The 241,186-nt window shown below is 42.0% G+C and overlaps 3 protein-coding genes and 4 non-coding genes across 7 annotated transcripts; 1 reads left to right on the top strand and 6 right to left on the bottom strand.

The window, feature by feature from the left end:
* Positions 1-16,792: 16,792 nt before the first annotated feature.
* aoc1 (amine oxidase copper containing 1) lies at positions 16,793-23,888 on the bottom strand. Its single transcript, XM_061713779.1, has 5 exons — positions 23,816-23,888; positions 21,197-22,740; positions 19,266-19,554; positions 18,473-18,605; positions 16,793-17,443 (listed from the first exon to the last, which is right to left on the bottom strand). Exons 2-5 carry the CDS (start codon positions 22,731-22,733, stop codon positions 17,174-17,176), a joined length of 2,229 nt encoding a protein of 742 aa, XP_061569763.1. The 5' UTR covers positions 22,734-22,740; positions 23,816-23,888; the 3' UTR covers positions 16,793-17,173.
* A 3,743-nt stretch (positions 23,889-27,631) lies between these two features.
* Positions 27,632-216,419, top strand: sspo (SCO-spondin). Its single transcript, XM_061714052.1, has 117 exons — positions 27,632-27,696; positions 29,752-29,961; positions 32,463-32,545; positions 34,575-34,751; positions 36,420-36,643; positions 38,483-38,582; positions 39,492-39,650; positions 40,249-40,334; positions 41,949-42,074; positions 43,224-43,380; positions 43,978-44,230; positions 45,552-45,693; positions 45,768-45,909; positions 50,286-50,458; positions 50,555-50,773; positions 50,850-51,012; positions 52,360-52,612; positions 55,318-55,525; positions 56,048-56,142; positions 57,311-57,567; positions 58,042-58,176; positions 59,634-59,836; positions 59,925-60,052; positions 61,110-61,219; positions 62,018-62,167; positions 63,464-63,557; positions 63,692-63,901; positions 65,302-65,507; positions 65,627-65,741; positions 67,628-67,749; positions 68,073-68,228; positions 68,979-69,212; positions 70,022-70,144; positions 70,406-70,497; positions 72,265-72,496; positions 72,589-72,741; positions 74,077-74,214; positions 74,301-74,483; positions 74,565-74,715; positions 75,966-76,125; positions 77,322-77,370; positions 78,900-79,004; positions 79,694-79,821; positions 80,426-80,546; positions 81,242-81,369; positions 81,444-81,585; positions 83,969-84,142; positions 86,642-86,816; positions 86,902-86,977; positions 87,387-87,408; positions 87,546-87,666; positions 89,711-89,924; positions 91,668-91,809; positions 92,513-92,665; positions 95,123-95,210; positions 95,292-95,386; positions 97,703-97,858; positions 98,728-98,895; positions 99,597-99,761; positions 100,502-100,693; positions 100,839-100,961; positions 102,368-102,497; positions 103,539-103,664; positions 104,733-104,818; positions 106,082-106,264; positions 106,357-106,527; positions 108,643-108,898; positions 108,997-109,043; positions 110,297-110,467; positions 111,440-111,574; positions 111,659-111,795; positions 113,063-113,157; positions 113,263-113,312; positions 114,939-115,112; positions 115,849-116,019; positions 119,895-119,974; positions 120,994-121,163; positions 123,338-123,384; positions 124,151-124,351; positions 125,379-125,549; positions 126,612-126,812; positions 126,936-127,035; positions 130,338-130,558; positions 130,644-130,793; positions 132,351-132,517; positions 132,597-132,742; positions 136,140-136,360; positions 136,461-136,493; positions 140,823-140,987; positions 142,482-142,688; positions 143,368-143,535; positions 144,219-144,353; positions 146,309-146,546; positions 147,732-147,884; positions 147,975-148,021; positions 149,090-149,260; positions 152,084-152,260; positions 154,672-154,827; positions 156,310-156,434; positions 157,303-157,442; positions 158,961-159,007; positions 159,099-159,335; positions 161,899-162,060; positions 168,517-168,633; positions 168,748-168,886; positions 168,982-169,178; positions 171,652-171,822; positions 171,912-172,039; positions 173,272-173,426; positions 175,620-175,666; positions 180,417-180,581; positions 182,788-182,999; positions 185,910-186,005; positions 207,391-207,451; positions 209,813-209,943; positions 212,261-212,411; positions 216,108-216,419. The coding sequence occupies exons 1-117, from the start codon at positions 27,632-27,634 to the stop codon at positions 216,128-216,130; spliced, it is 17,085 nt and encodes a 5,694-aa protein (XP_061570036.1). The 3' UTR covers positions 216,131-216,419.
* On the bottom strand, positions 197,510-204,538 carry LOC133423722 (protein asteroid homolog 1-like). The gene is made up of 7 exons (XM_061714038.1): positions 204,412-204,538; positions 201,472-202,271; positions 200,722-201,027; positions 200,361-200,543; positions 198,886-199,022; positions 198,528-198,648; positions 197,510-197,785 (listed from the first exon to the last, which is right to left on the bottom strand). The coding sequence occupies exons 1-7, from the start codon at positions 204,536-204,538 to the stop codon at positions 197,510-197,512; spliced, it is 1,950 nt and encodes a 649-aa protein (XP_061570022.1).
* A 15,800-nt stretch (positions 216,420-232,219) lies between the features above and the next one.
* trnaa-agc (transfer RNA alanine (anticodon AGC)) lies at positions 232,220-232,291 on the bottom strand. Its single transcript has one exon. It is a non-coding gene; the product is annotated as a tRNA-Ala (tRNA).
* A 1,226-nt stretch (positions 232,292-233,517) lies between these two features.
* On the bottom strand, positions 233,518-233,589 carry trnag-ucc (transfer RNA glycine (anticodon UCC)). The gene has a single exon. It is a non-coding gene; the product is annotated as a tRNA-Gly (tRNA).
* A 1,114-nt stretch (positions 233,590-234,703) lies between these two features.
* Positions 234,704-234,775, bottom strand: trnaa-ugc (transfer RNA alanine (anticodon UGC)). The gene has a single exon. It is a non-coding gene; the product is annotated as a tRNA-Ala (tRNA).
* Positions 234,776-235,258: 483 nt separating this feature from the next.
* trnag-ucc (transfer RNA glycine (anticodon UCC)) lies at positions 235,259-235,330 on the bottom strand. Its single transcript has one exon. It is a non-coding gene; the product is annotated as a tRNA-Gly (tRNA).
* Between the last annotated feature and the right edge of the window lie 5,856 nt (positions 235,331-241,186).

The raw sequence follows: 241,186 nt of genomic DNA, 5'->3' as shown, positions 1-241,186 counted from the left end.
TCCTCAGCTGTTGAGTCTGAACGAGTCTGAGCAGCTACAATAGCAGGATTTGACCAAGAGGGATCTCCCGCTGCAGAACCTGCATGTTCTGATGAGCTTTTCAGTGATCACAAGTCAAACATCTGTCCTTTTCTTTACTGTTTAAAACTGGAAAATTGACCATCAAATGCTCTAAAATGTACTTGGATCACCTTCAGCTTTGATTACATCCCTTGCAAAACCTTTGTATCGGTGATGAGTGATTAATACCAGCTTGTAAAGTCTTCTCCAACCCCAAACACATCCCTCTGGGGTCAGAATCTGGACATCTGCTGCTCATCCATGTGTGAAGCTGTTGTTCCTTGAACTACTCTTTCACAGTTTGAGCTCTAAGAATCTTAATTCAAATGTTTTATCTTAAAATCGTATGTATTCATCTTAAAAAGAAAGAAAAAACAAAACCATTGCTGACATCATGACATAATCTGTATGATATGGTGTATTTTATTTTCTTTGAATATTTAGTAGGATGACTGACTCAACAAAACAAACTAACATTTTATGTACATACGCTGTCCTCCATTTAATAAATTTTTTTCTCATTCTAATAGTTGAAAAATATTAGTTTGCTTATTTAAACTAAGTTTTCTAATTTATATCTATCGGTGAATTTTTTTTTTTTACTTTACTATATTATAAACAACAGATCACCAGATTGATTTTCCTCAATTCAATTCAATTCAATTCAATTTTATTTATATAGCGTCTAATACAACAGAGTTGTCTCTAGACGCTTTACAGAGACCCATACCCAGAACATGACCCCCGAGCAGTTATTACATAAACAATGGCAGGTAAAAACTCCCCTAGTGGGAGAAAAACCTTAAGCCAAACAGTGGCAAGGAAAAACTCCCCTTTAGGAGGGAAGAAACCTTGAGCAGGACCAGGCTCATCAGGGGGGACCCTCCTGCCGAGGGCCAGACTGGTGGGTCAGGGACGGCAACAGCACAGCAGGCAGGTGGAAGCAGCAACGGGATGACCGGGGGTGGGGACCGCAGGCCAGCACACAGCTCCCGAAGCTCCGGCCCAATCAGCAAGTCCCAGGTTGGGGTGCAGGGTCAGGAAAAGACTTGTGCTCCGTAATGCAAGCTACAAGCCACCCACGGCCACCTGCAGGACAAAAGAGAGAAAAGGGAGGAGAAGGGGGGGCCAGCAACGGGATGACCAGGGGTGGGGACCGCAGGCCAGCACGCAGCTCCCGAAGCTCCGGCCCAATCATCAAGTCCCAGGTTGGGGTGCAGGGTCGGGGAAAGGTTGAGAAGGGGCAGGGCCAGGGAGAGGAGTCTTGAGGGACGAACATTCTCCCCCGCCCAAAAGGGGCCGTTACCCTGCCCCCCTCACTCCCACACTGCAGGTTCCGGTGTCCGGCAAAGGATGCTGCAACATGGACAAAAGAGAGAAAAGGGAGGAGAAGGGGGGGCCAGCACAAGAAACCACAGGAGCGACTCTGACACACTAAAGTTTACACTACCTAGAGATTTACCAACATCAGCTAGAGGTTTACTAAACACTAACTATAGGCTTTACTAAACAGAAATGTTTTAAGTTTAGTTTTAAAGGTGGAGGTGGTGTCAGCCCCCTTAACCCAGATTGGAAGTTGGTTCCATAGTAGTGGCGCCTGATAGCAGAACGCCCGCCCTCCAAATCTACATTTAGATACTCTAGGAACTACGAGTAAACCTGCACTCTGAGAACGGAGAGCTCTGACAGGAACATAAGGCACTATCAGGTCTTGCAAATAATGCGGAGCTAAGCCGTTTTGGGCTTTATACGCAAGTAATAAAATTTTAAATTGGATTCTGAATTTTACGGGTAACCAATGGAGCGACGCTAACACTGGAGAGACGTGGTCTCTCCTGCTAATTCCTGTCAGTACTCGTGCTGCTGCATTTTGGATCAGCTGGAGCCTATTCAGCAAATTACTTGGACATCCTGCTAACAACACATTACAGTAATCTAGTCTAGAAGATACAAACGCATGAACTAGTTTTTCTGCATCACTCTGTGAGAGGATTTTCCTAATCTTTGCAATATTACGGAGATGGAAAAAGGCTATTTTACAAACCTGATTGACATATGGTTTAAACGACAAATCCTGATCGAAAATAACACCAAGATTTCTCACAGTTGCACTGGAAGCCATCGCAACACCATCTAATCCCTTCCTAAGATGCTCTGGACCAAGAATGATAACCTCTGTTTTATCTGAATTTAGAAGCAGGAAATTTCTGGACATCCAGTCCTTGATGTCCCTAAGACATGCCTGAAGTTTAACTAACGGTTCTGTTTCATCCGGCTTCATAGACAAATAGAGCTGCGTATCATCAGCATAACAATGAAATTGTATGCCGTGATTCTGGATTATACTTCCCAACGGCTGCATGTATAAACTGAACAAGATTGGCCCTAGCACTGAACCCTGCGGAACACCATAACAGACCCTTGACTGTTCTGAAGAAACCTCATGTACATGAACAAACTGGAACCTGTCAGATAGGTATGATTTAAACCAACATAGAGCTGTCCCTTTAATCCCAACAACATGCTCTAACCTGTGCAGTAAAATGCCATGATCTATAGTGTCAAAAGCAGCACTGAGGTCCAGTAGAACCAGTATGGACACTAATCCCTTATCTGAGGCCATAAGGAGGTAATTCGTGACTCGAACAAGTGCTCAATTTGGTCAAAGCATTTTTTTAGATTTAGTATTTTTTGCGCATACGCAGTCTTTACATTTTCTGGCGGTAATTCAAAAATAATGAATATGAAATAAAAAGTTAAGCTAAAGGAATTATTTATACTGAGTCAACACTAAAATATTAGGTGTGACAGATTACCCTATTTTTTTAAGTTAAGCTAAGGTTATATTTTTTTCAGTGTATAGAATTATTGCATCGAATATAAAAAAAAACAAACACCAAGCAAGGCAGTTCAATTTGAATTAAAGTTCTCACATGTCTTTTTCCCATAGCTCGTGGTTTTTCTTGCACCAGTGGAAGTTTTTTTGTGATGCTGCTGTTCTAACAGGACACAACACAAACGTTCAAGCCCACAGAGCTTAGTACAAATCTGAGTAAGGAACCAGGGATCCTAAGAACCGCATATGAAAATATATTCATTATAATATGATCACATTTAAGATATATCAGTTGGCCACTTTGTGAAAGTTTGACAGGAGGTGCAACGATCACCGTTAGGTGAGGGAAAACTGGTTCAGAAGGTTTGAAACAATCCAGGAAGACACAAGTCCCCCACGTTGGTGGAGGCCGCTGAAACACCAGCGACAACAACTTCACGCACGTGTCTCCTAAAACACCCCCGAGGTCTGAGATGCTGCATCTGAGACAGGGACTGGTGCTCCAAACAGCTCCGCTAGTGTCTGGTCACATCAAATCAGAGGGAAGTTTGTGTGTTCCAGAGACCTGAATGGTCTTGGACCAGAATACATGGTTGATCTGTTAGTTCCTATGAAGCTCCCAGACCCCTGAGATTCATCTGGATCTGGTTTGTTGTGATTCCAGAACCAGAACCAAGCAAGGTTCAGCAGCGTTCAGTTATTCTGTTCCTCACCGGTGGAACAAACTTCCTGTAGACCTGAGGTCTGCTGCAACTGTAGATCCTTTAAATCAGGATAAAAACATTACTGTTTACTGAAGCGTACTCTTAAATTAAATACTTACTGCTGTACTCTACTGCCCTTACTGTTAACAACTTGTGCTTTTTATTTTTAGGGCCCGAGCTATGGGCAGAAATATGTGCCACTAGAAACTGAATTTGAATCATTTATATTTGAATTTGAATTGCTCAACTTGAATAATTGCATTAAAAAACTGAATCTGAATCACATAATTTGAATTTGTATTGTTTAATTTGAATCATTGCATTGAAAAACTGAATCTACATTCCGAAAAACTGAATCTACATTCAGCTCTCACAATTCAAATTCAGTTCTTGAAATTCAATTTCAATTCTACTGTGCCAGACATCCGGGTCTTCTGGAGGAACAGCAATCGAGTGCAGATACAAAGAACTCGGGTATCAGTCACGTGACGTTTTTTGTTGTCAGCGCCATCTTGAGGACCGACCGGGGACATTCCAGTCCCCCAGTCTCACACTCAGCAGCACGCCGATTTTTCCCAGTGTCCAGCCGCGGTACTGCAACTAAAAATCCCATGGGGCCCAGAAAGCTTTTTTCCCATAGACCGCAATAGTAAAAGAGAAGCCTCTAAAACTGTTCACAGGAACCTCCAGCTGTAATCCCCGGCAATTACTAATCTTTGTATTCTATATTTTTAAGTCATGGACTTTATACCCATACCTGCCAACATTGGGCTGTGAAAAAGAGGGAGATTTTCTGGGGTAGTGGTTGGAATGCTCCACTCACAACATCCCCGCCCTGATAAACAAGACGACTTTTAATGAGCTTTAAATCCATAGCTACAATGAAATGTGCTAAAATGTACCTCCCAAAATGATTCTACAGTCTTCTTGGAGCCAAATATGTTTAATATTAATAACAATAAAATACAATATACAATTGTACATACAATAATAACAAAAAACAATGCTGTCAATAATGTCATCTTCTAAACCACACAGTGTGTGTGTGTGTGTGTGTGTGTGTGTGTGTGTGTGTGTGTGTGTGTGTGTGTGTGTGTGTGTGTGTGTGTGTGTGTGTGAGATTCAAATCTCCCTCTTTTTCACAGCCCAATGTTGGCAGGTATGGGTATGTATAAAGTCCATGACTTAAAAATATAGAATACAAAGATTAGTAATTAACGGTGATTAAAGCTGGAGGTGTCCTGTGAACAGTTTTAGAGGCTTCTCTTTTACTATTGCGGTCTATGGGAAAAAAGCTTTCTGGCCCCATGGGATTTTTTGTTGCAGTACCGCGGCTGGCCACTGGAAAAATCGGCGTGTCTGCTGAGTGCGAGACTGGGGGACTGGAATGTCCCCGGTCGGTCCTCAAGATGGCGCTGACAACAAAAAACGTCACGTGACTGATACCCGAGTTCTTTGTATCTGCACTCGATTGCTGTTCCTCCAGAAGACCCGGATGTCTGGCACAGTAGAATTGAAATTGAATTTCAAGAACTGAATTTGAATTGTGAGAGCTGAATGTAGATTCAGTTTTTCGGAATGTAGATTCAGTTTTTCAATGCAATGATTCAAATTAAACAATACAAATTCAAATTATGTGATTCAGATTCAGTTTTTTAATGCAATTATTCAAGTTGAGCAATTCAAATTCAAATATAAATGATTCAAATTCAGTTTCTAGTGGCACATATTTCTGCCCATACCGAGCACTGACAGTGTGAAGGCCCTATTGTATCTGTAGGAGTTTTTGTTTTTTTTTGTTATCCTCGTTTTTCTTCCAATGAAATGAGGGCCTTTTACCCCCCCCTAAACGTGCCCCAAACGTCACCAAATTTTGCACGCAAACCAGGCCTGGCGAAAAATGTTATATTTAATAGTTTGCATTGATGGGCGTGGCAAGATGGCTCAACAGCGCCCCCTTGAAAACTTTGTGCCTCAAGCCCCACAATACGGTTTGACGTACATGCACGAAAATTGGTACACACCTGTATCATATCACAACTTAAAGAAAAGTCTCTTGGCGCCATGGCCGAAACCGAACAGGAAGTCGGCCATTTTGAATTAATTGTGTAATTTTGGCGCAATTTATGCCATTCCTTCGGCAATTAATACGGCCCGAACCGTAACGTGCACCCAGGTGTGTTATACATCAAAATGTGCGTCTCCATCCTGGGACTACACGCATTACTTTTCTCTTTCAAAAGTGTTACCGTGGCGACGCCAGACGCCAAAAGGCGCGCCCCCCCTTCATCTGATTAGTCCATATTTGATAGTTCTCCAAAAGTCACCAAATTTTGCATGCAAGCCAGGCCTGGTGATAATTTTGATATTTCATGGTTTGCATTAATGGGCGTGGCCTAACGGCTCAACAGCGCCCCCTAGAATACTTTTCTCTGCCATAACTTTTGAATGGTTTGACATAAAGAGTCCTGGGTGGTGTCATGGGACTCGGTATTGAGTCCTTGACCATAATTGGTGAAAATTGATTGATCTTCTGATTGGTTGTCCCTATTTCCTGCTATAACATTTGAATGTTTTGACATAGAGAGTAGTGGGTGGTGTCATCAGATTCTGTATGGAGTCCTTGACCTTCATTGGCCTGAATTAGCCCCGCCCCTTCTTCTGATTGGTTGTCCCTTTTTTCTGCTATAACTTTTGGGTGGTTTGACATAGGAAGTCGTGGGTGGTGTCATTTCTGATATGCTTATGGGGGCGGTGGCCGTGAGTGCGAGGGCCCGTTCATCGCTGCTTGCAGCTTTAATTTTACCTCTTTTCTTATCATTTTATTTCATTTTATTTGTTATTTACTGTTTAATTTTGTCTTGCCGCTTTTAATGTTGATGTAAAGCACTTTGAATTACCTTGTGTTAAATTGTGCTTTACAAATAAACGTGCCTTGCCTATTGGACTTCATCAACATTACTTCTAAGCAACAACTAGATTACTGACACCTCGGCTCGTTTAGATGCACCAATAGGACAGCGGTCTCCCAGTACGTCTCCCAGCTGGTTGTGGAGCAGATTAAAATAGACTGACATCACATTTTTGGACCAACTTTGTGTAGGTCTTCAACAATAAGAAAGTGTGGGCCTATTTCAAGAAGTAAAAGCTGGTCAAATGTTAGAATACTTACTTACTTATACTTATACTTTATTAATTTATAGACTCAGGGTCCATTTAAAAAAAGACAAACACACATACAAATTTAAAAAAGACAGTCATGCCAGTGTTTCCACATTGCTGATTGATATCTCACAGCACTCAGTCCAGGATTGGTCAACAGAATGTGTGACTTAACTTAAATGTTCCTTCTTAAAAAGACGACTTCCTTTACAGTATGTTCTGAATGTGACTTGCTGGGTGGACGGTCCTACGACGACGGGGGTGACACGCTAACAATGGGAACTGATTAGAGGGAGATGTTATTTAGGACTTGTTTTTTTCCCCTGAGCAGATGGCACACTGTAACAAGATCCCATGGGCAGCGCTGCGCTAAGGGACAGGTGTTTGTTTGTGTATCTGTCTGTCTCTCTGTCCCTCTGAGTGTGTGTGTGTGTGTGTGTGTGTGTGTGTGTGTGTGTGTGTGTGTATGTGTGTGTGTGTGTGTGTGTGAAAGAGAGAGAGAGAGAGAGAGAGAGAGAGAGAGAGAGAGAGAGAGAGAGAGAGAGAGAGAGAGAGAGAGAGAGAGAGAGAGACAGAGAGAGAGACAGAGTGATACACCACAAAACTCAAAATCTTACCAGGAATATTTGTCTTATTTCTAGTTAAAATGTCTCATTTTTAGTACACTTACACTTAAAACAAGAGTCATTAACAGAAAAATAACCTGTTATTTGACAATTTTCACCTGTTTGAAGTAAATTTTCACTTGAAATTAGTAGAAAAATCTGCCAGTGGGACAAGATTTATCTTCTTATTACAAGCAAAAAAATCTTGTTCCACTGGCAGATTTTTCTACTTATTTTAAGTGAAAATCTACTTGAAACAGGTGAAAATGTGTCAAATAAGTTATTTTTCTGTTAATGACTAAAAATTAGACATTTTATTTAGAAATAAGACAAATATTCCTGGTAAGAGTTTTTGCAGTGTACAGAAAATGAGGGTGTACATCTGGACTTGTGTCAGAAAGCGACACAATATTAAAAGATATATGATATATATTTTATACTAGAAATGCATATATATGCCCTAGGTTCTTACCAACGTGGTATATATGCAGACAAAAAAAAGAATAAAGGAAGCTAATAAAGAGAGGCTCCAGATGGAGAGGGGTGATGTATCTTAATTGTCATCATTGTTCTGTGGGATTTTGGATCAGCTTGAGGCTTTTCTGAAAAAGAAAGAGAAGAGAGCTTTCTTGAAGTTTTTCTTCTTCACTCTGAGGACAAACCCTCCCAATAGTTGCAATATTACCGGAGTGAAAGAAGGCAGTTGAGACAGTTCGACGGAATGATGTAAAAGCTGCATTCGTAAATGCATTTGTGTTTCCATGTATGAAAAAAAAAAGAAATAAGTTGTGTCTCCGAATAAAATCAGTGCACTCATGTTTTGTGGCACTTTTACAAACTTCTGAAAAGAGAAATCCGATTTATTTGCGTGACCTTCCTTCAAAAACAACAATGTCTGGATGTCTGCAGGCTGGTATTCTGTATCGACGTACATGCAGAATGAAATAAATAAATAATAAAACAGAAAGCGACAGCTGGGTGAGCCGGCAGTCAGGGAGATAAAATCCCTAAAAAGAGGAAGGCCTGATTCATAATGATCAGAAATGTGGCTTGGCTGGGGATACTTCTCGGAATCCTGCTAAATCCTTTTACTAGTATTTCAGGAGTCATTTTCTGAATTATTTTTGTTGATTATCATTATTGGCAGTGAATGAATGTACCTGCTCTTGGTATATTTGTAATATTTTTCCCCCACGATGATATTCTGTTTCACAGGCTCCCATTTTCACTGCAGGTCTATGATTATTTATGAGACTGGGAACCAAAACAACCCTGTTATGAAGTCAAACATTTAGCAGATGATATGCAGATTGTAGGACTGAGACAGTTGTACTTTTATTGTCCACTCATTCCAGCTGAATAATTTAGATGTCCATCCTCCCTGAGCCGGGCTCTGTTTTCTCATCCCTCTGTAGCCAGGCACGGTTGTGTTATGTAAAGACTCGTGTCATGATTGGCGTTGTGAACTGCACTGGAAATAAAGTTTAAATTAACCAAGTACATGTCCGGGAACCTGGCTCGGTATACTGTATGTCACAAATATCTCAGTTACTCCATTTCTCAAGGGTGTAGGCAAAGCCTAAACAAGCTACACACAATGTATGATGCTCAGACTGTAACTCTGTTAGGCCTTATCTTTAATGTATCATTACAATACATAAACCATTCTTACACTAAGCTACATCTGCAAATGTGGACTTGAGCTACATTCATCACTGGATATAACCTATGTGTTTTCCAAACTGTGAAGAAAAAACATATTGGTCATAAAATACTATTCTGTGCAAAGAAATAATCCTTAAAAAAAAACATAAAAACAGATAGATTCAGTTGGTTTTTATAACTTAAATCCTTTCAAATTGATGATAGGTAATTGAGATCCTTTGCGGTGTCCTGCTGCCCTCTGCTGGGTTTACTGCGTTACTGAAGTCTCACTCTAAGAATAATATTCTAGTTGTCATTCAGTGGTGTTTGTAAACTCATAATACCTAAAGTTTTGCGAGGAGCCTTTAAGGGTGTATCTGATTTTCTCCAGCTTCAAAAAATGCCTGACATCCACCTGGTGAGGTTAGGTGGAGCTTGTTCTTTCCAGGAAAGAAGGATGAGACGTCTGCCAATCAAGGAGGAATGATCAGCTGATTTCTGCAGGTTTGAACTGTTTTATGAGCACCAGCTTCTCCCCTGAACCTTCTCACATGTTCATGGGGGGTTCGTGGTTGGAGTTGGAGACCAACCAGAACCAAAGACCTCACTCTTCTTCTGAAGAGGTCTTTTCTTTTCTTCATCACTTCATCATGTTCATCAGTGGCTCTGACATGTTGCTGCAGGTTTTTGGGAGTGTAAACACTTTAACTGTCTTTTGTATCTGAGAAAGAGAATTTCATTTATAGTGAACAAAATTTTCTTTTTTTTGTGTTGTACAGGACTGTCTCAGAAAATTTGAATATTGTGATAAAGTTCTTTATTTTCTGTAATGCAATTAAAAAAAACTAAAATGTCATACATTCTGGATTCATTACAAATCAACTGAAATATTGCAAGCCTTTTATTATTTTAATATTACTGATTATGGCTTACAGTTTAAGATTAAGATTCCCAGAATATTCAATTTTTTTGAGATAGGATATTTGAGTTTTCTTAAGCTGTAAGCCATGATCAGCAATATTAAAATAATAAAAGGCTTGCAATATTTCAGTTGATTTGTAATGAATCCAGAATGTATGACATTTTTGTTTTTTTAATTGCATTACAGAAAATCACAATATTCTAATTTTCTGAGACAGTCCTGTATATCAGATTGTCAGTAGGTACGTAGGTAAGTATACACTTATAAATATATAATTCCATTCAGGTAACAGCTGTGGCATGCCAGGGAGTCAGGTCTGCCAAAACACCAGATTTTAGGTTAAAACCAAAACTTTTTTTTTTTTTATATAATTTTATTTATTATTGAGTATTAATAATGCAGCACATGGATATAGACACAAAAGGATTACAATGCTCATTTTTATATTTTAACACCCCTGCCCTCCCATCCCCTGAACAGGTTGGACACCTAACCAACAAAATTGTAAAATTGAATGAAAAAAAAAAATAATTAAAATAAAACAACATAGACCAACGATGAATAGAGCAAGTTAACATGCACATAACTAAAAAGGAAAATATGGCCTATCAACATTGAAGCTGTGCACTAAACAAAACACGATTCCCACTGATTCACATCTCAAATGCCAGTGTAAGGTGGCTGCTATGCAGAATATACAGTAAAACCGGATCCCAGACAGAGAAAAATGTGTCCCTGGACCCCCTGAGAGTATATTTTATCTTCTCCAACAGTATGAATTGTGTCAGATCACTAAACCATAAAGATACTTTGGGTGGATTTTTTGACTTCCAATACAATATATTATTATAAATATATAATTCCATTCAGGTAACAGCTGTGATATGCCAGGGAGACAGGTCTACCAAAACACCTGATTTGAGGTTAAAACCAAAACTTTTTTAACCAAACATTTATAGATGTATCCCATGTTTATGGGATCCTATTAGACTTCTCATGAAGCGGATTACAGTGGTTTTATCTCTGGCTTCATGTCGTTGCCGGTGGCTGAGCAGTTGCTCTCTCTTGTTGGTGGAAGACATGGAGCAGAAGCTCATGTCGCTGCAGCTGGAGAGGGAGAACACATGACCACAGACGACCACAACCAGGCCGTAACTTCTCCGGAGAGGCTTGGCTGCAGCGACACCAGAAATGACAGGATTCTAGTTTCTCACTGAACCAGCCTGAGAGCAAGAAGTCACAGTTTTAACAACAGTCCACATGCTGCTGTTTTCATTTCTTTCCTCATCCAGAGTGCTGAACATGTAATGACTGCAGCCACCACTGAGCAGGTTTCTGCTTCACTGCAGCTGCAGTCTGGACATTACTGGCTGAAGAGACGTAAAGCAGCATAGATGCTGAAAAGACACATCGATAATAAAATGAAAGAGGGGAAAATCTGACACCTGCAGCCCAACGGGCCACCTGTAGCCCAACAGGCCACCTGCAGCCCAACGGGGGAGCTGTAGCCCAACGGGCCACCTGCAGCCCAACGGGCCACCTGCAGCCCAACGGGGCAGCTGTAGCCCAACGGGCCACCTGCAGCCCAACGGGCCACCTGTAGCCCAACGGGCCACCTGCAGCCCAACGGGCCACCTGCAGCCCAACGGGCCACCTGTAGCCCAACTGGCCACCTGCAGCCCAACGGGCCACCTGCAGCCCAACAGGGCAGCTGTAGCCCAACGGGCCACCTGCAGCCCGACGGGCCACCTGTAGCTCAACGGGCCACCTGCAGCCCAACGGGCTAGCTGTAGCCCAACGGGCCACCTGCAGCTTAATGGGCCACCTGCAGCTCAACGGGCCACCTGCAGCTCAATGGGCCACCTGCAGCTCAACGGGCCACCTGTAGCTCAACGGGCCACCTGTAGCTCAATGGGCCACCTGCAGCTGAACGGGCCACCTGCAGCCCAACGGGCTAGCTGTAGCCCAACGGGCCACCTGCAGCTCAACCGGCCACCTGCACCCCAACGGGCCACCTGCAGCTCAACGGGCCACCTGCAGCTCAACGGGCCACCTGTAGCCCAACGGGCCACCTGCACCTCAACGGGCCACCTGCAGCCCAACAGGCGACCTGCAGCCCAACGGGCCACCTGCACCTCAACGGGCCACCTGCAGCCCAACGAGGCAGCTGCAGCTCAACGGGCCACCTGCACCTCAATGGGCCACCTGCAGCTCAACGAGCCAACTGCAGCCAAACGGGCCACCTGCACCTCAACGGGCCACCTGCAGCTCAACGAGGCACCTGCAGCTGAACGGGCCACCTGCAGCTGAAGGGGCCACCTGCAGCTCAACGGGCCACCTGCAGCCCAACGGGCCACCTGCAGATCAACGGGCCACTTGCAGCTCAACGGGCCACCTGCAGCTCAACGGGCCACTTGCAGCCCAACGGGCCACCTACAGATCAATGGGCCACCTGCAGATCAACGGGCCACCTGCAGCCCAACGGGCCACCTGCAGCCCAACGAGGCAGCTACAGCTCAACGGGCCACCTGCAGATCAACGGGCCACCTGCAGCCCAAAGGACCACCTGCAGCCCAACGGGCCACCTGCAGCCCAACGAGGCAGCTGCAGCTCAACGGGCCACCTGTAGCTCAACCGGCCACCTAGAACCCAACGGGCCACCTGTAGCTCAACGGGCCACTTGCAGCCCAACGGGCAACCTGTAGCTCAACGGGCCACCTGCAGCCCAACGGGCCACCTGCAGCTCAACGGGCCACCTGCAGCTCAACGAGGCAGCTGCAGCTCAACGGGCCACCTGCAGCCCAACGGGCCACCTGTACCTCAACGGGCCACCTGCAGTCCAACGAGGCAGCTGCAGCTCAACGAGCCAACTGCAGCCAAACGGGCCACCTGCACCTCAACGGGCCACCTGCAGCTCAACGAGGCACCTGCAGCTGAACGGGCCACCTGCAGCTGAAGGGGCCACCTGCAGCTCAACGGGCCACCTGCAGCCCAACGGGCCACCTGCAGATCAACGGGCCACTTGCAGCTCAACGGGCCACCTGCAGCTCAACGGGCCACTTGCAGCCCAACGGGCCACCTACAGATCAATGGGCCACCTGCAGATCAACGGGCCACCTGCAGCCCAACGGGCCACCTGCAGCCCAACGAGGCAGCTACAGCTCAACGGGCCACCTGCAGATCAACGGGCCACCTGCAGCCCAAAGGACCACCTGCAGCCCAACGGGCCACCTGCAGCCCAACGAGGCAGCTGCAGCTCAACGGGCCACCTGTAGCTCAACCGGCCACCTAGAACCCAACGGGCCACCTGTAGCTCAACGGGCCACTTGCAGCCCAACGGGCAACCTGTAGCTCAACGGGCCACCTGCAGCCCAACGGGCCACCTGCAGCTCAACGGGCCACCTGCAGCTCAACGAGGCAGCTGCAGCTCAACGGGCCACCTGCAGCTCAACGGGCCACCTGCAGCCCAACGGGCCACCTGTACCTCAACGGGCCACCTGCAGTCCAACGAGGCAGCTGCAGCTCAACGGGCCACCTGTACCTCAACGGGCCACCTGTACCTCAACGGGCCACCTGCAGTCCAACGAGGCAGCTGCAGCTCAACGGGCCACCTGCAGCTCAACGGGCCACCTGCAGCCCAACGGGCCACTGCAGCCCAACAGGCCACCTGTAGCCCAACGGGCCACCTGTAGCTCAACGGGCCACCTGCAGCTCAACGGGCCACCTGCAGCCCAACGGGCCACTGCAGCCCAACAGGCCACCTGTAGCTCAACGGGCCACCTGCAGCCCAACGGGCCACCTGTAGCTCAACGGGCCACCTGCAGCCCAACGGGCCACCTGCAGCCCAACGGGCCACCTGTAGTTCAACGGTAAAGTGCACTTCCTTTTGTTATACTGTAAGTTGATCTACTGCTAAATAATTTAAGAAACATTATTTTAAGGTTTTCAAGTTTCGTGGTGTTACTTGGTGTCCAGAAAGCTCAGAACACACAGATTCATATGATATTCCTGATGTTTATATTATATATACGGAGCTGCACTGGTCCGTGTCTTATGCTTTATTCAGTCAATTTCAAGTTCACCGAGTATCAGACTGAGCAGCTTCATGTGTTTATGATGTATCGACAAGATCCAGCGACATCTGAGCTGCACTACGGAAATAAACAGGAGCCTCACTGTTGAGACAAGCATTACTTTATTACTGATGGATGGATGGATGGATGGATGGATGGATGGATGGATGGATGGATGGATGGATGGATGGATGGATGGATGGATGGATGGATGATGGATGGATGGATGGATGGATGGCATGCCTGTCAAGTCTCCCGTTTTGGCCGGGAAACTACCGCATTTACCCCTCTTTCCCGCCGCTCACCCGTTTTAGTATTTTCCCGTAAATTTCCCGTTTGATAATATAATCATTTTTAAACAGCAAACTGAATTGTCACTAATCTCGCGATAACTGCCCCTTGCTGTAGCCTAGGTGGGAGTTCTCGAGAGGTTAGTGGCGACAACGGGAACAAACTCGGAACAACAAATCAGACGTAACGATGTAACGAGAGTGAAGGCATTTCTGGCCCAAAAAAGTAAAGACTTTGTGTAAATATCTCTAAATATGGGATAGAACATTTACTTTTCTAAAGAGGAGCAGGACGGGGCTCAGTTACCCATTCTGAAAGATGAGTAACAGCGTTTTTAGTGTCTCTCACAGGGAAAGGACCGATGCCCGTCAGTGAATACCAGAGAGCCACATGAGTGGAAATGACAAATTAAAAGAAAATGTAAATGTTTCACTTGAAGAAAAACAATGTGTAAATAAACTGAAAATATTTAAAATAAATAAATGTGCTTTATTTCACTTTTTGTGTTTTTATTTAGTCTCTATTATAGGAATTACGCACGTCAACAAATCAGACTTAGCACATTCTGAGCACATAATTGTAGTCTTTAGGTTGACAGGTAGTTATTTTACATTTATCGTAAATCTGTCTTATAATGTAAGATACTGGACCTCGGTTGGCGGAATATTTCCTGTATCTTTAAACCTAAAACTTGACAGGTTGGATGGATGGATGGATGGATGGATGATGGATGGATGGATGGATGGATGGATGGATTGATGGATGGAGGATGGATAGTTATGTGGGATATTCTGCACCAACTATCTAAACAGGCAGTTGAAACACCAGTAGATGGCACCAAGTTGCCATTAAGGTTTTGTATGAAACCCGTGAGCAGCTTCTCCTGAAGCCATATTCTATAAATTCAGACTTTGTTTGTTAAATTATTTTGTTAATGCAGCATTTCTTGTGTTTTACAGTGGTGAAAATCCGCTTGAATGAACTTGAATGAACTTTGTTAATCAGGACAATAAAGACGGCCAGAAGTGATCGCTTTATGATCAGAAAATGATAAATAATGAGGGAGATAAGATGTCATCCTCTCATGGTCAGTATTTGATTTCAGAAGGACTAAAGCATGCTTTATGGTTAGTCCTTTCTTACAGTGGTAACATCAAGAGCCCCGTTGCTATGGGAATGCCTTTAGGAATGCTTGTTACCCGGGTCATGTTTTTTTCCTCCACTGCTCTAAGGGTGTCCATTCACTAATGCATGTGCAGCTCTTATACTAGCCCTCTTTCACCATGCACACTATAAAACTTCAGCACACACTTACAAAAAGGGTTTTCGATTGTGAAAATCTGGCTTACAGTTGCTGGCTGGATTCCTTTTCCCAAACTGAAACCACTATTTACTCTTCACACACCAACTTTGCTCCTATAAAATCCACATCTCTCCTCCGCCGTTATATCAGGATTATATTTTCCAGCAAACCAACTGTTAATCATTGTTTAATAAGTTAACATCAGAATGAAATGACACACCTGCAATGTAGTCACAACAGCTTTATTATGAAGGGACCTCACTATGGGGGGAGAAAACAGGCATTAAGGGAAAAGAAGTTACATATGCTGTTGATAACGTTGCAGGTTTAGGTTTCCAGGGGCGACGGCTCAGCCACGTGGCATCCTGATGTGTTTGCATGGAAGGATCCGGAATCGCGCTGTTTACTTTTTAAGGCCTGCGGTGTCTCAAGCACACAGACTCTTACTATGGGGGCCGGCTGAGCGGGCCGACGAGCCACCGCCGGGTCGCACACTGAAAAAGGCCGGATGCAGAGAATCCTGGATCCTGGATGCTCACCGTCGCTAAATCTCATCCATGGAGACCCAACAGGGACATAAAAGAGTTCTGAAGGCCCCAATCATCTGGATCACTTCCCTCAGCCTCTACCTGGTTACATGTGTTGATTAAAGTGCTGCGATTCAGATACTTTAACACAGACTCAGCCTTTAATCATTTTTTCTTGGGGGGGGGAGGGGTTCACATGGAATAATCTTGGCATAAATGAAATAGTACATACAGGACTGTCTCAGAAAATTAGAATATTGTGATAAAGTCCTTTATTTTCTGTAATGCAAAAATGTCATACATTCTGGATTCATTACAAATCAACTGAAATATTGCAAGCCTTTTATTATTTTAATATTGCTGATAATGGCTTACAGCTTAAGAAAACTCAAATATCCTATCCCAAAAATTACAATATTCTGGGAATCTTAATCTTAAACTGTAAACCATAATCAGCAATATTAAAATAATAAAAGGCTTGCAATATTTCAGTTGATTTGTAATGAATCCAGAATGTATGACATTTTAGTTTTTTTAATTGCATTACAGAAAATAAAGAACTTTATCACAATATTCTAATTTTCTGAGACAGTCCTGTATAGTTTATGAACCTATATTCAGTAAAATCTGCAGCTAAAAAGATGCAAATCATCACGGACCTTGCCATCTTCAAATCTTCTTTTCATTACAAGGACATATATATATAATAATAATAATAATAATCCATTTTATTTATAGAGCACTTTTAAAAGATCTCAAAGACGCTTCACAGACACAAAGATAAAACTTTGAGATCAAGAAAATTAAAATTAAAAACTACAGGATAAAAAAGATAAGAGATAAAAGATAAGATAAAGGGTTTTGAGATGAGATTTGAAGGTGGGTAAGTCTGTGCAATTGCGAATGTGAGCGGGGAGAGAGTTCCAGATTGTCGGGGCAGCTATGGAGAAGGCTCTGTCTATGTATGTATATATATATATATATATATATATATATATATATATATATATATATATATATTTAGAACAATATATTTAAAATCTTTTCTAGACTCCTGCATAAGTGCCATTGTAAAAGAATGGCTTGTCCGTCACACAGTGACCTACGACCTCTGGCGTCCATCTCTGGATCTGGGGCTTGCCGTCCTGGCCCGGTCGGACAATAACGGTGCTTCTGGACGACAGAGAAGGATCTTCATCGAAGAAGTTGAAGGGCCGGAGGAAGAAGCCCACGGCATTGCCGGGCGTTGCCGTGTTGGGAACGTCTTCTGAATGGGGCACATGTAGGAAGCCCACCGTCACCCAGGCTACCAGGTCCTGCATGCAAAAGAGCAAACACTACTCAAGAAGGGTTACGACAGGGCACAAATCAGATGTTTTGTATCTACTTAAAAGTGCAAACAGAAGTGAATGTCAGCATTTATGAGCCACCGTGATGGCGGTTGTCCAGAACTGATGAGTAGATTCTTCTAGGAATGGCAAACTTAAACAAATGACAAATGACTTGCAGGAAAAAATGTCCAGTATTGATACATGACTCCTTTTACCATTCAGAAGGAGCTGTACAGAAACATTTGCTGTAATCATGATGACTGTGACATGCATATGTTTCTAATTAGGTAATCTATTCGAATGTCAAAATTACGGAAGAGTATTAGGGCCAGGCAGAAGAAAAATAAAAATAATATTTTAGAGGAGATTTTTTTTTTTCTTTGAGAAAACAGAAAAAAATTGGAAATGTCGAGATTAATGTTGAAGTACAATTTCGAGAATAAAGTCGAAATGTTGAGAAAAAAATCAACATTTCGAGAATAAAGTCAACCTTCTGAGACTATAACAAACAGCGCATGTGTCTGTCTTTACAAAATGCCTCGTAGGCCTATAGACACTCCAAGGATGTAAGTTAGTTAGTTAGTTACAGCTGCTGCTGCAGACTGGATTTGATGGAAGAGGAGACATTTCCACTTTATTCACCAAATTGTATTTCAACTTTATTCTCGAAATTTCAACATTATTCACGAAATTTCGACTTTATTCTTGAAATTGTATTTCAACATTAATTTCGACATTTCGACTTTTTTCTCGACATTGTATTTCAACATTATTCTCGACATTTCAATTTTTTTCTCGAAATTGTATGTGCACGATGAAAGAAATCTTCCCCTCTCAAATATTTTTTCTCCTGCATGGCCCTAATACTCTTCCGTACAAAATATATATATTCTCACTAACATAAAATTAATATTATGCTTAACTTTGAAAAGCATAATTGACTTTCTGATCCCCCCAAATATGTGTTATATGTGGTAAAATCTATCTGTGTTCACGCTGAAGTTCACGTTTGACCTGGTCGACTATGTCTTCATTGTTGCGGATGTAGTCCTCAAATGACACGGCAGGTTCCCAGGGGTCGTTCTGGGTGTAGATGCTGCTGCTGGTGGCTTCACTGTCCTTGTGTCGAGTCACAGCCAGAGGATACCTGAGCACAGACACTTCACTTATACAAATCCATCGACAGTAAGAGCACATATAATACCTCCATAAGTCATTTCACAAGTGACATCAGAGGCCGAAAACTGTGTTGACTTAAGTATGTTACTAAACCAGTTGTCAGCAACATTTGAAGTTAGAGCTGCCTGACAAAGTTGGGCTCAAAGCAGTGATGGTGGTCATATATATATGTCATATATAATATATATATATGTATATATATATATATATATATATATATATATATATATATATATATATATATATATATATATATATATATAGATATATAGATATATAGATATATAGATATCTAATATAAATAAATTAATAGTTATTAAAAATGGTTATTGGTGCAAACTATGATAACTATACATGGTTTGAATTTGTTGATGTTATAAAATGTATGAATATGTATTGTTTTCATTTATATCTAAATGTTAAACGGAAGGAAGGACTTTTTTACGTGTATTATGTGTCGGACCCCTATAAACTATAAACAGTCTAACAGAATATTTACTGCTTTATCCCTGTCAGCTTGTTGTTGTAATTTACAGCTTAATAATGAAGAAAAACACAAAAACCAACATGGATAAGGCCTAAATTTCTCAATGAAAAGCAGCAACATAAATGTGGCGTCTGTTCGCACCTTGACCAACTGATGCCATTTTCCTCCCGCCAGCCTTTTGGCAGAACACTGTTCGCGTGTGAGTTAAACTGGATGCGATAGCCTTTCTTCTGACCCCATTTATTTTTCTGATTAGGGTTGTAAAAGTGCACGTAACGGGGGAACTTTTTGCCGAAGCGGAAAGCGGCCGATCGCTCCGTCTTGAGCTCTGTCCTGTGGAGCTGGGACTGCACGATGAAATGTTTTGGACTCCACGGGTTGGTGAAGTTGACATATTTCAGATCGATCGTCTCGACGCTGTTCTCTCGACCTGCATCACAGTGAAAAAAGAGAAGAGGTTAGATAACAGTGAATAAGCTATTCGCTCAACACTTTCCTTTAAAGGAGTTTCCATGTGTATTTATTCTGGCAACACAGAATTGGAAGTGGCATCTGTTCAATAGTACTGATTATGGAGATTATTCATCCCTAACCTTGACCACAGATTGACCTCATAATACATTTCAACAGTGCAGGAATGCTAGCGCAATGCTCTGCCTCCTTTATCACAGTGTAAAGTCCAAAAGGCCTGTTTATCTGAGAGAACCCAACCAAATCCATTATCATTATATTGCTGTCAATATAATATATCATTATATCCACTAATATATTATTAATAGTTCAACCTGCCTCTCTATGTCCCTGACTGGGATGGACTCAAACCCAAAGATAAACACAGAGCTGAAGAGAAAGGAAGTCATACTTTAAACCAGGGGTCACCAATCCTGGTCCTCGAGGACCGGTGTCCTGCATGTTTTAGATGGTTCCGCGCTTTAACACACCTGATTCTAATTAATCATCGTCATCAGCTTGTCATCCAGGGCTGCACAATTCTGTTAATGACACAGTTACTTGTATCATGGTGCAATGAAGCAGGGAAACATCTAAAACCTGCAGGGACACCGGCCCTCGAGGACCAGGATTGGTGACCCCTGCTTTAAACCATTTCTTCCCTCCACAGTCTCGGGGAAGCTAACACTAATATGTTTATATAGCTGAGTTTAGGATGACACATTGGTTGGGAGTGTTGTGTTGTTTCTTAGTTTTTTTTTTATCAGCACATACTCCAGACTCCAGCATTTCTCCCCCACAGCTTTCAGCCTGTACGGACGGACGGAGAAAACAAAAATAAAGGAATATAGATCGCAGCGATTGCTAACAACAGACGTATCATCCTGGACATGTTAGTGCGAATGAGGATCTCTGCCACAACATCTGCTGACGAGTTTCTGTCCGTATTATTTAATTGTCTTCTGTGCTGTTTTGGTTCCGGTATACAGTATATCCAATTTCTAGTTTTTTTGCCAACACCGAGTGTAATCATACGTCATTGTTGCCAGACTACAAGCAACACAAAGGCATTCAAGTTCCCCAACACCTCTCTCTCTGAATCATTTGCCATCAATCAGTTTGTCAATTGCCCCACCAGGAACGATGAAGCTTCCAGCATCTCTGCCCGAGCAAAGCAGATCATAGGGAAAGAGGTGAGCAGGAAAGAGGTGGATATCCAGTTCCAGCAGGACAACGTGTCGGAGATTGAAATCATGGGTGGCTTCAAGAAGAAGGGGGTCAGACTGATGGGAGCTGAGGAAGAGGAAGTGAACTGAACATGCCTGCAGTTCCTCTCTGAAGGAACCTCAGCATAAACCCGCCAGGATCCACTTGTAGAGGTCTAACATCATGGATGGACCTTCAGCTTCCCTGCCACGCCTCTACCATTAGATTTTGAACCTTACTAGTGGGTCTTAATGCAGCTCCGTCTCTGCTTTTGTCATGAATTGGTCTGCTGAAAGACTTTGATTCTTTTGTTAAAAAGGATATGAACTCTGGTCTGTCTGGAGGAGTTGCTCACTGATGATTAGGGTTACATATACTGGAGAACGACAACAGCAGCACCATGCTGTAATACTCACCGCCGACGTCCAGGTCCACCTTGTAATGGACGAGGTGCGTGTGCAAGTTTCCCAGTGCGTAGTCGTACACTTTGGTGCCATAGTGAAGCCCATTCTGTGTGAAGAAGGTGGCGTGGATGTACCCGGTAGCGCTGACCTTGACCTCAACCACTCCATTAAGGTAGAAGAGGAAGTCCCAGATATAATCGTAGTTGTAAACTGTTGAGGTTGTCCGCAACACCAACACCGTACTGTCCAGCCCCCCATAGAAGTTGTAACCTCCCTGGAAATTGGAATTGAAATGCCTCCTCAGAGGCACACCGGTGGTCATCTCGAAGATACAGAGGGCATTTTTGTGGTGCACAGGTTTATCTGTGTCATAGTAGTGGTGAAGGTCGACAAACGTGGCAATTTCTGGACAGTCAATACCGGGAGCCAGTTCAAAGGTGGAGGTCCCCATCGCCCACCCTGCATCGATGTACTTTGTTTGCATGCCCGCAGGAGTGTCACCGGCGTAGAAGGCAATAGCTTCTTGGAGGCTGATCTCGTAGGCAATCCTTTCTCCATTGAAGCGTAGATCAAAGACTTGGAGCCCAGCCGACGACCGCACTCTGTAGGCAAAGGACCACCCAGCGTACTCCACAAAGTTGTGGTCGACGTGATAGCGGTGTCCCTGGGGCTCCACAAGCTTAGGCCCGTGGACATTAGTGGGAGTGTTGCTTTGACCGCGTGGTACGTAGGTGGAGTAAAGGTCCTCTTCATTGTGATCAGGCAGTTTCACCTTGTCCACGTCCCCTGATTCATACTTATCCACCAGTTCCTCAACACTGTCAAAATACATGCTGTTATACCAGACCTTCTCAACGGTCCACTTGTCTGGGTCCAGGCTCTGGTGGTTGACCAGTACCTCAAATCCAACTGGGTGAATAAAATAACCCTCCACAAACTTTTGCAGCATAATCCAGGTTCTCCGCTCGCCCGGACCCAAACCCCGGGGAGCGATGTCTGAGAACGTCAGGCAGCGGTCCGTGCAGTTAGAGAAGGAAAACCCTCCTGTGGTCTCAAGCAGGAGCTTGTGAGCTTTGGTAGTGATCTTCTGCAGGATGTTATTCACATGGTAATACTCTGCAAGAGTGATGGGCCTTGAATCAAACTGGACAGGCTTTCCCCCCTTGAATGTCTTGACTTCATGAGACTTGGGCAATGGGAGAGGACCCACAATGTACTCAGTCATGTTGGGGTTGGCCTGGTCTCCAAACTGGATGATCACACGAGCTTGGCGAGAGGGTTTGGCCTGTCCGCGGTCCAGCGCTCTCAGGGCTTCTTGCTTCTTTGGCAGATGAAGCTCCATCAGCAGGATGCTGTTTTTCTGCAAAGCTTTGCTGCGAGCATCAGTGAGCCCCATCTCTGGGATGGCGTGTAAGTAGGCCCGGACGGCTTTCATCTCACGTACCGTGAGATCAGCAAACATAGGTGCGCCATGATGAGCCCACTCTCTCGACCGCGAGGCAACACAGCCAGTTAAGAGGAGGAGCTGCAGCCCAAAGAGAAGCCTCATGGCTGAACTACAATGAGAAAAGGATATTGTCAGGTCTAAGCACCTAAAACATCAGACATATAAGGAAAGAAAGGCACACAGTCAGAATTCTGTTTACCTGCGAGGAGAGTGGAGTGACACTGTACAGTTACAATCTCCAAACCACTCTGGAACTCCCTCCCCCCACACATAAGACTTTCAGACTCCATAGTAACCTTCAAATCCACACTCAAAACCTTTTCAAACTGGCTACTCCCTCTGACTGCACACTGTCTCTGTGGCCACAATATCAGTTAATGTTGTTTGGATTATATTGCTTGTTGTCATTTTATGCTTGTTTGTCATGCCTATGCTGTATGTTATGCTTACGCTTACTTATATGTATGCTCTTATTCTTGTAAGGTGACCTTGGGTGACTTGAAAGGCACCACCAAATAAAATGTATTATTATTATTACTAATTGCTTAAAGCTGTCATTGATAATAAGAGGATGTGAGCATCACCCACGCTCCCCTGCAGCGGCGTCGCAACTGCTGTCTCTGCTTTTCTGCAAGTCTCAGTCTTACAAAAGACTTACAAAAAACAAGGCACGAGGTCAAAAGTTCAGAGTTATTGTTCAGACATGATAAATGATAACTCAATCATACATAATCATTTATACCTACAGTATATACATAATTATTCTAACAATAGTATGAATTTGATTAGCAAAGGGAGGTGAATTTGATCTCATAGACGAAAGCATCTAAACCTGTAGTCACAAAATACCTGGTAAATCAGAATACCAGGAAAACAGCCTGTTCAGCGCTACAACAGATAAGCGCCACTTCCAAACTCTCTTTGGTTTTATTACATCAATTTTCTCTACAGAAACTCAAACAGGAGAAATTACCAGCCATTCACCGTCAGCTCTGTAATCCTCTGCAAGATGCCCTGCAGCTGCGTAACTAGTCAGTCGTCACTTTCACAATAACCACAGTTCAAGAGTCAATGCAATGATGAGCTGACAGAAGAGCATTTAAATCATAATAATGTTTAGACCTGGAACAATGCAATGCAGCCTAGAAAAATATAGGAAAAATGAATAAATCCAGGAACTGTACCTAGAGTAAGTCTCCTTCTTTAAGGTGTTGTGGGTTTGTCGAATCCCCTGTCTCCTTCATGGAAACAGGAATCCTGACACAGTTGCTTTTATCTAATGTCCTTCTACAGCAACAGAGGCTGATTGGCCAAATGGGGCTGTAAATGGGATGAAGCAACCAGTGACTCTTTTTAAATTATTAATCCTTCAAAGGAATGGTGTGTGTGTGCCTCTGGGACCTTTCAACACAATTTCCGCTGGAAGGCCTTTGCCTTAACTCGTAATACAATCAAGACAGACAACAATAACAGAGATTACGAGAGCTGAATCAGTGCTGCATTCAGGGTTAAAGAAAAAGGCAAAATGGAATGCTGAATCCCCCCGAGACCAGTACCAAGTATGAAGCGCCACCCAGAAAGTTCTGGAAAACATCATGGATCAGATCAGTGATTTGTTTGAATTTTATAGGGTGGATTTTTCTCACCATTGCTATGACAACTGGAATGATGTGACCCAGATGCTTGATCCTAACATGAATGTAAGAAGTCAGAGATGTGCAGTGCTCTACTCGAGGATTTTTGTGATTTTATGATTTTTATTATATGATGATTTTTATTATTTTTATGGGGATTTTTATTATCTAGAATCCGATAAATTACAAAATCAACATCGGGTAGGTGTTTGATCGGCAGCAAGATCACGGTGGCACCATGATTCAAACCCCACCTCTCCGTGCTTCATTAACCTTTCCCTTATATCATACGCACCAGAAAGTGTGCACATTTATTTTGAAATATGTTTCACAACTTGCCACTCATTTATGCTGACAAGTCTGGACTTTGTCCGTTCAGCTCACTTTATGGGATCCCAGTTAAAGCTACAAATATAAGTTAACCATTAAAGCTTTTATTAGTATTCCATAAATATTTAAACAGGAATATTTTATTGGCTGTTAATTTAAACAACAAATGCATCAACATTTTCTTTTATTATATGTTTATTTAACAGGGGGACATGGATTAAACACTGTAAAGGAGATTATATTCACACAGGTCTGTGATCCAAGTTCATTTGCAGCCCCAGTTCCTGGAAAAAAGTCGAAATTTCAAGAATAAAGTTGAAAGGTGGGGAAAAAGGCAAAATTTCGACTTCATTCCTGAAATTGTATTTCAGCATTAATCTCGACATTTCGACTTTTTTCTCGACATTTCGACTTTTTTCTCGAAATTGTACTTCAACATTAATCTCGACATTTCGACTTTTTTCTCGACATTTCGACTTTTTGGTGAGTTTGGTGAGTGTGAATGTGGGTGCGGCAGGGAGGGTCTCGTTAACTTTTTTAATGTAATTACATTTTTGCAGTAATTAACATAAATAAATAAACAAGAATAAAGAATAAAGTTGAAAGGTGGGGAAAAAGGCAAAATTTCGACTTCATTCTTGAAATTGTATTTCAGCATTAATCTCGACATTTCGACTTTTTTCTCAAAGTGCACAATAAAAAAAATCTTCCCCTCTCAAATATTTTTTCACAGTAAATCACAGTTTTTGAGAACTCCTGCTCTCCTGCATCTGGGTCCTACTCCAACTTTCCTGACCTACATACTCACTCTGCAGTTTTGGGGGACAGATAATCGCAGTAGCTTAGCTTTGATTCAGTCTCAGGGACCTGAAATGGTTGCTGCTTGTGTCTCTGCCTGTTCTCTCTATATATATGTATATATATATATATATATATATATATATATATATATATATATATATATATATATATATATATATATATATATATATATATATATATATATATATATATATATATATATATATATATATATATATATATATATATATATATATGCCTTAGATTTTTACCAACTTGGTATTAACCATTAATATATAGGCAAACAAAAAAGAAAAGAAAAAAAAAGATCTACATTTTATTCCTGTCCATTGTTTAATCAAAGTTGTGGAAGCGATATGTAGCTGTAGGACAGAAGACACTGCATGACCTGCAGACCGTTTCCTGGAGCAGGTTTTCAGTAAGTAGGGGATTTACGTGCACATATGCACGCACATTCACGAAGATTTCATGAAGGATATCAAATGTGGGCAGCATCGTCAATGCAATGCAGACTTACAGGAAACCTGTTTACACCAAGCCCTCATTACACCCTCACAGAACCATTACTGAGACTGTAAATCTGTTTATCCCCACTCTTTCTTAATTTCTACTTGGTGTTCTTCTCAGAAATGATAATGAAGAACAAACAGCTCAGTGTTATCTCTAATGAGACACACAGTGTTTCCATTGGCGAGTCAGTTGGGTGTGTATTCAGAAAAAAACGCTTGTGACAACAGTGCGATAGTTTCTCCTTTCTTAGGTTTACGCTCCAAGTCGTACTTGGTAACAGCTGTGTTTGATCCTCCTCACTCAGGAGGCCAGGCTTGAGATATTGGTGAGTCTAAGAGCTTTCAGCCCTCATGTCTATTGACATGCTTCATTGAATAAAAGCCCATCATCCTTCCCGAAACACCTCGCCTTACAGGATTAAGCTTGGACAAATATCTCTTTATTCTGCAGCTGGGGCTCCACCACCCACCATCAGCTACAGTGTCCTACGATGTTTGATGGTGCAGAGCCAGAGGATGCGTCGCTCACACATCCAGGGACCAATGCTCGCCTCACCAGCTGCTGCCCTGCAGCTTATAACCAATGACAGCGGGTTCAAATGCCACCGGACATCCCATGAGTCACACCCCACCTTTAAAAATGCCACAACTCGGGCTCTGCCACCTCCATAAGTGTAACTTCCCAGAGAATGTACCACACAAAGCTGGAAAGAGCACAGAGATGAAAAGCAGCAAAGAGAGAGAGAAGGAACATTAAAATCAACAAGAACAGTTTTTGATAAAAATCCAAAGATTTCCCCCGAAACACAGAGGTGAGTACACCATTTATCAGCGGTGGGAGGACCTGATTATCAAACTCAAATGATTCAATGATAGTAAATTAAATGTTATCGGCTTATTGAAGTGCAATAAAGCCATAAACCTGACCTTAATGGCATTAATGTAGGTATTAGGCAAGTTAATGATTTAAAACAAACTTCACATTGTTGCATTGGTACGGAAGCGTAATGCTGCCACCCCAGAAAAAGAAAAAAATATCAGTTTCAAGTTTATTGTTAGAACAATAAATTATCAGGTTATAACGTGATAAGTTTGTATATTGGAATAACGTGAAATGTTTATTGTTCTAACAATAAACTTTTGACGTTATAACGTGATAAATAGTATATTGTTCTAACAATAAATTATCACGTTATAACATGATAAGTTTGTATATTGTAATAACAGGAAATTTTTATTGTTCTAACAATAAACTTTTCACGTTATAACGTGATAATTTATTGTTCTAACAATAAACTTTTCACGTTATAACGTGATAATTTATTGTTCTAACAATAAACTTTTCACGTTATAACGTGATAAATTGTATGTTGTTCTAACAATAATCACATTATAACGTGTTAAGTTTGTATATTGTAATAACCTGAAATGTTTATTGCTCTAACAATAAACTTTTCACGTTATAACGTGATGAATAGTTTATTGTTCTAACAATAAATTATCATGTTATAACGTGTTTAGTTTGTATATGGTAATAACGTGAAATGTTTATCGGTCTAACAATAAACTTTTCACATTATAACGTGATACTGATATTTTTTTCTTTTTCTGGGGTGGCAACATTACGCTTCTTATACATTTGAAATAAAAATGTGGACAGAAAGAATGCTTTAAAGATGTCATGTGTTCTTGCAGGACTTGAAGAATGTGGGGGATCATGGAGACGGTGGTTGTGATGGTGCTGGCTGTGCAGGCCGTGCTGGGAGCGGGGTGAGTACGAGACACGCTCCACCTGGACACAAACGTCACCGGGATCCAACGCTCTTCCTCCACTCATCATTTATTTCAGTTACTGCATTTCTGCAATTAATCATCATAATAAATACTGAAGATAAAAAAGCAAGGAAATTATTATTTTTGTTCCAAAAGAGGTACAAAAAGTTACCTTTTTATGACAAGAGCTGCTTTTCTTTCTTTCTTATTCTTTTATTTTAGTAAGGGCCCTGAAAGAGTACGGAAGAGTATTAGGGCCAGGCAGGAGAAAATAAAAATAATATTTTAGAGGAGGAGGATTTTTTTTTCATTATGCACTTCGAGAAAAAAGTCGAAATGTCGAGAAAAAAGTCGAAATGTCGGGATTAATGTTGAAGTAAAATTTCGTGAATAAATGCGAAATGTTGAGAAAAAAGGCGAAATTTCGACTTTATTCATGAAATTTCGACTTTATTCTTGAAATTGTTTTTTAACATTAATCTCGACATTTCGACTTTTTTCTCGACATTTCGACTTTTTGGTGAGTTTGGTGAGTAGCCTACAGGCCCGTGTGAATGTGGGCGTGGCGGGTCTCGTTAACTTTTTTAATGTAATTACATTTTTGCAGTAATTAACATAAATTAAAGCTGCAAGCAGCGATGAACGGGCCCTCGCACTCATGGCCACCACCCCCCATGAGCATATCAGAAATGACACCACCCACGACTTCCTATGTCAAACCATTCAAAAGATACAGCAGAAAATAGGGACAACTAATCAGAAGAAGGGGCGGGGCTAATTTTCACCAATTATGGTCCAGGACTCAATACCGAGTCCTATGACACCACCCACGACTCTTTATGTCAAACCATTCAAAAGTTATGCCAGAGAAAAGTATTCTAAGGGGTGCTGTTCAGCCATTTTGCCACGCCCATTAATACAAACCATGAAATATCAAATTTATCACCAGGCCTGGCTTGCATGCAAAATTTGGTGACTTTTGGGGAACTATCAAATATGGACCAATCAGATGAAGGGGGGCGCGCCTTATGGCGTCTAGCGTCGCCACGGTAACACTCTTGAAAGAGAAAAGTAATGCGCATAGTCACAGGATGGAGTCGCATATTTTGATGTATAACACACCTGGGTGCACGTTACGGTTCGGGCCGTATTAACTGCCGAAGGAATGGCATAAATTGCTCCAAAATTACGCGATTAATTCAGAATGTTCAAAATGGCCAACTTCCTGTTCGGTTTCGGCCATGGCGCCAAGAAACTTTTCTTTAAGTTGCATCATGATACAGGTGTGTACCGATTTTCGTTCATGTATGTCAAACCGTATTATGGGGCTTGAGGCGCAAAGTTTTTTCTGTCTGAACCAATCAGATGAAGGGTGGGCTCGCTTTTTGGCGTCTAGCGTTGCCATGGTAACGCTTTTGAAAGAGAAAAGTAATGCGTGGTGTCGGAGGATGGAGACGCACATTTTGATGTATAACACACCTGGGTGCACGTTACGGTTCGGGCTGTATTAACTGCCGAAGGAATGGCATAAATTGCACCAAAATTACACAATTAATTCAAAATAGCAGACTTCCTGTTTAGTTTCGGTCATGGCGCCAAGAGACTTTTTTTTAAGTTGTGCCATGATACAGGTGTGTACCGATTTTCGTGCATGTACGTCAAACCGTATCGTGGGGCTTGAGGAACAAAGTTTTCTAGGGGGCGCTGTTGAGCCATTAGGCCACGCCCATTAATGCAAACCATTAAATATCAAATTTTTCGCCAGGCCTGGCTTGCGTGCAAAATTTGGTGACTTTTTGGGCACGTTTAGGGGGGCAAAAAGGCCTTCCTTTCGTCAGAACATTAAGAAGAAGAAGAATTCCTACAGATACAATAGGGCCTTCGCACTGCAAGTGCTCGGGCCCTAATAAATAAACAATACAGATGAATATATCGGAACTACACTGCAGGTAAAGGAGTTATTTTTGACATTGAAATTCAAGCCCCCAACTGAAACATGCAAATGTGTGTTAGTGTAAAATAAAGTCACTGCATCTGTTTGTCTCGTTGCAGGCGCTGGTGTGAACACGAGGTGGAGGAGCAGGTGGAGCGCGTCCTCTCTCCACGCCTGCAGCTCGAGGCCAGCTGCTCTGCCGTGTATCAGTACAACGTCCAGGGCTGGAGGCTGGACGTGGACCGGATGCGTGTCCGGCATGGGGGCGACGACGGCATCGCACTGTATTACAAACAACAGGGGCCAAAGGCAACCTGTCTCTTGTACAAGTAAGAGAAACAGTCAGCAGACTTGTCCCTGGGATTATGCCGAACAACCAAGTGACTCACATCAGTTCAAGTGTTTTGTAAGGAAGACTATTGGGGCGATGCAGGAGAAAAAATATGTGAGAGGGGAAGATTTTTTTTATTGTGCGCTTCGAGAAAAAAGTTGAAATGTCGAGATTAATGTTGAAATACAATTTTGAGAAAAAAGTTGAAATGTCGAGATTAATGTTGAAATACAATTTCATGAATAAAGTCAAAATGTTGTGAATAAAGTCGAAATTTCGAGAATAAAGTTGAAATACAATTTGGTGAATAAAGTGTAAATGTCTCCTCTGGCCCATCCAATCCAGTTAGGAGAGCGACTGAAAGATATGCAGCAGCAGCCGTAACTAACTAACTAAGGCCACGTTTACACATAGGCGGGTATTTACAAAAACGGATATTTCCCCCTCTACGTTTTGAAAAATACCATCATTTACACAAACCTGCATAAATAGCTGTTAAGGTGCTATGAGCAGCCAAACCTACAGGGGGCAGTGTAACGAGAAGATAAAGGCATGCTAGCCAATCAGAATCCTGGAAAAAAACATCAACAAATGACACGAGTAACTTCCAGTTACTTCCAAGATGAACGAGAGTCTTTCGTTTGGAGTGACAGAGAAGTGGAGTTACTTTTAAGTGTGACGTTAGAATATAAAACAAGTAAAATACAAGAAAATATTGACGGTGGCCAAACTAATTGTAAACACAGGTCGAGCACATGACGCTGGTGACGTTTCTTTTGCATAATCTGACGTCTGAAGCCTAAATGTCCGTTTCTCTCTGTTTACATGCAAACGTGAAGACAAGGTTTTTGCAAATCTCCAATTTGGCCAAAGTTTTCAGAACTGATGGTCTTTGGTGACTTTGAGCTTCGTTTTCGTGTAAACGAACGGCTAAAACGCATGAAAACACCACAGTTTTTGCTACGTGTAAACAGGGCCTAACTTACATCCTTGGAGTGTAACATTACGTTTCTGAAGTTATGCAACTGCATATGTGTTTCAAATCAATATTGTGAAGCCAATTCTCAACATTTCAACTTTATTCACGAAATGTTGACTTTTTTCTCAACATTTTGACTTTTTTCTCAAAATTGTACTTCAACATTAATCTCGATATTTTGACATTTTTCTCTACATTTCGACATTTGCATAATAGTGCATAATAAAAAAAAAAATCTTCCTCCTCTAAAATATTATTTTCATTTTTCTCCTGCCTGGCCCTAATACTCTTCCGTAGTTTTGGGCTCATAAAGGGGGGTCGATGAGAAACATCTCAGGAGCACGGCTGGAAAACCACCCTGAAGGCACGTTTTCTCCGGTTTGGGGAGGGGTGATGCGGTTGACGGCAGTGCCTTGTTTTGGTTTATTATTGAACACTTAAAGGGGACCTATTATGAAAAACATGTTTTCTCTGTCTTTAACATATATAAAGTGGTCTCCCCTCAGCCTGCCAACTCAGAGAAGGAGGAAACAACCAAATTCTGCAGTGTCTGTACAGCCGCCCGGATAAGCCATCCAGTGTGATGTGGATCTACGAGCCGTTTAGATTCTGCTCCCGTCGTTACGTAACGAAAATGCGATTTACATCGGTTGGCCTCCGATGCATGAAACCACGCCCACAACTAACTCCGCCGGCCGGAGCTTCCACCATTTTGTCGTAGCGGTGTATCGCGTCATTCAGGCAGCCAATCAGCACAGTGCCTCATTATCATAGCCCCGCCCACTCAGAATCCTGCATAGATAATGAGGTTAGAGAATGGGAAGATAAAGACATGGTTCAGAGGCTGAATTTCTAATTTATTTAGCAAAAACAATCAAAAGCTTGTTTTTAAGACATTCAAGGCCTGTTTAAAATAGGTATAAGATGCCATAATAGGTCCCCTTTAAGTCTTTCAAAAGGATCTTCCCACTATTAATGTATGCTGCTTTTTTCTTGTCATGACCCCATAGCTGACACTTTCTTGCTGATCAGAAGCTTTCTTTATGAAACAGAACCCCTTTAAATTCTGTTGTTTTAGTGAAACCTGCTGGTTTTCTGGAGTTTTCTGGAATATATTTTTGTGCTCCTGTTCCCTCTCTTCTTCTTTATTTATTTAGTTAAGGGGAATCCTTCTTCAGTGTTTGAATATTTACACCAAAAGTAAATTTATCATGAAACTGTGTCCTTTTAAAGTGTAAAAAATTACAATCTTCATGTTTTATTTCAAAACTTAACAAATGAAGACAAAAAGCTGCTTGTTTCAGGTGTCTATTAGCAACATACAATATCAAGAAAAAGAAAAATATCTCTAATTCCGAGAGGCACGTTGGAGTTTGTTAATGTCAAACAGAACAACAGGCTTTTTTCCAGTTACCGTGCTTAAGGCTGCATCAATGTTGGCTTCTGAAAAGCAGCAAAGCTTTTTTGTATTGTATTTGTTGTCTTGTGAAAATACTTCCTGATGTCTCTTTCCAACCCAGACCCCCGGAGATGGAGAGGGAGATGGTGAACAGGACGGTGAGAGCGTGTTGTGAGGGCTGGGCTGGACCTCGCTGCTCTCAGGGTAAGAGCCAGAAACGATGAGGCGCTTCAATGGACACATTTCATGCGTCATCGAATTTCCTCCTATGTTTAGAAAGATACAATTTGGGTTAGGGAGGCTGAAACCACCAACCAAATTTAAAGACTAGAGCAGCTGGTCTCAAACATAGCTTTGTGGTAGATGCTATAAAAGCTACTGTACACTGCAGGGGAACACCAACATGATCCACTGGGCGGTACCCCTCACCCTTCTCTCCTTTTCTTCTCTTCCTTTCTCAGTTATTAATCATAAGTATCTCATAACCATCATTGTTGTCCATTGTTCTTGTAGTTTGTTGTGCTGGTCTGCCCCCCCCCCTCCTTTTCTCTTCTAATAATAATAGGCTACATTTTATTTGTTATGTTAAATTGTATAAAAACACAATTTAAACAGAAAACAGCACAGTTTGTAGCAGAACAAAAAAGCGACATGAATATTAATTGTGACATTTCAAAAAGATAATCCAACATTTGAACAATTGGTTAGACAGACTACACATTGGCAGGTATAGACGAATCCGGCGACCGGTTTGTGTGCGCCGCCATCTTGCGGCGGCGCCATCGCTGCGGTGGCAGGTGTCAATCTGCCACCGCAGCGCTGTTATTGTAACCTGACGCTACAGCATCATTATAGCTGGATTGATGATGTTAGACAGTGGCCTTCCATAAATAATGAAGGTATCTTAAATTAATGCTGATGTTAATTTATAAATAATGATTTGTTTGAGCGATAAGCAGGAAAGAATAGAGGAATAGGGAGATAAGGGAGTGTATGATTAAACACTGTAATATAGCTCTCTCCACCTCCTCTCCTTATGAGGCATGTCTGCACAATTAAATATTACCTGTTTATGTTTTGTTTAATTTTAGGTATCCAAGAATATTTTATTGATCGCCTGGCGTCCAATGACGAAAAAAAACGCAATTACAGGTCTCTAATTGAAGGGCAGAACTATCTCAGCTCCGGATGATACAGAATACATACATACATAACCCCAATCTGCAGATAAAACTAGTTTGTTGAGGAAAAAATATTAACTCTATTTGTAGCTGCAGAAGAAAAAAATAATCTCACAAGGAAAAGAAAAATATTGCTCACGCCATCGGAGCCTCTTCAGCATAAAAAAAAAAGAAAAGAGAAGTAAGAGTAATAAAAAAGATGTACTGTATGTTGTACTATTATACTAATTTATTGAAACACGTGGCGAGTCAAACATTTACCAAAGCAGCTGCCAAACACTAAGGTAGTAAGATGTGGGTGTTGCAGAACTGCGGCAGTAAATCCTCATCGGAGCTTCACTCTTTTAGTAGTGATTTCATATGAACCCAAACCATTAATAATCATTATTTTCTCCATATACCGCTCCCTGGCTTCCTTTTTTAAGGTATCCAGGTAAATTCCAGTTCCTTTCCAGCAGTTTAACATCTTTTTTTGCGTTCCGTCTGTTCACTTGGTGAAACAGAAAAGTAGTTTTTAAAGTCCATCCCTTCTTCATTCACTATCAAAACAAATGCACGTGACCGGGACAGGAGTGTTCCGATGATACAAATACATTAAGAGAGCCTGGCAGGGAGCGGAGTAATAGATCCATACGTATATATGTCTATGGGCTGGAGCGGAGGAGCGGAGCCGCCACCGCAGTAATGGCGGCCCGCTCGACTTCCGGGTTTCGCCGGATTCGTCTATAACTATCACAGGCTCTTTTACAAGTGCATTTAGTGCCGGACTTTGTGGCAACTAAGAAGAAAAGGTCTACATCTACATTTTCGTGGTCCTGAAGCACATTCAAGCGTGTGAAGATCGAGAGCCTTGTCTATGACACGAGTCACGGCAGTCTCTCCGGTCTCTCCCTCCGGTCTATCCGGTCTCTCCCTCCGGTATCTCCCTCTCTCTCTCCGGCCTGGTGTGCATGTTTGCAGGCCAGAGCTTCAGGAACTGCATGTTGAACTTTCATCTTACAATGCATTTACATGGTTTTCCTGGTCTAACGCCTCTTTCCTCTGCTTCATAGGTGTGGGTTTGGGCTTTCGTGGTCAATGCTACTCCACATGGAGCTGTGAGGAATTTCCTGGAGTTCACAATTCCTCCCTGATGTCCATGGAGCAGTGCTGCAGCACCATGTGGGGACTGACCTGGAGGAACGTCTCCGACCAGACCTGCCTGTCCTGCACCTACACTCTCCTGCCAGGTCGGAGGAATGTGCATTATTAAACATATTTAACTAAATGGACTCGGAATTGAAAGAGTATATGAAACAAAATTTCTGGGAGTAATTATAGATCATAAACTATGTTGGAAGCCACATATTGATTACATTAGACTGAAATTGTCAAGATCTATTGGTATTATTTACAAAACAAGGGATCTGTTGGACAAAAAATGCTTGCACATATTCTATTTTTCTCTTATGTCATGTCATATTGTGTGGGGGTTTGGGGAAACACATACAGAATTTATGGAGACCCTATAGTTAAACTCCAAAAAAGAGTTATAAGAATAATAAATAAAGTTTCTTATTGCGATACTGCTAATAAATTAGTTTTAGAGTCAGGCACATTAAAATTCATAGATATTATATATTTAAAAACATTAGAAATTTTATTTCGAGGCAGGAATAAAAGCCTTCCTACTTGTATTTAACATTTCTTTAGATTAAAATAAACTAATTATAATTTAAGAAGGCTATGGGTCTTTGAAACATGTTATGTGAGGAGTAATGTTAAATACAGATGTGTTTCATTTTTGGGAGTCAAATTATGGAATGGACTTTGTGATGAACTGAAATTATTTAGATCTCTGTTGAGTTTTAAAAAAATATTGAAAGACAAAATAATTAAGGTTTACAATGCAAAATGATTTGAATATAATTTAATTATACAGAGCGATTTAAGGTACATTTTATTTTCTTTCTTTTCTTGTATTACTGATAAACTGGATTATCTTTTGGAAGGTACAGGGGGCAAAAATAAGCTTCGGCTTCAGCCTATTCCTTTTTCGGTTACACAGAGTTTGTGTGTTATTGTTTATTGCGTGAAACTGATTAGTGTAAATATGTATGATAATGTTTTGTCAGTTACATGATGCACACAAGTTAAGTTGCATATAATGTAATGTAACCGAAATAAACTATATTCATTCATTATTTTTTTACCTTTATGGTTAAAATGTGAATCTAATTCAATAGGGCTTGGTCGTCTTGACGTCATCACTTGGCGGAGCCGCCGTGTTGGAAGCTTCCTTAGCTGCTCTTCAGACCACTGCACACTGTGCACAGACGTGCTTCCTCTTCATTGTGTCTTACTTGTAATTGTTACTTTCCGTTATTCTGTAAACCATGCTCACCCGTTGCTGTGTTGTGGGGTGCAACAGCTCCACACTAACGTGGGGAAAAGATCGCTAATGATTTAACTTTTCACCGCTTTTCCTGCTTGGAGGCAGAACCACGAAGGCCAAGTATCTGAGATAACTGAGATAAAAAGTCCTCGGCTCGCTTAACAACGGAACTGCTCCGAAGTGTAGGCGCTCACACCGCAAACAAGGTAGCCATTCTTTAGTAGGGATTTCATATGGATCCAAACCGTTAATAATCATTATTTTCTCCATATACCGCTCCCTGGCTTCCTTGTTTAAGGTATCCCGGTAAATTCCAGGTCCTTTCCGGCATTTTAACATTTTTTTTTTGGCGTCTGTTCACTTAGTGCTACCACACTGCTGTTTATTTACACTCATGAGGCTGCCAACATGGCCACCGCTTCCCAGAATGCAACTTGGCGACCAAGCCCTATTAATTTCCCATGTTTCTCAAGTAAATCTTCATCGATCTGGGATATATATGACACAACTCACCTGTTTGCAGATGCCCAGTCTTCTCCTGTGGTGCGTAGTGGTCTGCTGGGCACTGCCAGGGTCCCCCAGAGCTCCGCCACCTGCATGTCCTGGGGGGGAGCCCACTACCGCACCTTTGACAGGAAGCACTTCCACTTCCAGGGCAGCTGCACCTACCTGCTGGCTTCATCCACCGACGGGACCTGGGCTGTGTACATCAGCACGGTCTGTGATGGAGGAGGGGAATGCAGTAAGGTACTACCCACACTCTACTAGCATTTACTGAGTGCGTTTACATGGGAAGTTCAATTCCTCTTTAATTCAGAATTAAAATTAAATCTGATTTAAAATGAGTAAAAATTACCATGTAAACACCTTATTCCGAATGAAAATGGGCATTCCGAATTAAACTTAATTCCGAAGTAAGTGGCTGGTTTATTCCGATTTTAAATCCGAATAGAATAATTATATAATAATGTATACACTCATTCCACTCTAAATTAATTCCGGTCTTTCTTTCTGCTCGTTCCCTCGCCCGTCTGTCTCCATGACCTTATATTTCGCGCTGGGCTGGTTTTCCAAACAAAGTTTCAAGATGGCAGCACGCAGTAAACGCTGGTCAAGAGCAGAGACCATTTATTTAATAAATAGCTTGGAGGACCTGGAAATAATTAAAAGAACAGATGGCAGGAAACATAAGCTTTTCAGGGCCGCTCGGTGGCGCAGTGGGTTAAGCAGCGGCTCACATACTGAGGCTACAGTCCTCCTGCAGCGGTCGCAGGTTCGAATCCCGGCCTGCGCACCTTTGCTGCATGTCATCCCCGATCTCTCTCTCTACCCCTTTTATATCTGCAGCTTGAATAAAGGGCCACTAGAGCCCAAAAAAAAAATAAAAAATAAAAAAAAATAAAAAAAATGGTGAGCTTTTCAAAGTTGTAGTGGCTAAGTTTGTTTTTCTTCCGGTAGATGTAATTTCCGGTAGACGTAACTTCCGGTCCGTCCCCCTATCCAATCAGAACCTTCCCAACCCCCAGACCTGGATAAAGCTGATCAAACGTGTTTTCCATGTAAACCTCAATTCGGAATTACTATTTCCATGTAAACTCGAAGGAAAATAGTTTCATTCTGAATTATTTAATTCGGAATAATTCATTCCGAATGAAAAAACATCATGTAACCGTGGCCACTCTGGTAGCATTTACTCTTGAGTAAGCAATATAGGACCTAAGGTGATCCCCGTTATCGTTTCATCCTCCCACCTTTGGGGACGACACAATCTTTACATTATAAAAAAGATTGATTCATGCTCACCTTAGAAGTAAAAGTTCGGAGCTGAAAACCCCCCAAGAGTCCCGTGATCGGTGACTGCAAAACGGTAGTTTCTTCTGAGCGTAGTAAGATTTCCGTCGGTAGAGGCGCGATCGTCACGTGATCCCGCTGCACCAATAGGATGTTACTAGTAAACACAGCGGCAATATGGCGGCGACCGTGGTGTCTTTAGACTAATAGCATGATGATGAAAACAAACCCCAAAAGTCGTCAAAAATGATCAGAAATGATCTGAAACCGTGCTAAATACACTGCCATGTCAACGAAGAACTTTGACTTTATCTTAAAGTATCTCCAAACACTTGATTCGATCCCAGGACATGTAGCCTATGTATTTTTCTATAGATAAGAATGCTATTCTTTTTTGTTGTTTGTTTTTAATAATAAAATGGTTATTGATTAACTTGCTATTCCAGATGAAGCTGATCTCGTCACCAATTTGATTTATATGGAACTGAGTTATATGTAATTTATGTAAATAATAATTATGTAAATAATAATAACAATAATGAATAACCATAATTGACGGTGATCTTCCGATTCCAATTGATAACGATTCCTTTACATTGTCTTGTATTTATCTATGTAATGTTGTTATTGTTAATGTGGCTTTTTGCTGGTTATTGCTGGTGCTTTTTATCGGAGCCTTGCATTGTTTACTTACTGTTGTACACTTTATCCCCATCTTGCTGCTCACTTTTGCGTACGTCCTTGTTGTTTGCTACTGTGCATAAGCCTGTTAACGTGTTTCCCTCTTGCTTTCAGGCACTGAGGATGATGCTGGGCCTAGATTTGGTTTCAATTCATAAAAGGAACTTAACTCTAAACAACCGTCCTGTTGCTGGGGAATCGCTGTTTCAAAATGGTAAACCACTCTAAATATTCACTGAAGACTTCTCTTGAGTTCCTGTCGAGGCAGGTGGACCATCATATGGCACTTTTCCACCAGTACCTACTCGGCTCTACTCATTTCAACTCGTCCTGGTTTCTTTTCCATAACAATTCAGCACCTGGAGCAGAAGTAGGAGGTTGGAGTTGAAGTTGGAGTTTGATTGTGTGATCTAAACGGAGAAGACAAAAACACTAAAGATGTAGAACCTGGAGGAGATGATAGATGTGCTGCTGGGTCTGTGGCTTGTGTTCGATATTAGTTAAAAAATGAGAGTGAGAGAAGTTTCAAGCAGCAACGCTTTTTCATTTGTTAGTTTGTCTCGGTGCTGCTGAAAAGTCAGCTGGAGCCGTGAGCAGCTATGAAGTGACAGAGCTCCTGGTAGATCTGGTCGTTCCTTATCACCGTCTAGATCCCTTTTTAATTCTCTCCTCAGCACCAGGTTTATGAACATCTGCACCTCAGAGTTGGATCATGAAACAGACTTTTGCTGCCATTGCTGGTCGAATAAAATGAACAAGAATCCGTCAGAGTCTCTTTCTCTGATTTCCTCCTCCTGACTCAGACGTCTGACTCCAACCCCCCGACCAATCGGTGTCCTGTAGTGTGATGATGTCAGATACAGCTGACTCAGCCGCTTAGAACCTCGGCAGAATAGATACAGAAAACTCCTAATACTCGGCACGTTAGACCCCTAGTGGGAAAGAACCAAACCGAGGCGAGTCGGGCTGAGTAGGTACTAGTGGAAAAGCGCCAATAGATCACAAAGCTACATTTCGTTCTGTCTTACCTCTGTGTTTTCTACACAAACAAGCTCCACTGTCTACTCTGCTGCTAAATACTGCTAAATACTAGAGATATTGACATCCCTCCCTGCCTGATCAGGGGTCAGCCTGCACTGGCTCGGGGACTTCGTCTTCGTGGAGAGCGGCCTGGGCCTCAGGCTGAAGTTCGACCTGCTCAACACTGTGTACCTGACGGTGACGGCCGAGCACCTGGGGGCCACCAGGGGGCTCTGCGGCCTCTACAACAGCAACCCCAACGGTGACACACACACACCCACACATGCTCCGCCTTGCAGCCACGGCTGGATGTTTGCTTTTCTGCTTTCTATGGACAGACTTTGTGAAAAATGGGTCTAGATTTTTTTTTTTATTTTATTTAATTTTATTTAATTTTATTTAATTTAATTTAATTTAATTTAATTTGTTATTTTATTTTATTTTAAAAATAGGTCTAGATTTAATAGGTACACAACTGTAATTAATCTCCCCTCTGGGATAGTGAAAGTATTTTCAGTAGAATTTGATTGAATTCTTAAACTTACACTTTGCACAGCCGTCAAGATCTTAAAAGTATTTAATACGGTTCTGACATGGCTTTGTATTTGCACCACAGAAAACCTCTACAATGTACTTTTGAGGAAACTTAAATTATGACTTTTGCAAACAATGAATTTAATTCGAGGATTAATAAAGTATTTTTCAATTTGAATTGAATATTAAATATTAATCTTTAACTGATTATCTTAACCTGTCCAGGTGATTATGTTTGACTTCCCTGTGTGCTTTTCATTGGTCCAGCACACAGTTGTTTGAGTTGGTTTATTATATAAATTTGACTTTGTGATCGATTGTTTTAGATGATTTCACCACTCTGGGAGGGAGCGTGTCCATGTACGCGGCCAGCTTCGGAAATTCCTGGAGAGTCCCGGACCAGCATAACGAGGTTCATAGTTCACTTTCACTAAACGTCAAAGGTTTCATAACCACTTTTTATATTTTTATGTGTGTATTGTTTGAGTTCTGAGGGGACTGCATTGACTTCTAGTTTGTTGCCCCCCCCACAACAGATCCAACAGCGATCATAAAACCACCAACCTCTAGGGTGCTTTCACACCTGTCCCGTTTGGAGCAGTTGTTCCCAAACAGGGAGCGTTTCCCCTTAAAGATCGGTTGGTTTGGTATATGTGAACACAGCAATCGTGCTCGGATGCGGGACAAAACAAGTGAGCCGAGATCTCCTAGGAGAGGTGGGCTGCGTCCGAAATTGCACCCTTCCACCCTAATGAGTAGCAAAAACAGTATGTGAGATTTTTTAGTGCGTCCAAAACATTAGTACACAATAGTATGCGCTATCCATACCCATTCTGGAGAAATGTATTAGTGTGGATTGATGGACACTAGCTAAGCAGAAACTTCCCACAATGCAATGCATATTATTATATAATATTAATATTATAATATTCATATATAATAATATTATATAATGTCATCTTGTTTCGGCCAGGATAAACGGGAAATAGTGGAGCGGTGCGCTGCTACGCTGCTACTGTTGCTGTGACTGCTGCTAGTGCGCTCTTAATAGTACGTCCGAATTAATGCACACTATTGATATTTACTCAAAAGTGTGCCGAACTTAAGTATACTTTTTAGTATATACTGTTTAGTATGGCATTTCGGACGCACCGGTGGTCTCGGCTCGCTGAACCGGTTCGTTTGCAATGAGAACATAATTAGGGGGCACGGTGGCGCAGCAGGTAGTGCAGCCGTCTCACAGCAAGAAGGTCCTGGGTTGGATTCCCGCCGGGGACGCTGTGGGCGCTGAAGTGCGTGTTAGTTCCCCCATGACTTCAGCTCCACACCCTGGGTGGGGTTGGAGAAAGGATCTTTCTGTGTGGAGTTTGCATGTTCTCCCCGTGTTCCTCTGGGTAGCTAATGGGAGCTACCCTCACAAAAACATGCAACAGTCCTGGGCTATACATGCCCCCTCTGGCCAACCGGCTGGAATAACGTGATCCTTCCACGCGCTACGTTCGGCCGGAGAAACCCCACCCTGTCTGGTGAAAAGAAGCGGCCTGCTCACTCCTCAGGTTAAGGAGGAGACCTGAGCTCAGTGCAGGGCCCTCCTTGGGTTGGCAGAGGGGAGCAATGCCCAGGACTGTCTATGTATGAGCACTGGGTGATGAAATGGGTAAAAAATCTGGGATAAAAAAAATAAAAATAAATGAGAACATAATCAACACAGCACACAGAAATACACAGAAACAAACTAGCCACACTCACTTACGATGCTCCATAGTTGTTTCTCCTGGGGTACGGAAGAGGAAACTTGGCATTTGTTAACAGCTTTGAACCGCTACAGACGGTTGCCTTGTGAACACAAACGCCACAAACGAAAAACAAAACAACTGTATGGATTTAGCCCCTGAATCGGAACAAAACAAACGGGCCACAGGTCTGAAAGCACCCTTAGTGTCCCCAGTGTTCCATGCAGAGCTGTGTGGCGTGTTTGGTCCACACCTCTGTAACCGAGTGTCTCCGTGTCTCGTGTCTCCGTCAGGGCTGCAGCGATGCGGCGGAGCTCGGCCACAGCTGTGACGTCGCCGGCGATGCCGCTCTTCGCAGGCGGGCAGAATCCGTCTGCCAGCAGCTTTCGGAGAATCCTTTCACACATTGCCACCTCCGGGTGAGACGCTGCTCAATCACACACATCACCACTCCCTCTTTCTACTAAGGGTGTCCTTCTTTAGCTAATTTCATTACAAGTGAGCCGTGGCACCCACTGGAATACTACGGAAGAGTATTAGGGCCAGGCAGGAGAAAGAATATTTGAGAGGAGAAGATTATTTTTTATTGTGCACTTCGAGAAAAAAGTCGAAATGTCGAGATTAATGTTGAAATACAATACAAAAGTTTTTACCTGCCATTGTTTATGTAATAATTGCTCAGGGGTCATCTTCTGGTCTCTGGAAAGAGACAACGGCCTGGTTTCCCAGATCAGTTAAGTAGTTCTTAACAGCGAAAGACTTCTTTCACAGGCTCCTTAAGAAGGTTTGAAAGAAGTCTTTCGCTGTTAAGAGCTACTTAACTGATCTGGGAAACCGGGCCAACTTTTGTTGTCAGGCCAGCTGACAGTCTTGCCGGGGCCCGGGACAAAATAATCTAAGATGGGCCCCCCTGAGCCCGGATTTCTCCTTCTCCTCTTCCTCTCCTCTCCCTCTGCTCTTCAGGTTTTTATACAAGCTAATGGACGTTAACATTAGAGCTAGCCAGTTAGGTTAAGTTACAAGGTTGGTAAACGTTGACTGCGCTGTTTCTTACCTTGCTCTACGCTGACTTTATTAATTCCAGCTTCACCGTCACCACCTTTTTAAAAATATTTGTGTAGAGAATCTCTGAGGCCTCTATTTTCTTCTTCTCTTTTCTATTCTTTTCTGAGCACCGGACTTGTGCTGACCGGACATTTTGACCATTCTAATGGTTAAATTAAATGATAACATCAAATTTTGATCAGCGGCCAAACCATTGTGTTGGGGGTTCTTGACCACAAGGACAATTAGGAAGAAAACATATAACAAGCTTTTATGTAACTCAAATACTACATATTTTTCCACAAATAGGCATATTTTGAAACATTTTGAAAAATGATTCCATAATTTAATGAGAATAAAAAAAAAAAAAACATTAATGAGCTGCATCAATATTTAACATTCTGTCAATCACTCAGCATATTTGTAGAATGAGTCTTCTGACTCTTCTACCTCTATTTTTTGGAAGAAAATCTTTTTCTTAAAAAAAAGGACCCTAACCGTTCTGAACTGTCCGTGTCTCCCAGGTGGACCCGGCTGCCTACATGGACACCTGTCTGTACCTGTACTGCAGCCTGGCCCCCGCGGACCGGCAGGGTGCTGTGTGTGACACCCTGGCCAGCTACGCCCGCGAGTGTGCCCAGCAGAACGTCATCGTGGTGTGGAGGACAGACAAACTCTGTGGTAGGAACAGGTTTAGCAGGTGACCCGTAAGCAGGCCAGGACAGGTAACGGCAGCGGGCTTCTAGATCTGCTTCTCTACTGCCCTTATTTTGAAACAATTTATGCTTTTTATCATTAGGTCCCGAGCACTGACAGTGCGAAGGCCCTATTGTATCTGTAGGAACTTTTTTTTTTTTCCTCGTTTTTATCTTTATTTTTCCGACGAAATGAGGTCCTTTTTTCCCCCTAAACGTGCCCCAAAAGTCACCAAATTTTGCATGCAAGCCAGGCCTGGCGATAAATTTGAATTTTCCCCCGGAAAACTTTGTGCCTCAAGCCCCACAATACGGTTTGATGTACATGCACGAAAATCGGTACACACCTGTATCATGTCGCAAGAAAAGTCTCTTGGCGCCATGGCCCAAACTGAACAGGAAGTTTTTAACTTTTTAACAACTTGTGCTTTTTATTATTTTACCTCTTTTCTTATCATTTTATTTCATGTTATTTGTTATTTACTGTTTAATTGTGTCTTGCCGCTTTTAATGTTGATGTAAAGCACTTTGAATTACCTTGTGTTGAATTGTGCCCTACAGATAAACGTGCCTCTCCTTCCAGGTCGCGTCTGTCCCAGAGGTCAGGTGTTCTCCGACTGCGTGTCCTCCTGTCCTCCCAGCTGCTCCTCCCCCCAGCCAGCAGGGCCGTCGGCGGGCCCGGGGCGGTGCAGCGAGGAGTGTGTGGGGGGCTGCGAGTGCCCCCCCGGCCTCTACCTGCACCAGGGCGCCTGTCTGCAGAGAGACCGCTGTCCCTGCTTCCACCGCAGACGCAGCCACCGGCCCGGGGACACCATCCAACACCGATGCAACACCTGGTGAGTTAGGCTACATACCTGCTTTTTCTTTTACCAACATCCTTTTTATTGTTTTCACAACATAACAAAGAAGTATCAAGTAACCACTGGCGGTTCTAGGATTTTTCTGAAACAGGGGCCATTATGGGGCCAAATGTAACTTCAGGGGCCAACAGTATTACCACCATTTTTTATTTATTTATTTTTTTTTGTGTTTCACTCATAGTGACATGTACCGTCTTATTTGCTCAGGAGTCAATATAAGTAATATAAGTTTTAAAAACAATATCCCAGGCACACTCACACACTTATTTTTTAGTCTTTATTCTTTATTATTTATATATTGCATTATTAGTTTGCCATCACTTTTGTGTAGTTATACTTTTTGTTTTTGTATGTTAATCTTGTGTTCTTCACATGAAATTTTAATAACTTCGGTGGAGGCTTGAAATAAGCCCATTGGGTTTTTTGCCTCTTCCTGCACCTATAGTGTTTGTATTTGATATTTCCTGTATATTTTTAAAACTGTGCAAAACAATAAACTAAACTAAATTAAACTACATTTTCATACAGAAATAGCGCTGCTTGACTGAACATCAATTGGCGACAATGGAAAAAGCACATTATCCAGCAGGTGGCGGTAAAACGTGTTGACTGACTGAAAAAACAGTTTACATGCATCAAGATGACTTGCAAAAAGGTTGTGACTCCAGTGTTTTATATCTATGGCTGGAGTTTCCATCAACTATACACCAGGTTACATCCCTGAATACTTGATTCCCTGCCATTGAGCTTCTCCTGGACTATAATGATGAAACAGCTTCTGGTCTGGAATTAGTGTGACATTACTGTGGACTCATTCTTGAACCAATTTGATTCCCATCATAGTCTGACTAAATTTATTTTCCCATCATAGCCTTATTGTGAACCATTTTTCTATTCAAAATGCCATATGACCATACCAATTTATTTATTTTAATACATAAAACACAAATAAAAACTAGATCCATAAGGCATTCTTACCTACAGGGATTACAGCTAAAGTTGAACAAGTTTGGCTGGTAGATGTTAATTGTACTAGCCGAACATACAATCACTATCAGTCAAAGTGTGTAAACTTTCTTTGTTAGTAGTTGATTGTGATTTAGCGCATGCCTCCTCCCACTTTTCTCCTGGGAGATCTTCCTATACGTCCTCTCTCCAGGCCTCCAGCCGTCCTGCAGATGTCTCTGTACTTCCACCTACCAGGCATTTACTTATTTTAGAAATTAAACCCCATAGATACCTGCTTTTACTTGTTTCTCCTTCTTCTTATTTGATCTAATACCCCCCCCCCCCCCAGTGTGTGCAGAGCAGGCCAGTGGCAGTGCACGGGGGAGAAGTGTGCAGGACAGTGCACGCTGATTGGGGCGTTACGGGTGACCACCTTTGACAAGAAGAGGTATTCCCTGCAGGGGGGGGACTGCCCCTTCATCGCTGTGGAGGTGAGACACGTTCACTTCACACAGTTACAACATCAGCCATGTGTCTCCTGTTCTCATGGCAACCATGCGTTCAGGACTTTGTGGACAGGAAGCTGGTGGTGGCCGTGCGCTGTGGAGAGTGTCCGGCAGGAGGACGAGGAGGCGGCGGAGAGCAGGGCTGTCTGAAGGAGGTGCTGGTCACGGTGCTCCACACCACAGTCAGAGTTACAGACACGGGTGAGTTTGCTGACAGTTCCCTTCATCCCCTCATACTCAGCTGGCCGGAGTTGAAGTTAACTGGGGAATCATTTTTTTCAACATAATTAGAGCCCGAGCACTTACAGTGCGAAGGCCCTATTGTATCTGTAGGAATTTTTTTTTTCCCTTATTCCCACGAAATGAGGGCCTTTTTTCCCCCTAAACGTGCCCCAAAAGTCACCAAATTTTACACGCAAGCCAGGCCTGGCGAAAAATGTGATATTTAATGGTTTGCATTAATGGGCGTGGCCTAACGGCTCAACAGCGCCCCCTAGAAAACTTTGTGCCTCAAGCCCCACAATGCGGTTTGACGTACATGCACGAAAATCGGTACACACCTGTATCATGTCGCAACTTAAAGAAAAGTCTCTTGGCGCCATGGCCGAAACCGAACAGGAAGTCGGCCATTTTGAATTAATTGTGTAATTTTGCCGCAATTTATGCCATTTCTTCGGCCGTTTCTTTGCCCGAACCGTAACGTGCACCCAGGTGTGTTATACATCAAAATATGCGTTTCCATCCTGCCAATAGGCATATTACTTTTCTCAGTCAAAAGCGTTACCATGGCGACGATAGCCCACCCTTCATCTGATTGGTCCATATTTGATAGTTCCTACTTTCTGCCATAACTTTTGAATGGTTTGACATTAAGACTCGTGGGTGGTGTCATCGGACTCGGTTTTGAGTCCCTGAACATAATTGGTGCAAATTAGCCTCGCCCCTTATTCTGATTGGTCCATATTTGATAGTTCCTACTTTCTGCCATAACTTTTGAATGGTTTGGTATAGAGAGTCATGGGTGGTGTCATCCGCTAAATGTCCAGGTCTGAAGAATCTACATGCAAGTCATACAAGCTTCCACTGCAGCCTGAACGTGCACAAGGGTCTTTATTTGGTTTTCAAAATCCTTCCAATGATACACAAAAATAAGAGCTCTTACATAAAAGAAAACATCAAGAGCAGCTGAATTATTGTCCAGCATTCGAATCATATTTCCTTACAAGTCAGGTATTTATGATATATCATAAAGCAACACTCAGTTTAGTTTTATATGAGAAAAGGAAAGAGAAAAAAGAAAGAAAGACAAAATAAATAAATAAATAAATAAAACCCCAAACAAAACAAGAAGTAACAACAATAAAAACGACAAAGGTTTCTCTATTTTTCAAGCGTTAGCCCAAAGTATTTCACCGTTGTGCATAGTTCAGAAATACAAACACAAATGTACAATTTACACAGAATAAAGAAATCAAGTAGTAGAAAGGAAATTATTTTAGAACCCTGCAGAGGATCAATGGTAGTAGCTACACCTCATCCGTCACACTCCCCAGACCGCTTACATCCACACTCTCCATATAGTCCATAAAAAGGACCCCAAATGTTTTGAAATAATGATAGTTTACCCTTTATAATGTACGTAATCTTTTCCATAGGTAAAGTTCTACACATTTCCTTAATCCAGTTAATACATTTTGGTTTACTGGTACTCTTCCATGAGAGCTATGACTCTTTTTGCAAGCAGTGAACACAAATCCAGGGCAGTGATTATTGTTGACGGGGGACGTTTGCACTGATATGACAGATGAGCTGAAGGTTGCTGGTTTTGAAGCAACGAATGCTGGACAGTCGTCATGTGCAACTTGCACCAACACTACGAAATATTTGGATCCATGTCCATGTCCTGTGACATTTAAACCCTATAGGAGCAAAGCGGCTGCAGCCAGCAGGAAGCAGGCTCTGTGATTACTCTGCTAAGTGGCTCCTTCACCCAGAGATAACTGGGACACGCTCCGACTGATGCTCATGACCCTGAAGGGGAGACAGCTGCTTTTTAATGTTGGGCTGCAGGCAGTCGTAAGCTCACTCACACGAGTCAACTGTGTCCAACTTGGCTCAGTTTCTTACTAAAACTACTCATTCACCGCATCATTAGTTACGTGCACTTGAATAGGAGGGTGAATATTTGTAAGATAAGCACATAAGGAGCTCCAAATTCATCACAAATTGCACGCAATGTGGGCAGATGACTTTGGGGTGTCCTCTCATATGGAGCAGCAAATCCAACCTACAGGTGCTGGGAATGTCGATGGCACGTGTGCAGTTTTGTGCCTGATCCTACTTAGCTGCAAACAAAAAGCTGACAGCAACCACACAGACGTGTTCAAGCCTGAATAAAGTGGCGCTTCTTTAGGTGACTGTGGTTTGCCACAATGGTGACAACTAGGGATGCCCCGATAGTATTTTAATTTGTGTACTTGCTGATACCGAGTACCGACACGATACTTCTACCACAAAAATAACTAGGCTAAAAATGCAATGAAAAATGCAATGAATTGGAAGACAGGTTTTATTTGCAACAGATAAATTCAATAAAAATAAATAAAATGAGTAGAATAACTATTTTAAACGAAAAATAATCTTTCTGTGTAAATAAAAAGTCTCCACACTGGCACTGTCTTCACATTTAAGAAAATATCAAGTATAACATATCCATGAAACATCATATCCCAAACAAGTTTGGTCAAATTGCCTGATATCTTTAATATCGTTGCGCTGGATCAACTGCGAGGTGGTAACCACGGCAACGGAGATTCACAGCGACATGAGTGATTTTGTAATGTCTTTAAATTTATTTGGTGAATTTAACAATTTTGATGACTGGGATGCAGAAGAGCTGAGCGGACTAGAATATCTCCTCTCTTACCAAAGAAACTGAGTTATGGCTTGTTAAAAATGTTTGTAACTTACCAGGTTACAACGGCTGCAGACGAGAGATTAAATAGTTGCTCAGCCGCTCAGCTGTGGCTTGTGTTAGGTTAAAAAGTCATCACAATATTAATAACTTAGAAAAAGACACCGGAAACTGTCAGAAATGATTTTTAAAGGCCTTCTGCAGAAGGGAAGCACAGTCGAAGCTTGCAGAGCAACACAGCCCTCTCGCTCTCGACGAAATGCTTGCTGGGTCCTTCTTAGCAGGAGGTATTTATTGAAAAACTGACAGGCGTTGGCTATGTTAAGACAACCAATGGTAGACAGTGGATGGACAATGGACAAAAACAGATGGTCACACACATGACTTTTCTTAGTATGAAGAAACAAACAGACATCCTTAAAACACAAAGGGTCAAGAGGTCAACTATAACAGGACCTCTTGTTGGAGGTTTGAACAGATGGTTTTTAAAAACACTGGGTTATTTACAAACCAGAAGTCACCAGGCCAAACTTCATGGGGGTCTCGTGTTATCAGATGGTCCAACTAAACCTAGCTAACCTTTAAGTCAGCTTAACGTCTTGAAACAACATGAAGGGTCAATAAATGAGCTCCTTCTGGACAAACAAGAAACTCTGTAAGGCTTTGCACAGATGTGTCTAAAGACACTGCTCAGCTGTTAACAAAGCCATAAATACCTAAATACCATCAGGGAATGGCCTGCCTGTAACTTCTGTTAACAATTGTAAACTTGTGAAAAACGCAGCAGTCAACTTCTCTGAGCTTACCTAATTCTGTTGCGTTCATAATGACAATTTAATTCAAAAACGTTGATTAACTTCACACTTGTTATGATTATGATTTAATATTTATGCTTTTTGATAAGTGGCCGTGGTATAAGCGGGATAATACCCTTCTAGGTGACATTAACATAAATATATATGGACTTTGCGGAGGCAAACTGATTCACACCCCCGTTATTTTAACGGTCCGTGGGTCATCTCTTCTCTGTTGCTTCTGCAGAACCTGAGCTAATGTTGCTGTTGTGTTCTTGCAGTAGCATTAGCAAACTCTGTATACTCAGCTTTATGACGCGTGTTGAGATGTTTTATCAAGTTGTTGGTATTAAACGACGTATTCTCCTTTCCTCCTCTTCACACCTTAGCATCAGTAGCTTCAGTCTGCCTTGCTTCTGTCGTCGTCTCTTATTTTGAAACATGTCCACACTGCTGACGTCCCGCTGGATTAATTGTCGCTATCTTGCCTGAAACAGCGCTGCCAGTCTCACTCATGTATCTCTCTCTTCTCACTCATGTATCACTCTCTTCTCACTCATGTATCACTCTCTTCTCACTCATGTATCACTCTCTTCTCATCACCACGCTGACTGCAGCTCAACATCTCCCCCTAGAGGTGCTAATCAGTAATACAACAACAATGAAGTCGTATCGGAGAATGTTTGCGAGTACCAGTATATGAGAGCAGTACCGGCCCGATATCGATACCAGTATTGGGGCATCCCTAGTGACAACAATGGAAGAGTGCTGCTTATGACTCTGTTACTAAACATACCGATTCCCAAAAAGGATTCCTTCCTATTGCAGTTAAGAGAATCAGCCGCTAAAGCTGGTGTTGTAACTTTCAGGTGCAGTGACCTTGAACGGCCAGAGGGAGGCGCTGCCCGTAATGACAGGGGACCTGGTTGTCCGCAGGGCCTCGTCTTCATTCCTCCTCATCCAAACCTTCGGAGCCCAGATACTCTGGTACCTAGACGGACCCTTTGCCCTCATCAGCCTTCAGCCTGGATTTGCTAACAAGGTGACTAACATTTTTTAACATGTTCTTTTTAGTTTATTTAGTTTTTTTAGTTTATTGTTTTGCACAGTTTAAAAAATATGTCTGGGGGGTTTGTAGGTGCGTGGTCTGTGTGGGACCCTGACCTGGAGCCAGCACGACGACTTCACCACCCCGGAAGGAGACGTGGAGAACAGTGTGACATCTTTTGTGGAGAAGTTCACGACGGAGCGCTGCAGCCTGCCCAGAGGGCTGCAGCCTGACCCCTGCTCCACCTACACCCAGAGACGGAGCTACGCAGAGACGCTCTGCGCCATCATACACAGCCCTGTCTTTCAGGTCAGTGTTTGCAAAATGCAGTGGATTCATTTCCTTTTAGTCACACGTGCAGCTCACTCTCCCCCCCGTCTCGTAGGTGTGTCATGACGTGGTGGAGAGGGAGCCCTATTTCCACCTGTGCCTGTCAGAAGTGTGTGGCTGTGCTCAGAAGTCTTGCCACTGCACTATACTCACCGCTTACGCCCAACACTGTGCTCAGGAAGGAGCAGTGGTCCAGTGGCGCAACCAGACCTTCTGCCGTAAGTTCACTGGTTCACTGGATTTCATGTACAAAGCCTGTTTCTTTTTTTTTTTTTTCTTTGTCTGCATATATAGTAATGGTTTATACCAAGTTGGTAAAAACCTAAGGCATATATATGCATTTTTAATATATATCATATATTTTATATATATATATATATATATATATATATATATATATATATATATATATATATATATATATATATTTATATATATATTGCTTATATATATATATATATAATATATGATATATATTAAAAATGCATATATATATTGCTTAAAAAAACAAGGAATCTTAAGTCTTTACAAGTGTAAAGTTGGGGACTACATCGTGTTTGTATTTATGAAGGAATGTTACATTCAGGTCAAAAGCTTTTTTTGTGTAAAGTTGAATACACATTGGCATATAGCAGCATATTTGCCCTTTCTCATGTTGTTAACAGTATTATGCTATATTTATATGATATCATGCTACACCACTCTATATGATAATTATTTATTTGTTTACTCTCGAATTAATATTCTCAATTTATGTATCTATTTTCATCATCTTATTTACACTCAAACACGGCACGCACACACACACACACACATACTGATGTCTTTTGTCGTTGTTTGCACTGTATGTTAATAAAAAGAAAAAACAGTATTAAAAACATTAAAAAAATACATTAAGGTAATTTAGAACAGCAAAAAATGTGTGAATAAATGTGCGATTAACATGCGATTAATCGCGAGTTAACTATGGACAACATGCGATTAATCGCGATTAAAAAAAATAATCGTTTGACAGCCCTAATATATATATATATATATATATATATACATATATATATGTAAAAAAAAAAATTGGAAATGCGAAGGGGAGGGTGGGGTCGGGGTGGGGGGTGACATCTGCTGCTAGTCTGAAACGAGAAAAACACAGGGAAACGCACAACGAGTACACAAGCCTTTTCTTTTCTTTAATGTAATTTTATCTAGTATTGAACTTGTCATTGTGCATTGAGTTAAATAATGTAATCACTTTGTATTTGCAATTGTATAATTCTGTATTTTTCTTTCTTTTTTGCGGAGCCCAGGAAGACTAGCTGGTTGCTATGGCACCAGCTAATGGGGATCCTTAATAAAATCAAATCAAAATCAAATCAACATGGCCCTCCCAAAGGGAATTGTCCATGGGATCTAGGGTTTAGAGGCAACTGCAAACCTAAGCAGGGCTCGCTTTTCACACCTCTCTAGTCGACCTACCTCAGTGTTACCTTTTCCTCTTCATTTAGCACACCCCCTAAATGCTGAAACTCTAAGTCTTGTGTTCCCCTCTCCCCTCCCTCCCTCTGGCCCAGCGGTCCAGTGTTCGGGGGGTCAGGTGTTTCAGGAATGTGGTCGTGCCTGCGGGGGCTCCTGCTCAGACCTGCAGAAGACCTGGAGCTGCATGGATGCCGGTAGCGACAGCATTTGTGTTCCGGGTTGCCAGTGTCCAGCAGAACTGGTGCAGGACCACCGGGGCCAGTGCGTGCCCAGCGCTCTGTGCCCGTGTGTGCAAGGAGACCAGATGTACTCACCTGGGGCTTCACTTCAGAACAACTGCAACACCTGGTATGTTGGAAAGGATTTAGGAAACTGTGACCAGTTGCTTCTGGTCAATATTTGAACCTTTGAGGTCAGCAGTTTAGTCCGTGTTCCAGACCAGATATCAGCACCACTCAAGGTGACAAAACTTGCTTATAATTTTTCAAAATATCTGTCTGTAGATGATATTTTGGTATGATAACCTTCCTGAGTGGCAGCTGGATCAGAGTTATCAGCTCATGAAGTTCAGAAAATTACATTTTAGATGCTGGTGCATATCCTGGTTTAGACTCATGTACAGGATAGCTGTCAATGTTTCACTATATTGTCTTTGGTATCATTTTAAAGGGGACCTTTTAAGCTTTCATTCCAGCTAAGATGTGAATCTTTCTGACCAACATAGAGGTCACTGCAGCTCTTTAAACTATAAACAACACACATTTTTACACAATTTTCGCCTAAATGATATACTATCTTTTAGCCCTGTGTCAACTAGGAACAACATAGACACAAAATACAAAAATTGGAATACTCACAGGACCATAAGGATTCAGGAAATGTATAATATACCCCTACTATATTGTTGTTACAGGTCATTGTGAGCCTTAAACTAGAAGAGCATCATTAGGCTCCTATGAAACTATAACAGCCACTAATGTCACAAACTGGTCTTTATCTGCAAATACACGACATAAAGCACACCACAATGAGATAAGGAACCAGCTTAGTTTTATAAACAACATTATACACATAACAATATTGTAAACAAAATTAACATAATTATTAATGGGAATATGTCAGGATCTGTTAAGAAGGTTAACCAAGTACAGAATCATCACATAATGTCACTCAAACTGCTCGTCTCTCTCGTCATCTGACTCCCCGAGTTCGAAGTCGGATTCTGGATCATCCTGCAGTTTTTGGCTGCTGCAAGTCTGTAACTTGCACATGTCTGTGCATGGACTAGTTCAGGGGTCGGCAACCCAAAATGTTGAAAGAGCCATATTGGACCAAAAACACAAAAAACAAATATGTCTGGAGCCGCAAAAAATGAAGTCTTTTATAAGCCTTAGAATGAAGACAACACATAATAATAATAATAATAATAATACATTTTATTTATATAGCGCTTTTCAGGGCACTCAAAGACGCTTTACATTAAAACAAAACACATAATACAAATTACAATACACAGGACAGTACATAAGGACAGTACATAAGGATACATGCTGTATGTTTCTATATTAGTTAGAACTGGGGGAAGATGTTTTAAAATGTACACATTAAATGTTGAGAAAAAAGTCTAAATGTCCAGATTAATGTTGAAGTACAATCTTGAAAAAAAGTCGGAATGTCGAGAAAAAAGTTGATATTTCGAGAAAAAGTTGAAATGTCGAGATTAAAAAGGAAAGCAAAACGGAAGATATAAAGGAAAAAGAGAAGAAAAAAGAAAAAAAGGTAAATAAGAAAAAAAGAAATAAAAAGAGAAAAAAAGGAAAAAAAAGAAAAAAAAGGAAAAAGGAAGAAAAATAAAAAAAGGAAAAAAGAAGAAAAAATAAATAAAAAGAGAAAAAAAGAAAAAATGGAAAAAATAAGAAAAAAAAGGAAAAAAAGAAAAAAATGGTCAAACATTTTTGAAAAAGCTCCAGGAGCCACTAGGACGGCGCTAAAGAGCCGCATGCGGCTCTGGAGCCGCGGGTTGCTGACCCCTGGACTAGTTAGTTTAGAGTCAGAGGATGTCAGTTAAAGGGATTACAATGATTCCTGAGTGAGAGACAATTTTTTTGAGACATCGAAGTCAGAGCGTCATCATCATCTCATTTAAAAGAAAAAAATGACACGAGGCAAAACTGTGTCCTCATTGTTTGGACCCAAGTTATAAGAAGTTATCAGCCTGTTTAAGAAAGGAGAAACTTCGTGAACACTTCAGCAGCCTCAGCAGGAGTGACGGCCCAGCAGAGATGCCTGCAGCTGTCTGGGCGCGTGGCCTCATCAGAGTCTGGACCAGCCCCGAGCTTCGGCTGCATCTCTGTTTTCTGGAGGGCAACTTCCAAGAACAATTGATTTTCTGTGTCACTGTTGTGAAGTCAAAGTCGCAGCCTTAATGATATTACCGTAAAGTGAGCGGGAGCGCGAGCGCCCACCTGGGAGGACAACATAGTGGTGAAAGAGCTCTGATGAAATCACTCTATGTTCCTGCTCTTTCAAACAGGATAGGTTGATTTCATTGCATTTCTTCACCACATGACCACAAGCACCCGTGCCATGCAGCGCCATGGTGAGTCACAACAGAGTACTACAGAGCGGAGAGATTTGTCTCTCACTGATTTATTGCACTGATGTATTGTGTTATCAGACTATTGACTTGATTCATTGGCTTAATATTAAACAAACATACCATTTAACGAAGAGAATGTTTAGTACCTGTAATGACAAACCTTGGGTTTTGACTCCAGTGAAATAGTTATCAAAGTGAATGTTGTGAAACTCATACTGTGGCATCATAAACTTGCATGGGAAAACATGGCGACAGTTTCACCGTGGATCTCTGTACCTTCTGGGCTGAACTGACTCCATGTTTCCTTCCAGTTTGCATTTTTCTATTGAGTACTAAGATTTCTACATCATATTCTAGATCATACCGGGGTATTTGCAAGTTTGGGAGTTATAGGCCCAGGGTATTTTCAGGAGTTCTCTGAATCAACCTGCTCCTCTTTTGCTTCCCTTCTCAGCGTGTGCGAACGGGGACAGTTCAACTGCACTCAGAAGCGCTGTGAGGGTGTGCAGCGATGTCCGGGCTCTTTGGTCTACTCCCCACACTCCTGCCTGCTCAGCTGCTCCGGCCTGGACCCCCCCGGTCACCAGCAGGCGTCCGGCGGGACTCAGTCCTGCAGAGAGCCGCTGTCTGGCTGCGTCTGCCCTCAGGGAACAGTCTTACTGGTAGGTGGAAGCTCGGCCTCAACTCATTCATGGAGCCACTGCAGAGCTGAGTGGTGGGCTAGTCCGTTGCTAATGTTAGTTATACCACGGTCTGTGTGAATACTCCATTCTGATTGGCTGGCAAGTGTTCATTAAAAGTGTTAATGGACACCTAAAAAAAACAAGTTTGGTCAAATAACCTGATATCTTTAATATCATTGCGCTGGATCAACTGCCAGGTGGTAACCACGGCAACGGAGATTCAGAGAAGAGCCGGCTACCGCAGGACGGAGACATGAGTGATTTTGTAATTTCTTTTAATTTATTTGGTGAATTTAACAATTTTGATGACTGGGATGCAGAAGAGGAGAGAAAAAAAAATAGGCGAGCGGAGCTGAGTGGACTAGAATATCTCCCGTTGCTAAGTCGTATGTTTGACAGCATGTTTGAGAGTTAATTTTGACTTTATGGACCTCTGAATGCTCCTGGATGACTGAATATCAGAGCTGCCAGGTATAAACTAATACACACCCTCAACCTCAGGGTGATGGCTGTGTGCTGCCGGAGGAATGTCCGTGTCACCACAACGGTCGGCTTTACTACAGCAACGACACCATCACTAAAGACTGCAACACCTGGTAAGATAAACACATCTGACTACTTCATATTCCCTCAACATTTGTAAACTGCAACCGGCCAAGCAACCTGATGTCACAAAAATCCATGAAATGCCCACGACCTCTCAACTCTATTTTCCGTGGCACCAGCACGGAAAGTGGTAAATTCCGTGTGAGCACCACGGATATTGTACCTATGCGAAGTCAATTGGGATCCGTTGTCAACCTATTCCTATTCTAACCAATCATAAGTGGTGCTTTAACCTAACCAGATGGTTAAAATTAATTTTCACACATTTAACAATTATATATTTAAAATATATTTACACAAATGTGTGTATCATGTCCTTAAACTACTATGTGCACTCTTATTTTAGTATTAACAACCTCCATTTCTGTGAAAAAAAATAATATTTGCTAAGAACTACATTTCCCTAGAGTCATGCTATACAGCTTTATGCTAATCAGCGCCATATTTGTAGTCACATTAGTTTGGGTTAACGCTAACGTATAAAAACGTTTTAAAAAACATATATCAATTGAATATATCTATTATGTAGTGCATCTGAATTAGTAACCACATTTTATAGAGATGATGTATGTTAAGGAATTGTAAATATGTTTGTTTATTTAGGATACTTAATTTAACGTCATGTAAATTACATTGATGTATTCACAGTGATTCAATATAAGTTGTAAATGTACCTGTGTACGGTTTATTTTAATATTTACCGTTCAAAAGCACAACATATTTAACCGTTTACTTCCACCATCACGTTGGGGCCTCGTCACGTGATCAGGATCTCCGCTCATCACTCTATGTCGTAGAGGGGACCCCAGGGAATTCCCTGTGGTGACAAAATGGGAGAATGGTTAAAACAATGAATTTAAATATCGCCTGTTTCCACTCCCTGGTTCAAAAGCCATTAAAAATGATATTTTGTGGCTGGACGATTCTCTGGCTAAGGTCTGGTTAGGTTAAAGCACCACTTATGATTGGTTAGAAGTAGGAAACGGTTGACAACGGATCCCAATTGACTTCGCATAGGTACAATATCCGTGGTGCTCACACGGAATTTACCACTTTCCGTGTTGGTGCCACGGAAAATAGAGTTGAGAGGTCGTGGGCATTTCACGGATTTTTGTGAGATCAGGTTGGGCCAAGTGAGCTGTGTTTTTCCTCCCGTAGTGTGTGCAAGCAGCGCCGCTGGCACTGCACCCAGGCCGTCTGCGCCGGGGTGTGCGTGGCCACCGGCGACCCCCACTACGTCACGTTCGACGGCCGCTGCTTCTCCTTCCTGGGCGACTGCCAGTACGTGCTGGCCAGAGAGAGCAGCGGCCTGTTCAGCGTCACGGCGGAGAACGTGCCCTGCGGGAGCACCGGGGTCACCTGCACCAAGTCAGTCACCCTCAGCCTGGGACACACCGTCATCCACTTGCTGAGAGGTAGGACACCCATGCACTGGTCGCTGGGGGGGCTGTGTTTGGGAACTACTACATTTACTTGGACTGGTATTTCTTTGTAGACACCTTGAACCTTGAAGATGTTTCACATGATCATCATTTCATCTGTAAAATAGATCTTTTTTTTTTGTGATCAAATGTTTTTATTTATGTTTAATTTTTTTTAAATTATAAACAGTGGCATCCACAATGATGTCAAACAAACATTATACACATAATTTCACCCCCTTCCAAACCCACCCCTCGGACATAAGCATTCGATGAGAAAAATTTAATAATTAATAATAAGGAGGAAAATAATAATATCAAAAACTGGACAAGGATAGCTGCAACAAGTCCAAAGTTTGTTTTTTTTCATCCTATATTGACCCACAGTTTTTCTAAATAGAGGATATATGTTTCGGGGGAAGCAGTGAACGAGTTGCTTTGAATAAACTTCCCCCCTGTGACTTTCAGGTAAAGCTGTAACTGTCAACGGGATGCCGGTTACCCTCCCAAAGTCCTACAGCGGCAGCGGCCTCATTGTGGAGAGGGTGGGCTTGTTCGTCTCTCTTTCTTCCCGACTCGGAGTCACGTTGCTGTGGGACGGAGGTACAGTAGGCCAGGCTCTCATTCATGTCTCGTGCTCCGGCCTCACCTTCACTATCCATGGATTAGCACACAGCAGGTTTAAACCTAGTTTAATCTAGTTTAACCAGATGAGGACATGAAAATGTGCATTAACTCAAAACAATTAAAAAATAAGTATAAACAAACACTCTTGGCCAGCTACAAAGGACTGGACAGCTAATTTTATTATTATTTTTAGACAGGACTTTATTTAGTTAGCATGTTTGTAATGTGGGTTTTATTTATATTCATTCATATTAAAGTTAAATGTTCTGAATTTTTTAGATTGCATTGATTTATGGATTATGAATAATCTTATGGAATTGAAATGTGTACAAATGTGTGTCCGTATCTGTGTGTTTTTTCCCAGATTTCGTTTAAATTTTTTCCATTTTCTGTGTATTTCGGTTTTTAATTTTTGAGAATTTGGTTTTTAACATTTTATGCAAATGTAACCCCAAGACAGTATATAAAGTAATGAAATATAGACAATTTATGCAATTATAACTGAAAACTTTAATGTTTTCATACCTTTAAACATATTCAAAGGAGCCGTCTGTAAGAAATGTCCAAAACTGGTACTGCAGTCACTTTCCAAATATTGTTGAGCGGCGTGTACCCTCCCCCTCCTCCCCCCGACCAGAGGTTGCCAGGTAGGCTGCAGAATGCAGCAGGAACGTAGGCTGCCATGGCTGCGATCATTAGAGCCGAGCTGGCAACCCGGATGCCGAAACAATACTGACTTGGTGATTGGGAGATAGGTGGAGGGTGGAGCTTCAGAAACAATACTGACTTGGTGATTGGGAGATAGGTGGAGGGTGGAGCTTCAGAAACAATACTGACTTGGTGATTGGGAGATAGGTGGAGGGTGGAGCTTCAGAAACAATACTGACTTGGTGATTGGGAGATAGGTGGAGGGTGGAGCTTCAGAAACAATACTGACTTGGTGATTGGGAGATAGGTGGTGGGTGGAGCTTCAACATAAACATCAGTTGAGGGCTGCAACTCCTCTTTTTAAACTGGAATTTCCTGGCTTGAGTGCTGTTGTCAGTGACATAAGTATTTGAAATGAACATGATTTTTAAATGTCTGTTGACATATCGGGGTCATTTTATGATTCGTTTTATTATCGCTCTTACATACAGATCCTTTAAAGGCAAAAACATGGCACCAGTTATTCTTGTGTCCAACAAAACATTCCTTTTTTGGGCATAAACAAAAAAATACCAAAAGTTGCAATATAATGATGAAAAATAATCAATCTTTAGACATACGAATCAATTTTTAGGAATTAATATGAGAATCGATTTAGAATCGGAAAATGTATATTATTATCTATACCATTTGTTTTATGCCTGTGCATGTTTGAGACAAATAAAAATCTAATCAAATAAAAATCAAAACCCGTCCCCCCCCACTCCTCCGACCCGGTGTTCCAGGTATGCGCGTGTACGTTCACCTGGCAGCCCATCTGCGGGGCAGGGTCGGGGGGCTGTGCGGCAACTTTGACGGAGACACCGAGAACGACTTCACAACGCGGCAGGGCATCGTGGAGTCCACCGCTGAGCTTTTTGGGAATTCCTGGAAGGTCAGTCCCTCCTGCCCCGATGTGGCGAACCAGGACCTCCGAGATCCCTGCGCTGTGAGTTAAGAGTAGAAACACACACACAACACAACACTGCAATCTGCTTCTGATGATGAAAACACCCACAAGCTCTCCGTCCCTGCAGCTGAGCCCCCACAGGGTGCCGTGGGCCCGGAGGAGATGCTCCGTCCTCACGCAGGACCTGTTCTCCCAGTGCCACGCCGACGTGCCCTTCCAGCAGTACTACAGCTGGTGTGTCTTTGACGCTTGTGGGTGAGGAACAGCGCGCTAATGCATTACAAGTGTGTGTGTAACCTGGCTTGGTTTGGTAGGAGCGAGAGAAGACGTGTCTACGTTTCACCACAACCGGCACCTGTGCACTGCAAAAACTCAAAATCTTACCAGGAATATTTGTCTTATTTCTAGTTAAATTGTCTCATTTTTAGTCAAAAAATCTTATTACACTTAAAACAAGAGTCATTACCTTATTAGTAAAGAAACATCTCTTAAATAAATACATATAAAACTTATTTAATTATTATTAAATGGCTATTGGTTTACTAAATATGGTCATGGGTTCAAGTTACGATAAGTGATTATAACTTAAACGCATTGTCGATGACGATACATTGTTTGAATTGATTGATGCTATTTAAAGAAGGTATGATTTTATATTGTAAATGCATTACATCTAAATGTTTAACGGAACGACTGTAACCTTAATGTGAGTGTCAAAAGGAGCACTAGTCTTATTTGACAGAAATCTAGAATATATTTTGTAGTAGAATTTCCTTTTTTTTTTTTTTTTTTTTTTAACTTTTTTTCTTTTCTATGTTTCTTTTCTTTTTCTTCTACTACCTCTTTAGGTTTGCTTTTAATTCTTGTCTTGTATTGTATATTATGTGTCGGACCCCAGGAAGAATAGCTGCAGTTTTTCTGCAGCTAATGGGGATCCAAATAAAACTATAAACTATAAACTATTACCAGATAAATAACTTGTTATTTGATAATTTTCACCTGTTTCAAGTAAATTTTCACTTGAAATAAGTAGAAAAATCTGCCAGTGGGACAAGATTTATCTTCTCATTACAAGCAAAAAAATCTTGTTCCACTGGCAGATTTTTCTACTTATTTTAAGTGAAAATCTACTTGAAACAGGTGAAAATTGTTGTTTTTTCCAGTGAGGAGTCTTGTTTTAAGTGTAATGAGATTTTTTTTTGACTAAAAATGAGACATTTAACTAGAAATAAGACAAATATTCTTGTTAAGTTTTTGAGTTTTTGCAGTGTGTGACTGATCACTTCTTGTTGTATTTGTTGGGACTTTTCAGCTGCGACTCGGGAGGCGACTGTGAATGTCTGTGCACAGCCATCGCGTCCTACGCCGAGGAGTGCAACCGGCGAGGGATTTACATCCGCTGGAGGTCCCAGGAGCTCTGTCGTACGTCTCACACACCAGTGGCGTAGGCAGAGATATTCTTTTGGGTGGGCCAGGACAAAAATGGGTGGGCCATATTGTCCCAGAAAACTGGACTTATAAAAACTTTTAAGCAGAAAACATGATAAACAGACAGATTAAAGGCAGTATCAATGTTACTTTGTAATCTGCATTACAAATGCATTATGACAGTTAAACACAACATGCTCAACCAACAGAGCATGAAAACCTGGCTATAGAGGCCAGTAGCCTATTAGCCACTATTGTAGCCTATTTGCTGAACTGGCTCTGCAGCTACAACACAATAATTAACAATTTAACTGCACAAAGTGGTTAAACATAAACCCAAACAGCAGAGGTGTTAACATACTGCATGACATCGCTTACATCACCGCAGGTTGACCGGGCACCGGCAGGGGCGTGTCTTCTTCAAGTTTGGGTTTTTTAAATAACTAATCAATGAACTCTGTAATCAAAAGAAAAAAAATAACGGCTGAACACAAGTCAACAACAAATCACGTTTATACCTTTTCTCATGTCTTTTTAAAATTATGTTTATGTGAAACATGTATTTTGATCAAAGTTGGCTGGGAGAGCCAGTGAGTAATGTGGGAGGGCCAATGCCACCCAGTCCCATTACTGGCTACACGCCTGTCACACACACACACACACACACACACACACACACACACACACACACACACACACACACACACACACACACACACACACACACACACACACACACACACACACACACACACACACACACACACACGGTAACTTTCTGTCTTCCTGCAGCCCTGCAGTGTGAGAGAGGGCTGGTGTACGACCCGTGCGGCCCGGCCTGCTCTCTGTCGTGTCCCAGTGATCAGCAGAGTCCTTATTCTCAGTGTGGCGTGCTGTCGTGTGTGGAGGGCTGCTTCTGCCCCGCCGGCACCGTCCAACATGGTAAGAGAGGCTGTACGCAGAGGCATAAGCATAAGCAAACTTCGCATAAGCGAACTAAGCAGTTGCTTATGGCCCCGTGACCACTAGGGGGCCCCCAAGAGTTAAAAAACAAAAAAAGTCAAAGGTTTATATTACAGTAGTTTATTTAGATTTTTTTCTCCATAATTTTACCAAAGCTTTTGCTTTTTAGTTTTCAGAACTAATTATTTAACTTAATATTTGATTTTTAAACAATTTTTGTTACCTCGTTTCTAGTACCTCTGTTCATTTACATTATTATTTAAGTATTTGTTTGATTTTATTTGTTTATTCTATGTAATAATGTCTGTTTTTGTACATTTGAATGTATGCTTATATGGAGAACATATTGACGAGGTTCTGTTTATCTAAGTTGAGTGATTTTAATTATAGTTCTATTTTTGTAGTACTTTGTTGTTGCACTTAATTGTTGTTGTTCCACTTCAAATTGTTGTCGCATATTGCTGTTGCAGTTTATTTAAAACCAAAAATAAAGTAGATAACATGTTTACAGTAAATGGTTTATAAATGATCTATTTGATTATTTAGTTTCTTTTAGTAGGCCTACACTGTAGATGACACTCAGTATCACTTAGTACTATATCACTTTAAATATTAAGTGTAAATCAACCCCAGGCTCTTGTAGCTGAATTTGCTCCATTTCAGATTAAAAACCATAGATGGTAAAAACCTGCCAGGCTGACGGAAAGTAGGATGATGGAAACAACACTGCTGCAACTGTGACCTTTGACCTTTGACCTGTTGCTTCTCTGTGTGGCCAGTAGGGGCAGTTGCTGACTTTGATCAATATTCATTGAAAGATTTTTCTCCAAATGTGTTAATCTGTTGTAGCTTCCATGGTCTTAATCACTGTGGATTACAATCTAACTACAACAAAAAGTTCTTATATCTAGTTTTACAAGTGTATTTGTAATGACAGGGAAGAACATGAAATAAGTTTATAGTGGGTGTGTGAATGATCAATAATCAGTATTATTGGCAGTAATAGAGGGCCCCAAAATCATATTTTGCTTAGGGCCCATGGAGGCTTGGGCCGGCCCTGACTGTACGCCAGCGAAATCAAGTATTTTAGCAGGCATGTATCAATATTGTATCTGCAAGGAGATCGTTGGATCAAACATCTCATTTTAGTTTCATCGTTGGTTTCTCTGAGGAGAAAGTTATGTGTTTCTTCCTCGTTGGAGGAGAAAGAGATATAACTGCTGTCATGCTGCCCTGAGCAGGAACGTTAGCATGTTTTCTGTTTGTGTTCCACAGGCGGCGGCTGCGTGTCGCCTGCAGAGTGTCCGTGTGCGTGGGACGGCTCCATGTTCCCCCCCGGAACCACCATCACCCAGCACTGCCAGAACTGGTGCGTCGGCCTCAGCATCAGTAAAAACACCACTCTGTATTTAGAGGCTGCTAGTTGATGTACAGTGTGTGTGTGTGTGTGTGTGTGTGTGTGTGTGTGTGTGTGTGTGTGTGTGTGTGTGTGTGTGTGTGCAGCTCCTGTGAGGAGGGTGTGTGGCAGTGTGAGGGCGTGTCCTGCCCTCCGCCCCCCCCTCCCTGTCTGGAGTCAGAGTTCCCCTGCGCCGCCGGCCGTTGCATCCCCTCTCAGTGGGCGTGTGACAACCAGGACGACTGCGGGGACGGCTCAGACGAGGTCTGTCCGTCCACCTGCTCCCCGGACCAGTTCCGCTGCGCCGGCACGCCCAGGTGAATCCACGCTTACGTAGGTTTACCAACTGTAGGAATGAGAAACACTAAAGTTCAGCTCGTGAGTGCCGGTGTTCTGTCCATCCATGCTACCCGCCGAGAACTGCTACCGTATTTTCTGCACTATAAGGTGCACCGCATTATAAGGCGCACATTCAATGAATGACGTACAGTATTTTAAAACTTTTTCCATATATAAGGCTCACCGCATTATAAGGCGCACTAAATATATGGTAAGATACCGTACTATAGTGGTTGGGGTTGAGTTACGTATCTACCTGATGGAGCTGCGCTACAGGAAATGCTACAAAATCCTACAGCAAATGCAAAAAAAAAAAACAAGCAGAAAAGTACCGTATGTCAAACTTTATTAACAAAATAAAAACCAGCTTTGCTCCGTCTCGTCAAAGTCACCATTAAGGCGCACTGTTCTGCGCACAGTCTATTCTCAAAGTTTGATTGCCACGCCCATAATTTCTTGCATCCCTTCAGTCCAGGCATTAAGTGACGGGAGCATTATTTGGTAGGATGTTACTGGACTATCAAATTATGCTACCCCTGAAATAGTGATTTAAAATGGATAAATTGAGGTATAAGTATGCTGACATTCATCCTGCAGTGGCAGTGAGTTTATTAGTCGTCTTACTTGAATGCATGAAGTGACGGGAGCATTATTTGGTAGGATGTTACTGGACTATCAAATGATGCTACCCCTGAAATATTGATTTAAAATGGATAATATGGGATGTTGAGTATTTGATCCTTCAAAATACACTACCCATGACATGAATTGCATTACACTTTGTGAGCATTATATGATAAAGAGAAAAAAAACAACAATTCTATCGCTTTATTTGATATTCATTCAGTCATTGGCCTTTATTTAACCAGGCAGGTCATTAAGAACATTCTTATTTACAATGACGACCTGGCAAGAGACAAGGACCACTTGGGGGAAAAGGAAGTGGTTTAGGGAGTAAAACACAGTAAAATTGTAGCTCTACAAAGGTGGAAAACCATTAGGTAGCATTTTTTGATAGGGTAGCAAAAATCGACAGACAGACGCTATCGGTTTATGCGGTGGTAGCATTTTTCGACAAAGCAGCAGAAATGGACAGAACACCAGTATTCCTTAGTCAGCGGTCCCTGTGGGGTGTAACGTCTTCTTCAACAAGATATATTCCTAGGTGTCAGATAAGTGTTTTCCTTCTTTCTTTATGCTGTGCTGGAAGCCTCTCTTGGCTCTGAGCGTCTCCCTGCAGACCAAATGTTTGCACCTCTGGTGGATGTTTCAGAGCCTGGTAGCAGCGCTAGCATGACCAAGTCATACTTAAGAGTCAGTCTTTCTGCTAAATCCAAAGTCTTAGAGTGAATTAAGTGAGTTGACCCCAACCCTGCAGTGGACCATGTTTGAACCTGGCTCTGCGTTGTGATGGCCACCCAGACTGTGCTGACCAATCGGACGAGGAGTTCTGCGGACCCCCCACGCCCGTGCCCCTGTGCCCACCCGGCGAGTTTCAGTGTGCAAACGGAAAGTGCCTGGCAGCCAGCCGCGTCTGTGACGGACGGCTGGACTGCGGCTTTGCCGATGCGTCTGATGAGCAAGGTAAAGTCCGACGAGGGCGTCGTCTCAGGATCCACCTGCTACTTCCTGTTTCCTGTGCTTTTATGTGCTGGTCTGTCTTCCTGATGGTGGTTTGTGCTTCCTGTGTTTCTGTGAGCCAGACTGTGGTGTGGTGTGTGATGAGGGGGAGTTTCTGTGTCCGGGAGGACGCTGTATTCTCTACTTGCACCGGTGCGACGGCCACGATGACTGCGGAGACCTCAGCGACGAGAGAGGGTGGGTCTCCAGTTCTGATCCCATGGGTTAGATTTGGAGATTGTAGCGAGACCCAGATGTAGGAGAGGGGGGGTCAGGAGTAGGTGGAAAGAGTCATTTATTTAAACTAGTGCTGTCAGGCGATTCAAATGATTTATAATTAATTAATCTAATTAATCACATTTTAATCTCATATCTGCTAAAGGTCCCCAAATAAAGAATTCGAATTCTAGGACATTGCAAAATTGCAGTGCATGACTAATCAATTGAATACACTAAGAAGAAAAGATTTGAAATCCACATTTTTATTGGTGAAGTGTGTTTCATAAATGAAATTCAAAAGAAAAAGCTCAAGCACATCAGCAGATCAATTAGGCCAGGTGCATAATTCCAAAATGCAATGCAAATACAGTTAAATGAAATTCATAAAATAGGACTGAGTCTCAAATAGGCAATTAAGCAGACTCTTAATTCAAAATTAAAACTAAAGCTGACTCAATACAGCAATTCAAGTACTAGTAGCTGTAACGTTTACAGTGGAACTTATCCGGACATGTTTAGCGTTTAAATGATAATTCAGGCTGGAGCAGCTCCGCTGATAGGAACATTCTTTTTTACCAAATGTACAAATCACCGCGTTCTTGTTGATAGTCCCGTCTTCTTTCTTTTTATACATAAACTTACCGTTCAAAGGCCCCAGCAAAGATTTGCTGAGTCTCCCCTGAGTCGTCCAGGTCTGTCACTGCTTTGTTAGTTGGACCAGCAGCAGGAGGGAAGTGACCTGTTACTGCCAAGTGAACTACGGCTCCCTCAATGGGACACATTTAAAATGCTCGCACATTTTGCCACTCACAATTAATTGCATTAATTTTCATAATGGGTTAATTAGCAGTGTAATTAATTGATCTAATTAACGCACTAAACTGACAACCCTAATTTAAACAAAGGCGCTGCAATGCAGGGACATCAACAGAAGAAGCCAAAAGGTAACCAAACAGAGAACCAAGGAGTGGCAAAACAACAGAAACCAGACAGTACATCCAAAACAGTCCGGACCAGCAGGGAGGAAACACGATATATAGCACAAGGGCTCAAGAGACACAGGTGCAAACAGTCAGGGCAGAGGACTTAGGGGAAGTAAAACGTAACGACACAGACTTTCAAAATAAAACAGGAACAAACCCCAAACCATGACACTACAAAGAAGCCGCGGTAAGGTTTGAGATGTGAAACATATTCAATGTATTTGATGGTTGATAAAATATTGACATATTTACTGTATTGGCCCGAATATAAGACGACCCTGATTATAAGACGACCCCCTCTTTTTCAAGATTCAAGTTTGAAAAAAGACTTTTTGAACACCAAATTAAATTTTTACATAGAAAATAATTACAGTACATCTGAAACAAATTATCATAATAATATATGTGAGAGGAAAAGCATGTTATTTTGCCTCATTCAAATCATCATCTTGAAGTTTGCATCATAACTTCTCCTCAGCTGCCGGTTTACCTGCCGATCTCCGACCCACTTTTCTCCAGATTGTCGCTGCGTTTCTCCATTTTCTGTCATCTCTTCTCTTATTTTCTTCTCTTTTCTTTCTTACCGCTATTTTTATTTTTCTTCTTCGTGACAGGGGTTGGCTTTGGCCTGTGGAGTTAAGTTCAGCATTCACTTTAAAGATATCTGGCGCCATCTAGCGTTGTGATGGGTATAATGACTGTAAGACCCCCCACTTTTTCAGTCTTATTTCAATGCAAAAAACACCGTCTTATATTCGGGCCAATACGGTACATATTTATATTTATAAATCAAGCTTCGAACGATTTGTTTTGATCTTCTTGGTAACGCCAAACATCCTCTACTGATTGCAATTATTTTGGACTCTGGATCCTGGCCTGCAGGTGTGTCTGTGCAGCGGGGGAGTTCCAGTGTCCCGGCGACCAGTGCGTCCCTGCAGAGCGAGTGTGTGACGGACACAGAGACTGCCGTTCAGGGACGGATGAAGCAGTCTGTCCACGTAAAGGTACACACATGCAAAAAGGCGCTGCGTTGTGTGTTTCTAATATTGAATATGTGAAGTGGCTCTGAAATGACCCCGACTGCAGCTCTGTGAGCTCGTTTTGTGTTGTCGTGTTGTCCGATGTGACGGTAAAAAGATATAAGAGCTGGGGGCGCTCCTTAAAATGAATCAAGTAATCACCTGAAAATAAACTGATACTCTAATGTGAGGAAAAAGAGTAATTTGTTCGGTAATTTAGCTTTACAGTAGCAGTATTCACAGTCCCCGTTTATTGTGTGTCTCTTTCCTCTGAACGTCCTTAAACGTTGTCCTTTCTCGTGCACCAGTGACCTGTGCCCCCGACCAGTTTGCCTGCGGTGACGGCACCTGTGTCCCCACAAGCAAGCTGTGTGACGGAGCGGCTGACTGTCCGGGCCGGGAGGACGAGGACCGACCCGGCTGCTCCACCGGGGTCGTGACCCCGCCGGTCACTCCCAGCACAGGTAAGTCCTCATCACAACCACACGCACACAACCAGGTCACTGACTGCGTTTACTGTACATGCAGTCAATAACCCTTTTCTAACCGGAATATTAGCAATAACCCGGTTACACGGCCATGTAAACACCAATAACCCCTTTGAATAACCGGAATTTGCTCATATTCCGGTTTTTAAAAACCCCAAAAGAACCCCTGGGTTAATCCTTTTCTAACTGAATATTGGGTCATGTAAACGCCAAACGGGATTTCCCCATCAAACGGAACAGGAATTTGTTTTCTGCACATGTTCTGTTCACAAGGAATCCTGGTCTTTTGAGTCCAGGAAGTTCTTCTAAACACGGAGAAACACAAGACCAGGAGGAGACTAATCACTTCATAAATGTAATGAAGGATATGAACATTTCTGCATTTGTAGACGCTAGAAAGTACCGGGATAGAAGATTTACAAGAAGGTGAGAGAAAAGTTGCGCGAAGCAGCATTTGTTTTGAATTTGGATACAGGAAGAAGAAGCGGAAATGACGGGAATTGCGTCATCACGTTCTCCGTGCGTCGCTGGTTTGATCCAGATATCCTGAATGATTAACTACCATGTATACAGGGATAACCCTGTTTGCTCACGCATGGAAACAGATTATTCTGAATATTTCAGTAACCGGAATATTAGCAATAACCTGAATTTTGACTGCATGTAAACGTAGTCACTGTTGTCGTGTTTCCAGGCCCGCTGGTCTTTAAGCGTGCGTGTTTTCAGCCTGCAGGTCGTATGAGTTCAGCTGTGCCACCGGGGGACAGTGCGTGCCTCGGGCCTGGCGGTGCGATGGGGAGACAGACTGCATGGATGGCAGTGACGAGCAGCGGTGTGCTGCCCCGTGCCGCTCTGGCCAGGTGCCTTGCTTCAGCGGGGATCAGTGCGTGGATTACCAGCAGCTTTGTGATGGTATCCCGCACTGCAGAGATGCCTCGGATGAGAACATTGACAACTGTGGTTCGTTTATATCATTACTACGGAAGAGTATTAGGGCCAGGCAGGAGAAAAATAAAAATAATATTTTAGAGGAGGAAGATTTTTTTTTCATTATGCACTTCAAGAAAAAAGTCGAAATGTCAAAATTAATGTTGAAGAACAATTTTGAGAAAAAAGTCCAAATGTTGAAAAAAAGAAAAAAAAAATATTGATTTGAAACACATATGACACATATGCATTTGCATAACTTCAGAAACGTCCCCTTAACGTTCCACTCCAAGGATGTTAGTTAGTTAGTTAGTTACGGCTGCTGCTGCAGAGCTGTCAGTCGCTCTAACTGGATTTGATGGGCCAAAGTTGAAATTTCAAGAATAAAGTTGAAATACATTTCGTGAATAAAGTGGAAATGTTTCCCCTGGCCAATCAAATCCAGTTAGAAGAGCGACTGACAGCTATACGCAAGTTTCTGAAGTTATGCAACTGCATATGTGTGATATGTGTTTTAATTCAATATCATAAAGCCAATTCCTGTACTCTGAACCTTGTTGTTACACTGTTTGTTATAGTCTCAGAAGGTTGACTTTATTCTCAAAATTTTGACTTTATTTAGGAAATTTCGACTTTATTCTTGAAATTGTATTTCAACATTAATCTTGACATTTTGACCTTTTCTCGACATTTTTAACTTTTTTCTCGAAGTGCACAATAAAAAAAAATCTTCCCCTCTCAAATATTTTTTCTCCTGCATGGACCTAATACTTTCTAATGAAGAAAACTCCAGAGTTATCGAAACTTGCCCGTGAACCTAACGATAATCATCCGTCCTTCAGGCTCGACCATGATCCCTCCCTGTCCGGGCAGCTTCCCGTGTGACAACCGCACTTGTGTGAACATGTCACAAGTCTGCAACGGCATCCCCAACTGTCCACGGGGCGACGATGAGCTGGTGTGTGGTGAGTTCCCACAACCTTGGGGGGTCAGAGAGAACAGAGGAAATACAAGAATAGTGCAGATGGAAGTAGAAGAGAGGATAAAAGAGAAGGGGGTCGGCGTGGAACTAGCTAGAACTCCCTCGTAGGAGAAGCTCCTCTCATCAACCCTAAATGTCATAAAAATTGATGAATAGACATGCAGAAAACTGAGAGAGGGGGATTTAACGATGGATGCTCTTCACGTGCTGTGATTATTAACAAAAGTTGTTTTCTCCCATCAAGATAAAACGGTGTCACCGCAGCCCCCTGGCGGCAGGAACACCACCTGCTTTGAGCACACCTGCCTGGATGGGACCTGTATTCCCTTTAACTCGGTGGGTCTGTGACCGACGTGCAACCCATCAGCAGTACTTCACCTTTACTTCCTGGTGGTTGTTTTAAGTTCAGAGGAACATCGGACGAACTCCCTCGTTGGTGTAATAGGAGACATTTGAAGTATCCGTTAGTTATAACACGTCTATGGAGCTAGAACAGTCTCAAAAGTCACAAATGCATGGGATGATGGCAAATGCACAGGACAATTCACACGTGCGTTGGACAAGATACACATATGTATTTCTGATGCACACACAAATATAACCTGATTTACAAACGGTTGGTGGTCTGTGGACTTCGCTGCATTTGTGTGTGAATTTTGAGACTCGAAGGAAGATATCTGATTGGTTGCAGATCATTCCATTTAAAAAAAAAGACATTTGTGGATTGAATCAAGTCAGGGGAATCTCAAAATGTACACACAAATGCAGCGAAGTCAACAGTCACTTTTGAGACTGTTCTAGCTCCAAACATGTCCTTCTATCACAGGACTCTGGTGTGGACTGACCAACAGGCCAATAGAGGGAAAGCACATGACGTCACAGATGCGACTTCACAGCGACTTACGCACACTGAGTTGCAGAAAGACTGAGAATCAGAAAGACTGAGTGTCAGAAAGACTGGGTGGCAGCGCAAACTTTCAGTTTGAGCAACTGGAAAACATCTAAAATGGGAAAGAGCTGTTGTGCGATCGACTGTACTCATAGATTTAGCAAGAAATCGGAGTTATCATTTTACAGACTGCCGAAAAATACGTTTAAGAGAGACAAATGGATCGCTGCAATTCACAGAAACAACTGGATTCCAGGCACTGAAACGTGGATTTGTGATTCCCATTTTGTATCAGGTAATGTTGGATTTTTGGGTAGCTAATGTTAAACGGTCAAATCATAAAGTTCGGTGTCCTCATCACTTTAATTTCACCAACAAATCCTGCCTTGAAGTCGGACCAAGCGTCAAGACTTTTGTAAGCCTTCAAGCTTTGCTTCGTGTATTTCCCCGGCGTAGAAATTAAGTTCATATAAATATCAGGAAACTGGATTCATGGACAAATATGAATGTCCATGGACCACTGGTTCTTGGTAACTGTACCAAATATTAATGTCCATGGACCACTGGTTCTTGGTAACTGTACCAAATATTAATGTCCATGGACCACTGGTTCTTGGTAACTGTACCAAATATTAATGTCCATGGACCACTGGTTCTTGGGGTAACTGTACCAAATATTAATGTCCATGGACCACTGGTTCTTGGTAACTGTACCAAATATTAATGTCCATGGACCACTGGTTCTTGGTAACTGTACCAAATATTAATGTCCATGGACCACTGGTTCTTGGGGTAACTGTACCAAATATTAATGTCCATGGACCACTGGTTCTTGGTAACTGTACCAAATATTAATGTCCATGGACCACTGGTTCTTGGTAACTGTACCAAATATTAATGTCCATGGACCACTGGTTCTTGAGGTAACTGTACGGGTCACTCTCAAGTCCAACTGCCTTTAATTTAAGCCGATAATCGGCTGTTATTCCATCTTCTCCACTAGTTGCAGACATTTTTGCCACTCAGTGTGAGTAAGGGGGCTGGTCCAGTGGGGAAGTGACGTCAATGCAGACCCTCTATAACTTCCATGGAGTCTAAGATATGATTTTAGATATTTAAATAGTGTTGCTACAATGAACAACAAGTTCCACCTTTGGTGACATCTTGTTCTGTGATTATGTTCAATCCTTCCCGTTCCCCTCTGCACTTCTCAGGTGTGCAACGGTTTGCCAGACTGTCCGGACTCCTCCCTGACACCTATTGGAGGACCCACGGATGAGCAGGGCTGCAGGACCTGGAGCTCCTGGGGGCCCTGGACCCCCTGCAGTACCTCCTGCGGGACTGGTTCCATGAGCCGGGAGAGGTCCTGCCCCCCAGGGGACCCGCTGCGCCACTGCAGCGGCCACAGCGTCCAGAGGCAGCAGTGCTTCAACACCACCTGCCCTGGTAAAGAGATGCACGCAATGGACCCCGGTGAGCTTGTAGATGTGATGCCGTAGATGCCGTCGCTAGAACCCGGGTGTTCTCTCTCCCTGCAGTGGACGGCCGGTGGCTTCCCTGGGGCAGCTGGTCCAACTGTTCCAGTGCTTGTGGCGGGGTGCAGGTGAGGCACAGGGGCTGCTCCCCCCCGCACTACGGGGGCCGGGACTGTCTTCAGCTCGCTGGACCATCCAATCTCTCCATGGAGATCAGTAAGAGCTGTCTCTTAAATACCATTGAAATGAACAAATGAAAGTCTTTTGTGCAGCAGAGGATATCTGGAGGTGGGCAGGCTGAGTGAGTGCTGTGTCGACGGCAGTCAGACAAAAAATGTATGAAAACCCGCCTGAATTTGGCCGGGTGACATTGAGGAGCAGGTGGATCGAGACCAGGACACTACATAGACGCCAGTCTCACACTCGCATGAGAGAGGCCCAGGAAAACGCTGACATGTTTGGTCAAAATATCACAAGGATCTACCGTATTAGCCCGAATATAAGACGGAGGACGAAGGAGTGTTTTTTGCATTGAAGTAAGACTGAAAAAGTGGGGGTTGTCTTACATTCGGGGTCTAGACGTTATACCCATTCACAACGCTAGATGGTGCCAGATATCTTTAAAGTGAATGCTGAACTTAAAGGGGACCTATTATGAAAAACAGGTTTTTTCTTGCTTTAACATATATAAAGTGGTCTCCCCTCAGCCTGCCAACTCAGAGAAGGAGGAAAGCAACCAAATTCTGCAGTGTCTGTACAGCCGCCCGGATGAGCCGTCCAGTGTGATGTGGATCTACGAGACAATAAGATTCTGCTCCTGTCGTTACGTAACCAAAATGCAATTTGCATCGGTTGGCCTCCAATGCGTGAAACCACGCCCACAACTAACTTTGGCCGGAACAATAACAACTAACTCCACCGGCCGGAGCTTCCGCCATTTTTCCGGTAGCGGTGTATCCCGTCATTCAAGCAGCCAATCAGCACAGAGCCTCATCATCATAGCCCCGCCCATTCAAAATCCTGCATAGATAATGAGGTTAGAGAATGGGAAGATAAAGACATGGCTCAGAGGCTGAATTTCTAATTTATTTAGCAAAAACAATCAAAAGCTTGTTTTTAAGACATTCAAGGCCTGTTTAAAATAGGTATTAGATGCCATAATAGGTCCCCTTTAAATCCCCAGGCCAAAGCGAACCCCTGTCACGAGGAAGAAAAATAAAAATAGCGGTAGCACGAAGAAGAAAAATAAAAAATTGGGGTAAGAAAGAAAAGAGAAGAAAATAAGAGAAGAGATAACAGAAAATGGAGAAACGTAGCGACAATCTGGAGAAAAGTGGGTGGAAGATCTGCAGGTTAACCTGCAGCTGAGGAGAAGTTATGATGCAAACTTCAAGATGAGGATTTCTCTCGAATATATTGTTATAATCATTTGTTTCAGATGTACTGTAATTATTTTCTGTATAAAAATTGAATTTGGTGTTCAAAAAGTATTTTTTCAAACTTGAGTCTTGAAAAAGAGGAGGTCGTCTTATAATCAGGGTTGTCTTACAGAACGGTGTCCTGAAGACGGGTGTGTGAACGTCAGCTGTCCTCCGGGCCTAGAGAGACGCAGCTGCGCCCCCTGCCCGGTGTCCTGCGCCCACGTCAGCAGCGGGGCCCCCTGTGACCCCCCCAGCTCCTGCTCCTCCGGTCAGTCCTGACACCACCACGATGCAAGTAGAGGTGGAACTCATCCATCAGGTCACGCCTCCATGTCTCCACGTCTCCGTCCTCAGGTTGCTGGTGTCCGGACGGCCAGGTGATGAGCCACGCCCAGCGATGCGTGTGGCCGGGAGAGTGTCCGTGTGACGTCTCAGGCGTGCGTTACTGGCCCGGCCAGCAGGTCAAGGTGGACTGCCAGGTCTGTGTGTGCGAGCGAGGGAAGCCTCAGCGGTGTCGGCCCAATCTGGACTGCTCAGGTGAGACCCGTGAGCTCAGCATCAACCCCCAACCCCCATTCCCCAACCCACAGCCGTCCCAACCCGCTGGTGTCCCTGCAGTGCACTGCGGCTGGTCGTCCTGGTCCGGGTGGGGGGACTGTCTGGGGCCCTGCGGGGTCCAGAGTGTGCAGTGGTCCTTCCGCAGCCCCAACAACCCCAGCAGGCACGGAGACGGGAGGCTCTGCAGAGGGATCTACAGGAAGGCCCGCCGGTAATGACCCTCCTCCTCCTGGACTGTCAGGTGTTGACTTCCTGTGCTGCTCTCCACCCTATTACTCCACCATATTACTCCACACTATTACTCCACCCTATTACATTAACCAATTACTCCACCCTATTATTACACCCTATTATTACACCCTATTACAGAGCCCTATTACACTAACCTATTACACTAACCCAGGGGTCGGCAACCCGCGGCTCTAGAGCCGCATGCAGCTCTTTAGCGCCGCCCTAGTGGCTCCCTGGAGCTTTTTCAAAAATATTTGACCTTTTTTTTCCTTTCTTTTCTTCTTTTTTTCCTTTTTTTCTTCCTTTTTTTCCTTTTTCTCTTCTTTTCTTCCTTTTTCCTTTCCTTCTTAATCTCGACATTTCGACTTTTTTCTCAAAATTTTGACTTTTTTCTCGACATTTTGACTTTTTTCTCGATATTTCGACTTTTTTCTCGATATTTCGACTTTTTTCTCGAAATTTTGACTTTTCTCAACATTTCGATTTTTCTCTCAACATTTAGACTTTTTTCTCGAAATTTTGACTTTTTTCTCAACGTTTCGACTTTTTTCTCGAAATCTCGACTTTTTTCTTGACATTTCAACTTTTTTCTCAACATTTCGACTTTTTTCTTGAAGTGCATAATGAAAAAAATCTTCCCCCAGTTATAACTAATATAGAAACATGCAGCATGTGTTGCCTCCATTCTAAGGCTTATACAAGAATTTTAATTTTTTGCGGCTCCAGACATAATTGTTTTTTGTGTTTTTGGTCCAATATGGCTCTTTCAACATTTTGGGTTGCCGACATCTGCACTAACCTATTACATCACTCTATTACTCCACCCTATTATTCCACCCTATTACACTAACCTATTACTCCATCCTACTACACCACCCTATTATTCCACGCTATTGTTCCATCCTATTACTCCACCCTGTTACAGCCATTCAAAGCTCATCACAGTTTGCTTCCCACCCTTAAGTTCAGTCCTTACAACTACGGTTAAAATGGAGGTAAATTGAAAATATGATTATTTAGCTCAAAGGATTCACCGAGCTCCCTGGAGCCATAAACCAGACTTGTAAAAATGAATAAAATAAAGAAGTCCTCCTGCTTGGTGTGCAGCCAAAGGAGCTCTTTGAAACAAAGGAGGACCCAAAGGAAGTTTCAGCAACTATCTCTGAAAGAAGGCAGGTTTTCCCAGCATGCCTCCGCGGGGGGGCCTGACGGAGTGTCTGTTGTGTGCAGGTGTCAGACGGCCCCGTGTGACGAGTGTGAGTATCAGGGTCGCTCCCATGCAGTGGGAGACAGATGGCGGTCAGAGCGCTGCCGTTTCTGCCACTGCCTCCCCAACCTGACGGTGCAGTGTTCCCTCTACTGCCCATACGCTGTCAGCGGGTGCCCGGAGGTAAGGGGGGGGCTTTGCTAATGTGACAGGTACATACTTCTTCTACTTCTACTTCTACTTCCTGCTCTCTGCAAAGGGGGATGCTCTCCCGCTCAACTTCTCCCGCTCACGGATGTTTTAATGGATAAATTCCAGTCAGTTGCAAGGTTCGTGGCGGGGTTTGGTGGCCCTGTCAGATATTTTCTCCTCAGCAGAGCTGATCAGTGTTTACACACATCAGAACCAGAACAGAAAGCACATAGCCAAGCAGTTCCACAGAAACTGTTAAAAAAAAAAAAGAAGAAGTTAAGTCCCAAACCTCGCTACATACTTGTCACATGCCCACATGTTGGATAATGTAAAACTGTCACAAAATGAACTTTTTTATAATCCACAAAACACTCTTTTTTTGCTGCTACTAAACGGACCAGGGTTTAAGCCGATTGGTTCACTGCAAAAACTCAAAATCTTAACAAGAATATTTGTCTTATTTCTAGTTAAAATGTCTTATTTTTTGTCAAACAAAAATGCCATTACACTTAAAACAAGACTCATCACTGAAAAAAAACAACAATTTTCACCTGTTTCAAGTAGATTTTAAGACAAATCTGCAGATTTTTCTACTTATTTCAAGTGAACATTTACTTGAAACAGGTGAAAATTGTCAAATAACAAGTTATTTTTCTGGTAATGACGCTTGTTTAAAGTATAATGAGATTTTTTGACTAAAAATTAGACATTTTAACTAGAAATAAGACAAATATTCCTGGTAAGATTTTGAGTTTTTGCAGTGTTTTGTGCTTTTCACTTTTTTTTATTATTCTAAAAACATGGCTGGGTTTAGAAACTAAAACATACACAAACAAAAGACATGGTTGAGATACTTTCTGTTGCCTAGCGACCTGTGACACAACAAAGTCCACCGTCAACCTATTGTCTATGCTCTCATAGGTGTATCACTTCAAGGAGGGGGGTTATTCAAGCTATAAAGCAGCAGAATCCCTGCGTTTTACGTACATTTAAATCTCAAAGATTATGCTTCTGTGTTGCACTTACATTAAAACTGCAGCTCGTTCGTCCGTTCCTTCCGTCCGTTTTCATAGACAGCTAACACGTTTGTGAGTGTGTGCAGCACTTTTGCAGTTATTTGAGTTCAGTCCTCCATGTTTGATTGCACCAATCTCTTCCTTTCCACGATGTCTCCTTTGTGTCTGTAGGGCCTGAAGTTGGTTCCCGGCGAGGCAGACAGGTGTTGTTACTGCCAAGGTAAAAATCCTCACAGCTGTCTGGCTGTTTACTCTCATCAAACGTAATGGTAGTCCCTCATAAAGACTCATAAAGAGACCTGGAGCAAACTTGAAATGTCTGCACTGTGCAAATATAGCCGGCGAAGCAGTACATCCTGAAGATGAGTGCAGCTTGAGATGAAAATGGGGAGGCTGCGTAGTCCTGAGTCTGATCACGTTTTTTAAATGTCATCAGTTCAACATTAAGAGACAGGGTTTTAAAGTAAAGTGCTTTCTCTTGACACTCACTTCAGACACATAAATGTATGCTCTTAAACTCTTTTGATTTGATTTGATTTGATTAAGGATCCCCATTAGCTGGTGCCATAAGAACCAGCATGTCTTCCTGGGGTCCACATTATACAATTACAAATACAAAGTGATTACATGATTTAACTCAATGCAATAAAAACTTTACAATGTTAAGTAGACTTTAAGATTCTTTTAGTTAATTTGTTGTATATGCAGCAGAGGTTTGAGGCAGGTTATTCCACAAAGTCACTGATCTATAAATAAAAGATCTCTTAAGATGATTGGTTCTTTGAATTTGGTAAGGAATCTTTTCATGAAGTGTCCTCTTTATCTTTGAAGACAGTTATTTACATACTAAATTAACCATAAATAACTGACCTCAGTGGCTTTAATGTGTCAAAAAAAACTCTAGAAAGTTCCAGCTTTTTAAATGTTTACATTTTTGAAATAGATTCAAGAAAGAACATTCATCCCACACTTAATACTAAAGTGACAGCGTTTACAGGGCTGGGGATCCATTCAAATGTCAAGAATCGATTTGATTCCGATTTTTAAGATTCAGAATCGATTATCAAGATTTGATTCGATTCGATTCCGATATTGATTTGGGTTAGTGTTATTAAAACTGTTTTTTTCAGCTGTTGCATGAATTATATGACTGTATTTATGCAACATATTAATACTAGTATTATATTGAGATTCAACAGCAAGTATTAACAGCTAATGATGCTGTAAGGACCAATCAGCTCCCAGAATGCTGATAGAACTGCTTTCAGAAACATCATGTGGCAGAATTACCAAACAGATCCAGAGCAGCAAACAGGACGTATGAAATCAGTTTTATTTTTTAACACATTCCGTATTTTTTTTCCATTTTAGTTTTTTTTCGGTTTTACATTTTTGAGAATTTGGTTTTAAGCATTTTATGCAAATGTAACCTCAAGACAGTATATAAAGTAATGAAATATAGACAATTTATGCAATTATAACTGAAAACCTTAATGTTTTCATACCTTTGAACATATTTAAAGGCAAAAACATGGCAATAGTTATTCTCGTGTCCAACAAAACATTCCTTTTTTGGGCATAAACAAAAAAATACCAAAAGTTGTAATGCAATGATGAAAAAAAAAATCGATCTTTACACATACGAATCGATTTTTAGAAATTTACATGAGAATCGATTTAGGATCGGAAATTCGATTTTTTTCAACACAGGCCTAAGCGTTTACAAGGTTCTGTCTTGATGATGTGTAGGTGAAAATGCCACCGAGTCTGTCACCACCAGCCCCGACAGGGTCACCTCCAAACCAGCAGGGGGCAGCACACCCCTGGTCCCCACATATCCACTTCCTCCTGAAGGTCAGTGTCTTTTTATTGCTTTACAGTTTAAAACATACCTGTCAAGTTTGGGATTTAAAAATAAGGGAACATTTCTGCCACCCGCTGTCCAACCAGCCCAACCGAGGTTACATTTTAAGACAGGTTTACAAGAAATCTAAAATAACGACCCGTCAACCACTTACAAACTACAATTATATGCTCAGAATCTGACAGGCAGACCTTTGACACTGAAATACCGTGTACTTCCTATGTATGTAATTCCTATAATAGAGCCTAAATGTAAACACAAAAGTGAACTATTGTCGAATAATGTTGAAATACTATTTCAAGAATAAAGTCTAAATTTCGTGAATGAAGTCGAAATTTCACCTTTTTCCTCAACATTTCAACTTTATTCACGAAATTTTGACTTTTTTCTTAACATTTAGACTTTTTTTCACGAAATTGTACTTCAGCATTAATCTCGACATTTTGACTTTTTTCTCTGCATTTTGACTTTTTTCTCGAAGTGCATAATGAAAAATATATTATTTGAATTTTTCTCCTGCCTGGCCCTAATACTCTTCCGTAAAGACTTGACAGGTATGGTTTAAAGTAAGTAATACTTGCTTTCAGAGAATCTACTTTGGTTCATAGTTTTCTTTTTTAAACTTACTGTAATATTTAGTATTTATTACTCATATTTGTATTCCCTGTTCTCTGTCCAGACGAGTGTTGGGCTCCCCTGGGAGTCCAGACTCTACCAGCGTCCAGCTTCACAGCCTCGTCCCAGCAGGCGGGTCACCCCCCTGAGGCCGCTCGTCTGCACGGGTGGGACATGCACAGGGACCTCCAGGTACACGACCACTTTTAAAGGAGGGTTTAGATGTACGTAGGTATGTAGGATCACACCTTCCCATCTGCCCTCTGCCTCATATTTAGTGATAATGCTTCAAAATACTGGTTCACTCGCTTATCTGAGCTTTAACAAATTCAACTAACCTTTGGTCTCAAATGATAAATAGTGTCTGCAGAAATGTCCAGCTGGTAACGAGTCGCTTCAGCAATTACCCAAGCAACCTACTATAACTACTGTATTTTCCTGACCATACGGCGCGCCGTGTGGGAAGGTGCAGCCTCAGTTATGTGTGTCATTTCTGTATTTAAAACACACACATCTTAAATGAACCAAAAGTAGTTTGGAATCAGAAATCCCGCCCCTACGGACCGACTCGTGGGACGCTGAAAGATTTACCCCCCTACGGTTCAACTCAGCCTGACGATGCTTGCCCTACATGTACAACAGGCACCAACGTCACTAGATCCATGTCTCTGAGAAGCTGACTTGCTAACTTGCTTCCCTGTTTTGTAAATACCAGCAGCACCTTTTTAAAAGTCAAGACAGGGCAGCTACTAAAGGCACTAAATAATGATATACTCTGTGAAACGTTGGTGTGCAGGGCTGGAGTCCAGAGCCAGAGGAGTATAAGGATTTACCCCAGCGGAGACCGGAGGGCCACGCTGGTGACACACGGAGTCCCTACATACAAGTAGACCTGCTGAAACCATACAACATCACGGGTAAATCACGTGCATGTGCAGCGCTATGGACTAGTGAACTACAGGGTTGCCAACCGTCCCTTGAAAAACGGAATCGTCCTGTATTTATAAACTAAAGTCTGCGTCCCGTATTGAACTGAAAAAGAACGCACTTTGTCCCGTATTACTGTCAGAAAATAGTCATAAAATGCCAATGGAAAATGGCATTGAGCTGTTGAGTTCACAAGTTATTAGTTTCTGTTTTATTACAACTGTAGCTACAGTCATGGCCTTTGAGGCACAAATATGTTTACAAGTTTTCTACACACTTTCTGTTTGCACTAAAAATGTGCATTTTATTACAGAATGGATGTTCTGCTTTCTTTCTATTGTTTTATATTAATTTATACAATTTTAAGTTAAGCAGGACAGGTTTCTGTTTAAGAAAGATACTTATTTTATTCAGTTCATTTTGTTATTTTGTATTAAAGTGAATTGCTGGATAATAATTTGTTTCCCATGTGTTTATGACATTCAAAAATATGCAGCTAATTCAATTCAGGTTTGATTCAAATAGTTAAAAAATCGTTTCACTCACACAAAAAAGGGACCACGCCAGGAAGTGTGAAGGTAGTCGGGTTGATGAGGTGTCCCTTATTTATTTTACAGGGAGTTGGCAACCCTAGTGAACTAGTGTGCGTTGTACACCACTGACATGTGTACTAAATGTTCTGCAGGCGTGCTGACTCAGGGCGGTGGTGCGTTCAGCACCTTCGTGTCCAGCTTCTCCCTCCAGTTCAGCCCGGATGGACACCGGTGGCACACGTACAAGGAGCTGGTGTCTGACGCCCGGCCCCGAGCCAAGGTCCACTAGCGGCGCAGGTCAAACCAACGCTCGGGCACTTTACAGACCTGAAAATATAGTTGTTGTCGCTGCAGGTTTTTCTGGCCAACTCTGATGACGGAGGTGTGGCGGAGAACAGACTGGACAGGATGGTGTCGGCCCGGTTCGTCCGCCTGCTGCCCCATGACTTCAAAAACGGCATCTACCTCCGGCTTGAGGTCATGGGCTGCGGGGATGGTGAGTAGACCGCTTAAAGGAGACCTATTATGGCATCTAATCCCTATTTTAAACAGGCCTTGAATGTCTTAAAAACAAGCTTTTGATTGTTTTTTCTAAATAAATTAAAAATTCAGCCTCTGAGCCATGTCTTTATCTTCCCAGTTTCTAACCTCATTCTCTATGAGGGATTCTGAGTGGGTGGGGTTATGATAATGAGGCTCAGTGCTGATTGGCTTTCTGAATGACGTGATACACCGCTAAGAAAAAATGGCGGAAGCTCCGGCCGGCGGAGTTAAGCCTGAATTATGGTTCTGCGTTAAAACGACGCAGGCCCTACGCCGTAGGCTCTGCGTTGGTGTAACGCGGAACGATATATTAGATTTTACACCGTGTCATAGCTGCATGCGATGCGAGCAAGCGTCAGCGACAAAATCAATTCCATTGCTTTATTTTCTATTGGACTGTCCTAACTAGCCGCAGCGACGCAGCGTTTTTAGCTGAACATTTGTCGGACGTCCTGCTTCTATTTTCTTCCTGTCGCTCGTGTTGAAAGCCGGTTGAAAGCGCTGTAGGAAACAGTCATGATGAGGAACGGCTGATCCAGTTAGTTGAAATGAGAAGTTATCTCTATGATTCCTCCTCATTTCACTACAAAAACCTCAATAAAGTGGCAGCTGCTGGAGGGAGATGGACAGAGAGACGATGTCACGCAGTGCTACGATAGTCGGACGCTCGCATGCAGTTACACCGTTTTATAGTTGTGGGCAATGTTCCCTCTAAGCTGCGCGCGTGCGCAATCGCGCACTGCCCGCATAGTCTCAGCGCACAAGAAAATCTATCCAGCGCAGTGCCTTTAAGTGGGCCGGTACGCAGCGGTACGGAGTACCCCCACTTCTCAATATTAGCCTCTGGCATACCGGGACCTTTTACGGTGTACCGGGACTTCTCATGAGCTCACAGTTCTCTGTTCTCTCCTTGCGATTTGGCTACAGTGGCGTCGCAATGCGACTGCCCCTCGTGAGACGTTCACTCGTAAAGCCTGATTTATGGTTCCGCGAGAGGAGGAGAAGTATTCAAGGATTTGGGGAATACAAGGAGCTGTGGGGATCCCGGATGCGAGAAAGTCTGAAGCCTCTGCTAAAAGCTGTCGATACAATTGCTGTGTCTGCCAGCAGTACTGGAGTTGAGGGGGGATGAGGGGGGATGGCATCCCCTCCTGAAATAAAAACGGTCCATATCATCCCCCCTGTAAAACTGCCATCCCCCCTTTCCATCCCTTATGTAATTTCATCAATGAATGTGGTTTTACTGCTATTTCAACATTTAGAGTCATCACCAGAAAAATAACACCAGAAAAATATTTATTTGACAATTTTCACCTGTTTCAAGTAAATTTTCACTTGAAATAAGTAGAAAAATCTGCCATTGGGACAAGATTTATCTTCTTATTACAAGCAAAAAAAAATCTTGTTCCACTGGCAGATTTTTTACTTATTTTAAGTGAAAATTTACTTGAAACAAGTTAAAATTGTTGTTTTTTCCAGTGACGAGTCTTTTTTTTAAGTTTAATGAGATTCTTTTACTAAAATGAGACCTTTTTACTGGAAATAAGACCAATATTTTTTGTTAAGATTTTGAGTTTTTGCAGTGATCCATTTTACTTATCCTGTGAAGGACAGAGTCATATTGATTGTTTTTTATTGTTGTGTTTTGATGTATTTGATGTAAGTCCAGTGGATATTTAAAGCTTACAGAAGGCTGCATTTAACTGCTGCTATGTCATTCCTGCAGTATTTCTGCAGCTGTTTTGGTCACTGCTATTATTTGTAATATATTATATTATTTGTATTCAGCACAAATTATCTGTCCCCATATGATCAAATACACCATCCCCCCCTGATTTTTTTTTACAACTCGAGTACTGTCTACCAGTGAATGTGAGCGTTTTCTTGTGTACACATAATTTGTTGAAAATTAAATAAAACAATTTTCTTTTTAAAAATCAGGATTCTTCCTATGGCCAAAGCCGGACTCTCACATACTGTATAACATCTACACATCCCATTTTTCAGATTTTTGTCTTTTTTTAAGTGGACCAAATTACTTATTTAAAAATAAAGCGTGCACATCTGATGTTGCTCACAGTAGTCCTCAGTTTGCTCAGGGGGAACATTGGTTGTGGGCGTGGTTTGCACTTTGGTTACGTAACGAAAATGCGCAGAATCTTATTGGCTCGTAGAAGCCACATCACACTGGACGGCTCATCTGGGCGGCTGTACAGGCACTGCAGAATTTGGTTGTTTTCCTCCTTCTCTGAGTTGGCAGACTGAGGGGAGACCACTTTATATATGTTAAAGCAAGAGAAAACCTGTTTTTCACTCTTCCCTTCCCTCTCCTGCAGGTTCCCGTTGGTCGACCCCGACTCCACCTTCTCCGGTCTCTCCGGTCTCTCCAGGGGGGTGCAGAGAGAAGGAGTTCAGCTGTGGGAACGGTCGCTGTGTGCCGGCAGGCCCCCTGGGAGTCGTCTGTGACGGGGTGAACGACTGCGGGGACGGATCAGACGAGATGCACTGCGGTGAGCTGTCGGACCTTTGTTCAGATTTTTTAACGTTTAGTCCTTTTCTTTAATTTTTTCTTCTTCTTTGTTCTGCCTTAACTGTCCATAAGGACACTTGTACGGAAGAGTATTAGGGCCAGGCAGGAGAAAAATAAAAATAATATTTTAGAGGAGGAAGATTTTTTTTTCATTATGCATTTCGAGAAAAAAGTCGAAATGTCGAGAAAAAAGTCGAAATGTCGAGAATAATGTTGAAGTACAATTTCGAGAAAAAAGTCGAAATGTTGAGAAAAAAGTTGAAATGTCGAAAATAATGTTGAAGTACAATTTTGAGAAAAAATGTAAAAATTTTGAGAATAAAGTCAACCTTCTGAGACTATAACAAACAGTGTAACAACAAGGTTCAGAATACAAGAATTGGCTTTACGATATTGATTTGAAACACATATCACACATATGGAGTTGCATAACTTCCGAAACTTACGTATAGCTGTCAGTCGCTCTCCTAACTGGATTTGATGGGCCAGGGGAGACATTTCCACTTTATTCACGAAATTGTATTTCAACTTTATTCTCGAAATTTCGACTTTATTCACAAATTTTCGACTTTATTCTTGAAATTGTATTTCAACATTAATCTCGACATTTCGACTTTTTTCTCGACATTTCGACTTTTTTTCTCGAAGTGCACAATAAAAAAAATCTTCCCCTCTCAAATATTTTTTCTCCTGCATGGCCCTAATACTCTTCCGTACACGTGGTTAGTGTGCCAAACCAACAGTATGGCCGTTTCCGAATTCGGACACTACCGCACTACATGCTACATACTGCAAAGTATGCACTGAATACTGCCTACTAAATGAAGGATTCAGTACGCTGCTCCAGCAGACCGTTCACACAGCAGTGTGCTACAGTGTATCCCAGAATGCATCTCGCACCAAAACGTCAGCGAAAGACGAGATTTAAAAGCAGACTAGAGCAGTGCTTCTCAATCCTGGTCCTCGTGGACCCCTGTCCTGCATGTTTTAGATGTTTCCCTGCACCAACACACCTGATTCTAATTAAAGGTCCTAATTAGCTTGTCACCAAGGTCTGCACAGCTCTGTTGATGACACAGGTACTTGTATCACGGTGTGCTGAAGCAGGGAAACATCTAAAACATGCAGGACAGGGGCCCACGAGGACCAGGATTGTAATTCCAGCTGTAGCGCTGTTAATATGCCACTTTATTACGTTTTAACATCTTTTCAGGCGTAAAAGTAACCGTTTAGTTTAGTAGCAAGTTTCTCCAAATAACACCTGTTAAGAAATTTGATCCAATGTTTCGGGGATCAGAAGAGCCGCCGGTCCGGCCTCATCAGCAGCTCACGGCCGGAGAACAGACGCGATCGCTGGGTCAACCCACGGCGCCGTCCCGGGGAGAAACCTGCAGCCCTGTGGAGCATCAGCGCTGGCTGAAATAAATCATTTAGGAAAATAAATGTTGGTTTAATAGATGAAATCTAACAGTCGTAGCTGTCACGTTAGTTTGTCTGAATATAAAGTGAAGCTTCATGTTTTTACTAGATAGATAGATAGATATAACTTTAACAGTTCAACAGGTTCAGTAGGCGACTTACGTACAGGGAACGTGGGTTTGATTCCAGTCGGGCCATATTTTGCAAATTTCCCAGATGTGGGACTAATAAAGGATTATCTTATCTTAAATGTTGAAATAGCAGTAAAACCACATTCATTGATGAAATGACATAAGGGATGGAAAGGGATTTTAATAAATGTATTGAAATGAACATATCAGTCTATTGAATTTCATTTTATTTTATTATTAACTTATTATTATTATTATTAAGTTCTTCTCCTTTCTGTTGAGTAGTTCTCTCTCCATCTTCTCCTCCTTGTCCAAACCCTCTCTCTGCATCTATTTATTTCACCTCCCGGACAAATTCTCTGTCAAAACACAGCAATGAAAAGTAGTTATTTCATGAAAATACAACGAACTACCGATATATAACGTTGTCATAACACTTAGTTCACTTTTATCTACGTAGCAAGCACGCTAAGATAACTAACAAAAACCTAACATACTATTAAAAACCCACAATTTTTAATCGTTGTCCTTACACTGAATTGAATTAAAAAGGTTATATATTAAAGTTACTTACATTTATATTCCTCCTTCTCCCTCTCCACGGTGCCTTTCCTTTCTGCCTTCACATCACATCACTGTCCGATTGCAGCTGTTTTCTCAATAAAGCTTTGAGAAAAAAAAGAAAAAAGCGCTGCCCGGCCGGGCCGCATTGCATTCTGGGATATAGTAGAGCTGGACTGGTTTGAAGCATGCTGCGGATTTTTTTCCAAATCAGTACAACATCCGGGTATTTTTCGCACACTGCAGATTTCCTTCTGTTCACATACAGCATACTACTTAGTACACTTTGGCCAAATCAGTGTATACTTGTAGTACAGTATGCGAATTCGGAAATGACCTATGAGTACATAAGTGTTCCTCCCCTGCAGGCACCCAGCCCTCCTCCACAGCCCCCAGCCCCCGCTGCCCCCCCGGGCAGTTCTCCTGCCCCCCTCCAGGGGGCTGCATCGACGCGGGGCTGCGCTGTGACGGCATTCCTCACTGCCCGAGAGGAGAGGATGAAAGTGGATGTCACCCCCACGATGCCACCACTCCGTCAGTGAGGTGGAGCACTTAGTAATATTATCCAGCTGTGTGTCTAGAAAGTTGGTGTATCTCTGACTCATCTTTGTGGTTTATCCATCTGCAGGCCACACACACCCACTCCTTCCCCTCTGAAAACTCCCTCCACGGCTGCCGTCACCAGCCCTGCTGAGGCACCGACAGTAAGGCTGAAATGAAACATCTGAACTCGTGTTTATGCATCATAAATATGGCTCATTTGATTATTTCCTGATAAGAAGTGATGTTTACGGTGATTCTTCCAGGTTTAATGCAGGACAATGACAAGTGTCAAGGATGTGCTGATGTTTCACGATGTAGATACTGATCATTGATGAATGTGGGATACTAACGAAGCACGAGTACATGCTATTAGTTCAAATTATAAATTAATTTAGTTTTCAAGTCAAGATTCAAGTGACATTCTTATCTTATTACCATATACTGAAACCAAACTATGACATCATTTTTCACCTTCTTTGTATTTGTTAGTGGAGATCAAGAGATTTAAGTTTTTAAGATAATAGTGGGAACAAAAGTAAATGTATTTGTTGTAATCGGATGTATTTACAGGATGGCAGCCCTGGATATCATGGTGAGTTTTCTTTTTTATTTCCCTTTTTGTTTACATACGTTGTTTTAACTTTGTTATATAGTTGTCCACTATTTTTTCCTTCTGTTATTGAATCTGTGTTTGATTGTGAGTGTTTGAAAGGTACAAATATTTTGCAGGTGTGTGCGCCTCTCCCCTGGGACTGGAGGACGGCAGAATTCGCTACGGTCAGCTGACATCGTCCTCACATCGGGAGAACAGCCCTGCCGATGCTGGAAGGCTGAACATCGTCCCAAACATGTGAGTCGTTGCCTTAAGCGTGAGATATACTCGCTGTTGGTGCTTGCGTTCGCGTCCGTTCACGTCCGTTCTCGTGCACCACCAACCGCAACGTCGCTCGCGTAGTACGCGAGGAGAGCACGTTGTACCGGCGGTGACCGATAGGGGGCAGTAAGCAGAGCAACAGTTGGAAAAGTGATTAAATATTTAGTAGTAGCGGTAGTAGTAGTAGCAGATTAGAACAACAAACAAGTTAACATGACAATATTGGATGATGTAGTACAGAGGTCACTAACTGGCGGACCGCGGTCCGGGTCCGGACCCAGACGCCGTCCTACGTGGATCCAGACCTGTAATCAATAAATTACAGAGGGATTCTACATTTTGACGGGGCACTTCTATTTTAACCAGCGCAGCTTTACTATTCTTTACGGCATTTGTTTAGCAGACCTTACAGACCAATTGCATACGAGTTAAGCCATCCCACATGATGCTGCTCAGCCAATCAGATCTGTGTAATTAGCTTGACTCTATATACAGAGATGAGAGGCGCGTAACAGGTTGAAAGAGAAGTTAGCGATAGAGGGAGATGACACGGAGAGAGGAGTGAGCCGGAGACAAGAAGAAAGACGGAGAGACGAGTGAGTGCGAGACAGGGAGACAAGTAATGGCGCTCTCTAAAGGCTGATTTATGGTTCCGCGTTACACCAACGTAGAGCCTACGGCGGAGAGGCGCACCGTACGATGTGCGTCGCCGCGTACCGTACGCCGTAGGCTCTGATTTGCCCTGATGAAGGCCAGATAGGGCGAAACATGTTGGCGGCCGTCTTTGAATAAAGGCTTTTTTATCTTTTTAATCTACCCCGTCTCGAGTGCCTGGATGTCTTGCTTCTATTTTTCCACATGTCTAGATTAATGTTTAAATACAATTTCGAGAAAAAAGTCGAAATTTCACCTTTTTTCTCAACACTTCAACTTTTTTCTCGAAATTGTACTTCAACTGGTGGGACGCTGCTCTTAAAAAAATTTACACAAGTTCATCCTGCGCTCGTCTTACACTTATACAGTTTAAAGTACTGTTTAGAGTCCACTTTTCTAAAGCTCGACTCTCACAGATCTATCCCAGTGTCACTGACGAATGCGACAAATGTCATGCCTCGTCCTGCAATTTAACCCATATGTTTTACTCTTGCCCACTACTTTCTCGCTTTTGGTCGAATTATTTTGACACCATGTCAAAAATACTCTCGGTGAATATAAAAGTCTCCCCCCATGTTGCCATATTCGGGCTCCCAGAGGACCATGGCCGGTTTACTTCAAACCAAAAAGACATTTTGGCTTTTACTTCCTTACTGGCAAGACGCCACCTTCTTCTCCACTGGAAGTCGACTAAGGCTCCTTCTAGTACCCAGTGGCTCAACGACACCATGTTTTTTCTGAAGCTGGAAAAGATTAAATATTCACTGAAGGGTAGTTGCAACAAATTTTATAATAAGTGGCTTCCCTTTCTCACATTCTTCCACTCTCTCCAGTCCCTGCCTCCTGATTGACGGATCCCCCCCCTCCCTCTCTTCTCTCTTTCCTTTCTTCCTTCCTCCTTTTTATTTATCTTTTTATTTACTTTTCTTTTGTTTTTGGGTTTTTTTTGTTTTTTTTTTTCCCCCTTTTTATTCATCTATTTTTTTAATTCATACTGTTTAGCTTAAATACTTAAATATTACGTGTATATAAGAATATAATAATTTTCGTGTATTTGTCATTGTTTTGTGTGGATTTTTTGTTCTGTTCTTAATTCCAAAAAAAAAAAAAAGGAGGTAGACTGTATATCTTTTTTTTGTTTATTCCTGCTCAACTGTGCCTTACCCCCTAATAAAAATATCAAAACAAAGAAATTGTACTTCAACATTATTCTCGACATTTCGACTTTTTTCCCAACATTTCGACTTTTTTCCCGAAATTGTACTATATAATATTATTTTTGTTTTTCTCCTGCCTGGCCCTAATACTCTTCCGTAGATTATAGACGACGCACATGAACAAAAACCTCTCTCTCTGGTTCCTGCAGTCAGGTGATGGAACCCGGCTGGAGCCCGAAGCCTACAGATCCGCAGCCATATTTCCAGGTGGATTTCCTGGAACCTGCGTGGATCTCGGGGCTGGTGACGCAGGGCAGTGAACGCATGTGGGGTTACCTCACCAAATACCGCCTGTCGTTCGCCCTGCACAGCAGCCTGTTCACAAACTACACAGAGAACAGGAAGCCTGGTGGCCCCAATAAGGTACCCGGGATCATCTGCACCTCTAAACGCTACTTTGTTCTGTTTGTGCAGTACTGTCCACAGTACACAGTTATACTGTCATTTTGCTCACCATGGTTACAATACAAGAACTACATCAGAAAGGAGGTTCATACCAAGGGTGAGAACAGGTTTGATACAGAGAACTTTTTTTTACAGAGCCATGGTTGGCTGGAACTCTATACCAGTTCATATTTCTCATGTAGGTACAGTAGCAAAGATTGGTTTAAGATTCAGTTGAAACAATATATTTTAAAATTGAATGACTTGACATTTGGAAGGAACAGAATCAAGTTTGAATAGAATTACAGGTAGAGTAAACCCTATCACAATAAAGGTGAAAAGTGGTCAAGAATTCGAAGATAAGGTCATTTCAGGCAGGTATTGTTAATGAAGGTGTTTTATTTGATTTAATTTCCATGTATCTATGTCTGAGAATGATGGTGATTTAGTTTTATCCTCTGTGTTGTTTGTGACTAAGGGAGTTGTGTCTATTTTTGTGTTGTTTGTCATGTATAATGTATGTCTGATATGTATTAAGTGTTAATTTGTGTGTTGTGTGTATGTCGGACCCCAGGAAGAATAGCTAATGCTGTTGCTAATCCTAATGGGGATCCTAAATAAAACAAACAAACAAACAAACCTGTCCACAGGTCTTAGTTTTAATGACATTCATGTTGATTTTCCCGCCTCTTTGGTTTACAAACAGAATTCAGGAGTACGGCTCTCTTAAACATGAATAGATATCACAGCAGGTCGATGAGATAAATAAAAAATATGACTTCCTTTCTGTTCATATCTTAAAGAGGATTGAGGCAGGATTTATGAAAAAAATTCGTATACGTTTTAAGTTTTCTAGTAATAATGTCAGATGAAGTGTTCCAAACCAAAAAGAATGAGCCCTCTAGTGCATCTCTCCGTTGCCTTGAACAGGCTGTGTGCTGCAAAATGTGCTGCAATTGTGGGGCCGAATTTCCCGCGCTGTCCTGTGGATGTGACGTCACATGACGCTGCATGTGCATTCTCCCCGTTCTCCCGTGCCGGCTTCACTGTTGGCTGCAGTACCCCCAACGGCCGTTGTGGTGAAGGGTGGTGCTAGAGAGTCTCATTTCTTAAAAGGAGCCTCATGCTCCTTTAATGGAGAGACTGAAAAATAAACATAATTAAATTAAGCTGTGATTGTACAAGGCTTGGGCTGCCTGCACAGCACTACGCGATGTATGTCTTCCTAAAATGTTTGGCAAACTTGACTACAATTAGTGGTTTTCCTTTTTTGTTTGTTTTGTTTTGTCATAATTAAACGTGGAAGCTACGGAAGAGTATTAGGGCCAGGCAGGAGAAAAATAAAAATAATATTTTAGAGGAGGAAGATTTTTTTTTTCATTATGCACTTCGAGAAAAAAGTGGAAATGTTGAGAAAAAAGTCGAAATGTTGAGAAAAACGTCGAAATGTAGAGAATAATGTTGAATTACAATTTCGAGAAAAAAGTCGAAATGTATTTCAACTTTATTCTCGAAATTTCGACTTTATTCTTGAAATTGTATGTCAACATTAATCTTGACATTTCGACTTTTTTCTCAAAGTGCACAATAAAAAAAAATCTTCCCTTCTCATATATTATTTCTCCTGCCTGGTCCTAATACTCTTCCATAGGAATCAGAGCAGGTAGTAAAGAAGGAATGCCCTGTGCACTATTTTGATCTGTGTTTTTGGTGGTTTCTCAGGTGTTTGAGGTGCGGATGGTGGGCAGGAAGCCCGTGACCCGCTGGCTCGGGCGGCTGGTCCGAGCTCGCTACATGCGCATCATCCCGGTGGAGTTCAGGCACCCCTTCCACCTGCGGGTGGAGGTCCTGGGCTGCAGAGGAGGTGAGGGCAGTGGCCATGGTGGTAACTGTCTTTCTTTATCCTTTATTTCATTCATTAAAAGAAAAACTAAACAGTTCAATATAACAACAAATCTCTTTCCTTGAATGAAAGGGAACAGAAAGAAGACTAAGCTTATTTTATCTGTCCCTTTTTCCTAAGAAATCAAATTTCAATTAATGTAATAAAAAATTACAAACTACGCAATTAAAAAAAATAAATACTTTCCAATAAACGTAATAAAAAAAAACAAAAAAAAACAAAACCAAAACTACAACAAATGTATTTGAAGGAGGACTATATTGTTTTCTACTAATTATTCTGATGGCTTTTTTTTGTAAAATGTAAATAGACTTAAGTATATTTTTTGCAAGCATTTCCCCAAACTTCAACGCAATAGGTCAGATATGGCACAATCATAGTGTTATATAAAATATACAATGCCTTGTTATCCAGTGAATCTTTTACTTTGTGTAACAGAGCTATTGTTTTATATGTATATGTGATTTCCAACACAAATTCTTGTCCAGAATGACACCTAGAAACTTTGTTTCCCTTACCCTATTAATTTCAACACCTTCTATACTAATTGAACCTGTAACTAGTGCATTCACAGTATGATGTATTACGTAACTGGCTATGTAACCCCCCAAATGTACTTTAATTATCGTTTTTTTGTATGGTAATCTTTCCTCCACCTGCGCAGACGAGCTGGTGACCCCCAGCAGTGAGACCACGGCCGCGCACCGCTGTCCAACTGGCCAGGTCCCGTGCCAGCACAGTGAGGAGTGTGTCCTGGTGTCGGTGCTGTGTGACGGCCGACCGGACTGCACGGACCACTCTGACGAGACCGGCTGTGGTGAGTTAACCCTTGTACTGTCTTTGGGTCAAAATGACCTAATTCTCCTGTCCTTCTTTCTTCCTGCTCTCTCCTTCCTTCTCCCTTCCTCTTTTCTCCCTCCCTCCCTTCCTTACTTCCAAAAAAAATAAATAAATAAATAAAAAAAAAATTAAAATCGATATAAACAATATTGTCTCATTTGAAAATATATCGATTTATATTAAAATCTCGATATATCGCCCAGCCCTACTTCTTCCCTTACTCTTTTCTCCCCTTCCTTCCTTTCTTCCTTCCTTCCTTCCTTCCGTCCATCTTTCTTTTCTCCCTTCTGTTAGGGGTGTGGTTTTCTAGGACCCAAGTGCAGGAGAGAGAGGGAGGCCAGAGGCAGGAGTTCTCAAAAAACAAAGGGTTTAATTCCAAAAGGGCAAAAACAGAGCGCTGCAGAGCAGGATCAAAAAACACAAAAAACCAGGAACAGGAAAAATGATGAGGAGACATGGAGGGAGAACCAGTACGGACCGACAGCGAACCAAGGAATGACAAGACAAGATATACTGAGGGGATAACGAGACATGACGAGACACAGGTGCAGACACAATCAGGGCAGATGGGACACAGGCGGGGCAAGACAGAACTGAAACTAAAACTGGGAGGAAGTGTCAAACCCTGACACCTTCCTTCTTTCCTTTCTTCCTTCCTTCCTTCTTTCCTCCCTTCTTCCCTTCCTCCTTCCTTGACCCGAAGACAGCAGAAGGGTTAAGGAGGAACCTAAACTCCCATCTTCCTGGGCCACCGTGGCCGTTCTGTGGTCTCTGCAGTCTCAGCGTCAGTCTGCTGTTGTTTCACCCATGTGTTGTGTTGTTGTCACGTATTTGTGTTTCTTTTTTTGTAATACTGTATTTGACCTGGTCTTTGTACGTTTTGACCATATAGAAACGTAATTCTTGCCATTGTAGGAAAACCGCGCAAAGTTACACTTGTGACGGATAAGCCCTGATTGCAGCCTGATTGCAGGCATTGTGACGTACAATTGTCAAATTCACCGCACGAATCGGCACAAATTGTTACGGGGTGAGGTTTTGGACCCAAATGCAGCACACGGAGCACACGGTGGTAGTTTGTCTGGTTTGCTTTATTATGCAAAACAAGGATCAGGCAGCAATCGGTGTCAAGATCGGAAGACAAGGTCAGGCAACGGAGAGCAGGAGACAAGGCAGGTTCGGCAACGGGAAGTCAAGACGGGGAATGCTGGAAGGTCTTGCATCTACAAACAGAGTGTGACTGGCAGTGAGAGTGCAGGAGAGAGGAGCTTTAATGCTGTCCTGATTGTTGAGGAGCCGCAGCTGGGAGAGCAGGTGAAAGGAGTGAGTGACGATGTGGGCGTGGCTGGCAGATGGAGTGAGCACGAGAGAGGGGAGTGGAAGGCTGGAGGACCAACCATGACATAAATTACTTTTGTAATACTGTATTTGACCCGGTCTTTGTACGTTTTGACCGTATAGAAACGTACTTCTTGCCATTGTAAGAATGAGATGTGTACCTGCTGTACTCTACTGCCCTTACTTTTTAACAACTTTTAACAGCTTTTTTTTAATTTTACCTCTTTTCTTATCATTTTATTTAATTAGGGCCCGAGCACTTACGAAGGCCCTATTGTATCTGTAGGAATTTTTTTTCTTCTTCTTTCTTCTTTGTTTTTCCGACGAAAGGAGGGCCCCCCTAAACGTGCCCCAAAAGTCACCAAATTTTGTACGCAAGCCAGGTCTGCCGAAAATTTTGATATTTAATGGTTTGCATTAATGGCCGTGGCAAAATGGCTCATCAGCGCCCCCTAGAAAACTTTGTGCCTCAAGCCCCACAATACGGTTTGACGTACATGCACGAAAATCAGTACACACCTGTATCATGTCGCAACCTAAAGAAAAGTCTCTTGGCGCTATGGCCGAAACCGAACAGGAAGTCGGCCATTTTGAATTAATCGGGTAATTTTGGCGAAATTTATGCCATTCCTTCGGCAGTTAATGCGCCCCGAACCGTAACGTGCAGGTGTGTTATACATCAAAATTTGCGTCTCCATCCTGCGACTACGCGCCTTACTTTTCTCAGTCAAAAGCGTTACTGTGGCGACGATAGATGCCAAAAAGCGCACCCACCCTTCATCTGATTGGTCCATATTTGATAGTTCCTACTTTCTGCCATAACTTTTGAATGGTTTGGTATAGAGAGTCGTACCTGGTTTCATCTGCTAAATATCCAGGCCTGAAGAATCTACATGCAAGTCATACAAGCTTCCACTGCAGCCTGAACGTGCACAAGGGTGCGAGGGCCCGTTCATCGCTGCTTGCAGATTTAATTGTATTTGTTATTTACTGTTTAATTGTGTCTTGCCGCTTTTAATGTTGATGTAAAGCACTTTGAATTACCTTGTGTTGAATTGTGCTATACAAATACATTTTCCTTGCCTTTTTTCCTCAGGAACTACAGGTTCCCCAGGTCTGCTTACTACCAGGTCTCAAGGTGGTTTTCCTGGTGTGGCAACGCCTGGAGTTACAGGACCAACTACGCTTCCGAGTACTGGTAAATGTGACGGGACAGCCTTCATTCATTATCTTTGCTGTGGCGAGTTCGGCCTCCTCCCTTACAGTCCGTCTGTCTATCCTGGGGTCACCACAGGTCACCCTGGACTGCACCTCAGGACATCGGTCCGGCCGGGAAAACCTGGTCTTCAAACCACCGAGGGTGAGACATCGAAATCATACTGGAGCCAACGTAGAGAACAGAGCCAATGTAGCCTCAGTGACTACGTTTCCATGCAGTCAATAACCCTTTTCTAACTGGAATATTAGCAATAACCCGGTTGCGCACGGCAACCCGAATATTTGGTCATGTATCGCCTAACGGGATTTCCCCATCAAAAGGAACAGGAATTTATTTTCTGCGCATATTCTTTTTGCAAGGAATCGTGGTCTTTTGAGTCCAGGAAGTTTTTATAAACATGGAGAAACACAAGACCAGGAGGAGACTAATCACTTCATAAATGTAAGGCAAGGCATTGTATAGCACAATTCAACACAAGGTAATTCAAAGTGCTTTACATTAACATTAAAAGCGGCAAGACATAATTAGACAGTAAATAACAAATAAGATTGAATAAAATTATGAATAAGATGATAAGAAAAGAAGTAAAATAATAAAAAGCACAAGCTGTTAAAAATAAGGGCAGTAGGTAAGTATTTAATGGGGACATATTATGGCATTTAATGTATATTTTAAACAGGCCTTGAATGTCTTAAAAACAATCTAAAGCTTGTTTTTTCTACATAAATCCGAAATTCAGCCTGTGGGCCATGTTTTTATTTTTTCCGCTTCTAAAGCTTTTTCTGTGCTTCATTCTGAGGGGCGAGGCTATGATAATGAGGCTCTGTGCTGATTGGCTGCTTGAATGACGTGTAGCAGGGGAGGACACAAAGCGTCGCTCCGGGCAGAAGAGCAGCGGCTGCGTAGCAAAGCGTGTCCACGGTTCTGCGTTAAATCGACACGTACCCTACGCCGTAGGCTCTGCGTTGGTGTAACGCGGAACCATAGATCAGCCTTTAGTCACCTCGTCTGCAAACAGGAAGATTGAATTTAATTCTAAACAAGTACACCACAGTTATTTACTCCGATTCCTCATCATTTCACTTCTTATGTTACAAGACAAATGAATCATGTTAACTGTAAAGAAATCACAACACTGAATTTTCACAAATGGCAACTTTATTGTTAAAATATATAAATAAAATGTATGCACTATTGCTGGCTCAAGGAAGGACCTCGCGTCTTCTGAATGTGTCGTTGAACAGCTCCAGGTGCATTGCTTGGAAAATCTGAAACCACAGAAGAAAAATGTATTACGGTACTGAGCCGCCAGCTCCCCCGGAGCCCCCGGGTCTGGAGCTCCGAACCCGGGGCTCCTCGACGGTCCGGTCCGTGAGCAGCTCCGCATGCGGCCCCGATGCTCCGGAGCTAAGCTAAATACTTAGCCCATGCAAAGATCATACAAATATAAATAACATAAAAAAAAAAGGAACTTACCGCTGACTCGTGTGCAGTTACCGAGTCCGTGCTGTTGGAACTGATCCTTTTATGAGGGTAAATGTCGATGCAAAACCTCATTTTAACTCTCCCTCGCTGTTGAAACCGGTGGAAAACAGTCACCGCTGCTGAACAATGGCGGAGCTCTAGCCGGCGGAGAGAGCTGGTTGTGGGCGTGGTTTCAGCAGCGGAGGCCAACCTATGGAAATCTGCTCCCGTCGTGACTCACGACGGGAGCAGATTCTAATCGGCTCAAAAAAATCACGTGACACTGGGGGATTCTGTCGGGCGGGGGTCAGAGACCTTGCAGAAATTCATGGGATTTCATCTCCCCTCTGCTGGCAGGGTGAGGGGAGACCACTTTATATATGTTAAAACAAGAAAAAACATGTTTTTCATAATAGGTCCCCTTTAATTTAGGAGTACGCTTGAGTAAACTAATGTTTTTAGTCCTGATTTGAAGGAGCTGACAGTTGGAGCAGACCTCAGGTATACAGGAAGTTTGTAGACCTCCATGTAATGAAAGATATGAACATTTATACATTTGTTGACGGTAGAAAGTACCGGGATAGCGAGATTTACAAAAAGATGAGCCAAAAGTTGCGCGAAGCAGGATTCGTACGAACGCCAGACCAGATCAAGCTCCGCTGGAAGACGCTGAAAAAGGCGAACTACAGGGACGAGAAACAAAACCACTTCTACTGGGCTGTTGATTATCCGCCGTGCTGCTGTTATTGTTGTTGTTTTGGATTTGGATACAGGAAGAAGAAGCAGAAATGAGGGGAATTGCGTCATGACGTTCTCCGTGCGTCGCTGGTTTGATCCAGATTTCCCAAATGATTAATTACCATGGAAACAGGGATAACCCTGTTTGCTCACGCATGGAAACAGATTATTCCCAATGTTTCAGTAACCGGAATATTGACCTTAACCCGCATTTTGACTGCATGTAAACGTAGTCATTTTTTCCATGATTTACAGCCCCCTCGGTCACTGCAACCTCCCCTGATGGTGGCCTACCCAGGGTGCTTTGCGTTCAGGGACAGTTTGCATGCCGGTCATTTGGCTGTGTGGACTCTGCACAAGTCTGTGATGGAGGAAGGGACTGCTTGGATGGGTCAGATGAAGAGCGATGCGGTATGCATCAGTCAGGCGTCGGAGTGGAGGATGTTTTGTTTTGTTTTATTTTATTTTGGATCCCCATCAGCGGACGCAAAACGCCAGCTAATCATCCTGGGGTCCATGAAGATTAAAAGTACATTCACATAAAAGGACATTTACATATATACGTCATATAATACTTTACACTTTCAATATATGAATACATAAATAAATACAATTACATCACTCCATTACCCCCCCCACTAACCCCACCCACATCATTACATTAGCAACGTCACTATAGTGGTAATTATCACAATTACTAACTACATTGAGCTGTATATTCCATACGCTATACAGTACATCACAAAATGTATATTAAACATATATATTAAACATTGTGTATGTTTGTACCCAAAAGTACGGAAAAGTATTAGGGCCATGCAGGAGAAAAATAAAAATAATATTTTTGAGGAGGAAGATTTTTTTTTCATTATGCACTTCGAGAAAAAAGTTGAAATGTCGAGAAAAAAGTCGAAATGTTGAGAAAAAAGTCGAAATGGTGAGATTAATGTTGAAGTACAATTTCGTGAATAAAGTTGAAATGTTGAGAAAAAAGGCGGAATTTGGACTTTATTTTTTAATCTCGACATTTCTACTTTTTTCTCGAAGTGCACAATAAAAAAAATCTTCTCCTCTCAAATATTTTTCTCCTGCCTGGCCCTAATACTCTTCTGTACAAAAGGAACCTTTTCAGTTGCTTTTTAAAACTGTCTCTGCTGATTGCTTATTGCTTGTTGCTTATTCCATTGCTGATGATGCTTGTGCTCTGTGGTGACCGCTGACTCAGAAGCTGTGACTAAACCTGGGTGAATATGTTTTACTGTGATCCTGTATCTGGTCAGGCACCACGGCCGGGCCCCCGGCGACCTCCCGGCTGCCCCCGGTCCCCCCGGTCCCCAGTCCCTGCTCCTCCAAGCAGTTCTCCTGTGAGAGCGGGGAGTGCATCCAGATGAGCCGCAGGTGCAACCTGCACAGGGACTGTGCCGATGGCTCAGATGAGAAGCACTGTGGTAGGTTACATGTGCGTTGGTGTAACGCGGAACCATAAATCAGTCTTTACACCGTGTCCTAACTGCATGTGATGCGAGCGTCAGCGACAAAATCAATTCCATTGCTTTATTTTCTATTGGACTGTCCTAACTGGCCGCAGCGACGCAGCGCTACGTTTTGAGCTGAACATTTGTCGGACGCCCTGCTTCTATTTTCTTCCTGCCGCTGGCGTTGAAAGCTGGTTGAAAGCGCTGTAGGAAACGGTCACGGATGAGGAACGGCTGATCCAGTTAGTTGAAATGAGAAGTTATCTCTATGATTCCTCCTCATTTCACTACAAAAACCTCAATAAAGTGGCAGCTGCTGGAGGGAGATGGACAGAGAGCGTCCGATGTCACGCAGTGCTACGATAGTCGGATGCTCGCATGCATTTAAACGGTTTTATAGTTGTGGGCGTGGTTTGCATTTTGGTTACATAACAAAAATGCGCCGAATCTGAACGGCTGGTAGAAGTCACATCACACTGGACGGATCATCCGGGCGGCTGTACAGACACTGCAGAATTTGGTTGCTTTCCTCCTTCTCTGAGTTGTCAGGCTGAGGGGAGACCACTTTATATATGTTAAAGCAAGAAAAAACCTGTTTTTCATAATAGGTCCCCTTTAATAACAAAAAAAGAATCCAACTGTCTGTGTTTTTACACTCTTCTTCCTTCTTTCAGTGGACTGCATCATGTCTCCATGGACGGCGTGGAGCAGCTGCAGCGTGACGTGTGGCCTGGGCTCCTTGTTCCGGCAGAGGGACATCCTGAGGGACGCTCTGCCCGGGGGCTCCTGCGGTGGAGCTCAGTTTGACAGCAGAGCCTGCTTCCTGAAAGCCTGTCCAGGTCACTGCTCTGGACCTCCACGCATCACTCGTCTTCTGCACGGCTGCACCTTTGGCATACAGTAATCCCTGGCTAGAACACGGTTCACCTTTCACGTCTCGCTCCTTCACAGATTTGCATTGTGCATCGTGTTCTGCATTCTGATTGGCTAAACAGTCTCCCCGCTTCTTCACTTCCTGTGTCAATAACGTTGGTTGCTTAGCAACAAGCTGAGAACGGCCAATGAGCTTCAGCAGCAGCTCAAGAATGGGACCCTTTGATGAATCGTTCATTACAGTCTCAGATATAATCCATGGTGTCGGTTTAGAAGAATCTTTTAGCCCAGAAGAAAAAAAAGAGCGACAACGACGACCCATAACTATGTTCTTCTCTGGAAAAAACACACCTGCACCGCGGCTTTAGGAGAAAAAGACGCTAGAGTCGGGATGCAGCAGCATCAGAAGAGCAGGGAAATACGAGCCAGTCACAATCTGTCCTACTGTACTTATTGTAGTTTTTTCATAATCATTTCTCATTTTCTCCCGTTCAAATCCAATTAATCGGGTCACGGTGGGGTGGGGCTGATCTCCGCTATTTGAAGCCTTGTATAATAATTGTAAAAAAAAAAAAGGTTGCTACTTCGCGGATTTCCCCTAATACAGGTTCTTTTTGGACCATGACCCCCACGAAAAACCAGGGATTACTGTATCCGCTGCATGTTTAGATGATCAGCTGAAGCGTGTTTGTTCTGTCTCTTGTAGTGAACGGTCATTGGTCCGAGTGGACAGAGTGGTCTCAGTGTGACGCCCCCTGTGGAGGAGGAGTCCGGCAGAGGATCCGGACCTGCTCCGCCCCCCCCCCTAAGAACGGTGGACGAGACTGTGAGGGCATGACTCAGCAGAGTCACAGCTGCAACATGCAGTCATGCACCAATGAGACTGGGACCCAGACAGGCGAGTCTGCTGTTCATGTTTCAGTACTCCTGAGGATTGTATTTAAATCCCCCCAACCTGAAGAGCTTGGTTATTCCAGTCCTCCAAAATGAAATTTAAGTGGTGCCACAGTTTGATGTAAACGTACTAATAAAGTTCCTGACAGGCTGCGTCCACGGCATGGTGCTGGTGACGAGGGACGACTGCCAGGCTGGACGAGTCGAACCCTGTCCTCCTATGTGTTCAGATGTCAGCATGACCAGCAACTGCACTGCAGCATGTATAGTGGGTAGGACTCCATGATTATTTCCATTTTTTGCAGCATAAGGCACAAAACCACCACACTAAGCCTGACTTTCAGGTTCCAGTTGAAAGATTTATTTAAGTCCAAGGCTTTTGCTCGCTGTCGATGCACAAACTTTAACTGTTGATGCACAAACTTTAACTATTGATGCACAAACTAACTTTTGATGCACAAACTTTAACTGTCGATGCACAAACTTTAACTGTCGATGCACAAACTTTAACTGTTGATGCACAAACTTTAACTGTCGATGCACAAACTTTAACTGTTGATGCACAAACTTTAACTGTCGATGCACAAACTTTAACTATTGATGCACAAGCTTTAACTGTTGATGCACAAACTTTAACTGTCGATGCACAAACTTTAACTATTGATGCACAAGCTTTAACTGTTGATGCACAAACTTTAACTGTAGATGCCCAGACTTTAACTGTCGATGCACAAACTTTAACTGTCGATGCACAAACTTTAACTGTTGATGCCCAAACTTAAACTGTCAATGCACAAACTTTACCTGTTGATGCCCAAACTTTACTTGCCTTGCAAATTTATCTTGTTAGGTAGGTCTAGATTTCCTTTGCCGTTCTTGTCAATCTGGGCACAAACCTGCCATATATATGCAGACACTTGTGTAACTAGTTCTGCAGGCAGGCGTTCGGGTGCGTTAGAAACCTCTGGCATTAGAGGGGCCATGATTCATGGCCATGTTGTGCAGAACAAAGCAAGTCGATATCATTTGCACTTTCTTGGGTTCATGAAAGTCTCGACAAGCTGCTGTGTGGGTTTCTGTCAACTTCAACTTAATAAATTAGTTATATTTCTTGTTTATTGTCATATTTAAAATGTTATAAATGTAACTGCATATTGTGAAAGCAGCAGATCGTGTCAGGCACTAATGTTGTTAAGCCTGTCAGTGACAAACAGTACATATGACAGGCATTTCATTCACACAAGAAGAAGTAGACTCTGCTTGTGTCTGTGAAACAAATATCCGTCTGCTCTAAGTACATACAGACCTTTGTAAGGTGTACATGTATTTATGCACTTTCACATATTGTTCAAAGACTATATGTAATTAATAGAAAAAAATGGAAAATGATTTTCCGTGTACAACGTTTCTCAGCACTTTTTCAGCTCTTGCTATTAAACTGCAAGTGAGAAGTTGTTGTCTTTTCATCATTATGTGGATAACTTATAGGGAACCCCCCTTTTCCTATTTGGCTATGAGTGTGGTTGCCTCATATTTATGTCAGCACAGTTATACTCTTCATTATTCTTCAGTAGGTTGAAACATAAATACTAAATGCAAGTGTTATTTTGTATTATTCCGATAGTAGGTCACCTTATACCAAAGAAACTGCAACAGGAATAATCGCTTCCTCTCCCAGGGTGCCGCTGTCCCCCCGGGCTGTTCCTGCAGGAGGGCCGGTGTGTGAACGCCAGCCGGTGTCTCTGCCAGTGGGAGGGAGAACCACTGCAGCCAGGACAGGTGATCAGGAGGAACCCGTGCAGCACATGGTGAGAGAGACAGACGCTGTTCCAAACGCTTGGGCTTGATTTTGCAATAAAAATAGCAGAAATTTGCTTTGTACCTCTTGGAACCCACATTAAGCTGCAGTACATATTTTTATTGTGTGTGATAGCTGTAGTGCAGCGTATGTGTGGTGTGGAGAAGTTATAGGCTTCTCTTTTTTCAGCCATGAATAATTTCCAGTACTACAGGGAATCATCTGTGAATCATAATAAAACACCTTATAGAGGGAATGTGAATGACGTCACAGATGCCACTTCCCAGCGGGTTTCACTCACTGAGTGTCAGAAAGACTGAGTGTCAGCGTAAACTTTCAGTTTGAGCAACTGGAAAACATCTAAAATGGGAAAGAGCTGTTGTGCGATCGACTGTACTCATAGATTTAGCAAGAAATCAGAGTTATCGTTTTACAGACTGATGAAAAATAAGCTTAAGAGAGACAAATGGATCACTGCAATTCACAGAAACAACTGGATTCCAGGCACCGAAACGTGGATTTGTGGTTCCCATTTTGTATCAGGTAATGTTGGATTTTTGGGTAGCTAACGTTAAACGGTCAAATCATAAAGTTCGGTGTCCTCATCACTTTAATTTCACCAACAAATCCTGCCTTGAAGTCGGACCAAGCGTCAAGACTTTTGTAAGCCTTCAAGCTTTGCTTCGTGTATTTCCCCGGCGTAGAAATTAAGTACATATAAATATCTGGAAACTGGATTCGTGGCCAAATATTAATGTCCAGGGACCACTGGTTCTTGGTAACTGTACCAAATATTAATGTCCATGGACCACTGGTTCTTGGGGTAACTGTACCAAATATTAATGTCCATGGACCACTGGTTCTTGGGGTAAGTGTACGGGTCACTGTCAAGTCCAACTGCCTTTAATTTAAGCTGATAATCAGCTGTTATCCCGTCTTCTCCACTAGTTGCAGCTATTTTTGCCACTCAGTGTGAGTAAGGGGGCTGGTCCAGTGGGGAAGTGACGTCAATGCATACCCTCTATTGGAATAATCATTTTTAAATCACTAGTGTGTGCAAAGAGGGGAACGTGACCTGCGACACATCCAAATGCCGGGCCGCCTGTCACTGGTCAGCCTGGTCTTCGTGGTCCCCCTGTGATGTCACCTGCGGCGTGGGGCTGCAGCAACGATACAGGTACAGTTCAAATCAAATCAAATCAAATCAAATCAAACTTTATTTGTATAGCACAAAATGCAATGCAAAGCGCTTTACATAAAACATAAAACTTAATAATGACAACATTTACATAAAACATTAAACTTAATAACTATGAAAATTGATGGCGTGCCTCCTGATGACGTCCCCAAGCGGAAGCATATATAAATTAAAAAGTATTGCGCCTAAAATCGAACCTCGGGGTACCCTACACTTGATTTTATAGGTTTTTGAGGAACATAAAAATACTTGAACCAGTTTAAAACAGAACCAGAGAGGCCCGCCAGGTTTCTGAGTCTATTTAACAGGGTGGGGTGATCTACTGTATCGAAAGCGGCACATCATTAACAATCTTTAACAGGGCCGTCTCTGTGCTGTGGTTTGTCCTAAAACCAGACTGATATTTCTCTAAAACATTATTACGATTTGAAAATTCACTGAGTTGAATAAAAAACAATTTTTCTAAAGTTTTACTTAAAAATGGTAAGTTGGATACAGGTCGGTAGTTGTTAGGGATTGGGATCTAGATTACTCTTCTTCAGACACGGCCTCACAACCGCTGTTTTGAAGGCAGCAGGAAAGACACCTGTCTGAAGAAAGTAATTCATGATCGTTAACAACTGATACTCAAAGAATCCATAACATTATTTTAAAAGCGATGTGGGAATTGGGGGCTAAATCAGGTTGTTGGATTCCCTGGGTGAAAACTCGAGCATATTAGCATCAACCAGTGTTTCCTCAGGTAAAATCCAGGTAAAATTAGTTTATTTCATGGTAGTCTTAGAAGGGATCAAAGACTTAAAAATGATCTGAGCCGCTGTAAGTGTTCTTATTTCATTTTCCATACATTTACACAACCTAGGAATGCATCACTAAACATTTACTGCTTCCACTATCAACACAGTTCTCTCTCCGGTGTTATCACTGGTCATTTGCAGTTTTTAATTTCATGCCCTCATGAAGAGAAAATGTTCGTCTGCTGCTCACGCTTCACATCCCAGATAGGGATGGGGCTGGAGTCCTTACGGACCTCAGTTCTCTCCTCAGGTCTGCGGTGAATCCAGCAGGAGCCGTCCAGCCCTGTCCAGGAGACTCCTCCGAGGCCCGGCGCTGTTTCCACCAGTGTCTCCCCGGTACGGCAGCTCACACTCAACACACACAGCAATCACAGCAAATCAAATCAAATATAATCTAATGAAAGTTTATTTAGATGGGACAATGCATACTAATGAACACTACATTAAGCAGTGTAAATACACTGGGTTTTAGCAGAAATGCTAGTTTCATCTGCAGTCCCCACAGAAAACATAAAAACAATTCAAAAAACAATTCATCGTTGTTGCGAAGTTTTACGGCGCGCGTCGACGCGTACCCTTATGCCGTAGGCTCTGCGTTGGTGTAACGCGGAACCATAAATCAGCCTTTATTCTGGCGAGATCTGAAAAAACTTTGCAACAACGAGCAAGCGAGTGATTATGTACATTCACTGAGTGAATATTATGAAAGTAAAATAAATATTTCTCGCTAGAAATGTAATCAAAACGCATTTTTATGCAGAAACTAACTCAAAATATTGACTAGGGGGCACGGTGGCGCAGCTGGTAGTGCAGCCGTCTCACAGCAAGAAGGTCCTGGGTTCGATTCCCGCCGGGGGACGCTGTGGGCGCTGAAGTGCGTGTTAGTTCCCCCATGACTTCAGTGCCCACACCATGGGTGGGGTTGGCGAAAGGATCTTTCTGTGTGGAGTTTGTATGTTCTCCCCGTGTTCCCCTGGGTAGCTAATGGGAGCTACCCTCACAAAAACATGCACACAGTCCTGGGCTATACATGCCCCCTCTGGCCAACCGGGGCGCCAGATGGGGTGGGGAGGATCCGGCCGGAATAACGTGATCCTTCCACGCGCTACGTTCGGCCGGAGAAGCCCCACCCTGTCTGGTGAAAAGATGCGGCCTGCTCACTCCTCAGGTTAAGGAGGAGACCTGAGCTCAGTGCAGGGCCCTCCCGGGGTTGGTAGAGGATGGCAATGCACAGGACTGTCAGTAGGTAGGAGCACGGGGTGGTAAAAAAAAATGGGAAAAAAACCGGGATAAAAATATATTTAAAAAAAATATTGATTTTATTCACAAAAAAATGAGAAATGTCCGCCATGTTTTTTGGTGTCACGCCCAGAATCTTGAAAGTCACGTGACTTGGACGCAAAACTAATAGGCAGAAAAAATTTAACAATGTAACAATTCAAGGGCTATTATTGTATCCCCTTTACGTTTTTGCACTTTGGACCAACGTAGGCAGGGAACGTTTTTATGTGAGACTGGGTTGGTTATCCATCATCCACTCCCAGTAAAGCCTCGTGCATCTAAGGCCCGCTCAGTGACTGTTGTGCTTATATTGTGCAGGACTTCCAGATGGAGCGTGGAGTAAATGGACCGTCTGGTCTGAGTGCAGTAAGACATGTTTCAGCCATGTAAATGATGTCGGGATTAGGCGACGATTTCGCGGCTGCGATCACACACACAATCAGTCTCTCTGCCACGGGGACAGTGAGGAGCAGGAGCCCTGCAACACTGTACACTGTCCAGGTATGACTAACGTCCTGAGATACACAAAGAGGACTCAATGAAAAAGAGAAAATGAGAAACTAAAACGCTGATCTTTGGCTCTCTTCTTCCAGTTCATGGTGGTTGGTCGGCCTGGTCGGCGTGGTCTGAGTGCTCCACTGACTGTGACTCTGGTGTTCAGACAAGAGAGAGATTCTGCAGTTTACCGGCACCGCAGCACGGTGGCCATAGCTGCACCGGGCCTCACATTCAGACAAGAGACTGCAACTCCCACCCCTGTTCAGGTACCAGTTCACTAAAAGCTATGAAAAACATCAAAAACCTGTCCTTTGCTACGTGACCGACACACGGCATATCGTGGGAAACTAATGAGAGATGCACTGCAGCTGTGTTAACATAGTTTTTGCTGACTCAAATCTCCCTATACAAAACCACACACCATCACCGTGAGGTTATACACAGACGATCACGTTACAAGATATTGTTTGTTTATTTATTTAGCACATATTAAAAAGTCAGTAATACAATACCGGGTCTGCATTGATGTCACTTCCCCACTGGACCACGTCCCCTTACTCACACTGAGTGGCAAAAACAGCTTCAACTAGTGGAGAAGACGGGATAACAGCTGATTATCAGCTTAAATTAAAGGCAGTTGGACTTGACAGTGACCCGTACAGTTACCAAGAACCAGTGGTCCATGGACATTAATATTTGGTACAGTTACCAAGAACCAGTGGTCCATGGACATTAATATTTGGTACAGTTACCCCAAGAACCAGTGGTCCATGGACATTAATATTTGGTACAGTTACCCCAAGAACCAGTGGTCCATGGACATTAATATTTGGTACAGTTACCCCAAGAACCAGTGGTCCATGGACATTAATATTTGGTACAGTTACCCCAAGAACCAGTGGTCCATGCATGGACATTAATATTTGGTACAGTTACCAAGAACCAGTGGTCCATGGACATTAATATTTGGTACAGTTACCAAGAACCAGTGGTCCATGGACATTAATATTTGGTACAGTTACCAAGAACCAGTGGTCCATGGACATTAATATTTGGTACAGTTACCAAGAACCAGTGGTCCATGAACATTAATATTTGGTACAGTTACCAAGAACCAGTGGTCCATGGACATTAATATTTGGCCACGAATCCAGTTTCCTGATATTTATATGTACTTAATTTCAATACACGAAAATAGACAAAGCAAAGCTTGAAGACAAACAAAAGTCTTGACGCTTGGTCCGACTTCAAGGCAGGATTTGTTGTAGAAATTAAAGTGATGAGGACACCGAACTTTATAATATGACCGTTTAACGTTAGCTACCCAAAAATCCCCAAAAATTACCTGATACAAAATGGGAACCGCATAATACGTATAATACAACTCAATATATCCATATACAGTACATACCCACATATAACATATCTATATCCATAATATAGGTCTATATATCTGTACCTACTGTATATTGAGATGAAATAGTTGGCGATTGTGGGGGCCGAAGCTGGGATGCTTTACGGGTTGAATAATTATGAAATTCATTGTTGGGGGGATAAGAAATTGTGAAAAAAGTTAGGATACATATTATCAGTACTGGAGTTGAGGGGGATGAGGGGGGATGGCATCCCCCCTGAAATAAAAACTGCCATCCCTCCTTTCCATCCCTTATGTCATTTCATCAATGAATGTGGTTTTACTGCTATTTCAACATTTAGTGTCATCACCAGAAAAATAACACCAGAAAAATAACTTATTTGACAATTTTCACCTGTTTCAAGTAAATTTTCACTTGAAATAAGTAGGAAAATCTGCCAGTGGGACAAGATTTATCTTCTCATTACAAGCAAAGAAATCTTGTTCCACTGGCAGATTTTTCTACTTAATTTAAGTGAAAATCTACTTGAAACAAGTGAAAATTGTTGTTTTTTCCAGTGATGAGTCTTGTTTTAAGTGTAATGATCTTTTTGTTTTTACTAAAATGAGACAATTTAACTAGAAATAAGACAAATATTCTTGTTAAGATTTTGAGTTTTTGCAGTGATCCATGTTACTTATCCTGTGAAGGACAGAGTCATATTGATAAGTTCAGAAAAGTGTTTTTTATTGTTGTGTTTTGATGTATTTGATGTAAGCCCAGTGGATATTTAAAGCTTACAGAAGGCTGCATTTAACTGCTGCTATGTCATTCCTGCAGTATTTCTGCAGGTGTTTTGGTCACTGCTATTATTTGTAATATATTATATTATTTGTAATCAGCACAAATTATCTGTCCCCATATGATAAAATCCACCATCCCCCCTGATTTCTTTTTACAACTCGAGGACTGCATATTCTGTATTGTCCTGGTTCCCTGAAGGCCTTGCCTCTGCCTCTCCCCCAGGTGTGTGTCCAGAGGGCATGACGTACATGACGGTGGCTGAGTGCAGGGCTCAGGGCGGTGCGTGTCCGCGGGTGTGCCTGGACATGACCCCCGCCGAGGTGCAGTGTGCCACCACCTGCTACGATGGCTGCTACTGCGGCCCGGGTTTCTACCTGTTCAACAGCAGCTGCGTGCCTTTGGCCCGGTGTCCCTGTTACCACCGGGGGGAGATGTACCCAGCCAGTACTCGCCTGCCTGTCGACGCTTGTAATAACTGGTACCTGTCTTCTCTTGTGCATCATATTACATTCCTCCTGTGTGGATGTTTCCATTCAGTAAAATCCAACAGTCACTTGTATTTTGTGTCTCACGCAGTACTTGCACTAACGGAGAAATGGAGTGTGGTGCTGCTCCTTGCCCAGGTGAGTGTTTCACTGCTAATATTCCTCTCTCTGTTCTTCCTGTGTTCCACGTGATTTAAGATTGTTCCTGGTCTCTGCTGGTGTTTAGATTAGATTTTAGATTAGATTTTTTTAAGGATCCCCATTAACTGGTGCCATAGCAACCAGCTAGTCTTCCTGGGGTCCACAAAAAAAAAAAAGAAACATACAGAATTATACAATTGCAAATACAAAGTGATTACATGATTTAACTCAATGCACAATAACGTCCCGAGAAGACCCGAACCAATGTAAAAAACCACTGTGTATCTGTCAAAGGGGTGAACATCTGGAACAACTGCCCCAGTAATATCAAATCATGTTGTACACTATTCAGCCTTAAAAGACTTTATAAAAATTATGTAATTTCCCGTTATGGTATGGAAAATTAAGTTTGCCAACTTATGTACTGTTATTTTTTGGGTTTTGCGCAATGCATTACTTTTTATTTTTGCTATGATGGGAAATTTAAGTTTATTTTTTGGGTTTTTGAGCTGTGCGCTATTTTTTATTTTTGCTATGATGGGAAATTTAAGTTTATTTTGGGTCTTGAGCCATGTGCTATTTATTTTTGCTATGATGGGAAATTTAAGTTATTTTTGGGTTTTGAGCTCTGTGCCTTTCTTTATTTTTCTATGATAGGATATCTGAGTTTACTGATAATTCATTTCAAAGTCTTGAGCTTTGCTCTTTTGTATTTGCTGTAACCAATGTAAGGTACCAGTAAGAGGGGTAGGTATATACAGTATAAGCCTTGCTTCTACCTACACCCTTTTGGTTACAAATGTACCGAAATAAACATTCATTCATTCATTCATTCATTCATTCATTCATTCATTCATTCATTCATTCATTCATTCATTCATTCATTCATTCATTCATTCATTCATTCATTCACAAGTTCGATACTAGATAAAATTACATTAAAGAAAAGAAAACTATTAAATAATACAGAATGCAAAAAGACCAAACAAACAACAACTTTAAAAAAACTTTACAATGTTAAGTAGACTTTAAGATTCTTTTTAAAGGTGAATTTGTTGTATATGCAGCAGAGGTTTTGAGGCAGGTTATTCCACAAAGTCACTGATCTATAAATAAAAGATCTCTTAAGATGATTGGTCCTTGGAATTGGTCATTTGAGCTGACTGGAACCTCTAGTGTTATAATTATTAACAGTATACCTAAAAACAATCTGTTCATTTATAAACACTTGTTTTATGTGTGTGTCTCAGTGGACTGTGGGTGGAGCACTTGGACAGGGTGGAGCGACTGCAGCAGAACGTGTGATGTCGGAGTGCGAAGGCGCTACCGTTCGGGCACCAATCCTCTCCCGGCGTACGGCGGCCAGCCCTGCGAAGGGCAGCGAGTCGGCATCGATACCTGCAGCATCGAGCCCTGCCTTGGTGAGCAGTACTGGACCGTCTTTAACCGTCAGGTTCAAACAACCTAGAACATCCAAAACATCATACAAAAGAGAGAAAGACAAGTGGGGTTACATTTTTACTTGCAAGGAGAACGGACAGAGATGCGTTCAGCTATATCTCCTACCGTTCTGACGCGCACTCTGCCGACCCCTCTCTTTTTATTTCCTTAGGGTGGTCCCTAGTTATGGCCCGAGCACTTACAGTGCAAAGGCCCTATTGTATCTGTAGGAAATGTAGAAAAGGCCTGGTGAAAGATTTGATATTTAATGGTTTGCATTAATGGGCGTGGCCTAATGGCTCAACAGCGCCCCCTAGAAAACTTTGTGCCTCAAGCCCCACAATACGGTTTGACGTACATGCACGAAAATCGGTACACACCTGTATCATGTCACAACTTAAAGAAAAGTCTCTTGGCGCCATGGCCGAAACCGAACAGGAAGTCGGCCATTTTGAATTAATCATGTAATTTTGGCGCAATTTATGCCATTTCTTCGGCCGTTAATACGGCCCGAACCGTAACCGTACATCAAAATATGCATCTCCATCCTGCGACGGAAAATTACTTTCCTCAGTCAAAAGCGTTACCGTGGTGACGCTAGACGCCAAAAAGCACACCCACCCTTCATCTGATTGGTCCATATTTGATAGTTCCTACTTTCTGCCATAACTTTTGAATGGTTTGATATAAAGAGTCATGGGTGGTGTCATCGGACTTAGTTTTGAGTCCATTTGCACAGATAGCACTTTGATGAATTCATCCGCAGTCACACTATCTGACTTCTCCCATCTACAAATTTGAGTTGTACACACACACCAAACAAGCTTAGTTTATATGTAAAGGCAATTGGAGTAAATATGAGATTATTCTATGTTCAATTATTCTAACACTAACTAAGAAAAGTATCATTTTGAATTGAAATGAATTTGAAACTGGATGTAATGTGTGTAAAGGAACCAAGGAGCCGTGGAGCGGGTGGTCCGAGTGCTCGGTGACGTGCGGCGGAGGTTACAGGACCCGGACCCGCGGGCCTATCAGAATCCACGGCACTGCTCAGCAGTTCAGTGCCTGCAACCTGCAGCCTTGTGGTACAGTGCTTATTTATACTTATACGTTGTGATGCATATATCTTTTTGATTACTCACCATTTCTGGACTCCGTCCCTGTGCCAGGCGGCAGCAGGGCCTGTCCTCCGGGCCTGGAGTGGAAACAGTGTGTGGCGGGGGCCGTGTCCTGTCTGGACATCACCATGGAGCTGAGCAGGAACTGCACCGCCGGCTGCCAGTGTCCTCCGGGGACCGTTCTTCAGGTGGACGGGGGAGAGGAGGACATGTGCACTTATGGTGGATTCACACTTAAAAGCGTCAAAAATCGCCTGCATCGCTGCTTGATAAAGTCTGTGGACGCCTGCAGTGGGCGGGGCTTCAAGCTGCAGAACTGGAGGGAAACAAGTGCATATACAGGACTGTCTCAGAAAATTTGAATATTGTGATTAGGTTCTTTATTTTCTGTATTACAATTAAAAAAACTAAAATGTCATACATTCTGGATTCATTACAAATCAACTGCAATATTGCAAGCCTTTTATTACAGTTTAAGATTAAGATTCCCAGAATATTAAAATTTTTTGAGATATTTGGAGGATATTTGAGTTTTCTTAAGCTGTAAGCCATGATCAGCAATATTAAAATAATAAAAGGCTTGCAATATTTCAGTTGATTTGTGATGAATCCAGAATGTATGACATTTTTGCATTACGGAAAATAAAGGACTTTATCACAATACACAAATTTCTGAGACAGTCCTGTAGTCTACACATATCTATATATAGCGGCACATCTTCAGTTTCCTATTTCACCATGGATACCACTTTGGGAAGCCTTCTTTATATTTTGACATTATTTCCGCGTAGATAAGAGTGAGTTTGATCATTAACCAGGTTGGTCCTGGATCAACATCAACCATCATCGTTGGTCCCGGTGAAGCTGCAGTCTGTCTGTGGTGAACACTGACACACCGGGTCCCAGCGGATTTGGTAATATTCTTTAAACTGTGTTTTGTGATTAACAAGCATGGTTTTTAATTATTTTGCTTTGGATCAATGTAGCAAATAAAATGGTTGGGACCATCCAGCTCCTCACCCATCAGTTACGTGTTTCACATGAGCAGTTCAGTTAAAAACGGCAGTCAAATCAGCAAAAATGTCAGTTTACTGGATGAAATGTATTAATTCCTGATAAAATAAGTGTGTTAGTGCACAGCTATGCCCCTGTACGCATGTGAATGAGTGTATGTTTGTGTGAACATGAAAGTACAATCTGCATTGAGGCTTCTTGCTTCGGGAATCCCGGTCTGTGATTAGACGCTGCCTCGACGTCACCGCTGCTCATTTGCATAAAGCTGAGATTTTTCAACTTTAAATTGACGCTCCCGACGCCTCCGACGCCTCTCGCAGCGCTTTCATAGAAAATTAATGGCAGCCGGACGCCTATGCCAGTGGCGCTTTCAGTGTGAATCCAGGGTAAGACGTAAGACCTAATCCCAGCGCTGTGACTCACTGTCCCTCCTGTGCTCAGGACGGAGTCTGTGTGCCGGAGTCTAACTGCCGCTGTGACGTCGACGGAGTGCAGTACAACCCTGGAGACACCGTCAGCAGAAAGTGCAGTAACTGGTGAGAGCAGTCGCTTCGCTTCAGAGGCTTTTTGACTCATCAATAAATGTGCATTGCTGGTTTATTAAAGATAAAACTGATTTTAACAAACGTTTACATTTTCAGCACATGTGAAGGAGGACGGCTGGTCAACTGCTCTCAATTCAGCTGCAACTGTAAGGAAAGTCCACTGACTTTGTCTTTATTACAACCAATGCTGCATTTTGTTGAGATTTCGCTCTTTTTCCTTTGTGTGACATCCTTTTCCCCTGATTAATGTGCATGCCCATATTTAAGTGAACTAGAATACCGTATTGGCCCGAATATAAGACGACCCTGATTATAAGACGACCCCCTCTTTTTCAAGACTCAAGTTTGAAAAAAGACTTTTTGAACACCAAATTCAATTTTTATACAGAAAATAACTATAGTACATCTGAAACAAATGATTATAACAATATATTCAAGAGAAAAAGCACATTATTTTGCCTCATTCAAATCATCATCTTGAAGTTTGCATCATAACTTCTCCTCAGCTGCCGGTTAACCTGCTGATCTTCCACCCACTTTTCTCCAGATTGGAGAAACTATGTTTCTCCATTTTCTGTCATCTCTTCTCTTATTTTCTTCTCTTTTCTTTCTTACCGCTATTTTTCTTCTTCGTGACAGGGGTTTGCTTTGTACGGGAGAGAATTAGGGCCATACAGGAGAAAAAATACTTGAGAGGGGAAGGGTTTTTTTTTTATTGTGCACTTCGAGAAAAAAGTCACAATGTCGTGAAAAAAGTTGAAATGTTGAGATTAAAGTTGAAATACAATTTCAAGAATAGAGTCGAGATTTCGTGAATAAAGTCAAAATTTCGAGAAATAAAGTTGAAATACAATTTCGTGAATAAAGTCGAAATGTCTCAAAATTGTACTTCAACATTATTCTCGACATTTCAACTTTTTTCTCGAAGTGCATAATGAAAACAATATCTTCCTCTTCTAAAATATTATTTTTATTTTTCTCCTGCCTGGCTGTAATACCGTATTTTCCGCACTATAAGGTGCGCCGCATTATAAGGTGCACCTTCAATGAATGACGTATTTAAAAACCGTTTCCATATATAAGGCGCACCGCATTATAAGGCGCACTAAATATCTGGTAAAATACCGTACTATAGTGGCTGGGGTTGAGTTACGTATCTACCTGATGGAGCTGCGCTACAGGAAATGCTACAAAATCCTACAGCAAATACAAAAAAAAAACCAAGCAGAAAAGTACCGTATGTCAAACTTTATTAACAAAATAAAAACCAGCTTTGCTCCGTCTCGTCAACGTCGCTGCTGTTGTCTGGAACGTCTGTGACGATTCTGACGTTTTTAGCGCCATTACTTTGGCGACACCAACTACATTACCCACAATCCCCCTGACTACAGTAACAGAAATTACCATAATGATCATATATAAGGCGCACTGCATTATAAGGCGCACTGCTGGTTTTTGAGAAAATTAATTATTAGGTGCGCCTTATAGTGCGGAAAATACGGTACTTCCATAGCTTTGGCCTGGGGAGTTAAGTTCAGCATTCGCTTTAAAGATATCTGGCGCCATCTAGCGGTGTGAATGGGTATAACATCTAGATCACGAACGGAAGACGACCCCCACTTTTTCAGTCTTATTTCAATGCAAAAAACACTGTCTTTTTTTGGGGCCAATACGGTAGTCTGTTTAGGTGTGATCAGCAGTGACGGTGAGGTGCTGCAGGACAGCACGGAGCGGTAAAGTGAGTCTCCCCTCCTTGTCTTCCTGTGTTAAAGCTGATGGCCAGTGGTCGGGGTGGACCCCCTGGGGCCAGTGCTCGGTGTCGTGCGGGGCCGGTCTCCAGTCCCGATACCGGTTCTGTTCAACTCGCCAGCAGCAGTCCAGCAGTGCTCCGTCATGTGTCGGCCCTCACCGGGAAGATCAAGTCTGTGTCGGCGGCCCATGCGACCGTGAGTTGGTTTTACTGCAACAAAAAGATCCGTTGGGAGTTATTCTAGAAAATGACATTTGGACCTCTCGTAGTAACAGCACAAGACACATGCTTTTATGCACTTGAACAAGCAGGTTCAAATGTTTCCTGATGAATTGAACACATTTGAGCAACTATTGAAGTTACACTAGTGATGGATAAGCCCTGAATGCAGGCATTGTGATGTAGAATTGTCAAATTGGTCTGATTCACCACACGAATCGGCACAGATTACTTTTGTAATACTGTATTTGACCCGGTCTTTGTACATTTTGACCGTATAGAAATGTTATTCTCCTCAGTTGTGTGAAATAAGACCTGGAAACAGGCATTGTGGCATAGAATTGTCAAATTGGTTTAATTCACCGTACGAATTGTTACAGATTACTTTTGTAATATTGTATTTGACCCAGTCTTTGTACGTTTTGACCGTATAGAAACGTAATTCTTGCCATTGTAAGAATGAGATGTACCTGCTGTACTTTACTGCTCTTACTTTCTAACAACTTGTGCTTTTTATTATTTTACCTATTTTCTTATCATTTTATTTCCTTTTATTTGTTATTTACTGTGTAATTGTGTCTTGCCGCTTTTAATGTTGATGTAAAGCACTTTGAATTACCTTGTGTTGAATTGTGCTATACAAATAAACTTGCCTTGCCTAGTTGTAATGTCCTGGGATGTCGTTGCTCTTCCTCTGCATCCTCTCTCTTCAGGAGATGGAGGCTGGAGTCAGTGGAGTAATTGGACCGATTGCACCAAGTCCTGTGGTGGAGGGATGCGGAGCCGGAGGAGAAGTTGTGACAGCCCGGCGCCGGAGGGGGAGGGGAACTACTGCGAGGGCTTGGGAACCAAAGTCCTATCGTGTAACACTGACCACTGCCCCGGTACGTTGGGGGGGTCGGGTTCACTGTTGTTGTGCCACATAGGGGGCGCTGTTCCAGTTGTCAAGAGTTATTAATAATTTTATTCAACAATTATTAATAGTTAATAAAGTAGACTATTTATCAGATTGTATTATCAAAATGTCCCGCCCCCCGCCCCCCCCCCCATCCCCGGTCATCCCATTGCTGCTTCCACTTGGCTACGTGGATGTCTTCTGTGTGCTGCTGATGCCCCCCCCCACCCTCTGATCATCCCGTTGCTGCTTCCACATGACTGCTGTGTGCTGCTGACTCCCCGCAGAAATCAGTCTCAAAATAGGGCTTATTTTGCAGGGTAACAGTAAAGGCTGTTATTTCTGCAGGATAATGTTGAAGGCTCTTAAAGCGGCACTATGTAACTTTTCCACCTTAATATCATATTTCCAGAGTCATTGTGATGGTACATCAACTGTCATGGTCTGAGGGGTCTGTATCACCTTCACTGGCACTATGTAACTTTGAGGAGCATGGTAGGAACCCTGCCACACTAAAAAACTACACATTTTTACGGCTTTGACTGCTTTACGGCACATACGTCACTTCCCCTTCCTTCCTGATTCGTAGTCGAGACGAAAATGGGCGGGGCTTGGAGCGCAGCTCCGCAGAAGCTGGTAACCCGTTGCTGTTGTGGCTGCAGCAGCTCCACACAACAGACGTGGGGAAAAGATCACTAATGGTTTAACTTTTCACCGCTTCCCTGCTCGGAGGCAGAACCACGGAGGCCGGCCAATTATCTGAGATAACAAATTAAAAGAGTAAAAGAGTCGTCGGCTCCGTTGGATCGCGGCTGTAACGAGTCCGACCAAACATAACGTTCCTCAGTAAACAAACAAACACTCACAGACCGGGGTCGGATCATTCAAACGGGTTTTATTCCCCACTTCTCCAGCTAAACGCAGTTGTTGGCCAGCTCTCTGCGGTGCGATTAATTTTGTTGAGGAAAAAATATTAACTATTTGATTTGTAGCTGCAGAGGAAAAAAATAATCTCACGAGGAAAAAAAAATATTGCTCACGCCTCGGAGCCTCTTCAAAGCAGTCAAAAAAAAAGAAAAGAAAAGTAAGAGTAATACAAAACATACTGTGGGAGCATACAGTATGTTTTGTATTACTCTTACTTTTCTTTTCTTTTTTTTTGACTGCTTTGAAGTTGTACTATTATACTAATTAATTGAAACACATGGCGAGTCAAACATTTACCAAAGCAGCTACCAAACACTCCTAAACAAGGTAGTAAGACGTGGGTTGTGCAGAACTGCGGCAGTAAATCCTTCTAAAGAGTGCAGCTCCGACGAGGAGCTCCATTCTTTAGTAGGGATTTCATATGCATCCAGACTGTTAATAATCATTATTTTCTCCATATACCGCTCCCTGGCTTCCTTGTTTAAGGTATCCCTGTAAATTCCAGTTCCTTTCCAGCAGTTTAACATCTTTTTTTTTGCGTTATGTCTGTTCACTTGGTGAAACAGAAAAGCGTCCCGTCTTCTCTCAAAACAAATGCAGCGACGGGACAGGAGTTTTCCGGCAGTACGCGCTGGTGCTCATGGGAAACGTAGTGTTCTTTCTGGTAAAACACTACCGCTTTTGTCCAAAAGATGCCGCCAAACTCAGAAAAGCTGAAAGTTACGTTGTGCTGCTTTAAATAGTTCGGCTCTAGCTCTGTCAAACAAGCCATTGTGACGAAATATGTGCAAAACAACACAAACAACTTCTCTCATTAAAATCAATCAGGATTTATTTACATCCAGGTGTCAAGCAGTTGGAAAAGCGACACCATTGAATAAATCCTGACGGCAAACTACATTAAAACATAACACTTCCATAAAGAATCAACAAGAATAAAACGTTAACTGCATAAGGAAAATAAATCAAAACAGTAAACACGTGATACAAAACTTCTGACCATCTGTGTCTCCAGACAACTGGCTGCACACGGCCGGCAACGCATTTAAAGATGGCGGCGCCCTCGTCACCACGTGTAATGAGACAGGATGACAGGGCGCTGTATCTAAAACCACGGATAACTGGCGAAGATGGCGCCACAAAATAAAAAAAAAATAATGCCGGTAATTGCCGGCGTTACACAGTAATATACATATGGTAAACAACCTTAAGCACAAATTTAGCTCTGAACCGCTCTAGATTAAACTGATCGCCCCAAAACACAGCCTCACGCTTCCTCGGTTCCGGATTGGGAAGGACTGGCATTCTGCCGGGGTTTCCAGTCCGAGGCGGCCTCGTTTCCAATTCTGGAAAGAAAAGGGACAGTAGCTGCAGCAGTGCCTCACGCCGGCTCCCTGGTGCCGGTCCACGGATCCTCTACACGCTGCCTCGCTGCGCACCGGGCCGGTTCCGTCCATCGGAATGGCGGCTCGTCCGTCTGTGTCGCGGGGCTGCGCGGGCCTTCAAGGGTCCAAAGCTGGAGCTCCTAAGGCGGATTCTGGTCCACGCTGGCGATCATCCCTGGAACGTCACGGTTCCTGGAGTAGGAGAGTGCTCGAAGAAAAAGAGGGGGTTTAAAGGCAGAAAGAGTCAAGAGCGTAGCGCTCTGGTATCGGATCTTACGCTCGGCTCGTTAATCCAGGTCCCGATTTACTGCCTCCCCGCCCCAGCTCTCAGGAAAAATGGGGAGACGTGGTCCAGATGCGCTGGTCGACAGAAGTCTGTCCTGGTTGCTGGGCTGGGAAAGAGATGATGGGCTGGGGAGAAACTGAGGTTTTTGCGTTCCGCGGGCTGCGAGAGGGCCGTGAATGCCTGGCCAGTGATTGGACGCGCAGCCTTCAGGCGCCGCCCCCAAGGCACGTTGGTCTTTGTAGTTCTTCACAAAGCGGCCATTTTAAGAGGCATTTAAAGTTGATTTCAGATATTCACAAAGTGTTCAATAAGAGTTCACTTGACCACATGATGTAGTCCAACACCATCATCCGTGTTGACTTTGGCTCCCAGCAGACGAGACTGGGTTCAGGTTCAGGATGAGATGGATGAATATTTTTTTTGATTTGAAGTGATTTTTTTTTTTTGTTTGAAGTGAAAAAAGTTTTTAAGTCTTTAAGTCTTTTTTATTGAATCATTTTGACACAAACATCCCACAGGGGGCGGATGCTTCCCCATTGGTCAGTGGTGTGTCTACACCAACATCTACAGCCCCCCGACTTTGTCCAAAATGGTCTTGTTTGTTACATTACATACATTTTTTTGATTGAAGTGAATTTTCTTTTAATTGAAAATATATTTTTTTGATTGAAGCAATCTTTTTTTTAATTGAATAATTAAGAAACCTATCTACCACCATAGAAAATGAATGTCCTTCCAGTTTTGTTTGTTTAAGTTCTTAAAAATGTACATTACTAGACATCAAAGTATACTGGTCCAAGAGTAGTATAGTCATAGTTCGTGGGTTTGTCCTCCTTTGAGCTTTATAGAGCCCAGTTTCACAGACAACTAAGTTTCACAGCACTTGTGGATGGAATCAACAATGGGAGGTGAATCCTCCTCATTAAGCATCAGAAAGAAGTCTAGAATAAGCAGAGCCGGCTAGGGCTCCCACATTCACCTGGATAGGACTCTGATACAATACAACTTAGTTTAACTGTTTACATGAACTATGAACAGAAAACCGGGGTCACCTGCTGCTGCTAATGTGGAATTAATCATAAAACCCAGTCAAAGGTTAAATCAACGAGTTACAACATAATCGTACCAGTGAAATCAAATAAAATTGGCTCTCATGTGGTTGATAAATACGATCCAGTTATTCCAAATTTTGTAAAATATGTCCCGTTGTGTTTTTAGTTGGAAGGTCAGCTTTTCCATCCTAAAAATCTCTGTATTTTTTTCCAGTGGCTCCGTGTTCCCAGGTTCCAGGCACGGCGTTCAGCAGCTGTGGGCCGTCCTGCCCGCGGTCGTGTGACGACCTGGCGGTGAGTAACCAGGCCGGGCCCGACTCCCCCACAACAGCCCCTCCCTGACGTGTTTGTTTGTATTATTTAGGATCCCCATCAGCAACAGCATTAGCTATTCTTCCTGGGGTCTGACATAAACACACAACACACACATTAACACTTAATACATCACAAACATACATTATACATGACTAACAAAACAATAATAGACACAACTCCCTTAATCACAAACAACACAGAGGAACTAAATCACCATCATTCTCAGACATAAATACATAGAATATGAAATCAAATAAAACACCTTCATGAACAATACCTGCCTGAAATGACCTTATTTTAGAATTCTTGACCACTTTTCACCTTTATTCTGATAGGGTTTACACTACCTGTAATGCTATTCAAACTTCATTCTGTTCCTTCCAAATGTCAAGTCATAATTCATTAAATTTGAAAATATATTGTTTCAACTGAATCTTAAAGCATCATTAGCCGCCAATACTTCAAAGTCAAAGTAGCTTTATTGTCAATTCCTCACATGTCAAGACATACAAGGATTCGAGAGGACGTTTCCCACTTCCCTCGGTGAAACATATAAAGTGCGCAGGCACAACAGAAAGACAAGACATACTTGCTGTTCAATCTCAATATAATACTAGTATTAATATGTTGCATAACTACACAGTCATATCATTCATGCAACAGCTCAAAAAACAGTTTTAATGACATTAACCCAAATCAATATCGGAATCTAATCGGATTGAATCAAACTCTGATAATTGATTCTGAATCTTAACAATCTGAATCGAATTGATTCTTGATATTTTAATCGATTCCCAGCCCTACAGTTCTCACCCTTGGTAGTATGTACCTCCTTATGATGTAATTCTTGTACTGTAACATGGTGATAAAATGATAGTATAATCTGTGATTATGTGTGAGATCCTGTCACCAGTATATTCCTCAGAAGATGAGGAATATACTAACAATGGATGTAGGGGTGTAGTTGTTGGTAATGACCCAGCTTCCCTGTCTCCCAGCACTGTGAGTGGCTCTGTGAGCCCGGCTGCTACTGCACCGAGGGGAAGGTGCTGTCGGCCAACGGCACGGCGTGTGTCCAGAGGGAGGACTGCCCCTGCCTGGACCTGAACACTGGACGCAGGCTGGAACCTGCAGAGATCACCCAGGCCCCTGATGGATGCAATAACTGGTCAGAATACTACACATGCATAGGGTTGCCACCTTTCAGAAATACAAATAAGGGACGCCCCGATTTCAGCAGCGCAAAAAGAGGACATCCCCAAAACTTCTAAATTGCACTCAAATTTATTTATTTTATATGAAAAAACAAAATGCTTTGATTTAAAGTTTTTGCTTTAAAGCGACACTACGTAACTTTTCCACCTTAATATCATATTTCCAGAGTCATTGTGATGGTACATCAACTTCCAACAGGTTTAATGACACCTCTGTCATGGTCTGAGGGGTCTGTATCACCTTCACTGGCACTATGTAACTTTGAGGAGCATGGTAGGAACCCTGCCACACTAAAAAACTGCAAATCGTTACGACTTTGACTGCTTTACAGCATACGTCACTTCCCCCTCCTTCCCGATTCGCAGTCGAGACGAAAATGGGCGGGGCGTGGAGCGCAGAGCTCCGCAGAACCTGTTGCTGCGTTGTGGCTGCAGCAGCTCCACATAACAGACAAGGGAAAAGATCCTAATGGTTTAACTTTTCAACGGTTTCCTGCTCGGAGGCAGAACCCCGGAGGCCAAGTATCTGATATAACAAAGTAAAAGAGTGAAAGAGCCGTCGGCTCGCTTTGGATCGCGGCTGTAACGACCAAACACACAGTAAAGCATGATTTATGGTTCTGCGTTAAATCGACGCAGACCCACGGCGTAGGGTACGTGGCGACGCGCAACGTACGGTGCGTGTCGCCGCGTACCCTACGCCGTAGGCTCTGCGTCGATTTAACGCAGGACCATAAAGAGCCTTAAACCACAAACACTCACACAGACGGGCGTGGGATCAAAACACGGGTTTTATTCCACCACTCTCCAGCTAAACGCAGTTGCTGTCCAGCTCTCTGCGGAGCAATTAACCCCAATCTTCAGATAAAAAAACTAGTTTGTTGAGGAAAAAATATTAACTCTATTTGTAGCTGCAGAGGAAAAAAATAATCTCACGAGAAAACAAAAATATTGCCCACGCTTCGGAGCCTCTTCCACATAATATAGCAGTCAAAAAAAAGAAAAGAGAAGTAAGAGGGATACAAAACATGTAGTGTATGTTGTACTATTATACAAATTTATTGAAACACATGGCTCTTAAGGGATTCAGGGATCTCTTAGGGATTTCATATGGATCCAGACCGTTAATAATCATTATTTTCTCCATATACCGCTCCCTGGCTTCCTTGTTTAAGGTATCCCGGTAAATTCCAGTTCCTTTCCAGCAGTTTAACATCTTTTTTTTTGCGTTCTGTCTGTTCACTTGGTGAAACAGAAAAGCATCCCGTCTCCTCTCATCAAAACAAATGCAGCGACGGGACAGGAGTTTTCCGGCAGTACGCGCTGGTGCTCATGGGAAACGTAGTGTTCTTTCTGGTAAAACACTACCGATTTTGTCCACAAGATGCCGCCAAACTCAGAAAAGCTGAAAGTTACGTTGTGCTGCTTTAATAGCATTGAACTTGCATGACTGTACAGACAGCCAATCATATTAGCAACTGAAATAGCCTCCTATGCTACGTATGTTCACATCAGCCTAGATGTAATGTATGCAGGTAAATATAAATATAGCTACAGGTGAAGGTCGGAAAATTAGAATACGGTGTAAAAGTTCATTTATTTCAATAATTCAACTTAAAAGGTGAAACTAGTATATTAAATAGTCTCATTACATGCAAAGCAAGATATGTTAAACCTTTATTTGTTATCATTTTGATGATTGAATTGTTTATTGATTTCATAAAATATTCTAATTTTTTAAGATTTTTTATTTGGGTTTTTCATAAACTGTGAGCCATAGTCATCAAAATTATAACAAATAAAGGCTTGAAATATCTCACTTTGAATGTACTGGGAAATAATATATTTGTTTCACCTGTAGTTGAATTTACTACGAATTCATTTTTGCAATATATTCAAAATTTTCCGACGTTCACCTGTATATTATGACATCAATAAATAAGAGCATAATATATGTCCGTATTGGTTCAATGCAGAACGCAACTTTTAATTCCCAATTACAGTACATAAAAAATTCCGTATTTAAAGGGACGGGTGGCAAGCCTACACATGCATAGAACCCCACCCCCCATAAGAAAATGTTTCTTTTCCTCTGTGTGCAAGCATGTCTGCCGTTTCTGTGTTTCAGCACCTGCCACAGTGGGAGGTTCAACTGCACCAGGAAGCTCTGCCCAGGTGAACAATCACCACCACTAATAGAGTAGCTTTACTTATTTAACTGAGGCCACGTTTACACGTAGCCGGGTATTTACGAAAACGGATATTTCCCCCTCTACGTTTTGGAAAAATACAATTATTTACAAGAACCCGCATAAATACACCGTTAAGGTGCTATGAGCAGCCAAACCTACAGGTGGCAGTGTAACGAGAAGCATAAAGTCTAACTCAGAAAATAACTGAGGAAAAAAGAGGATTCAACGTTTCTTGGACCGAATCATTTGCATTCATTGCCTGAATGTTAATAATATAACTAATATAGATACATACAGCATGTGTTGCCTTCATTAAGGCTTATACAAGACTTTTGTGGCTCCAGACATATTTGTTTTTTGTTTTTTTGGTCCAATATGTCTCTTTCAACATTTTGGGTTGCCGACGCCTGGTCTAGCCAATAGGAATCCTGGAAAATATTGACGGTGGCCAAACTAATTGTAAACACAGGTCGCACTCATGACGCTGGAGACGTTTCTGTTGCATAATGTGACGTTCTGAAGCCTAAATATCCGTTTCCCCTCTGTTTACAAGCAAACGTGAAGACAGAGTTTTTGCAAATCTCCACTTTGGCCGGAGTTTTCAGAAATGATAGTTTTTGGAGACTTTGAGCTTCGTTTTCGTGTAAACGAACAGCCAAAACGCATGAAAACACCACTGTTTTTGCTACGTGGAAACAGGGCCTGATACTACATGAACTGCAGTGAGTATCTCACCTCCACCCCCACAGTTTCAGGCGGCTGGTGCCGGTGGTCCGACTGGACTCCCTGCTCCAGGACCTGCGGGGCTGAGTCCGTGTCCCGCTACAGGAGCTGCAGCTGTCCTGAACCCAAGGCTGGAGGGGAGACTTGTCCCGGAGAACAGGAGCTCCACAGCGGGACTGGGGTTCAGATCCAGAGACAGCCCTGCCCCGTCACCACTTTCTGCCCAGGTAGACCAATTCACCAGAGCCAGGTTCATGAGGATCAGGGTTAGTGAGCAGATAACAAGGTTAGCTACCTCATACCTCCTGAACTTTACAAACACTCAAAAAACATGACAAGAACCATTGTGGAGAGAACGGTACGGACCAGCAGGGCTTGACTTAACGAGACACAAGTACAGACTAGGGTTGCCAACCGTCCCTTGAAAAACGAAATCGTCCCATATTTATAAACTAAAGTCCCGTATTGAGCTGAAAAGGGACGCACTTTGTCTGTGAGAGTCTTAAAATAGTCATAAAATGCCAATGGAAAATGGCATCGAGCTGTTGACTTCATAAGTTGTTTTCTGTTTTACTACAACTGTAGCTACAGTCATGGCCTTTAAGGCACAAATATGTTTACAAGTTTTCTACAGACTTTCTGTTTGCATTTTTGTTATTGCACTAAACATGTGCACTATTACAGAATGGATGTTCTGCTTTCTTTCTATTGTTGTCTATTAATTTATACCATTTTAAATTAAGCAGGACAGGTTTCTGTTTAAGAAAGATACTTATTTTATTCAGTTCATTTTGTTATTTTGTATTAAAGTGAATTGCTGGATAATAATTTGTTTTCCATGTGTTCATGGCATTCAGAAATATGCATCTAATTCAATTCAGGTTCGAGTCAAATAGTTAAAAAATCGCTCACAAAAAAAGAGGCAAAAAAAATTCACCACGCCAGGAAAGGTGAAGCCAATCGGGTTATTTATTTTTCTGGGAGTTGGTAACTCTAGACACTCAGGGCAGATGGGAACAAGGGAAGTCCAGGCAAAACACAGGGTTTCAAAATAAAACCTAAATATAAAAACTGTGACATTGAAATGTGTATGATGAAGCAGAACTGAAGAGAAAGACATTACTGAGAATCTCTCACATATAATAGCTTCAATAATGTCTCTCTTTCTCACTTTTCTGGCGTCTTTTCCTCCCAGTCCCTCATTCTCACACGGGTGCCCAGTTTGGTTATATTTCTCTTGCTCTCGGTTTGCAGTTCACGGTTCATGGAGTTCCTGGTCGGCGTGGTCGGAGTGTGACGGCTGCACCGGTTCATCCACCCGCACCAGGGAGTGCAACAGCCCGCCCGCCAGATTCGGTGGCCTGCCCTGTCTAGGGGAGGGCAGGCAAAGCCGCGGTTGCCATGACAACATCACCGTCTGCTCAGGTGAGCACACCAAGGGATTTACGTATCAAAAAACAGAAGTAGACAGAAAATCACAAGGTTACAAATGAAAAAAGACCTCTGCAGAAGGAAAACACCGTTACAAAACGTGTTGGTATCAGGTTGGAATAATGGTGTGTATGGAAGAGAATTAGGGCCATGCAGGAGAAGAAATATTTGAGAGGTGAAGATTTTTCTTTATTGTGCACTTCGAGAAAAAAGTCGAGAATAATGTTGAAATACAATTTCGAGAAAAAGGTCGAAATGTCGAGAATATTGTTGAAATACAATTTCGAGAAAAAAGTTGAAATTTCGCCTTTTTTCTCAACATTTAAACTTTATTCATGAAATTTTGACTTTTTTCTCGACATTTCGACTTTTTTCTTGAAGTGCATAATGAAAAAAAATCTTCCTCTAAAATATTATTTTTATTTTTCTCCTGCCTGGCCCTAATACTCTTTTTCGAAATTATAAGAGGTTGTGAACTCCGTTTAATTATTTTGTGTAACAAAATCATGGAAGACGAAATGTCAAGAAAAAAGTCGAAATGTCGAGATTAATGTTGAAATACAATTTCAAAAATAAAATCGAAATTTCGCCTTTTTTCTCAACATTTAAACTTTATTCACGAAATTTTGACTTTTTTCTCGTCATTTCTACATTTTTCCTGAAATTGTATTTCCACTTTATTCTCGACATTTTTCGTCTTTTTTCTCGATATTTTGACTTTTTTATCCACATTTTGACTTTTTTCTCGAAGTGCATATTGAAAAAAAAAATCTTCCTCCTCTAAAATATTATTTTTATTTTTCTCATCCCTGGCTCTAATACTCTTCCGTAGTGTGTCTACTTGAGCTGGATAAAAAAACAAGCAGCTAAAGCTTTTCATTTGACTTGAATGAATTTTGCTGGTTTCTGAACGTGTGCACTCCCACATTTCTGTGAGCAGGGACCAGTAACTGGAGTTCTGGGGAAGCACCGTGGTATCAGAGGTTTAACACGTAGAAAAGCGAGCAGACGGGTCTTCCACACTCATCACTCTGCTCTGTGTGCTACATATTTCAGACTGCGGTGCCAGCCAGCAGGAATGGCCCTGTGGGAAGCCTTGTCCCCGCGACTGCTCAGATCTCCATGGTGATGCCGAGTGCCTGGACTCCCTGGAGTGCAGCCAGACCTGCGGTTGTCAGGGCGACATGGTCCTGCAGGATGGAGTGTGTGTGGGCCAGGACGAGTGTCGCTGCAAATACTACAACGGCTCCACTGCCGGTTGAACCTTCTTTCTGTCTTAGTGAAAAGTCACAAGTTCTGAGTAAAATGTGCCGGAGATGAGATTTGTGTTGTAGTAATGTCACTCCGCTGGTCAGTGAGGACGTGTGTCTTACTCGGCAGGTGGACTGGACCCTAGTAACTCATCCTGGGTGTGGCCCGGTCGATCTGATTGGCAGTTTGCAAATCCAGGAGACAACATCATTAGTGACTGCAGAAACTGGTATAGCTCACCATTATAGTTTATTTATATATATATATATATATATATATATATATATATATATATATATATATATTAGGGCTGTCAAACGCATGTTGTCCATAGTTAACTTGCGATTAATCGCCTATTAACCGCACTTTTATTCACACATTTATTCAGAAATTTTTTGCTGTTCTAAATTACCTTAAGATATTTTTTTTTAGGTTTTTAATACTGTTAACAACATGAGAAAGGGCAAATATGCTGCTTTATGCCAATGTTTATTCAGCTTTCCACAAAAAAAAGCTTTTGACCTGAATGTAGTCCCCAACTTTACACTTGTAAAGACTAACTTAAAGGGGACCTATTATGGCATCTAATACCTATTTTAAACAGGCCTTAAATGTCTTAAAAACAAGCTTTTGATTGTTTTTGCTAAATAAATTTGAAATTCAGCCTCTAAACCATGTCTTTATCATCCCATTCTCTAACCTCATTATCTATGCAGGATTCTGAGTGGGCGGGGCTATGATAATGAGGCTCTGTGCTGATTGGCTGCCTGAATGACGCGATCAACCGCTACGAAAAAATGGCATCAGCTCCGGCCGGTGGAGTTAGTTGTGGGCGTGGTTTCACGCATCGCTCCTGTCGTTACGTCATGACAGGAGCAAAATCTTATTGTCTCGTAGATCCACATCACACTGGACGGATCATCCGGGCGGCTGTACAGACACTGCAGAATTTGGTTGCTTTCCTCCTTCTCTGAGTTGGCAGGCTGAGGGGAGACCACTTTATATATGTTAAAGCAAGAGAAAACCTGTTTTTCATAATAGGTCCCCTTTAAAGGTTCAGATTCAGATCACTTTATTTGCCATTTGTGTTAAACACATAGGAATTTGTTACGTGGTAACAGTGTGCGCATTCAGTATTTTTCACATATAAATAAATAAATAACAGACACATAACAGGGGGGGGGGCTGAGTCATTGATCAGCCTGGCGGCTGAGGGGAAGAAGCTGAGTCTGTGGCAGCTTTCACAGCCTTAGGTAGTCTCAGCCTCCTACCAGAGGGGAGGACGGTGAAGAGGCCATGGCCAGGGTGAGAGGGATGATCTTCCTAGCCCTCCTCAAGGCCCTGGAGTCGTACAGGGACTTCAGGGAGGGCAAGGGGCAGCCAATCACTCTCTCTGCACTACAAAAACTCAAAATCTTAACAAGAATGTTTGTCTTATTTCTAGTTAAAATGTCTCATTTTTAGTCAAAAAAATCTCATTACACTTAAAACAACAATTTTCACCTGTTTCAAGTAGATTTTCACTTGAAATAAGTAGAAAAATCTGCCAGTGGAACAAGATTTTTTTGCTTGTAATAAGAAGATAAATCTTGTCCCACTGGCAGATTTTTCTACTTATTTCAAGTGAAAATTTACTTGAAACAGGTGAAAAATGTCAAATAACAAGTAATTTTTCTGGTAATTAGGTTTTTTTTGAGGTTTTAAGTGTAATGAGATTTTTTGACTAAAAATGATACATTTTAACTAGAAATAAGACAAATATCCCTGGTAAGATTTAGAGTTTTTGCAGTGCGCAGAGCGTGTCACTCACTGCAGCTTGTTGATGTCCCTGTAGCTGTAGCGGGGAACCAGGTGATGATGGAGTGGGTGAGAGTGGATTCAATGATGGAAGTGTAAAACTGGGCCATCATGGTCCTTGGCAGCCTGAATTTCCTCAGCTGTCAGAGGAAGAACAGTTTTTTCTGGGCCTTTTTCAGGAGGGCCGTGGAGTTTAGTTCCCACTTCAAGTCCCTGGTGATGGTAATTCCCAGAAAGCAGAAAGAGTCCACAGAGTCCACCTGTGTGTCTCCCAGCACGTGGTGTCGTCAGGGAACTTCAGGAGCTTGACCGAGGGGTGGAGGGAAACGCAGCTGTTTGTGTACAGGGAGAATAGGAGAGGGGACAGAACGCAGCCCTGCGGGGAGCCGGTACTGGTGGACCTGGGGCTGGAGATGCACTTCCCCAGCTTCACCCGCTGGGACCTGTTGGTGAGGAAGTCCGTGATCCACCTCCTAGTGGGGACTGGGACCTGCAGCAGGGAGAGCTGGTTCTCCAGGACGGATGGGAGGATGGTGTTGAAGGCGCTGCTGAAGTCCACAAACAGGAACCTGACGTAGTTGCCTGCAGTATCCAGATGTTCTAGTGCGTAGTGCAGAGCCATGTTCACAGCATCCTCTGTGGATCTGTTGACTCTGTATGCAAACTGCATCCAGCACAGGATCCGTAATGGACTTCAGGTGAGCCAGGACCTTCATGGTCAGGGCGACGGGTCTGTAGTCATTTAGGCCCGTAACCTTGGCCTTCTTGGGAATGGGAATGATGGTTGAGGCCTTGAAGCATGCTGGTATGTGACTGAGCACCAGCGAGGCGTTAAAGATGTTGGTAAACACCGGAGCGAACTGGGCAGCGCAGTGCTTCAGGACAGAATGGGAGACAGAGTCCGGACCGGACGCCTTCCGGGGATTCTGACTCCTGAACAGACGGTCCAACTCTCTCATTTTGGCAGAGAGGGGGGGTGGAGGTGGAGAGATGGAGGGGGGAGTGGGGAGGGGGTCCCCTGAGGTACAGGGGTGGTAGGTGCGACCAGGGGGGTGGAGGGAGAGGGCGGGGGGAACCTCTCACACTCAAACCTACAGTAAAACCTGTTGAGCTTGTTTGCCAGGGGGAGGTTGTCAGACGTCTGAGGGGACTTTGGTTGTAGTTTGTGATGGTGTTAAGATTCCTTGTTTTTTTAAGCAGCTCAATGTAAAACAATGAACCATATGCATCACAAACATTGCACAAGAAGTGCATTGGTCAGTTACATTTTCCATGTAATTATGTCAAGTGGTGCTCGTGTGTTTGGCTGCAAGTGGTATTTGAGACTCGACTTACTTCGATGCTAATTCATTTCAAATCAACATGCATTTAACTTTAGTCTTGTCCAGCGAACCTGCATCTTTTTGAAAGTGAACTTGCCGTTCAAAAGTCCCTTTTCATTCTCCATCTTTCCTCGCTTTTCAAAAAAGTTCATGCAGTACTCCACCATACTTTTCCTCAAGCTACGGGTGCCATTGCCTGCCAGAAATTATATAATGCCCGTGTTTTTTTTTCTTCTTTATCCTGCGTGTTAATCGTGCGTTAAAAAAATTGTCGGCGTTAAGAGCACGTTAAGTTAACTTTGACAGCCCTAAAATATATATATGTATATTGTATGTTTGGGTTTATGTCCACACGATGCACATCTACACAAATCCTCCCCTTCATATTTTCAGTGGGTTTTTCTACTTTCAGCTCATGTGAGGCTGGGGTGATGCATTGTCAATCCGTGCCCGGTTGCCATGTCGACGGGGCCTGGGGCCAATGGGGAAGCTGGACCAAGTGCTCGCTTTCCTGCGGTGGAGGAATGAAATTCAGGAAACGGCTGTGCAACAACCCGACTCCTCAGAGCGGCGGGAGAGGCTGCCTGGGCGACTCCGACCAGCAGAGGGGCTGCAACACGCAGCAGTGCGCAGGTATTCAATTCCATCCACAGCAGCCCAGAACAGCCCAAATAAACCTGGAGAGAGTTTTTTCCTCACCAACCTTTACTTCCTTCAGACCCTGGGGGCCCGTGGCTGCCCTGGTCTCCGTGGTCCCAGTGCTCGGTCAGCTGTGGGGGGGGGCAGCAGTCCCGCTCCCGGCTCTGCAGCTCCCCCTGCCACGGCCTCAGTCGCCAGAGCAAAACCTGCAACACACAAGTCTGCTTCGGTGAGACCCCGTTTCCCCCAGACTCACCGTCGGCATTCTGCTGGCTGTGATGGGAATGTAAATGTAAATTACTTTATTTATACAGCCCTTTACAGCCACCTCTAGCTGAGCCAAAGTGCTTTACAGAATAAAACATAGAAATACAACATACAATCATAAGACAGAGCAAAAAATAAATACAATAAAAAAAGAATAAAAAGAAAAAAAAGTGTCACCACACTACTGGGTATACAGGGAATGCGCATAACATCACAGATGGGACTTCTCAGCGGGTTTCGCCCACTGAGAAGAAAGACTGAGTGTCAGAAAGACTGAGTGTCAGAAAGACTGAGTGTCAGAAAGACTGAGTGTCAGAAAGACTGAGTCGCAGAAAGACTGAGTGTCAGCGTAAACTTTCAGTTTGAGCAACTTGAAAACATCTAAAATGGGAAAGAGCTGTTGTGGGATTGACTGTACTCATAGATTTAGCTAGAAATCAGAGTTATAGTTTTACAGACTGCTCAAAAATAAGCTTAAGAGAGACAAATGGATCACTGCAATTCACAGAAACAACTGGATTCCAGACACCAAAACGTGGATTTGTGGTTCCCATTTTGTATCAGGTAATGTTGGATTTTTGGGTAGCTAACATTAAACGGTCAAATCATAAAGTTCGGTGTCCTCATCACTTTAATTTCACCAACAAATCCTGCCTTGAAGTCGGACCAAGCGTCAAGACTTTTGTAAGCCTTCAAGCTTTGCTTCGTGTATTTCCCCGGCGTAGAAATTAAGTACATATAAATATCAGGGAACTGGATTCGTGGACAAATATTAATGTCCATTGACCACTGGTTCTTGGTAACTGTACCAAATATTAATGTCCATGGACCACTGGTTCTTGGTAACTGTACCAAATATTAATGTCCATGGACCACTGGTTCTTGGGGTAACTGTACGGGTCACTGTCAAGTCCAAATGCCTTTAATTAAAGCCCATAATCAGCTGTTATCCCGTCTTTTCCACTAGTTGCAGCTGTTTTTGCCACTCAGTGTGAGTAAGGGGGTTGGTCCAGTGGGGAAGTGACGTCAAAGCAGACCCTCTATTCTAAAATGGACAGGAAGCCAATGGAGTGAATAGAGGACCAGAGTAATGTGCTCACGTCTTTTAGTGTTAGTTCAAAGACGGGCAGCTGCTTTCTGCACTAGTTGAAGGCTAATAGAGGACTTGGAGACGCCAACATGTAGAGCATTACAATAGTCTAATCTCCAGCTAATTAGAGCGTGAACAGCTTTCTCCAGGTTGCGACGATTTAAAAAAGATCTCACTTTGGCTAGGAGGCCTAAGTGATAAAAACTTGTCCTAACAACATTATAAACTTGTTTGTCAAATTTGAAAAAACTATCAAAAATCACACCCAGATTTCTGACATAAGGACTGAAAGACGAGGACAAGGCGCCAAAGCTAGTCGTCACAGTTTCCCCAAACACAATGCTCTCTGTCTTGTCCTGGTGAACACCAGCATGGTGAAGTAGCTGGATGTCCTCTCTGGAATGGCTTAATGAGGACGTGTTATTGCAGATGTGGGCTGCCCTCCTGGCCGCCTGTACAGGGAGTGTGAGCGCGGAGAAGACTGTCCCTTCAACTGCGCCCAGGTCAGCGGCAGGGAGGGCTGCTACTCCGACGGCTGTGAGGAAGGCTGTCACTGTCCCCCGCACACCTACCAGCACCGCGGAGTCTGCCTGCCGGTGGGTGACCTGCTCCACTGCTGATCCCTCTCTGCTCTGTTTGTGCATTAACCTCTTTCTGTCCGGTTTGTCCGTGCAGGAGTGCCCGTGTCTGGTGGATGAAGAGTTCCTGGCCTCCCTGCAGAGTGTGTCCGTCACCCCCGTCTCCTCGCTGCTGCTCCATAACGTGTCGGAGGGAGCTGAACTGCAGTCTGGAGACACAGTGGTGCATGAATGCAGCTCCTGGTGAGCAGTGCTAAAGATGTCTGGTATATGGAATGTGCTTTCTTATAGGAGACATATGTTGCCCTGTAGTGGTTTTAACCTGTCCCTATTCTTAGAACAGGGGTGGCCAACCCGCGGCTCGCGAGCCACATGCAGCTCTTTGCCGGGTGTCAGGCGGCTCTTGCGACTTTGATATGTGCAGTGAAAGACAGACACGTAGGCAAAATATGCCATGAATGGAATCGAACCCGCGTCACTGTACAGGGGAAGGTTTACATACAGGACTGTCTTAGAATATTGTGATAAAGTTCTTTTTCTTTATTTTCTGTAATGCAATTAAAAAAAACAAAAATGTCATACATTCTGGATTCATTATAAATCAACTGAAATATTGCAAGCCTTTTATTATTTTAATATTGCTGATCATGGCTTACAGCTTAAAGGGGACCTATTATGAAAAACACGTTTTTTCTTGTTTTAACATATATAAAGTGGTCTCCCCTCACCCTGCCAGCACAGGGGAGACAAAATACCATGAATTTCTGCAAGGTCTCTGACCCCCGCCTTACAGAATCCCCCAGTGTCACGTGTTTTTTTTTGAGCCGATGAGAATCTGCTCCTGTCGTTACGTAACGACAGGAGCAGATTTCCAGAGGTTCAGCCTCCGCTGCTGAAACCACGCCCACAACCAGCTCTCTCCGCTGCTGGAGCGGTGCTTCCTTCAGCCAGTCGGACGCGGTGCCGCGGCGGAGCGGATCCGGGTTAATTCATCCAGGTTCCCGGGTGGTTTGGGAGCTGGGTCCTTGGGGGTCCGTCCCAGGCTGGACCAGCTTCACCCTCCGAGATTTTCAGGCAAATCTGTCGGTTTGATCACCGGTAACGGGCGATGCACCGCGGATGCGCAGCGGAGCGGATCTGTGCGCCTGCCGTGGGGTTGCAGCGCCCGTCGCGCAGCATCCGCCGCGTAGATCCGGCTGAAATTCCGCTGGTTGGTCCCCGGGAGTCCATGCTACCAGTCCAGGCCGGTTCCTGCGGTCCCGGCCGGTCGGAACCGGTCAGATTCCCTGGTTAAAGCCGCGGTGATGCGCGCTGCTCTAGCAGCGCTGCTCCCGGGCGCCCGGCGTGGCTCCGGGGCCAGCGTTCAGCATACGCCGGGTAGATCCGGCTTAAATAGTGCATAAATGTTATTTATATACAACTCATATTTTATTTTTTTAACACTAAAGTTTCCATTTGTGAAAATTCAGTGTTGTGATAATTTACAGGCTCGGGCTGCTCTGGCGGAGCGAGGTTTATTCTCCTCCCCTGCTACACGTCATTCAGGGAGCCAATCAGCACAGAGCCTCATTATCATACCCCCCCTTCCCTAAAAATCAGGCGCAGAAAAAGAGGTTAGAAGCGGTAAAACTAGTGACAGGGCCCACAGGCTGGATTTATGATTTATGTAGAAAAAACAAGCTTTAGATTGTTTTTAAGACATTCAAGGCCTGTTTAAAATATACATTAAATGCCATAATAGGTCACCTTTAAGAAAACTCAAATATCCTATCTCAAAAAATTAGAATATTCTGGGAATCTTAATCTCAAACTGAATAAATAAATAAATAAATAAATAAATAAATAAAAAAAATCTTCCCCTCTCAAAAATGTTTTCTCCTGCATGGCCCTGATACTCTTCCGTACAAATCTTCATTAACGGAAATGTTGAAATGTAATTGTGGCAGAGTGGAGTAGCTGCAGCCACTCAGGTGGATGGGAAACAGGTGTGTCCCATCAGCCTCTCCACTCTGCCAGCCTTGATAAGGACTGGGAGACTGCAGCTGGGGAGGCGGGAGACTGAGAAGCTGCTGCTGTGCCATGCCATGCTTGTGCACTGTGTGGTGATTTTGGTGAAACTGTGAGTAATAAAGAAGGGTCTGCACGAAACGCCGTGTTCTCTCCATCCTTCGGTCGGCCCCCGTAGCATCCACCCTGCTACATCTGGCGCCCAACGTGGGGCCCGAAGAATGGAAGAGAGAGGCACGGAGCGGGCCCTGGACGCGCTCGCCCGGGCCATGGCGGGCATGGCGGCCGCCTTCCGGGACCAGGGCGAGCGGCAGCTGGCCGCCATAGAAGCCCTGGTGGCCGCGGGGCGACCCACCCCTGCACCCCGTCTGAGGGCCGCCGCAGCAACGCGGGAGGAGCTGGCGGCGCCGCAGCTGAGAGGCCGGGAGGCAGAAGCTGCGGGCCGCCAAGCGACGGCTCCCGAGGCGACGGGACCCGCGGAGCGACCCATCCCTGCACCCCGTCTGAGGTTCGCCGCGGCAGCGCTGGTGGCGCCGCAGCTGAGAGGCCGTGAGGCAGAAGCTGCGGGCCGCCAGGCGACGGCTCCGTGGATGGAGTCAGCGGCGGAGACGGAGGGGGAGACGGAGGCGGAGTTGGCTGGGGAGGCGGCTGCGGAGGCGCAGCCGCCATCGGCGGGGACGGAGGCGGACCACCAGCCAGAGCAGGGCTGCGTTGCGGAGGAGGAGGAGGCGGTCCCGGAGGCGGACCGGCAGCTGGCGCAGGACTACGCCACGGAGGAGGCGGTCCGGGGCGCACCGTGTGGCCCGAGGCCACCACGGGCCCGGCCAGAAGAGCGTTGTCCACGGCGACCGGGCCGACGCCGGGGTCGCCCCCCCCGACCGTTGCGCTGGTCGGGCCGACGCCGGGGGCGACCACCCCGACCGTTCCACTGCTCAGGCCGACGCCGGGGACGACCCCCCGACCGGGAAGCCCGGAGGGTTCCTCTCCCGCTCCGAGGGGGCGGGGGGGGGAGTATGCTCGGCCGGAGGGACCCCGGCTCGAGTTTGTCGTTGGGGGTGTGTGGCAGAGTGGAGTAGCTGCAGCCACTCAGGTGGATGGGAAACAGGTGTGTCCCATCAGCCTCTCCACTCTGCCAGCCTTGATAAGGACTGGGAGACTGCAGCTGGGGAGGCGGGAGACTGAGAAGCTGCTGCTGTGCCATGCCATGCTTGTGCACTGTGTGGTGATTTTGGTGAAACTGTGAGTAATAAAGAAGGGTCTGCACGAAACGCCGTGTTCTCTCCATCCTTCGGTCGGCCCCCGTAGCATCCACCCTGCTACAGTAATATTTATTCTACACATTTTTACAGCATTGGAAAACGTTCAGAATGTTTGTGTCATGTTTGTCCTCCTACAGAAACCATGTTAAAACAAAAAATGTATTTCACTCCCCCATCTATTTCCATTTTCAAACATTTTTGAAATAGCTCCAGGAGCCACTAGGGCAGCGCTTGAGCCGCGGGTTGCCGACCCCTCAACATAGTAACCAATTGTGGCTCTTAGCCTCTGACTGGTTGGCCACCCCTGGTTTAGAGTAAGGTCAAAGCTTTGCATTGAATAGCATCACAACTCAGGGCTGCTTCCCCCTCTGCAGTTCCTGCGAGCACGGCAGGTGGAACTGCTCCCTGGAGCACTGCCCCGTGGACGGGGGCCTGTCCCCGTGGGGCCCCTGGAGCCCCTGCTCGCTCTCCTGCGGAGGTCTCGGGGTCAGGTCCCGGTTCAGGGGCTGCACAAAGCCTGCTCCGGCCCACGGAGGGAGAGACTGTCAGGGGCCCCGCCAGGAAACAACCTTCTGCCAGGCTCCCGACTGTCCAGGTACCGGTGGGGGTTCATGTGGACCTACTGGAACATTTGATGGGTTGAATAGAGAGACAGTTGGAATGATGGCTTATCTTTGGTCTCTGTTTTATTGTAGCTGTTGTCCCGACAGAGGAACCACCCACTCCAGGTAAAACATCAATACTGCATTTTGTTTTTTACTTTCTTATGGAGGTAGAATTTTTTCTTAGTTAGTCAATCAAAAAAAATATTGCTTCAATCAAAAAATATATTTTCAATAAAAAAAAAAAATTCACTTCAATCAAAAAAAATTATTTTAATCAAAGAAAAAAAGTGTTTGAATGTAAACAAATATTTGAGACTCAAAAAAATGCATTTGAACACTGTTTTTCTTTGATTGGAAATGTTTTCTTTGATAGAAGTGATGCTTTGAAGAAACTTTTTTGATTGAAGTAGTGTTTTTTTGTGTTTGGGCCATATTATGGGTAGGACATCTGTGTCTTCATTATTTAATCAAAAAAGAAGTTCAAAAAGAAAACAATATTTTCAATTAAAAAAAATCCCTTCAATAAAAAAAAAACTTTTTCAATCAAAGTGTTGGGTCCAAATCAACATTACATAAATTCATAACGAGGGGAGAGCAGAGGAATGCAGGGCAACGTGTCCCTCATTGAGAACTCCTGAGCTTCTCCAAGATCCTCAGGAAGTGGCTGCCGTGACTTCTGTTAGCCAAGCATGTGACAGTTTCATAATGACAAAACAAGTTCAAAGGTTGATTAACCTCACAATTCCCTCCACTTGTCATTTTGAAACTTCAACTAAAATCCGTCCATTAGGCTTAGAATAATAGCCTCATATTAAGGTCAAACATTTAAGAAATGACAAGGGGAGCTTATAACACACTTAAAGCAAGCTTGTCAACAAGTAATATATGTTAAGGAAATATGTCAAGGGAGAGGCGAAAACCCGGTTATATGGGGCAAAATTCCTCTCCGACCCTCCTAGTGAGCGATCACCCAGGCCAAGACACATACAAGCTTAAAACATTTCACAGTAAACAAGATGAAACACTCCAGTGTCATCATAAACATCCTTGTCATCAGTTAGAGCAAAATACTGGACTAAGGAAGTTTGGATGGTTCTTTGGACCATTGCACTTAGACACGGAATGATACAGGCAGTGAAAACACAGAACAGTACAAGGACAGTAATAATCAAAATCATAATTTTAGCCATTATGTCAGCATGACTCATTAGTGGAAAAGTTTCTTCCATCTCTCGGACTCCTCTCCAGTCTGTTGTAGCCAGTCAGCTTGGGCTAGTCATCTTCTTCAGGCCCGTGGCTGGTGAATAGGCGTCAGATGAGTTCTTCAGCAGACAAAGGTTTTGATACCGTCCGACTTCCCGCCTACTCAAGGCTGGAATGTTTTCCCACTAGCCCGCACTATGACTGGTGGACGCACGTAGATCGTTCAGCCATCTTTACTGCTGTCGGTGTCCTGATCTGGACAGCAAAAGGGCCGTCCCAACCATGTTTTTCGTCTCACCAATCAGGATCTGGATCTGGTTTCAGCAGTTCCTGCTTAGGAGAGAGAGGAGAAAGCGGCAGCTTACAAGAACTTTGAACATCTGTTCAGCAAACAGTTCACTCATCCACATCGAGAGTGGGTCTCTCCGGCTTAGCCTTAGCTGAGCTGAGCCTTAGCCTTAACAGTGCCATTAGTTCGTGCCACTAGGCCTGCTCCTACAAAAATTAAAATTTTAAAGTAGGTATTTGAATACTTAATCTTGTGTACTATACCCTTCCTCCCTCCTGTTTGAGACATGGGACTTCCCATGGCTCAAATTAGCCACCAGGGGGAACAGGTTTTCATGTCACCTAGAATTTGAGTTGGATGTCAACAGAGGTGGGGGGTCTCGTTGTCATCGCTGCCAGAGTCCTAACTTCTCCCCAGATAAGTGGTTGTCCCACTTCTTGACCTTTGCACCCTGGCAAGTCGGCAGTCTGACTTAATGATTCTCTAGGGTCGGATATCTTTATGTCCCAGAGATCCCCCAGATCCCCCTCCCATCACCTTAGATTAGAAGGGGGCAAAACCTGTTAAATTCTGTCTGTTACCTTAGTCAAGGACTACAGAACTTTCTTATTTCAATTTTTTTTTTATTTCAACCCAAGTGTGTTATGGTTTTATGAAAGTAACAACACACAAGATAACAACATAATGGTCCTGTAACAAAACAGTTAGTCACATAACGGTCCTAGCCGTTCAGGCTCTGGTGTCTCACACACAAAGCTGTCCATGCAGCAACTCTCCTACAACGCAAAACACTAGTCCTTAGTGAACTTATATATATATATATATATATATAAACAACTCATGGTTACAAAACCCTCTCCACACTGATCACATCTGGTGTGCACTCAGTTCCTTTGTGTCTAAAAGAACTGCTCAACGGGTTTGTTTCTTCTCCACACACCCCTTTCTGTGTAAAATGTCACTGACATGCAAATGACAGTAGGCTCATGAACACGCCTCACTCCACTGTATCCAAAACACAGCGGTGCCCATTCTATGGGACGAAACCCAACCTGATGAAGCTGTCAATCATCAGTATGTGACTTCACGACAGACAAAATAAAAACAAATGATTGATATGTTTCTATAGCACATGTAACAGTCAACCCAATCATGCACAGCTCATACTCGCAAATGGCAAGAATTAAATTGTCATACAATCAAAACACACAAAGACCAAATACAGTATTACAAAAGTAATCTGCAACCATTCGACTGTGAATTAACCCAATTTGACAATTCTACATCACTGTGCCTCCATTCAGGGCTTAGAATGATAGAAAACTATATTACTCCATTTCCCTGCCTCCTCAAGAGGGGAGTTTCTCACTTGAAACACTAAACAAAACACCCTCTGAATCTCTTGTGTTGTCCAGCAGACAAAAAGTCTCCCTTGCAGACACAGATCCAAATACAGTTATTTGTATCATTTAAAAAAAAAATTCCCCATAGAAAATTTAACACTCACCCCATGGACATCTAGTCCCCAAAATGAGAAGATCACTCTCTCTCAGGATTCACCAAGACTCATCCCATGCAGCTACACAGGCAACATGGAGCACTCTTACACACACAATCTGCTCTGCAGCTGATTACACACTCTCTGCTGTAGCCGTTTACACACACACCATGACCTTTGGCCCTGCTGCAGCTTTGCAGCAGCCTCTCTCATCCACTTCCCAATTTCCCATCAAATCACATCTCTTACTCCATTCTTTTTGCAACTTTCCCGTTTCTTTCTTTTTCTCTTGCTGGAACCTTGTCCCATTTTGAACATTTAATCAGTTTTTGCTTTAAGCCTTAAATTACTTTATTTTAATCTTTTAAGTTCCCGTATATTATTTTGCACAATATTGTTTCACAAGCTTTTATTTCCTAGTTTTTAGGCACGTCTCCCGTAGGCTAAGCATCTTTTAGAAATTATTTTAGGAATAACTTTCAGTTTAACCACGCATCTGCTATTTTAGCCAGCTATTTTTTTTAACTTTAAGTTTCTTTGAGCTCATAATTTCCCGTTTTGACAGTTTTAGGGATGATCAATTTAGTGAACAATTGAAACTTGACTCCACAATTTTGGAAACCCCAACATTGTCCATAAACAGTTTCAGTCATGAATATTAGACAAGAACATTAGACAAGACACACATTGGCCAAAACAAACAGACAAAAAAACAAAAACCCCATTCCAATATAAACCTCCTCTCGTTGGGTCCCCAGACCCGTGGGCGTTGGTGAAGTCCCTGACTTCTCCACAGTGGTCCCAGACCACAGGCTAACCCCATTAGCCCCATAACCCCATCTATTAAAGTAACACATTTAAATACCCCAGGTATTTATCGAGAGGAGCATTTCTTACCCAGTCTCAGAGACTACATTGGAATGGGTTTTTAGCGCACTCCTGCAGGAGGGGGAGAGCAGAGGAGTGCAGGGCAACGTGTCCCTCATTGAGAACTCCTGAGCTTCCCCAAGATCCTCAGGAAGTGGCTGCCGTGACTTCTGTTAGCCAAGCATGTGACAGTTTCATAATGACAAAACAAGTTCAAAGGTTGATTAACCTCACACAAAGAAAAAAGAAAAAGAAAAGAAAAAAATGAAAAAAAGTGTTTGAATGCAAAAAAAATATTTGAGACCCAAACAATTGCATTTAAACACTTTTTTTTGGATTGAAAATATTTTTTTTCGATTTGAAGTGATTTTTTTTTTTTTTTTTTTAATTGAATAATTAAGAAACAAATCTACCTCCATACTTTCTCTGTGTTCTTTATTCTCTCTGTTTTATTGGTTTTCAGTTAATTCCACACCACATACAGATTTGATTGTTTCTTGTTGATTGTTTTTCCGTTTCCTGCCCCTGAGATTCCAGCTATGTCTGTGTTCTCTCTGTATCCTCGGTCTCTCATGCTCTCCTCTCTCCTCATCAGAAGAGGATTCTGGCTTCTCTCCTTGGTCAGTGTGGAGTCCTTGCACAAAAACGTGCACTGACGTTCAGAACCCGGCCAGGAAGTCTCGGCGTCGGCACTGCATCAAACCTCCGTGCTCTGGAAGCCCTCGGGAGGAGAAGGCCTGCAACCTGCCCCAGTGTCCAGGTACGAGCCACGCTAGAAAGGTTCCTTCCGTTGTTTCACCCAGTTTGCTTGATTTCAACTCTTTTTATTAGTATAAATATATATATTTAGGGTTTATACTGTCAGGTTCAAACTGACACCCTGAGCAACTCGGCTAAATCTGCTGGATATTAACAAAAGACAGAGACATCAGTTCAGGTTAAAAACTCGCGAGGAGAGAAGTCAGAGTTACAATCGCAAAGTTACAATCCTCCAAACTCCTCTGTCCGTCTCTGCTTCGTCTCCTCTTTTTATTAATTTGGGAACGCCCTGGTTACATGGGCTCGAGAAGCATACCGATACTGGTATTGGTATCGGGGCTGATACTGCTCTCATATACTCGTACTTGCAAAAATTCTCCGATGCCACACACCGATACCACTTCATTGTTGTTGTAGTTACTGATTAGCAACTCTAGGGGGAGATGTTGAGCTGCAGTCAGCGTGGTGATAAGAAGAGAGTACGTGACCTGCAGTTCTGGCTCTGGCCGTGAGTGGCGCTGGTCCCGGTCTGATACCAGCTGATTCAACGGTCTAACATGCCATCTCCGATGGCGCTGGTGCCGTTTCCTTTGACAAGATCGCAACCAAAGCAATGTTATAATCTCCTCTTCATCCAATGTTGACATGTTAACTTGTTTGTTGTTTTAATCTGCTGCTGCTACTACCGCTGCTACTAAATGTTTAATCACTTTTGCAACTGCTTACTGCCCCAATCGGTCACCGCCGATACGACGCGGTCTCCTCGCGAGCGACGTTGCGGTTGGTGGTGCATGCGAACGCAAGCGAACGCAAGCTCAAACTTAGTAAGGTGTCAAGAGGAGGAAAGGAGAATACGTGGTTTATTCCAGCAACTTGATAAAACATCTCAAGACACATCATAAAGCTGAGGATACAGAGTTTGTTAATGCTACTGCAAGAACACAACAGCAACATTAGCTCAGGTTCTGCAGGATAGACAAAGGATAGACAAATAACGGAGTCTCTAACCCGTTATCTAGCGCTGGATGAGCAGCCACTGTCAGTTGGAGAAGACGAAGGATTTCACCGTCTTCTCGACGCACTCGAGCCGTGATTTGATGTTTCATTGATATTTTATATGTTTGATATTTTCTAAAATGTGAAGACAGTGCCAGTGTGGAGACTTTTTATTTACACAGAAAGATTATTTTTTGTTTAAAATAGTTATTCTACTCGTTTTATTTATTTTTATTGAATTTATCTGTTGCAAATAAAACCTGTCGTCCAATTCATTGCATTTTTCATTGCATTTTTAGCCTACTTTAAACTTCAACATTTATCTATATTTATATGCAGAATTATGTTAACAATGGGAATCTCAGAAAAGAAACGCTGGTGACCTTTTGGAAAAATCCTTCACATCATGATGTTTTCATTTGATAAACAGTGCATGAGGTGTTTTTTTTATACGCTGCACAAACCACGCCTGTTCACTATTTTCCCATTTGCACTTCAGGTGACATATGTGTGAGCACCGACTGTGCACGTAGAAACTGTTCGTGGACAGAGTGGGGGGAGTGGAGCCCCTGTTCACGGTCCTGTGGAGTGGGACAGCAGCAGAGGATCAGAACTTTCCTCCGGCCCGGCTCCAACGGCTCGTGGTGCGAGGACATCATCGGAGGGAACCTGGAGCATCAGTTCTGCAACATCGCCCCCTGCAAAGGTCAGTGGACACCAGCTCAACCTGGGGGCTGTTCGCCGGAGGGGATTCCTACGGAAGAGTATTAGGGCCAAGCAGGAGAAAAATAAAAATAATATTTTAGAGGAGGAAGATTTTTTTTTTCATTATGCACTTCGAGAAAAAAGTCGAAATGTCGAGAATAATGTTGAAGTACAATTTCGAGAAAAAAGTCAAAATGTTGAGAAATAGTGAAATTTCGACTTTATTCACAAAATTTCGACTTTATTTGTGAAATTGTATTTCAACATTAATCTCGACATTTAGACTTTTTTCTTGACATTTTGACTTCTTTCTCGAAGTGCACAATCAAAAAAAATCTTCCCCTCTCAAATATTTCTTCTCCTGCATGGCCCTAATACTCTTCCGTAGATTTCCCCCCAGTTTTCGCTTTCTTAGTAGGCAACAGTTTATTGCTGGGCCTTTAGGCGTGGTGTCCATATCAAGAATGGTCCTAAAAACTGTACTGGATGAGAAGCAGCTTCCAGAGAACAGTACCTTTTTCATCTTTTTGTTTTCTTATGGAATTAAAGTTTGTCTGGCTTCTGTAAAATAAAAGATAAAAACTGAGCTCACTCAGCAAAACTAACCAAGAGATGTAGCTGTGACGTTGTTGAATCAGAAGCTCCAGAATCTTGGGTTTAACGGTCCGTCTTTGCTACAGTTGACGGAGGCTGGTCCCGCTGGAGTCCCTGGTCCCACTGTGACAAACGCTGCGGTGGCGGACGCTCCATACGAACGCGCTCCTGCTCCAGCCCTCCGCCCAAGAACGGTGGCAGGAGGTGTGAGGGAGAGAAGAACCAGGTCAAGCCCTGCAACACTAAAGCATGTGGTAAGATGACTGAACACCTGCACACACACTTGATATGCACGTCATATGGCGCTTTTCCACTAGTTGTAAACCGCAAAAAGTTCACACTGGAATCTGATACAGGCCACATTTTAAAAGGTAACGTGAACAGCCAAAAAAAAAAAATCTGATCTGAGGAAAATATATGAATTGAGTGTTAAGACTTGCAGTGTGAACATAGAGGATGGACCAGTACGGCCCGGTAGAGCTGACCAGACACATGTGGATAAAATCAGGGGGACGGGGCCAAGGAAACAAACAAGACAAACAGGAACTGAAGGCAACAGAAGCAGCGGAGGATAGAGACACGAAAACAAGAGAGGACCCAAGAACGCCAACACAGAACACCAAACCTGAAGATCTATCTGTTTTGGGAGAAATATCAATTAGGTTCTAGGAGTGATCGGCTGTACCAAAATGAATCACACACACACACACCTCGCCTTTGCTATAAGATATGAATACATTTATTAGCAAAAAGCAAGCATTTACACAGAAGACATCCACAAAACTACCAGTTTGCTAGGATAATTTGCCAAGTTATCCCCCGCAAATAGCAGTACACACAAAACCACCAGTTTGCTAGGAGTAAAAGTGAAAGTGAAAGTCGCAAAGTGGTTAAAATGTGTTTTTTGTCACGTGCCTCTCTGCATCTGTATCTCTAGGTGAGAAGGGCTGCCCCCCAGGCCAAGAGTTTGTGCAGTGTGCAAACCAGTGTCCGCAGCGCTGCTCCGACCTCCAGCAGGGCATCGAGTGCCAGGGACACGCAGAATGTCAGCCTGGTTGTCGCTGTCCTACAGGTATTAATCATGCTTTTTTTAATAAGATCTTGTGTTTTCCTGTTCAGCCTTTTCCCAACCACATGGTCATGCAGAGAGACTAACCCTGGATTCACACTGAAAGCTCCACATAGGCGTCTGGTTGCCATTCGGTTGCCATTCATTGTCTATGAAAGCGCTGTGAGAGGCGTCGGAGGCCACGGAGATGTTGGAGGCGTCCAGAGCGTCAATTTGAAGTTGAAAAATCTCAACTTTATGCAAAAGAGCAGCAGCGACGCCGAGGCAGCGTCCAATCACAGACCGGGATTCCTGAAGCAAGAACCCTCAATGCAGATTGTACTTAATGTAAACACAAACGTACACTCATTCTCAGCTGTGCACTAACAAACTTATTTCATCAGGAATTAATATATTTCATCCAGCAAACTGACATTTTTGCTGATTTGTTGTTGTTTGTTGTTTATTAAGATCCCCATTAGCTGTCACCCATGGTAACAGCTAGTCTTCCTGGGGTCTACACATAAAATACATATAAATGATTTGACTGCCGTTTTTACCTGAACTGCTCATGTGAAACAGTAACTGATGGTTGAGGAGCCGGATGGTCCCAACTATTTTATTTGCTACATTGATCCAACGCAAAATAATTAAAACCTGTGCTTATTAATCACAAAACACAGTTTAACATCATGACCAAACCCGCTCCGATGGTGTGTCAGTGATCACCGCAGACAGACTGCAGCTTCACTGGGACCAACGATGATGGTTGATGTTGATCCAGGACCAACCTGGTTAAGGATCATCAAACTCATTCTTATCTACGCAGAAATAACGCTAAAATATAAAGAAGGCTTCCCAAAGTGTGATCCATGGTGCAATAGGAAACTGAAGATGAACGGCCACCGGGCGCCTTTGACGCTTTCAGTGTGAATCGACTTGGAGGAGCCTGTACTCTCTTTTCACATCTTGACATAAAATACCATTGGGTCCCTCTCAGATTGGATATTAATGGAATTACAAGCTTATGTGAACTTGACCATATAATATACTGTGTAATTACTGAGAAAAGAGGCATTACAGGAAAAGCTAAGTGCAACTCATGAACGAGGAACCAGTTTAAGCACCAACAAACCGAATGTTTTCTCTGATGTTGTCAGACTCGTTCAGAATCTTTAGCGGCGACCCAGCAAACCACCTGATGAACAAAATTCAGAACAAAATTAATGGAACGTTGTGTTTCTGTAAAAGGTATCAGTTTATGGAACAATCTGGATACAGAAGCCAAAGAATACAAATCAAACATTACATTTAAAAGAATAGTAAAAGCCAGTTTGATGAAGAAATATCATGATAATTGTTAAGTTAGGTAGGTTTTCTTTTTTTCTCTCTCTTTTTAGCACCATTGTCATATTTTTTTTCTTTGAATCAAAAAAGAATATGACTATTTGTGTTTGATGACAGCTATTTTGTGTTATTTTATAACTTTGTTGTAGTTTTGTTTTTGTATTTTTTTGTTTGTTTTATTGTTTGTTTGTTTTTTATTACGTTTATTGGAAAGTGTTTCTTTTTTAAATTGCGTAATTTGTAATTTGTTTTTGTTTCTTATTTTAACATTAATTGAAATTAGATTTCTTAGGAAAAAGGGACAGATAAAATAAGCTTAGTCTTCTTTCTGTTCCCTTTCAATTAAGGAAGGAGATTTATTGTGATTATAATGAACTGTTTTGTTTTTCTTTTAATGAATGAAATAAAGAATAAAATGAAATGAAATGAAATGATGAGAGGACGGGTTTTCAACCCGTATTTAGTTTTTCACCTACTGCTTCTGCATTTTGGTCTGGGTATTTCTAAATAAATAGGGAGCCACTTTACATGTTAAAAAGGTGTGATTCAGAGTTTGGTTTGACCTGCTGTGAGCAGCTGCTGCTGTATAAAACATCAGACCTAAAAATATGTTTTTTCTGGCCGTGGCTCAGGTCAGCTGCAGCAGGACGGAGCGTGTGTGCAGCTGTGGCAGTGCGACTGCGTGGACGCGCTGGGACACACTTGGGCGGCCGGCAGCCGGCACCAGGTGGACTGTAACAACTGCAGCTGCGCAGACGGACAGCTCGTCTGCACCAATCACAGCTGTCAGATGAGCTGCACTTGGAGCTCCTGGTCCAGTTGGGCGCCATGCAGTGTATCCTGCGGACAGGGTCAAAGAAGCAGATACAGGTGAGAAAAGAACATGATACACATCTGTGCTCATCTGTGCTTCTTTTTTCTGTTCCTGGAGGTTCATCTCCAGCCTTTTCAACTAAAAATATCCTGATTTAATATCCTTGTGCCATGCATCCTGGAGAAATCCTGGGAAGTGAGAGAAATACTAAAAAACTTAAAGCACTGTGTTGTCGTGGAAAATCCTGTTCACATGACAGACAACTTTGTTTTGTGAAATCAGATCTACAGAACCCTCGTTCCACTCGAGTGTTTATTAAAACCCATTTGAGCATTAAACAGCTAAGAAATTTGATATTTGAAAAATCATTAAAACAAATGCACTCAGCACTTGGTTTTTATGTGTGAACAACTTAAAGACTTGTCAAAGACCTGTGCTGACGCATTGCAGAGCCAAATTTGTGCAAAGTTTGTGCAAAGTTTGTGCAAAACCCAGATATCAAAAAAGAAAACCCTAAAATGGAAACAGATCTAATATTTACGGAAGAGGATTAGGGCCATGCAGGAGAAAAAATATTTTTTTTTATTGTGCACTTTAAAAAGTCAAAATTTTGAGAAAAAAATTGGAAATGTTGAGAAAAAAGTCGAAATGTTGAGATTAATGTTGGAGTACAATTTTGAGAAAAAGTCGAAATGTTGAGAAAAAGTCGAAATGTCGAGATTAATGTTGAAATACAATTTCTAGAATAAAGTCGAAATCTCGTAAATAAAGTTGAAATTTCAAGAATAAAATTTAAGTACATTTCGACTTTTTTCTCGAAATTGTACGTCAACATTAATCTCGACATTTCGACTTTTTCCTCGACATTTCGACTTTTTTGTCAACATTTTGACTTTTTTCTCGAAGTGCATAATGAAAAAAAAATCTTCCTCCTCTAAAATATTATTTTTATTTTTTTCCTGCCTGGTCCTAATACTCTTCTGTAATATTGAAAAAACTCCCAACTGTCGCAAAACCATTTTACTCTTTCTCCAAAGCAAAAATGTATTGGAAAAGCTTTTTGTGCATTTGCACATCTCCGAGTTAAAAACTTGTAACTGCAGACATGTTGTGGCGTTGTGTAAAATGTTTATGGTCATAGTTTTTGAAGGATACTGCATGCAGTATTCCTGCATCTTTTGGCTACGTTCCGGTGAGCCGGGGAGGAAACGCATGACGACCGTTGGTTTGTTTCGTGTTAGGTCCCTGATCCCGGAGACTGAAGAAACCATTTGCCACTTTGAGGAAGTTCAGCAGAAGTCGTGCGAGCCGGGAGCGTGCCCCCCGCTCTGCCTGCTGGACGAGCGGGAGCTCGGCGTGGGAGACACCTGGCTGCAGGGGGAGTGCAAGCAATGGTGACTCAGATGAGGCCCGGCGCAGAGATTCAAACATTTCCAGAGGTTGTTGGTGATATTTCTAACATTCTCTGTTGTTTTGTGTCCCAGCACATGTACCCCGGAGGGAGTTTACTGTCAGGACGTCGACTGCAGGGGTAGGTCTCTGGTTTATTTTTGATTAGAAATTTCGTGCACAGCAGTGCTAAAGCAGCACGGACCCTAACGTGCAGTACAGTAATCCCTGGCTAGAACGCGGTTCACCTTTCATGTCTCGCTGCTTCACAGATTTGCATTGTGCATCGTGTTCTGCTAAACAGTCTCCCCGCTTCTTCACTTCCTGTATGTCAGTAATGTTGGTTGCTTAGCAACAATGCTGAGAACGGCCAATGAGCTTCAGCAGCAGCTCAAGAACGGGACCTTTGATGAATCGTTCATTACAGTCTCAGATATAATCCATGGTGTCGGTTTATAAGAATCTTTTTGCCCAGAAGAAAAAAGAGCGACAACAACGACCCATAACTAGTTTCTTCTCTGGAAAAAACTCACCTGCACCGCGGCTTTAGGAGAAAAAGACACTACAAAGCGAGTCAGGATGTTACGCAAGTGTATTAGGGCCAAGCAGGAGAAAAATAAATTTAATAATATTTTAGAGGAGGAGATTTTTTTTCATTATGCACTTTGAGAAAAAAGTTGAAATGTCGAGAAAAAAGTCGAAATGTTGAGATTAATGTCGAAGTACAATTTCGAGAAAAAAGTCGCAATGTATTTCAACTTTATTCTCGAAATTCCGACTTTATTCACGAAATTTTGACTTTATACACGAAATTTCGACTTTATTCTTGAAATTGTATTTCAACTTTTTTCTCGACATTTTGACTTTTTTCTCAAAGTGCACAATACAAAAAATCTTCATCAGAAGAGCACTGAAATACACGCCAGTCACAATTTGTCCTACTGTACTTATTGTATTTTTTTCCATAATCATTTTTCATTTTATCCCATTCAAACCCAGTTACTCGGGTCGTGGTGGGGCGGGGCTGATCTCGGCAATTTGAAGCCTTGTATAATAATTGCAAAAAAAAATAAAAAATGGTTGCTACTTTGCGGGTTTCACTTATCACGGGTTCTTTTTGGAACGTAACCCCCGCGAAAAACCAGGGATTACTGTATAACTATCTTAAGAAGATGCATCCAGAGTAACAAAGCCCCTGTGTTCTCTCCAGTGGACGGAGGTTGGACCCCCTGGTCCGTGTGGTCCGACTGCTCCGTGACGTGTGGTCAGGGTGCACATGTTCGAACCCGGGCCTGTATCAACCCCCCGCCGCGCAACAACGGCTCGTCCTGCAGCGGTCCGGAGAGGGAGACCCAACACTGCCAGACGCCTCTCTGTCTGGGTTCGTACACGCCGTCAACACCTGAATTTTTACTTGATATGCCACAACGTCAGGCTTCTGATCTGTGGGCGGAGCTAATGTACGTTCACTCTGAGGTTATACCAGCCAGAGACGGTTATTAAATTAAATTCAATTCAATTTTATTTATTTAGCGTCCATTACAACAGAAGTTGTCTCTAGGATCTTTCCAGAGACCAGAACATAAACCCCGAGCAATTATGACATAAACATAACATAAACAGTGGCAAGGAAAACCTCCCCTTTAGGAGGGAAGAAACCTGGACCAGGACCTGGATCATAAGGGGGGCCAGCTGGGCAGAGCAGGAAAAGAGAAAACAGACAGAGAGAATGAAGAACAGAGAGAGGAGAAGAGGGCAGGCCAGGACGTCAGCAACCACACAGCAGACATCCCCACAGGCAGGTGGAAGCAGCAGCGGGATGACCAGAGGGGGGGACTGCAGGTCAGCACGCAGCTCCCGAAGCTCCGGCCTGCAAACATACACAAAAGAGAAAAAAAAGGGGAGGCAGACCATAGACATATAAACGTAAACGCCCCATTGAGCGCTGCTGCGATACGTTAACGCCGCCGCCATATTGGATGTTCAAGACTGCGCTGTAAACTAATACAAGTTAATGGACTTATTTTCATAAAGCGACTTTCTACAAAGAAATGTACGTTTTACGTCTCATTTATTCATTCACACACGCACTAATATACTTGGGAAACAGTTAGGCACCAAATATAATATATATATATATATATATATATATATATATATATATATATATATATATATATATATATATATATATAATTTTTTCAGATGGCAAAAATAAGAACTTTATTGATCCCACATAGGAGTAATTCATGTTATATTAGCCATTTTTCATTTTTCAGACAATAAAATAACTGAAAAAATCTGAAAAATGGTTCAAATATGTTATTTTGTTACTTGAAAATTTTTAAATATGTTTATGTAAAATATGCTTTGTTGATGAGGAAATAAGTTTCTCTATTTTTCTTATTTTTGTGAGGGGAGATAGTTTTTCGGCACTACCTTGTTCTCTATAGCTGATCCAACATGGGCAAAACACGGGCAAAACCACTCGATGTGGCATCTACGTATATACAGTATGTCTATGGGGCAGACCAGCACAACAAACTACAAGAACAATGGACAAAAATGATGGCTATGAGATACTTATAATTAATAAAAAATGGAAGAAGAGAAGAGAAGAAGGGAAGTAGTTAGTAGTTAGTAATTAGTCTGGCCCCTGCCGGTGCTAACAGCTGAGCAGCAGTGGCAGCTGAGGGGGGGCCGCTCATGTGAGCTGGACATTCCCCCGCTGGTCAGGGAGCTCGTCATTAGATCCTCATTAGATCCTCATCAGATTATCTATTATCTAACCCTCGCTGGGAATCAACACGATGATTCTAGGAGTTAACATTTGTCTCAAAAAATCTTGATCTTTTACGTAGCTGGGTTACCAGCCACCCACGCTGGTCCCATCTGTGTGTGAGTGTGCGATGTGTTGTTGTTGGCCTACAATCCTGCTAGACATGTTGACAATCTTACTGAGTTTGTTCTTATTACCTATTGACAGTGAAAGAACTAAGTAATAAAACAAAAAGTGAGAATACTCTCTATGAATGAACGGTAAAAAAGAATCATAATGTGTCGTTCCACTCAACGTGTAGTGTATCAGGCGTGTGGTGGTGGGGGACGGTGTTCCTAGCTCCGTCACCACTGCTGGCTCGTAAGTGCTGGACTAGTGTGTGACTTCAGGAGGGAAACTCAGCAGCATGAGCTCACTCATGTATACTGAAACAATCACGTTATTCACTGTAAGCTCTGTTCTTGTTGTGGCTGATGAGTGCACAGTGTAAGGCACAGGCAACAAAGGGCCGGTTTTCACTTCCTAAGCCAAACACTAATTTTCTGAAGCATACAGTAGAATATAGATCAATGAAATCATGGAATTCTTTACCACTGCCTACGACTAAACTAGCACAGAAATCAATATTCAAAAAGCAAATGAAGAAACACCTTGGAATATCAGATGTATAGGATACCATACACACACACTTATACAGATACATACTGGACAGGGTAAGGTGGATTTTTCATCTGATTTACATGGCCTAGATCAGGGGTCGGCAACCCGCGGTTCTAGAGCCGCATGCGGCTCTTTAGCGCCGCCCTAGTGGCTCCTGGAGCTTTTTCAAAAATGTTTGACCTTTTTTTTTTTTTTTTCTTTTTTTTCTTTTTTTCCTTTTTTTCTTCTTTTTCTTTTTTTCATTTCGACTTTTTTCTCGACATTTCGACTTTTTTCTCGAAGTGCATAATGAAGAAAAAAATCTTCCCCCACTAATATAGAAACATGCAGCGTGTGTTGTCTTCATTCTAAGGCTGATACAAGACTTTTCATTTTTTGCGGCTCCACACGTATTTGTTTTTTGTGTTTTTGGTCCAATATGGCTCTTTCAACATTTTGGGTTGCCGACCCCTGATATAGATGATGTTTTACTGTATATTGGAATGTTTCATGTATGTTTTTTTTTTTACTTTAAGATAATGATTTACATGTACGGTAAAGTTGAATGTAGGTTTGTTGTGTTATTTCATTTTCTTTCTTTATGTCTTGTTTTTACCTGTATGTTTTAAACGTATTGTTTTTTAATGTGGACCCCAGTAAGACTAGCTGTGTTTAAGGGCATAGCTAATGGGGATCCTTACAAATAAACAAACTGTGTGTAGTGCGCTGAACTGGTGGTGTAACTTTAAGTAGATGTGAGTTTCATGTATTTCTCTTGGTCTGCAGACGACCTGTGTCCGTGGTTGCCATGGTCACCGTGCTCCCAGAGCTGCGGGGCGGGGACTCTGTCCCGACGCAGGAAGTGCATGTGTGAGGAGGGAGGAGATGTGGCGTGTCCTCCTGAGGTGGAGGCGGAAAGAAACAGGGAGGAGACCCAGCTGTGCTACAAGCGGCCCTGTCCAGGTACATACAACCCAGAGATAAAAGAAAAGGTATTCTTGGCAATGTGAGCCACGTAAACGGAGCTCATAGGAAGCTTTAATGCATAGTCTGGATTCATCTTATTTCCATCCTTCCAGACCTAAGATATTAGCAGAGGTGGGTAGAGGAGCCAAAAATTGTACTCAAGTAAAAGTACTGTTACTTCAGAATAATATGACTCAAGTAGAAGTAAAAGTAGTCATCCAAATAATTACTTGAGTAAAAGTAAAAAAGTACTTGGTGAAAAAACTACTCAAGTACTGAGTAACTGTTGAGTAACGTCTGATTTATTTTTTTTAACACAACCATTCAAACAGACAAAAGTACAAAATAATCATCTTCAGGCAAATTAAATCAATAAAATAAATTAAAATTAATAAAACATAAAAGATATCTTAAATTAAAACAATCTTAAAGTAAATTCAAGTATTTTAATAGATTATAAAATAAATAAAATAATAACATAATAAAAAAATAAATTAAACACAAGTAGCACAAAATTTCCAGCCTTTGTACTTTTCTTTTTTAACCAGGCAGAACTAGAACAAGCCCATGAACTCATAGAAACTCTGTGTGTGTTTGAGTCTGAAAACAAAAACAAACATTTTTCCCAAAGAATCACTCAGTGATGTCATGAGATTGACGCGTACGTGGATAAAAGGGATAAAAGAAAAGTAACAGCTCAACGTAGCCTAATGTAGCGGAGTAAGAGGAACAGTTTCTTCTTCACAAATCTACTCAAGTAAAAGTAAAAAGTATAGTGATTCAAAACTACTCCTAAAAGTACAACATTTCCCAAAACTTACTCAAGTAAATGTAACGGAGTAAATGTAACTCGTTAATACCCACCTCTGGATATTATATGGCCCTGCTTTATGAACTAGTACCAAGATGTGATAAATATTGTATATAATTGGTTTTAAATGTTGATGTAAATAACTAACATTCATGTCAGGGTAAGGTCTTTTCTGTGTTTACATTGTGCTGGTGAGTGTGAAATATTAAAATGATGCATCTGTGATGGACTGTAGACCCGTCAGGTCACACAAAATAATATTAAGCAATTAACCTTCTTTTTAAATGCTGACAGGATCATATTAGTTCATTAATAATTAAATATTCTGCAGGTCTTAAGTATATGAGCACGGTTATAGGATCCTGTCATTGTTCTCAGGTAGATTATTTGAGCTGCTGATTAAAGTATTTTATGAATATTTTAACCATTCATTCCGTTTTAGTTTCAGATTAAGTAACTCAGTAAATAAGATATTTATGAAGCCTCTTCTTTTGGTGAATTGGTCCGATGAATAATGCAACTACTCATTTCATACAAGAAGGACGTTTTGTTCTCTTTGGTGTCAGATCATCAGGGTCTTTTAGTTTGTGAAGCCACTAAGCTGGCTAAGCATGGCTTTCTTTGAGAGAGGTTAAATCAATATTTGGTGTATACAGTACTCAAATTGTACAAAAAAGATCAGGGGGGATGGTGTATTTTATCATATGGGGACAGATAATTTGTGCTGATTACAAATAATATAATATATTACAAATAATAGCAGTGACCAAAACACCTGCAGAAATACTGCAGGAATGACATAGCAGCAGTTAAATGCAGCCTTCTGTAAGCTTTAAATATCCACTGGGCTTACATCAAATACATCAAAACACAACAATAAAAAACACTTTTCTGAACTTATCAATATGACTCTGTCCTTCACAGGATAAGTAAAATGGATCACTGCAAAAACTCAAAATCTTAACAAGAATATTTGTCTTATTTCTAGTTAAAATGTCTCATTTTAGTAAAAAAAATCTCATTACACTTAAAAGAAGACTCATCACTGGAAAAAACAACAATTTTCACCTGTTTCAAGTAGATTTTCACTTAAAATAAGTAGAAAAATCTGCCAGTGGAACAAGATTTTTTTGCTTGTAATAAGAAGATAAATCTTGTCCCACTGGCAGATTTTTCTACTTATTTCAAGTGAAAATTTACTTGAAACAGGTGAAAATTGTCAAATAAGTTATTTTTCTGGTGTTATTTTTCTGGTGATGACTCTAAATGTTGAAATAGCAGTAAAACCACATTCATTGATGAAATGACATAAGGGATGGAAAGGGGGGATGACAGTTTTACAGGGGGGATGATTTGGACCGTTTTTATTTCGGGGGGGGATGCCGTCCTCCCTCATCCCCCTCAACTCCAGTACTGGGTGTATAAACGGCTGTATTTATTGAGCAGGAACCAGACCCACCAGCACCAGCCGTGCAGCTTCTGGGCTGCATTAGTGAAAGTTCATGTGACGAGTTACAGACCACAGTCGACCGCAAATAAGAATAAATGGATGTTTGAATCCGGAAGCTGCTTAAGTGGATGACTGTGCTCTTTGCAGCCTGTCCTATGTCAGCGTGGAGCGTTTGGTCGCGCTGCTCCTGCCAGTCTCAGAGGCAGCAGCGCTACCGTGTCGCTCTGGTCCCGGCCACCAGGGGCCAACAGTGCTCTCCCGTAGAAACCCAGAGCCGGACCTGCACCCTCAGCCCCTGTGACGGTGAGTGAGACAAACACACCCATTTCTTTCTTTTTTTTAAACTTTATTTTTCAATTTTCAGACATAATAGAAAAACTACAACAAAAACAGGTATACAATAATACAAGAAAACGGGGGGGGGGGGGGGGGGGGGGGGCACTACTGTCTTATATAATAATGCCATTTTGTCCATCTTGCTAAGTACATCTCTGTTTTAAGTCGTAGGCTGCATCAATAGGATTATTGATGTATAATATTTTACAAGATCATGGATTTTTAATAGTTTTGACTGAATGAACTAAATGTGTTCTAGAAATCCAGCCTTGTGAATAATTCGCACTGCTCGTTTCTGTAATGTGACTAAGGGATTAATTGTGCATTGGTAACTGTTTCCCCAAACTTCAACACAATATTTCAAGTAGTGGTTTCACTTTATTTATAATTAAAAGGCTTTTGGAGATTTCTTTTATTTCTTCTACAATATCCAACCATTGGCTCAGTCCAGGTGACTCCATCTTCAGCCAATTTCTTGTAATGGTTTTCTTAGCCGCATGAGATAGAATTTTAAAAATGTATATGTCCTCTTTATTTATTACATCCTCTGGTATCAGTCCTAAGTAAATAACTCGGGGATCTTTAGGAATCTTATATCTCAAAACTTTCTCCATGGCTCTTATATCCCATCCCAAAATGCTTGTATTTTCTTACACGACCAGAAAATGTGAGAGTGGTTGGCACTCAGTTGCCCACACTGTCTGCAGCAATATTGTTGCTCACCCAGTTGTTTATTTTTAATTTCTGGAGTCATAAAAAAACGAATTAAATTTTTCCAACCAAATTCCCTCCATCTGTTGGAGCTGGTTTTGGTGTGTTGGGTTTTATTCATGGATTATCCCCCTCTGACAACTCAGAGGGGAATAATTTTGCCCATTTCGCTTTTATGTAAATTGTATTTTTTCCCTGTTGCTTCAGTAAACCTTTTTTTTTATGTATTTATTCAAACAGGTTAAAACATAAACTAATCAGAATACATAAACTGTATATACCAAAAAAAACATAAGCAAACAAAGCAAATTAAACAGACAAATCTATATGTAGATAAATATTTCCTGTTTGAAAGGGTGTACGATGAAGTTTCAAAAAACTTTTCTAGTCCTACCCCTTCTAATGTTCTGTTTTACAATGTATTCATTTCACAGAACTCCAAAAGAAAAGCATAAAAAAGAGCAAGGCACTTTGGTCATTGGCTGTCTGTTCATGTGTCCATTTCCATTTTGTATCCATTAAGAGTATTGATTTTAAACCTCTATACAGTTTGGAGACAGTTCTTAAAGGCCAACCACACCCATGTTCATGTCTGTATAATATTTAAGGTGGACTGTACTCTAACCTTGTCAGAAAGTGTCAGATTGAGTCACTTCAAGTCCTACGAGCATGTTTGTGGATGTGCAAGTTAGGATTGTTAAAGATTCCCTTTAACCGATGTTTTTCTCCCGTTTGCAGCCTGCGACGCCCCGTTTGTGTACTCTGCATGCGGCGCTCCCTGTGAGAAGCAGTGTGCTCTGCTGGCAGGTGGAGATCTGTGCTCGGACACCAGGGAGTGCTCACCTGGCTGTTACTGCCCAGAGGTGACGGTTGCTCTTGTTCCTCTGCTTTATTATTTAGAATCAGAATCAGAATCTTTATATCAAACCATTCAAAAATGATGGCCGAAAATAGGGACTATCAAATATCGACCAATCAGATGAACGGGGGGCTCGCTTTTTGGCGTCTATGGTCGCCACGGTAACGCTTTTAACTGAGAAAAGTAATGCGCGTAGTCGCAGGAAGGATATTTTGATGTATAACACACCTGGGTGCACGTTACGGTTCGGGCCGTATTAACTGCCGAAGGAATGGCATAAATTGTGCCAAAATGACACAATTAATTCAAAATGGCCGACTTCCTGTTGGGTTTCGGCCATGGCGCCAAGAGACTTTTCTTTAAGCTGCGACATGATACAGGTGTGTAGCGATTTTCGTGCATGTACGTCAAACCGTATTGTGGGGCTTGAGGCACAAAGTTTTCTAGGGGGCGCTGTTGAGCCTTTAGGCCACGCCCATTAATGCAAACAATTAAATATCACATTTTTCGCCAGGCCTGGCTTGGTTCAAAATTTGGTGACTTTTGGGGCACGTTTAGGGGGGAAAAAGGCCCTCATTTTGTCGGAAGAAGGAGGAAAAAAAAAACGAGGAAAAAAAAAATTCCTACGGATACAATAGGGCCTTCGCACTGTCAGTGCTCGGGCCCTAATTAGGCACACCAAAAGTACAGCGTAAACGGGTTGGTGAGGCTGCATCTTTAACAGCTGTTACAGCCTCATCCATCCAGGCTCTTCCCCAAGTCTTTTTTTGTCTTGGTTTACTTGACTTATTTGCAGTTCTTTGCCAAGATGCATTCAACCTTTCTAAAGTGAAACAGGAGCGTGTGGCTGAGCCCTGTAATGTCCCTTCCAGGGTCTGCTGCAGCTGAACGGCAGCTGTGTTCCTCCAGACGAATGCGGCTGCACCTTCGTGCAGCACGGAGCTCCAGGACAACCGCCCAAACCCGTCGTCGTGGCCCAGGGGGCCACCGTCACCATCGGCTGCAGTAGCTGGTGAGACGCTGCCCCGGAGAAGCCGTGCTTTCTGTCCTCTGTTCTGCAGAATGATTTACTTCTGTGTTTCGGTCAAAAGCAGGGCTCGGCAACCCAAAATGTTGAAGGATCCATATTGGACCAAAAACACAAAAAACAAATATGTCTGGAGCCGCAAAAAATGAGAAGTCTTGTATCAGCCTTAGAATAAAGACAACACATGCTGCATGGATCTATATTAGTTAGAACTCGGCGGTAGTCCTCGGCTGCAAATGTAGCTGCTAATGTCTTTCCACGTGACTCTTTTTGGTACGCAAATCTATGGAAGAGTAGGCTATTAGGGCCAGGCAGGAGAAAAATAAAAATAATATTTTAGAGGAGGAAGATTTTTTTTTCATTATGCACTTCGAGAAAAAAGTCGAAATGTCGAGAAAAAAGTCGACATGTCGAGATTAATGTTGAAGTACAATCTTGAGAAAAAAGTCAAAATGTCGAGAAAAAAGTCAAAATGTCGAGAAAAAAGTCGAAATGTCAAGAAAAAAGTCAAAATTTTGAGAAAAAAGTCGAAATGTCGAGATTAAAAGGGAAAGGAAAAAGTTAGAAAAAAAGAAAAAAAAAGGAATAAAAGAAGAAAAAAAAGAAGAAAAGAAGAAAAAAAGGAAAAAAAAGGTCAAACATTTTTGAAAAAGCTCCAGGAGCCACTAGGGCGGCGCTAAAGAGCCGCATGCGGCTCTAGAGCCGCGGGTTGTCGTCCCCTGATTTAAAGCCTGTAGTAACATTCATGTCAGGTACTGCATAAATAGAGTATAATACGTTTGCCAGGCTCTGCTGGCTGCTTTTATTTGAACCCCTTGGCTTATTGCCTCGACATGTTTACATTATCTGCGTATTGTGTCTCTGTCCTGCAGCCTTTTTTTTTCAACATTGATGTTTTATTGAAGGTTTGCAATATACAAACAATGTACAACAATCAGTCATTTCAGTTCACGACCTGTGCAGCGTCAGCAGCACAGAGCAGAGTCATGCATCATCGACAACAAATGACAAAGTTAGAAAAATAAATAAATAAAATAATATCAATAAATAAAAAGGAAAAAAAAATACATAAAAGAAACAAAACCTTGGTGTGACTGACTTCATAATATCTCGCATAAAATGAGAATTATATCTGTACGGAAGAGTATTAGGGCCAGACAGGAGAAAAATAAAAATAATATTTTAGAGGAGGAAGATTTTTTTTCATTATTATTAGAGAAAAAAGTTGAAATGTCGAGAAAAAAGTCAAAATGTTGAGATTAATGTTGAAGTACAATTTCGAGAAAAAAGTCGAAATGTATTTCAACTTTATTTTCGAAATTTCGACTTTATTCACGAAGTGCATAATAAAAAAAAAATCTTCCCCTCTCAAATATTTTTTCTCCTGCAAATAATAAATAATGGAGAAGAGTTTTCAAATGTACATTTATGGATGTGAAATTTTCCTAATAAAATATAAAGATTGACAATAGTACATAACTTCTTTTCTTTGCTGTCCTGCAGCCTTTGCCACAATGGGAGTTTGCATTGTGACTCCAGAGAGTGTGAGGGTAAGGAAGCTGAATGATGAGAAAAATGGAAGTAATAAATGTTAAATGTTCTCCCCCACGTTGTCTCACTCTCGTTCCATCCTTGTTCCAGTTGTCCTGAGCGAGTGGTCGGAGTGGACCCCCTGCTCCCCCTGCGTCCCGGCCTCCTCCGAGCCGCTGGCTGCTCTCCTGGAAACGGCTGGTGGCTCCCGCATGGTCTCCATCCAGAAGCGCTTCCGTGCGTGTCTGGACATAGATTCAGGTCTTCCCACGGCCAGAGAGGAGGAGAGCCGGTGTCCGGGGCTGCTGGTGGAGCAGCGGCTCTGTCCAGATGTGAACATCTGCAGAGGTGAGGCTGTTTTCTCCCAGGAAAACACTCCTGTTCACTCTCCTTCCCAGGCTTCTGCTCGGTGATTGTTTCCCCAGTAACCAGTTTAATGGCAAAGATCAGGGGTCTTCAACTGGGGGTCGCAAAATAATTTGTGAGAGTTAAAAGAAAATAATATAAATAAATAACATTTTTTCTATATATATATATATATATATATATATATATATATATATATATATATATATATGATTGAAAAAAAAAAACTCCATTAACAGGCGATAATAATCTACTTTTGACAATAACTATTTAGTCTACAACTCTACATAAATGATTCCCATGACGTGAGTCATGTGACTTATGTAAAGTTTAGAGCGGAAAAACGAGCTAGCTAGCTGTTTAAGAAAAGAAAATTCGAGTATTAGGACCAAACTAAGAAAAAAAAAATTGGAAATTACGAGAATAACGTCAAAACCTAATGTTGCGAGAATAAAGTTGTAATATGAGAATAAAGTCGTAATATTACGAGAATAAAGTCGTAAAATTACGAGAATAAAGTCGTAAAATTACGAGAATAAAATCATAGCCTAATGTTGCGAGAATAAAGTCGTAACATTTTTTTTATCTTAGTTTGGCCCTAATACTCCGTCGTAATTTCCTATTTAACGCTAGTTAGACCTGATGGATAAATTAGTGACAATAACGAAGCCTAAAGCTGGAGATTGTAACGGTACAGCTCGGCCTAACGTTACTCCTTCCACGTCTGACGAGGACAAAGTTTCATCAACCGTAAACACATGTAGCTAATAACCCGGTCAGGAAATGGTTAATAAGGTGAAATAAGCAGAATAAAACACATTCAAAAGTTATTATAAGCCAGGCTTAAAACCTGACACATTAAAAAAAAAAAGGGGAAAAAATAAGAATTCCAAGTGCGTCCTGCTCTGTTTCTCTCTCTTCCAAGGGTCCCTGGGGTGAAAAAGGTTGAAGACCCCTGGCAAAGTTTTACATTTCATGTAGGGTTGTGATGAAGTGATGGGCACGTTTGACTGAGAAGTACCTACCATGAAAAGGTATTAAGAGAATTTATATTCGTGATAGATGACAAGAGGAAAAAGAAAAAAAGCTTTCATCACTATGTACGGAGAGAGTTTTAACTCCACGGTTCAATAATCTCATAAAACGGAGTCATTTTGACATTATACAGTCAGGCTGGATACATGCAGGTAGTTACAAAGTCTAGGATATTTCAGCTAAATGTAAGTGTATATTAACGATACAGAAGAAATATCTTTCTCTCTTATATACTTTTTGTTTTTAGCCAGCTTGGTGAGGAGCTTTGATGAATAATCCCAAATTTGGTTCCTGGAGTTTATGAGCTTGTTGGTGAATATTTATTGTGTCCCCGTTCGCTGCTGCCAGGTCAGATAAATCGCAGCCATCAGAGGAGAGTTTGTACGCTGCAATCAGTAGCCTAACAAATGGAGCTGCGCACCACCCCTACCTTCTCCTTATTTCCCAAAGGGATGAAAAGGAAAAGAGATTAATTTAAAAGGATGGATTTTACTTCTGTGTCTCTGTGGAGACTTGTGAGGTTGATTGAATTTTGTTTTTGCCAAAGAATAAGTCCTGTTGGCCTTCGTCATTCATCCACTTTGCTTGTTCTTCATCACGCTGAGTGAAAAAGTCTAAAAAGTGTAAATAAGTTTAACAAAGATCAGTCTAAGAGATGCAATAACACTCAAATAAGAGAAACGGTTCACATATGAAGACACCTGTAAACAAACACTTCTGTTGGGGTTATAATATTTGTTATACAACAGAGTTAATAGCGATTATACCACGGCCTGTGTGAATACTCCATTCTGATTGGCTGGCAGGTGTACATTAAAAGTGTTAATCTACACCTAGAAAACAAGTTTGGTCAAATTGATAACTTTAATATCATTGCGCTGGATCAACTGCCAGGTGGTAACCACGGCAACGGAGATTCAGAGAAGAAGAGCCGGCTACCGCAGGACGGCAACATGAGGGATTTTGTAATTTCTTTTAATTTATTTGGTGAATTTAACAATTGTGATGACTGGGCTGCAGAAGAGGAGAGAAAAGAAAATAGGCGAGCGGAGCTGAGCGGACTAGAATATCTCCCGTTGCTGAGTCGTATCTCAGGTCCGTCCTAGTTCCTGGAGAATCAACACTGTGTCCATTAAGGACCTTATGGGACGGTAGTGATTGTTCCAGGTATTAGTCAGACCCTCAGGTGTTACCAAGGAAACTGAGTTATAGCTTGTTAAAAAACTTTGTAACTTACCAGGTTACAACGGCTGCAGACGAGAGATTAAATAGTCGCTCAGCCGCTCAGCTGTGGTTTGTTATAAAACTACTGATTTACACTGAAAACACATTAAAGCATGAATAACTGATTTAATATTGATGTTTTTTGGTAAGTGACCATGGTATAAGCAGGATAATGCCCTTCTAGGTTACATTAACATAAATATATGGACGACGCGGAGGCAAACGTCCCCGCGTCGTCCATATATTTATGATAATGTACTTACTTATAATCAGCTTGCTCTTGCAGATCTGTGTGACTGGAGTGTGTGGAGCAGCTGGACGGCGTGTGCAGACCCATGCAGCGGTGGGGTCAGGCAGCGCTTCAGGCAGCCCCGGGCATCACCACCAGGACCCCGCTGCAAGAGCCAGCAGACGCAGAGCCAGAGCTGCAACACGGGACTCTGCCCAGGTACACACGCACCTCATTTCATGCTCCTTCAGACTGTTGCAGGGCAACTCAGCAGAACTGGGGCAGCTGGAAGTGAAGGTGTTGGACTTTCACTTCCAGCACTGCAAAAACTCAAAATCTTAACAAGAATATTTGTCTTATTTCTAGTTAAAATGTCTAATTTTTAGTAAAAAAATCGCATTACACTTAAAACAAGACTCATCACCGGAAATAAACAACAATTTTCACCTGTTTCAAGTAGATTTTCACTTAAAATAAGTAGAAAAATCTGCCAGTGGAACAAGACATTTTTTTAAATAAGTTATTTTTCATGTATTGACTCTTGTTTTAAGTGTAATGAGATTTTTTTTTACTAGAAATGAGACATTTTAACTAGAAATAAGACAAATATTCCTGGTAAGATTTAGTTTTTGCAGTGACAAGATGGATTCTTCTCTTTTCGGCTTTTTACTCATTTAAGAAATATATCACCTTAATGGTTATGGCTATTAAAAACCACCCAAAAATATATGTATATATGTTTTGGCTTTGAAACATATGGAAGTGTATTGCATTCACTTGAGAAAAAAAAAATCTGCTCTGTTTTTCTGAATTAACGATTTAATTATCTCAGAATTACGAGAAACGTTTTAATGAAAGAAAAAAAATCTGCTCTGTTTTTCTGAATTAACGAGATAATTATCCTGGAGAAAAGTTGCAATGTCCAGCAGATCAGAACAGGCTCTCCGTCTGAACAACCGCAAAGTCCTGAGGTTCCTGCGCCAAGTCTACACACTAATAACAATACCATCTATATAACTTAAAGACAAGAGTATCTCCCAATTTTTCAAACCAAAAGCAAAATAAAACTGGATTAAACTGGACATGGAACATGTTTGCTTCCATGAAATGCAAGTTGTGAGGTATCTGGTTAATTCAGAAAAACCGAGCAGATTTATTTTTTCATTAACACTTTTCTCGGAATTCTGAGATAATTATCTCCTTAATTCACAAAAACAGCAGATTTTTTTTTCTCAACTGAATGCAATACGCTTCCGTAGAAACATTAAGAAAGAAAAAAATTGTTAAAATCAAACAGCTTAACTTGTAAACATACTGCATGTTGCCATTAGTTTCAATTCAATTTTATTCATATAGCGTCTATTACAGCAGAAGTTGTCTCTAGGATCTTTCCAGAGACCCAGAACATAAACCCCCGAGCAATTATTACATAAACAGTGGCAGGTAAAAACTCCCATAGTGGGAGAAAAACCTTAAGCCAAACAGTGGCAAGAAAAACTCCCCTTTAGGAGGAAGAAACCTGGACCAGGAAGAATCCCACGTTCCAGGAGGTACGTATGTAACTATCCAAGCCCACTTACAACATCATGTATGAAATACATGGACGCATGTTTGCATGCATGTTTTGGTGTTTACTGACTATGTGGTGGGGGTTTGAAGCAGCTGACTGAACTTCCAGGGATTGCTTTTGTCCTTCAGGAGCTAAAGGCTCAAGGGACAAAAGCAAGGTGTTTTTGTCTTGTTTTGAATAAAGAAGTGGAATATTCTGGGTGGGTTGAGCCGATAACTGGATCTCAGATAAAACCAAAGACAGAAAAGCCCTCAATCAAACAAACAAAGACAACTGCAGGAAGGAGCGGGGGTTGTATCTGAGAAGAAACCTGTCCTTTAGTGATGTGCAGTCATTGACCAATTATAATTCACTGCAGACATCCGTCTGATATTAAACTTATAATTAACACCCTGAAAGAAAAAAGGCTAGTGTGCATAAGAAGGGTTTCATTTACCCTTTTGACTAAAATAATATAAAACCGAAGGTTTGTCAGGTTGATATAAGCCAATTAATCATCTTCTGAAACTTAGCTTTAATAACGTTGAGACAAAGCAGAGATGGACTTTTAGTTTATAGTTTTATTTGGATCCCCATTAGCTACAGCAAAACTGCAGCTATTCTTCCTGGGGTCCGACACATAATACACAGTACATTACAACAAAAAATTAAAACCAAACCTAAAGAGGTAGCATATAAAAAAAAAGGAAAAACAGAAAATAAAGAAAAAATAAAAAGTAATTCCGTTTAACATTTAGATATAAATAAAAACAATACATATTCATACATTTTATAACATCAACAAATCAAAACAATGTAGTTATAGTTTGCATCAATAACCATTTTTAATAAATATTCATTTATTTATATTATATATATATATATATATATATATATATATATATATATATATATATATATATATATATATATATATATATATATATATATATATATATATACACATACCCATATACTATCTACATTGTTTATTTATTTAATAATAATTAAATAAGTTTTATATATATCTATTCAAAAGATGTTTCTTTACTAACAATTTGAAGTCTTTTATGTTAATAATGTTAATTATGGACCTGATCAACCCAGCAGACTGAACGTACCTCGTACTTCCCTTTTTAATCTTTTTGATTCCATATCAGCAGAATGTGGTCTGGGTCGAACCCCGACTCAAACCCGCCAGGTTCAGTGTCTGTACATTCAAATGCAAACCAGCTCTTCGTGCAGTTTTCCAGGAGAGGCCTGTGCCGTTGCCATGGAGACCCTGATGAAAACTCTGTAAGAGGAGTCATATGGTAGAAATAACCCAGCAGTATCAATGCGAGCACGTCCGCGTGTGAACGACTTAAACTGGACGCTAAGTCACACCATGCACTTGTCTTCATGTGATTACGGCACCATTTCAGAAATGACTTTCACTGTGACCAGGTACTTTCTGTGGTTTTTACCTGTTCCTGACAAGAACGCTGGTGCTCAGCTGCTCACGATCTGCATTTCAGCTCAAAAAGCCACAAGAAAGCACAGGAACTTATAACGGCTGTCATTCTAAATGGTGAAGAGGATATCATTGTGAACCTACCAAAACTAAAGCTGCAAGTCTAATCTTTGATCATACCCTAACTGTGTTATTTTAAATCCATTTTGGCGGTGTATAATCCTAAAGGCCGTGTCATGTAACCGAGGGATGGAGGAAAGATCTTGAGTTAGCAGAGGTTCCAACGAGGACGAAGCAGGGGGTTGTGGGACAGCAGTTCCTGCAGGACGCTGAGGCTTATCAGATTCGGTGTCTAAACAGAGATATTTTTGGATATTGTAATGAGGCCTGAGAACAATGAATGAAATAAATCTGTTTACTTCAGTTTAAACCAGGGGTCGGCAACCCGCGGTTTGTAGAGCTGTATGCAGCTCTTTAGCGCCGCCCTAGTGGCTCCCTGGAGTTTTTTAAAAAATGTTTGACCTTTTTTTCCTTTTTTTCTTCTTTTTCTTTTTTTTTTCTTTTTTTCTTCTTCTTTTGCTTTTTTTCTCTTTTTTTCTTCCTTTTTCCTTTCCTTTTTAATCTCGACATTTCAACCTTTTTCTCGACATTTCGACTTTTTTCTCGAGATTGTACGTCAACATTTATCTCGACATTTCGACTTTTTTTCTCGCCATTTTGACTTTTTTCTCGAAATTTTGACTATTTCCTCGACATTTCGACTTTTTCTCAACATTTCGACTTTTTTCTCGAAATTTTTACTTTTTTCTCGACATTTCGACTTTTTTCTCGAAATTTCGCCTTTCGCCATTTTCCTTCATTCCAAGGCTTATTCAAGACTTTTCATTTTTTGCGGCTCCAGACATATTTGTTTTTTGTGTTTTTGGTCCAATATGGCTCTTTCAACATTTTGGGTTCGCCGACCCCTGGTTTAAACCATCTGATAGAGCGTTTCCTATTGCTCAGTTCTCCTGGAGCAGTCAACATTATATCAAATGATGTGCTTTTTAAACAGCTTTAAAGTGAGAAGATCAACACTCGCTGGTATCAAATCAAATCAATCCCATCTTTATTTTTATAGCGCTTTTCATACAAATAAAAAATGCAACACAAAGCGCTATGAGGTTAAAATACACACTCAAAGAGTTTAAAAGTATAAAATAAAATCCTAAAAGTAGGTCTAGAAAGCAAGACATGCTAAAACAAGCATAAGAACAACTTAAAACCATAAGACCTGGGTTAAAACAACAAGAACAGCTAGTTTAAACAAGGTTTTACAAGAAAGACTAAAAGGAATCAGCTAAAAGCCAATTTAAAAAGGTGAGTCTTGAGTCTGATGAAAGACTCTTCTACCAAATGTAGTTGACCTCAAACCCAAGTCCAACAAAGGCCTGTTTCCAGAGACGGGCGGCTCGTGTCTTGTCCCTGCTGCTCACTGCTCTAAGTCCAGTTGCCTCCTACACACAAGATTTATTAGTGAGTTATTGGCGGTATTAAACTGGATACAGCTCATGTAACTGAGGAACGGAGGAAAGAAGACAGTCAATCTTCAAGGATAACAGAGTTCGACCAGATATTCTTGTGAGAATATCAGCTCTTTGGTGACATTAGGACATCAGTTCCATTGGTTAAATGTGCCTTTTGCATTGTTGCTTTTCTCATTGTTGTCCAGATGATAGTGCATGTCTAATAGTGAAGTCAGGAGCTCCAACATTAATGTGTTCAGCACTGCGATGCTCCTGGAGGACGTTATGACGGGTGTCCGTTCTTCTCCATGTGGACCCAACCTTTTAGTTCTTGTAAGATGCAGAAGTTTGTAAACATTATTTCTGTTTTCTAAAAAAAGTTGTAGTTGAGGGGGGTGTGTGGATGGGTTTTTGTTGGCCTGAGTGTGATGGGTCCAGCAGAATTGAGTGGAGGCCCGGCAGCAGGGACGTTCCCTTCACTTTGGACAGTTCTGGCTTCAGGAAGCTCCTACACTGCAAAAACTCAAAATCTTACCAGGAATATTTATCTTATTTCTAGTTAAAATGTCTCATTTTTAGTCAAAAAATCTCATTACACTTAAAACAAGAGTCATTACCAGAAAAAAAACTTGTTATTTGAAAATTTTCTCCTGTTTCAAGTGAATTTTCACTTGAAATAAGTGGAAAAATCTGCCAGTGGGACAAGATTTATCTTCTCATTACAAGCAAAAAAATCTTGTTCCACTGGCAGATTTTTCTACTTATTTTAAGTGAAAATCTACTTGAAACAGGTGAAAATTGTTGATTTTTCCAGTGATGAGTCTTGTTTTAAGTGTAATGAGATTTTTTTTTGAGAAAAATGAAAATGAGACATTTTAACTAGAAATAAGACAAATATTCTTGTTAAGATTTTGAGTTTTTGCAGTGTACTGCTGCTCTTTTGTTCTCTTTCTGCTCAGAGGACTCAGTTCCTGTGTGAAACGTTAGTAACATTGTTATTGTGTAAAAACCACACACTTATTGAGTTGACTACTTCCTCCTCAGCTATGTGAGATGTCACACAAAGCCAAGCCTGCGACAGATTGTTAATTAAGGCTGTTCAGATTGATGTGGGCGGGGCTGAGTGTGTTTAACCCATCAGACATGCACTTGTGTTCAGGAACCGTGCTGCTGTGTAATCTTCCTCTCTGCTCGCTGCTGCTCTCCTCTCGTCTTCTCACCGGTCCCTGGTGACACTTCTGTCTTCTAAAAGACACTTCTCTACTTTTGTAATACTGCATTTGACCCGGTCTTTGTACGTTTTCACCGTATAGAAACGTAATTCTCCTCAGTTGTGTGAAATAAGACCTGGAAACAGGTATTGTGGCATAAAATTGTCAAATTGGTTTAATTCACCGTACGAATTGTTACAGATTAGTTTTGTAATACTGTATTTGACCCGGTCTTTGTACGTTTTGACCCTATAGAAACGTAATTCTTGCCATTGTAACAATGAGCTGTACAGGACTGTCTCAGAATATTAGAATATTGTGATAAAGTTCTTTATTTTCTGTAATGCAATTAAAAAAACAAAAATGTCATACATTCTGGATTCATTACAAATCAACTGAAATATTGCAAGCCTTTTATTATTTTAATATTGCTGATTATGGCTTACAGTTTAAGATTAAGATTCCCAGAATATTCTAATTTTTTGAGATAGGATATTTGAGTTTTCTTAAACTGTAAACCATGATCAGCAATATTAAAATAATAAAAGGCTTGCAATATTTCAGTTGATTTGTAATGAATCCAGAATGTTTGACATTTTTGTTTTTGTAATTGCATTACAGAAAATCACAATATTCTAATTTTCTGAGACAGTCCTGTACCTGCTGTACTCTACTGCCCTTACTTTTTAACAACTTGTACTCATTATTTTACCTCTTTTCTTATCATTTTATTTCATTTTATTTGTTATTTACTGTTTAATTGTGTCTTTCCACTTTTAATGTTGATGTAAAGCATGAATTACCTTGTGTTGAATTGTGCTATATAAATAAAACTTGCCATGCCTTGTCTTGCCTAAAATAATGGGATGTAAAGCTTGTTCTGCAGGACCTGCACGAGTTGTTTGTTGTTAATAGTTAATGCTGAAGCGTGCAGGGATGACTGGGTGTGTTTTGCAGGCGAGCGCTGTGAGGACAGGGAGCGGACCTACCAGGAGACCTGCGCTAATCGCTGTCCTCGCAGTTGTGCTGACTTATGGGAGCATGTGCAGTGTCTCCAAGGAGCCTGCCACTCAGGTAAACACGAGCAGGAGTTTATTCTTTCAAAGCTGGACTGGGATTAATGCCTCAGCCAGAGTGAAGTTTCTCTGCGTTATGATTTAAGTCTGGTTACTTCTGTTTTGTTGTCAGGATGTCGGTGTCCAGAAGGCCAGCTGTTGCAGGACAGCCGCTGTGTGCCGGTGGCAGAGTGCCGTTGTGGTCTCCCATCCGGCAACGGGACGCTGCAGTTCCAGCCCAAAGAGGAGGTGACCGTAGACTGCAACACCTGGTGAGAACAGTTTATTCTCGGCTACGACGGGTCCGTTGTTCCACTCTTCCTCTAAGCTGCAGATAAACCTCTTGTCCACTCTCCACCTGCACCAGTGTGTGTGAGGGTGGAGTTCTGGTGTGCACCAGACGGCCCTGCCCGGTGTACGAGGCCTGGAGCTCGTGGAGCCCCTGCTCCGTGTCCTGTGGGCGAGGCCAGACGACGAGGACTCGGAGCTGCCGTGACGCTGTGGGCGGCCCCCCCTGTGCTGAAACCACGCAGACACAAGGCTGTGATCTGCCCTCCTGTCCAGGTCCCAGATCAGATCATTACTCAGTTGCACTTATGTCTAGGGATGCCACGATACCATTTTTTTCACACCGAGTACGAGTATTTTAATTTGTGTACTTGACGATACCGAGTACCGATACTTCTACCACAAAAATAACTAGGCTAAAAATGCAATGAAAAATGCAATGAATTGGAAGAGCGGTTTTATTTGCAACTAGGGGTGTAACAATATATCGTGCTACGAAATTTCGCGCTACAAAAACATCCGTACGTATCATGGAGGTGACAAACTGTATCGCGATATTGGGTTATTAAAAATGTATTGTGTGCGCTCAGAAGAAACTAGTACCGTTTTGGTCCCGATCACGGGACTCTTGCAGGGTTTTGAGCTCTGAACTTTTACTTATGTAAGGCTGGTGTAGAGTTAAGCCTTACCTTATTAAATCAAACCTTTTTGGGGTGGTGAGTAGGATAAACACGGGGAAACTTCTGCTGAGTTCCAGTGTACTTTAATGTCCCTCAACAGTGTAGGATTTTAGAACATCAACACAGCACCTAGTGCCGTACTGTGGCGTATCACTCCGCCCAATCTAAAACAGACTAATCACTACAGATAAACTGACTAGTGTCATTATAGTCCCTGATTTACATCAGAATAGAAAGAATAGATTTATAAAATAATCAACCCTGAATAACCAAAATAACCTTCTTAACAAAAATAAATCTCCTCTTATACTTATATGGTGAGAATAAATCAATCTGTTTTATGATGTAAAATTGTATGTATTTATTTACTTTTATTTATTTATTTAATTTTAGTTGTTCAATTTCTGGAAAAGAAAAAAGTCAAATCATACATGAGAGAAACTATTCAGTTTGTGGCAAAATATTTGTACTTGTCTGAAACTGAAGATGCATAATGCAAACCTGACATTTACTTTTAGTTCAGTTTGTGGAAAATGGTAACTTAAACAGTTATAAAGCATTACAAACTGTAACAATAGGGCAAACGCACAGTATTGTTTTGTATTTTGTGTCTTTCAAATAAAAGACAATTTTTTTCCAGTCATATGTTCCTCATTCAAGGTTGTTAAAAAAATACTGCTATAATATCGTATCGTTATCGTGACCTCAATATCGTGTATCGTACCGTATCGTGACATTAGTGTATCGTTACACCCCTATTTGCAACAGATAAATTCAATAAAAATAAATAAAAGTAGTAGAATAACTATTTTTAACAAAAAATAATCTTTCTGTGTGAATAAAAAGTCCCCACACTGGCACTGTCTTCACATTTAAGAAAATATCAAACATATAACATATCAATGAAACATATCGCGGCTCGAGTGCGTCGAGAAGAGAAATCCTTCGTCTTCTCCAGCTGACGGTGGCTGCTCATCCAGCTAGATAATGGTCAGAGCCTCCGTTATTTTAACGGCCCGTGGGTTTTCTCTTGCCATTGTCTGTCTCTTTTTTAGAACCTGAGCTAATGTTGCTGTTGTGTTCTTGCAGTAGCATTAGCTCCATATACTCAGCTTTATGATGCGTCTTGAGATGTTTTATCAAGTTGTTGGTATTAAACCACGTATTCTCCTTTCCTCCTCTTGACACCTTAGCATCAGTAGCTTCAGTCTGCCTTGCTTCTGTCGTCGTCTCTTATTTTGAAATATGTCCACACTGCTGACGTCCCGCTGCATTACATGTCGCTATGTTGCCTGAAATGGCGCTGCCAGTTTCACTCATGTATCAATCTCTTCTCATCACCACGCTGACTGAGGCTCAACATCTCCCCCTAGAGTCACTCATTTTTTAATTTTTTTATTACGTTTATTGAACAGGGACAAATGTATCAAACATTGTTTGATAAAAAATACAAAACAGATGTCATACATACAGATTTCTAACTAGAGCTAATTTGCAACCCCTGTCCCTGGTTAGGCCTTTACTTAAAATTGGAAAGCAGAGTTGAAACAGTACAAAACCATTAAAATACAAAACATGCTAAACAGAATAAAGACAATACAAAGACAAGAAGCAAAAACACAAACCAGATAAGGACAGAAAACTAAAATAATACAGTGGTACAGTATGTTAAAGTCAATGTTCACAAGCTTGTTTCAGTTTCAGCCATTGTTTTACTTGTGTGCTAAAAACCTTGAGCTCTGTTAATATTGATAAAATCTGTTAAAATTGATTTCAGGTTCAGTGTATTCCATCATTTGGTACCTATTACCGAGAAGGATGACTGTCCAAATATTGTTCTGCGTTTTGCTATCCTACAATTGCTGCTTGTTGTAGTTACAATAATCAGTAACTACAACAACAATGAAGTATCGGTGCGTCGTATCGGAGAATGTTTGCGAGTACGAGTATATGAGAGCAGTCTCGGTACATGGATACCGGTATTGGTATCGGGGCATCCCTACTTTTGTCTGCTGTGCAGCTTAAAGGACACATTGAACTGGCCTCTGCTTGTCCTCTGCTCTGCGTAGCGGGCTGTTTGCTGGGCCAGTGGTCGGCCTGGAGCGAGTGCAGCGCCACCTGTGGCGGCGGCGTGTCACTACGGAACAAGACCGTCCTCCGAGAGCCGGAGCCGGGCGGGGCCGCCTGCCCCGGCCCACTGGAGCAGCACACTATCTGCAGCACCCAGAGCTGCCTGCCCGGTACGACACCAGGAAACGTGTGCAGAACATCCCATAGCGCTGCTGGATAAGAGATCTGTCCTGTAATCATCTCTGTTCTTGTGTTGCAGAGTGTCCCAGCGGGCAGGTCTACACTAACTGTTCAGGTTCTTGTCCGTATTCCTGTGAGGACTTGTGGCCACACACTCAGTGTTTGCTGGGACCCTGCACACCCGGGTGCAAATGCCCTCCAGGACAGGTAATTGTAATTTATTTATTTCAAAACAGGGACAATGCACAGTAAGACATACATTTTGTACAAGAGAATATTCATTGTGCCAGGTTGTAGCAGCTTGCTATTTTCCACCTGTAGTCCCTGGGCAGGTTGATGGAATAGTACTTACAAATTTGTATAGAAAAAGAAAAAAGTAAGTACAAGAGCAGAACAAAGCAAAGAGACAATAGATATTTCTACATGAAATAATGTCTGTTGGCAGAGTATTCCATTGAGTCATTGACTAAGTTTACATACAGTCAAAATTTGGGTTATTGCTAATATTCCAGTTACTGAAACATTTGGAATATTCCGTTTACATGGTGATTAATCATTCGGGATATCTGGATCAAACCAGCGACGCACGGAGAATGTGATGACGCATTCTTCTTCTTCTTCCTGTATCCAAATTCAAAACAAATGCTGCTTCACGCAACTTTTCACTCACCTTCTTGTAAATCTTCTATCCCGGTACTTTCTACCGTCTACAAATGCAGAAATGTTCATATCCTTCATTACATTTATGAAGTGATTAGTCTCCTCCTGGTCTTGGTTTCTCCGTGTTTATAAGAACTTCCTGGACTCAAAAGACCAAGATTCCTTGTGAACAGAGCATGTGCAGAAAACAAATTCATGTTCCGTTTGATGGGGATATTCTGTTTGGTGTTTACATGACCAAATATTCGGGTTTTAAAAGGAGTAACCCAGGGGTCATTTTCGTTTTTTTAAAAACCGGAATATGAGCAAATTCGGGTTAATCAAAAGGGGTTATTGGTGTTTACATGGCTGTGCAAAACCGGGTTGTTGCTAATATTCGTGTTTTAAAAGGGTTATTGATGCATGTAAGCGTAGTCATTGCAATACAGGAAAATGATGACTTCCCAAATGCAGTTTTGTGTTTGGGTACACTACACTTGTAACCCCCCTGAAGTTTAAAGTGAGGCATGAGTTATGTAACCAGGCAGCAACCTTTTGCATTGCCTTTGTTAATATCTTGGCAACCTCATACACATTATTACGCTGATATCATCACACATGGAAGGCAGGGCATTTATTTATATATATATATATATATATATATATATATATATATATATATATATATATATATATATATATATATATATATATGCTAAAAAGCTCTGCATGTCTGTGTGAGTGTGTGAAGGTGGTTATATCAGCATATCTCACCAACTTTCTCACTGTCTTCTCCAAAGGTGTGGTATAAGGGCGCCTGTGTAGATCCTGCTGACTGTCCCTGTTCATCACTGTCGCTGCCAGCTGAATACCAGCGTTGGAACGCCACCACTGGAGGTCTCACAGACGTGCTGCTGCAGCCTGGAACCACCGTTCAGCACCTCTGCAACACATGGTAATCCACTGCACACGCAGTGGAGGGGAGCCTTTTTAAGGCCACGTTTCCACATAGCCGGGTATTTACAAACACGGATATTTCCCCCTCTACGTTTTGAAAATCCTCTTCATTTACACGGACCGCATAAATACACTGTTAAGGTGCTATGAGCAGCCAAACCTACAGGGGGCAGTGTAACGAGAAGATAAAGTCATGCTAGCCAATCAGAATCCTGGAAAAAAACATCAACAAATGACACAAGTAACTTAAAGGAGCTTGAGGCAGGATTGAGGCAGGATTTATGAGAAAAAATCGTATACGTTTTAAGTTTTCTAGTCATAATGTCAGATGAAGCGTTCCAAACCCAAAAGAATGATTCCTCTAGCGTATCTCTCCGTTGCCTTGAACAGGCTGTGTGCTGCAAAATGTGCTGCAATTGTGGGCCCGAATTTCCCGCGCTGTCCTGCGGATGTGACGTCACATGACGCTGCATGCACGTTCTCCCCGTTCTCCCGTGCCGGCTTCACTGTTGGCTGCAGTACCCCCAACGGCCGTCGTGGTGAAGGGTGGCGCTAGAGAGTCTCATCTCTTAAAAGGAGCCTCATGCTCCTTTAAGTGGCCAAACAAATTGTAAACACAGGTCGAGCACATGACGCTGGTAACGTTTCTGTCGCATAATGTGACGTTCTGAAGCCTAAATGTCCGTTTCTCTCTGTTTACAAGCAAACGTGAAGACAGGGTTTTTGAAAATCTCCACTTTGGCCGGAGTTTTCAGAAATTATCGTTTTTGGTGACTTTGAGCTTCGTTTTCATGTAAACGAACATCCAAAACGGATGAAAACACCAGTTTTTGCTAAAAATCTTTGGCTATTTTAAAATTTACACAAAGTAAAAAAAAAAAAGACATCAAATTTAAAGAAAAAAAACACGTCTTACAGGTTATATAACACCATATCACGGAAAAGCAGAACAGATTTTTTTTTTATTGTGCACTTCGAGAAAAAAAATCGTCAAAGTCGAGATTAATGTTGAAATACAATTTCAAGAGTAAAGTCGAGATTTTGTGAATAAAGTCGAAATGTTTTGCCTTTTGCCTTTTTTCTCAACATTTCAACATTAATCTCTACATTTCGACTTTTTTCTCGACATTTCGACTTTTTTCTCGAAATTGTAATGTACACCTGTCAGCCAATCAGAATCGAGTATTCACACAGGCCGTGGTATATAGATCAATGAAATGATGGAATTCTTTACCACTGCCTATGACTAAATTAACACAGAAATCAATATTCAAAAAGCAAATTAAGAAAAACACCTTGGACCAGCCGCTCAGCTGTGGCTTGTTATAAAACTAATGATTTCAACTTAAAACACATTAAAGCATGAATAACTGATTTAATATTTATGTTTTTTGGTAAGTGACCGTGGTATAAGCGGGATAATGCCCTTCGAGGTGGCCATGAACATAAATATATGCCGTCCATATATTTATGTTAATGTACACCTCGTCGGGCATTATTCCTTACATGTTCTGCTTCAGAAAATTAGTGTTTGGCTTAGGAAGTGATAACCGGCCTTTTGTTGCCTGTCTAGTGGCGTATGGATACGACTATAGACCAGGGGTCGGCAACCCGCGGCTCTAGAGCCGTATGCGGCTCTTTACTGCCGCCCTAGTGGCTCCTGGAGCTTTTTCAAAAATGTTTGACCTTTTTTTTCCTTTTTTCTTTTCCTTTTTTCCTTTTTTCCTTCTTTTTTTTCTTCTATTTTTTTTCTTTTTTTCTCTTTTTTCCCTTTTTTCTCTTTTTCTTCTTTTTTTTCTTTTGACTTTTTTTCTTTTTTCTTTTTCCTTTTTATCTCTTTTTTTCTTCCTTTTTGTTTTCCTTTTTATCTCGACATTTTGATTTTTTTCTCAACATTTTGACTTTTTTCTCAACATTTTGACTTTTTTCTCGACATTTCGACTTTTTTCTCGAAGTGCATAATGAAAAAAACAACTTCCCCCAGTTATAACTAATATAGAAACATGCAGCATGTGTTGCCTTCATTCTAAGGCTTATACAGACATATTTGTTTTTTGTGTTTTTGGTCCAATACGGCTCTTTCAACATTTTGGGTTGCAGACCCCTGGGTTAGATTGTGTCTTAACCGATTGTACTGTGATTGTGAGTGATGAATCTGTGTCTGTGTCTGAGATCACCTCTGTTTCCTCAGTGTGTGCCGCGCTGGGGCGTTCCGCTGCTCCGCAGAGCCCTGCCATGGTGAGTGATCCTGTGTCCCAGCTGTTTTACCTGCACTTTCTGTGACCTCCCTCCCTCCCACAGTCATAAAAACAACACCCCCACCACCTCTGGCTGAACCACCAGGACCAGAATAAGATCACTATATTTAGTACCAGCTGCTGCAACAGTTGGCTGACGTAAGTGAGTGACAGTCGCATCAATCACAGCCTACAAGGGACTTTTATTTATAAGCTTTTATTTCAATAATAGGTTCTGTACTTTTATCCTTCACCTTTATTTAAATTTCCTTTAGGCCTGTTAAAAAAGGCTTTAACAGAAGCCAATATCTATTACGAACTTGTTCCAGTCGCCTCATAAACAGCGTTAATAAGATCATTTTAGTAATTATGTTTGAGGGTTTTAGGGGCATCTTCACCGTCTCTGCACAGAAACCTGCTGACTCTGATGTTTCATCACATTTCATCACATTTCCACGACTCCTTGTGGTATTTAGGCTCCACATTTTGCTTTTTAGGCAAGGCAAGTTTATTTGTATAGCGCAATTCAACACAAGGGAATTCAAAGTGCTTTACATCAACATTAAAAGCTGCAAGACACAATTAAACAGTAAATAACAAATAAAATGAAATAGAATGATAAGAAAAGAGGTAAAATAATAAAAAGCACAAGGTGTTAAAGAGTAAGGGCAGTAGAATACAGCAGGTACATCTCATTCTTACAATGGCAAGAATTACGTTTCTATACGGTCAAAACGTACAAAGACCGGGTCAAATACAGTATTACAAAAGTAATCTGTGCCGATATGTGTGTTGAATCAGACCAATTTGACAATTCTACGTCACAATTCCTGCATTCAGGGCTTATTAACTGTAACCTGCTGACACTTTTGGATTAGCTGAACCAGTTACAAAAGCAATGCTGCACAACTCCATGTTGAAAACGTTTCTGAGCAGGTAAGAGATGGAGCAGAGCCGTGATAACGCTGTGTGGAAATGAGTAGCCTAAAGCCAAAATCCTGGCGCCGCAGGACCGAGTCTGAGCTCTCACCATCTGTTCACAGTCAGCCACAGTTGCAATGTCACTGTCAGCCACACTGACGGAGAATTAACTTTTTACATGCCAATAAAATCCACAAAAAGCCTCCGTGTGGAGCGGAAGTACTCATTTGTTTCCTGTAAGGAGGGATTGTTGATTTTTCTGGGGGGGGTTGGACTATATCAACAGAACACATTCAGTCTGCAGCCTTCTCGGCTGAATTATTGGCATAATTATGCTGAAATTTGGAAGGAGCCATTTGCCTGAGGTGGGCCAAACATCAGCCAATGACTCGTTCAGAGACGTTATTGTGAATGATGCGACTGTTTCCTTTATCCAGGCCATTTTTATACTCATACAATATTTACTCAAGAGGTTGCCAAGCTGTGTGATCCAATCAGCCCCACCCCCCAAGTTTTTTATTATTAAAGCATTTATGAAAAATTCCCCCATCAAACAACCTGCACATAATATCCTCTGGCTTCCTGCTGTTAACATAAAATGAGTTTTGCAACAGACTGCTTGGTGGAAATATTGCAAAACGGGGGCCTCAGCTCCCATCACGCTCTGAATTGCAGCGGCAGCTATCAAGCTGTCATCGCTGAGCTGAGAGGTGTTTGTTTGAGCAGCACTTTCAGACTCTGATGGAGGAAAACCTTTAAATAAAGCTCCAGCAGCTCCATGTCTGCTGCTGATCACACCATTAAATGCTGCTGACACCAGCTTGTGCCCGACTCTTAACAATCACACTTTGGAAATCCATGATTGAATCCATTTATTTTATGTAGTAGAACCAGCCTGGTACTGTGGTGAATATCAGCCGTATCTACCTTCACAATGAACACCAATCATCCAGGTGACTGTTTAAAATTAATATTTGGGTTGCAGTGGCTTCGGCTTGGATGGAAAAGTAGACATAAGCCATTTAAAAGTTCCCAGCTCGCCCCTCGTCCCTCCCAGAGTCACTACTCCCACCCACCCGTGCTCAGCAGTGGGTAATTGACAAGAACCACCGATGCTGGTACGCTGCAGCCGCTGGGCACCGGCGGGTGAATGAGAGACTCACCGTAAAGCCCCAGGACTTGGTGCTGCAGACGTCAGCACTGCGTAAACTGCCTCATATCAATGAGGGATGGGCTATAAAAATAAGAATATGATTTCTTTTTTTTCCAGACCCTTTGCTTTCACTTATATATTCTGAAGTCCTTTAAAAAATAGGAAAAATTTTTATGTATGTATAATACGGACGAGTATTGGGGCCAGGCAGGAGAAAAATAAAAATAATATTTTAGAGGAGGAAGATTTATTTTTCATTATGCACTTCGAGAAAAAAGTCAATGTTGAGAAAGTCAGAGAGAGTCAACCAACTCGTCTTGTTGGAGCTGACGGTTCCCTGGGAGGAGAGGATGGAGGAGGCCCATGAACGAAAGAGGGAGAAGTACCAGGAGCTGGTGGAGGACTGTCGGAGGAACGGGTGGAAGACCAAGTTAATGCCAGTGGAGGTGGGCGGTCGGGGGTTTGCCAGCCACTCCCTGAGCAAAGCCTACAGCGCACTAGGCATAACGGGTGCCAACCGTAGAAGGGCCATAGGTAACAACGTGGAGGCAGCAGAAAAAGCCTCCAGATGGCTCTGGTTGAGGAGGGGGGAGCAGTGGTTGTAGTGGGGGTAGCATGCCACTTGGACACAGGCCGAGACTTGATCACCTCGGCCGGGTCGCCTGGATGAGGGTGTCTGTTGAAAGACCCGAAACACCCAGTGAGTCCAGGATACAACAGTGATGATGTGTCCAAGATTATGCATCAGCGGATGTATTCTTAACTGACAGTCGAAATGTCGAGATTAATGTCAAAGTACAATTTCGAGAAAAAAGTCCAAATGTTGAGAAAAAAGTCTAAATGTCGAGAAGAAAGTCTAAATGTATTTCAACTTTATTTTTGAAATTTCAAATTTGTTCACGGAATTTCGACTTTATTCTTGAAATTATATTTCAACATTAATCTCGACATTTCGACTTTTATTATATTTTAGAGGAAGAAGATTTTTTTTTTCATTATGCACTAATTTAAGAAACATTTTCCTAGTCTTGTAAAGAACGGAAGAGTATTAGGGCAAGGCAGGAGAAAAATAAAAATAAGATTTTAGAGGAAGAAGATTTTTTTTTCATAATGCACTTCGAGAAAAAAGTCGAAATGTTGTGAAAAAAGTCAAAATTTGATGACGATATTGATTTGAAACACATATCACACATATGCAGTTGCATAACTTCAGAAACGTCCCCTTAAAGGGAAAGTTTCGTTTTTTACAACCTGGACCTTATTTCTGGCATTTTTTATGGTCGTATACTCAGCCAGAAAAGTTTGGTGTCATTTGGAGTCCTTTGGAAGATATTAGGAGTTTTGTGCGAGCCGCTTCTCCATATAATGGTAGTGAACGGGGCACAGCGGGACACAGACGATGCTGCGTCTAAATAACACATTATTGCAGCGAAACTCGTTCATTTCTTTTATGAATCACTAGATCTGCTTCCAGGACCTGTTGTCTTCATCCGGGGCTGTGTGTGTAACAAATAAATCAGTTTGTAAACAAGACCTCTGAACTCATGCCGTCATCTCTGTGCGCGCATCCCAGACACAGCTCTGTGTACAGCTGGAGTTCGCTACTGTTAGTTTACTGTTAGTTATTTGAAACATGTCTGAATATTTGTCAAATTCTGAGGTTGTGGACGACGACTTTGAATATGATGGACGTCCTTACCGTTTTGAGCCAGAGTATACGGCTGAAGAGCTCACTGAACGGAGGACAGAGTGCGCGCACAGAGATGACGTCATGAGTTCAGAGGTCTTGTTTACAAACTGATTTATTTGTTACACACACAGCCCCGGATGTAGACAACAGGTCCTGGAAGCAGATCTAGTGATTCATAAAATAAATGAAGAGTTTCGCGGCAATCATGTGTTATTTAGACGCTGCATCGTCTGTTTCCCGCTGTGCCCCGTTCACTACCGTTATATGGAGAAGCGGCTCGCAAAAAACCCCCTAATATCTTCCGAAGGACTCCAAATGACACCAAACTTGCCTGGCTGAGTATACGACCATAAAAAATGCCAGAAATAAGGTCCAGGTTGTAAAAAAACGAACTTTCCCTTTAACGTTCCACTCCAAGGATGTAAGTTAGTTAGTTAGTTACGGCTGCTGCTGCAGAGCTGTCAGTCACTCTAACTGGATTTGATGGAGGAGGAGACATTTACACTTTATTCTCGAAATTGTATTTCAATATTAATCTCGACATTTCGACTTTTTTCTCGACATTTCGACTTTTTTCTCGAAGTGCACAACAAAAAAAATCTTCCCCTCTCAAATATTCTTTCTCATGCATGGCCCTAATACTCTTCCGTAGTATAATGTATGTATTGCATAGATTATTAATTCAGAGAATGTTCTGCATTTCCTCTTTAATCATCTATTCCGATTCTGTTTGCACCTAAGGGGCGCTTTCAAGTGGATATAAACATTTATGCCATAATTGTGTTGCAGATTTGTGTTCGTTTGATTTTGTCAGATCGCTCACGTTGCCTGTTTCTCCTCTCTTCTGTATGAAAGTAAAAGCAATGTTTTGTAGGCCAGTTTTTGGTTTGTTTTCTTCTGCGTTGGTGCTGTGTGAAGCACTTGGTGCTCCGTCCGGCTCCGTCGGTCACGTCTGATTTACTGATGGTTTGCTCGGTGTGTTTCCAGTGGACTGCCAGTGGTCCGGCTGGTCGCCGTGGCGACCCTGCTCAGCCAGCTGCGGTAGCGGTCAGCAGAGCTCGGCCCGCTCTGTGCTGCAGCCCAGCCGGTACGGAGGAGCCCCGTGTGACGGCCCGGCCCTCCGCACGACCGGCTGCACCGCTCCAGACTGTGGTGAGTGGGGGGGGATTATTACAGCCAATACTGGAGATGAGGGGGGATGAGGGGGGATGAGGGGGGATGGCATCCCTCCTGAAATAAAAACGGTCAAAATCATCCCCCCTGTAAAACTGCCATCCCCCCTTTCCATCCCTTATGTCATTTCATCAATGAATGTGGTTTTACTGCTATTTCAACATTTAGAGTCATCACCAGAAAAATAACACCAGAAAAATAACTTATTTGACAATTTTCACCAGTTTCAAGTAAATTTTACCTTGAAATAAGTAGAAAAATCTGCCAGTGTGACAAGATTTATCTTCTTATTACAAGCAAAAAAATCTTGTTCCACTGGCAGATTTTTCTACTTATTTCAAGTGAAAATCTACTTGAAACAGGTGAAAATTGTTGTTTTTTCCAGTGATGAGTCTTGTTTTAAGTGTAATGAGATTTTACTAAAATGAGACATTTTAACTAGAAATAAGACAAATATTCTAGTTAAGATTTAGAGTTTTTGCAGTGATCCATTTTACTTATCCTGTGAAGGACAGAGTCATATTGATAAGTTCAGAAAAGTGTTTTTTATTGTTGTGTTTTGATGTAATTGATGTAAGCCCAGTGGATATTTAAAGCTTACAGAAGGCTGCATTTAACTGCTGCTATGTCATTCCTGCAGTATTTCTGCAGCTGTTTTGGTCACTGCTATTATTTGTAATATATTATATTATTTGTAATCAGCACAAATTATCTGTCCCCATATGATAAAATCCACCATCCCCCCTTATTGTTTTTTACAACTCGAGTACTGATTACAGCCGAGCCCGCACCGCCACCCGAGATGAAATGGCTCTAACTGGACTGTTCTCGGAGACCCGGCCCCTTGGTTACTGTTGCTGGCAACTGTAGCTGTGTGGTTTCCTCTAAGGGAAACTGTAAATGCTACCGAGGTTTTGCAAGTGTGAGGGGGGCTGCACTAATGATAAAGAGTGAAATAGCTATGATTTCATACTCTGGGCCCAATAAGCGAGGTGATAGAGGCAGGCATTGTAGGTGTTAAGTGAGTTTAAATATGCACAGCTGGTGTTTTTTGTGTGTGTTATATTAATAAAATTCTATTCTTTCACTGTGACTTAGTTCTGATGTTATGTTCATCTTAAACCTGAATGAAGGCCACTGTTCTCACCGAATGAGATTATTGACACTACAGTGATAGTGACCTGTCCAATAAAAATGAAAATATGGGTCTAGAGTCCTATACAATATTTTTATGTGACTTAATTCTAGAGATATGGAGATTTTCGTGCAAAAAATGACCTTGAAAATTTAATTTGACCTTCAACATGACCTTGAAATAGGAAATTTATCTCAGAATTGAATTCCTAGCACCAAAAAAGTAGAGAAAGTGACAATATACAACAATCTAGGACTAAGAGAAGCTGAGATATGACCTTTGGTCTTTTCGGCGGGAGCCATTTTGAATTTTCTGCAAACCGGCCACTAGGGGGCCGTCCCAATTTGTTTGCGTTGGTTATTGAAAACCTTATATCCATAACTAACATGCCAAATATCAAAAACTTGTCACCAAGTGCACGATTTTCATGAATTCCCTCCCAGCTATAGGCTCCAGCCTTTTGTTGGCACACATCACGTTCAGTGTACAGTACATTGGTATCGAAGAGTATTGGGGCCAGGCAGGAGAAAAATAAAAATAATATTTTAGAGGAGGAAGATTTTTTTTTTCATTATGCACTTCGAGAAAAAAGTCGAAATGTTGAGAAAAAAGTCAAAATGTCGAGATTAATGTTAAAGTACAATTTCGAGAAAAAAGTCGGAATGTTGAGAAAAAAGTCAAAAATGTCGAGAAAAAAGTCAAAATGAAACGTGAATAAAGATGAAATGTTGACAAAAAAGGTGAAATTTCGACTTTATTCACGAAATTTTGACTTTTTTCTCTAAATTGTACTTCAACATTATTCTCGACATTTTGACTTTTATCTCGACATTTCGACTTTTTTCTCTAAGTGCACAATCAAAACAAAATCTTCCCCTCTCAAATATTTTTTCTCCTGCATAGCCCTAATACTCACACATTTGCTGGCACATTTGCTCAAATCATCTCATTTTATTTTCCATTCTTTTTGATTACCTCCATTTCCTCACCACCACCAACCCCCCCCACCATCTTCTCTTCCTCCCCTTCCCCCCCACTCCTCTCCTGCAGCGTGTCCTGCTGGGGAGCGGTGGCGGAGGAGCGTGTCGGAGGAGACCCCCCTGTGTGAGAGGAGCTGCCAGGACATCTACTCTTCTCCTCCCGTCAACTGCAGCCGTGCGGCGGAGGGCTGCGTGTGTCAGGAAGGCCTTTACCGGAACCCGGCGGGGGGCTGTGTCATCCCGGCCCTCTGCCCCTGCCTGGACCAGGGCGTGCTGCGGGAGGTCAGTGTGGTGCACGTTCCTAACATAAACTAGTTCAAAGTTCAGTTCACATTGTTTAAAAATGAACAGTTCACATTCATAGTTAACCATTTTCACTTTGAACTAGTTCAAATTCAGTTCATTTCAATATTTTTAGGTGAGAAGTACGAATGAAACACCCCCCCTATCCTAAAACTGGTCACTACAATTATGTACACTGCAACAACTCAAAATCTTACCAGGAATATTTGTCTTTTTTCTAGTTAAAATGTCTCATTTTTAGTCAAAAAATCTCATTACACTTAAAACAGGAGTCATTACCAGAGAAATAACTTGTTATTTGACAATTTTCACCTGTTTCAAGTAAATTTTCACTTGAAATAAGTAGAAAAATCTGCCAGTGGGTCAAGATTTATCTTCTCATTACAAGCAAAATAATCTTGTTTCACTGGCAGATTTTTCTACTTATTTTAAGTGAAAATCTACTTGAAACAGGTGAAAATTGTTGTTTTTTCCAGTGATGAGTCTTGTTTTAAGTGTAATGAGATTTTTTTTACTAAAAATGAGACATTTTAACTAGAAATAAGACAAATATTCTTGTTAAGAGTTTGAGTTTTTGCAGTGTATTGTCCTAGTGGCTTTTCAACTTTCCTCAGAGACTCTAAATCTCCAACAATGTGGTCCATTATCAGTGTTTCTACCTGTTGCAGGTAAATCCTCCCCCTGAAGGAGCAGCAGTGACTGGGGTCGTTTGGGGCTGTTGGGTCTTCTTGGTCTTTCCTGATCACTTTGTTTGATTGTCAAGGACTTGCAGATATTTTCTCACACTGGACGGATGCTTTAACTCCACATGACGTTTCTAATGTGAAGTTGACGAGGCAGATGTTCAGACTAGTTTTCTCAGAGCAGGTGGACAGAATTTGAACAGAAAGGTTAGATTTTTACCATCGGACTGTTTGGGAGACGATGTGTAAAATTCCTGCAGATAATGATAAGGATCATCATCTGCGTCTGCATCGTCTCTCTCTTCACTGGTCATGTAAAGATGCACCGGGCTCGGACCACCGTTGCCATGGAGCTGCTGCCCGTTGTTACGCTAGTGTGCACTGCATTGTGGGTAATGTAGTGTAAAGTCGTCGTCTCGTCGAGTATTTTAAATGTGCCGCCCGTTGGTGAAATGAGAAGGAGGATTATTCCGTAACAGAGGTGTCAAGTAACGAAGTACAAATACTTTGTTACCTTACTTAAGTAGAAATTTTGGGTTATCTATACTTCACTGGAGTAATTATTTTTCAGACGACTTTTTACTTTTACTCCTTACATTTTCACGCAATTATCTGTACTTTTTACTCCTTACATTTTAAAAACAGCCTTGTTACTCTATTTCATTTCGGCCTTTAAATAAAACTATCCAGTTAAATTGCTCCATCCGGATAGAGTGAATTTGGTTGTGGTTGTTTCAGATGTTCTTGTCCAGTTTTGTTCTTACATCCGTTCCCTCAGATTCCTGCAACTAAACTTGGATGTACATTCCAATAAAGGTTAGGATAAATGATAACATGCCTCTGAAGTTTGACTTTTTGCACCATTACAATACTTATAGGCAACTAGTCATCATATCGTCTGCTCTCTGAAACACATGTTAATGCTCAGTAGTACACATATATGCTTCTTTAATATATTTATATTAACACATGTTAATGCTCAATAGTACACATATATGGTTCTTTAATATATTTGCATTATACTAAGATGCATTCATTTTCAATGGCTTTTGTCCTTAATGGCTTTTTCCCCCCTTACATTACTTTTACTTTTATACTTTAAGTAGTTTTGAAACCAGTACTTTTATACTTTTACTTGAGTAAAAAACTTGAGTTGATACTTCAACTTCTACAGGAGTATTTTTAAACTCTAGTATCTATACTTCTACCTGAGTAATGAATGTGAATACTGAAGAAACCTCTGTTCCGTAATAATTGGACCTAAACAGTGAAGCTGAAAGTCACATAATCTGAACAGTTCAAATTACAGTTCGTGATCTGCAGAATGAACAAGTTCAAGTTCTTTATTTGCAAATATGTTGCGTTCAGTTCAACGTTCTCACAGAAATGAACGCGTTAATTTGAACACAACGCCAGCTCCCGCCCCCAGCACAGACATCTGCTGCCCAGCAGCGCGGCATGGCAGCCTGCAGCCAGTGTGCCCGGCTCATTATGGGCTGTGTCTGAAGCGTAGCGCCAGTATGGTGTTTACGTTCCATCCCATTGACTCCCATTGTGTTATTTACTCATAAAGAAGAGCCGATTAGACGATGAGTGAAAAGCCCCGCGGGCCGTGTTACACCAGCGCCTCTCGTCCCATCAGCCTCATCAATGATGCAGGACGCCCCGAAGAAAAGCCTGCACTCTGACCGCTGCCGGGCAAGCCTGCTGGAATTATTCATGAGGGAGGGGATATTATGGGATTATAAGATTAATAACACACTGACAAGAGGTCAGGTCCCCCTGTCTTCCTCCTGCTTTCCCTTTCCCTTCACTCTTTCTTCTCTTATTATTTATTTCTCATCACGAGTGCTGGTGAATCTCTCATACTCTTCTTTTTCTCTTCTTTTCTCTGCCTGCTATTATTATTCTTTGTCTTTCTGTTCTTTGTTTTTTTTTCTCCGCTGGTGATGACTGATGTCATTCATTATAAAGACCTTCTATGGCTTTTTAATCAACCACCTAATGACTGTGTATGTGTGTGTGTGTGTGTATATTTATAGTTACGAGATATGTAATGGTTGTAATGCAGTAATTGCAGCCCCATAATGTGACATCACAGCTCGTACTCATCTGGAGCGATCACACTTGATGCTGTGGCATCAACAGAGTTAATTCAAACATTTGTTGAGAGGATATAAATAATGTTTTTGTGTGTGTGAGCCAGGCAGCATCAGAGTGGGATGAGGGCTGTCTGTCCTGCAGCTGTGTGAACGGGAGGAAGCGTTGCCAGACGAGGTGTCCCCCCCTCTACTGTGACGAGGTGAGACTCCACACACCAACATCACACCAGCATCTCCATCACCACCTGCTTCATGTTGCAGCTGTGCTGCACATTGTTCACTTATACAGCAAACTTTGGTTATATCGCCACTAAATGTTGGTTGTATTTTCTTATCTTTGTCTCAAAAAAGAAACATTTCATCTGATTAAGTTAGACATCTGTAAAATATTGCTGATTTTCTAAATATAGTCTGTTTATAACAGCCATGACCTCAGTCTGAATCCCAGATATCAAACGTACTTAAATGTATCAAACACCATACGTCAAAGTCAGACTTAATCAAAACCATTCAAACATACAAAGGAATGAATGAATGAAGTTTATTCAGTCATGACAACACAAAAACAACACAACACCAAAAAACATTGTGCACAGCATTAACATTTCACACAAAACCAATAATCATGTGTTGAACAATGACTGACAAGGCAAAAACAGAAGCAGACTGCTTATAAAAGCCTATCCTATATTATCAACTTTCTTTTTTTGGCTACCAACCTCCAGAAAACCAAAAAGAGAATAGAAAAGCAAAGAAACAACAGAAAAGCAAAGAAACAACAAAAGGCAAAGAAACAACAGAAAAGCAAAGAAACATTAACAGATAGTCAATCACACTTATAAGCTTCAAAAATAGCTTTACAAACCATTTTCTTAAAAACCAAAAGAGAATGACATGTTTTTAAATGTATGTTGGCATCATTCCAGAATTTAACTCCAGTAATGGAGACACATCTCCTTTTCATGCCTTTTTTTTAGCTTTTTGTGCAGTAAAATTGCAGACACGTCTAAGATTATACAGAGTCTCCTGAATTGAAAAAAACCTCTGTATTCAGTCAGGGAGCATTTTTGATTTTGCTTTGAACATAATTTGCATGATTTTATAATAAAACAAATCATAAAATTTAATAACATGAGAATTCAGAAAAAGTGGCTCTGTGTGAGCATATAGTAATCAGCCTTATTGATGATACGTATGGCTCATTTTTGAAGTTTTTTTTATTGAATTTAAGGTGGTTTTAAAGGTGGATCCCCACAATTCCACACAGTAAGATAAATAGGGGAGTACAAAGGAGTGTTTGTATTTAAAGAAATGTGCTTTTTAATACTTTGGATGAGACGGCAGAACGACAGACTTGGACACAAATAACTGGAAGCTGAGAGAAGTAATGGTCAATAATAATTTACAGACAATCAGACATTGCTTCTGAACTGTGGTTCAACAATGAGGTCATTCAAAAAAACTAATGACAGAAATGAGTTGCTGTTCCCGGGGAAGACAGAAAACCAGCTGGTCACAGTGATGAGTTGAGCTGAGGTGAGTCCCGTCATCGGGTCACAGGTGCTTCAGTCTGTCAGACGACTATTTAAAGGCTGAGAGGTTGTTGCTCTGCTGTCGGGTGTGTTTGTGTCCTCACCGGACCCGGGACTGTCTGCAGGTGTTTCTGCAGCGTGGGACGGTTATGAGGGTTGTTTAACTGCTACTACTACTACTACTGTCATTTAGCAGACTTACATCATTTAGCGACTTACATCTGAGAGAACAACACAAGCACAAGCTTCAACGTTGGTCCCTCCTCTGGGTTCTGTTTAATGATAAGAACCGGTTTAACAAATTCCAAGTGACGAGGGGGGGATATATACATATATATATTAATAAGCTAGTGAGCTGAAAGCTGAAGTCACCCATGGTTACCATTTTAAAAAGGCTTTTGCAGATACTGACTTCCGTCCTTAATAATAAGGTAAGGTAACTTTATTGATACCCAAAGGTAAATTTGTTTGCAGGTAAAAAGTACTTACAACAACACCATACAGTGTGTCACCGTACAGTGACAGTGACACAAGACAAACAGGAGACTAACGAAACAAAACATAACAAATGTTCCAGATTGAATAAGCAATCCAATAGATAAATAAATAAATAGACCTAGATGGAGGATGGTAAATCATGTCCTATTTAGGGCATTAATAGCTGAGGGCACAAAACTACATTTATACCTTTTAGTTTTGCACAAAAGCATTCTAAACCTACGGCCAGAAGGAGATACTGGAATTCACCGTAGTGGATGAGATGCATCATCTGAGATGGACTCAGCTAGTCTCTGCAGCTGCACATTAAAGAGGAGAGAAGTTGAGTTGTGTCTCTCCAATTAGCTCACTGGCCACCTCACAATCTGATTAGACGAGTGAATATTTTTAGGGGTAAGCTGCCAAAGACACTAAGCTAAAAGAGATTATAGATTCAATAAAACATCTATAGAACATGGTGAGCAGCTTTTTATCCATGTGAAAAGATGACAGCTTCCTTCAGCTTCCCACAACCCAATGGACAGTCAGCCAGTATTTACCCCCCCCCCCCCCCCCCCCCCCCCCTGCTCTATAGTGGTACGTAGACATACAGAAATTCAAATGGACTCGGTGTGCTGTTGTGACGCAGAATTTAAGTGAAATGGTGCAGATGTTGTTCAGGAGTGAAGATGTCAGCAAAGCAAGGACTTGTGTTACCCCTCTACTGACACCATTACCCAGAATGCCCTGAAACAACCACTGTCCACAGGCCACGGAAAAGTCCCCATGTTGGTGGGTCTAAATAATTCTGTTCACGCCAACCTACTCTGTTATGATCAGCTGTGTTTCCAGGGGGCGCAGATGGGGCCGTTTCAGACTATGATTTTAGTTCCCTTTTTGCTGCCAGCTTTAAACTCCACTGATGGGTTGTCGGCAGATCAGCAGGCGGTCACAGGTGGCAGTTTCCGCTTGATGACACTTGTGATAACTCAGAGACTCGTCAAATAACCTTTGACAAGTGTGAGTTGTTAGCTGTGGATATTCAGGAGCCCCGTCGGAGCTAGAGACAGCGAGAGCAGGGTTCGGGGTGTGCTCTCTGCCAGGACAGGGATCTCCAACGGGAGGCCATTCAAGCACGGAGAGAAGCACGCTACGTGCCTTATTACAACACCAGCAGGCTGCTACATCGTTTTTACTTCAGCTCTGAGTAGCACAGGCTGTCCCTTCGTCCTGCATGTGCTGGTCCAGCCATCCGTCTTGTTTTTCCTTTGTGTCACCAACAAATAATTGCAGAAAGAGCTCGTACAGCTTGTTTCTTCTCTCAGCTCAGTTTGTCAGCTCCGTTTTCTTGGTCACGCTTTATTTACTGCAGGTATTTTGTGTACAAAACATGCTTTTAGAGGCCGTTTGGGAGTCCCTGGCAGCTCTAGTGCTGTCCGGTCCAAATATGCTTCAAGAATCCTGACGATAAAACACTTTTATTACGTGACGTGTGGGATCTGAAAACCCTGCCAGTCTGCTGCAAAATGACTGTTCCTGTTATGTAATCAACAAAGCTATGTTCTCCTCTTGTGACAAATTCCCTGAAAGATGACGTGAGTTATGTCCAGAACCTATTTAATTTTGGCAAGTTCATTCCTGTTTCTGCAACCACTCTGACCGCGACTATTTTTACTTGAAAAGGACACAGATGAATGGCTCCAAAGCAAGCTCCTTATAGAGCTCTTTATACGTTTCAAAGAGAAGCAGCGAGTTGAAAACTTCAGCGTGACTTCCTCCACCCCTGACAAGTTATGTGAGGCGGTGACTCTTGTTGCTGACCTGCTGTGTCGCGCCCAGGGAGCCCTCTCCTGCAGACAAGCAGCTGGGACTGTTTTCGGTTTGTTATGCAACCCAGTGCTGGTCCCTTTGTTGTCCTTGGTATCAGTTATGCACCTAATTTCTGTGTACACTATGTACTAACTTTTCCACCTTAATCTAATATTTCATCATCATCATTGTGATGGTACATGAACTTCCAACAGGTTTAATGAACCTCTGTCATGGTCTGAGGGGTCTGTATCACCTTCACTGGCACTATGTAACTTTGAGGAGCATGGTAGGAACTAGGGCTGTGCGATTAATCGATTTTAAATCTAAATCGGATTTATTAATCAAGACGATGTTAAAAAAAGGAAAATCGGAAAATGGATTTTCCTTTTTTGCAGCTGCATTACAGACAGAGCTCATCTAGTCATCTTTGTTTGGTCAAGAAAATTGTAAATGTTGTCACTTTACTAAACTCAAGCAGGATTTACAGTATATTTCAATTGCACTTCATTCCCAATAGGGAAATTTGTTTGCTATTTTTCTTTAAAAATAAAGATAAAATATTTGAAACAATTTATTCCATTGTCTTTTGTAGTTTTACCAAAAAAATCGAAATTGAAAATCAGGTTTTCAGAGAAAAAAAAATCGGGATTTTATTTTTGTCACCCAGCCCTAGTAGGAACCCTTCCACACTAAAAAACTACACATGGCATACGTCACTTCCCCCTCCTTCCCGATTCGTAGTCCAGACCAAAGCTGGGCGGGGCGTGGAGCAGAGCTCAGCAGAAGCTGGTATCATGGCCGAAGCAGCGGAAAAACCCAAGAAAATAAAAGTTTTATCGGAGGAGGCGAAAAAAGAAAGCGGGAGAGTAACAATCTAAATGCCCGGACAAAAATAAACATTGGCCCGGCGTTCACTCGCTGGCGTGAGCTGAAAGACGAGGAGGGATGTCCAATACAATTGAATAGAATTACAGCACTAGAGGAAAGAATGCAATGCAAAGAAAATGTATAGAACATTTCTAGTATTTTTCCTGAGAACTGTAAAATTGTGCAGGGCTGATCTGCAAAATATAAGGAATGGGCATTCAGTTATTCACATGTTATAAAGTATTTTTTTATTTTGTCAGTAAGTATGTTGGACTACTAATTTATGACAAAGTCTCTCTAAAAAACGTTTGTAATTTGGCTGAAACAGGACGGGGGGCGGGGGAGACTTCACTAATAAAACCAAGTTGAACTTAGTGATTTTCAACATCGTCATATTATATTGTTTAGCCAAAAATAGATACATTACCTCTTCAGTATCCATCCTGCAAACGACCGCTGAAAACAGAAAAGTAGTTTTGAAAGTCCGTCCCGTTTTATTTCATTCACTATCAAAACAAATGCAGCGACGGGGACAGGAGTTTTCCGGCAGTACGCGCTGGTGCTCATGGGAAATGTAGTTCTTTCTGGTAAAGCACTACCGCTTTTGTCCAAAGGAGCCGCCAAACTCAACAAAAGCTGAAAGTTACATTGTGCTGCTTTAATAACACAGCAACTGCATACGTTCACAGAAAACTACCCATTATATCATTATATTATTACTAGGGACTTTATTGCGTTAATTACGATTAATTAATTACAGAAAAATAACGCGACAAAAAAAAATAACGCATTTAATCGCAATTTACTTTTGCACTCCAAACAGCGCGGAATGTTTCTCGTTGCACGAGTTCCCGGTGTAAGTTACCCGTAATACTGATGCACAGAACTCAACACGAGAAACAACAATGGAAACTGAAACCGGTGGGAAGTCGTTGCTGAGTTAGGTGGGCGGAAACTTTAGTTTTAAAAAACTACCGAGTGGAAACCTGGATAAAAGGGTTGGTTGTTACTGTCAAGTCACACTAATGTTGATCAAACTGTTATGGCTTATGTTGCAAAGATATTTTGCTCAGGACAATGGCAGAAGAGGAGGGGCTGTCATCAGGTGATGGATCATTTTTGTTTCTGTTGTTTTTCAAAACCATTTATGGTAGAAAGGGCACTTTATGTTTAACTGTTGGTCTGTTTATTTTATGCCAAGGATATTTGAACTATTTTGCAATGTTCAGTTTCCACTTTTCTGGAATGTACTTGAAAGTGCTGTTTTTTAATTTTACTAAACAAGAACAAATGTGTTTAAGACCTAGAAAGTTTACAAAAAGTCCTGAAAAAGCTTGAATACAGCTAACTTGTATTTAAGTTTGTGCCTTGTGGACAATGCAATCATATTCCTATTATTCATATTGCACTTTATGTGTCAGTTCAATGATTCAGTCATATACCAAATCCATTTAAATTGAAAAATGTTGCTTCTCGTCTCAAGCCTCTAAATAATTAGATACATTTTTTTAATGGAGTCCCACCACTAATTATTACATTATTACATTTTTACAAGCCACCTCTGGCAAAGATCATTTCCAGCAAACATGGGTGGTCATGTGATGTGCATTGACGGTGCAGTTGTGGGGATAGACATCATTTCCAACACAGTTGAGATGTTAACGTGGATGCAGATTACTGTACCTTCACTTCACTACAGTATTAAATAGGCCTGTGTTGAAAAAAAATTAATTTTTCCCGATTCTAGTAATCGATTCTCATATTAATTCCTAAAAATTGATTTGTATCTCTAAAGATCGATTTTCTTTTTCATCATTACATTACAACTTTTGGTATTTTTTTGTTTATGCCCAAAAAATTATGTTTTGTTGGACACAAGAATAACTTGCGCCATGTTTTTGCCTATAATATGTTTAAAGGTATAAAAACATTAGTTTTCAGTTATAATTGCATAAATTGTCTATATTTCATTACTTTATATACTGTCTTGGGGTTACGGTTGCATAAAATGCTAAAAACCAAATTCTCAAAAATTTTTAAACAAAAAAGACCGGAAATGGAAAAAATAAAAACGGAATATGTTAAAAAATAAAACCGATTTCATACAACTCTGTTTGCTGCCCTGGATCTGTTTTGATAATTCTGACCCACACGATGTTTCTGAAAGCAGCTCTATCAGCACATGTACGTAAAACAGATTGCCGAATTTAAGTTAGCAAATTTTCTCCAAAACCCATAATGTCTACAAAACGTTCTGCACCGATTCTCCTGTTCAAATCCAATTACTTGGGTCGCGGTGGAGCGGTGCTGATCTCCCCAATTTGAAGCTTTGTATAATAATTGAAAAAAAATAAAGGTTACTACTTCGTAGATTTCACCTATCACAGGTTCTTTTTAGAACGTAACCCCCGCGAAAAACGAGGGATTACTGTATTCAGAAGTCTTAAGACTCCTTTTGCATGATGTGGATGCAACGATGAAAGCCGCTGGATTGCGGTGACAGCTGTTTATGGCAGTGAAACCCTCAGATTGAACCCTAATGGATTTAAACTAACAAAAATCCCTTCGGCCCCCTCAGGCAGCACTGACGGGTCGTTTGTGGTGAAGACAAATCTCACGTTGTTTGTGAAAACCAAAGCCAGCTGAACTGCAGACAGGTCCTGTCCCTCAGCAGTGAGGGAGATGTTCTCTGTTAGATCAATACCTGATTATACAATCCCTTACAAGCATCCTCCCTTCCTGCGTCACGCCCTTCTACTTCCTGTGACATACTCCTTATTTATCGATTAAACCCAGTTTCACTTCCTTCATATTAACCGTCTGGTGAAACTAGTCTTTTTAAAATGGATTGTGCCTCCAACTTTAAATGACATAATTTGGCTTTTAGTTGAAATTCATAGTCATTTTTACATGAACGTGTCTTTATTTTATCATCTCAGAGTAGGTGGAGGAGAAGGCGAGTCTTTCATGATGCAGTAACAGAAATGAAGGGTGTCTTTTTTCATTTTCCTTTTGCCTTTAGCTGCAATTTTCTACTTGAATATGATATCACGCAAATTGTAGAGCGACAACTCCCGAGTGGAATTTAATGCCATCAAAGATTTGAGTTTTTTCTATTTAATTGATTTTTAAACTTGTACATGGCACGCTTATTTTCGGGTTGCCATGGCGCCAGGCGCACATCAATCACCAGCAGTGTGGAGTCTGGTTACATGCTAATGACTGTGAGCCACAAAAATGAATTAGCCAGCAAACGCTGGGCAGAGTTCATGTTACCAGATAGTGTTGCAGACAGAAACGAGTGAACTTTCACAGATGAACTCTCTCAAAGTTCATCTTTGTTACCTCCCGAAGCGACATGTGACATTATCAGCTCAGTTGTTGCCAGGCGACCAACACAACTCCCCTCTGCATTCATGATCTCTGCAGATTTCTACCACACATCTCTCTCTGTGAGACCTCCAACTACTATCGCTTTATTTATTTATTTATTCCCATTTTATACTCATTTTAATAACATTTCTCTTTGGGGATTGATACAGTATTCTTCAGTAACGTGTACAGCTCCTTAGAGCGGTACAGTGTCTTTAGTGTGGCCTGGCTGCAATACTGTACGTCAAACTGTGTGAGCTGCAGAAGAAAGAGACAAAGTTGTCATTTAGCATTAGTTGAGTCTTTATTTGCACTCCTGAGAGGCTGAACATGATTTTGGAACAAAGAGCCATGATTATGAGTCTGCAGCCACCACCTGTCAGCATGTGTTTCTCAGCTGCATCAAGCCTCCTACTGTACAACTAAATCAGGTTACCCACAATGCAACACAATTAGACAAGACCATCATCTGTACATCTGTGCTGACGTTATTGATCTGCAACACAGATGTAAGTTGGTGGGAGCTGCTTATTCAGGTGCCAACTCTTTACATACGGAAGAATATTAGGTCCATGCAGGAGAAAAAAAAAAATGTTTTCATTATGCACTTCTAGAAAAAAGTCAAAATGTCGAGGAAAAAGTCAAAATCTAAAGAAAAAAGTCAGAATTTCGAGAAAAAAATCAAAATGTCTAGATGAAGAAGGAAAGGAAAAAGGAAGAAAAAAAGAGATAAAAAGGAAAAAAGAAGAAAAAAAGAAGAAAACAAATTTAAAAGAAAAAAAGAAGAGAAAAAAAGAAGGAAGAAAGGAAAAAAAGAAAATGAAATATAATTTCAAGAAGAAAGTCGAAATGTCGAGAAAAAAGTTGAAATGTCGAGATTAATGTTGAAATACAATTTCAAGAATAAAGTTGAAATACAATTTCGAGAATAAAGTTGAAATACAATTTTGAGAATAAAGTTGAAATACAATTTGGTGAATAAAGTGTAAATGTCTCCTTTGGTCCATCAAATCCAGTTAGAGTGACTGACAGCTCTGCAGCAGCAGCCGTAACTAACTAACTAACTTACATCCTTGGAGTGGAACGTTAAGGGGACGTTTCTGAAGTTATGCAACTGCATATGTATGATTTGTGTTTCAAATCAATATTTTCATCAAATTTTGACTTTTTTTCTCAACATTTTGACTTTTTTTCTCAAAGTGCATAATGAAAAAGAAATCTTCCTCCTCTAAAATATTATTTTTATTTTTCTCCTGCCTGGTCCTAATACTCTTCCGTACTTTACAAGACTAGGAAAATGTTTCTTAAATTAGTGTGACTGTCCCTGCTCTCATTCTCAAATCCCTGACTCCCCTGCTGCACGATCTGCAAATCTCTGTTCTCACATGGCATTAATATCCATATCCTGAATGATCTGATCACAGCCGGACGGCTCAGGCCGTGCAGGTTCCCACCTGGCATTAACATGTGTCTCACATGCATCTCAAGTGACCATTTTTGATTGGATCCCCACATGAAAGTACATAATTTATGCTTGAACAAACAGAGACAGGGACAGCTTCTTTCCCAAAGCTGTGAACATTCTGAACTCATCTGCACTAATACAAGTGCACTGCCATACCTGCACTGTCAATAAAGGCTTTCTATTCTATTCTATTCTATTCTATTCTATTCAATTCAAAGGCAGCATGTTGCTGTTGTTTTTGTTACTTGTTTGAGGCTGGACTTGGAGAAATCCCGCCAGCACCCGGGTGTGTTGTTGCCTCGTGTTTTGCCCACGCAGCAGGGGCTTCTTTTCAAAAGCACTTAAAGACTTTTCTTTTTAAACAGGCTTTTAGTCTTCCTTAATTCCCAGGAGTCCTTTTTAACATTTTAAGTGTTTATATTGTTTGTCATTTCTTTTGTCTTTTTTTTCTGTGGCACTTTCTTTTAATGAGAAGTGCATTACACATAAAATGTATTATGAAATAGTTATGTAGGACATCTTACATCGTGGCCCAAATGCATTGCATTTCCACTCAATGTGGTCTTATTGATCATGTCTGAGTGCAGCTTCAGATGTGTCTGTGAGTCGTCTCCTCTGGTGATCAGTCGCCTGCTAGTGCCAGGTCTGAACTGGTCCCAAATTGTGCCTCAGTGAAAACAGGCTGAAAGGTCATTTGATACAATCAGTGCATTTACATGGGAAGTTTAATTCCTCTTTAATTCAGAATTAAAATTCAATCCGATTTAGAATGATTAAAAATGACCATGTAAACACCTAATTCTGAATGAAAATGGCCATTCCGAATTAAACTTAATTCTGAAGTAAGTCGCTGGTTTATTCTGATTTTAAATCCGAATAGAATAATTCAGCGATAATGTATACACTCATTCCTCTTTAAATTCATTCCGGTCTTTCTTTCTGCTCGTTCCCTCGCCCGTCTGTCTCCATGACGCTAATATTCCGCGCTGGGCTTGTTTTCCAAACAAAGTTTCAAGATGGCAGCACGCAGTAAACGCTGGTCATGCCACACGGTCTTCTATCTCCCTCCTCCTTAGCACACGAAAGAAGATGCTAACAATGTGGTCCTTCATGTTGTTGCTAATCGAGTAAGTTTGTTTTCTTCCGGTAGACGTAACTTCCGGTCCGGCCCCCTATCCAATCAGAACCTTCCCAACCCCCAGACCTGTAGAGGAATTGGATAAAGCCGATCAAACGTGTTTTCCATGTAAACCTCAATTCGGAATTACTATTTCCATGTAAACTGGAAGGAAAATAGTTTAATTCTGAATTATTTAATTTGGAGTAATTCATTCCGAATTAAAAAACATCATGTAACCGTGGCCAGTATGTGTTACCTTCCTAACTGGCTTGACCTTATTTACTGTCAGTGGAGTCAGTGTCGTACACTGAGGCTCCTGTTATAGTACCTGGCAGTAAGAAAGATGCAAGGATGTTGTCCTCTTAAATATAGGTTCCTCTTATTCTTTCTGCTACTACTACTAGGTCGTCCTCAGACGAGCCGTCCATCGTTGTCTCCAGTCATCCCGATTCTCCATACAACTTTCCAGTTCGCTGGTACTCTGGGCCCCGGCATCCTTCTTGAGTATGTCCACATATGTTGGTGTAGGACGTCCTCTTGACCGGCGCCCCCGTGTTGGCTCCCACAGCACCAGCTTGCTGGCTGACAGTTCTTTGTGTCTTTGGCAGTGCCCTGCAAGTCTCATTCTCCTTACAGCAACCTTTTCGCTCACCCTTGGTATTCCTTCATATAGGACTTGGTTGGTTACATGTGCATTCTTGCTGATGTTAAGCACTGCACGCAACATCCTGGTGTAGCACCCGTCCAGGGATTTCACTAGGGTTGGTTTGAGGGTCCAGCATTCACTGCCATAGAGGAGAACAGACTCTACTGTCGCGAAGAAGAAGCTGAGTCTGATTTGGCGGGGGAGGTTGGAGTTCCAAACACTGGTCATCCCGTTCAGGGCCCTCCATGCAAGTGCCTTCCTCACTTTGAGATCTTGCTCAGTTGAGTTGACCCACGAACCCAGGTATTTGAAGTCATCAACTTCTTTCAGTACAGTGCCTGCTTCTGTAGTCAGAGGTTGATGTTCTGGTGGAATGTTTGTCTGCAGTGTCAGACAAAACCAGCCACCTGGTGTCACCCTGCTCGGATGGGCATGGCAGCTGGTGGACTCATTCTCAGTTTCATATGTTCTTTGTCGTGGGTGTGAGGACAGCGGTGGGGGGCCCACTCCTGGGGGTGCGGCGTAGCCCTGGCCGGGCTTGGTGGACCGGGCCCCCCCGGTGTGGCCTGTGGGGAACGTGGGGGCCTATCAGGGCCAGTACCGCTGGCACTGCCTCCTGTCCTCATGCTCTCCTCTTCCTCCTGCTGCTGCTTCTCTGTAGTTTTTCTGTCGGTGCTGATGGTTCTGGTCTAAGGTCCAGAAACGGCATCCTGAGCCGACCCAGGTGAGTCCCAGGGACCCACAGAACCATTTCTCAGGTATGATGGTTGTTGTTGAAGATTTTCATGACAAAGATGTGTATTTGAACACGTCTCCGACCGATTAAATGCAGCTTAATGCCCCGATGGACCAGACAGCACAAGAAGCAGCCTTGCAGATGTGATTTTATGACTTTAATCAACTGGAAAAGTGAGTCAAAAGCGTAAAGTGCAATATAAGTTTTTACTGAAACATTTCATTAAATGTGTCAACTGACAATAAAGGAGTCTGATAAAATCTTTAAAACAACCAGGGCGCACATATAAATCCATCACAACAAGGGGACGGGCTAAAGTTAAAATTGATCAAATACACATAAAAAACAGCCCTCTCGTCAAACCTGTGACGTCACCGCAGGTTCTTCCAGTTGTGACACCATCGGTGGTTCTGAAGTGGATCTTGGGGGCCCTCTAGCAGAACGTCTTTGTTGTCCCCAGATAAAAATACGTAATACAAAATAATCTGACCCTTAACCAGTAAAAAACAGATTTTGAAATAATTAAAACAAAACCAGAACCTGAACTGTCCTATAAACCAGTAAAACCAGACCACAGTAAAGATAATAGATTCTTGATCAACCATCATGATCAGAACCTGTCTCCATCAGAGGAGCCGGCCGGCTGCCGCTCTCTGCTGGTTCTCCTGGGTTGCCGGAGCTGTGCTAGTGTATACCAAAGACAGCAGCCTGTGGTACTGCTCTACGCTGGTCGTGTCGCTCTTCAGGATGGCCTGCGGACTCCTTCCTCTCCTCATCCCGTCCACCAGCATGTGGACCGTCGTCCCCTGATACAACCTGGACAACAACAATGTATCATCTTCAGGCTGCTGAAGTCTGACGTGATGGTGCTGCATCATAACATCAGACGGACCACAACGTTTTACAATAGAAAACCAAAGAAGTTAAGAAACACAAATCTAAGCTCATATTGAATTTGATGGCAGCAAAATATAAAAAACAAACATTTGGACATGAGCAACAGACGACCCTGAAGAGAGTCAGAAATACGATTGGAACTGGTGAAAGTCTCACCGTGCAATCTCCGGCTCTGGCAGAGGGAAGCCCAGCAGCTGGTTGAGGTGGACGCTGTCCTTCAGGCACGCCTGCCATTGGTTCAAGGCATAGACCACGCCCACGTCCGGCTTCTTTGCTTTGCGGTGATTTCCCGTCTGAGACGCTGCAGCACAGAGACACCCGTTTTCACTGATGCATCGACCCAGAAACACGGAGGTCCGCCGGGGCATGTTTACGGGTCAGGGTCGGTGTCCTCAGGGGCACAAGCCTATACCGATTCAAATTCATGTAGTGAACCCCACCTTACAAACCTTTGCGCTGCTTTTGTCATGGGTGGTGGCATTTTCCTCCAGCCAATCAACTTGTTGTATCGTGTGACGCCAGTAGCTCCGCCCTTACCATGCCATTTTTCTATGGACCTACAAACAAGGGGGGCCTGGGCCTGGTTCCAGCTCCACTAGTCCTGGTTTCAGTTCAACTAGTCCTGGCCAGTCATGAGACATAGTCTCTCCAGTAGGTCCTGGATCTTCCCTGGGGTCTCCGCCCAGTGGGACATGCCTGGAACACCTCTCTAGGGAGGCGTCCATCCGATACAGATGTCCACCTCAGCTGACTCCTCTCCATGTGAAGAAGCATCGACTCCGAGCTCCTCCCGAGTGACCGAACTCCTCACCCTATCTCTAAAGGAGCGTCCAGCCACCCTGCGGAGGAAACTCATCTTGGCCGCTTGTATCCGCGATCTTGTCCTTTCGGTCACTACCCAAAGTTCATGACCATAGGTGAGGGTAGGGGCGTAGATTGACCGGTAAATCGAGAGCTTCACCGTTCGACTCAGCTCCTTCTTCACCACGACAGTCCGGTACATCAACCGCATAACTGCGGACGCTGCACCGATCCATCTGTCAATCTCCCGCTCCATCGTTCCCTCACTCGTGAACAAGACCCTGAGATACTTGAACTCCTCCACCAGGACTTCTCCATCCACCCGGAGAAGGCACGCCACCCTTTTCCGTGGAGAACCCTGGCCTCAGATTTGGAGGTGCTGATTCTTATCCCTGCTGCTTCTCACTTGGCTTCAAACCGCCCCAGCACATACTGAGCTGGGGGGCTATAAACAAGCCCACACCAGCTCGCCGCCTCTCACCCTGGGCAACTCCAGAGTAGTGGAGGGTCCAGCCCCTTCACAAGCAGCTGGGTTCCAGAGCTCAAGGTTTGTGTGGAGGTGAGCCCGACTATCTCTAGATGGTATCTCTAGTCTGGCCCGTCACCTAGGACCTGGTTGCCATGGGAGACCATACCAGGGGCATAATGCCCCCTGACAACATAGCTCCTAGGATCATTTGGGCAACACACACCCCTCCACAGTAAGGTGGCGGTTCAAGGAGGGGCTGCTTGGATATGGGTTGAATGTTTATCCTGCCATCTCACTAAGTTCTACTGCAGTTTTGCTGCCTGATCCAGTCCTGTTTACCTGCTTTGGGTCTGGTTACGACTCCCATGCTCATTCCCAGCAGCAGCGCCCTCAGCAGGGTCAGGTCTGGAGGAGGCTCAGCCATCTGCAGCCAGAAGCAGGTGACGGCCACCGGGAGCTTCAGCTGAGTGGGAAGGAGGCTCAGAAAGTCCTCGGTCATATCCAGAGCTTCCAGTAGGACCAGCAGACGCTCAGAGGGCTCCGCCTGGCGCCGCCAAGATGCAGGAGAGATGACGAGATGGTAAAACTTCAGGGAATCAATCGTTTATCATAAAATTTGAAAACAATAACCTCCAAGGAGCTAAGATTAATCTCTGACACTTTTGTTTATTTATGTGCAACGTTGTTATTGTGTCGCACAACCTGGAAGAAAGAAGCGTCACCTCATGCAGCGAGCTGAGTCTGAGTCGCCTGCTGGTTTCACTGAAGGCTGGTGGGACCTGTACGTATATCAGCTGCGAATCGTCCCGGTCTCGCTCCGTCACCTGCAGCGATGTCTCTCCGCCCAACAGCAGCCCGTACATCACCTGCCGGATTGGCCTGGAGATCACATACACGCTGGGCCGGTTCCGGGGCTCCACGGCGATGCCCAGTGACATCCTCTGCAGCTGCAGCACATCCACGATGTCTGGGGTGAGCCGGGTCTGCGTCAGAGCCAGACGGGCCCAGTCTGGGACAAGACCGGATCCCTGCGGGAGACAACAGTTTATAACACCCCCAATATATTTGGTAGTCGGTCTTGGCATAAAACGAAGACTCACATGGACCACCAGCCTTCCTACAAGGGAAGCACATTCAAAGGAAGCAGTACCACTTCTGGCCACACGGGGGCAGCTCATAGTAGGACCGTTCATGCATCAGCCTCACACAACTGTGTCCATCTCTAGTGGGACTGAGTGAAGAGATTCGGGGCCATCCCCCCTCGTCGGTGCGGTATCGTCGAGGGCTCAGTTCTGAATGCCCCCCGGTGGTCAGAAGTGGAAACGCCCTAACGTTGCTTTAATCTGTGAGTTGTTGCACCTGAATAGACGACTTTCATGAAATTATATGTGAGAAATACTAGTAATTAAAATGTATTAATAAAAATATAATTTCACAAAATGACGCCTACCCCAGCAGTTTTGGATCATTACCTGGAACGGGGGTGGCACCCTTTGGACGAAGAAGCGTTTTAAGCAACTCTGATGAAGTTTGTACTCCTTCATCCCCTCCGACAGTCCTTTCTGGACCTCTCCTCTCCTCTTCGTGTCCAGCTCTCCCATCAGCCCCAGTGCTGCCGCCACAGCGTCCTCAGACTTCTGGAAGTCCCTCAGCCAGCAGAGCAGCCCCTCCAGGTGACCCGGGGTCTTGCTTCTCACTGGGGCAAACTGAGTCCAGCTGACCGTCTTCAGCTTCACGTTACCGGCCAAGGCGGCGAAGGTGGGCAGGAGCTGGGGCTCGATCCGGAAGACGTTGCAGAAGCGAGAGGCTGTGTAGCTCTTACAGGGAATGTAGCTCCGCAGGCCGCCCTTCACCTCCTCCCAGTGGAAGTGAGTGATGGGCAGAAACCCTGCAGGGAGCTCAAAGATGAAGAAGTCCCCATCGTTGGAAAGCACAGGGCAGTTCAATTCAGCAGCGAGGGCAGCTACTTCATGGTTTTCCTCCCGGAAGCACTGGGCAACCGGAACCCGTAGTTGGGTCAGAGTCTGTTTGAAGACCACCTTGGCCATCTGCGGGAGAATTCCCTTTCTCTCACCGGTCTCCGCTGCCACGTGGGCTTTCTGGATTAAATGCTCAGCTCTCATCGTCACCGCTTCCAGGTTCCTGTCTGTGGGGTCGGGACCTCCGCCCAGAACCACATACGGGTTGACCTCACAGGTCCAGAGCGCTGAGATGAACCTCTCGATAAGGTCTGCAAACAATGCATACTCGCCACCGCAATTCTGGTCCAAACCTGGCAACAACAGAAGCAGTCATCCAGCAGCTGTGGACTCTGTGGACATTTGGACTCTCTGAGACCAGAACTCTATCTTTAGACCAGCGTGGCAGCCAGATCCTGCACAAACCCATCAGTGATGTTACCCGAGGTTCGTGAAGAGTGCATTTGAAGTACAAAAGTACTGAGGCCATACTGGGTTTACCTGTTAATCTAAATACCGCACGGATGAGTGTAGTAAACAGGCCCAGTAACTGACACGCCTGTCAGCCGGTTTACCTGCGATCTTAACCTCCACTTATCCGGATTAGCTCTGCACATCCAACCATGGCCCTCCTGCAGGCAGCGCAGGTTTGAATCCCAGCCTGACGCTCTTTCCCTCGCCATCCCTCATTCCAAAGAGCGCCTCCATCACCTGCCTTCCATCCTTTCTAGGGACCAGGGGCCGGATTCACAAAACTTTCTTCTTAAGTTTCTTCTTAAGAAAAAACTTAAGAATAAATGGTATTCTTGAAATAAAAGTTCTCAAATTTGTTCTTGACTTTTTTCTTAACTTTAAGATAACCTTGACCTGTCTTAAAATTTCTTATGTGAAAAGGTAAGACTCTAATATCACCTTTTTCAACACATTTTAAACAAATTTAGACTAGTAGGTCATAGTTTGAGGATATACTTTGTAATTAATTATACAAAGAGCCTGTTAACTGTTAGTTAGCATGTTAGTTAGCGTGGTAGTTAATTATTATTAATTTTCCCCAATAGTATTTTTTTTCGCACATTAATCTCATCCACCATAACCTTGAAAAGTTCCTGCATCTCTTTTTCTCCTTCTCCATGTTTAGTGAGTGACTGACGGTTAAGACGCAAACTACCTATAAATGTTGTTAGTTGGTGCGTGCAATGCAATGACATATTTTAAGAAGTTCTTAAGTAGGAAAAATAAGAAATTAGTAGGAAATGACAGTTCTTGTGAAGACGGTTCTTAAGAAAATATTGAGGAATTTCACTTAAGAACATTCTTATGAACTTCTTAATTTTAGATCTTAAGACATTTCTTAATATGGTTCTTAAAGGTATTGTGACATAAAAAACACATTTTTCTTGATTTTTTGTGTTTTGTTGGGTGTCTTGACATCAATTACACCCAAAAAACAACGAACTTTTAACATTCAGTGTATTGTGTGCTTTCTGGGATTTTCCGCATAACTATGCAAAAACGCGCACCTGGTTTGGTGGCGGATCGTTACGTAACGATCCGCTAAATCACCGCCCCCTCCACCCAGCTCCCTGCCTCCTCTCTTCTCCAGCGCACCATAAAGGCCGATTTATGGTTCCGCGTTACACCGACGCAGAGCCTACGGCGTAGGGTTACGCAGCGACGCGCACCGTACGCTGAACCCTACGGCGTAGGCTCTGCGTCGATTTAACGCAGAACCATAAATCAGGCTTAACACGGAGCTGTTTAGAGCCTCTTCTGTTCTAATCACCGGAGGAAAACTGCTAAGAAGACCCGCGGCCACTGACTGGACTTAAGATAAGGGGACACTTTATTTACATGCCTTTATTTTTGTGATTGTTTGCTGTGGACTGTCTGCTTCGCCCTGCTGCTTTTCCGTGCATGCTTCGCCTGTCGCACCCGGCTTAACTCTCCGACGCCGCTGTTAGTGTATTGCTCGCGGGGAGCTGCGGTCCCGGTCCTCTGGTCCCGGTTGGACTTCATCCCCGGGCTGTAGTCGCCCTGTCTGGGCTGTGTGTCGGTGTTTGTGGTCGGTGTGCGCGCGTGTGTGTGGAGACGCTGGCAGAAGTGTGTAGCGGTTGGTTGGAGGAGGTTTGGAGGAGGAGCGGAGCAATGATTGACAGGAAAGGGGGAAAAGGACCCGTTTTTCACGGCGCAAAAAAACACTGTCATAAAAAGGACAGAATGGAGTACTAGAGTGAAGTTTTTCTTGTTACACTCTTTTAGACACATTTAAGGGATGTTGGCCAAGACTTTTAATAGTGTTAAAAGCATGTTAAAAATGATGTCACAATACCTTTAAGAACATATTGGTGAATCTGGCCCCTGGTCGTTTTGTTTTTAGAATATACTCCTGATAACTTCTGCAATCCTTGTATGTCAGTGTCAGTGACGGAGGAGTTTTAGTGATGCCCGTCTCACCTGAGGTGTAGTCCAGGTGGCTAATCAGGTTGCTTCCGCCTATCACCAGCCGGGACCCCCGGAGCTGGACGTCCCGGTAGACCTCCCCGCGGGTCTCCAGGAGACTGCTGAGACCTTGAACGCCCATCTCTCGTCTGTGTTGTGTGCATCTCCGTGACACTGGGCGCGCTCTTTATCTGTTTCTTAAAGTTTCAGTTTCCTGACGTCACTTTACACAACATCGATCAGGAGGAGGGCGGAACCTGGAATGGTGCTGGTTTTGGTCTCAAGTACAGCATTAGAAGACGTGTGCTGACGGTTGGGCGGGGAGTGGCACATATGGAAAAGAAACCACAAGTATGATAGATAATCACTCATATATGACGTAATTCTGAAGTTAGGAGGTCTGTCACACTTTTGATATACACTGCAGAGGCAAGTCTTGACAATATTCCTGCACTTTGTTGGGATTTTAAGGCGTTTAATTATCAACAACTTTGTGAAGGTCGTTTTAAAACCTTGATTCTTTCATTCTTCATGGTTCTGATGTGGATCTGCCACCGTGTTTGGGATCATTTCATGTCATATGACCCAGTTTCAGTGAAGCTTCATCCATCACATGTGACTGACAGGGGTCTAGGCCCGGACCAGCATCCCTCCACCACCGTGCTTGACAGTGAGTCTGAGGCGGTGACCATAGATGAGGGTAGGAATGTAGATGATCCTAACCCCACCCTCTTCCCTGGAGACCCGCTGACAGCTAAACAACTGAGATGAAAATGAAACTTTAGAAGCCCTGAGTGGAATTTTGGTGACACATCGTCAGCTGATTTCTGCTGTAAACAATACCAAACATAGTTTATGTGATAGCTGAACAACACACACCTGTCAATCACACAGACGGAGTGCTTTCAGTTCACAAGTTAACTTCCTTTTTGTTGCGCAAAGGGTGTGCTGGTTCAGTTATTAAAGAGTTATTAATAATTGTCCTTCAATAATTAATAAAATAGATTACTTATCAAAATGAATTAATCAAAACGGGGCACCACCTGACTTAAAAATAATAACTATCAGCAAAATCAGTCTCAAAATAGCTGTTATTCCATACGTGCAGCCTGTTGCCAAGGATGGCGTTACAGAACAACAGTGAAGGAAGGAGTCCGAGCACAGACCTTTACAACCAGCAGCTGTGACAAATATGTATAAAATAAACACAAACAACTTCTCTCATTCAAATTAATCAGAATTTATTTACACAAGTGTTAAAAGATGATAAAACAAAACTTAGGATAAATTCCGATGCCTAACCTACACATAAACAACAACTAACTGAACATTAACACAACGTGCGTGCGTGCGTGCGTGCGTGCGTGCGTGCGTGATATTGCTCCATAGTAGATCCAGTATTGCTCATTTTCTTTTCCAAAGGAGAAATAAAGGAGCCATTAAAAACACTTAATTGAGATTAGCAAGGTATCTCCCTTAAGTCTCAAGTATGACTCCCTCGATTTATTCTGTCTCACCTATTTCTCCTAGTGAATTTTAGGAGAAATATATGAGAAACAAAATAGAAACTAATGAGGCTGAGATGAGAATCTCAAATTTGTCTCCTGAGCTTTGAGCAGTAAAATTTTCCTCTGGGTCTCACTAACTTTGTCAGTGCCTGCCTGGTCGTATGATATTTTCCTCTCTTCTTTTCATCTGTCATCCCTTGTTCACATCATCCTTTTTGTTTTTTATAACTGTACATCTGTACCGTCGGTTTGACTTCATGGCTCTCTAGTCCACTTTTCTCTTTCATCTACCTTCCTCAAACTTAGAGCCAAACCTTTTGCTCCTTGGGATACCTTTTTCAAATCAATACGGCGCTGGTTAGATAATGATTCCGACACCGGAGGCCACTCCATCACAGGGCTTACACAGAGATTAACAGCTATTTTTCAGGAGCCACTGCAGTTTTTGTTACTGCTCAGGTGTTGGAGCTGAAGCGTCTGTCATCATAATGTTTCAGTAAGTCCGTTCCCTCATGAACAATGACAGTGGCTGCGTGAGGATCGTGTGCCTTGATTCGTCCGGGGAATATAACACTATTCAGTTTGTGCAACTGTGTGACAGGATCCAGAAAACGCAGGACAAAAAACATTTGATAGGGGAAGTTTTTTTTTATTGTGCACAGAAAAAAGTTGAAATGTTGAGAAAAAAGTGGAAATGTCGAGATTAATGAAATACAATTTCGAGAAAAAAGTCGAAATGTCGAGAATAATGTTGAAATACAGTTTCAAGAATAAAGTAGAAATTTTGAGAATAAAGTTGAAATACAATTTGGTGAATAAAGTGTAAATGTCTCCTCTGGTCCATCAAATCCAGTTAGAGCGACTGACAGCTCTGCAGCAGCAGCCGTAACTAACTAACTAACTAACTAACTTACATCCTTGGAGTGGAACGTTAAGGGTACGTTTCTGAAGTTATGCAACTGCATATGTGTCATATGTGTTTCAAATCAATATCGACTTTTTTCTCTACATTTTGACTATTTTCCGTCAGCTTTTACTGGACGGTCCAGTTGCTACAGACTGGCTCCCATGGGTCACATAGGTGTCTATATAGACAAAAGTGCAGGTCACCTGCTCTTGATTGTAGTACGACTCGGTATGGATATGAAGACAAACAATGAATCCAGAATAAAATAATTATATTTTTCTGCTCACTTTTTAAATGGTTCCATATCTTGTCTTGCTCTCCTTAAACTATTTCAGCTGTGTTTTTAACCTCATCAATGATCAAATAATTGCACTTGCTGACGGAGGTTAGATGTTCCCTCAACTCTGGTCTTGATGCACCACATTCATAATGTTCAGCTACTCTGTGAAAAACGGGACGCCTATCATTTTCACTATCACTATCATGGTTGTTAATATTCACCTCTCTGTTTTCAGTGAAATCGTTTGAAATAATGCCTACGAGAGCATCCATGAGCCCTTTTTCTTTTTCTTTCCTCAGGGAGAAGTCAAAGTGGAGGAACCAGGCAGTTGCTGTCCAGTCTGCAGAAAACAGTTTCCAGGTTTGTGTCACAACTCAAAAGTCATCCATCAACTCAGACACGATGGGCCTTTGGGACACAATAGCAGACATTTCTTATTTGACAGCAGTTGTTTCATCCTATCATGGTTTTAAACTGATTTTGCTGCTATTATAATACAGTTATCCTTTTCCCACTGTATTAAAGAAACATGCCAGGTGTGATAATATGGTTTAGATGTTCAACCATCCAGGTTATAGTAATACTAAAGTCTGAAATATAAGAAAAGAAAAGGGAAAAAAGCCCATAAGGAGCGTTTCACAGCTGTGGATAAGAATATTGGACCTTTTCCAACTCAGAGAAGAAAGTACTTCAGCTGCATCTCAAAGATCAGAGACACTCCCCCGAGGACAATAAAGATTACATTCTAGACAGAGAAGACAGATGTTTTGAGAACGGAGTAAAAGAAGCCGTTTTATACAGGGAAAAAAAGGCAAACACACAGGAGCTGGCCTCAGGTTTCTTCTACACAGCACTTGTAATGCAGCTTTGATCGACCCCCCCAGGTGGTTTCACAGCAACTCACACTTGTTCCTGTGATTAAAGAATCTCATGAGCCCCGACGGCCACGGGAGAGTTGAGGTGGGTCAGTGATGTCTTTCAGCCCAGAGGTGAAGCATCTTCAACCCTAAAGAGAAGTCCAGCTCAGGGGCGGGGCTTCAGGGGGGGCTAGGGGGGCCCGGAGCCCAAGGCAGCAGGCCCCGCCGCCCGCAAGATTTCTTTTTTTTCGTCTTTGTGGCACCACTTCATATTTACGGAGCCCCTAAAGGGACCCGTTTTTTTTTATATATATATATATATAGGGAGGTTTACGCGCGTGCGTAAAACCTTAAGTGAGCACGTAAAGTTGTTTACATGAGCACGTAAAACGTTTATGCACTCACTAAAAAGTTTCACGCCCTCTCGCAAAAAGTGAGCGCCTAAAAGTTGTTCTACGTGAGCGCGTAAAAACAAGTACATGGGAGTATTATGGTACTATAAGTACTATTGCTGGAACAGGAGACCCTCCAGTTGCTCCTGCTCTGTTTATGAATGTAAATGACATTACAGGATTTAGCTGAGCTATATTTTAACCTGGGACTCCATTATAAGGACATTACCACTTTGCTTGCAAGTGAACAACTTTACGTGCTCACTTAAATGTTTTATGCACGCGCGCGTAAAGGTTTCATGTGCGCGTAAAACTCATTATATATATAAAAACAATCTGTATCCCTTTAGGGGCTCCGTACATATTAGGTATAAAGCATTGTATAATATGTTGTGCTGAGATTTTCACACTCATTTGACATAAAAAAAAAAAATTGTAAGTATAATCTCCAAATGTATTTTGGGTAAAATCGTTGGTCATCAACAGCCGTCTATCAACGTTATCATCCATCACTTGTCAACAGAGCAGTAATCCTACAGCCTAAACATGAGCGGGAGTTAGAAACACAAAAGTGGAGCGATAAAACGCAGAGAAAAAGAAAAAAAGGGAGAATGAAAAAGCCAAATTGCCCAAGATAGATGGATATTTTGTTCGCCTTAATCCTCCTCCTGTGGGAGATGAAGCTGATGTTGTTAGCAGTGATTCATCCCCGGCCCAAAGCTGCATCAGGTTTACAGGTAGCTACAGTTCTAACAATCACAGACACACACTGGCAGCAAGAACATGGGAGTTTGTGGTAAATTGTTGATATAGTAGCCCGGCTGCCGAGCTTATTTCTGTCTCTGTCTCTCGGCTGCAGCAATGATGATAATAGGGACTCAGCAGCTGCAAAGGGCCGGTCATACGCCCGGCCCCCCGGCCCGGCTCTGATATGTTCCTCTACTGGTCCAGCTGTCTTCTTTTTCAGTCGTCATGTTGAACACTTTCTACATTAGAAACATCGTTCTCCTCTTCACACAAGTTCAAACACTTCACTCTACACCTTTTGTCCCACGTAGGGCTTTGCTCCGATATAAACACCAGCGAACTCATCAGGTGAAATGTGTCAATTAGTAAAAAACATGTGCTCCTGCTCCTGAGCTGCATGTGTGGGTGAATATCAGTTATTTTGATGGGATGGTTCAAACCTACCCGCTGCAGCTTCCAATTAGTGAAAGATTACAGTACTTAGCCCACTTTTAGGCTTTTAATCTCCCTCCCAGTGGAGAGAATGTCACATTCTGACAGGGGCATGGCAATGTCACTGCTCTGTCAGGACGTTTCTGGCTCTCGCTCCCCCATCTTGTCTTTTTTTTTCTTAATTTTTCATACTACAGAAAAAGCTTAAAGTATTTTTTTTTTTTCTTTTGGTTTTAATATCTTTTTATATCTCGTCCCCTTTTCTCTGTCCTCTGTGGCTCTGCTTCTGTCAGACGAGCCCGTGCCGGAGTGTCGGCGCTACGTTCGAGCCCAGAACATCACCAAGGGAGACTGCAGGCTGGACAACGTGGAGGTCAGCTTCTGCAGGGGACGCTGCCTGTCCAGGACCGACGTCATCTTGGAGGTTTGTGGAGAAAATAGGATTTAGCATGCTTTAGTATTAACTAAAATATTTGCAGCTAGTATGAGGAAAATAAATATCAACACCGGCAACAAAACTCCAACCCCCCGACCAATCGGTGGTCTGTAGTGTGATGATGTCAGATACAACCGACTCAGCAGCTTAGAACCTCGGCAGAATAGATACAGAAAAGTATCTACTCGGCACGTTAGACCCCTGGTGGAAAAGAACCAAATGGGCTGAGTACGTTCTAGTGGAAATAAGCACCATTAGAGTCTGCAGGGGCGCTATCTACTCTGTCAGGAGCTGTACTGCGTTTGCTCAGAGACGTGCTGCTGTGCTCGGTTTACATTTGCAAGTTCTATTGAAATGTTGAACTCTGTCTTTCAGAATGTGTCTAATTATTTCAGTATGAAGAGTGTTAGTTATGCCGTCTACCCACATCTTAGATGTTGGCGCATTTACACTTTTCCATAATGTGAGAACCAGTTTCTTTGCTATTATAAGGCTGTATGAGACAAAGCATTGTTGTGCTTCGCTTAGTTTCTTGAGTGTTTCAGATACCCCAAGAATAACGAGTAGAGGTTCTGGTTTGATCGCAATCCTCACGACCTCAGACATTCTATTAAAGGTAGATGGACAAACTTTTGAGATGATCTTATGATTCCTGGCATTTCAGCTCTATTTTTCTCTCAGACATCAGATTTAACATCCAGAGAAGTTTGAAACTCTTGTAACTCTGAGTTGTCCCACTGAAACCCATTCAGATGATGCTCGTTTCAGTCCGTGGAAAAGGGATGTGTGCACTGCAGGTTCTGACGGCCCTTGGGTGGTTGTGTGTCCACGGCAACAAAAAGCAAGAAGCCACGTCTCCGTTGACTGGTCTGCACTTCACCTCGCACCTCAGTGGAAGTGCAAAAAAAACGGCCAAACTTTTAGCCCTTGCAGCATTTCAGTGTAGCAGAGGGCTTCTCAAGTGCGGGACTGGACACAGGTTGCTTGTGCACGTGTGTTTTTGCATCTGTACGTTCATGTTTTCCTTTGTTTCTGTGTTGTAAATGTTTGAGACCATATACTTGACTTTCTGATATGATCAGCATCGTGCTGCATTTGCTCCACCTCGTAAGTAACAAAGCTTCTGTCCATCTTCCCCTTACCTTCTTTAAATTCCCCTGAATTTTACTTCAATCTCTCTATTTCTCACACTTTCAAATCAAATCAAATCAAATCAAAGTTTATTTAGATGGGACAATGCATATTAATGAACACTACATTAAGCAGTGTAAATACACCGGATTTTAACAGAAATTCTAGTTTCCACCTGCAGTCCCCACAGAAAACATAAAAACTATTCAGTCAAACAATACAATCAAACAAGGGAACAAACATAAAACATACATAGTAGCAAAATAGATTAAGCAGCATTTAAAAGCAGTATGGATTGTATCTAAAGTGACTTGAGTTTAAAGTGACTTGAGCAAAAAATCCATATTACAATAATGAAATACCAGCGATGGTAATATTATGGTACTGAAGTATCCAAGTTGTGTGACATACAAAGTTCGTGTTGCAATGAAGGGTGGGCGCGCTTTTTGGCATCTAGCGTCGCCACGGTAACGCGACTGAGAAAAGTAATGCGCGTCGTCGCAGGATGGAGACACACATTTTGATGTATAACACACTTGGGTGCACGTTACGATTCGGGCCGCATTAACTGCCGAAGAAATGGCATAAATTGCGCCAAAATTACACGATTAATTGAAAATGGCCGACTTCCTGTTTGGTTTCGGCCATGGCTCCAAGAGACTTTTCTTTAAGTTGTGACATGATACAGGTGTGTACCGATTCTGTGCATGTACGTCAAACCGTATTGTGGGGCTTGAGGCATAAAGTTTTCTAGGGGGTGCTGTTGAGCCATTAGGCCACCCCCATTAATGCAAACCATTAAATATCAAATTTTTCGCCAGGCCTGGCTTGGTGCAAAATTTGGTGACTTTTGGGGCACGTTTAGGGGGAAAAAAGGCCCTCATTTCGTCAGAAAAATAAAAACGAGAAGAAAAAAAATTCCTACAGATACAATAGGGCCTTCACACTGTCTTCACTGTCACTGGCCTTCGCACGATGCTCGGGCCCTAATTAACATTAAGACAAACTACACAAGTTTAAACCTGGTTGTGATAACAGTGTTGTTCCTCCAATAGCCATGATTTAAAATGTTTGGTGGATGTTTCACCCACCTCATCCCTCTCCTTTTGTCTCCGTTTTCGTTTGCCCTCCTCCCTCATCCTATCTTGTCCCCTCTTCTCCATCCTCCCATCAGGAGCCGTACCTGCGCTCAGAGTGTGAGTGCTGCAGCTACCGGCTGGACCAGGACAACCCGGTGCGCTTCCTCAGCCTGCAGTGTGAGAGCGGGGAGAGCGAGCCCGTGGTGCTCCCCGTCATACACAGCTGCGAGTGCACTAGTTGCCAAGGTGATGAGACTGATGACAACAAATGGATTTGCATGTCGGTCTCTCATGTCAATACAAGAATCAATCATTTAAATATTTTGCAAAAATGTTTACAAAGATACATGAGTGACTTCATCCATGCATCCATTGTCTATAGAGGGAATGCATTGATGTTACTTATCCACTGGACCAGCCCCCTTACTCACACTGAGTGGCAAAAACAGCTGCAACTAGTGGAGAAGACGGGATAACAGCTGATTATCGGCTTAAATTAAAGGCAGTTGGACTTGACAGTGACCCGTACAGTTACCCCAAGAACCAGTGGTCCATGGACATTAATATTTGGTACAGTTACCCCAAGAACCAGTGGTCCATGGACATTAATATTTGGTACAGTTACCCCAAGAACCAGTGGTCCATGGACATTAATATTTGGTACAGTTACCAAGAACCAGTGGTCCATGGACATTAATATTTGGTACAGTTACCAAGAACCAGTGGTCCATGGACATTAATATTTGGTACAGTTACCAAGAACCAGTGGTCCATGGACATTAATATTTGGTACAGTTACCAAGAACCAGTGGTCCATGGACATTAATATTTGGTACAGTTACCCCAAGAACCAGTGGTCCATGGACATTAATATTTGGTACAGTTACCAAGAACCAGTGGTCCATGGACATTAATATTTGGTACAGTTACCAAGAACCAGTGGTCCATGGACATTAATATTTGGACACCAATCCAGTTTCCTGATATTTATATGTACTTAATTTCTACGCCGGGGAAATACACGAAGCAAAGCTTGAAGGCTTACAAAAGTCTTGACGCTTGGTCCGACTTCAAGGCAAGATTTGTTGTAGAAATTAAAGTGATGAGGACACCGAACTTTATGATTTGACCGTTTAACGTTAGCTACCCAAAAATCCAACATTACCTGATACAAAATGGGAACCACAAATCCACGTTTCGGTGCCTGGAATCCAGTTGTTTCTGTGAATTGCAGCGATCCATTTGTCTCTTAAGCTTATTTTTCATCAGTCTGTAAAACGATAACTGATTTCTTGCTAAATCTATGAGTACAGTCGATCGCACAACAGCTCTTTCCCATTTTAGATGTTTTCCAGTTGCTCAAACTGAAAGTTTATGCTGCCACCAAAAAAGGTGTCAAGGCACAAAAACAGAACCTGGGAATAAAGCAAAAGAGGAAGAAAAAGGTGTGAGCCTTCAACAGACTTGGCTCTGGCTGCTCAATCACACCAGGTAATCAGCAGTGCTCAGCAAAGTAATCAATAACCCACTACAGGCCTCCAAATGAACTTTTCCACAAGTATCCATCCTGACTACGAATCACGGGACTACCATCACACTGAGAAGCACCGATTAATTACACGTTACCACAGCACTAACACATTTCCCCATCCTGACTGCACTCTGATTAATAGATAACCGGGTGATTAAAGAACTTTTACTTACTTTTCTAATCGTGTTACACAGAGAAGACGTGCTTCAATACGGAAGGGCCATGCAGGAGGAAAAATATTTGAGATTTTCTTTTTATTATGCACTTCGAGAAAAAAGTTGAAATGTCGAGATTAATGTGAAATACAATTTCAAGAATAAAGTCGAAATGTCGAGAAAAAAGTTGAAATGTCGAGATTAATGTGAAATACAATTTCAAGAATAAAGTCGAAATGTCGAGAAAAAAGTTGAAATGTCGAGATTAATGTGAAATACAATTTCAAAGAATAAAGTCGAAATTTTGTCAATAAAGTAAAAATTTCAATTCAATTCAATTCAATTTTATTTATATAGCGTCTAATACAACAGATGTTGTCTCTAGACGCTTTCCAGAGATCCAGAACATGAACATAAACATAAACATAAACATAAACCCCCGAGCAATTATTATATAAACAATGGCAGGTAAAAACTCCCATAGTGGGTAATTTCATGAATAAAGTGTAAATGTCTCCTCCTCCATCAAATCCAGTTAGCAGAGCTAACTAACTTACATCCTTGGAGTGGAACGTTAAGGGTAAGTTATGCAACTGCATTAGTGTCATATGTGTTTCAGATCAATATCGTTTTGACATTTCGACTTTTTTCTCGAAATTGTACTTTCACATTATTCTCGACACTTGAACTTTTTTCTCAACATTTCGACTTTTTTCTCTAAGTGCATAATGAAAAAAAATCTTCCTCCTCTAAAATATTATTTTTATTTTTCTCCTGCCTGGTCTTAATACTCTTCCGTAGCTTCAAAAATCTTTCTCTCTTAGAAACGTATTTACCAGTTATGGATTTCAGATGGATCATTCTGGATGTTGTAAATTCTGTTTGGATATAAGTGACTCGATGTTTACATCGGTGCACGTCCAGCGAGCTGCACCTGAAACCCCTATATATAAGTATATGTGTATATGTATATATGTATATGTATAGGTATTGAGACCATGAATTATGTGAGGATGAACAGTGGAACCTCCCTGGAAACAAGCTTCTCTTTTCCTCCCACCCTGGGATACATCAGTGCGTTTACATGTATTAATTGTGAGCTACTTGTTACCTCCTCCTCTCCTCGTACAATTTCTCAGGCGCTTCCCTTTTGGCCGGTGACACTTAAACACAGCTCCACTAGTTCATGCGCACTAAATTTTCCGGTAAACTTCTGCCCGCCTTTGTCCGGTATGAATAATTCAAGCCCTCTAAAGCAATTAGGTTGTCCTCCATTCATCAGCGAGGCTGATTGTGTTGGGTAGCAGGACGTGGCCACATGTGGGACGGAGCATCCTCCTCCTGCCACTGCTGCCCTGCTGCCTCACACATCTCACCGTTCAGGTGTCTTACAGGTGATCACATATAGACTATGTTTCCATGCAGTCAATAACCCTTTTCTAACCGGAATATTAGCACCGGTTGCGCACGGCCATGTAAACACCAATAACCCCTTTGAATAACCTGAATATGACCCCTGGGTTACTCCTTTTCTAACCCGAATATTTGGTCATGTTTAGCCTAACGGGATTTCCCCATCAAAAGGAACAGGAATTTGTTTTCTGCGCATGTTCTTTTTTGCAAGGAATCCTGGTGTTTTGAGTCCAGGAAGTTCTTATAAACACGGAGAAACACAAGACCAGGAGGAGACTAATCACTTCATAAATGTAATGAAGGATATGAACATTTCTGCATTTGTAGACGGTAGAAAGTACCGGGATAGAAGATTTACAAGAAGGTGAGAGAAAAGTTGCGCAAAGCGGCATTTGTAGGATTTTGAAACGGAAATGACGGGAATTGCGTCATCACGTTCTCCGTGCGTCACTGGTTTGATCCAGATATCCCAAATGATTAATCACCATGTAAACAGGGATAACCCTGTTTGCTCAAGCATGGAAACAGATTATTCCCAATGTTTCAGTAACCGGAATATTGACCTTAACCCCAATTTTGACTGCATTTAAACGCAGTAAAATCTCGACCACGTGTATTTGCATGTTCTCATAACAGCCACAACACACACAACTGAGAGCGGCTCACATAGACACGTCATCAGTCACCGTCCATAAACAGATTTCCTTTTCTAGTGAAGACATATCAGCTGTGCTTCAGATTGACTGGGAAAAAAAAGCTCTTTCTTATTGATGAAAGCATTAGGTCCCTTCAGGGGAAGTCAGTAAAAGCACAGCTAATCCATTTGCCTGTCTTCCTTCACAGGGGGGGACCTGTCCCGGCGCTGAGTCAGAGTGTGTGAGGTGTGTGAGGTGTGTGTGAGGTGTGTGTGAGGTGTGTGTGAGCGAGTGCCTCTGTGAGTCCAGGATGATGAGTGCACATTAGGTGGAGTGAGAACAGGACGGCCCCCATGCTGCACGGAGCAGGAGTGATGGAGGAGTGATGGATGTTTCTGGAAGCTGGGATGGAAGGAAGAAAGTCCCTGCTGATGAAAACTGTCCCTCGTCATCAAGACTGAATGCTACTGCTGATTGTAGTGCTCTTGTTTATTCTCCAGCCTGTACAGTCTTTTTCTATCGTGTATTTATAGATTAAAATCTAAAATTTCATAAATATGTTTAAAGTAAATGTATATTTACCTTTATTCTCCTTCATTTTGGACTTTACTGTGACGAGCTGGTCCTGTTTCATTAGACTGATCAATAAATGATTGATACACAGAGGAAACTAACTTGTCTCTTGTCTTTATCCGTCAGTTATGTCTTCCAACATTTTTTCATCCTCTGTCTTAATTTTATATTTGAAAATGACATACAGGACTGTCTCAGAAAATTAGAATATTGTGATAAAGTCCTTTATTTTCTGTAATGCAAAAATGTCATACATTCTGGATTCATTACAAATCTCAACTGAAATATTGCAAGCCTTTTATTATTTTAATATTGCTGATCATGGCTTACAGCTTAAGAAAACTCAAATATCCTATCTCAAAAAATTAGAATATTCTGGGAATCTTAATCTTAAACTGTAAGCCATAATCAGCAATATTAAAATAATAAAAGGCTTGCAATATTTCAGTTGATTTGTAATGAATCCAGAATGTATGACATTTTAGTTTTTTTAATTGCATTACAGAAAATAAAGAACTTTATCACAATATTCTAATTTTCTGAGACAGTCCTGTATTATGACCTTTTTCCACTACTTGACCATTTCTGTTCTCTTGTGTTCTGATATCAGACAAACGGATGTTTTACTCAGTTTAGTTTAATAGATAGAAAAGCTCTAACGTCTACGTTTATGATTGTCATCAAACAATATAACGACATGACACTTTCTCCTCTGTTTTATTTCAACACAAAGGAAACATTGTAACTAAATACATGTCATTAATAATAATAATAATACATATTATTTATATAGCGCTTTTCAAAAAACTCAGACACATTTCAGGAATAATTAAAGAGGAATTGCACTCGTTTACATCATCCTCCTTTACTGAAACACTGACACAAAGAGCGCAGAGATAAAAGCTTTAGGAAGAAATGAGAAAATACCGCCCCTGACCAAAGTCTTGTCACTTCTCCATTTTGTAGAAACAACAGTTTATAACCTGTATAACCTGCTTATAATCTATTGTTTTTAGAAATGGCTTGTATGAAAGCTAGAACCTTCCCAAATGATGGTTAATATACTAAAATAAATAATTTAATGCACACAGAGGTCAGAGTTTGGTGAGACAAAGGTGTTGTCTGCTACAGAGAGGAATGTGAAGACTGAACAGATGATTTACTTCAGATACAGACATATACAAGTGTAAGTGGTGCTGGGAGATCCAGGTCTAGCATCTGCTCTGATCTCCAGGAGCTGGGAGGACGGCATCATGCGGTCCATGGTTCATGATTCACTGAAGTCATCAGGAAGAGCAGAAAGCAGTCTTACATGCCACATTTATAACTAGACACTAAGCCTGTGTTGAAAAAATCGATTTTCCAATTCTAAATCGATTCTCATTCCTAAAAATCTATTCGTATGTCTAAAGATCGATTTTTTTTCATCATTACATTACAACTTTTGGTATTTTTTTGTTTATGCCCTAAAAAGGAATGTTTTGTTGGACACGAGAATAACTGGTGCCATGTTTTTGCCTTTAAATATGTTTAAGTATGAAAACATTAAAGTTTTCAGTTATAATTGCTTAAATTGTCTATATTTCATTACTTTATATACTGTATTGGGCTTACATTTGCATAAAATACTAAAAACCTAATTTCTCAAAAATTAAAAACCGAAATAGTATGAACATGGAAAAAATTTAAATTAAATTTAGGAAAAAATAAAACCGATTTCTTCCGTCTCTATTTCCTCCCTGGATCTGTTTGGTAATTCTGCCCACGATGTTTCTGAAAGCAGTTCTATCAGCATTCTGGGAGCTGATTGGTCCTTACAGCATCATTAGCTGCAATACTTGCTGTTGAATCTCAATATAATACTAGTATTCATATGTTGCAGAACTACAGTCATATAATTCATGCAACAGCTTAAAAATTAGTTTTAATAACACTAACCCAAATCAATATCGGAATCAAATCGGATCAAATCAAATCTTGATAATAGATTCTGAATCTTAAGAATCAGAATGGAATGGATTCTTGACATTTGAATGGATCCCCAGCCCTACCAGACACGTTTACATACTCTAAAAGCCAATGCTTGCATCATATAAATCAAAAGTGCGCAAAACACGGCTCATTGGCCAAAAACATAAATATTAAATCAGTTATTCATGCTTTAATGTGTTTTCAGTGTAAATCATTAGTTTTATAACAAGCCACAGCTGAGCGACTATTTAATCTCTCGTCTGCAGCCGTTGGAACCTGGTAAGTTACAAAGTTTTTTAACAAGCCATAACTCAGTTTCCTTGGTAAGGGGATATTCTAGTCCGCTCAGCTCCGCTCGGCTATTTTCTTTTCTCTCCTCTTCTGCATCCCAGTCATTAAATTGTTAAATTCACCAAATCATTTAAAATAAATTACAAAATCAATCATGTCTCCGTCCTGCGGTAGCCGGCTCTTCTTCTCTGAATCTCCGTTGCCGTGGTTACCACCTGGCAGTTGATCCAGCACAATGATATTAAAGTTATCAGGCAATTTGACCGAACTTGTTTTCTAGGTGTAGATTATAACTTATAACCTCCACCTGCCAGCCAATCAGAATCCAGTATTCACACAGACCGTGGTATAAATAAATAAAACTGACGTCGCTGCTATAGTTTTTCAGAAGATGTAGCTTTTTGGTTAGTCAAAGAAGTGTTTCCATCCTGTTTATCAGGACAATTACTTCCATGCAGCGAGATCCAATAAGAAACCATCAATGAACTAAAGTTACATCCCTCCCTCCCTCCCTCCCTCCATCCCTCCCTCCGTTAAATCAATCCTCTTCCTCCCTGCTCTCTGCTATCTCCACCTTCACCTCCTCCATCCTCCTTCCCTCCTCGTTTTTCCTGACTAAATATGGGAGTTTGTGTGTGTGTGTGTGTGTGTGTGTGTGTGTGTGTGTGTGTGTGTGTCCAGCATACCTCCTTGTCCTCTCAGCTGCTGAAGTAAATACAGTTGGAAGTATAAGTATAGTTTATAGGAAGTATAAGAGCAGGAACTGGCACATTTTTAATTCAAAACCCAAACGTCACCTTTGATGGATGTCTCCCGAGCAGCCGTCCCACTCCAAGGCTGCTATTCATCACGGCTAACCAATTATTAAAGCTGATCGCTGGGAAAAAGGGGGAAAGAAAAACATATTAATGCATTCATGGAGCTGCACGGCCGTTTTGATGAATTAGTTCACGGAGAAGCAGCAGTGTTGGTTTTGGCCTGAATGAGCAGAAATGGAGGGAATAACTGTCCCTTAATGTCCCTCAATGTCCCTTACTGTCCCTTACTGTCCCTTACTGACCCTTACTGACCCTTACTGCCCCTTAATGTCCCTTACTGTCCCTTACTGACCCTTAATGTCCCTTACTGTCCCTTACTGACCCTTAATGTCCCTTACTGTCCCTTACTGACCCTTAATGTCCCTTACTGATCCTTACTGTCCCTTAATGTCCCTTACTGTCCCTTACTGACCCTTACTGCCCCTTACTGTCCCTTACTGACCCTTAATGTCCCTTACTGTCCCTTACTGACCCTTAATGTCCCTTACTGTCCCTTACTGACCCTTAATGTCCCTTACTGATCCTTACTGTCCCTTAATGTCCCTTACTGTCCCTTACTGACCCTTACTGCCCCTTACTGTCCCTTACTGACCCTTACTGCCCCTTACTGTCCCTTACTGACCCTTACTGACCCTTACTGCCCCTTAATGTCCCTTACTGTCCCTTACTGACCCTTAATGTCCCTTACTGTCCCTTACTGACCCTTAATGTCCCTTACTGATCCTTACTGTCCCTTAATGTCCCTTACTGTCCCTTACTGTCCCTTACTGACCCTTACTGACCCTTAATGTCCCTTAATGTCCCTTACTGTCCCTTACTGACCCTTAATGTCCCTTACTGACCCTTACTGACCCTTAATGTCCCTTACTGATCCTTACTGACCCTTAATGTCCCTTACTGATCCTTACTGTCCCTTAATGTCCCTTACTGTCCCTTACTGACCCTTACTGACCCTTACTGCCCCTTAATGTCCCTTACTGTCCCTTACTGACCCTTAATGTCCCTTACTGATCCTTACTGTCCCTTACTGACCCTTAATGTCCCTTACTGATCCTTACTGTCCCTTACTGACCCTTAATGTCCCTTACTGATCCTTACTGTCCCTTAATGTCCCTTACTGACCCTTAGTGCCCCTTATGTCTCAGCATCTCACAGCAAAATAGGTATAGAAATGTTGTTTAGTGAATAGTCAGGGGGCAAACCCTAAGATTGATAACTCTGCTCACGCTTCTGGGTAAAGTTTGACAACCTTATTTTTTTGTTAGAAGGAACCCCTAGGAGGAATAATAGGAGTGTTGTCATCTTGGATTGTTTTGCTGGTGACGACTGGAGGCGCTGTAACATTCAAATACTCAATTCATGCATACGGTCACAATAATGGTCAAAATGTACAGTTTATATGCAAAATCTTCAATGTTCAAGATTTTATATTTAGGGAAATTAATAAAACATCAATTGAAAAACTTTTTTTTTAATTGTATTGCTATATTTTGTCCACTATTGGTTAAAAATATGACTTTTTCATAGGCGTTTTTAACACACACATAATAAGCATCTTTTTTTTTTTTTTTGCATTCTATATTAACGCATTCATGGAGCTGCACGGCCGTTTTGCAACTGACCATATGCCTGAATTGAGATCTTGAATATTCTAGCGCCTCTAGTCGTCACCAGCAAAAAAATTCAAAATGACAACACCTCTAAAATTCCTTCTATAGATGTGTTCTAACAAAAAAAATAGGTTGTCAAACTTTACCCAGACATGTGAGCAAAAGTCTTGACGGAGGCTCTTTTCTAAAGTTGCCCCTTGACTAGACTGAAGAGACGGAGTTGGTATGTGGATGTTTCTCACTGCTGATGCCTTCAAGTGCAGTCAGGAAAAGAAAAAGTCACGGCGCACTTAATTCTAATTTAACCCAAAGGGCCACAGCGAGGGAGCCTGCTTGCCTTTTGGCCATTTACAATATTAGCTGCCAATTAGAGACATGCAGAGACACAGCTAGGATGGACATTAGCATGCACACTTCATCATTTTAAAGAATCTCCCCATTTCGAGTCCCTGAGCCAATCGTTGTAATGGACATGATTTATTTATGATTTATTGCAATGATTTAGAAATAGTTTTTTATCTCAGCAGTCAGTGCAAAGCCCCTCGTAAGTTTGTACCATCCAATGCATACATTTTATTATGCTTATCGTTTATGTCATAATCAACACACACACTCAATTCTTAATTTTCTAGAGTAGGAAGGCTGATTTATTTCAGTTCCAGAGGCCCAATCCTAACCGTGCCCTGGTTTAGTGTTACATAAAGAAGCATTACATACAGAGGGGTTTTAGGGCCAGGCAGGAGAAAAATAAAAATAATATTTTAGGAGGAAGATTTTTTTTCATTATGCACTTCAAGAAAAAAAATCGAAATGTCGAGAAAAAAATCGAAATGTCGAGAAAAAAGTCAAAATGTCGAAAAAAGGTGGAAATGTTGAGAAAAAAGTCGAAATGTTGAGAAAAAAGTCAAAAAATGTCGAGAAAAAAGTCAAAATGTCAAGAAAAAAGGCGAAATGTCTACTTTATTCACGAAATTTCAACTTTTTTCCTCAAAATTGTATTTCAACATTAATCTCCACATTTCGGCTTTTTTCTCGACATTTCGACTTTTTTCTCGAAGTGCACTATAAAAAACAAATCCTCCCCTCTCATATATTTCTTCTCCTGCATGGCCCTAATACTCTTCTGTAATTACACGTGTTCAATGTCTAAATATTATTCAAATATTTAGATGAATTGCACACAGCACGTGTAGCCTGTAAGGTGGTGTGTAGACAGAGCGAGCGTGTAGTTGAGCTGAAACGATCCTCTCCGACGCCCGTGAAGGCAGCACCGGGCGCGTGTCGGAGGGGGGAACCCCGGCCTGTGACGTAGCTGAGCAGCAGTGGTGAATCCCCGTCCAGACCGAGCTGCAACAAAGCAGCATCTTCTCCTGTAAACCCGACGGTTCAGGTGGCCGGGGAGTCGGGGACTGCTGCATTTGGAAACACTCGGAAACACCAAGGACGAGTTTCTATCTCAAAGAGCAGTAGCAGCCTAATTAGGGCAGACGGAGCAAGTGGGTGGGCGTGAGTCGTCCATGAAGAACAACACTTGTTAACAATCTGCGTCTGCAGCCGGAGCAGGTGTGTGCTTGTCTGCTACACAAACCATCTTTATGTTTTATCTAAAAGACTATAACAGCAACAAACCCGAGAGCCACGTTGTCATTTGTGAGGCAGATTATTTCAAAAACGAGAAATATAATTGTATTTATTTATTTATATACTATTTGACCAATTAAAAATGTGTATTTTTCCTTTTTCTGTCTGCATATATATATTAATGGTTAATACCATGTTGGTAAAAACTTAAGGCATATATAGGCCTATATATATATTTTTTCTTTTAATATATATATATATATATATATATATATATATATATATATATATATATATATATATATATATATATATATATATATATTATTATTATTATTATTATTATTATTATTATTATTATTATTATTTTTTTTTTTTTTTTTTTTTGTATTTGTAGCCTGATTTAACTAGGACTTGTGAAGCTGTAACCTCGAGTCCTAGAGCTTTTCTTTTCGTGTATTTGGAGAATCGGGACCAGTGCGCGCCGCCGCGCCTCCCTGCTCAGTAAAGGGTTAAAGGAGGCGCACACGCCACCCGGCCGCGCGCACAGCCGGGAGGAGGACAGACAGACAGACAGACAGACAGGCAGACAGACAGACAGACACCTAGGACGAGCAGGCAGCCGGTCTGCGCGTGTCTGGTGCGTTTTAATCACTATTGCGCTCTTCTCCTCTCCAGCCAGACGCGCAGCTCCAGGACGCGGCGCGGGGACGCGCGGCGGGGACGCGCAGCGCAGCTCCAACTATGGCTCCGGTCGGCTCGGCCGCTCCTGGGCAGCAGGAGGAGAGCTTTGCCGGACTCCAGGTGTGAGAGCTGCTGGAAACACCACCTGACAGGCGTCCCTGTCCCCCGGGGACACAAGCAGCACCTTCTCTCCTCCAACCCGGGAACCGGCTCCGCTCCGCTGTGCGCGCACCGCGGATCCCCAGAACCCTTCCCTCATCATCTCCTGGACATCTTTCCAGGCTACACTGACTATCCGAACAAGTTGAGGACAACTTTGTTCCCCAGATTTCTGTCTCTGAAATCTCTGCTGCTGCTGCGCGTCCAGGGAGCGCAGGGAGCGTCGTGCGTATTTGCTGCGTTTGGTCCAAAACGCACCTCCGGGGTGTTTTTATTAAAAGTAAGAAGTGTTGTGAAGTCCAGGACTAACAGCCAGGATGCCTGTCCGGAGGGGCCATGTGGCCCCGCAGAACACCTTCCTGGACACAATCATCAGGAAGTTTGACAGTCAAAGTAAGAGCACGCGTCGCCCTCCTTCTTTTCATTTCTTTATTTCATTCATTAAAAGAAAAACAAAACAGTTCAATATAATTACAACAAATCTCTTTCCTTGAATGAAAGGGAACAGGAAGAAGACTAAGCTTGTTTCATCTGTCCCTTTTTCCTAAGAAATCAAATTTCAATTAATGTAATATAATTAAAAAAAATAATTGTTGACCCTTTTATTACGACAAAGTGTTAAAATAATTAATCATTTAATCATTAGAACCGTCTGAAAATACTAGCATCTAAATGATGATGTATCTTTCAGCTGATATTTGTTTTCTGAGATTAGCTTTAATAATGATGTTAGTGATACTGTAAGTCAGCAGTTGTGCAGCGAGGCTAGAAAATCAGTCACAAGTGAAGCAACTTATTACAGAAAAATGGTAAGATAAGCAGCACTTCTCCTGCGAAAGATCACACTGAGGCCAAGTTGTCAAAGCCTTAATGGCTGTTCATAGTCTTTAACTTATCTTACAGGGCAAGGTATGATCATTTAAAAAAGTAAATTAAAAAGACAGATAAGTTTTAGCATCAGCTTTGATGTTCCATCAGTGTGTAATGCTCTGAGTTGATTGGATGAGTCTGATAAGCAATCTGTTACGCACTTCACTGCCTCAGGGCGCACAGCATCCATCATGTCTCATTTAGCACGTAATTCTTGATTATGCAGAAACTACTGCACACACAATAGTTTAAGGAAACACATACACTCATTTTTTTGCAACCCCAAAATTAAAAAAGTTGGAGTGGTGAGGGAAAATCACCATGATTTCTTTTCTTCTTCTTAATTTCTTTGCAGATAGTATCAAATGATGTGTATATATGTATATATGTGTATATATATATATATATATATATATATATATATATATATATATATATATATATATATATATATATATATATATATATATTTTAGCATGTACAATACTTGATTATGCAGAAACTACTGCACAGGTGATTGTCATGGTGACGTGGGACCCCAGCAGAGTCCATGAATCAATATTCTTCAAATAAGAGCAACAATGATTTGTATATTTCCTTAACTGCATTTTGTCAAGACAATTCAATGAATCTGGAGGAATTTTTCACCGGAGAAGTGCGCAAGCCTAAGCTGAACACCGGTGATCTTTGATACATTATCAGTTCTGCAACTAAAACGATCATCCCAACCCAAGCAGCCAATAGTTGATGCCACATGAACAAGTGAATATTTTGTCAAGCACTCCTCCAATACTTTTGCTAACATTCACAAATACCACTTAAAATTCTACTCTGCCAAAACAGTCCTGGTGTTGGTTGTCTCCAGAGGCAACACCAGCATCTCTGGGTTCGGAGGCATCCACTCGCATTATTACACTTTAGAAACATGTATCTCGACAGGAGGACATTTTTTTAAAGATTGTCTCACAAGGAATTGGCACCGAATGATCAGGACCAAAGACAAAAAGGACTATCCAGACAACGATGGCAGATAGAAGCCACGGTGTGTGAGTGTGTGGTCATGGATCAGTGCTGTTGGTAAAGGTCACCTACACTTCCTTAATGGCAAGTTCATGCGGAAAAATGTCAGATTTCAGGGCAATATATGCTTTTTTCATAAGAATATCTTATCGAAGGATTTTTATACATTTTTGATCATTGCAAAACTACATTTACAGTCATGTTTATGTTCATGTCATTATCCCACCAATAGAGGGTCTGCATTGACTTCACTTTCCCACTGGACCAGCCCCCTTACTCACACTGAGTGGCAAAACATCCAACTGGCATAAATGGCTGCAACAAGTTAACAAGGGATAACAGCCGGTTATCAGCTTAAATTAAAGGCAGTTGGACTTGACAGTGACCCGTACAGTTACCCCAAGAACCAGTGGTCCATGGACATTAATATTTGGTACAGTTACCAAGAACCAGTGGTCCATGAACATTAATATTTGGTACAGTTACCAAGAACCAGTGGTCCATGGACATTAATATTTGGTACAGTTACCAAGAACCAGTGGTCCATGGACATTAATATTTGGTACAGTTACCAAGAACCAGTGGTCCATGAACATTAATATTTGGTACAGTTACCAAGAACCAGTGGTCCATGGACATTAATATTTGGTACAGTTACCAAGAACCAGTGGTCCATGGACATTAATATTTGGCCACAAATCCAGTTTCCTGATATTTATATGTACTTAATTTCTATGTCGGGGAAATACATGAAGCAAAGCTTGAAGGCTTCCAAAGTCTTGACGCTTGGTCCAAAAAGCGAAATTACCGGAGTCAAATTCCTTGTTGGACAATGTTCGAACCTGGCCAATAAAGCTGATTCTGATTCTGATTCTGATTCAAGGCAGGATTTGTTGGTGAAATTAAAGTGATGAGGACACCAAACTTTATGATTTGACCGTTTAACTTTAGTACCCAAAAATACAACATTACCTGATACAAAATGGGAACCACAAATCCACGTTTCGGTGCCTGGAATCCAGTTGTTTCTGTGAATTTCAGCGATCCATTTGTCTCTCTTAAGCTTATTTTTCGTCAGTCTGTAAAAAGATAACTCGGATTTCTTGCCAAATCTATGAGTACAGTCGATCGCACAACAGCTCTTTCCTATTTTAGATGTTTTCCAGTTGCTCAAACTGGAAGTTTATGCTGCCACTCAGTCTTTCTGACACTCAGTCTTTCTGACACTCAGTCTTTCTGACACTCAGTCTTTCTGCCATTCAGTGGGCGTAATCCGCTGGGAAGTCACATGTCTGACGTCATGCACATTCCTTCTATTGATCACAGCCGGAGTCCTATCTACAAAACCAAATATCTAAGATGTTAACTTTTCAGGGAAAGCCCCTGGGGCATGAAAGTCAGAGCTCTCTAGTTTCAGCATATCCAGGCATACTCTTCCCCCGTGTCGAGAAGTGTTCTCACTCGTGAAATGTATTCATACCGTGTCCCCCTCCAACCATGGGACCAATCTTAAGTTACCTCAGCAGTCACGAACACTACGATTCGTCCATTATCTTACCTCAGGGCTCACGAAGAAGCCGAGCGCTGTGGTACGAGTGAAAAAGTGGAACATGTGTTTTATTAACAGTGCATCAATTATCACAGTTAAGATAAATCACAGACTGTAAATGTCAGTTTTTACCCTCAAGGGTTTCAAAACCCCGCCTGGAATGACTTGTTAAATCCGGCTCTGAACTATCACGAGCCATGTTTCCTGTACTCGTGCAGATTAGCGGGCCGCTTTGGAGCATTAGATGATGTCTGCTCGCATTCATCAAAATCCTCAAAGCAAGGTGTGGATTTAGTGGAAGAATTGCCACTGATTCGTGATGTAGAGGTAATGCACCGCTGCTCCGCACAAGTGTAGTCGCCTTGCATAATTGACATTAATCCTGCAGTGCTTATTTTTCCGTCCTGATGAGCGTGGATAGCTCTGAAAAGGTGAACACTTTCTTCTTCTTCACTGGAACGCTGCCGATTCATTCCACTTTGTTTATATCTTTGCTCTGTCTTTACTGCACTGGCAGTTTGTTCGGCGTGCGCCAGGAAGCTTCCTCCTGTGATGGATCATTGTTTATGAGACTGGACCATTACATTATGTGAAAGAGAAAGTTCATCCTCTTTCATTTATAAACTTCTACGCAACAGGACATAATTAAATAATAATAATAATAATCATTAAAAAAAACAATGTGGTTCTTACCAAGTTTTGACATTAGATAAATACAACCTCAGATGAACAATAAATGACAAAAACCAACATGCAGAAGCAATGAAAAATAGGTAAATCCTCACTGTTTGCATAGAAATGAAGTTGCAGATAGGTGCTGTTATTCAATAGCAGTTCGGTAGTTGGATAGCTTGTTGAATCACATTCAGCATCACAACACCTGAGGTAAATGTTTTCTGTAAGATGTCAGCGTCTCTCACATTGTACCACCCTTTAACCTCTCCTGATCCAGGCGGCCTTCACCTGGTTGTGAGGGAACTTTGCCACAATCTTCTTTTCAGTTTTCTGTTCATGGAGCTTTGTGAGCTTTGACTAATGACACCTTGATGCTTTCAGCAGCTCTGCTGAAGACTTTGCCATGTGCTCAGGATCACCATCACATTGTAGGACATCATTTATGATAAGATCATTTATTGGTCCCACAGCAGGGATATTGATCATTTTGGCTGAGCTTTATCTTTTGAACGGATTGGGTTCCCATTGACTCCAGAATACCACGGGGTTGACTGACTGAATAACAAGATCATCCCACATCAGTACTGGCTTCAGTTTTGCCATTGCTTCTGGTGTATGTGGTGATTCTGCTCCTGCAGGCGTGGAGATGCTGGATTGGCCTCAGTTGACGGCTGTTCCGGGTTGCTGGTGCCAGCACCCAAGTCGGGTGGCAGACGTTATAATAGAGATTATGCATTAACGTCACATTCCCACTGGACCAGCCCCTTACTCACACTGAGTGGCAGAAACAGCTGCAACTAGTGGAGAAGACGGGATAACAGCTGATTATCAGCTTAAATTAAAGTCAGTTGGACTTGACAGTGACCCGTACAGTTACCCCAAGAACCAGTGGTCCATGGACATTAATATTTGGTACAGTTACCAAGAACCAGTGGTCCATGGACATTAATATTTGGTTCAGTTACCCCAAGAACCAGTGGTCCATGGACATTAATATTTGGTACAGTTACCAAGAACCAGTGGTCCATGGACATTAATATTTGGTACAGTTACCAAGAACCAGTGGTACATGGACATTAATATTTGGTACAGTTACCAAGAACCAGTGGTCCATGGACATTAATATTTGGTCACAAATCCAGTTTCTGATATTTATATGTACTTTATTTCTACGCCGGGGAAATACACGAAGCTTGAAGGCTTACAAAAGTCTTGACGCTTGGTCCGACTTCAAGGCAGGATTTGTTGTAGAAATTAAAGTGATGAGGACACCGAACTTTATGATTTGACCGTTTAACGTTAGCTACCCAAAAATCCAACATTACCTGATACAAAATGACAATCATAAATTGACAAATTGACAACAGCTCTTTCCCATTTTAGATGTTTTCCAGTTGCTCAAACTGAAAGTTTACGCTGCCACTCAGTCTTTCTGACACTCAGTCTTTCTGACACTCAGTGGGCGTAACGTGCTGTGAAGTTGCATCTGTGACGTCATGCACATTCCCTCTATACAGCCCAGCGAGGGTCTGACACTGAGAGTTGCGGTTGCATTTTTTTCTGCAACATTTCTATCTTGCTCGTCACCTGAGCTTTGTCCTTTCCGTATCCATGTCCCTGAAGATTTTGGTTAGGTGTTGTGACAACAAGCAGCCTTTCACCATCTCCATGATGTGCTGATTTCATCCTCTGCACAGAGTTTACTGCCATCATCGCGCTCCGGTCATGTCCTTTCACACAGCACTTGTTTAGACATTGTTAAGCCTCTGTTACAACTTCCCAACGTGGGACAGGGCTGTACTAGCGCCAGAACAAAATGTTCACTGTCTTCAGGTTTCCATAGTTAGGTAATAACTGGGAGAATCAGCTGTGGGTTTTTTACACTGGGTGCAAAGCAGTCTTATAGGAACCCATCAAGCAGGGCTAGGCCATTTATTTTTATTTCTCAGAATTACATGGATGAATAATAATGGCTTCTGATGCCAAATGTCTGCCATAATATGTGCGTACATAAAAATGATAATCACAATTTTACCAGTGTTCCCTCAGCTCACAGGTCCTGGATATACAGCAGATTCTAAGAGGAAGGAAGTTCACTAAATTAGCTGCTATCTCAAAGTAGGCAGCACTCCAGTGGAAGATAAAATACTTTTCTTTTTTTTAATATTTTATTTTTATTTAGTTTTTCAACAAAAACAAAACATAAAACAGACAGGGTCATCACAGGTGTAAAGAAATGCATATTGTAGAAACAAGATTGGATGGGTCCGGGTTACATTTTTATCAAAATATATTGGGTCCTTAGTGTCCATGTGTGCAGATTGTGGTGCTAGAGGATTTTAGATCCTTCACTCTGTTTCTTGTAGATCCTAAGCGTTCCGTAGGAAGATGGAAGATGTCTCCCATTCTTACATAACTCAAAAGTCCATTCTTTTTGTGCAGAGGGGAAATACAAAAACAATGGCATATTTCTTCTACCAAACACATACAGAAAATCATTTTAGGTTCAAATAGGACTTCCATTTTTCAACCGTTCCGATAAAATACTTTTCATTTTATTTATTTGTTTTTTGTGCGGTTATGACGGCTTTAAACGGAAGTGTGTCTGGCTAGCTGGCTCTTTTCTTCTGTTGTAGAGGAAAACATATGATATTTTATCCCATCAGGTGGTTTTCTTAATCTGATTATGAATGTGATCAGTGACAGTTTTTAAAATCATGCTGTGATAGGCTCTTGTGTCCAAAATGTTGGAGTGATATCTCATTTTTCCCATTTTACTGTGAATTGTGCAGGCATTGAAATTTAACTCCACAATCTCATTGCAATTTGCTAAATTAGCTGTTTTGAGTTCGACTTATCTACATCAGTGTGTTATATCATATCAATTCATGGTTTATGTAACAAAACTACCATGCTAGTGTATTTCTAATGAATCGCACGTTATACTGGATGTATTGGAAATCACCTTCAAAGACACACAATGTTACATTCATTACATAAAGGAGCATATGACTAGAATCCGTAACAGGAAGCCTGTGCTGATAGTCAGTCACTGCTTAATGTATGTCTGTGTTTCAGATGGATTAATATTAATAGCGATTATTGATGTCTCACAGGAGCATGAATACTTGGATCATGACATTTTCTTATAGGGCAACGTGACTTATCAAATTCATGAATCCATCAAGCATACAGAAAACAATGAAATCCATTAATTCAATATGGTAATCAGTACAAAGTTCTCCGTCATTAATATGTTTGATCAATGGTTGTGTAGTGTTTATCTAGCTAAGGATTGAACTGGAGGTTCAGAGAAATCCAAGTATACATGCGTGAGAAAACAATCCATTATTGAGTGAGTTGCATTCGACTAGGTGGCGCCAGACGCACTTTCACGTTGGCGTTCTTCCAGTACAATTATTAAACAAGCGCGAAGGAGGACGTTAAGATGCGAAAAAATGGACGCGAACGATTAGGGGTGTAACAATATATGGTACCACGAAATTTTGCAATACAAAAACGTAACGATACGTGTCGTGGAGGTGACAAACTGTAGCTGATATTGGGTTATTAATATGAATATATTGTGTTTACTAGTAACATCTATTGGTGCAGCGGGATCACGTGACGACCTCGACCCGCGGACCAAAATCTGACTACGCTCAGAAGAAACTAGTACCGTTTTGGTCCCGATCACGGGACTCTTGGGGGTTTTGAGCTCAGAACTTTTACTTCTAAGGTGAGCAGGAATCAATCTTTTTTATGATGTAAAGATTGTGTCGTCCCCAAAGGTGGGAGGATGAAACGATAACGGGTTCACCTTACGGCCTCAGGCTGGAGCATGTGAAGCTTTGAGCTCTGGCACAAGATAAATAACAGTCATGTTGCATTTGGAGTTTGGGACTTTCATAGTTTATTTATTTAATTTTATTTATTTAGTTAATTTTAGTTGTTAAATTTCTGGAAAAGAAAAAAGTCAAGTCATACATGAGAGAAACTATTCAGTTTGTGGCAAAATATTTGTACTTGTATGAAACTGAAGATGCAAAATGCAAACCTGACATTTACTTTTAGTTCAGTTTGTGGAAAATGGTAGGCCTGGCTTTCTCTTTAAAACTGAAACAGTTATAAAGCATTACAAACTGTAACAATAGGGCAAATGCACAGCATTTGGTTGTATTTTCTGTCTTTCATATAAAAGACAATTTTTTCCAGTCATATGTTATTAAAAAAATACTGCTCGTGACCTCAATATCGTGTATCATACCGTATCGAGAGATTAGTGTATCGTTACACCCATACTAACGATGCAGCAGATCTGTAGATGTCGTACATACTAAGCTGATCTTGTTGCAGGTTAGATGCAGCAAAGTCTCCCTCTTCTGTGATGCTGAGACTGTAGTTATTCCCGCTCTTCACTTCCGGAAGGGGGCAGTCACTAGCTCGGTTAAGCATAGGCAGAAAGATTAGGATTGCTGATTACTATTTCTTACTTTAAGAGGTTAATTAACACAAATAATGGAGATGCCGGGGATTGAACCCGGGGCCTCATACATGCTAAGCATGCGCTCTACCACTGAGCTACATCCCCTTCCATGTCTGGTCCTGAGAGGAAAGTAGTGAGGTGGCATCAGAGCCGCCTGAGAGATTTGCGAGGCCCTGTGCGAAATGGCTAAATTTTTTGGGGATTTTTCAGGTCGGATCGGGTGTCTATATGCGCAATTTTAACTCTCCAATTAGCAAAATACTGGATACCTTCTCCTGCCTCATCATCATCTCTTGCCTCGACGCGGGGCCCCACAGCTGCTGGAGACCCGGTCGGATCAATTCAATTTTATTTATATAGCGTCTAATACAACAGATGTTGTCTCTAGACGCTTTCCAGAGATCCAGAACATGAACATAAACATAAACATAAACATAAACATAAACCCCCGAGCAATTATTATATAAACAATGGCAGGTAAAAACTCCCCTAGTGGGAGAAAAACCTTAAGCCAAACAGTGGCAAGAAAAACTCCCCTTTAGGAGGGAAGAAACCTTGAGCAGGACCAGGCTCATAAGGGGGGACCCTCCTGCCGAAGGCCAGACTGGGGGAGTCAGGGACGTCAACAGCACAGCAGGCAGGTGGAAGCAGCAGCGGGATGACCAGAGGTGGGGCGTCAGCAGCACACAACACCTGCTGACGCCCGGTGATTTTTGTAACAAATTTATCAAACGAGCCTTTCAGAGAGGCATTAAACTCTTCCATTTTCTTTAGTTTTTTTTCTTTTTTCATCCCCTGATGGAAATTTCCTGAATCTGTCTCGTTCTCTCGACATTGTGTGACAGTTTGTTCCAACTCCACCGTCTGGATCAGAGCAGCTTGTGTCTGCGCTTGGTCTGATCAGTTGTATTGAACAACAGACGCATCATTGCACATATATTTATTGATATGCACAGACTAGTACACATTTAGGTCTGTAATGGAACGTGACTGTTGATATTTATAAGGGAAAAAACGAAAGAAAAAAAATTGAAAAAAAAAAACAGTGGATAAAGTACTTCAACATAAGTAGTTATAAACACAAACTGTCTGTTTGTCTGTGTTCTTGCAGTCTACTGTTTATTTAAAAAGTTGATCTTGAGAAAACAGGTTTAATTTCTAGATAACCGTAGAAATTGCATCCAATTCATGGATGTTTACATTTTGTTTTACCTTCTGTATTCTGGTTATACTTTATACTACTGTTAAGACAGGAAGTTCTAAGAGTTGCAAATTCCAGAGAAACAACTGCATTAAACTGAGCAAATTCAGATTTGTCACAAAAGTAGTGCTGCGATGGCCGGGAATCGAACCCGGGTCAACTGCTTGGAAGGCAGCTATGCTCACCACTATACCACCATCGCACAGATGTGTAATATCAACGTCATGATTCCAGACACACAGGGCAAAACCAGATTTCAATGGGGCTGAGGTTTGTCCGTCCGCTTTGCAGCAAAAGGCAGGACTAGAGGCAACACTGAGGTTCTAGAGACAAAACTAATTATATGTTTTCAAAATGTCTGAGTGAGTGAATTGTAGCGTCCGTGTCCTGTTCTTAGCTGACAGGAGTGGTACCCAGTGTGGTTCTGCTGCTGAGGCCCATCCACCTCAAGGTTCGACGTGTTGTGCATTCAGAGATGCTCTTCCGCAGACCTCGGTTGTAACCAGTGGTTATTTGAGTTACTGTTGCCTTTCTATCAGCTACAACCAGCCTGGCCATTCTCTTCTGACCTCTGGCATCCACAAGGAATTTGCCCCCAAGGAACTACCGCCCACTGGATATTTTCTCTTTTTCCGACCACTCTCTGTGAACCCCAGAGAGGTTTTTGCGTGAAAATCCCAGTAGATTGGCAGGTTCTGAAATACTCAGACCGGCCCGTCTGTTACCAACAACCATGCCACGTCCAAAATCACTTAAATCACCGTACTTCCTCATTCTGATGCTTGGTCTTAACTACAGGAGATTGTCTTGACCATGTCTACGTGCCTAATTGCATTGATTTGTTGCCATGTGATTGGCTGGTTAGACATTTTCGTCGAAGAGCAGTTGGAGCAGTTATTTTACCTAATAAAGTGGCCGGTGAGTGTAAATGCATGTATGTGTCCCATATATACTCCTCATGACCATTAAAGCTTTTTGAAGGCATTGATGTTAAATACAGTGAAATGTGGGAGATGTCCTTATGTACACCATCACTGCAACAGACTAGATTGGAGTTGAGGCTAAAAGTGATTAAACTTATTTTTTCAATCAATGCAGACTGTAAAAATCATAGTATCGTTAATATTTAATTCAAATATAATAGTAACTCAGATTTAGTGACTGCGATAGAAGGCAACTGCTCAATGAATGCTGATCCATATTGATGGTTGTGGCAGCCAGTTCAATTCATCTTGTTTGTCTAACTCTGAACATAATTAATCTTTTACTGTATGTAACAATCAGTGTTGCTGGTTACGCTTTCTTAACAGAATTAATGGAGATGCCAGGGATTGAACCCGGGGCCTCATACATGCAAAGCATGCGCTCTACCACTGAGCTACATCCCCTTTGGTGGCTGGTCCTGAGAGGAAAGTAGTGAGGTGGCAAACCGTGGCATATCCAGCCCCGTATCCAGTGGAAGTCTTTCTATCCCTCCAAAATCCAAACCTGATGGATGAATGTCTGCCATCAACGCAGGGCAAAATAATACATACAAATTTAGGATTTTTTTTTTATTTCACAGAACAAATCACTTATTATTTTATTGCAGTGGATAAAGTAATTCAACATAAGTAGTTATAAACACAAACTGTCCATGTGTCTGTGTTCTTGCAGTCTACTATTCAAAAAGTTGATCTTGAGAAAACCGGTTTAATTTCTAGATAACCGTAGAAAGGGCAATTCATGGATGTTTACATTTTGTCTTACCTTCTGTATTGTGGTTATAATTTACATGTTGGAGGGCATGTTAAGAAGTTCTAAGAGTTGCAAATTCCAGAGAAACAACTGCGATAAACTAAGCACATTCAGATTTGTCATAAAAGTAGTGCTGCGATGGCCAGGAATCGAACCCGGGTCAACTGCTTGGAAGGCAGCTATGCTCACCACTATACCACCATCGCACTGATCTGGCACATAAACGTCATTAATGTCAGCAACACAGGGCAAAACCAGATTTCAATGGGGCTGAGGTTTGTCAGTCCGCTTTGCAGCAAAAGGCAGGACTAGAGACAACACTGAGGTTCTAGAGACAAAACTAATTATACGTTTTCAAAATGTTCATAGCACGATGTTGATCATCTTCATGGAAAGTGGAGTTTCATCTGCGGTTCCGCAGCTGCGGAGCTAGAGATTTGGAGTATAACAGAGGTGTCTTCAGTATTCACATTCATTACTCAGGTAGAAGTATAGATACTAGAGTTTAAAAATACTCCTGTAGAAGTTGAAGTATCAACTCAAGTTTTTTTACTCAAGTAAAAGTATAAAAGTACTGGTTTCAAAACTACTTAAAGTATAAAAGTAAAAGTAATGTAAGGGGGGAAAAAGCCATTAAGGACAAAAGCCATTGAAAATGAATGCATCTTAGTATAATGCAAATATCTTAAAGAAGCATATATGTGTACTATTGAGCATTAACATGTGTTTCAGAGAGCAGCAGATATGATGACTAGTTGCCTATAAGTATTGTAATAGTGCAAAAAGTCAAACTTCAGAGGCATGTTATCATTTATCCTAACCTTTATTGGAATGTACATCCAAGTTTAGTTGCAGGAATCTGAGGGAACGGATGTAAGAACAAAACTGGACAAGAACATCTGAAACAACCACAACCAAATTCACTCTATCCGGATGGAGCAATTTAACTGGATAGTTTTTATTTAAAGGCCGAAATGAAATAGAGTAACGAGGCTGTTTTTAAAATGTAAGGAGTAAAAAGTACAGATAATTGCGTGAAAATGTAAGGAGTAAAAAGTACAGATAATTGTGTGAAAATGTAAGGAGTAAAAGTAAAAAGTCGTCTGAAAAATAATTACTCCAGTGAAGTATAGATAACCAAAATTTCTACTTAAGTAAGGTAACGAAGTATTTGTACTTTGTTACTTGACACCTCTGGAGTACAATAATAATGAGGTGCTGCCATGTGATTGGCTGGTTAAAAATATGTGTTAACAAGCAGTTGAGTATATATGTTGAATAAAACTCAAGTATTATGAGAACACTCTCTTTAAAAGCAAAAATGGTAAGCAACTGTGGAAATGTAGAGATGGAGGTTTCCAGCAGAGGTGTTTCTACTTTGTTATTTACACTGACTCACTGACTGACTGTACACTGGTCCTCCGTACAGGTATCCTTCTCTGATAAATGCACAGTGATCCCCGTGTTTGAAATCTATGCTGCTCTGCACAGATTAGACCGTCTGCGTAACTCCTCTAACAACCAGCATCTCATTTGCCCTAAACGGGAAGTCACAGCAACCACTTGGGTCATCGGTTGTCTGTTTGGCACTCCACAAAGAAGACTCTGCCCAATTACAAGCCTTGAAGCCACTGTCCTCGAGGGAGGATGATACTATTCCACAGCTCAAGTGCAAATACTTCATTACCATGGCAACTGCCCGCTGACTCCTCCACCTACACACCCAAACACCCTCATGCACACATGCATGCACAGACAAGAGCATAAAAAAGATAGAATAACGCTTCTTAAGTATTACCAGTTACATCCCTCAGAGATACAATACTTCTCAGTGTGGAATAATGCTTTGGGAGTGTTTTCAGCAGGTGCTAAAAGCCCTTTTCCACAGCACACAATCTGATCGTTGGAAAGTACAGCTGAATCAGATTTGAACAATATCTCACTTCCATCTTGCATCCCCATGAGTACTGACGGGAAGTACGACTGTGCAATAGGAAGGGTAACCCATCTAAATGTTACCATTATGCATAGATGACAAGCTAAACTTTTTATGTATGAAAAGTGAAACATAATTAAAGCATTTATTTGAAGCTTCTGTGATGATGTTCAGATGGGCAGGGAGCAGGTGATGGGAAAAGGAGAGGTAAAGTATAGGTCAGTGGAAAAAGGAGAATTTCGTTGGCCTGAAATTAGTACATTTACAGGACTGTCTCAGAATATTAGAATGTTGTGATAAAGTTCTTTATTTTCTGTAATCCAATTAAAAAAACAAAAATGTCATACATTCTGGATTCATTACAGTTTAAGATTAAGATTCCCAGAATATTCTAATTTTTTGAGATAGGATATTTGAGTTTTCTTAAACTGTAAGCCATGATCAGCAATATTAAAATAATAAAAGGCTTGCAATATTTCAGTTGATTTGTAATGAATCCACAATGTATGACATTTTTGTTTTTTTAATTGCATTACAGAAAATCACAATATTCTAATTTTCTGAGACAGTCCTGTATAGCTGCAACAACGCTCTGCAGAGGTGCACATATGTTTGATAAGAGGCAGGTGAGATGAAGAAGTAAAAAAACATCTACGGGAGCAAGAGAACTGGAAACTATGCTAACACAAAAACATAGAAAAATACAATTTTCAAAACCACACATTGAAACCTACCCATATATTGCAGTATGCGTCACATACTGCATACTGGCAACAGTTTTCCTCATTACAACAGAGTATAAAATTTTTTCCCCACATTGGGCCGGGTGTGCTGTGTTTTACATTCTGCACGCTGCAAACCACGTTTTGGGAAACTCAGTAGGCACTAATAGTGTAGTATGCAGATTGGAAAAGTGTTCAGTGTGTGTGGCATCACTTGTACCATATAGAAGAAAGTAGGGAAGTCTGTGAAAGTTTATTTCTTAGGAAAACTAAAGAACTACCATTGTAACACTAAAGATATCTAGTGTAAAATCTGGTGTTCACTGACGGTGCTTCGTGGTTAGGGTTAGTAATTTAATTTTTTTTCCCGTGTTGCAGGTCTGAAACAGTAAAATGTGTGTATTAAGTTGTAAAGAAAATATGAAACATTTTGGCTCAAACTCTCTACAGAGAACCTGAGTCAAATTTAAATTTAATTTATTTTTCTCTATTTTTCTCTTACATTATTTTTCTGATTTTTGAGGGTAACTAGCTTAACATAAAAGTGCTGGACTGATTTTGGAAGTTTCTTGAATGATATACTTTTTGATTGATTTTAAAAGAAATTGTGAAGATAAATCGATTTTGGGGAAAAGACAAGCAAGTCAATGTCAAGCAGGGAACACACAAATTTCTAAACAAATAAAATCACATTATTTCATGATACAAAAATCACAAGCTGGACATTTGGCACCCTTAATAATTATGTTTCAATGGTTACAATAGAAAATGTGCCATCTAAATATAACACTGGGCACGAGGGATCAGATGAGTTGGTGCACCACAGTATGAGTAGAGCACCTTACTTACCTGATAGCAGTGTCAGAAAATAATATTTTTACTAATAATAATTTTAATAATAATATTATTACCTGTCAGTAAAGTGTCACGAGTAGAAATATCAATCTAATTTTAAGTCTAGTTTTCTAGTCTAATTTTAAGCATTATTGCATCAAATCTGACATACTGGAACATACAGGACTGTCTCAGAAAATTAGAATATTGTCCTTTATTTTCTGTAAGCAAAAATATCATACATTCTGGATTCATTACAAATCAACTGAAATATTACAAGCCTTTTATTATTTTAATATTGCTGATCATGGCTTACAGCTTAAAGTTATTCTATGCAACTTCCTAGAGCTAGCAAGATTTGAAAGTGGCGCTTCCTCTAAGCCCCGCCCCCACCGCCCCCTACCACGAGCGCTCCGTCCAAAGCCACGCCCCCACAAACACGAACGCGCATACGATTATTAAACATTTTGGACAGCACATTTACAGCAAAACTACCCCATGTCTCATTCACCTGTAAGCGAGGCCGGTTTTAGGGGGGGAAAGGGGAGGGGGGCTGTGCCCACCCAAACGTGCATCCTGCCCAACGGCGTCTCCATCCCGGAGAGCGCCGGTGCACGGCACGGCAGCGCTGCGGTGCGCTGCAGGCTCTAAAGCCACGGCTACGCCGTAGGCTACGGTGTCTACGCCTACGGCGTAGCTGTGCCAACAGAGCCTGCACTGCCGTGCCGTGCACCGGCGCTCTCCGCTCTCGCCGTGAGACGCCTACATCCCCACGGACCCCATACAGCTTCCGAGCCGGAGCTGCTGCAGCTTTTCACGGCTGCGGCTGTTCACGTGTCCCTGCGGGCTGCTGCTGCTGCAGAGGCTGCTGCTGGGCAGAGAGCAGCAGCAGCAGCAGCAGCAGCGGACTAACGGCTCCCGCTCCCCGGTCACACACAGCGGGGACCGAGCTGCTCTGGAAATAACTACATAATATCTATATACTGGGCTCCGTGGCAGAAGGGAGGGAGGGGGTTACACTGGGACACTGTGAGCCCAGGAGGACCCGTGGGAAGTGGACACGGGGAGCTGGAAGCGAGTGCGCGCATGGGACAGGGAGCGGGGGGGCGTGGTTTAAAATGAAGACATCTGATTGGTTCTTTCCCTTCCTGGACTTGGACCAATCCGTATCATTCGGACCGAATGGGGGGGGCTTAGAGGTGCCTCTTTCAAAATTCTGGCTAGCTCAGGGAGAATCAGGGAGAATGCCTTTAAGAAAACTCAAATATCCTATCTCAAAAAATTAGAATATTCTGGGAATCTTAATCCTAAACTGTCCAGAATGTATGACATTTTTGTTTTTTTTAATTGCATTACAGAAAATAAAGAATTTTATCACAATATTCTAATTTTCTGAGACAGTCCTGTAAATAAAAGAATGTCTTCTCTTTTCGGCTTGTCCTCTTCGGGGTCACATTAGCAGATCATCATGTTTCGCAAACTGTTTTGGCATCCGGCATTATGTCTGATGCCCTTTCTGACACGCTCCTCGTTTACCCTTTTACCCGGGCGTGGGACTGGCACTATGAGAACATTGTCTCGTGACCCACTGGGCTGTAATAAAAAGAGCATGACATATTGTAAACAGTGTCTTGTCTGGGAAATGTTAGACTGCAGGTTAATTCTGGCGTTTATGTCATCAGAACATCTGAAAACAGACCGAAACCTGGCATTTTAGCCGCACAGATGCATCCCACGAAGCCAAGCGTCTGCATGCACTCATCTATGGTGCTAATGAATGACAATGGTCCTTAAAGAACTGTTAGAAGTGCTGAGCAACATACTCTCCTAGCTGTCAGTGTGTTAACTATTAGTAAGTGTTATTGTTGGCCCATTACCTTAGTCGCTTAAAAACTGATTCAAGGACAGTATATTTAGACGACATGTTTGTAATTTTTAATTCCTGCCTGTTTTACAGAACTGTTTATACTTCCTTGGTGGGAGGTCAACTAATAGAGGGGAAGTTAGAGACGAAGCCATTGAATGTAGATTTTAGGCTCATCTTTATTACATTAAATGTTAAAACACTGAAAAAACCCTCCAGAACAAATTCAATGAGGATCAGATTCTACCAATCATATTGCTGTGTTGCAGTGGTAACTACGATATATACTGCCACCAACATGTATACATTGGACTGCACAGGACAACATTTTGGTTAACACTACTCATAAACTCTGTACCAAGACAGAGGTGTATAACTCCAGAGTCTATAAAGGGGTGTTCTTCAAAGGCTGCAAATGCTGAATTTAGCACGTAAATGAGGTGGTTAAGCCATGGGGAATTTCTGTTTACATCGCCAGCAGTTTCCAATCTGCACTACCCTTACTGTACACCCCTATAGAGGGAATGCGCATGACGTCACAGATGTGACTTCACAGCGGGTTACGCCCACTGAGTGGCAGAAAGACTGAGTGGCAGAAGGACTGAGTGGCAGAAAGACTGAGTGGCAGAAAGACTGAGTGTCAGCGTAAACTTCCAGTTTGAGCAACTGGAAAACATCTAAAATGGGAAAGAGCTGTTGTGCGATC

This window comes from Cololabis saira, chromosome 22 (genome assembly GCF_033807715.1).
Source record: "Cololabis saira isolate AMF1-May2022 chromosome 22, fColSai1.1, whole genome shotgun sequence".
NCBI classification, from domain to species: Eukaryota; Metazoa; Chordata; class Actinopteri; order Beloniformes; family Belonidae; genus Cololabis; species Cololabis saira.
The sequence above is the reverse complement of the archived record's forward strand: the minus strand, read 5'-3'. Positions and strand labels throughout refer to the sequence as shown.

What these genes read in the sequence shown, in the direction of transcription:
- LOC133423722 (XM_061714038.1), bottom strand. Translation starts at nt 204,538, where the DNA reads ATGGGCGTTCAAGGTCTCAGCAGTCTCCTGGAGACCCGCGGGGAGGTC. An exon ending in GACTCAGCTCGCTGCATGAG is followed by an intron (nt 200,544 to 200,721) that starts GTGACGCTTCTT and finishes TGGCGGCGCCAG; the next exon opens with GCGGAGCCCTCTGAGCGTCT. An exon ending in TGCTGGGAATGAGCATGGGA is followed by an intron (nt 199,023 to 200,360) that starts GTCGTAACCAGA and finishes GCAGCGTCTCAG; the next exon opens with ACGGGAAATCACCGCAAAGC.
- sspo (XM_061714052.1), top strand. Translation starts at nt 27,632, where the DNA reads ATGTGGGGGATCATGGAGACGGTGGTTGTGATGGTGCTGGCTGTGCAG. An exon ending in CTGAACATCGTCCCAAACAT is followed by an intron (nt 87,667 to 89,710) that starts GTGAGTCGTTGC and finishes TGGTTCCTGCAG; the next exon opens with TCAGGTGATGGAACCCGGCT. An exon ending in CCAGGCTCCCGACTGTCCAG is followed by an intron (nt 136,361 to 136,460) that starts GTACCGGTGGGG and finishes GTTTTATTGTAG; the next exon opens with CTGTTGTCCCGACAGAGGAA.
- aoc1 (XM_061713779.1), bottom strand. Translation starts at nt 22,733, where the DNA reads ATGAGGCTTCTCTTTGGGCTGCAGCTCCTCCTCTTAACTGGCTGTGTT. An exon ending in AATGGCATCAGTTGGTCAAG is followed by an intron (nt 18,606 to 19,265) that starts GTGCGAACAGAC and finishes GTCTGTGCTCAG; the next exon opens with GTATCCTCTGGCTGTGACTC. An exon ending in ATGAAGACATAGTCGACCAG is followed by an intron (nt 17,444 to 18,472) that starts GTCAAACGTGAA and finishes TTTTGCATGCAG; the next exon opens with GACCTGGTAGCCTGGGTGAC.